The 288,358-nt window shown below is 38.8% G+C and overlaps 6 protein-coding genes across 14 annotated transcripts in view; 5 read left to right on the top strand and 1 right to left on the bottom strand.

The window, feature by feature from the left end:
* The first annotated feature begins 49,839 nt into the window (after positions 1–49,839).
* Positions 49,840–84,098, top strand: LOC139755365 (uncharacterized). Of its 2 annotated transcripts, none has more exons than XM_071673551.1 (10): positions 49,840–49,946; positions 55,107–55,155; positions 55,622–55,843; positions 59,242–59,493; positions 62,470–62,604; positions 64,224–64,384; positions 66,784–66,907; positions 70,969–71,346; positions 75,269–76,363; positions 80,542–84,098. In XM_071673551.1, exons 2-10 carry the CDS (start codon positions 55,146–55,148, stop codon positions 80,688–80,690), a joined length of 2,526 nt encoding a protein of 841 aa, XP_071529652.1. In that variant the 5' UTR covers positions 49,840–49,946; positions 55,107–55,145; the 3' UTR covers positions 80,691–84,098. The 2 variants fall into 2 exon arrangements, with proteins under 2 accessions (XP_071529652.1, XP_071529651.1); XM_071673550.1 differs by having other exon boundaries at positions 55,622–55,873.
* Positions 84,099–88,601: 4,503 nt separating this feature from the next.
* Positions 88,602–184,475, top strand: LOC139755364 (uncharacterized). Its single transcript, XM_071673549.1, has 23 exons — positions 88,602–88,792; positions 90,305–90,482; positions 92,501–92,863; positions 97,614–97,771; positions 104,588–104,702; positions 105,544–105,688; positions 106,696–106,904; positions 109,168–109,280; positions 110,296–110,448; positions 111,338–111,419; positions 114,248–114,420; positions 118,397–118,668; positions 152,724–152,884; positions 153,656–153,825; positions 154,724–154,832; positions 157,439–157,525; positions 158,383–158,582; positions 160,079–160,220; positions 163,079–163,191; positions 165,687–165,888; positions 166,878–167,061; positions 170,033–170,195; positions 181,993–184,475. Exons 1-23 carry the CDS (start codon positions 88,730–88,732, stop codon positions 183,421–183,423), a joined length of 4,986 nt encoding a protein of 1,661 aa, XP_071529650.1. The 5' UTR covers positions 88,602–88,729; the 3' UTR covers positions 183,424–184,475.
* Positions 184,476–187,612: 3,137 nt separating this feature from the next.
* Positions 187,613–217,877, top strand: LOC139755362 (mitochondrial S-adenosylmethionine carrier protein-like). Of its 5 annotated transcripts, none has more exons than XM_071673543.1 (8): positions 187,613–187,761; positions 193,348–193,425; positions 196,106–196,262; positions 198,862–198,971; positions 202,174–202,441; positions 208,058–208,196; positions 212,487–212,548; positions 214,736–217,877. In XM_071673543.1, the coding sequence occupies exons 2-8, from the start codon at positions 193,387–193,389 to the stop codon at positions 214,852–214,854; spliced, it is 894 nt and encodes a 297-aa protein (XP_071529644.1). In that variant the 5' UTR covers positions 187,613–187,761; positions 193,348–193,386; the 3' UTR covers positions 214,855–217,877. The 5 variants fall into 5 exon arrangements, with proteins under 5 accessions (XP_071529644.1, XP_071529643.1, XP_071529645.1 ...); XM_071673542.1 differs by lacking the exon at positions 187,613–187,761 and adding an exon at positions 187,891–188,463; XM_071673544.1 differs by lacking the exon at positions 187,613–187,761 and adding an exon at positions 188,478–188,682.
* On the bottom strand, positions 214,231–225,566 carry LOC139755363 (proteasome subunit beta type-2-like). The gene is made up of 5 exons (XM_071673548.1): positions 225,413–225,566; positions 223,813–223,887; positions 221,523–221,716; positions 219,739–219,904; positions 214,231–214,686 (listed from the first exon to the last, which is right to left on the bottom strand). Exons 1-5 carry the CDS (start codon positions 225,432–225,434, stop codon positions 214,529–214,531), a joined length of 615 nt encoding a protein of 204 aa, XP_071529649.1. The 5' UTR covers positions 225,435–225,566; the 3' UTR covers positions 214,231–214,528.
* A 261-nt stretch (positions 225,567–225,827) lies between these two features.
* LOC139755361 (microtubule-associated protein RP/EB family member 1-like) lies at positions 225,828–264,110 on the top strand. Of its 3 annotated transcripts, none has more exons than XM_071673539.1 (9): positions 225,828–225,916; positions 230,639–230,806; positions 234,644–234,750; positions 240,374–240,433; positions 240,662–240,818; positions 244,014–244,111; positions 250,166–250,315; positions 258,176–258,223; positions 261,742–264,110. In XM_071673539.1, the coding sequence occupies exons 2-9, from the start codon at positions 230,647–230,649 to the stop codon at positions 261,805–261,807; spliced, it is 846 nt and encodes a 281-aa protein (XP_071529640.1). In that variant the 5' UTR covers positions 225,828–225,916; positions 230,639–230,646; the 3' UTR covers positions 261,808–264,110. The 3 variants fall into 3 exon arrangements, with proteins under 3 accessions (XP_071529640.1, XP_071529642.1, XP_071529641.1); XM_071673540.1 differs by lacking the exon at positions 225,828–225,916 and adding an exon at positions 226,071–226,090; XM_071673541.1 differs by lacking the exon at positions 258,176–258,223.
* A 16,508-nt stretch (positions 264,111–280,618) lies between these two features.
* LOC139755360 (protein DOP1A) overlaps positions 280,619–288,358 on the top strand; it is an 83,955-nt gene continuing 76,215 nt past the window's right edge. For both annotated transcript variants that reach the window (XM_071673538.1, XM_071673537.1), the window contains exons 1-3: positions 280,619–280,723; positions 285,492–285,639; positions 287,951–288,137. In XM_071673538.1, coding sequence (XP_071529639.1) covers positions 285,493–285,639; positions 287,951–288,137 — 334 coding nt within the window. In that variant the 5' untranslated portion in view covers positions 280,619–280,723; position 285,492. The remainder of the gene's footprint in view (positions 280,724–285,491; positions 285,640–287,950; positions 288,138–288,358) is intronic.

The following is a 288,358-nucleotide window of genomic DNA, read 5'->3' as shown; positions in this document are numbered from 1 at the left end:
CTTAGAAGAGGAACAGTTAGATTGAAGTTCAAAACAGATAATCGAATCACGAGGCAACGGGCCCCCGGTCCCCCCTGTTCTCTGTCTCTCCCATGAAATACTCCCAGGTACCCATTATGAGAGATCACTGGGCTCCCTGCATTGCAATCATGCCTCACCGCACCCTCCACTCTTGCCCAGAGTGGCCTGGGACCCGAGCCCCCTCGCCATTCGTTATTCAGTCTTTACTAAAGACGCTCCTTAATCACCTGCGTAGAACGTCTTGACCCACCCGCGACACTAAGCGTTCACCACCTTGACTGCCTCGTATGGACACCATCGCCCTCACCCTGGGTACTATTCTCTCTCTCTCTCTCTCTCTCTCTCTCTCTCTCTCTCTCTCTCTCTCTCTCTCTCTCTCTCTCTCTCTCTCTCTCTCTCTCTCTCACCCTTTTCGAGTGTTTCTGCTTCAAGTCTCGCCGTGTAACTCCCCGTGCGTTGCTGTGGCTGAGGTTATTACGGCTACTGCTGAAGGGTACATTCAATGGTCTTCCTTCTACTGGGTCTCAAACCATTTAATCCCCAATGAATTGGTAGTTGGGTATACCATCTTAGATCTTGCTGAAAACAGTATGTGAGAAAAAAAAATTATATAAAGATGGCTATTCTAATCAAGACCAGCGTGTACTTCAAACCTGACTGCATGTTCAATTTTCTACGTTGGAAAAAAAAAATCAGATAATGAAACGCAGGTTAAAATTCTCGGATTATCGGAAAATTTTCTTTTAAAAATTCAGAAAAAGAATCAAGAATCGAGAATCGCTGAATATCTGGAAAATGCAGGAATAATCAGGAGGCGCTTTAAGATACTGCAGTGAAGAGGAAGGACATGATGCTCCTGATCATACACACCCCCGTCCTTCACGCCCTAGGGACTCGCACGCACCCACGGCTGTCTGAATATGTACTGTACACAGCAGGAACCTCTTACCACCTTAACCAAGCTGGACAGCTCTTCTCTACGAACTCCATAACCCGCCTATTTCTACTCGTACTGAGCTTTTTCGAAGTCAATAAATCTTATGTAGATGCTTCCTCTTTGTCTTAATCCCCTAGCCGAAGATCCTTATGGCAACTATACAGTGATATAACGTACTTACATCTACTTTAAATGTCTTCATATTTCCCTTAATTAACTGAATTCCCTTAATTACCAGAATCCCTGTTACTACCACTCTTGGATATGACTCACTCTCTTCGCCTCGAAGTCTCACAGCACAGAGATGGTAGGCTCATATTCGAACACCTTCGCTTTGGTTCAGGGAAACACTGGCTACATCCAGCTAGTCCCCTGGTACACTTCTCTCATTCCGTTCCTTCACAAAATAACGCTGAAAATTACTCGTATACCCTCTGATCCACACCCCTCAAAATCTGCCATCTCATCCGTCACCTTCAGGCACCTCACAACATTTCTCCTTCATTTTTTTCTGTATTCATTTACTGCCTCTTCGTGCTTCATATCTGTCAACCATTTGTTCCAATCTCCCTGTCCATCTCCCTCTCCACCAGGGTGCTGTGGTTTCCTATTCAGTTCTGTCAATCAACGTTTGTCCACAATGGTCCTTCCACCTACGTACGTGCCACCTGATTGTGTCGACAGTCTACCTCCTTGCATCACATTTCGCCCTCCTTCTCTTCACTGTCCCTTATCAGAATTTCAATACCAAATAGATTCAAAAACTGTAAATAGTTTACATCCATACCAAAAGAACGATATCATTCTGATATGTAAATCACAAGCGCTCTAAACTCACTTTTAACCTACACAAAGTAAGGAATCGGTCGTTTTCTGTGACCCACGCCTCACTTCTCTCAGCGCCTTATGATGTCCTATTCACAGCCTTATACTCATCTACTCACTGCCATCTGACTCGTGGATACCTCTTACTTCATGCTTCCTGTCTCTCTCTCTCCATTGGTTCCGCTTCCTCACTTCACCCTGGTTTTCCCCGCCTTTGTTCCTTTCGTCCGTCCGCCTCGGCCAACTTATCATCCCCTCAGTTACCTCCACAAAAGTCTCTCCGGGTTTCCCCCTCGAGCCTCATTTACTCTTGTATATCTGCCGTGCAGGAGACCACAACTGAGCCTTACGAGCGACGCCTCCCGCCACAAGTGATCTAGTCCATCCTCTCAGTTTTGTCGCTGTTCAGCTCCATCCTCCTGCAGGCTGTTGTCATCACTGCTCCTTTAACGTCCGTTCCTCTGGCACTCTGCAGGTGCTGGCCACTGTCATCCCCCCTTTAAAATCTCTTCCACCGCTGTTCATCATCCAACTTTTCCATCCATCGTCCATAGCTACCACGAAGAACAAGTGTCATTTCTTTGCCGTTCAGCCCCACACCATGCACGTATCTGGATGACCTCGAGCTCAAGGAAGGTAATACACACGACCCACACAGCCTCTCACTCTCTCTCTCTCTCTCTCTCTCTCTCTCTCTCTCTCTCTCTCTCTCTCTCTCTCTCTCTCTCTCTCTCTCTCTCTCTCTCTCCCCTCTGGTGAGTCCTCCGCCTTCCTGGGGCAGTGCAGCTGTCACATCGCCCCTCTAATCATCGATCACACAGCCATCACTTACTTCGGAGGTGCTTCCCTTCGTCGTCCTTCTCTAAAGGTCGTGTATTCGTCCAGACCAGTCGTCCCCCCTTCCCTTCCCCTGACGCCCTAATCACAGAAGTCCTCCTCCCTGCAAGTGATCACTTTATACACCTCCGCACACCATCTCCTCCCACCATCTGCATATAACATCTTCCTCCGGTCCCCTTCTCTTCTCACCTGGCCCAAGACCCACACCATCCCTCACCCTTCTCGCTTCCACTTACTCTGAAAACCATCACGTCTACATCGCCCTTATCAAACATTTGCCAGATTCCATTTTCGTTGCTTGTTCCATCACACAAGCTTTCATATATTTTTTTTTTTTTCCCAGCATCCAGCACCGACCACTGCTGGTCCCTAGCCTCCGCCCTGTAACCCCGGGGTCCAGGTGAGTCAGCCTGGCTCCTGACAAACCACACCAGATTCACAAGGCTACTGTATTTCTTTTCCTGTTTAGAGACTTGAGATCCCTCCATCACCGCCCTACTGCACTCTCTCCACTACTACTAAAAATCCTTCAAAAAAAAGTATTACGTAATGGTGTTTGTTACTTTCTTTAAGTATACTTCATGAAAGTAAAGAAACATCATCTCTCTTCCTTTTATGTATATCCCATAGATTATGTACATAAACACAACGAAATCTTGCATTTATCTTCATAACCAATCTTTCAACCTCTCACCGGCCACTGTTCGACTCACTCCCATGTACTCTGCAGTATTTGTTAAACACTAGAATACAGTGAATACAGACCCTCACTAATTAAGCAACACTGACTGAAGGCCTTCCGCCCTCAACTATCATAATACCAGTTCTTGTACTGCTTCAAGCATCATAATAGCTTCCTCAACTTCAGCGTTAAAGACTCGTATTTCAAACACGCACCAAGAACAACTCTGTGTTAAGCTCACTGTCAATGTTGGTGATACACTCAGCATTTCTTTATGTGCTACATCAAATGAGGAAAGGTTATATAGGTAAATGCGAATGAGGTATATATATCATTTTCGAAATCTTTTTTCCACCAGGTTAATGGTAGGATCAATGACCCCTTCACATACATCAAATTTCCGATGTGTTCTCTTCTGTCGTCAAAATCATCAGCGTTTCCATCCATCCTCTATTGTTCTCCAGGACTGATGACGACCGTCATCGCAAATACCTTTAATTCTTATCTCTATCAAGGGCTTCGTTGTAGCTGCTTAATGCTCGGATAGTCATCGTGTGACATCTGCAATTTCCCTCCTCATCCCTGCTTCCTGTGGTTGTATCCCTCCTCATCCCTGCTTCCTGTGGTTGTATGTCATCCCCTTCACCAATGGTTCACCCGTTCATCGGTGCTGTAATCTAGAGATAACGTTATCAGACTGTTACTCATATCGCCAATTATGCCCGCGCTCTTAATTACCAGGCCAGCAGCTCGGGCCTGGTGCGCTCCCGGGAAGCTGGTTAAGTTGTTGGCGAAACTCGAGCAGGGTGCCAGCGGAAGGCCACGTGTCAACAGTTTAATTAAATGAGTGTGCCACACACACACACACACACACACACACACACACACACACACACACACACACACACACACACACGTCATTTACGAGTACAGACGTGGTTAAGAGACGGAGGAGCAACACAAGTGTAATACTCTCTCCCCACAACACACAAGTAGTGATCGCAAACACGCAAAATATAAACCAGCCCACCTGGATCTCCAGGCAGGGATAATTACGAGGCTCCTTCAAAGGATAGATTTTTACCAGAGGGGAACAAAGGACGTTTTGTCAAAGGAGCCTTCTCGAACAGGGCTGAGGTCACCAGTGGAGCGCCTCAGGATTCTGTTTTTGAAAGAAGGATTGGATTCCTACCTGAATATGCTTGCCGGTGATGCCAAGGTCATAAGGGAAGTAAAAAGCGAGGAGGATTGCATCAACCTACACAGACATCTACATAAACTCCGAAGTTGGTCCCATACACGGTTCACGAAATTCAACCCAAGTAAATGCAAGATCATAAGGAAGGAATACACTGAAAAAAAAAAAAAAAACCCTCATTACGAACATTGTCTAGCGGGAGAATAAGCTGCAAGACAGTGTTTGAGAGGGATATGAACACCGTCCCTAGCCTGCCGCCAGTGTCCTAAATGAGGAGAATGGTTTGGGAGGCAGACTGTCTGCTGGCAAATATTAGAAATATAATAGTACGTCCTGCACTGGGCTAAAATTAGAAAATGTTCGAACTTTGTCACCAGATCGAAAAAAGCACAAAGGAGTAATGGAGAAAGTACAAAGTAAGGCAACAAAGATGGTAGAAGAATTAAGACAGTTGTGTTATAGTGAAAGACTGGAGGCCTTACATTCGCCCACCATGGAAAAGACAAGAGTGAAGGGTGACCTGATCATAACTTTAAAGTTCTTAAATCTGGTTGATGATATGGAGAGTCCACAGATCTTCGAAAGACGCAGGGATAGGATCGACAGGTCATAACACGGAATCAAAGATGACACCTGTCATAAAAGATGTAAAGAAGTACTTTATAAGAGTACTGGACGAAAGGAAATAAACTGAAGGGGAATATAGTATTTGCGTACCGCATACATGACTTTGAAAAACTGTTATGATCGCAAATATCAATCAACTGCCTCGTCATTCTTTTCTTCTCCTTCTTAATACGTACAAAGAAATCGACTGACTATTAGAAAAAAGAAATGATGAATGTAAAAATTAAGGATAACACGTGTGTATAGCGGGATGATTTTAGCTTTGGAGTGGGACATGGTGACTTGTGTGGGCCAGAGAGCGGTGGTCGTCCCGGCTACAGACCAGATAACCTAGACCTGACGCTGGCTAGTTCCCGCTGGAAACAATGTGGTAATGACTTACAAACCTATCACTTTACCATCCCATCTCCATCTGTATAGATTCGGACTCTATGACTGAAAAATCTGTATGTCTGTATACTCGTTACCACACCGATCCACTGAGTTTCTGTTCTCTTCCTGTATTACAAAATAGCCTCGTTAGGATACAATGAACGGTTGCTGCTTGAATTAGTTTACATTTTGTATGAGTATCTCACAGATCTACGATTATCTACATTTCCCAAGTGCATTTCTTGTACATGTACTAAACAACTATCAATTCTGAATTTTGTTTTTCCTTTTGTTTCAATCTTATTAGGTAATCCTACTAATTCTGGCGTTCCAAATATATTTATATTTCTGGACAGTAATTATGGCGACCAATAAGGTGTCCTATTTACTCCAGCCCAAGTGATGGTGGTGGGCACTATGCACCTCCCTGGCTCACCTTTAATGCAGGAGCCGCCTCTGTACAAACAATGTAGTCAAACGATCTTAATCATTAACATGCTAACGCTTTCTTAAAACAAACATTTAACAGAAAATAGGGAAAAAAAAAAACAGGAAAATACGCTTGAATGATGAAGAGCAGAGTTGATCAATTTGTTAGAAGAAAAGAATCATATGGACAAAATGACGCAACGAACAGAGTTATTTCTATGAGCTGTCAATAATGTTAGGCAACGTGATCAATCAGCCAATCACAATACAGCTTGTCGCTACAGAGTATACAGAGGTGATCTCGCAACCCTGTCAAACCTCATAACGAGCATCTGCACAACGGATCATCTCGCCTCGGAATACACACTACTTTATCCTTGTCTTGCACACGAGGATGAAATCTCAGGTTAATGTATTCCACAGGTGAGCAGCGGACTTACTACCTCGCTAACTCAAAAGGATAAGATATACCCAACACGTCTCGGAACTGCCAGCTTCCTTGCTCTTTTCCTCAGCAAATAGCTCGTCACTGTCACTTAACAGTCAAATCTAACTCCACAGAATTTCCGCGTGATTATCTCGAGCACCACCTCATCTTCGTCCGTGTGTAAGTGTAAGTTAAGATGATTAAGGCGTGAGGCGTTATATTATAATGGTCGGCACTGCGGAGGCTTTCTTCACTCGAGCGTTCAAGATGACCCCCCCTCCGTGTCAGGACTACTGGTGTTTACCTTTTCTCTCATTAAAATCTACCTCCTGGACCTCACTTCAACACCTTCACATATTTACCATGAACTTGCCCCACTCATTTGATATTTCAAATTATATTCCTCCTGCTCCCGCTGTGGTCTTCCAGCCGCCTAAGTTCAGAAAGTCGATGAAACAGACATTCCATAATAGGCAGCCTAGCCTCCTCCTCCTCCTCCTCCTCCCGTGCGTGGGGGAGAAATTAGCTCCAACCTGGCGACTCTTAAGATTCTACCAGTGTAAACAACGCCTGGAAAAGCATGCGCCTGAAGGTAGTCTCCCAGGAATTGTAAAGCGTCTCCATTTACTGGCGTTTAATTAAAGTTTCATGCAGACACCTTCATGCCAGACACTCCGGCGTGGTCATGTGGAATTATATAGTTTGTTGCACTCGGAACCAGAGGAAAGCATATTAAAGCGAAGAAAGGTGACTGTCTGCTTTACGGTGTCTGCATAAACCCCCTCAAGCACGACGGGGTACGACGGTCTGAAGCTTGACCTGACCCTTAAGGGCTAGGTCAGAATTCACGCCATCCTTCCCCCAAACGTACCACCTTACCTGAGGGTTGTAGAGCCGTGGTCAAGAGGTTAGAGCAAAATTTGTAATTCTATAGCTAATGTTTAGCGATGAATTCGATCGTAAGCTTGGAGGTCACCGTACCTAGCATTTCCCCAGCGACGGAGAGGACAGAAGAAGACTAGCGCAAAAGGCAACCTACACCTGAGAACCTATGGTATATGCATGGCTGCATCTTTTCCTAAAAACAGGGAGGGAAAATATCTCTAAGCGGCGAAAGCTGATCTCCACAACCCCGACGGAGGCGAGGACTAACCTCGACAGTGCACGACGACTTTCACACAGCGACTGGCAAAGAAGCACTATTTCTTTTTTTTTTTTTCCTGCTACATTCTCACAACTCAGAGGTTGGACATTCTAAGAACCGACCCCCAGCAGTTGCTTCTGTGTGTGTGTGTGTCTGGGACCCGCATCACGGCGGGAGCAACTTGGTATTATCTTTATATTAAGACTGTCAGGCGCCATGGCTGGAGAGGTATACTGTTAGCCAGCATAGATAGGTCTTGCTGGCTCGGACGTGGCACTGCGTCACCCATCACAACCCTGGAGGTTTTAAGCCAGGCGCCAACCACACCTTACATCTAATCCTTCCATGGTCCAATTTTCCCCCGGTGTCTGCCTTCCACTGCAAGATGGACCATCGCTATATCTCTTGCTCACGACCAATGGCTCGTTTGCCAGAGTTCTCTCTCTCTCTCTCTCTCTCTCTCTCTCTCTCTCTCTCTCTCTCTCTCTCTCTCTCTCTCTCTCTCTCTCTCTCTCTCTCCAATAGGCAGCCACCGACCAGGAAGGTATGTGACTGGTGCTACCTACCCGCTTGGCTGTCGTGAGGGTTAGTGACGGCCGTGCAATCCGTCAGCACTTCAATCGCTGTCAAGCGTCACTCATCTGGCCCAGGCAGCTGTCTTTTCATTCTGCCTCATCCACACGTGGACTGCTGGCTTCCAGTCCATGAACAAAAAAAAATCTCCATCTCATACATAACACTTGTCAACTCGTAACTCACACGACTCGTTCTTCGTAACCATATTTTCCGGGGTGAGCACAACGCGCTAGCCCTGCGTTCTGGCAACATTTTATCTTTAGTGCTCTCTCTCTCTCTCTCTCTCTCTCTCTCTCTCTCTCTCTCTCTCTCTCTCTCTCTCTCTCTCTCTCTCTCTCTCTCTCTTATATATATATATATATATATATATATATATATATACCTTGAATCAAAAACCGGTACAAACTGTTTCATCTATAATGTAACAGAGACACCATAATGAAGGACCCCTTAATTGTCTGTAACACTTGTTAAGTAAATCTTTAAAGAATTAATGAGGTTTCTGCGAGCAAACAACATCTTGAATTCTTAAAAGACAGAGATTACAAGAGGAAGAAAAGAAAAAGAGGAAAGAATTTTCTCGATTTTAGTAAATTTACGAAACTTGGCTGACGATATCACTTAAATAGCTCTATGTAAATACCGTTTCTGTCTGTTATATAGGATGAATGAAATAATAAGACTCACGGCTGAGCAAAACAACGCTTCAAGATGGGCAAAATTTATCGCACGACTTGAAAAATTGGAAACTATTCTAAGCTAGGCGGGGCTGAGGAAAAAAAAAAGGGGGGGGGGGGGAACACCCACAGTAAGTATCGAAAGAAGAGATGCCTTGAGAATTTATATAAAAGGGAAACAAGATTGAAAATGAAGGAAGTGGAAGGCGAGAGTTGGGTAGCCAGCCATCCAGCCTCCGCAGATGTAAAGGTTTGCCTCCCAGTTTCTATGGGAAGGCAAGACTGACGACCAAGATTCTCAAGAAACTGCTAAAACTACATACTCGCCTGCGTCTTCCTTCCTCTTAAAAAGTTATATTCTTATACATCAAACGTGTCACACGAAATGCAAAGGATAATTTTTCTTGTAAATCAGAGATGATACAAGAAACGCTGACGATAAATGAAGGTGCCAAGAAAATAAGAAAGGAATTCGCTCACTAAACGAATGAAGATATGAAGAAACTGGCACTGAACGAAGATATCTGACTCCCGCAACGTTGGATGAATACTTAAAGTGCTCGAACTCTTCCTGTTTATCCCCAGGAAAAGACTGCTTTACGTAGAGAGACGTGTGTTTTCACAACCAATCAGACTTTCGTATGCACAGCTTCACTGATGCATGCAGATCATGCCTCCCTAACACCCCAAGTTGAGTGTAGAGGTGAGAACTGGTAACTTCCTACAAAAGCCCTAACTGGTACCTGAGGGACTGCGGGGAGGCCAGTAACGGCCGCAGGTCAGAACGGCCTCAGCCAAGTGTCGCAGCGAATCAATTTTTGTACCTTTGACGTGTGGTTTAAAGGATCTGGCTTGACGACAATCAGCTGTTGGTTAGTCACCGAATCCAACACCATACAACAGATACGCCCAAGCCCGGTGTCGAGGGGCTAATCGATAAAGAGATGTTGGCGTGCATAGTGCATGTGGGCAGCACTATGTAGCTCCCCGCCACCACGCGTTCCTCAACCATGCCTCCCACGACTTCTGCCCACGTACACAAGTTCATCGGCACAATTTTTGTACTGTGGATATTTTTCTCGTAAAGTAGGGATACTGGCTTAACGACCTTTACCTGATGAATGCCGTTACACCTACCAAAATAGCAGCATTTGATGAGTTTCAACTTTTCGTTATGTTGTATCTGTTTGTAACTGCTAATGACAACAATTACACATGTCATATTCCTGCGATCGCTAACCACAAAACTACCTTTCAGACACTGAAGATGTTCGATCCTTAAAAAAAAAAAAAGAGCATCAAGTTCAAGCGACGAAGAAACTTAAAAGGAATAAAAAATTACGGAGGGAAGGCAGGAATTTGTGGCTTCCTAAGGAGGCCGTGAATCAAGGGTCGGTCTGCAGGGACGACCCCGGCGAGGCCGCTGCAGGGAACTTCCCTGCCCTGCAGACATATGACGCAATGGAAGGTGTATCTCGTGAAACCAACATCGTAGTCGCTTCATTAAGCGTTAATGATCCCTTACCCTGCCATGCACCTTTAACCTTGGCCGTCATGCACCTTTACCCTTGACTGTCAGGCACCTTCATCCTTATCCGTCATGCATCTTTACCCTTGACTGTCATGCACCTTTACCCTTATCCATCACGCATCATTACCCTTGACCGTCATGAATTACCAACCTGAATTCTTCTGTGCCATCAAACCAGCCCAAAATGTTTTAGTAATAATGACATGCACCACTAATCTGATGAGTCATGCACTATTAAACTAACCCGCAATGTAATAGCGATCATATGCATTACTACTATGACCGGTCATGCAAAATCAAACTGGCCAAATTTGCACCAGTAACAAAGCTCTTTGCACTACCAACTTGGCCCGAAATATATCTCTGTCATGAACCGTACGGCATAACCACAATAAGTCCGAGATGCACCACCAATTTGGATCGCCAAAGAACCACGAACTTGTCCGTCATGCATCACCACCCATGACCACCAAGCTCCGTTTCGTCTCGCACCACCTAGGACCCTAAACCATCATGCGCTGCTGACTTGACCATCCTGACATTGTTTCCTGTCATGCACCGCCATTTTGACCCGCTAGCCATCGCCACCCTGTCTAGGAACGCGACACATTCCTGTGGCACCGCTTCTTGTCCCGTTATACACTGCTTCCCTGGTGCAGTTACTCCCTGGCCTGTCATGAACCACTAGCCTAGCCAACACATAATACAATTTTGATAAGGCATACACGTTCACTCGCCAAGTCTGCCATGCACCAACACCACTCGTAGCCCGGCATGCACCATCACCATCGATGGCCATAGGAAGTCCCTATCATGGAATGGTTAACTGAGATATATTTCCTTATGAAAATTCATCGCCTAACGTGATGCAAAGTGCAATACCTGTTCTAACCCCAGTGTTTTGGAATCTTCAAGCCTCGTGCCTCACGTTCTTCCTAAGTTTCACAGAGAAGCATACAGACGCGTAATTTCACGAAGAAGCCTTCAAATCCATTACATTTAGATCTTCAGTGAATGTTGCGACTCTGAGAATTTATAGAGCAAATACAACTTTATTCATTTCACTCTGGGAAGTGAGTCAATTTCGTAGCCTGAGTCAACAATACTGAAACAGAGGCTGTAGTATATTTGCCTGCCAGTAGGTCTTCCCGTTTCCCAGAACTGTACAAGTCGCTTCGGTATGACTATTTCCAATACCTGAACAGACGATAATGAGACAGGTGTGTATTCAGTACCACCACCTTAAAAGGAAAATTATTCTAGATCTAGAAACTGGAATGTTAATCTAGGCCAGTGATTCCTAGGCTTTTTTTAAAGAAATGGCAGAAGTTAAAGCGATTAAGGATATTTTAAGGCACACTTACCATCTCCATCAAAACTGCCCTCCCGTAGTTATTATTATATGCATAGCCAAATGCTGCTTAATGTGGCAATCTAAATGTAATACATTTATTAGCATAAGCAGTTGCCAGTGAAAACATAATCACCATCCAAATACATTGCTTATATAAAATGTTATTCCTGAATACGTCCCTCAAAAAAGATTTTAACAAATTGAAGTTGAAAATATAAAATATGCATTTGTCAATATGGAAATTAATATTCATACGGAAAACCATCATGGTAAAAGTGTATCTCTCATTGTGAGAGTTTTACATCCATGATAAAAATCTGAGATGAATAATACATCACTTCTTGACATGAAAATTACAAGGTTCTTCAAAAAAAAAAAAATGTGGTATTGACTTTTAACTTTAGCATGAGGCCCAAACATAGCTTCAGATATCATGGCACACTCTGGCAAATGCGGTTATTGTCGTGTCAACCTGTCGGTTCATACTGTCAAAATGGATTGCTCATCTAGCGTCAGCTTGTTGGGAAATACTGCCAGTCAAATACGACTACAGGTGGGCTCTGCTATGACAGCTTACAAATGTATGAGGAGGAGTGATGTCGCGGCGTCTCAAACACGGGCAGTTTACGAGGCAGAAGGGTAGAAAAGTCTCAGAAAGTTTCTGGATTTTTCCTCCGAGATTATAAATTCAATCTTTCGTTCATGACGAAAGAAAAAAAATGCTGTTAACTACAACTTTTACGTGTCTGTTGAGGGTGGGTGTGACCATCAAAGACAGCAGGGAGTCTCCGTGTGACTGTAGCAAGGCTAGGAATTCTTGCACTTCATTAGGTATACACAGTGAGACACGAATGAACATGATGGGTGTACTCATGTCTTAACTGCTCAGATTTCTTCATCATAGGGGATTGCGCATGTGCTATCACAGCTTTAAGTATGGACTACACATTTGTGCTATTTACATATGAACTAGGCATGAGCTAAGTATGCATCATATCATAGACAAATTTCACTGGGATATTTCAAACGTGTCTATTTCAAGTGTCCGAAACAATGGAACACACACAATCAAACTGACATCAAAGAATATATTTTCCCATATAATATTTGATATCTTACGGTTATCGTCTACAATTTCCCCTCCATGTTTATTTTTGTATTTATCATAACTTTATACATGTTTTACTGAGTAATATAGAATTTCTTTTAATACTGGAAAGTAGTGGCTGGGCCGGCCGCATGCGGGGTGTGGTAAGTGATAGGTGAGTATGACCGACACAAACAGGTTCCGCGGCCACACAGTAAACAGCTGGCAAAACATGGACGTAGCGGTCACAACCGGGAACACCCGTCATGTCTCCAAGTTAAGGTTCCGGCCGCCGCAAAAGCATCTTTAATTCTTTTCATATATATATATATATATATATATATATATATATATATATATATATATATATATATATATATATATATATATATATATATATTACTGACATAGGCGCACTATATTTTCAACATAAAAGCTTATGATTTACTTTGGGAAGTCTAGAGAGTGGAGCTAAGGGTACGTACTGTCTTACCAGGAGAAAAATAGCTTTGATGCATTTTCGGTGATCCGTTCACTCTACCACCATCACCAATTGTTCTGCAGTAATCATACTTACGATGATTAATTGTATACATATGGCTGATACGAAGAGTGAATCTTTCCGTTGTGTTCAAGGAAAATGTGAACCATTCGGGAATGTCAATGAATATAATGATATTTCTGGTGCCTTTTTTTTTTTCTACTGATTGTTCTGTACGGAGAGGGAGTTCTCCACTGGTGGGGCCCCATCTCTTGAACGTTCTCTTGTCATACAATTTCCCACCTTTTTGTGTGTTGTCCACCTTTACCAAATCTTTTAGTGTGTGTGTGTGTGTGTGTGTGTGGGGGGGGGGGTGGGGGGGGGCAATACCCGTGTGACGAGAAAAGTAGTGTGCTTGAACAAGAAATATGAGCTGTTTTTCATTACTTCAGTTTGAGTTGAAAGTTGTGGTTGTAATTTTCCTTGACAGGTAGCGATCTTTGCTGATGATAATGCTGATCTTACAGCTGCCACACATGCACAGGCATTAATGCTCCGTCCGGCCCTCGACTGCTGTTCACCACAGCGAACTTATGTCCTGCAACAGTGAGCGGCCCTGCCCTTACATACACCTCAATAACCCGAGGCTTATCCTACGATACCACACAGAACAGCCACGCGTCACAATCATCCTGATCTACCAAGAAACACCAGCCTCTCCTATCATAGACCATCCAGGTCCATGCTCCTGAGATACCTCCGTCGTCACAACAGACCAACCTGGTCCGTCACAATATACCGGAAACCCTGAGAGTCACAAGTCGAACTTCCTTCAGGTCCATCATGCACCACCACTCTGGCCCGTCATGCATTCGTAACCTGATACGTAGCACAACCACAACACAAGACAAGTCTGTATCATCTTGGCACTTCACTGACAGTCACCCTAGCTTGACTGCTATACAACACCAGCCAGGCGGTTCCGTGCATGGCAACCCTAGCCCGTCATACACCATCACCCTGGACTGCTACGGACAACGACCCTGAACCACCCATCCACGAATCTTGACCACCACGTCCCATCATGCAGTCCCGTTCTAGCATGCCTTGCACCACGACCCTATCCCGTCATGCAGTAACACCCGCACCAAACTGGGTGCACCTCTTAGTCCACTGTCTATCATGCTACCACTATAACCCGTCGTGCAGAACCACACTGACTTGTCATGCACGGCTTCCCTGGCCCGTGATTCATGGCCACACAATCCTATCATGCACCATCATCCTTGTTTGTCATGCAACCTAACCTTGGCCACCCCCAGGTCGGTCAATATCATCCTCACCTGCCATGAACTCAGACCACTTTGACTCGCTATGCATCATCACCACCTTGGACCATCATGCATCAATACCTTGCAACCAGTCTCTAGTTATCATGCACCAACACTCTGGCAAGCCGTACAAACACCACCCCTGCCAGTCACGCATCATGCCCCTGTCTCGTCATGCATCACTTCCCTGGCACTATCTCCTGGTCCTCCATGAACCTTTTTTTTTATCATCATTCATCATGAAGTGACGTCAGCCTTGACCTATCCTGCATCACCTAAGCTCATCATGCACGAGCAGACTGGCACTGCCTGCTGGCTCGTCATGCACCATACCCTTCATGCACTAGTATGGCCTACCAATTCGCATACTTGTGGTCCCTTCCTTCACCACCATCTTGATACTGTCCTCCGGTTTCGTCATCGACGGGGATTCGAACGGCCCATCACACACACAGCCATCCTGACTCAACTCCACGATGGGTCTACCATAACACTTCTCCTTGGCCCACCACAACGCAAACAATCCTGACACGCAGGACCTACTCCCCAAGCCCTTCATGCAAACCTAATCTCACACGTACATATATATTTCTTTTTTCTCTGGCTCGTCGTACACGAGCACCATATCACCCACCCCCTAGAACGTCATGCACAACCACCCTGGCAGTGTACTCAGACGTGTCATGTTCTCCCAGCATTGATCGCATGCTTGCTGTGTGAAGCAATGCCCCTCTGTCCCCAACCATGCACCAACGTCGGCACGAAAGTTTTTTTGAATATTCAAACTATTTATATTTCATTTTCTAACCCAACACAGACAACGTGGTAATTGCTGTTACCGTACTCCTCCTGCATGAGGTTAAGGGGGGTGGGGGTGGAAGTCACCTGTTGTGAGGTTGTATCGCCGTCAGTGGACGAAGGGTACAATCTCGTGGTGGAACTTTCCCCGCCTAGAGCAGTCCATCGTTTCCCTGTAGATGATTGATTGCAGCGCAGGCGGGTTTGAAACCCGCACAGACCCCGTAAATAGTGCCCTGGAATTCCATGATTAAAACTGCGTTAACAACTCGATACTAAATACCTTTTTTTTTTTCTCGAAATGGGGAATTCCATGATTAAAACTGCGTTAACAACTCGATACTAAATACCTTTTTTTTTCTCTCGAAATGGGGAATTCCATGATTAAAACTGCGTTAACAACTCGATACTAAATACCACCTTCTTTTTTTTTTCCTCTCGAAATGTGGAAACATACGTCATAATCACCACACTCGTGGGAAATCATTCAAGTAGTTCTCCGGTAAGTCGGCGATCATTTGTGCGAGTTCTCTCTCTTAAAAGTTCGGAGTTTGCTTGAGTACCATTAACAAATTCCACCTCGGTCATGATGAAGTCTTTTTTTATTGTTCTTCTTCTCACATTTTCGGGGACTCTAAGATTCCTGGATCGCCCCCTTGGTCACTGAAATCCACCTGGATTCATAGTGTGATCCATTTTATCAATTTTCCAGATCGCCATCTTAAAACCTGTCAGACTTTCTTCTTTACAACTCAAAAGATCCGTCTTTGCCCATTCCCAAACTGACGTCCGACCCCTTGAACGGCAGTAGAGGGTCGGATGAATCTTTGAGACTGTACCGTTAAGGTCTGTGAACATCTGAACAAGTGTTCGTAAGTGTCAGGTCGTGACTAACACAGGCTGGTGCAGCAAAAAAAAAAAAAAGAACCCAGCGAAACTACAATAAGGTTTTGGTCTTCCTGTGTCTCTGGCACATCGAAGTATCTGGCTCACCTCGAGGAACTGGCAAAACGTCAACGGGGTATCGTTCCAGAAACCCTTTTTTTTTTTCTCTCTCTCTCTTTCTCTGGGTGGGGACCTCTTGATAAGCCTCAGGAATTAATGAAGCTTCAAGGGCGTCTCGCGGGCGTTTCATTACCGTCAGAGGAACTCTTCAAGAGCATCTAATGAGCTTTCAAAGGCAGAAGGTGCGCTGTTAAGGGCGTCTGGAGAACCTTCTTCAAAATGCCGGGGCCGAACAGAGACTAACAAAAAAAAAAAAAAAGAATTTAAAGAGCGCATGGTGGATATCATAAAAGAGGAAGAGTGTACTTTCAAGGTTGACTGGCAAGCCTGCCGGAGCAGTTAAACCTCTGGGAGACACTCGAAGGTCAGTAACTTAACCGCCATCAGCTTCCTGTAGTCTTTAGCATTTCAAAGGGTCGAGGACATATGGTGAAGACTTGACCTCGCTGGAATCGATCCCGTCTGGTCAGTATTCAAAAAGCCACTTGTGGACAGCTACAGCCCGAGGTAAATCGTCTCCTCTGTCGCCTCATTAACCTCCCAGGTCGTTATGGCGAGCCAAGAAGAACCTCTTCTATCAAGCCATCCAGAGTAACTTACTGTACCCAGGGAGCGTGGGGAGGCTAAGGAGACGGACCTCACGGAAGAAATGACAGCAATCTACTCCTCCGAGTCGCGACCTTAATCAAATTGTCATTCGCAAAGAGGAGCTTCCCTGGACACCGATCAAAACCGGCAGGGCAATAATGATGACAGCCAGCTGGGGCGGGTCGCCGCCCCCGGACCTAGGTCTTCGTTCTCCCCTACATAACCTCTGCTTTGTCCTGGACAGCCGACTGTCTCAGAGGTCTCTGGGAAGCCTCCGGCACCGATTCTTGTCATTCTCGTTCTTCGGCCTGCGGGGTCGCTCTGCTGAACAAGACACCATCCAAATCACTGTAGCTCAGCCGAGCTGAGGACCGGACTAACTGAGCCATAATGAGAAGCAAATCACCGAATATTTTGCATTTCATGAGGCTGGGTCTGGCGTGAGGCTCATCCTTGCCATGCTAACCTGTAAGCATTACCCTCCAGACCTGCAGACATTACGGGTACGAAGACACACACACACACACACACACACACACACACAAACAAATACACACAAATACACACACACTCACACACACACACACACACACACAAACACACACACACACACACACACACACACACACACACACACACACACACACACACACACGCATACACACAAACACACAAGAAGTCAGTTCGTTTTCTTGTCAAAATATCATGTGAAAAAAAATGAGAGACGTCGAAAAAGAGAAAATGGAGAACAACAAGACGGATGTTTACTGAAGCATTTGTTAAAAACTGTACCAACAACACTCGTTGCTTGCATCATAAGTATGCACACTAGATATGCAAATGTAGACACTAAAACAAACTAGTGTTAATTAAAAACCGGGGTAAAATCTTGCGAGAAGTTTTGGGATGACATCACATCACATTATGATCCACAAGCGTTGAATCAGAGAGTCATTCAAAACACCTCGGTTCTACCATGACAGAGCGAAATCTTGATCCAGTGTCCCGGTAATTATAAGTTCCATTCCTTCCCTCCACAAAGACAGCAGAAGATCACCAACTTTACCCTGCTTGCAAGCTCTTCCCAGATACGACACAAGATGGTGGACTCACAATATGATTCCAAACCGAATTTCCACTCAAAAATAGCTGATGCCAAGCAGGGACCGACCTACACCACGTTAAGTCAATGTCTTCCTGTCTACTGGAGAGAAACACATATGCACCTTTGAGTAGAAACTATATCAATTCCATCAACATCACAACCACGTTCGCAAACATCATCTTGCACTGACATGTCATGACATCACTACTTCAAGGTGACCTACATCACTTGAACATCGGCTAGGATAAGAAACATCACTCCATTCCCCTAAACGACTTGGTTTTCCTCGAAGTTTAATTCAAAAGACAAAATTAACGTACATCAAAGATTCTAGAGTTGTAGCCAGTTTCAACTCAATACCGAGGCACATTTTCTTTACCTTTTTATTTTTATTATACGTCATTATAGAAACATCTTTTTCTTACTTTAATTTCACTCCATCATCGAAGCGTTTTTCCCTTACTTTAATTTTACTTCACTAGACATGAGCTCTGGGATGTATGTCTTCGTCAGCAATGAGAAGCTCCCGTAAGATCACTTACCGATGAACCTGATTTAATCAGTGCGTTATATATATATATATATATATATATATATATATATATATATATATATATATATATATATATATATATATATATATATATATATATACTGTATGTACTTCCGTTGTGTCGTGGTTAGCGTTCCTGAACGTGACGCATTCACCAGCCACCCGGGGTCGAGCGCATAGGTTCGAATCCTGGACACGGCAGTCGGTCCTCAGTCAACCCAGCTGTTCATCCTCCAACAGGGACATGCCTACTTCCAGCGACGCACATACCCATCACTAGCTATGCCCATACCCACCAGCAGCGACGCCCATACCCACCACTAGCGACGCCCACGCCCACCACCACCTGCGTGAGGAGGTAGATGGCGTGGTGTTGCCGCGGTCCTGGCTGCTGGTGCATGAATATTCAATAATGTTGAGGAGCCAGGTAGGTGGTGGGCGGGCGTGGTGCCTAGGGGAGGGGGTTAAGGGAGTCCGGAGGCTCCTGTGGGGGCGAGTCGAGGGGCGTGGCGCTCCTGATGGCGGCGTAGGGGGGCGTGGCGCTCTTGCTGAAGGCGGAGGGGGGTTTGGTTCACCTTCTGGCAGCGGGCTCTTATGCCATGGCGATGGTGACGGTGACGGAGGTGCTACTGCTATAGTGACGGTGACGGAGGTGCTATTGCTATAGTGACGGTGACTGAGGTGCTGCTGCCACAGTGACGGTGACGGAGGTGCTGTTGCCATAGTGACGGTGACGGAGGTGCTGCTGCCATAGTGACGGTGACGTAGGTGCTACTGCCACGGTGACGGTGACGGAGGTGCTGCTGCCATAGTGACGGTGACAGAGGTGCTACTGCCATAGTGACGGTGACGGAGGTGCTGCTGCCATAGTGACGGTGACGGAGGTGCTACTGCCACGGCGACGGTGACGGAGGTGCTGCTGCCATAGTGACGGGGACCGAGGTATAGCGTTGCCACCTGCAATTTTCTGTTGTCTTCTGAACACTGTACAAATATGAGAAGGGAGCCAGGAACTCTGGTCACCACCACAGGACGCTCCGGGCTACGGACCACAGTGTCGGGCTTCAGACACACACACACACACACACACACACACACACACTACACTATATATATATATATATATATATATATATATATATATATATATATATATATATATATATATATATATATATATATATATATGTCAAAGCTCTTTGTTCTTCTCATAACGACATATTTCTACGCGCCTCGCCTACATCTTAGCTACAATTACATGCCTTCACAGACGACAGAGGTACTTTCCCAATTTTTCATGGTCCCAGACGTTCAGAATCACTCAAAATAGTTTTACCCTCTTCGTCTGGAAAAAGGGCGTCCCAAGGTGTGTGTGTGTGTGTGTGTGTGTGTGTGTGTGTGTGTGTGTGTGTGTGTGTGTGTGTGTGTGTGTGTGTGTTTAGAAGGGCTTACGCTCGTAAGGGTAAAAGACGATGAGAACAGCGAGATCGGGAAGTGAAATTATGGCCGGCATATCCGTGGAGTTTTTAAGTTACATATTTGGAAAAGCAAGCAAGCAAGGGTAAGTGAAGCAAACAAGGATACGTGAAGCAAGCAAGGGTAAGTGAAGCAAACAAGGATACGTGAAGCAAGCAAGGGTAAGTGAGGTAAACAAGGGACGTGAAGCAAGTAAGGGTAGGTGAAGCAAACAAGGGAAGTGAAGCAAGCAAGGGTAAGTGAAGCAAACAAGGGACGTGAAGTAAGCAAGGGTAAGTGAAGCAAACAAGGGACGTGAAACGATCAAGGATACGTGAAGCAAGCAAGGGTGAGTGAGGCAAGCAACCACTTCAACAGTACCCATAGCAACGGACACCAGTACAACAATACCCACACCAGCCACCACTACAACACCCACTACATATCAACGCTACAATACCCACACCAGCCACCACTACAACACCCACTACATATCAACGCTACAATACCCACACCAGCCACCACTATAACACCCACTACATATCAACGCTACAACAATACCCACACCAGCCACCACTACAACACCCACTACATATCAACGCTACAACAATACCCACACCAGCCACCACTACAACACCCACTACATATCAACGCTACAACAATACCCACACCAGCCACCACTACAACACCCACTACATATCAACGCTACAACAATACCCACACCAGCCACCACTACAACACCCACTACATATCAACGCTACAACAATACCCACAAAAATGCAACGGTGGCAAGGTTCGTCCCATCCTCACCATCAGTATCGGGGTTCATATTTGGATCAGTGTTAAGCCAATACATTTTAGAATTATTGTCTCACGGACGAGTAACTACGGATCAGTCCGACGGAGGCGAAGGTTCTGCTGGGCAAGTTAGGTGCATGCCACCCGCCACTCCCCACCTGAGGTACGAGTTAAGGGGCAAATCCCTGCTAGTCTTCGTTAACACACGCTAATGTTCCCCCCCCCCACCAGAAGGGAGGGACCTCCCGCTGTGTAATGAGGCGGGAGATTTAGCCAGCTTGGCCCGAGAGTTGCAGCATATTACCTCAGCCGCGAGACTGGAGACCATCTGTACCAGGAGCACACTGCATGAGTTAGCTGGCTGAGTGCCCCATGCCATGGACCCACTGCATGGGTTGACTGGCTGAGTGGCCCATTCCATTGACCCACTGCATGGGTTGGCTGGCTGAGTGGCCCATTCCATTGACCCACTGCATGGGTTGGCTGGCTGAGTGGCCCATGCCATGGACCCACTGCATGGGTTGGCTGGCTGAGGGGCCCATTCCATGGACCCACTGCATGGGTTGGCTGACTGAGTGGCCCATTCCATGGACCCACTGCATGGGTTGGCTGGCTGAGTGGCCCATTCCATTGACCCACTGCATGGGTTGGCTGGCTGAGTGGCCCATGCCATGGACCCACTGCATGGGTTGGCTGGCTGAGGGGCCCATTCCATGGACCCACTGCATGGGTTGGCTGGCTGAGTGGCCCATTCCATTGACCCACTGCATGGGTTGGCTGACTGAGTGGCCCATTCCATGGACCCACTGTATGGGTTGGCTGGCTGAGTGCCCCATGCCATGGACCCACTGCATGGGTTGGCTGGCTGAGTGGCCCATTCTAGAAACCCACTGCATGGGTTGGCTGGCTGAGTGCCCCATGCCATGGACCCACTGCATGGGTTGGCTGGCTGAGTGCCCCATTCAATGGACCCACTGCATGGGTTGGCTGGCTGAGTGCCCCATTCCATGGACCCACTGAATGAGAATGGCTGACAGAGGGGCCAGACCTCTCCAAGCTCTCGCCGAGTGAGAATGACTTGACTGACCGGTCAAAAAAAAAAAAGTTAATCATCATCAGTTGTGGAGACACTCATGAAGCCAAGACATTGTCAGGAAGTTGGGAGAAAAGCAATTTCTAGGACACAAGTTCAAAAATCCTTGATAAGTCAACCGATGAAGGACTTTCCTTGCTAGTCCGATTTAGAAAAAAAATGCCCCTAAAGTAAATTAAACACATGAAAGTTATTGTGAAAATTATTCAGCATATTCACAGCGTATCTATTATTCAAGTGAAGAAATTTTCTAACGCTTTCCTGATTAATGTTTACAAAGTCATGCATATATTTTCAAGGTTAAAATTCATTTCAGACAGCTTACCTCCACCTTAAAGCCCCCTCAAGGAATTGGTAACTTTTTCAAAGAAACACCAAAAGTGCAATCCCGACCCACTTGGAGCTCCAGAAGTGCCTCAAGCCCACTTAAAATTCCAAATTCCAACCGCAAGCTGCTGAAGTACCCTTAAACCTACTCGGATCTCCAAAAGCATCCCTTAGCCAACCTGAGAGTATTTCAAAAGCTCACAAACATAGTTAATAGTATCAGATCGCTTACACTGCATATCAGAACTTGTAAACAACTTACAACCCGACTTGTAATTCTACTTACAACCTGACGTATACTTCCTCTACCTCTTGAGCAAGACGGCGCAACCCTGTAGCACGAGTGTATGACCTCCTGAGCACGACAATGCAACCCTTGAGCACGATGATACGACCCTCGGGTATAAGTACTTGGCCTTTGACTTGATCCTTACCGTTTGGGTCAAAGGTCAGGTAATCATACGTGAGGAGTCGAGCTTGAGGTGGAGTGTCCCACAAACACACATCATGTCAGTAACCTTCAACAAAACCGAAAGTCCAAAGCAAGTTGCATTTTCTTTTAGTGTCTTTTACGTTTTAGATCTTTCTTCAACCTACAATAAATCCAAGAATAACATGTAGTGATGAATAATTAAACGGCCGTAAAAAAAAAAAAAAATGCGGTAGCAACACGGTAGAGTAATGACGTCATTGTCCGTGAACAATGTCGTCGTCTGTAAACATTGTTATCGTTCGTCGTATGTAAACAAAGTCGCCGTCTTTCGTCTGTGAATAATGTTACTGTCGGTCATCTGCACACAATGTCGCTGTCCGTAATCTGTAAACAATATCATCGACTGTAAACGATGTCTTCGTCGTATGCTGTCTGTAAACTATTTTCCGTGCGTTAACTTTAGTCTTCACTGACCAACTGCTTTGAAGTTTTAGAATAACGATTCTTGTATCAAAATAAATGTCTGGTTCGACATGGGGAGTTCTGATCTATATCGTTTCCGGAAAAGAATAAGCCAAACTATGTCTTATATTCAAAGGTTCAGTAAAAGTATGATTGCAATGGACTATAATAAGACTCGTATCGAAAGAAGTCAGTGCTGATAGCTATAACGCTCCTAGCTCAAATATGAAATAGTGGGCCTACGTAAGGGAAGCAGATCTTCAAACATACACAAAAAGAAGGTTATAGTGTACGATGCAATTCGCTGCTGTGTTCGTCTCATGCTACCTCAAGCGAGGCATTTTTTTTCTCCCCTAGCAAAAGCTATGTATCATGGTGGACTTGGAGACCTTATTTTCTGGACAGCGGCAGCTGGAGAAGAGCGGGCTAGGCAAATGCAGCAATGAATCGACCATACTACTACACGTTTCCTTTGTTGTCACTGGCGCCACATTATACACACTCAATCAAACGTTCCCTGCACCAGTTGTGAAATGAAGTTATAATACGACCACCGGTCAAACGTTTCCTACGCTGACTGTGAACGTTGTTACGATGCTTTCTGTCAAACGTTTCACAGCGGTGAACGTGAACGTATGTCACGCTACGTTCTGTTAAACATTTCTGCGGTGAATGTGAACCTCAAACTATGATACGTTCGCCTGTCAAACATTTCTAACGCTGGCTGTGATCTTCAGTACTTTATACGTTTCCCTGATATCTTGGGTCATGGTATGACCACACTAAAAGACGCTGCACCTCTTGCGATTCCAAGTCATGATGTACCAATAGTTCCGGAAGTATTCTTCAATTCCCTTCAGTCATGCTGTATCCTACGTCATCAAACGCTTCTTGTAGTGCAGGCTTACTCCTAAGGTATATTTTCCTTTTTAGTAAAGATCGCATGGTACTTCTCTCGTTCGTGGTCGACTGGGAGAACAAGAAAGTTTAAAACCTGCTTGAAACTGTCTTAACTAAAAACATCAATCAGACTCTGGGTAAGACAGAAAACGGTGGGTCATCGGGGGAAGAGGGAGTACGATGGTACTGCTCTTGAACATGATGGTAAAACTCTTGAACACGACGGTAAAACTCTTGAACACGACGATAGAGCCCTTGAACACAACGGTACAGCCATTGAACAAGACTGTACAGCCCTTGAACTTGCCGGTACAGCCCTTGAACATGAAAGTACAGCCCTTGAACGCGACGATACAACCTTTGGCTATAACGCAGCCTCGTACTCTTGGGGTTAAATCACCGCAAGTGGTTCATCACGGTGAAGATCATCGGGAATTATAAAAGATAATACGTAAACAGAGAGAGAGAGAGAGAGAGAGAGAGAGAGAGAGAGAGAGAGAGAGAGAGAGAGAGAGAATCAGGAATGTGGATCCCCGTGATCAACGCCTCGCTGGTGTACGTATGTGTGCGTGCGAGAGTAAATAGAAAACGGAAGCGCACACCCAAGCCTGGACTCCGCTGAGGAAGAGAGAGAGAGAGAGAGAGAGAGAGAGAGAGAGAGAGAGAGAGAGAGAGAGAGAGAGAGAGAGAGAGAGAGAGAGAGAGAGAGAGAGAGAGAGAGAGAGAGAGAGAGAGAGAGCAGGTCGGCCGGGGTCGCCGACCCCAGGACGGGTAGGTTAAATTGGCAGAGTTCACATGATAACATCACATTACACAGTACGGGCAGGATGGTCCCCCAAGGCCAGGGCATCCTCCCAGTGCTACATGGTAACCGGTACTCCCTATCGGTACATCGACACCAAACCATGACTGACAGATCTCGGGACTTCCTTTAGCCTCTTGTTTATCACGGTGCAACCAGCCACTGAGCACAACTGTAAGATTACGTGTGACGGTACGAACCTTGAGCACGACGGTATGACCCTTGAAGACGACGGTACGATCCTTGGGTGCGATGAACCGTCCTTTCATTTCACTCCTTAAGGGTTCCGTCAAAGGCCAGGCCATCGTATCCAAAGGTCGTAGCGTCGTGCTGAAAGGTGAAATGCAGTCAAGTGCAGACTTTGTCCTCCGTAGTTACAATCTGAACACAGACGCACACACACAAGCACTAACTGACTGGGGAGGGTAAACTACATTGGACTGCTGGGTCTGATGAGAACATGTGTCTTCATCTGTTCCTTCCACAAGCATTCTCCTGCACAGGCCTCCACATGAAGGGATCTGGGATTTGATACAATCCGAAAGGAAACAACACCAGTGACTAATGCTACGTGTCAGGGTCTGAACAGGCTGGATATTCAGGCGACCTCTAAAGATGGGACCTCGATCATTCTTGATAAACAAGCAGTGTCCTCACTAAACGTTAACCCGCGACGGGCGTTCGCCCTTCGATCACGACTGACTGACCCTTGGATAACGACGCGTGACCTGTATCGTGACCTTCAAGGACCGGATGAGGGTCAAAGCGTCCGTGACCTCGGGCAGTCTGGCACTCGGTGACTTAAAAAGTTTGTACAAATTCCGTTTCGACATGTGTGTTAGCCACAACAGATATTCTAGACAATCAATGATATCCTTACATACCGTATAACTCTGCTGTCATTAATAGCATTAATGACACGGGATGGGCCAAATGCTTAGAAGAGGCTTGCACATTTGTGTAGGTATGCAAGTCAGGTATCCTAAACTAGAGGCACCATCTACATTCTACACCCACCATTCATGTACATCATGAAGATGTTTCCCTGCAGACTTACGTATCAGCTAACACAACTCTCAAAATGGTGCTAACAAAGTAAGAAAACTTAACCGCACTCAACCCGGGAGGGACAGGAATAGAAAACGTATTAGTGATTGTGGACAATGACAGAGCAACAACCACGAAGGCGTTGCAAGTCTCACGCCAGACAATCATGTGGAGTGTGGCGCCCCCCAGGATGCTGCGCCCCGCACCAACACGTGGGTCCACGCCTCCTGGAAGCCATAACACACCCTGGTATAACCGGTATCATCTGTCCATGACATGTGTCGTCTGGTCAGGGGCGAAGGCCTATCGTCGCACCGCCTTAGTCGAGACACATCCAACAAATGTCGTCAGTTATCTCATGGTGTGCTCAAGTACGCTGGTACGTAATCAAGCCCTGCAAGGAAGTACACCGTGCGATCCGTCCTTACATCACGTCCTGAAACTCTTCCCATACTCACGTCCTTGCCTCGTCCTGACATTCCTCCCTACACCACCTCCCTACATCTCTCCCATAAACAAAGCCTGTATAGCAGGCCACTACAATGTTACATGAAAGCTTTTTACCCCATGACCAACCTCATACCCTCGTGCCTGTCCTTAAGATCATGTCCTTCCACTGTACACAAGGCCCCAGCCTCCCCGCAGCACCAGCACCTCACAATCTCCCGTCGGCCATCACGTAAACTACTGTAGTCTCTGGCACTTCACTGCTGTACACGATCCTCCTAAACTAAGGATCAGTTGATATGAAAAACACTAGGCAAACGACCCAGCTTTTATTGTTCAATTACTTTATTCAGTACTCATAAATTTACTGATGTTCGTCATATATTATTACTCTTAAGTACAGGGAACATGAAAATGTCATCACTACTACTTAGACTCGAGTCCGTGCAAGTGCAGACATCACGTATTGTGCACTCGCTTCTTTAAGACGTCTCCAAGGCCAACAGGAAGCCTTATGACAGTGGCGCCACAACTGCATGATTATGCTGCTCGTACACCAGCCGCTGGGGCTGGCCGGGGGGAGGGGCCTCCCGCCACATCAACAACCCTTGTCTCCAGCCTACCTTATATATATATATATATATATATATATATATATATATATATATATATATATATATACACATACACACACACACATGGCAAGGCAAGGCCATTGAAATGACAGAATAGTTAAAGATAAAGAATTCATAGGAAAATTAATCTAAAACTAATAAGAGTAAACTAAAGATATTTCCTTTAAAAAATGGTCAGTTAACAGCAATTACGAAAGACATGAGAAGGTAGATTTCCACGTATATATTGTTACGTTGTATCAGCTCTTGCTTCTCTCGAATAACATTATACAATACGACTTTCATCATCATTTTCTTCGCCTGATGTGGGTTTCTTTCCCATTATATCTTAGCTTTTCGCGCTGTAATCACCGTTAACTATCACACAGATTCATTTCTAATTGTCCATATCTTCAGTGGGATAGATGCAACCAAAGTTCCCTCTGTACCTCAGTGGTACAGGGGATCGGGTGTTCCCTTCAGGTACCATGAATGGTACAGGTCCGTCACCCCTGCAGGTGCCATGAATGGTACAGATCCGTCACCCCTGCAGGTACCATGAATGGTACAGGTCCGTCACCCCTGCAGGTACCATGAATGGTACAGGTCCGTCACCCCTGCAGGTACCATGAATGGTACAGATCCGTCACCCCTGCAGGTACCATGAATGGTACAGGTCCGTCACCCCTGCAGGTACCATGAATGGTACAGATCCGTCACCCCTGCAGGTACCATGAATGGTACAGGTCCGTCACACCTGCAGGTACCATGAATGGTACAGGTCCGTCACCCCTACAGGTACCATGAATGGTACAGGTCCGTCACTCCTGCAGGTACCATGAATGGTACAGGTCCGTCACTCCTGCAGGTACCATGAATGGTACAGGTCCGTCACTCCTGCAGGTACCATGAATGGTACAGATCCGTCATCTCTGCAGGTACTATGGTCTGGAGGGCATCCACCACCACTTGCAGTGCTTCCTACACACCCAAGGTATATAAACTGGTATTACCAGACCGGCTGAAGCAAGCAACACTTGGAAAGCTCCGAGACCATGGGCGGGTCTCTCACCATCTCAAGCACCGCACCACTCAACATACACAACCAGATCACCGCAATATTCATCTACAGACTCAACCTAACAATCTAGTATTCATCCCCTGGCCATATACGGATGAATCCAACCACGCGCGTGCCTCTCGTTGCCTTCCTTTCTTTCCTTTTCACCCTCGTAGTGAGATTAGAATTTAATAATAAAAAAAAAATCCCAGGAAAATAGTCTCTGAGTTCACCAAGGTACCTGATTCAGGACTCCTACTATGCACTGGAGGTTCACCTTCCACTCTTCAGTTGATTATCCACTGTGGGAGCTGGATAGATCTCTCTCTCTCTCTCTCTCTCTCTCTCTCTCTCTCTCTCTCTCTCTCTCTCTCTCTCTCTCTCTCTCTCTCTCTATCTCTCTCTCTCTCTCTCTCTCCGCACACTTGTGCCTGATAGCCTCCGGTGGGCCTCAGGCTCTTCCTTCCGGTCATTAGCGAGCCTGGCAGGTGGGGTCGGCGAGGGTGGCGTCTGTGGGGACCAGGCGGGCGCTACGGGAGGGTACGTTCTCATGGTGAACCATCTTTTTACATACAGTAAAAGAAATAATCACGATCTCATATATATATATATATATATATATATATATATATATATATATATATATATATATATATATATATAGATAGATAGATAGATAGATAGATAGATAGATAGATAGATAGACAGACAGGGAAGAGTGAACCACAAATCATAAATGTCAAAGTGGCCACTCACACAATATTTTCTCTCAGTCAAAACCCTGTCGCTATATCAAAACACACTGATGTATTTTTTTCAGGCTCAATGGAACTTGAATTTCAACAAATATTCACGCCATAAGCATAGCAGGCAGGGCATGGTTACAATGCTTATATCGCAAACAATACTTATTGACCATACTTCTTGCTTGAGGTCAGTTATACATCAGTAAGTGGCATTTCCTCCGACAACCTCCCACGGAACAGATCCATTACGATTAAAATGATCGCCCGAACTGAGCAGTAACAGCGTAGCAACGGCAGCCACACAATGAAATTGGCGGGAAACCACGACACGTTACGTAATGCATAAAAAAATCAAAAACCTTCTTTTTCTAAGTATCTTGCATAACAAAAATCTACTTCTAAATGATAAAAAAATAACTTACTTATGGAATTATTATCAGTAACTGATACAATGTACTTCTAATACCTATTTACATGAGAAGAATGCGTGCCGGATGACACGCGCCGGTAAATATGGCGTATCGGTTTGCCGGCGTGAAAATACACACCAATTCGAGAACTTTCCACCAATACCTAACCCACTCCTTGTGATGAACTCATCGTCCCGAGTGTGTCTCCGAGAAAGGTTCCGGGTGTCTCATTCAGAGGCATACACTAACGTCCAGTACCAACAACAATCGCGAAAGAATCTTAGTGTCAAAATTTAATCTTCGTTCACGTAGCCATTTACAATGCTGTGGATTTTAAGACCTTCCACGAACACACACACACACACACACACACACACATGCACCTATGTGGAAAATAGATATGTCGAACTTTAGTCAACCATTCTAAGAGATATAAGCTTGCTTTACAAAACACATTACATTCTGTATCTCGTAAATCATTATTTCATTATCTTGCTTTACAAAGCACATTACATTCTAAATCTCGTAAACAATCATTCAATTGTCCTTGCTCAACGAAGCACATTATATTCTAAATCTCGTTAATCATTATTTCATTATCCTTGCTTAACGAAGCACATTATATTCTATACCTCGTTAATCATTTCATTATCCTTGCTTAACGGAGCACATTATATTCTATACCTCGTTCATCATTTCATTATCCTTGCTTAACGAAGCACATTATATTCTTTACCTCGTTAATCATCATTTCATTATCCTTGCTTAACGAAGCACATTATATTCTATACCTCGTTAATCATTATTTCATTATCCTTGCTTAACGAAGCACATTACATTCAATATCTCGCAAATCTATTTCATCACCTCTTGCTTAACGAGGCACACGCTCTACGTGCTATTTCATCAAGGTATAGCCAGCCATATAATCAGTTCATCCATCAACCCAGGTCGTATATAAACATACAGTACAATTCTACAACTTGCGTGGTTGTTTTAGAATCGTTAGCTGGCTGCAGGATCACATCTGGTTCCAACTCCCCATACCGTACAAACACACAAGCTTGAATCCACCATGAGCATCGACGGTCCGGGGGGTTAGGTAAATGTGTCATTCATTCCCCTGATACAGATGTGTTTCTCTCAATTCCCATGACAAAACATGCAATCACAATACGCATTTGTCAGCCCCCAACTACGGGCGGCAGCCCGCATCGGCAGAGGCCGGAGCGCATCCAAACAAGCCGGAAATCCTCGTCCAGCGCGCACACCTGGACACTGTAAATCCACTCCATACACTTCGGTATCGCCTCTAACAGTTATCTGCGGATCTGGTTATGTGTCATTTCCACACACATACTTCATCCGTCCGTCTGTATATGTATGTAAGGCTGGCATGTCTCGCGGCCCACGGAGACCAGCGGGAGACTGTATAGTGTGCCAGTGCTTTAGTATTGGGAATGATATGTGTTGGGAGGTAGTACTCTCGTATTTGAGCTGCCAGAAACATTCTATAATAACGTCATCGCATATCGCCTAAATGTGGCTTAGACGCCCGTTCAGGAGAGGTCACTGAGGACTGTGGCCTCCCTGAAGCATCCCCTACACAAGAAACCGACTGTGGCTGCTCCCAAGTGACTCTCTTGGTAAGATGAGGCAGGAAGATGAAGCTGGGAGTTGTAAATCTGAATACACGAAAGTTTACGTACATACTATAGTAGTTCGAGTATTATCATTAACATACTGCCGATGACAAATAGTGTCCTTCGTCTGCAACTATTCGTCCAAGGCTTCCAAACTCTCACTGGTGTCAAACTATCCATTACCTTGCCTATGTTGACTATTCCAAGCTTTCCCTGATATATGACGAGGGGTATAGCATGATCCATCAGCTGACCGGACAAGCTCTTATTCTCTTGATCACGAAACCTAGCGGATGCGCATTTGTTAGCCGGGTTCCCGAAGCTTGTCAGTAGTGCGAAGGCTTTGATTACCTGCTGTTTAATGCACCAAGCTATTGTATATAACACCTTGCACACTGGTCCCTCATACAAGGGCCTATAGCGGTCATCAACCTACCACCAGCCACACACACACGCACCACCTCACACACATACAGTAATTTCCGGAGGGGAAAAAAGACATCCAAACTAAAGCAATATATCCGTGTTTATCTGACGTGCGCAGCCACAATGGATGCTGTCTTTGGGAACAGAGGGTCAGAAGTGACACTATCGGAAAGCGACGGACGGTTGATAAACATGCAGGCGGACTCACAGCTATTGGGAACGAGGTACAAAACCCCAGCTTCTCTTCAGGAAGTTTTCTCAGAACGCCTATTGATGACAAACTGACGTACGTGCAGCGATGCACGACAATCTTCATCAGGTTTCCGGACCTTCGTAAGTATGATATGAGACGTAACTATAAGGTGTATACAAAGTGACCTCCTTCCCGAGTTCCAGTCAATCTTCTTTCTTGGCCCAAAGATGAGTGCGAGAGCAGTATAAACGTGTCTGTCGGAGGATATCTTACCGACCGACCAGTTGATGTCCCACAGAGATTCATTCAGCTCGAGAATCGACCATGAAACCTCCAACACACCCATGTTATGAGTAACACGTCGTCTTTATTCTTTTTACGACTTGTATGTCTCTCTGACCTTATGTGTGACAAGAAGACCTCCGCTCTCGATCGTAACTCCAGCCAATTCGCTTACAAGTGACGAGCTGAGTCCCCGCTACCGCCCATTATAGACGCTTTATTCCCCATCGTCGGGTGACACTGCAATACAACATCAAGTCGGCGGGTTAGGTCTGTGATGCAAGTGTGAGGCGTAGCGCGGGGATCTCTGACGAAATCCCCGACGTATGGCGTGGATATTCCTGGTATTGGAAGCCTTGTCTCTGTGCATCCCACAAGCGTCGTCACAGCATCGTCGACGAGGGGAGGTGGCTGCACCCGGTGTGTCCTCAAACCCTGTCAGCAGAATCTTGGACTTCTGGTGGGTCGTTTCACAGCCGCCGTGCCGCAGTCTGCTGATGTCATCGAGAATAAAGCTTCGCTGTGTTTCTCTCGTCACACGCAAATAGTGACAACGAATGAACTTGGCGACCCACTAGAGGAGAGGCGGTCTTCCATATTCACCTGGGTAAGCAAGCCCCACGCCCGCCCCCCCGCAAGCCCACTCACTCAACTCGTCCAACATTCCACCACATGTAATTAAACTCACGCGTTCCTCCACGTTATGTGAAGCATTATGCGGTGTGTGTTATATCAGCCTGGGTCTCCATGAAGCATTCTTTTCAAGTCTTAAAATAACCACGACACAAAACATCTCGTCCTTAAACGTTGGCGTCCATCAGTTACTAACATTTGAGAAATGTACGAGTTTATTTTGTACCAACTAACTCACACAATGTCGAATTTACTTTGTCTTCGCCATCTGTGTGTATGACTAGTAATCTACGTCAGTAATACAAAGTAGCATCTGGTCTCCAGCTCTCCGACACAACAATGTTATTTCAACATTCAACTTTAATGAAAAAAGTGTGTGTGTGTGTGTGTTGTGTGTGTGTGTGTGTGTGTGTGTGTGTGTGTGTGTGTGTGTGTGTGTGTGTGTGTGTGTGTGTGTGTGCCTACATCGTGCTGCAGGTAAACGGTGCAAAGAATCCAACCGTTTTCTTTTCAGCTTTGAGCAATATCCACTCGCGTGAACCTGCGAAATGCAAACACTGTGGCTTGTATGCACGCACGTTTACCTTCACGACAAGAAGAGGACGGTCCTGGGGAAAAGGCAGCCGTTCATGGCCAACTTGCCAAGATTATCAAACGTATCCTGAACGTACGTTTTACACTAGACCGAGTAATGTGGGTATGAGGGAGTTGATGGCTCTTTACCGCATGGATGTTGGATTTTCCCCACTTCACGCTACCATAAGGGTGGCACCGAAGCCCACACTCCTGCAAATGTTCCGGCGCGGAAATCCCGATGACAAGTGGGTTCTGTGTGCAGATACCAGGAATGCTAGAGGCTTTTCGCGGCACGGCGGCGTCCCCAGCACTCTCTAGTGCGAGACGAAAAGTCGGTACAAATCCCAAGGTCACCTTTGGTGAGGCTATTTCGAATTCGAACGAAAGACACACACAATTATATACCTATATATATATATATATATATATATATATATATATATATATATATATATATATATATATATATATATATATATATATCCTAGCTTCCGCTGCTACTGTAGAGAATATCCGAGTATGGTGACTTACCTCCGCAGTCGGAACTTAAGAGACCGGTTGGCGGCTTCCTTCTCCATGCCTGAGGCAGTTACGAGGAGCAACTCCAGCATAAGTCCCAGTGTTATGTATGAGGTGGCGGTGCACTACGACTTTGACATCAGTCTCATTCTGCTTTAATTCCCCTTATAATCAATGTAGACTTGTTATCTGTAAGAGTCAGACAAGACTTAACAAAAGGAAAGGTGCATTTGACTTCTAGACATATATTTTTTTTCTTAACCAAAAACATTTCCACCTTTAACTCCACCTTACCTCCTCTCTTCCAACCTGATCAGTCCTATATATGAAAAAAAAAAAAACTGGATGACCTCTTCCAATGTCCTGTTCTGACTGAACTTATATCACCTCCTACACTATCTTCCTACAAGGTCATCAAAATATTCCCTGACCTAATTCTCGGTCAGGTATATGATCCATGTGGTGCCATACCTCCTTTTGTCCTAAAGGACTGTGCCTCCGAACTACCTCCAATCCTTACTCGACTACGTCCTCGTTATCTCAAACACAACTTTCCCTTCTTCTTGGAACCATACTTGGTGCAGCCTATCCTTACAAAAGGAGAGTCCTACCGCTCCCATCTATCCCCCAGTCGCTCTCACTTCTCTATCTCGAAAGATTTTTGAAACTCTCCTTTCCTTCCATTTTCCCCAACACTTAGAATCCCATTCCCTTCTTTCAGGGAATGAATATATATGGCTTTCAAGGTGGGAAGTCCATTGGCGATGTGTGACTCAACCATAGTCCTCGTCTCTCAAGAAATTTTAGTGAATCTTTTGTCGTGTCCCTTGAGATCTCCAAAGCATGCAAGAAGGTTTGTCACAAGTCTTGGCTTGTTAGGCTTCCTCCCTTTGACTTCCAATGCATCTTCCTCTGTAATGCAATCGGACCACTGCGGTATTCTTAGATGCAGCGGTTTCTGCTCCGTGTCCTATCAACAGTAGCGTCCCTCAGAGCTCTGCTCTATAAGCCTACTCTCTTTCTTCTCTTCATTAACAATCTTCTGTCTTTATCCTCTATCCCTGTTCACTCTCTTAAGTCCATCATTCAATTCTACATACTTCCACTGACTCTCCGGCTCCTCTTCACTCTAGTATTCACCCTTTCTCTCGCCTTGAACATATCTACTATCTTATCTCAAACCTGAGCTTCATCTCAGAAATTCGGATATTCTGATCTCACAAAAATTTTCACCTTTATAGCTCTTTCTTAATCTCCCTCCTTTCCCACTGTAAGAATTCAAAACATTACAATTCAACCCTGTACTAACATAAACATGTTAGTTGAATCCATATCCCCCTCTGTAGACCCCAGAAACCACCACACAGCAAACATTATAAGATCAGCTTCCCAAATGCTAAGTGTTGTACAGGTAACGAAACCATTTTCCCGAATGCAGATATTCTATATCTACAGGGATTATATTCGCCCTAGTATAGGGTACTAGTCGCACACCTGGAAAGCTTCTCCCTTCGTCTCTCTCTCTCTCTCTCTCTCTCTCTCTCTCTCTCTCTCTCTCTCTCTCTCTCTCTCTCTCTCTCTCTCTCTCTCTCTCTCTCTCTCTCTCTCTCTCTCTCTCTCTCTCTCTCTCTCTCTCTCTCTCTCTCTCTCTCTCTCTCTCTCTCTTCACAGTGGAATCAAAAGCCTTCCGTCTTACTAACTCTCCAGCTATCCCATTCTGTCCGTCGTGTTCATGCTGCCCTCTTCCTTTACTAAAGATATCATATTCATCATTGTTCTCAAGATGTGTCTGCATCTGGTGATGCTGATGTTTGGAGCCACGGGACGAACCACGGGGCATGTGCCTGGCTGCTGCTTCCCGAAGTTTCTCTATGGAATCCACTCATATCAAGACTAGCCGTTATACTTTTTTTTCCCTCAGTGTATACACAGGATTCTCTTCGTTATCTCAGCTTTTCCTCTTTTTTAAAGCCTTTACCCCTTTAAGGATTCAGGTCTACAAACATATCCATCTTTTTCTTGTACATTTTTGTTTTTTCAACCGAAAGATCATAACAAGAGCATGTTTCTGCCCGTGCCATGGAGGTTAATTGAAAAAAAAAACATGTGTAGTTGATAAATCTACACAAGAGACAAAGACCGACAAGAGTTCCATCTGTGGTAGATAAACATCTTCGCTTACTTCAAGTTATCAGTCTTACGGAAATTCCGCGCCTGAATTACAAGGATGCAGTCTGAAGGAGAAAGCGAGGCAGGCAGAGGCAGTCAGCCAAGTTACGGGTTGGTGAAACGGCGCCAAACTGGCGAGACGTCCACTCCCAGCACACCGGCTCCAACACTACCCCGAGCGACCGCGCAGAAAGGGCGGGGAGGCCACAAAGCTCAAGTTCAAGGTCTTCCTCATGACTCTTTCTGCTTAAGGGTGACCTCTACGTCTAAATTCACAGCGCACAATGTCAGTGCAAGAGACTGTCGAACAAGCAGGTAAGCAACAGGCCAATTAGAAATGTTAAGGTTAAATCTATAATGAATGCACAGGTATCGTCCACCGTCACAAGCGTTTACGTATCAACCAGATATGAGGTCTAATAGCATTTTTAAACTTCAAAAAAATATCAGCACAGTTGTTGCGGCGCCAATAACGTACAAGTAAAGCTCTTGGATAGGCAAAAACTTCTTATCACTGGCTTCACGCAACAAAGGCGACTGCCTCAAAAAAAGATGAATAAATAGGTAATCGCGAACGTAATTCTGAAGGTAATCGAATTTACTCACACTTCATCACTTTGATCTAAATTACAACCGTTCCAATTAATTGTGCATGCACGCTATGAAAGAAGGGATGCATGAAGATAAAACACACTGATATTATGCTGTCATTAACTCACATATACTTCGAGTTTGCGCCGCATTGCCTTTCCTTTGTATTGTTGGGCTGCTTGATTTTTGGCACGGCGAACAGATCTGATCTGGTGTGCTGGATGCGACAACTCACACTAATCTTTTTGTTTCCTGATGGCAGAGTTTGACATCCAGTCCTCATTTGTGCAGCGTGTGTATAAATGATCATGGTGCCGGGAATGCAGTGAAGGTAGCTAACGTACAGGAAGCCATCTTATTGATCTTACGGTGAATGCAGACGAGATGCTGGCATAGCTCCGTCTGTCATAGCACTGGGAGAGATAGTGAGAGAGTGAGCATGTATCATACACTGAAATGACAAGTCTTTATAGATAAGACGGTCGAGTGTTGAAACGAGATCCTCCCGACACCTCTCTGTGCACTGGCTACATAATATCAAAAAATTCAGATCTAGAAGGTTCGTACGGTCAGTATGGTGTACGAAATTCGTCTTCTTGATGAGAATTGCACACCCAAAAAAAGAAATACCGAAATGCAAAAGTTAAAAAGGACCTTGTAGAAACAGTACATCGAGACAAGCATTGTGTAATTCAATATATCTATTTCCATTGTGTACTGTGTAGCTCAGATCATGTTTAGATTAGCCAGTAAGAACAACATGGCTGTACCAACCAACGTAGTGCATCTTGGCTTCAAGATCTTGATGGAATTTGACGCTGGAACCTGGAACTCCATCAGCCTCACCTGCTCCACACAGCCTCCTCCAGTAACATTCAAACTAAGATTGTGTCCAAATTCTGTAATTAATGGCAACAACCTTTATTTACTGCGAATCTTAGTTATGATTTCTGCTTTAGCCGTCAAAAAAAAAAACTGAAAGGATATAATGAATGCAGACAACAGGCAGATGACTAGGTTGTATGATATAGAAAGTTCAAGAATTGGGGCCCCATGCAGTTTGTGAGTAGAAATACGTAACTACACATATTACGGTTCAACATTAAGAAATCTTATATCCATGTATCAAATACACCACTCACTAATAAACTATTTACTTATTTTCCTTTTCCATCACAATGAAATGATCAAAATATCTTCGTCTGCAATAGTAAAGTTTCTTTTCTTTCATCCATAAAAAAATTGCTTCGGAAAGATTTTCTCATCCGGTAAGACTTTCTTCATTTCTAACTTCTGGAGAGATACACGTAGTCAATTTACATTTCGGCCGGTAAAGAAACTTTTGTGTATTGGATTTCCCATTTTCACAAGGACCGAGAATAAAAAGACCTGTGCTTCAGCTATATTCCTGCATGGTATCTGTTTATGTATATAACTTCAAGGATATATTGAATCGTACTTCTCGTTATGAATAAATATCACAACAGCTCATGTCTGTTGTATACTGCTGTAAACATGCTTATGTGTCCCTGTGAATATTAGATATCTAAATTCTTGAGTGCCTGTCTATACAGTGATTAATATAGGCATTTGTCATATAAATCCTACAAATATCAGTACTTAAGTTTATCTAAGCATTACTCGGAGCACAATTCGACGTGCTTGGGAGTGGAGTAGGGTCCTAAACCTCATGCGAAATACAGTACGACCCTCGAAAGGACGGTGCGACACCTGGATATCATAACCCTGGCCTAACCTCATCCTTAAGGTCAAACGGTAGTAGCTTTTAATATTTGTGCAATGGAATCAAACCGACAGAAGATTACAGTACAAAGACGGGAACGCAGCATGCCATGTTTGTACAAAATTAATGTGAGACAAAAGCTCTTGTTGTGTTCAAACATTCCAAGCGTTTCAAACCATTTCTGGTAATAAAAAGAATTTTGAGGCTGCATTTAACAAGGAATTTCTCATGTTTGCTCCACAGATCCCTGGAAAAAAAAGAAAAAAAAAAAAAAAAAAAATATATATATATATATATATATATATATATATATATATATATATATATATATATATATATATATATATATATATCTTTTCTTTTAAACTATTCGCTATTTACCGCGTTAGCGAGGTAGCACTAAGAACAGAGGACTGGGCCTTTGTGGAATATCCTCACCTGGCCCCCCTCTGTTCTTCTTTTTGGAAAAAAAAAAAAAAAATATATATATATATATATATATATATATATATATATATATATATATATATATATATATGTGTGTGTGTGTGTGTGTGTGTGTGTGTGTGTGTGTGTATGTATGTATGTATAATCTATTAAATATTTCACCATAAGGTAAACAATACTCGCATCTCCGCTAGCTTACAGCATCCAGAAATTAATATCAGATCTCGCACATAAGTTTGCTAGTCTACTACAACTGAGCTAGAGCTTACAGTGTCTGACTAGGCTAACTTACAGCTAACTTAAAGTACGCTATTTAGAGTCTGGATTCTGGTATTAATTTCACAGTTAGGCTACAGATATCAAATCGCAGCTAAGCTACCTCTACATCCTTATATCCTGTGTTATCTTTCAGATACTTGGATATCATAAGACTCATTGATCAGTACTTGCACAAATATCTAAATAAGATGTAGTTGATTTAGGATATCTGAACGAAAAGAGGGATTAGTGTGACATATCTAATGCTAAACGTCTCTGCAATGTCACGGGATTTTGTCATTTAATCAAACATATAAATCATGTACATGACCAGCGAAATAATGCCGAGAATAACTCAAAAAAGTACTTCGTTTGCCACAGCCCGCGATACAGAGCATACGAAAATAAATGGCCTCTTACTTCTTACCCTCGTAACTAAAGATTTTAGCATTTTCGTAACGTTTTAAGTGACCACTCTGTCAACGGTCCAGTGAGAGAGTTGTTAAGTAAACGCCCACCCGTCGATATTTCGCCGTACTAACTCATGAAAATGACGTAATTCTTTTAGCATAAGTATCAATAAATCTAATGGCGGTCAGAGTTACTGGGAGTTTGCTGGCAACGGTGGGGCCTAGTCTGAGCGCCGCATTGTCTGATGCCCTAGCTCAAGCCCAAAACGAGGTTGGCTCTGGGGCATAGGGTCCACAACATAGCAGATCCTTCCTTCCGGTAAAGTTCAACTTACAGTAACCATATCTTCGAAGAACAGTGTCTGGATTCTGCTAGAGTAATACTAAACTGTCTAATGATTTCATTCTTTTTAAACAGTGGACGTTAATCTGTTTGTTTTACGCGGTACCATTCAGGTGAAAATACAAAAGAAAGCGATCGGAATATTCCCTTGTACCCTAACATGACCTGACCTAACCTAGCCCATATCAAACGTTTCCTGAAGAACATCCCGAAGGCTCTTAACGAAGCCATATCTACTTCTTTTTTTTTTTTGGGGGGGGGAATATTCTCTTGTACCCTAACATGACCTGACCTAACCTAGCCCATACTTAAACTTTTACTGAAGAACATCCTGAAGGCTCTTAACGAAGCCATATCTACTTTTTTTCTTTTTTTTTCCATCGGTCCATGACGGATTAAACCATGTCATCCACAAAGTGCTAATGGATTTTACCCAGGATGACGGGATGTGTGGGATAAGATAATATGTAAACAACCAGATATAACGGTCTAGGGTTGGGGGTCACTGAGGACGCCGACACTACACTAGACAGTGGCAGAATGAAACCAGATCTATGGCCTCCCTTACCTCCACCATTGTTCTCGAGACCAGCCAGTGTAACGTCGACGTCCAGCTAGGCTTCAAAGAATTATACTCTTCTCATATGAACATTACTAACACTCCTTATTCACTCCTAATTCGCCCATTACACTCTCATTCCTGATTCAAATGAATGTCTATATCCCAAGACCAATTTCTATGAGTCATGGCCTTTACCTAGGACCTTTCCAAAGGCTCCTGCAGCCTAAGGCTATGCTATTTTCAGAAGCAGGAATATGTAGACTCCTTTCGATTGAAAGTTCTTTGACGAGACTGTACTCCCAGTAATGCAGCCTCGCAAAGATGACTTTTCACTCGCAGTGTAGCCTCAAGCAAGTGCAGTTCAGTAACTTTATATATATATATATATATATATATATATATATATATATATATATATATATATATATATATATATATAAAAGTCCAGTCTTCTGTTCTTGACGGTACCTCGCTAACGCGGGAAATGGTGAATAGTACGAAAGAAAAATATATATATATGAAGAAAATCACAACAAACACGTGACTTTATAAAAGCAGAAACACCACTAGGAAAAAGCAGACATGAGAATCCTGAGCACTTTCGTGTACTGCCACATCTTCAGAGAATGAGCCACAGCTCTCTGTAACTAGTCCTTTGAAGAGGTGGTAATACACGAAAGCGCTCAGAATTCTCATGTTTGCTTTCTGTAGTGGTGTTTGAGCATGTTACTTCCTACCTCAGGAGTCCCTTATGTTAATGTGAGGCCCCTGCAAATCAGTAAACTGGCCACGTCCACTGGTCGGGTCCATTTGTTATAAATAGATGCGAAAAGAGAACGTCTATATGCAGAGACTGCAGGGCAACTGAGCAGTAAGTGCTCGGTGTCTTATTTACGGTAACTGCATCGTGGCAAAGGGTCTTGGGATATGTAGTGTTGTAGTGATGGGTACCGTCTACAGCGTAGACAGGAGAGTGCAACTCATGTTTATCTGGGGAGTATGGTTTGGTTTCTGAGGGAAAGATGTCTGATGGATTCAAGTTCAAGAATAAGTTAGTTCTGTTGTTTTGTGCTGGTCGGGTTATTTCAGCGTGTATATGTTATGTATGATATAAATGTTGGGGATAAGGGGATCTGTGAGTAAAGGTTACTGAAGTGGAAAGCGGGGGTAAGCTTCTTATTTCCACCACTGGCTTGGTGGTTGGTTATAGAGTGGTTCCGGTGGGAAGGGGTCTAGTGCTGCTGCATAAAACACAGCACCGAGCATGTTGACGTGGGACTTATTTTAGAAAGGACGTTTGTTTCACTGTGGTGTTGATGTTTCTGGTTGTTTCTGAGTGCACTTTTTTTTTATTGTTTACAACTTTGTTGTATTTGCTTTTAAGAGGAAAGATCATCAGGAAGGTGAGGCACAGTTTCAAGAGGAGAGGAAGAATTGTTTGTAGAGGATGTTGAGGGATTCGTTTTCCTGTTCAAACCTAGTTGGTGCCAGTTTTTGTTCTAGGGGTCATTTAGTTTGTGTTTTGCTTTTGTACTGATGTTACTGACATGGGGTGTGAATAATGGTTCAGTAGGACTGACTTTCCGTTCAAGGTGACTATATGTGAGTTGGATTCGCGTCGGTCTGAGGTTAAAAGAGTGACTGAAGACCTTTGTGGCGGTGCAGACATTCTGCCTTGGGTGAGTCTATCATGAGCGGTATGTTGACTGGGCGGTAAGTAAACACCGCCCCAATCCAAGTGCATGGGTAAGTTCCTTCTACGAACACCGTAGAGAATACGACAGAATACGAAGCACAGTAAAATCTACAAGGCACTGAGGAGAAAACAAGGATGTAAGACAACAAACAATAAGTTACAGCTTGAGAATAACTGGATAACTAGTCCAAAAAAAGTATACTGTGGGAACAGCTGACGTCTGCCGGGTAGGCTTGACCTGCACAAGTTGTTTCCTCAATATGATAAGAGCATTTTGTCAATACCAACGCAGCCGGCCCTGCTGCCTCACAGTCTGCTAAAGATGTGCCACACCCATACAGGCGCCACAGCTTCTAGAGATGTACCACACCCGCACGAGCGCCACATCTTCCAACGATGTGCCACATCACACGCGCGTCACATCTACAGATGTGCCACACCCGCTCACGCCCACAACTTATACTGATGTGCCACACCCACAGCTTCTAAGATGTGCCACACCCACACACGCGCCACAGCTTCCACAGATGTGCCGCATCCGTGCAGGTACCAAAGCTTCTACAGATGTGCCACACCATTACAGACGACACAGATAAGGATGTACCACACCAGCACAGGCGCCATAGCTTCTGCAGATGTGCCATACCAGCACACTCACCACAGCTCCTACAGATAATTTCTAAACTTTCTGTACTGTAAGAAAGCTTCAAGTGAGGCATCATATCCACATGTCTCGCATCTGTAGATGACATAACTTGAGTATGCAACATCGTACAATGGAGCCAATATTCCTACAGACAGAACAAAGAGGTCCCTTAAGAGCTATTTGAAGCTGGAAACCAGAAAGTCAATTCTTGCAGACTGGTTAACCCTCCTACAAGGTCTCGAAGCTCTTTAAAAAAAAAATGGTAGCATATCTACGTTTCCAGAACTTTGTAACACTAAAGCCAAATCAATAGTGTACTTCTTTTTTACACTGCCCAAACTTACCTATACTTTTCCGTTTCATAATTTTCTCTGTATTCCAATTAAGGTCCGGCCGTGATGTAGACTTCTGTCCGTGACTTGAGCCTTCTACATTTAAAAAGAAAAAAAAAAAAAAAAAGGGATAAGGCAGTGTCACCATTGTTCCCATATCTACACCTACACCAGAAATTACTATCGGTATGAAAATTCTACGGACATATAGCATCATATTTAATTATGTCGGACTAAACCGTAGGGAGGTCAGTAAGAGAGGATACGAACTAATATAGACGGTGTCCAACACAAAAACATTTTTCTGATGCATGGGCATGGTATCTAACATTTAGACATGTAGTCAGATGCACGGACGTGTTTACCAAGACGAGGCCGAAATATTCCGCGTGTAGTCATGGGAGACGTCCTAACGCAGTCACACTCTTGTAACAAGTCACTAACGTTGTCTTTGACCCACGGGTCGATGCTAAGTAAGAGCTTATCTAACAAAGCACGGACATAGTTCTAACACAGCATGACAGAGCGACTCTTGGGTATGACGGCATAACCGATGGATGACCTGGTCCTTGACCAGACCATCGCAAGTCGTGGTGCTTACAGTATCACTGTCCAAGGTTAACTCAAATTTCTATGGGTATTCTATAATGATACATCATCAAGCCTAGAAACTAAGACGAGTTCCCTAACAGTTATACAAAACGCTTCCTCAAGCAATATATTACACACATAGGTTATAAACACCCACTGTTTTCTGTCAGTTGGTTTTATTATATCTAAAACAAAAACAATTATGCATACTTTCATAACGAATTATCTATACAAGTCAGAGTAAATATTTACAATGAAGGCCAAACACGGCATAAACCAAGACAGTCGTTTCTACATCCTGACGACAAAGATCGGTAAATTAATACCAGTAAGAATAATATCTATATTTACCAGTTTATTTACAAAAATATAGAAGAGGGTACGTCAAATAAATCGTCAGAGCAAATCTCACTGTAAATCAAGTTTTCGGGGACATTCACGAACAATTATGCTTTAAAGATGGGTATGTCATACATATTAAGCTAATCTCATAATTCAACACGGTGGAACCAAAAATGATCAAACAAGGTTAACGCATCTCTTACTCAGTTCCACGCTGATTCGCTAACTGGCCTTTAGTAAAGGGCACCCAGGTTAGACGCTTGAAAGTCACGTAATCGGACTTTTGGATGGGAAACATATTCAACAAGCAAAGTGCCAAATTTCTCCGTCAATCATCTTGAGCTGTAAAGCTAAAAAAAGAAAAAAAAATGCTAAGTTACGTCTGGAAGCCCGGTGGTCTATCCACGCCATCAGTGGTACATTCAGACGAAAAGTGAAAACTTGCTAAACAATAATTTTCAGAATCAAGGAATGGTTCGTTCGGCATCCCCCGGGGTCTCCCACCACCACCACCAACGTTGACGTCCTTGCAAACCATGAAAACACATGTCGAAATCTTTCTTGAAGGAACTGACTGACATGTTGCCGCCTGTCTCCCTTTGCATCAGCGAATTTCATGCCTTTCAGTTCCCGATCCCTCCCTTTTATATCCATCTCGTTATGTGTGTCGTCTTCCTTCCTTCCTGAAGTTAGTGAACGGTAATGAGCAACAAGTTTTACAACTATTGAAAGTATTCCAGGTAGCCAGTAATCGATCAGTCAACCCAGGTAGGTTAGCCATATTTCGTAAAAGCAGACATACTCCTTTTTACATCATTTGTTTTACCTCTAATCTGAAAGTCCTTAAAGATATCCAAGCCGCTCCTAATCATTTTTGCTTCATTCTATAGCGATAGTGAAATTAAGATCGGAGAAAATGTTGGACAAACTAACGTAAATTAATGAATAACATATATATAAAATCAACTAAACTTTTGAAACCTCACTAAACCTTCACTAGAAACAGAAATTGATTCTCATTAAGCTGACAAACTGCTGTGGGGCGCTGTTTACATTCTACAGAGAAGTAAACAATATTTGAACTGCTTGCAAATGGCGATCATAGGAAACATCAATTTTCAACAAACAAACGCAAGATAGAATAAATATCTATTCACTGGTTCTCTTGAATTTTGTTGTCTTTCACTTACTATTACGTATATCAACCTCAAATTTTCCCTGATCTTCATAACCCTCACAACTACATATCGTCTATCATACAGCAAAACAAAGAGACCCATGCAACGTTCTAACCCTCCAACTCTTCTCTAACAATTACACTATAACTGAAAATCAAATTCAATATCGAAAGCTCTTACCGCCGCGCCTCTAAATTACTACTTCACCTCGCTATCTCCCATCGTTAGAAATTTTTGCATTTATCGTTTTACTGAAATTTTGTCTATGCAGCCATATGCGCGATCACTGTTCATTTATGTTTCATCAATAGGCATGTAACATTTTCCACGCAATACTTTAAATTCCATAAAACAAGCAGCGTCCTACAAGTAATATGCTGATTTAAAACACTGAAGTTATCTCTAAGATTAATGAAACATGAGGCACTTTTCTCTGGACGTAAAAAAAGTTAATTTATGGATTAATTTCCTGAGTCTTCTTTTCCAGGTCAAGACAGGATAATATATTACGATTTTCTATTTCCGGTACTTTATGGAAATCTTTTATCTTTATGTCTCACTGGTGATACACAACAACTCAGCTGGTTCCCTCAGAGCTTCCTCAGACGGTATCAACTGCATCTCTAAGGATATATGGAAATACAAAATAATGTCTGAGGAACGACGATGCTACCTCGGGAACCAACGTGATTATCCCAGGACAATATTTCGCTCAGTAACAAGGGTTTCAGAAGTACCTTGTCCTATAAGATGAGGATTTGGTAAATATGTTTATGGTTGTTTGGGCTTTTATGCCTATCAGCTGTTGTGATCATTACGGCCATTAACATCCACAATGGTAATATCTCTTGAACATTTCCATAATGACGAGAAATATGCTAATTTATAAAAACATTGAACTATATCATAATGAAGACGAGGATTGCGTACGATCAACATGTTCAGCTTGGATACCCCAGACAGGAACATACCAACATTGCTCAAATGCAGTTTCCATTGACAAATTACTAACACTACTTACAGCATGCACAACCTAGCAACAGTTTCAAAAGTTACCTTCAGCAACCAGGTGATGGTGCCAGTTTTCGCACCTGTACAGAAAGGTACCTTGTGCACTTGGGGAAGTCCAGAGGAATTTGGATATAGACAGATAGATGCTCTCGAACTCAACCGTCACATTCTGGAACAACAAACTGATGGCCAGTTACCGCCTACCATACAATCTATCACCATCATAATCATATGAATACTCTTTACTGCTTCACCGAATGCACCATTACATTGCCACCTGCCACACAATTTTGCTGGGGCAAATAATGAATTAGCACCATGAAGGTACAAAACCGTGTGATCTAGAACACTTAAACGTGTTGCAGTTTTCATATAAACGTAATGAACAATGATGAAAAAGCTGTCCTTAAAAAATGATAATACTATTAAACAAAGTTTGATCATGATATCATGCAAAGGATAGAATATATGAAAAGCTCGAGTACTGCTTTGATACTTACAGTTATTTCCCCAACACAGCGCTGAAAAAAATCCGTTGACCGCTCACCGGTACCACGATGCCTGCCGTCGAATTTGAATATATCATAGTACAGCTCTGTATACCTTCACTCGGAAATCCAGTATGGGACTAACAAAATTGGGTATTTACAAAAATAAATTGTGCCTGCTGTGTCATTGTATTCACTGAAAATCAGTTATAAATATGTACAAAAGAACCATGATCACAGTAAGTTGCATCATGGTCACTACTGTGCTAACGAGAGAATTTATATTTTCCCGTTTGGATAAAAGTGACCATTCTTAGATATATTTTTTTTTATGACTTGTATGATGCAACAAATATATACAAAGAGGAGAAGATAATCTTCAAAGAAAACTCATATAAAACTGAAGATGTTTTATATGAGCTGGAAATATGTAGTTATTTTGAAAACCAGAGAGAGACAACGCAGGCATCACTTCAAGTAGTACTACATTCGAAGTGGTAGTCACAGTGGTGCAATTAAGGAAGATTAGGTGGTTTATGGAAAGGTGTAAAGAAGAAAAAGAGAGAAACGATCTGCTGTGGAATAGATACAGAAGATGAGATTAACCATTCATCTGCAAGGAAGAAACAAGATGGGCATGAATGCGTAAATATAAAAAGCGGAAGAAAATCATAAGATTATGGACAGATGTGCCAATGAACCAAAACTATTCCATAACTATGTCAGAGGTATTCAGGATAAGGTTCAAAGTATAACTGATAAAAAGAAATAGAATGTAAAAATATGCGAAATTTCAAATCAGTATATGTGGTCTGAATTTTGAGAATTATACGGATTTTGAAGGTACCTAAATCCAGACAGCACTGAGTTCAATTGTGACTAACTGTAAAGAGAAAAAAATGTAAGTGATTATGAGGGGACTGGGTAATAAGCGAATGGACCGATAACGGTATCCTCTGGGTGTTGCATAATTGTGCAGTGGAATTAAATAATCCATTGAGGTCATTTTTTGAGCATTATTCTCACATATCTAATTAATATATCATTTTAGATCGTCCTTGTGTTCATTTTCTAGATAAAGATTTCTCGTACTTCTATTTGACCAAGAGTTTATCGTCCACATCCATTTTCTTAGGCCCTGTCGTATTATGGCATATATTTGTCTAAAGTAAAAACAATATTATTTTTAATCATGAAATGTAGAAATATCAAAGAGGTATTACTGGAATTCACAAGGTTAAAAGAATGTGCAATATAGATGTGTGTTCCAAGTCTCCACTCACTGACGAGAAACTGTAGACGCTAAGCATTTGAACGCATTGCATAATGTTGGTTCCCGACACCAGCACCAACATTTGGAGTTTTAATCACCATTTCTTTCGGCCGCTGCCAGTCTTGCACAACACTGCACTGGAGGTTTATCACCCCTTCCATTATGAGACCTATCCTTGGTATGTTTGTTACCAGTCATCTTTGTTCAGTTCATGTTTTAATTTGTTTTTCTTTCAATCGAGACAGAATTTATCAGAATGCATTCACGCTAGTGAAAGGCACGTGTACAGTATCACTTTCTGAGTATGAGCTTTAAAGGTAGGAGCAAGTATGGGAAGTATTTATTCAAATCTGTAGTTTTTTCAGTAATCATCACGTCCTAAAATCGCCCTTATACTATGGCACAACATCACTTCTCGAGGGTATCCTATGTTCCTCTTCCCTGGGAGTTCAACTTATCCTAAATCCAGTGCATTTATCTTTTTCAACTGCATAACGCTTCCTTATAACATGTAATTTTCTTGCAAATAATATGCCATATTTTTCAGTAAGTGCACACCGCACCCTACACTAATGTTCCACATCCTGCAACTCTTCCACAACCTACAGCTGATTCTCCTCATCCTGCAGTTGTTTACTCTACACTACACACTGATGTTCCAAACCCTCCGGTTGTGTCCCTTAACCTACATCCAAAGTTTCTCATCGTATAGCTAATGTTCCATGTCCTACAACTAATGTTCTTCGTCATACAGTTGTTTTACAGCCAGTGTTCCACATCCTACACCTCTACACTGTGCAGTTATGTTTCATATCTACAGCTGATGTTCCACATCCAGCTACTAATATTCTGCACCCTACACCTAATGTTTCATATTCTACTGCTAACATCTCACATCTTACAATTAATGCTCCACACCCTACAACTAATCCTCCACACCCTCCAGCTAATGTTTCACACCTTACTCCAAATGTTCCACATCCTTACCCAATGTTCCACATCCTACACACACTGAATCTCCCAGCTTCCTGACCGTATTCTATATATGACTCACCACAGACTTAGACCTAATTTACCGTATTGTCCAGGTAATTTATGGCGTCACACTCCAGCATCCTGCTCGGAATTCACTAGAGCAATTTTTCCTCCACCGACAAACTCCATCTTCCGCTACATCAGTCGACTTTGAATGAACTAAGCTTGTCATCAGATTAAGCTCACAGACGATGTTGTCATTTTATGCCATGCTACTGAGACGTCTCATCTCTAGAAATGTAGTAACTGAACAATGACTACAGTTTCCAGACAGACACGATTTTTTTTTCTGTAATTTCTCTTACCGGCTGATCAGCTTGCAATCGAAACTCTTTCGTCTACTTGGTCTTCATTTACAGCTATTTGGTTTAGTAATAATGCTGACAAAAAATGTCAACTGTCGAAGTAGCCATGGGTCAGAGATATACTATTATTGCTTCTGTATTGAGTAAAGAGAATAACATACGTTTTATAGATAACCTTCTGGTTGAACACCGAGTCACCAGTTGTAGCCAGGAATATTTGCTAACGATATGTGTCCAAGCTAAACGTCAGTTATCTTTGCAAGGTCTCAAAAAGCTGTAGTATTTCTCAGAGCATCACAGCATTGTTACAGTTCCCTCTCTTCAGAACTCGTGATAATATTACAAGAGTACGTTGATGCGTTGTTGTTTTTTGGCATTTATGTACAGTTTTTTGTTCTGCATAAACCAAAGATTGTGGAAGGGGAATTTTTCAACAAACCAGCCTTCTTATAATGGCAAAAAAGAAAAAAAATTGAAATTTCCCGTTGGATGCCCATTAAACCTAGTTGAGTGGTACCATATTTCACCGTCATATATCATATTTCAACCAGATTATCAAGTAAATAGGGTTACAAAAGAAAAGATCAGTAAGGTGCACCTGTTTACATTGTTAGCATGAGCACCTAAGGAAAAATATAATGATACATCATAGCGAAAAGAAAGTAGAGAGACCAAACTATGTCAAGCATATTTTTCCATCATCTCGGTGAAGTTAATGAATCAGTATCTAATTAGGGAAAACAACGATGACACTCGCCAAGTTATATAGGTCACCCATAATGGAGGTCAGATATTGTACAGGTTATTCTCGACACCGAAGATCAGGTATTGTACAGGTCATTCTTGACATCCGAAGTCAGGTATTGTGCAGCTCATTCTTGACATCCACATTCAGGTATTGTAGAGATTATTCTTGAAATCCGAAGTCAGGTATTGTACAGGCCACCCTTGACGCCAGAGGTCAAGTATTGTACAGGTCACCCTTCACACTGTCCGACGGGTTTTCTCTGATGCCTCTCAGGACGTAAACAAACTTACAAAGCCGAGACACTGACCGCTGAGGATGCTGTGGTGAGATGCCCTTTCTTAAGCTGTATTTTATTGTATTGAATCATGACGAGCAACTAAAGTCCAAGTTTGTGAAGTAAAGGGTTTCCCCAAGCTTTTCATTCGACGTAGGTTAACATGTACAGGGAAATCATATGATGCTGAAGATAATCAATACTTGCAATCCTAGATTACGGTAAACCTTTCTTAACTAAGAATGATTTCATGTCTACTTAACGGATTTTTACCTTACAATTAAGAGGAAGCTGATTATCTTTGAGCAGGGCTAAGATTGGTTTAGAGAGGCGGTACAGTACAGTTATGAAGCCCGTACGACATTCAGACATGTATGTACGTTAGGATGAATTGATATTTATTTTTGCTGACGGATATGCTAATATATGGTTACTTTACCTGTTTAGCCATACTGCGAAACTACTATTAGATGTTGGATAAATTTTTTTTCACAAAATTAATTGTTTAAGGAGTACAATGAGTTGTGGGCTGTGGAATGGAGCAGTATAGTTATTTTGCATCAGTAGATAAGGCGACATTGCTGAGGATTATTAATATCAAGGAAAAATGTGGGTTTAATGTAAAAAAAAAATCAACCAAAGCATTTGGTATTTACTTTAATGTAGTATATGCTAGTTGAAGTATACTAGCCATACCAGTGATGTAGAATGGCACTAAATGCCAGTGAGCATCAACAAAGAACTGAGTAAGCAGCCAGTCACGCCAGCACAACCACTGCAGAAGCAGTAATGCCATGCAATCTCCAGCAACAGGCCAATATACAAGGGAAGGTTAGGTGAGATTTTCATGGGTTGATTTTTTACTTTTCTTGATACATGTAGTTTATTAAATCACCCCACATTTTCCTTGATGTACAGTGTCCTTTACTATTGCCGTATTTTATATTGTAAATAAAGTATAATGCTCCAGTGCATGGTCTGAAACTGGTACTGTACTCTTTAAACCTACCTGGTGAAGTCCTGAGGGGTCTTCACCCCAACAGCTAGGGCTGGGCTAAGCTGCTGGATTTGGTTGTTGGTGGACCAGACTGTTGGAGGCCACAGCCCTCAGGTTTACATAGCCCCTGCAGCCTGGTTGGTCAGGTGCACTTTGTACTTAAAGTACAGTGCACTCTTAAGCTTCTCTACCATGCATCTCATATTTTTCTGATAATAGTCGACAAGGTGTTAAGGAGTCATGAGCCCAAGATGTGTAAGGTGTTCTCTTTTTGTGCATGTCACACCTTTGAAAATCAGATGTAGCATTTTACGATGTCTTCCATGCCAGTTGTGCCAGTAGGATGTTATTTTGAAATGTAAATTGGGAACCATACCTTCTAGGATTTTCCAGGTATAGATGATGGTACACCTCTCCCATTTGTACTCCAGGGAGTATAGCCTGAGATTTCAGCCATTCTCATTAATTTACTTTGTTTGCCCTAATGATATGGGCTGTGGAAGATCTCTGAACACTTTCTAGATCTGCAATGTCACCTACTTTGTAGAGTGATGTTAGAATGTGACAATATTCAGTTCATGAAAGAATTAGCACCTTTCCCTACACTGTCTCTGCAAAAAAGAATATCACAACACTGAATCCTAATTTCTGTGTGTGGTTGAAATGCTGATTTACCTAGATACATCTGCTTGTGTGGGTTAATTAGTATTATGTCAACATTGTTACTTGATATATGTATATGTATGGACGTTTATGTATATATATATATATATATTTTTTTTTTTTTATTATACTTTGTCGCTGTCTCCCGCGCTTGCGAGGTAGCGCAAGGAAACAGACGAAAGAAATGGCCCCCCCCCCCATACACATGTATATACATACGTCCACACACGCAAATATACATACCTACACAGCTTTCCATGGTTTACCCCAGACGCTTCACATGCCTTGATTCAATCCACTGACAGCACGTCAACCCCGGTATACCACATCGCTCCAATTCACTCTATTCCTTGCCCTCCTTTCACCCTCCTGCATGTTCAGGCCCCGATCACACAAAATCTTTTTCACTCCATCTTTCCACCTCCAATTTGGTCTCCCTCTTCTCCTTGTTCCCTCCACCTCCGACACATATATCCTCTTGGTCAATCTTTCCTCACTCATCCTCTCCATGTGCCCAAACCACTTCAAAACACCCTCTTCTGCTCTCTCAACCACGCTCTTTTTATTTCCACACATCTCTCTTACCCTTACGTTACTCACTCGATCAAACCACCTCACACCACACATTGTCCTCAAACATCTCATTTCCAGCACATCCATCCTCCTGCGCACAACTCTATCCATAGCCCACGCCTCGCAACCATACAACATTGTTGGAACCACTATTCCTTCAAACATACCCATTTTTGCTTTCCGAGATAATGTTCTCGACTTCCACACATTCTTCAAGGCCCCCAGGATTTTCGCCCCCTCCCCCACCCTATGATCGACTTCCGCTTCCATGGTTCCATCCGCTGCCAGATCCACTCCCAGATATCTAAAACACTTCACTTCCTCCAGTTTTTCTCCATTCAAACTCACCTCCCAATTGACTTGACCCTCAACCCTACTGTACCTAATAACCTTGCTCTTATTCACATTTACTCTTAACTTTCTTCTTCCACACACTTTTCCAAACTGTCACCAACTTCTGCAGTTTCTCACATGAATCAGCCACCAGCGCTGTATCATCAGCGAACAACAACTGACTCACTTCCCAAGCTCTCTCATCCCCAACAGACTTCATACTTGCCCCTCTTTCCAAAACTCTTGCATTTACCTCCCTAACAACCCCATCCATAAACAAATTAAACAACCATGGAGACATCACACACCCCTGCCGCAAACCTACATTCACTGAGAACCAATCACTTTCCTCTCTTCCTACACGTACACATGCCTTACATCCTCGATAAAAACTTTTCACTGCTTCTAACAACTTTCCTCCCACACCATATATTCTTAATACCTTCCACAGAGCATCTCTATCAACTCTATCATATGCCTTCTCCAGATCCATAAATGCTACATACAAATCCATTTGCTTTTCTAAGTATTTCTCACATACATTCTTCAAAGCAAACACCTGATCCACACATCCTCTACCACTTCTGAAACCACACTGCTCTTCCCCAATCTGATGCTCTGTACATGCCTTCACCCTCTCAATCAATACCCTCCCATATAATTTACCAGGAATACTCAACAAACTTATACCTCTGTAATTTGAGCACTCACTCTTATCCCCTTTGCCTTTGTACAATGGCACTATGCACGCATTCTGCCAATCCTCAGGCACCTCACCATGAGTCATACATACATTAAATAACCTTACCAACCAGTCAACAATACAGTCACCCCCTTTTTTAATAAATTCCACTGCAATACCATCCAAACCTGCTGCCTTGCCGGCTTTCATCTTCCGCAAAGCTTTCACTACCTCTTCTCTGTTTACCAAATCATTTTCCCTGGGGATAGGGGAGAAAGAATACTTCCCACGTATTCCCTGCATGTCGTAGAATGCGACTAAAAGGGAAGGGAGCGGGAGGCTGGAAATCCTCCCCTCTCTTTTTTTTTTTTTTTTTTTTTTTTTTTTTTTTTTTTCAAAAGAAGGAACAGAGAAGAGGGCCAGGTGAGGATATTCCCTCAAAGACCCAGTCCTCTGTTCTTAACGCTACCTCGCTATCGCGGGAAATGGCAAATAGTATGAAAGAAAAAGAAAGAATATATATATATATATATATGTGTGTGTGTGTGTGTGTGTGTATGTGACTGGATGGGCCATTCTTCTGCTTCTTGGGGCTACATCGCTGATACGGAAAACGCTATTAAGTACGAAATATAAGATAAATATATACGTATGTATGTATGTATATGCATGCACCTTATCATCCTGCACCAGGAGTTCCTTCTACCCTTCTGAAGACACTGGTTATGGCCATCAGTCAGGGCCATAGGCCATAAAGTGTGTGATGTTTTATGTGTACCGTTGTGCAGAAAGTAGAGTGCAATTGAGTTGTGAGTGCTTGGTGTGTAGTCAAAGTAATTGCATCATAGGCATGAAGTGTCTTGGGATATGTTGAAATAGTATTTGTAGTATTATAGTGATGGATGATATCCAGAGCATAAGCAGGAGAGTGTGACTTTCGACTGTCTGGGGAGCATGGTTTCTGATTGGTGTATGTCTAGTGCGATGGAGTTCAAGACTGAGTTGGGAGATTAGTCGTTTAGTGCTTTCCAGGATGTTTCAGTGTGCATGTGTTTTGTCAGTGTTCTTATTGTTGGCGGTGGGGGAATCTGTGAGGAAAGGTTACTGAAGTGTAACGCAGGGTAAACCTTTTATATGTTCTTTGGTGTTGGTGGTTATTTATAGAGTAATTAGGGTTGGAGGAGTCTAGTGCTGTTATATAGAATAAGGTGCCAGTTATGTTGAGCTGGGACTGTGATGGGAGGATCTTTGTTTCAACATAAAGATGTTACGTGTTCATCATTGCTCGGCAGTCAGTGTTTGTTCTGAGAGCACTATTTTGTGTGGTTTGTAATTTTGATATATTTGGTTTTGAGAGGGTTGAAGACCTGGCAGGTGAGGCATAGTTTATAGTGGAATGAATGAATTATTTCTATAGGATGACAAGGGATTCTTTTCCTTGTCCAAATCTAGTGCCAGTCAGTGTTCCCAGGGCATATAAAGTATTTACATAGGTATTACTGGACTCTACCAGTGAGTGACTTACATCACAAACAAGAAGCCAGTGTCATTGGATGAAAAAGTGTAGTCGTTCAAGATCTTGTTGCTCGAAAGGAGTCTATTATTTTCTTTCTTCTGTATGGAGTGCAGCCTCAAAGCTGCTGGATTCCCATTAAAAGAGGCTTGTGATTGTATATCGATTATATTTTTTTAGATATAAGTATCTAAACTGTGTACATTTATAAGCATGCCTGTCCATGATTTAAGCTAGAAAAGAATGAATATATCCTTGCTTACCTACCTTATGTTTAGAATCTTTAAATGTTGCTCTTTAGAGTAATTAACACAGTTTGACCATTAAAGAAAAATCTTCACCTAGAAATATTTTTCCAAGAATGTATCCATACTTCATCTTTTAAGTCATGTTTGGTACATGGATCATTAAAGCATATATCCAAATATGTTTATATTTCCTTTTCCAGATTTCCCATGCTGTTTTCTTTGATGAGGGCTCTCTACACATGAACAAAGGTATATATGTAGGTTAAGCATTATGATAGAAATTTATGAAAATTTATCTTAGAATTCTCAATTTCTCATAACTGTATTATCTTTACAGTATTAATTTTTTTTCTTTTTAAGTGTTATCTTGGTTGGACTAAAGTATACTTGTCTATCCACTCTGGAGAGACTAGATGCAAAAGTATTAGATGCCATCAAATAGTGTTCAACCATAAATTTTGTTGACCTTTAAGGTTACACAGTTTTATATTTTTATGTTTTAGGGAGCCTCAGGCTTACCAGTGAGGGTCAGTTCATCAGGCAGTTGAAGTTAATGCTCTGTGTTTTTGGAAAGTTTAGGTATTTTAGTTGGGGCAAGTAAAACAGGTCACATATTGTATGCTAATTGTTGCAGATATCTTACCACAAATTATGATGAGACCCTGAACCTAAACGAATTATTTGTGTTTCATATGAATACTTTTTTCTTTCATAGGAAGCAACAACCATTACACTCTCCTTCTCCAAGATGAAACAGAGACTGACGGAGTAGGCTTGGAGGAAGAGGAGGAGGAAGTAGAGGATGGGATGAATGTGATGGAGGAAGAGGAAGAAGAGGAAGAGGAAGAGGAAGAAGATGAGGATGAACCTATGGAAGATAGTGATGAAGAGGAGATATTTAGCAGTAGCAAACACCGCACACTCTCACACCATGAAGGTGCAAATTTGAATGGTCAAAATCATATAGGTAAATGACCAGATTTGTCCAGAGATATTTTCATTTGCTTCTGATTAGACTAATAAGCAAGGATTATTATCCTTGATTGCCGTTTTCCATGTTAGCAAGGTAGTGCCAGGAAACAGACACTCTCTTACACATATACTGTATACGCATATATGCAGGAAACAATGATTAAGTATTATGAAATAAGAATATAATATATGTACAGTAAACCTTCAATTTAACGGACCCCTATTTAATGGATTATGCATTTAATGGACCAGGCAAATAATTCATTAATCAGTAATGATTTATGAAATAAAAAGAAATGAAAAGTTGCAAACATTATAGCATGTGCATTTCATAACACACTTGTTTTTGGTAGTGCAGGAATACTCACTTTATTTTGGTCTCAGTCTGCCTCAAGCTATCATTCAGTCAGAGAATTGTGACTTTAGTTATTAGTTAATTTTGCAATCTTTACTATTCAAAATGGCATCAAGTGATAGAAGAGTTAAAAAAAAAAAAGCATGTGAACTGTATATTGTTTAAAAATATGTCCCATGGGTTACATTTTTTATTTAACGGACTTTCGGTATTTATGGACACCCCTCCCCCCGATAAGTATGTACATATACATACTTGCTCACCTTTATCCATTTCCCAGCACCAACCCGCCGCACAAGAGACAGCATCACCAACCCCTGTGACAGCGAGGTGGTGCCAGGAAACACAGAGAAAGACCACATCTGCTCACATCCATTCTCTAGCAAGGAATATTATGATAATCTTACTCTGAGTGTTAATAAGGCAGTGTCCCAATGCTATTTTGTAATTTTTCCACAGTTTACTCTCAAATACACTGGTTTGCTGGTTGCCAGCAATTCACTGGTTGTTGCACAGCCGCATCATAAATCTGAAATTTTGATATATCCAGACAAACATATAAAGCTCATTAGCTACTCTTAAGCCCATTCAAACAACATGACACTGTGATAATTACATATTTGCACTGTTTGTGGATGCGAGTTCTACACTCAAAGAAACTCCATCTCTTGACCTTTCTTTATCATCAAGCAGCTTTTTATTATGTTTGCTGTTCACATTTACAACTTCATGTCAGTTTATTCTAGTTATCCAGTATTTTTACACTATAAAATTGCTTCTTTACAATGAACAAGTCTCTTGCTTTATTTCATGTTTTGACCTTTGGTTGTTCTATCCTTGCATTGTTTGAAGAATACCACACTGCTAACATCATCAAACCAGAGTAGAAACTTGAAGGATGTAGTTAGGTCACCCTTTTATCTTTTGTCTTCCATTGTGAACAAATTTAAGGCCTCTAACCTCTCTTGTAGCTGAGCTTTCTTGATTCTGGTACCATCTTTGTACCTTTCCTTGCCCTGTATTAGTTCCCTTTATTTCATTAAGGATGGTGACCACACTTGAGGAACATATTGTAGTTTTGAATAATGTAGGATCTGAGCAGTTTCTTGATTATTTCCTAATCCCCAAATCATTATAATTGAATGCTGTTCTAATATTCCCCAGCAGAGAGTTTTCCTCTTATTTCATCCTTGGATTAAGAAGCGGTACTGAAGTTCACTAGTTATGGAGACTTTATTGTTGTGGCCACCTCCTTCCGGGAGTTCCAGGTGGGAACAGAGATATGGATAGATAGATAGGTAGATAGATTATCCTTGAAAGATGTGATGCTGGCAATAGATTGCGAATGATACCTGCTCATAAGTCCATTTCGTATGCAGATTCCCAGAACTTATTTCCTGCTAGATAGTGGGAGCTGTCAGAAGGTCAAACCTTTTACATTCAAAGAATTTTCTTGTTGACTAGCTGTTCAACATTACCTTCAGAAAATTCTTCCTTGTAGACCTGACCTTGAGAAGAGTTAGTGAGGTACATGTAATGTCCAGACATAAGAACCCTCTCTACATAGTTGACATGGTGTGAGTCAAAGTAAATCCAAATCCAAGATTCTTGGCAGATAGAGGGAGATAGAGGGAGAGAGACAAATAAGTATAGAATATCTCTTAAGTGATTTATTCTATGAAAACTGTGACTAGATAGCATCTAGTTAGCCCTACAGACTTACAGAGATTACCATAAACTGTCAATAGGATCATCTTTTTGTTCTTCCACAAAGTTTTAAACCTCTTTTAAAAAGGAATGTTCTCTTGTTGTATTAAGGTGTGATGTTTTGTTTACCCACCCTAGCCTATTCTTTTTAGAACCAATCATGTTAGGAAAGTAGCCTTTACCTTGACATGTTTGAATTACTTTTTCATGGAAGAGATCCATAAAAGGGGATCTTTGGTATTCCAGTATAACATTCATCAGACACTACCTTATCCTAGATGTGGATGATCTACCTTGTGTGGCATTGGGAATAGCACTTGGAGGCAGAAAATAGCTAGTAAGCCACAGAAAAGCTCTCTAGGTAACTGAATTTTGCTTTATTACATATTCTTTTCTGAAAGACTTGTCTCTCCAGCCCTCCCTCTGCATGCTGGTCTGCTGCCAAGCTGATGGAATTTTCTGGCCCTGAAGAGAAATGTAAACTTTGAGTATTGAAAAGAAATTTCCCTAAGAAAGTGCCCTGCAGGCATTTTCTTTCCAAGTTTGTCATGTTGCCTTCCCCTGTGTTCTTTGAAAAAAACTTTTTTGAGAGGAAGGTGACCTTGACTGATGTGATCTGAGAATTTTACTGTGGCTGGTTAGTATTGACCTTGGCAAAGATTGGGATGGTGGCATCATTACCAAAATGGTGTAACTGATTTATTAAGAGTGGACCCAAGACCACCATGGGATGGTTGGGTTAGATGCCGTTAACTCACCAGAGAGCATTGAATTTCAGGGTCCTAACTTCCAAGTTGACTCTTACGTGCAGATTACCTTCACTGTTTTAAATAACTTGTATGTTGTGTATATCATGATAGTTAAGATATAAGTTCTAGGTTATGTTTTAGGGAATTGGACTTAGGGAGAATACAAAAGAAAATTCTCTTTAAACAGTTTAGTTAACTGAGGGCAGATTACTTATTTTGTTATTTACAGGCTGTGATTGATTTACCCTTGGTCGATATTCATTTGTTGTGGCAGGTCTTTTATTTGTGTATTTACTCTTTGCAGAATATAGTGATCATATTACCCACTGGGAGGACTAAGAAGCATATATCTTTTAAGTTTTATGCAGTTCAGAAATAAAACACAGTAGAACTTGAAAATGTAATGTGAAGGCATAATATGAAGTTTAAGAATGTGTGGCAGATTCTTTGCTAAGAAGGCTATTACAACTATCCTTAGCTTAGTAAATTACAGAGGGCAGTCAGTCAACAGTTTGATATTCATTAAAAAGATTTCCTCTTCTATTGTTTCAGGAGGGCACGGAAATGAATATCGGTTGCTTAACAACAATGATGCAGATATGAAGACCGTTTTGGAGACACCAATTACTATTTGGACACCAACACCAATGTCACCAGCTCGCCGGGCATGCTTCATTGCTTCTATTATGTTTGGCATTTTGGTTGTGGCTACCTTTCTTTGGGTGTTGCCTTGTGATGTACAGCCTTGTGAAGGAGAGTTGGGATTAAGAGATAGAGATTGGGCAGTAAAGATTGAAGGAATGGGTAAGTAATATGAATGTAAGGAAAGACATGTTCATAACCTGATTTTAGTGTTCACTTTTTTTGTATATTTTTTATTATTTATGAAGAAGAACTTTAATTTTGTTATATTTAAGCAAAATTAATTTTGTTATATTTAAGCAAATATCTTTAAGGTATTTAAATTTCTAAAAGAGGAAACAGATGAAGGAGCTAGGCAGGAACTGTTCATCCTCCTCAAAGGCTCCGATGGAGGTGTCCAGATATGTGTAGATGTAACCAAGATGAGAAGAGAGGAGAGATTGGTAGTGTGTTTGAGGAAAGAAACATGGCTGTTTTGGCTCTTGAGTGAAACAAAGCCCGAGGTTAAAGAGGAAGATTGGTTTGGAAATGTCTTCGGAATAAAGCATGTGTTGGTGAGAGGACAAGAACTAAGAAAGTAGTGCTTCTTCTGAAACAGGAGTTCTGAGAGTGTGTGATAGAGTTTAAGGAAGTAAATTGATGTGGGTAAAACTGAAAGTGGATAGTGAGAGATGGGTGATTATTGGTGCTTATGCACCTGGCCATGAGAAGGAAGATCCTGAGAGTAAAACGTTTTGAGAGGGGGTGAGTGATTGTGTCAGCAGTTTTGGTGCATGAGACTGGGTATGAGTGATGGGTGATTTGAATGCAAAATTAAGTAATGTGGCAGTTAAGGGTATGATTGGTTTGCATGGAGTATTCAGTGTTATGAATGGAAGTGGTGAAGAGCTTTTGGAGTTGTGTGCTGTAAAAGGACTGGTGATTGGAATACCTGGTTTAAAAATAGATATACATTGCCACCTACTGTATCATATAGATGTTTGGTAATAAAAAGAGTGTGGTTGAGAGAGCAGAAGAGGGTGTATTGAAAGGGTTTGGTCACATGGAGAGAATGAGTGAGGAAAGATTGAAAAAGAGGATATATGTGTCAGAGGTGGAGGGAACATGGAGAAGTAGGAGAATAGATTGGAGGTGGAAAGATGGAGTGAAAAAGATTCTGAGTGATCGGGGCCTGAACATGCAGGAGGGTGAAAGGCGTGAAAGGAATAGAGTGAATTGGAACGATGTGGTATCCCAGGGTTGATGTGCTGTCAATGGATTGAACCAGGGCATGTGAAGTGTCTGGGGTAAACCATGGAAAGTTTTGTGGGGCGTGGATTTGGAAAGGGAGCTGTGGTTTCAGTGCATTATACATGACAGCTAGACTCAATGTGAACGAATGTGGCCTTTGTTGTCTTTTCCTAGCGCTACCTCGTGCATATGCAGGGGGGAGGGGGTTGTCATTTCATGTGTGGCGGGGTGGCGATGGGAATGAATAAGGGCAGACTATGAATTATGTACATGTGTATATATGTATATGTCTGTGTGTGTATATATATGTATACGTTGAGATGTATAGTTATGTATATATCCTGGTGTGGACGTGTATGTTTATACACGTGTATGTGGGTGGGTTGGGCCATTCTTTCGTCTGTTTCCTTGCGCTACCTCGCTAACGCGGGAGACAGCGACAAAGCAAAATAAATAGATAGATAAATATATGTCTGTGTATGTATATGTATGTATATGTTGAAATGTATAGTTATGTATATGTGTGTGTGGGGGTGTTTATGTATATACATGTGTGTGTAATTCAGGAGGAGGGCCATAGATATTGGTTACATTACAAAGAATTAGGTTTCCAATGAAACTTTGACATAAGATTTTTATTTCTATAAGACTTTTTGTCTTACAGAGGACTTGTTGTTCTGGTGGATAAAATTAGCTCTGAGCCTCTAATTTTTTTTCCATTTCACTTGTAGCAGTTCAAAGTGTTTAGGCTGTTCTTGTCATCCTCCCATTTCCTGACAGCAAATCTTTGCTTCCAAGAGAATTATCCGTATTTTGCTTAGTGGGAATCAGGTAGGGCACTTTTATGAAAATGTGACCTTCTTATGTATGTGGTTATTCATATGTGAACCATTTTCCTGGCATCTATGTTGGATCTATTCCCATCATGATTTGACTGTAGTGTCAGTCAGCTGGAGACAAGAGAGTAGACCACTTGGGATAATCGTGTCATACAACAAGTGTTATTGTTTCTACAGGTAAGGAAGATTTGCAGGTCTCAAAGATGGTTTTCCCAGTCTTATTTGTCCTTCTGAGTACTGTTATCTAATCCTAGATCCACAGAGGGAACTTGTTTATTGCAGTCTTTGAACTCCCTTCCTATTTTGGTACTCACATTTCATGTAGATTTAAAAGTGTGGATTGTAACATGGCTCTAGGAAGATACCTAGACCCCTAAATCATAAATTTTATATGTGTATCTATATGTATCTCTTATCCCTGGGGATAGGGGAGAAAGAATACTTCCCACGTAATCCCTGCGTGTTGTAGAAGGTGACTGAAGGTGGGGGGGCAGGAAATCCTCCCCTCTCATTTTTGATTTTCCAAAAGGAGGAACAGAGAAGGGGGCCAAGTGAGGATTTCCCTCCAAGGCTCAGTCCTTTGTTCTTAACGCTACCTCATCAACGCGGGAGATGGCGAATAGTATAAAGAAAAATGTATCTCTGATGCCCGTTTCCTCCAGGAACTTACGTGAAGGGGATGGCCACAGCAAAAGAGTCTCCACTTATCCCTGTCCTTACATGTCTCCCTCACTGCATCATTCGACACTTTTTTCACCATTTTCCTCCCTCTTGTACTCTTCCACTCTATTTCTCCATGTCACAGCTGCTCTTCCTCTCACACCAACCCCTTTAATTGTAGTATTATACACTATCCTTGTAAGCTCCCCATTCTTTCTGTACAATCCACTCCCTCTAGCCATTGGCTTAATAGTTACCACTCTTTCCAAAATTTCAGAATCACTCTTCCAGAAATTTCATTTCCATTCAACTCATGTTTGATATGATCACTGTCTACTTGTACTTGATATACAGAATCATATGTGTTTAGTGCAGTGTAATTCCTTCTTAATGTTTTTAAATATTTTAGGCATTAACCAAACGAAGCTTTTGAGAAGACTTGCTGGAGGTCACAATGTGCTGCTCAGTTATTATACATCTGTCAACATATCCAGTTGGGACTTACATAATTCTTCTGTCTCAGATGAAGAACCATGGGAGTCTGGTTTGTATTTTGCAAAATTTTATTCTTTTCAAAGAACTAGAAATTGGTAATGAATATAGGAAATTGGAATGTTGACCAGTAAAGATATCTTGGTAGTGGAATGTTCAAGTCCGGAATACTGACTGTTGATATGCAAGGGAGAAATATTGGAGATGGACAGAGAGTTCTAGTACATAGAAATAATTTCATTGTTGAATGTGTGGGAAGCTTGCATGGTGGAGTTCTTGTACTAACTTTAAAGTGTGAATGTGAAATTTTAGTTGTTCTATTTCAGAGTGCAGAAGGCATGGATAACATATACAGTTTAGTTTGATTGAGAAGAAGAGATAGAGTGATAAATGGTAATGTTTCCAAAATATATGATATCAAGAAACTGGTAGAAAAATGAAAGAAAAAGCCTTTTCAGTTCATGTGGCCATGTAAGATAAATGGGAAATGGCAGGTTAGTGAAGATGATAAACGTTAGTGTTATGGATGGTACAATGACATCAAGACAAAAAAAGAGATGGAAAGATAGAGTAAATTCTCTGAGGTTAGAGATATTTCAATTGAAGATGCAAGAGGAATCATTTCTGTTCATGTACCATGGTGGCAACTTATATGTGACTACATATTTGTCCATAGTGGGAGGAGCCCTATACTTAAGGAACTCCATCATTTTAACTAAAAAATTTGTTGTGTAGTCTTTTAAGTTAGTCAATGCTATTTGTACTGATTTTGCCTATAGTTGTCTAAGTCCATGTACCCACCACCTTCTTGCTAGATATGTTTTTTCACATTTCTCATGACGTTTTACTTCATCAGCTTCCTGTTTTATTTTCTCTTATCTTGGAGTCCCTTCTAATTTGATAGTATGGTCAATGTGACTTGTTTGTTTAATAATTGATATATGATGCATGTGTGGGGTATGTCGCAGATTTGTCAAAAATAAAGGATATATATACCTGAGTGAGGAAAGATTGACCAAGAGGATATATGTGTCGGAGGTGGAGGGAACGAGGAGAAGAGGGAGACCAAATTGGAGGTGGAAAGATGGAGTGAAAAAGATTTTGTGTGATCGGGGCCTGAACATGCAGGAGGGTGAAAGGAGGGCAAGGAATAGAGTGAATTGGAGCGATGTGGTATACAGGGGTTGACGTGCTGTCAGTGGATTGAATCAAGGCATGTGAAGCGTCTGGGGTAAACCATGGAAAGCTGTGTAGGTATGTATATTTGCGTGTGTGGACGTATGTACATGTGTATGGGGGGGGTTGGGCCATTTCTTTCGTCTGTTTCCTTGCGCTACCTCGCAAACGCGGGAGACAGCGACAAAGTATAAAAAAAAAAAAAAAAAAAAAAAAAAAAAAATACCTGTAAGTGTAATATGTCTCAAGTACCCCTTGTTCTTCCTCTTGTTATTGCCTTTGATGCTCTTAATTCTATAGGTTTTCTTATTTGTTGAGTTGTCTTTTGAATGGAGCATAAAAAGATGTGGTCAGCCTTTTTTTAAAGAGAAATTATGATATAAGTAATGGCTTGAGATGAGCTTTATGTTTGGATTAATGCTTGAATTTGTATCAGGAAATTCTTGATAATAGTAGGTCAGCCTTATTTGTACTGTTGTTTTCACTCACTTTCAGATCACATCCAGACAGACTGTAATAACTGTGGTGTGGGTGACAGTGGGGACAAGAGTGATGGTGATGGGCATTGTGGTCTTCTGATGCTTGATGGCAACTTGGGTAGAGAAAACTGGCGTGCTCCTCTTAGGGAATGCCCTGTAGATTTGCAGTGTGACTTGGTGAGCAACAGCAGATTAGGATACATGTATTGGTAATTTGTTTTTGAAAATTGCATTTTCATATATTTTCTCGTATATGGTCATATGTGTTTTTATTTAAAAATTATTCACATTTTTTCCCTAACAGTTATTTATTGCTATGGAAATGATAGAAAAACAGATGTAAAGGGATGACAGATCTGTGCTATGATGAATTTTCACATATGATTTACATGAGTTTGAACTCACAATTGTGTAGTTTTCTTTTAACTAGATAGAAATTTTAAAGTAAATGTGACTAAAGGTAAGGTTGTCATGTGCTGCAGGAAAGAGAGATAGAATAGTTTGAGTGTAATTGTCGCTAACTACTGATTAGCTGGCCTGGGTTCGATCTCTGGCACATGCCGATGGTATAGAGCTCACCCAGCCCTTCATCCTGTGATTGTTAGATGAATGGATGCCATACTTTGATTTTGATAAAGCTCTACAGCTCTGATGGGGTTAGCCAGCCAACAGCCTGTAACTCAGCTTGAGTTGAACCAGGTGTATTCATGCCTGGGAACACTGCTGTCATTGACAAGCTAGTGATCCTACCAAGGATTGGTACTTTGCTTTACTTTGTATCAGGGAGAGGAAGTAGCAGCATATGGAACCATGAGGGCTAGTGTGAGATGGGTGAGAGAGAGCTAGGATCTAAGGTGTATTGAGTTTGTGGAAGATGTCATTGTCTGTTAAGGCGAAGATGGAGATATCTGAAGATATAGTAGTTGTATCAATGTTGTTTGGATGTGAGTCTTGGGCTTTGAATGCAAAAGAATGGAAGAAGATGGACTTGTTGGAAATAACAGAGCAATTTATGATGTTAGTTGAGTTGATTATGTAGGGAATATTGATATATGAGATGTAAACCGAATATGCTGAAATGGCTGGACACATGGAGAGGGTGAGCAAAAAGACTCACTTGCAGGATATGTGGGTCAGTCATGGAGGGAGGAAAGGGAAGATGGAAACCAAGTAGGTGGACAGAAAATAGGTGGAGTTTTCGAGTACTGGGGCCTGAACATTCAGGAGGAAAATAGATATACATAAGATAGAGTAAGCTGGATCAGTTTGGAATATGGGTGATGACTTGATTTTAATGGGCTGAACACGGGCACATAAAACTGTAAAGGTAAACCACGGAATAGTCTGTAGGTCTTAGCTGTAGATGATAGGCTCTGATTTCAGTACACTATTCATGACAGCTTAAGAGTGAATGTGTATAAGTGAGGTTGGTGTTTGTTTGTTTGTGAGGCTACATCCCCAGGATGGGAGAAATACTTGGGTAAAAAAGAAAATTTGTACGCTAGAAAAAAAATTTTCATGAATTCTTCTCAGTTTATCATTTTTTTTTTTTTTTCTGATCAAGATATCCTTTCACACACCTCTACAGTTTTCCTCTGAGTAGGTGAGATATGAATTGGGAAATAAAGAATCATAGCCAAAGGACAGATACAGCATATTAACTTTGCAAAAATGATAAAAGGATGCACTAAAACATCCATTCGACAACAGCTGTAATTGAAGGCCAGCATTACCTGTTACAAATAGTTAATGACACAAGGGTTGGTTCAGGGCAAGAGTCATATCATAGGAGGGAAAGACAAACCCTTGAAGGCCAGCATTACCTATTACAAATAGTTTATTACACAAAGTTGTGGTTCAGGGTAGTCTTATCGTAGGAGGGAAAGACAAATCATTGTGGCTGAACAAGATCAGAAAGTTAACATGTTCAGTTGCACAAGGTGGACCTGCTTTTCACTTCATTTTCTGTCTCATGCTCCCAGCTGGTCATAGGGAAAATAGAGATGACCTTGATATCAAGAAACACCAAAAACTTACAGAGACAGTAACCAAAGGTGTCTCAGAAAAAAAACTTTTTTTTTAACCCTTACTTTAAGGGAGTATCTAAATTTTTTTAGTCCTTGAGTTGGTCTTTGACCCCCAGTAACATCAGTTGCTGCACAGGCTGAGGTATGTGACTTGCCAGAAATTATGGTCTGTCCAATGAATTAACCCATCCATAGTGACTGAGGGTGTGATCTTCATCTACAAGCAGCTTCCAACACCCTGGCTCTGTGGGAAAAGAAGGTTTCCATGAACTGGACTCTCCTCCCCATAGGATCAAGCTGTGAAAGCTACTTGCTAACCAAATGTCAACTGAGATCATTGTACGAAAACTAAGGAGAGGTCATGGTAGGACTATTTTCTATTAGTGGCACATGTATTTTCCCCTCTGACAGCATTCCATATTTTTCTCGTTCTTTCCTTAGTATGTTACTTCTAACAAATCCCCTTATTAGCAAGTTTCATGGACTGCTTAAGTACCTTTTAGGATTTCTATTATAAATTTGTAAAGTACTGTTTATCTTTTTCTGCAGCTTGATGTCAGTGGAGACAGAGTACCAGATTGCATTGTACGAGGTATTAATTCCATGGTCTTCATGATTGAGGCACGATATGGGTCTGTTGTATGGCACTTACACATGCATAAGGATAATGATGGTTTGTAGTTTGAGATTATATGTTAAACTTTACTTTTGATTAAAATAAAGAAAAAAATCTATAAGGACATAAGTGTTGCTTCAATATTTGCAAAGTGAAACAATGTGTAGAATGTGAGTATATATGGTTGCATTTAGTGTATAAAAGGATGAATGTGAATTTAGAAGAACAGATTTAATGTAAAGTAATGAAAGGGTAAGAGAGATGTTTGGTTGAGAGAGCAGAAAAGGGCGTGTTGAAATGGTTTGGACATAAGGAAACACTGACAAAGAGGATATATGTCAGAGGTGGAGGGAACAAGAAGTGGGAGATTCTCTTAGAGGTGGAAGGGTGGAGTGAAAAAGACATTGAGCAATCAGGGCCTGAACATACAGGAGGGTGAGAGGCATGTAAGGAATAAAGTGAATTGGAATGATGTGGTATACCGGGGTCTACATGCTGTCAGTGGACTGAACCAGGATGTGTGAAGCATCTGGGGTAAACCATGGAAAGGTCTGTGGGGCCTGGATGTGGGTAGGAAGCTGTGATTTTGGTGTATTACACATGGCAGCTAGAGACTGAGTGTGAACAAATGTGGGATTTTTTGTCTGTTCTGCTAGCGCTACCATGCTGAAGCAGGGGGTGGCGATGCTTTTTTCTGTGGGATGGGGTAGCACCAGGAATAGATGAAGGCAAGCATGTATGAATATGTACATGTGTATATATGTATATGTCTGTGTATGTCAATGTTGATATGTATATGTGCATGTTTAATCCTCATTAACCAGCATAGAAGAACCGTGGAAGGTACCATGGAAAGTTCTACTGTTAGTGTCAACATGTTTCAAAACCCTACTACGCCACTGGCAGGGAGCTGGCACCGGGCAGTGCGACATTAGTTACCAGCCGGCTTTGATTGGAGACACACACTGGTCTACCCGCTAACTTGTGTTCTCACCCCCCTTTGTTGTCAAGCCTCAAAATAGATATATTTTTGTACCATAGGTTTGATTCCAAGCCTAAGAAGACTCACAGAACTTATACATATGTGGGCATACACATATATACATAAATGCCCATACATGCACATATACATTTTTTTTTAATAATATGTATATGCGTATGTATGGGCGTTTATGTTTATATATGTGTATATGAGTGGATGGACCATTCCTTCTTCTGTTTCCTGGCGCTTCTTCACTGACATGGGAAACGGTGATCAAGTATGATAAGATATGAATAAATAGATTTAATGAGGAATGTGGTGCTGTGTGCTGATGAAGTAGAAGATGGATAAAGTTGTTTCATACATATGGCAGGGTGGCAGAAAATGGTATATCTGAGATTATTAGGTATAGGTTTCAGGATAAAGACTGAAGGAAGGGTGTTTAAAATAATGGAGTTTGGGTGTTTATTCTTTTACACTATTCTCACAGGTAACATAATACTCTGCAAGTGAAAAATCACTTTTGACAAGGCTGTATCATTGTCAGTTGATTAAAAAGAATACAGTCTTGTTGGGGAGCTCCATAATCCAAAAGAGTTCATGATTTCCCAGAGCCCCATCAAGATGGTGTTTGGGTTTCATTAATTACTTAACATTCATATACAAAAGTAGTTTGTTACTCCAAATTCGGATTGTTAACTAAGGAGACAGTAGTTGGTAGGTAGCCACTGACCATGGAGGTATATTACTGGTAATATACCTGAATACCTGAACAAGAGCAAGGTTATTAGGTACAGTAGGGTTGAGGGTCAAGTCAATTGGGAGGTAAGTTTGAATGGAGAAAAACTGGAGGAAGGGAAGTGTTTTAGATATCTGGGAGTGGAATTGGCAGCAGATGGAACCATGGAAGCGGAAGTGAATCATAGGGTGGGGGAGGGGGTGAAAATTCTGGGAGCCTTGAAGAATGTGTGGAAGATGAGAACATCATCTCGGAAAGCAAAAATTGGTATGCTTGAAGGAATAGTGGTTCCAACAATGTTGTATGGTTGCGAGGCGTGGGCTATGGATAGAGTTGTGCGCAGGAGGGTGGATGTGCTGGAAATGAGATGTTTGAGGACAATATGTGGTGTGAAGTGGTTTGATTAAGTAATAATAGGGTAAGAGAGATGTGTGGTAATAAAAAGAGTGTGGTTGAGAGAGCAGAAGAGGGTGTTTTGAAATAGTTTGGTCACATGGAGAGAATGAGTGAGGAAAGATTGACCAAGAGGATATATGTGTCGGAGGTGGAGGGAACAAGGAGAAGTGGCAGACCAAATTACAGGTGGAAAGATGGAGTGAAAAAGATTTTGAGTGATCGGGGCCTGAACATGCAGGAGGGTGAAATGCGTGCATGGAATAGAGTGAATTGGAACAATGTGGTATACCGGGGTCAACGTGCTGTCAATGGATTGAACCAGGGCATGTGAAGCGTCTGGGGTAAACCATGGAAAGTTCTGTGGGGCCTGGATGTGGAAAGGGAGCTGTGGTTTCGGTGCATTATTACATGACAGCTAGAGACTGAGTGTGAACAAATGGGGCCTTTGTTGTCTTTTCCTGGTGCTACCTTGCACACATGAGGGGGAGGGGGTTGTTATTTCATGTGTGGCGAGGTGGTGATGGGAATTAATAAAGGCAGACAGTATGAATTATGTACATGTGTATATAAGTATATGTCTGTGTGTGTATATATATGTATACGTTGAGATGTATAGGTATGTATATTTGCGTGTGTGGACGTGTATGTATATACATGTGTATGTGGGTGGGTTGGGCCATTCTTTCGTCTGTTTCCTTGCAATACCTCGCTAACGCGGGAGACAGCGACAAAGCAAAATAAATAAATAAATAAATGAATAAATAAGTACCTGCTTGGGTATTGGGATGGTTAGTGATGGCTGCATAGTAAGCTAGCACGTTAGTGGTTATCAAGTTGCACTCCTTTGACCCAGGTAGCTGTCATTTCTTTCTTCTTCACCTACACATGGACTACTAGCATTAGTAACTAGATTTTACTATATAAAACACTATGCACTAACCTTATCTTTTGGCAAAATGGCTAAAGATAAGATTTGTAGGTAGGAATATTTGACAGGAGCATCAGGTAGAAGTAGTTGGTAGGAACATTACGTGGGAGCATTAGGTGGTTGTTGGTTGGAACATTAGGTAGGCTCCTTAGGTAGAAGCAGTCAGTAGGAACATTAGGCTGGAGAATCTGAAAACACTATGCTTGAGTTGCCCTCTGCTGTTGGCTTGTTAAAGGTGAGGCACAAAGGGACAGGCAGTGGCACTAGGGTTTACTAGTTATGGAGACTTTTGTCATGGCCTCCCCTTTAAGGGAGTTCTTGAAGGAAGAGGCATCAGAGATGTAGATAAATGTGTTGACTACAGGCTCCCTGTCTAAAACTTGTACTGATTTATTATTTATAGGCTTAGTTGATATAATAGTATCATAGATCATAATCCAGCAAATATCAAATGGCAACCTAAAATATCTTCATTACACTTACACCTCTTTTGGATCCAGTGAAAAAATTTTGGGTTATATTCTTGTTACTGTAGCACACATTGACTTGAAAAGAAAAACCTGACATGTGAATGTAAAGGGTATCAGTTTCAGGTCTCTTAAGATGTGCATTGCCCAAACAGAAAATTTATATAATGTGTTATTGCTCTTTTCTTGTTTAGTATAGATTTATTTAATACAATAACCAGTTTTCATTGTAATTATCACACCACTGATATGTATCAACAATATGTAGAATTTTATGCACAGTTTCATTATTAGATGAAGGCAGTAGTTGCTATATTACATGAGCAAAAGTGAAGTAGATAAGAAATATTTGCTGTTCATGAAATTATTTATTCATTATACTTAATCGCTGTCTCCTGCATTAGCGAGGTAGTGCAAGGAAACAGACGAAAGAATGGTTCAACCCACCGACATACACATGCATATACATAAACGCCTACACATGCACATATACATACCTATACTTTTCAATGTATACATATACATACGCAGACATATACATATATATACACATGTACATATTCATACTTGCTGCTGTATATCAATATTACTCTTTTATGATTTCAGATTCATCAACATTACCTCCTCAACCAACGGTTCAAACATCACGTCTACCACTGAAATTATACAATCCTGGTCCTGCGCTTCTTCTTCCTGATGTCAATAATGACAATTTCGGGGAACTCCTTTTCCCAGGCTTGCTCTCCTCTGAGAAAAGACATTCTTTCAGTCAGGAATATCCAAAGTCTGAAACATGGAATCTGGGGTCAGACTTACAGGAATCTGTAACTTCTGATTCTTATATAAATCACTTAGTCCTTGTATGTGGACAGTCAGGCAGTGTTATTGGCTCTCCTTTAGTTCTTTCACAATGCCACAAGATACTGTCAGTTACATATGATGGTCAAGTGATATCATATTCTTGCATAGGCATCAATGGTGTTAGTAAGTATATAAACTAATTCTCATGTGTGTTTAACAAGTGCAAACAAAGAATTTTTCATACACATCAGTGGTATTCTTTTCTTTTTACAAATTGGCTTCACATGCATCCAGTAGTATCCTGTTCTGTATTTGTATAATGTTTTCCCATTCATTAAATTAAGAACATTTATAGTAAAGTGTTTTAGATATCTGGGAGTGGATCTGGCAGCGGATGGAACCATAGATGCGGAAGTAGATCATAGGGTGGGGGAGGAGGTGAAAATTCTGGGAGCCTTGAAGAATGTGTGGAAGTCGAGAACATTATCTCGGAAAGCAAAGATGGGTATGTTTGAAGGAATAGTGGTTCCAACAATGTTGTATGGTTGCGAGGCGTGGGCTATGGATAGAGTTGTGCGCAGGAGGATGGATGTGCTGGAAATGAGATGTTTGAGGACAATGTGTGGTGTGAGGTGGTTTGATCGAGTAAGTAACGTAAGGGTAAGAGAGATGTGTGGAAATAAAAAGAGCGTGGTTGAGAGAGCAGAAGAGGGTGTTTTGAAATGGTTTGGGCACATGGAGAGAATGAGTGAGGAAAGATTGACCAAGAGGATATATGTGTCGGAGGTGGAGGGAACGAGGAGAAGTGGGAGACCAAATTGGAGGTGGAAAGATGGAGTGAAAAAGATTTTGTGTGATCGGGGCCTGAACATGCAGGAGGGTGAAAGGAGGGCAAGGAATAGAGTGAATTGGATCGATGTGGTATACCGGGGTTGACGTGCTGTCAGTGGGTTGAATCAGGGCATGTGAAGCGTCTGGGGTAAACCATGGAAAGCTGTGTAGGTATGTGTATTTGTGTGTGTGGACGTATGTATATACATGTGTATGGGGGTGGGTTGGGCCATTTCTTTCGTCTGTTTCCTTGCGCTACCTCGCAAACGCGGGAGACAGCGACAAAGCAAGAAAAAAAAAAAAAGAACATTTATGGGCTTTCAGGGTTATGAGATTATTTCAACACTTTTTTTAATATTATGAGTGAAACAAACTTAGGAATAGATTCATTGGGAGGAAGTTAGAGTGGTAAAGAGTTATCTGATAGATTAAGAAAGCTAGTATGGAAGTTGCAATGTTTTGTACGAGAATAGTAATTTTAGCTATTTGTACTTGTGCCTGCGAATCAAGTGATAAAATGTTAAGCACTGTCACCTGATCAGCTGAATTAGATAAAAAAGTGCTTTACTAGAAAATCATAAAAGCAAGATCTGGTTTTCACATTATTCGTACTATAGAAATATGTTGGAAATAAAACGTTTTTAGGACAGTATTTGACATGAGGTGGTTTGATCGAGTAAGTCCTGAAAGGGCAAGAGATATGTTTGGTAATATAAAGAGTGTGGTTGACAGAGCAGAAGAGAGTGTCTTGAAATGGTTTGGTCATTTGGAGGGGATGAGTAAGGAAAAGTTGACAAAGAGGACATATATGTCAGAAGATGAGGAAACAGGGAGAACGGGGAGACAAAATTGGAGATGGAAGAATAAAGTGAAAAAGATATTGAGCATTCGGGGCCTGAGCATGCAGTGGGGTGAAAGGTGTTCATGGAATAGAGTGAATTGTGACGATGTGGTATGCTGAGGTAGACGTGCTGTCACTGGACTGAACTAGGGCATATGAAACATTTGAGGTAAACCATGGAAAGGTCTTTGGGGCCTGGATGACAGCTAGAGAATGAGTGTGAGTGGATGTGACCTTTCTTCGTCTGTTTCCTGGCACTGCCTCGCTGCTGTTGGAAACAGCAATCAAGTTTGTAGATTTGGGGAATTTCTTTTTTTTTGTAGTATGCAAGTTATATCTTATTAAGATTGATTTTAAGGTGGAATTAGGAAACAAATAGAAGAGGATGAGTAGACCAGATATTTTGCAGTTTAGCAGGTAGTAAAGAAAGCTATAGACAGAGAAAATGTTTGCAGTTTTTATAAATTTTGAAAAGGTGTATGACAGTGTTAGTGATAAGGGAGTTTGGGAATTTCTAACTCTAAGGAGTGCATTGTAATGTTGATATTTCTTATAGTGGAAATACATAGTACTTACTCAAAAAATACTGAAATGGTTTGAAATGATTGTGGGAGTGCATCAAGCTAATGTCACTATAGTTACTTAATGTATTTATTGACAGGTGGGTGAGATTGAGCTTGGAGTTAGTGCGCTATAATTCTGTTCTGATAGAATCAGAGAGAAAATCAGATGGAAAGATAGGGTACTTTGATGTGTGTAGAGGGAAGGTAGTAAAAATAAATGCAAGGAAAGCATGTTCTGCTTTTTAGAAAAATTTGGCTGTCACAATTCAGTATCAGTTTGATTGGACTAAAAGTTTTAAATAAGTTTAATTATTCAGGAGAAATGATCATTGTGAACACTAGTAAGATAATTGAAATTAAGTGTAAAATCATGCATGGGAGAACAATTTAGAGATTTACTCTGAGTGTTGATTAATGGGAAAAATTTAAAGGTAGAGAAACAAGAAGCTTGCATAATGGCACACTTATCAATATATCTATCTGCCTATATTTCTGATGCCTTTTCCCATCCCTATCGAGGGGATGGCCACAGCAAAAGAGTCTCCAGTTATCCCTGTCCTTAAATGCCTACTTCACATATACCATTCCACACATTCTTCACCCATTTCTCTCCCTCTAGTACTTTCCCACTCTATCTCTCATATTACAGGTGATCTTCCTTGAATACCAACCCCTTTAATCTTACCATCATACATGCTCCTTGCATTCTTTCCACATTCCCAAACTACCTCAAAGTATTACATTTCACCCATTACCCTTTCGCAATCCACAGTTCATTCCCTTTGCCCTTCTTGCCATACAAGTCTTTTATACAGCCTCTTATTACTTTTTTCATTCCTTCTCATTATACTGCTTACTCCTCTCATATAGCTCATTTCCACAGCTTGGATTTTTGGCCTCTTGTGACTCATCCTGTGTTCATGATTCAACTGCATAGTTTAATGTCAGGAGGACTATGCTGTCCCTTAATCCTTTCTTCACGTCAATACTTGCATCTCTACCCTTCATTATTCAATTAAGGAACCCAATAACTCTTCTGCCCTTTACTGCTCTCTTCCTCATCTCTCCTTCCTTATTACCAGACTTACCCAACATAGCTCCCAAATACTTAAGTTGTGTCACCTTTCCAGTCCTTCTTCCCCTATACTTATCCTTGATCTTTTGTATAGATGTGAAACAATTTTTGTTGTTTGAGAGGGGCAAACTTTTGAGTAGTGGGTAAGGATATTTTACATAGTATAGCTGGAATCAGAACAGATAAAGAATAAAGATGCATGGATGAGAGTCTTAAGATACTAGGGTCATGTAGGACACTGCATATGATAAATCAAGAAAATAGAGTTTAGTTGAAGGTACAGGAAAAAAAAAAGATCAAGTGGACAGACCTTTACAGTTAATTGTTTAGGGCTAGGTGTATTTCACGTGAGGGTACTAGACTAACGATTGTTAAATGTGTTCAGTAGAATAATTTTGTGTGTGAGAGTGGTGTGAATGGAGCCAATCATCTCACTTAATAGTTAATCTTACTAAACAAAGTTAATGATTAAGAGCTGATATTAGTTTGGAAGCCCAAGTACCATTTTAGCACACATGGCATGAGTTGATGATATGTTATCTGAGAGTTTATGTGCAGTTGACCAATCCTGTTCAATGGGAACAGAGTTAGTGATGTAGAAAAAGTAAATAGATTGATAGTACTTTTAAGAGTTTATGTTAAGATTGTTATTTCTCAGGTTGTCAGTTCTCAAAAGACATTTTTTTATATCTGGTATTTTTGATTATGAATGTATTGCCACATGATAATTAAAACACACCATACAGCAAAGACCTCATTGCATCCTCTAACCCAGGTTGTGTTTGTACATTTCAGAGGATACTGGAAAAATCCATCTCACAGCACTGTTACATCAGATGGGTGCTGTAGTCCCTACCCAGGAATCTGAGATATCTCAAGAGAAACCAGAATCTCACAGTCAGTATTATCCTGTTCATGCTGGGCTGGGAGATCCATGCCATGTAACTGTCCTTAATCGAGGTGTTTGTCCACACTGTCAGTCAGAAATCCATTTCAAACGATCAGATGGTCATATGCTGTGGCATCAAGATTACAACCATAGTACTGTTGTCTCTTGGGCAGCTCTTTTGTCCAATGGGGAATGTCATGGGGCAATATTGAAGGTATGGGAGTGGAAGCACATAAGTACTGTTGTTAAGACTATTAAGCCCCCTCCTCCAGTTAATCGAAGAACAACCCGAAGTAGTTTAATCAGTGATGTAGCAGAGATTGTAGAAACTGAACCTACTTATCTTGAAAAAGATAGTGAACATGAAGTGGAATATGACGTTGCATTTAATTCAAATATGAGTTCTGAATCTAATCAGATATCTGATTTACCTCATGACAGTTTTGTGATGAAATATTCAAAAGATAATCATGCAAATATAGATAAAGATAATAGTGGTCCTGTGAGAGAAGATTCCGATGCACAACCCCCAACAACTCTGGAAAGCCCAAGAGCGAGGAGAAACTTTGTACATAATTCACAGGAACCAGTCTATGAACACCCAACAATACATCACCATCGTGGAAAACAAGCTTCAGCCAATCATGAAGACCACACTCAACACTCAGAAAACTTACCTGCTACTCAGGAACATCTTTCTCAGGAACCAGAGAAAAAGTTAAATTCTCAGGACTTTCATGAAAGCATCCATCACCCTGAACAGGTTTTAGCTACTACCACCATTCCAAGGCCCTTCCCAACAGGTATGAGAACAATGACCCCCAGCATCCTGGCACCACCAGGTTACCAACTACAACAGATTCATGAACGATTAGCTGTGCTGAAAACTAATGGTACAGTTTGGCATGAAGAAACACTAGCAAGCCTGGGTTTAGGAATTACTCAGCTATGCAAGAATGAAAATTCATGCATTCCTGATATAGAGTCACATGCTAGATCAGGTGAGTTTTGAATTTAGAGCCTGTATAAAGAGGTGTGTGTGTGTAGTATAAATGGGAAGATTATTAGCTTAGATTATACTAGTTGACTAACATTTTTTTTTTTTTTTTTTTTTTTTTTTTTTTTTTTTTTTTTTATACTTTGTCGCTGTCTCCCGCGTTTGCGAGGTAGCGCAAGGAAACAGACGAAAGAAATGGCCCAACCCCCCCCCCCACATACACATGTACATACACACGTCCACACACGCAAATATACATACCTACACAGCTTTCCATGGTTTACCCCAGACGCTTCACATGCCTTGATTCAATCCACTGACAGCACGTCAACCCCTGTATACCACATGACTCCAATTCACTCTATTCCTTGCCCTCCTTTCACCCTCCTGCATGTTCAGGCCCCGATCACACAAAATCTTTTTCACTCCATCTTTCCACCTCCAATTTGGTCTCCCTCTTCTCCTCGTTCCCTCCACCTCCGACACATATATCCTCTTGGTCAATCTCTCCTCACTCATTCTCTCCATGTGCCCAAACCATTTCAAAACACCCTCTTCTGCTCTCTCAACCACGCTCTTTTTATTTCCACACATCTCTCTTACCCTTACGTTACTTACTCGATCAAACCACCTCACACCACACATTGTCCTCAAACATCTCATTTCCAGCACATCCATCCTCCTGCGCACATCTCTATCCATAGCCCACGCCTCGCAACCATACAACATTGTTGGAACCACTATTCCCTCAAACATACCCATTTTCGCTTTCCGAGATAATGTTCTCGACTTCCACACATTTTTCAAGGCTCCCAAAATTTTCGCCCCCTCCCCCACCCTATGATCCACTTCCGCTTCCATGGTTCCATCCGCTGACAGATCCACTCCCAGATATCTAAAACACTTCACTTCCTCCAGTTTTTCTCCATTCAAACTCACCTCCCAATTGACTTGACCCTCACCCCTACTGTACCTAATAACCTTGCTCTTATTCACATTTACTCTCAACTTTCTTCTTCCACACACTTTACCAAACTCAGTCACCAGCTTCTGCAGTTTCTCACATGAATCAGCCACCAGCGCTGTATCATCAGCGAACAACAACTGACTCACTTCCCAAGCTCTCTCATCCCCAACAGACTTCATACTTGCCCCTCTTTCCAGGACTCTTGCATTTACCTCCCTTACAACCCCATCCATAAACAAATTAAACAACCATGGAGACATCACACACCCCTGCCGCAAACCTACATTCACTGAGAACCAATCACTTTCCTCTCTTCCTACACGTACACATGCCTTACATCCTCGATAAAAACTTTTCACTGCTTCTAACAACTTGCCTCCCACACCATATATTCTTAATACCTTCCACAGAGCATCTCTATCAACTCTATCATATGCCTTCTCCAGATCCATAAATGCTACATACAAATCCATTTGCTTTTCTAAGTATTTCTCACATACATTCTTCAAAGCAAACACCTGATCCACACATCCTCTACCACTTCTGAAACCGCACTGCTCTTCCCCAATCTGATGCTCTGTACATGCCTTCACCCTCTCGATCAATACCCTCCCATATAATTTACCAGGAATACTCAACAAACTTATACCTCTGTAATTTGAGCATTCACTCTTATCCCCTTTGCCTTTGTACAATGGCACTATGCACTATGCATTTTGTTGCATTTTATTGTTTAGTAACCATGTACAGAATATGGAATCTTCTTTGACTTGTGTACACATTCATAGTAAGGGGAATAACCCACTTAATTTCCTTGTAAGGGAACTCCTTAGTAATTGTTTTTTCTCATCATTGCAAGTTATTTTTTACAGGCCTAACTACTGTCTTCTTATTTAAAGATATGACACTGGAAAAACATGTCTTTCTTGCCAGTTGGCATCAGGAGCATACGCTCAAGGTGTGGTCGGTGTGTGTCACACACTCACAAAAGTCAGAATATTGATTCAATAATTTTATGTATATAGATAACTTTTTATGTTGTTTCACATGCTTTGACTTATGCTGTGAACCTTAGTTTTCATCTCTTGGCTTTCCTATTAGCTGATATTAGATGCATTTAAGCCTAGCAGTAACAGCACACTGTATCTTACAAAACATTATGTAATCTTAGGAGTACCCAGAGGTACCCAGTAATAGAATTCCTGAAGCTTAGTTTAAAGCTATAACCTAAACAAAATTCATAGTATTTTTATATGTCACATTAACAATTACCTTCTTTTCTTTTTTTTTTGTCAAAATGGAGACTAGAAACAGTGTAGTTCTGTTCTAGTTCTACCTTTTGTAAACTCAGTAGAAAATCATAGTGCATACCAGACTGACTTGTGTATCATAGTTGTTGTACAGAAGTAGGCATGTGCAAATGTCATCTTGTCAGTTCAACCCATATGCACCCTCTCTGAAGATCCATAGGTGATTGAGGTGTGTGATATTTTTTCCAGCTGTGGCTGTAGGCTTCATGATGACATCTTTGGATACTTGGAATCGAACATGAAGTACTGAGCAACTGCCAAATAACATAACTTATAATGCTTGGAGCCATAAGAAAAAGTAGCACTTTCCAATCAGAAAGAGATTCAGAAGGTCCCAACCCCCAGATATCCAAGAGAATATCTTGTGTTCACAAGACAGTGCTTTAAAGAGAAAAGGTTTTTCAATCTTCAAAACAAACCTACATTTTGAATATAGATAGTTATTTCATTATTATATAATCTTTTCTAAAATATAAAGATGAGCAAAATTGTAGATGTTTGTAAATCTTGTCTGCATCAGTTTTTCAGTCCATAATTAAAGGCTTTGTATCTTAATATTAGTTTTTTATCAGACTTGGTAATCATCCCTTTTGATAAATCTTTACTTCACATTCTAAGAAGTAACAAACTCATTTAAATATATGGTTATGTACAGAATCTAGTTAATGGTCACTAGTTTCGATGCTTTGGTCATGTGACAGCTAAAGAATGGATGTTGATAAATATGACCTTTCTTTGTCTGTTCCTGGCACTACTTTGCTTGCATGGGAAATGGTGATCAAGTATGAAAATTAGTCTTTCTAAATCAAATTGATCTTTGAATCAAATGTAATGAGATTGTTCAGTGACCTTTTATGTTGAGAGATAAAGTAAATCGATCATATGCATCTATAGATACATCTCGAGTTTCTGATCACTTTGCCAGTTGATGTTACACATTGATTGAGTAAAGTATGATGATTGCTACTCTTCTTATTACTTGTCAATCCATATCACAGGTTCAGAGACAGAAAATTTTAACACTTCGCATATCCATGTATGTATTCCACACTTTTAGTGTTGAAATTCTATCAAAATTGATGGAATTACTCATTTTACAAACCCGCTTGATTAAGTACAAAGATAGAGCCAAATTATTTTTCATGTACATCATGTACATCCCAAATTTTAGTTTCTTGTATCGTCTTTTCATAAATCATGTTCAATTGACACTACTTATTTCATGAAGCTCTAGCACAATTTCAGAGATTAGAAGTATGTTAAGCATCCTTATAACTCCCAAACTTTATTTCGTGATCATTACTTAATCTAATTGGACATTTATCATACTTTATGAGATAACTGGTCTTTTCAATCAATGCATTAATGCTGTATACAGCTTTATGATTAGCTCTTACTCATAATTGACCACTTATGATAGACCTATTTTTTCATCAGTTGCATTCCTATAACTGGAAGATTCTTAGTGATTGTTAGTGCTTATACACCTGGTAGTGAGAGGAATGAAGAAGAAAGGAATGCCTTTTGGGTGGAGCTTAGTAAATGTTTTGGTTATGTTGATGGAAGGGGTTGAACCTTGGTTTGGGGAAATATGAATGCAAGAGTGATTGATGTGGCAAATGAGGTTATAACTGAGGACATATGTTCCCCATTGTTTGTTCCGGACACTACTTTGCTAAGGTGGAGAAGCAGTTAGGTGTGAGAAAATAATTCTATAACTTATATATTCTCATATGTAGGAATATTCTTAGGATTATCTTTGATTCCACAGAGAATAGAATGGTGGAATATGTACTGTCTAATTTTCATCCAAAAAATCTAAAGTTCTTGTGTGTTTTATCATAGAAGTGCTGCTTATATATGCAATCCAGCTCCCTCTTTCATACTTCTTTTTCTTTCTAACAGTTGCGGTGACTCCTGGCGTAGAAAAAAGGGCTTGGCAGCTTATTTCAAGCAGTACAACATTTGTCAGCACTCCTATTAATGGGGAACAGCATCACACTTCTCCATGGACTCTCACTTCTATTGTTAGAAAAATTATTGTTTACGTTTGAGAATTCCAGAAAAGATAATGCATACCCCTCAGAAACTAAAGTCATACACCTTGATAAGTGTTATGGAAATCATTTATCATAACATGAGATGCATCATATTTCAAACTAAAGGTATGATTTTTATAGGTTCTTTTATTAGTAAACAATGACTCCCTGTATGGTAAGTGAATGTGTGTGCCTGTTTTATATAGAAATAGATTGATTAATATTAAGTTGAAAATGGGGAGAACAGATTGGAGATGGAAGGATGGAGTGAAAAAGATTTTTGAATGATCGGGGCCTGATCATGCAGGAGGGTGAAAGGCATGCATGGGATGGAGTGAATTGGAATGATGTATACAGGGCTTGATGTGCTGTCATTGAACTGAACCAGGGCATGTAGAGCATCCAGGGTAAACCTTGGAAAGGTCTGTGGGGACTGGGTGTGAATAACTTGTAGCTGGATTTCAATCAGTGCAAGGGCCACTCATTTAGATAACCATAAAATATTTATGTTTAATTGATATACCACTGTAAAATAGACAAAAAATCCAGTAATATATTAACTCTGTGTGTTGATAGTTAACACAGCCTTTCTTGTGATTGATGTTGTCTGTGTATGACATTAGATATCATTTATACTCAGGTCCATATAGACACACACACATACACACAATTGATAAGGGAAAGTTCAGTAAACTATTTATGGTATATATTAGACCTAAATTAGAGTATGCCTTTGGCTGAATGAGCATTTTAAGTGAAGTAGAGCTTGAGAATATATGATAGGCCATCAATTGAGCTGCATGCCTGCTAGCATTACAGAATTAGAGTTATCCTACTGTCATATTAGTTTCTACTCAAATAGATTCTTTCTGCAGCATTTGCACAATCACCTATGTGGTTCACAAGATGTGTGGCTCAAATTTTGAAATGAGACAATCACTTTGTTCACACCAACTTTTTTGTCTCTGAAATGCACCATTTATATAAAATTTTGGTGTTTTAAAACAAATCTTTTTACTCTGAACTCATTTAAAGTGAAGGGAAACCTGTACATTGAACTAAAATGATGTGGCATCATCAGGCCTTCAGCTCCCTCCACCATCACTCCAGAGTGTCACCTTTCACCACCCATACCTTAGCTTTTGTAGTGGGTTTGAAGTTCAAGGTACTAAGGAAGATTTTTATTTCATGTTTTATATAGGAAAGTCATCTTTTAATTAATGAGATTTGAGTGCAGATATTGGATGGGCTTGGGTGTTGGGCCTGAAACTTAAATCTCCCTTTACTGTATAAAACATGATTTGCTTGTATGGCCTTTTCTCTAAATGCAGCCCTAGAGCTTAGTAGTTTGAAGGCTGTACCTCCTTAACACCACTTTTCATTATGCTTTTATCATGCTGTTTCATTTTTTCCCCTTCAGTCAAACTGTTATCTTTGCAGTTTTCAGTCTCATAAAGAAAGAGAAAGAAAATATGGATTTCAGTTTTTGAGAGATTGGTACTCAGAGCAGTAAACTAGCTTTGTTGAAGTAAGGTAGGAGATAACATTTTTCTATTTAACTTTTCATGAAATCCAATTTTATACCCTACTTTTTCCTTTTACTGTCACTGTGATTTTCGTAAACCAAGACTTAATTTGATGGGCTGTCAATTTACAACACTACTAAATGCACAGTGAAAACTTACTTTCACCTTACCTAATGGGTCATTGCATGCTCATGGTTCATCATTATACTCCTGGATTCTTCTTTACAGGCATTCTCTCCTCAGAAATTACCATCTTTCCCAGCCACCTCAAGTATCTTTCCATCATTTTACCTGAATTAAAAGTGAAAGCAAAAAGTTGCTAGTAAAAAAGCCATGTGCAGTACAAGGCTTTGTGGGTTCATTCAAGTTTGGAAAATTACTGTGTATGTGTGTGTTTTTGCTTTTGTGTGTTTGTCATTTAAGTTTTTTCTGTACATTTGTATGTGTGTTAATGTATGACAAATTGATTTTGCACTACTATACAGTTCAGAAAAGTGTAACGTATATTTTTAATTAGTTTGCAGTAATTATAATGTGCCTTTAAAATCTTAGTTTGCACTATAAAGTTATAGGTGAGAGTAAAAAATTCCTTGATTAAAAACCATATGCATTACAAGGCTTTGGGAGTTCATACGAGTTTGGGGCATTACTATGTATGTGTGTTTTTTGTTTTTGTGTGTTTATCATGTGACTTTTTCTCTGTATATGTGTATGTGTGCTCATATATAACCAAAGAAATTTTGCACTGCTATACATGGTTCTGAAAATGTAACCTAATTTTGTAATTACAGTCATTATATTGTGCCTTTAAAAGCTTAGTTTGCACTAATTACATTGTGCCTATGAAATAATCATCTTCTCGTATTTATATTTGTAAGCTTTGTAACATCTTGGTTGTGTGCTAACATATTCTCATTATGTGATATTGCTCAAAAGTGAAGTTACATCAGTTGTGTGACTTAAGTGTTCAATGTTGATCTTATATAAGAATGAGCTTTAGGCTTAGTGAAGTTTGATCTTTATTGTGTATATGGTGTTATTTTGTGTTGTCCTTTCTTGAGTGCTGCTTGATAGCATTATTAAGTTAATTGTAAAGTGAAGGGTCTGGATGTTATTCTTAATCCACTTTCTATGTTAACCATTTATATAAACTCATAAGGTTGTATGAAATTGTATATGCCTTTCTTGTATACCATGAAGACTATTTTATTTTAAAGATTTATGTCGCGCAGACATGTCTTTTGGGTGTTACCATCATCATCATAATCATTATTTTTATCATCATTGCTGTCTCCATCTTTGTCATTGTCAGCTTCCATACTTGTTCACTTGTATTAAAGTTTTTTACTCTGCAAAACAGATACAGTACTGCATTCTGCTGATCACATATAATGAAAGACTGTAGTGTAATACAATACAGTACAGTATTTTTTCAGATATTTCAGTAAAAGTGCACTTTACGTGAGAAACATTCATCAAACATCACATCAAGGTTACATTTCTGAAGTTTGGAAACAGACCTGGAGAAATAGGATATACTATATCAGTCCCATTTGTGTTAAATAGGCTCAATTTTTTTCAGTTGATTATTAGAACATTTGTAGAAATGAATATAGAAGCCACCTGATAAACATTATTGAAAAGCTTTTACAGTACTTGTTAAAGATTGTCATAATAGTGACTGGGAAGAAAAGATAGTCTGTTCCCAAACTTTAAACAAATATTTTTTTTTCTTTTTTGAAAAAGAAATGCATTTCATTAAGAAGACATTAATATTAATGGTGAGTTTATCTATTTGCTCAGCTTTTCAAAAGTACAGAATTAGTACTGTCACTGTAAGCCATTCTTATTATAGACAATTAAGTGTAATAAAATTAGATTTATAATGTTAATAGAATGTTTTTTATTACTGACCTTCTTTGTATGACAGATTTTAGTAATTGAGCTGTATGATCATGCATATTTCATTGTTGAGAAATTGCTGGATATAGTGAATGTTAATGACTCCTATTTCATAGATTTACTTGTTCTACTTAACCTGAGAAAGAGATAGGATGACTTTAGTACATTACACTTAATCTCTCCTAAACAGACTCCAAAAATGATGTGAAACGTTATTTGATGACATTTAACGGAGCAAATGTAAAGTAATGAGATGGACAAAGCGAAAGACAGCCTCAATATGATTATTCCCTAATAGGAAATAAGCTCCAGGATTTTAAGAGGAAAGCATATACGTGGGAAACAAGTATTATAGCGCAAGGAAACAGACGAATGGCCCAACCCACCCACAATCGCATGTTTACCAAATGGCGTCCTAGCTTTGTCTCTTCTATGTATTTCAACTGACTTATATTTCTCTCTTTTGTCTCCCCTGATGATGTGATTATCACACAAAAGTGCACTTGGGAATTTATTGTGTTTTATTTTCCCCGTGGACTCATAGGAGTATATTTTTTTTTTTTCTTTTTTTTGCTTTGTCGCTGTCTCCCGCGTTTGCGAGGTAGCACAAGGAAACAGACGAAAGAAATGGCCCAACCCACCCCCATACACATGTATATACATACGTCCACACACGCAAATATACATACCTACACAGCTTTCCATGGTTTACCCCAGACACTTCACATGCCCCGATTCAATCCACTGACAGCACGTCAACCCCGGTATACCACATCGCTCCAATTCACTCTATTCCTTGCCCTCCTTTCACCCTCCTGCATGTTCAGGCCCCGATCACACAAAATCTTTTTCACTCCATCTTTCCACCTCCAATTTGGTCTCCCTCTTCTCCTCGTTCCCTCCACCTCCGACACATATATCCTCTTGGTCAATCTTTCCTCACTCATTCTCCATGTGCCCAAACCATTTCAAAACACCCTCTTCTGCTCTCTCAACCACGCTCTTTTTATTTCCACACATCTCTCTCACCCTTACGTTACTTACTCGATCAAACCACCTCACACCACACATTGTCCTCAAACATCTCATTTTCAGCACATCAATCCTCCTGCGCACAACTCTATCCATAGCCCACGCCTCGCAACCATACAACATTGTTGGAACCACTATTCCTTCAAACATACCCATTTTTGCTTTCCGAGATAATGTTCTCGACTTCCACACATTCTTCAAGGCTCCCAGAATTTTCGCCCCCTCCCCCACCCTATGATCGACTTCCGCTTCCATGGTTCCATCCGCTGCCAGATCCACTCCCAGATATCTAAAACACTTCACTTCCTCCAGTTTTTCTCCATTCAAACTCACCTCCCAATTGACTTGACCCTCAACCCTACTGTACCTAATAACCTTGCTCTTATTCACATTTAGGAGTATATATATATATATATATGTATAGGCATGTGCATGTGGGTGGGTTGGGCCATTCTTTCATCTATTTCCTTGCGCTACCTTGCTAATGCGGGAGACAGCGACAAAGTGGTTCTCAGTGAATGTTGGTTTGCACCAGGGGTGCGTGATGCCTCCATGGTTGTTTGATTTGTTCATGGATGGGGTTGTTAGGGAGGTGAATGCAAGAGTTTTGGAGAAAGGGGCAAGCATGCAGTCTGTTGTGGATGAGAGGGCTTGGGAAGTGAGTCAGTTGTTGTTCACTGATGATACTGAGCTGGTGAGTAATTCGGGTGAGAAACTGCAGAAGCTGTTGACTGAGTTTGGTAAAGAGTGTGAAAGAAGAAAGCTGAGAGTAAATGTGAACAAGAGCAAGGTTATTAGGTACAGTAGGGTCGAGGGACAAGTCAACTGGGAGGTAAATTTGAATGGAGAAAAACTGGAGGAAGTGAAGTGTTTTAGATATCTGGGAGTGGATATGGCAGCGGAGGGAACCATGGAAGCGGAAGTGAGTCACAGGGTGAGGAGGGGGCGAAAGTTCTGGGAGCGTTGAAAAATGTGTGGAAGGGGAGAACATTATCTCGGAAAACAAAAATGGGTATGTTTGAAGGAATAGTGGTTCCAACAATGTTATATGGTTGTGGGGCGTGGGCTATAGAGTTGTGCAGGGGAGGGTGGATTATATGGGAAATTATATGGGAGGGTATTGATTGAGAGGGTGAAGGCATGTACAGAGCATCAGATTGGGGAAGAGCAGTGTGGTTTCAGAAGTGGTAGAGGATGTGTGGATCAGGTGTTTGCTTTGAAGAATGTATGTGAGAAATACTTAGAAAAGCAAATGGATTTGTATGTAGCATTTATGGATCTGGAGAAGGCATATGATAGAGCTGATAGAGATGCTCTGTGGAAAGTATTAAGAATATATGGTGTGGGAGGAAAGTTGTTAGAAGCAGTGAAAAGTTTTTATCGAGGATGTAAGGCATGTGTACATGTAGGAAGAGAGGAAAGTGATTGGTTCTCAGTGAATGTAGGTTTGCGGCAGGGGTGTGTGATGTCTCCATGGTTGTTTAATTTGTTTATGGATGGGGTTGTTAGGGAGGTAAATGCAAGAGTTTTGGAAAGAGGGGCAAGTATGAAGTCAGTTGGGGATGAGAGAGCTTGGGAAGTGAGTCAGTTGTTGTGCGCTGATGATACAGCGCTGGTGGCTGATTCATGTGAGAAACTGCAGAAGCTGGTGACTGAGTTTGGTAAAGTGTGTGAAAGAAGAAAGTTAAGAGTAAATGTGAATAAGAGCAAGGTTATTAGGTACAGTAGGGTTGAGGGTCAAGTCAATTGGGAGGTGAGTTTGAATGGAGAAAAACTGGAGGAAGTGAAGTGTTTTAGATATCTGGTAGCGGATGGAACCATGGAAGTGGAAGTGGATCATAGGGTGGGGGAGGGGGCGAAAATTCTGGGGGCCTTGAAGAATGTGTGGAAGTCGAGAACATTATCTCGGAAAGCAAAAATGGGTATGTTTGAAGGAATAGTGGTTCCAACAATGTTGTATGGTTGCGAGGCGTGGGCTATGGATAGAGTTGTGCGCAGGAGGATGGATGTGCTGGAAATGAGATGTTTGAGGACAATGTGTGGTTTGATCGAGTGAGTAACGTAAGGGTAAGAGAGATGTGTGGAAATAAAAAGAGCGTGGTTGAGAGAGCAGAAGAGGGTGTTTTGAAGTGGTTTGGGCACATGGAGAGAATGAGTGAGGAAAGATTGACCAAGAGGATATATGTGTCGGTGGTGGAGGGAACGAGGAGAAGAGGGAGACCAAATTGGAGGTGGAAAGATGGAGTGAAAAAGATTTTGTGTGATCGGGGCCTGAACATGCAGGAGGGTGAAAGGAGGGCAAGGAATAGAGTGAATTGGTGCGATGTGGTATACCGGGGTTGACGTGCTGTCAGTGGATTGAATCAAGGCATGTGAAGCGTCTAGGGTAAACCATGGAAAGCTGTGTAGGTATGTATATTTGCGTGTGTGGACGTATGTATATACATGTGTATGGGGGGGGGTGGGCCATTTCTTTCGTCTGTTTCCTTGCGCTACCTCGCAAACGCGGGAGACAGCGACAAAGTATAATAAAAAAAAAAAGATATATATATATATATATATATATATATATATATATATATATATATATATATATATATATATATATATATATATATATATATATTCCTTCCTTCTTTTGGAAAATTAAAAAAAAAAAAAATAGGAATAGAGAAGGGGGCCAGGTGAGGATATTCTCTTAAAGGCCCAGTTCTCTGTTCTTAACGCTACCTCGCTAACGCGGGAAATGGCGAATAGTTTGAAAGAAAAGATATATATATATATATATATATATATATATATATATATATATATATATATATATATATATATATATATATATATTCACACTCCCATTCATATATTAAAATGTTTATATACAAGCTTTGTAATTTGCTCATATTATTAAGTAATATTCGCACCTTTTACCTACCGTAGGTATTTTGTTCACTTTTCCTGTTCCTCCGTTATGCGTCTGCACACTTCATATCCTTTGCCCTTCCATCTTCATAAAGTATTCATTGTCGAGTTTGAGTCCATAGTTTCCCATAAGCTTACAGATTTGTTGGTTACTCTTTGCGTAGGCTTTGGATCTTCCTCCCATGAATCCCTGCTACTGCGCCTTTGTAAAATTATGCCATTTTTTCTATGTCTGGATTCGCTCGTGCTTTTTTTTTTTTTTGCTCGTTTAAAGATATTGTGATAGGCCATTTGACACAGTTAACTAGAAACCGTAAGTCACAATCCATTTGTGTGACGGAAGTCATAGTCACGTATGTTGTAGGGTTGCTAAATGCATACGTATAAGGGACAGAGCCAAACGAGAAAATATAGACAAGAAAACCATTACACAAATTCTCATATTTAGTAGCATATGGTCATGATAAAGTGATGTTGCCTACTGTATATCAAAAAAAAAAAAATGAGTTACGTTCTTGTGCGCAGGGGAAGCCGCGCTTGCGCACTGCTCCAGTGTCAACATCAACAAACCTGGAAGTGCCTATGGTGGGCCTGAGTGTCAGAGTGTAACCGACCAGCGGTTTGTTTGGCATTGGTTCTGTTGATAAAAGAGCACTTTGTAACTTCTTCATTAAGATGACGGATTCTTCAGTTGCCATGGAGTCGCAGGAGTATGAGGAAGTTCCTGAGGAAGTCGTGGTATGTAGGAGCAGGGATGACATTGTAGCATTATGTTGATTGACATGATAACAAGTGATCAAGACCCTGTATACTACCTATTATTATTAGATAGTGTTATTATGTTTGCTGAAAAGATATGGAAGAATCAATGCTTGAATTACCTTTATTTGTCATGTAATTCAACCCATTTTTCTTGACAATTCTGGTTAAAGTTTACTGAAGTTCCATCACCATCCCTTTATCACTGGGGACAGGGGAGAAATCATACTTCACTCATATTCTCTGCGTTTCGTAGATCGACGGGATTTTGATTTAGAGGGAAATTGTAAGATAACAGGACTCTGTATAACTATCACTAGTTGAATAGTGGAAGGAATCCATAGACACCACTTTAGATAAAAATCTGTCTACTAGAACACAAAAAGGGGAGAGATACCTTTTGGCATCCTGACAGTTTTTTGATATGCTTGCTCTACCTTGAGGACATTTGATAAGTGGAAGTCCTGCAGATTACTGACAAACATTCACTTTGCTCCTTTGATTCTAGACAGCTTTATTCAGTTTGTGTTACAAAGAGACTTGCAGGCAACATTGAGGGTTAGAAACTCACAGTAATGCCAGTTGTATGATTTTCCTGCATTCAGTAAGAGGAAAAAGTAGCTTAAAAGCTTTTTGAGTTGAACATTGAAAAGGGGTGGTGATAAAGAATATGGTTTATGAAATGGAACCCGAGGCAGATTGATTGTTCAAGAAGTGACATTGTCAGAGATATGGGGATGAATGTAGTCTGTTTTAGAGGGCCAGTTAGTGTACATTGAAATTGTTTGACTATGTGGAGAGGATGAGTGGAGGTAGACTGATAAAGATCGGTGTTGGAAGTGGATGGAATGAGGGAAAGTGGAGCCTGAGGAGATGGGAGGATGGAGTGGAGGAGGCTTTAGGTTACCAAGGCCTTAGGATTCAGAAATGCATGAGGCATGCTTTGAAAAGAAAGAATTAGAGTGATGTGGTATATGGAGGTACTGTGCTGTAAATGGGTTGAAACAGGTTGTAGGGAGCAGTCAGTATACTGTAAAGTAATCCATGAGGTTTTGCCTTGGCTCACTACATTACACAGGACATGATAGCAAAAGACTGGTTGTGTGCAATTGATATTTTTTAAACATTGCCTTGTGAAAGCAGAAAAGTGAGGGATCTTTTTCAAGGAAAATGAAAGTTTCTATATTGATTACAGAAACTCATTTATGAAACACCTTAATTATGTAATGTGTAGTTACTTGATGACTTGGCATATATTTTCATATAGAGATATTCATACAGGATTGGAATGATATTTAAGGGGCAGAAAATTGGTTGAAATGAGAACAGTTGTGAAATAAGGTATTAAAATAAGGGAGTCTGTGGTTTAGAGACATATGCTGGAATTAATGCATTTTATAACATTCTTGATATGTATAGAGAAGGCTGCATTGAATATTCATTTAGAAAAGTTTCATAAGTTAGCTTCTCACTCCAATTTCATTCTTCCAGGAGACATCATATATGTGTGGGGAATGTTTCTTGCTTTTCCCAACAACTGAGGACTTCAGTGCCCATCAGTGCCAAATAACAGAGGTGGATGTGGAAAATGTTGATCAGGATGAGGAGGACCATGATCCACGTACCTCATCATTGGACATTTCACAGCCTAGTACTTGTGTTAGGACAGGTGATGTATTTTGTTTTATTCATGAATGTAGGATCTGTAAGACTAATTACCTTCTTAGTTTTCAGAGGCAGGAAAGATTGTTAGCAGGTGTTATGCCCACTACTGCAAAGCAGAGGGGCATATTTGTTTATCTTTCTGTATAGCCATATAATTTGAATTTTCATGCGTGATATTTCCTGAATGGTTGTTTGGATATACATCATACATGGATCATGAACTTTTCATACAAAGGTCTTTGCCTGAGTAAGTTTTCTAGGTCAGGTTACTTGGCTCTATGTACTACGTTCAGCTACTGTACTTACATGTGTACCTGACATTTCATGTTTACATGATAGGGTAATTGGATATGAGCTAAACCTACACCACAGATACTGTATGTATAGTTCTGTTTATTGTTAAGTTTTGGGATTAGGGTCAAAGGTAAAGGTCAACAGGTCTTGTAAAGTCAATTGTAAACAGCACCTGATTTACCCTCCAAGCTCCCCAAACCTCAGTATGCCTTAGACATGCCCCTCACTTTAAGACCATTGCATGTCTCCCTTAGCACCCTGTCCTTTATCAGATTAAACAAAAGCTTACGTACTTTCTTCTTGACCTATCACTTCCTCCCATACACATCACAATCACTTGCACTCCCTCTGTGGAGTACTGTTCATACACCTTTCTCTCTCTCTGTCCATTTGGCTTCCTCATCCCACTACCCTTTTTCATACACCTACCTGCCACCTTCCACTTACACATACAAGCTCTGCTTTCAAAAACAACTACCACTCCCCCCTCCCCCCTTGTTTCATTTACTCTAATCCTATGCCAGTCTTCAATCATTCTTTCTTATAATCACTTCATAGGCCCCTTTTCTCCCTTTTCAAAGCTCACTCACTTTCATCATTTTCATATATCATTTTCTCATTTCCTAAAACCACTGTAAAGCCTCACATTTGCTTCAACCAAGAAATCCCACTTGCTGTACCTCTCAGTTTGTTCACATCCAACAATGTCTCCTTTAAATGCCTGTCCGTGAGCACATAATCCAACCATTTTCATTGACCCATATCCCCACTAGCCCATGCATGATGTATGTATGCATTTTTTTTTATCCAAGTATTCCCATTAACCAATTCTGTTTCAACACACAACTCACCCAGCTGCTTCCCATTTTCATTTACAGTACATACCCCATGACCCATTATTATAAGCTCATCTGCCACATCACCCTTTCTTACATTCATATCCCCTAGCACCAAGATATGATCCCTTGCATCGAAATTGCTAAAGCACTCATTCATCTCTTAAAAAGTACTCCTTTCTTCCTCATGTCTTTCATTAGTACGATCTTGAACCCACATCCTTACATTTTTTGACAGTCCCACAGCTTCTTCATGCCCTTTCAGTGACTCCAGACTCTTTCCTTGCTTATTCCCAAACCATGCTACCCCTATGCCCTTTGCTTGATTGCATTCAAAGCCAGTACATCCAGGTTCTTCTCTTCAAAAGAAGCACCTGTCTTTCCCTTTCTCATCCTGCCTATAAGCGTGCTCATTCACAGACACCCTAGCTTGAGCTTTTGAGGAGGAACCCATGTTGGCTTTTTCATCTGCTCTTTTTTTTTTCTCTTTTTAATGATAAAACAAGGAGGGAAGGGTTTCCAGCCCCCTGCTCTAGCCCTTCGTGGTTGCCTTTTACAGCATGCTGGAGATATGTAGGGTAGTATTCTTACTCCTTTATTCCCATAGATCGTATAGTTTTGTATTACAAATTGTACACTTCATGGGGATAACTAGTTTTCTTAATACCCTATCCCCATAGTTTGTGCAATATACTTTCAAAAATTTGATTTGTGAAATACTATCTGTCTGTATTACATTTTAGACATATTTTATGTTTTCTCCTAGAATTAGGGAGTCCTTCCACTGCGATGTACATACTTCTGTAAAAGAGGATGATCAGTTAAATATACCCTTGTTTTATATATCAAAGTGAAGTCATTAGACCCTTTTTTTTTTTTTTTTTTGATACAGGTGTATGGGAGGCCGGGGAGTCTGAAGCAGCAATGGAGGAAGCAGTGGCCAGCATTCTTGGAGAAAGGATGAAACGTATGGCACCTCAGAGAAATACATCAGATGTTCAATTTGATCAAGCAATTGTGCCATCAGAGCATTCCATTGAGCACACTGGAATTGTGGAGTCCCAGATGGAGCCTGTGGTGGAGCACACTGTGGAAAATACTGATCAGTCAGATGCAGGAGTGCTAGTGGAGGGTATAGAGATTCCTTCAGCTAATGTGTACATGTATGACAATCCTGTTTACCTAAACCGTCTTATGAAAGATAACACTTTCGGCCGAAGAGTACGACATGATGCTCCCTACAGCCATCGCTTAGGTTTGTTGCTATTATGTCCACAAGAGTAACAGGTACACTTCTTTGTGAAAGCATAAATAACATATACAGATTGCCTCATAAGTGTCTGGAAAAGCTTGGTTCTCAAGCTAAATTTTTGCATCAGAATCGTTCTTGAATTTATTGCAAGCATTTACATAAGAGAAAATTATGATCCTCTGCATATACTCTGAATTTAACACAGGCCTTCTGTTTTTAGCTTTACTAATGTTTTGAAGTGCTTCCCATCATAATTTTCTGGCCAAACCCACCCACACACATGTATATACGTAAACGCCCACACACGCTCATATACATACTTATACATTTCAACATATACATACACAGACATATTCATACTTGCTGCCTTCATCCATTCCCATCACCACCCTGCCACACATGAAATTGCACCCCCTCCCCCCACACGCGTGCGGGGTAGTGCTAGGGAAAGATAACAAAGGCCACATTCGTTCACAATCAGTCTCTATCTGTCGTGTATAATGCTCCGAAACCACAGCTCTCTTTCTACATCCAGGCCCCACAAAACTTTCCATGGTTGACCCCAGATGCTTCACATGCTGTGGTTCAATCCATTAACAGCACGTTGACCCCATTATACTACATCGTTCCAATTCACTCTATTCCTTGCACGCCTTTTACCCTCCTGTATGTTCAGGCCCCAATCACTCAGAATCTTTTTCGCTCCATCCTTCCATGTCCAATTTGGTCTCCCACTTCTCATTCCCTCCACCTCTGACACATATATCCTCTTTGTCAATCTTTCCTCACTAATTCTCTCCATGTGACCAAACCATTTCAGTACACCCTCTTCTGCTCTCTCAACCACACTCTTTTTATTACCATACATCTCTCTCTTACCCTTTCATTACTTACTCGATAAAACCACCTCACACCACATATTGTCCTCAGACATCTCATTTCCAACACATCCACCCTCCACACAACCCTATCTATAGCCCATGCCTCGCAACCTTATAACTTTGTTGGAACCACTATCCCATTTTTGCTCTCTGAGATAACGTTCTCGCCTTCCACACATTCTTCAATGCTCCCAGAACCTCCACCCCTTCCCCCACCTTGTGACTCACTTCCACTTCCATGGTTCCATCCGCTGCTAAATCCACTCCCAGATATCTAAAACACTTCATATCCTCCAGTTTTTCTCCTCTCAAACTTACCTCCTTGCTTCGAGATACATTTTTATTACATGTAATTATGGGAAGACAATCTTTTATTCTCAGTTGATTTATCATAATTTTTCTGTACTTATGCAGATTCTGGTTATAATTCCTTGGGAAGTTTGGAGAATTTTGTTGATCTTTACCATCTTTAGGAATGCAATAAGCCTGGAATTTACTGGGAAGCTATTGTTGGATATTCATATGCGTCGCAGGCAGAAACTTGATTGGAAGTGACTTCCAATCACTTTATCCTTAAGAATATGTTTAGTTTTTATCTTCATGCTGTCTTGAACAAACTGTTAGTCCCCACACTGACATAAAAAGTACAGACACTACTAATCTTAACTTTCTTTGCTCAAGTTTGTCATTCCTTAACATGGTTCTTTGTTCAGTTTTGTGCATTACAGATGGTTGAGGGCATGTGTTCATTTGTTTACCGTATCAAGCTGTTCAAAGATACACATTTGCATTATAATAGCTAGTGAGGCTTTATACATGGTTGTGGCACCAGAACTGCATAAATTGGGTAAAGCAGGCAAAAAAAGCTCAACAAAGGATTTTCTGTGGCCACGTCCAACACCATACTCTTGAGGGGACTTTGCTAGTACTTCCACCCTTCCAAGGGTGGAACCAACAGAACAGGCACTACCTAGGATTCTTAGGTAGTTACTTTTATCTTTTACCTTGTAATAAGTTTAATACAAACAATATTTACCTTTATTAGTCGTTTTGCCTGACATCCCTGTAATTTCCATACTATGCAAATTGGAATGCAGGAAGATGAGTGGTGCCCAGTGAAGGTGAACGTGTGTTAAAGATGTGTGATTTCACACTGACAGAATGGTGAGAGAGTGAAATGCAAGGATCTTGGAACAAGCGATAGGTCTGTAGTATGTTGGGGGTTTAGAGGGGACTTAGGAAACAAGTCAGTTGCAGTTTGTAGATGATATGGCTCTGGCGGCAGACTCCAGAAGGAAACTCTAGAAGTTAGTGTCAGAGTTTGTGTACGTGAATAGAGGACGTTGAGAGATAATATGAACAAAAGTTAGGTAATGGGGTGTAGGGGGATGAGATAGGATAGATTGAATTTGATTTTGAAAGGAGTGGACTTAGAGGAGGTGGAGTGCACTGAATACACTTAAGTGGATGCAGCAGTGGGTAGAACCATGGGGGATGAAGTGAGTCATAAAGTAGAGGAAAGGGATAAAGATTTGGGTGAACTAAGGAGTTGTGTAAGGAGAGGCCACGTAAGTAGAGGCCACTCTCTCTTAAGGCAGAATACAGTATTTATGAAGGTAAAACATTTCTGAAAGTGTTTCATGGAGGTGAGTTTTGGTCCTTGAATGCAAAGAGTTGAAATGAAATGGCTAAGAACAACATGTGGTGTGAGATAGGATAGATTGAAGTTGATTTTGAAAGGAGTGGACTTAGAGGTGGAGTGCACTGAATACACTTAGTGGATGCAGCAGTGGGTAGAACCATGGGGGATGAAGTGAGTCATAAAGTAGAGGAAAGGGGTAAAGATTTGGGTGAACTAAGGAGTTGTGTAAGGAGAGGCCACGTAAGGAGAGGCCACTCTCTCTTAAGGCAGAATACAGTATTTATGAAGGTAAAACATTTCTGAAAGTGTTTCATGGAGGTGAGTTTTGGTCCTTGAATGCAAAGAGTTGAAATGAAATGGCTAAGGACAACATGTGGTGTGAGATGGACAGATCATTTAAGAAATGTCATTGTCAAAGAAATGTATAGAAGTAAGTGCAGTCTTATAGACAGGGCTGCTCTAAGTGTGCTGAAATTGTTTGTGCGTGTGAGATAAATGAAGTAAGACTCTGGAAGGATCTCAGTTGAAATTGGTTTGAACAGAGGAAAGAGAGAAAAAGATGGATTGAAGGAGGCTGTGGGTGTTTGGGGTTTGAACATTTAGGAGGGCAAAAGTTACGCTTTGGATAAAATGAATTGGATCATAGTGGTACATGCAAGGAGCACATGCTGTCATAGGGTCAAACAAAGGGAGGATGAAGTGTTGAAGATAATCCAGAGATGTCTTTAAGGCTCGGCTGTGAATTGTGGGCTGTAGTTGTGATGCATGGTACGTGACAACTAGAGACAGAATGTATGCAAGTGAGATTATTGTTTGTTTCTTGCTGATATGGGAAAGACAATTCAGTCTTAAAAAGAGTCACTGAAAATGATTTTTTTATTTTTTCATTTTTTTGATATCCAGGAAAACTTCCTGGCATACAAATGCCATGACATCTTGGAAAACTGACTATGGTGTTGCCTTGGGTACACAGTTTGATTATCCCCATGCCTGTGGCCTCATTGGTGGGAAACAGGAGAAAGTAGTTTTGTTTTAAGGGAGTCTTATAGGCAGGAATAGGGGTAACAACAGTGATGTCATGAGGTAAGGAAAACTTAATGATAATGTTTAGAGAGAAGGGGAATTGATAATTAGATTTAATGATGGAATTTTAAGTTTGTTCCATATAAAAATGCATTTGTTATATAAGGGAATGTAGGAGAAGGATTGCAGTGTGTGGGAAATATTAAAATTATGTGGAAGGGATTAGAAGGTCATGAAGTGAAGCTGAAGGAGATTGTAGCCATATTGCTTGCTAGGGGAGTAAGGGTATGTATTATTAGGCTTGGATGATTATATCTTAGAATTGTCTGGGTGCACTGTCTTTGTGTATGGCCTTGTGGGCAAAGAAAGAAATAGTTAAGGCTGTGATGAAATGGTTGTGGGAGCAATGAAATGACTGTATAAAGAATTTTGAGGTAGTTGACATCAAGTGGGTAAATGGGAAAGTGAAAGGTATTGTAACAGGAATACCAGGTAGGTGGGCAGTTGTTAGTAGGCAGCTAATGACCAGGGAGGTATAGTACCAGTACTACCTGCCTGGGTATCAGGAGGTGTTAGTGATGCCTGTGTAGTGAGCCAGCGTTTCATTAGTTGTCAAAATGTGCTCCTATGACCCAGGTAGCTGTCTTTTTTTTTTTCTGCCTCACTTGTAAGTGGAGTACTGGCTTTCAGTCCACAAACACTGAACTTGCACAGCTCATTCTTCCTAACTCGATTTTCCTGTGGTGAAGCACTATGTGCTAGCCCTACCATTTAGCAAAAATGTTTGGAGCAATAAATAGAAGTAGTAGGTAGTTACATTTAGGCAGGAGCATTAGGTAGAAGTAGTTGATAGAAGATAGTAAGACCAGGAACTGCATCATTGAGAATGTTAAATGGTTCTGGACTATTCTTCAACATCTGTGTTAGAATGGTATTACTGTATGTTGGGTGTTTGCTGTCTACATCTTACAACTTATTATATTGATATCTTTGAGAAAAATTGGATCATAGAAAAAGTAAGCCTACATGATTTTGCATTCAGCCCAATCGAAAATTTTGTAAAATTGATGTTACTCAAGCCTATTAATTTACTGTCTCTGCTCAACCATCCAAGTCATATTGGATGCAAATGCTAATTCCTCTAGGGAAAACTGTTAGAAGTACTGCTGTGATACCAGTATTATTTAATCCTACTCTTTAATTTCAGGGCCTTGGGACAACAAGTCCAGTCGACTTCTGATTCAGCTGCTTAAGGAATATCCAAAGGCTTACTTTATTCTAGACAAAGAGTGTAAGAGAACAGAGGCATGGGAGATGATTCGAATCAAGCTTGCTGAGGCTGGGTATCAATTCACAGTGTTGCAGGTGAGAAGCCAGGGTTGAAAAAATGTAAACTTTTTTGGCCGTCATTGTCTTTTGGTGGTTATTGGATTAGAGGTTTAAATCATAGTGTTTATAATGGATAAAAACAGAGTGGAATAGTCCTAGAGGGAGAGAAATGGTGAAAGACTGTGAGAAATGGTATTTGCAAGGGAGGGATGTAAGGACAGGGATAAGCGGGGACTACTTTGCCATGGCCACCCCTTGATGGTAGTTCCTGGGTAACAGGCATCTGAGATATAAATAAACTGATATGTACTGAAGGCTTTACAAGATGTTAATAAAGGTAGGTGTATGTGAACAAACTTCGAACATGTTAAGATGTGCTTTATTTTACTCATTGCATGCCAGTCCAGTACCTAGCCTGAGCCTGGACTTAATGGGCAAGGTTGAATCTAATCTCAGCAGGGTAGGTATGTTCAGGTGGTGTTTGGAATATTTAGGTGAGTGAGTGGGTTGGATGATTGTTCTTGTGTATGTTTATATTTGTGTACAGGTTTGCCTTACTCTCTGTAAAGGTTACATTCCTCAAAAACAAAAAATTTTGAACAGAAATACCTTAATCCAGGGGAAAATATAGGTTAGGGGCAGGTTTGCAGAATGACCTTCATATTTGTCAAGCACTTACTTGACATTCTTGCAAAATTAGATGACTGAATTGCACTGTTACTGTACTGTTTTAGCAATACTGTAGCAGCCATAGTATAGCACTGTAATGACGAAACATTTAGAGAATAAAAAAGAAACTTAAGTGGTACTTCAGTCATATTCCCAAGGATGGACACAACAGAGGAAATTGACGTTTGTATTTTTTAGCTACAACTTTAAGATTTATGGTAAATCTTAGATTCTTGGGGAAATTAGGTTAGGTTTTCATAGTTTTTGTTGATTTGTAAAAGTGTTTCCCTTTTTTAGTGTTACATCATGTCACCCAAATCTACCTATCTATCTATCCATATTTATTTTATTTATTATACTTTGTCGCTGTCTCCCCCATTAGCGAGGTAGCATAAGGAAACAGACGAAAGAATGGCCCAACCCACCCACATACACATGTATATACATACACGTCCACACATGCACATATACATACCTATACATCTCAATGTATACATATATATACACACACACACAAACATATACATATATACACATGTACATAATTCATACTTTCTTCCCTTATTTATTCCTGTCACCAACCTGCCACACATGAAGTGACAGCCCCCTCCCCCTGCATGTGTGTGAGGTAGTGCTAGGAAAAGACAATAAAGGCCACATTCATTCACACTCAGTCTCTGGCTGTCATGTATAATGCACCGAAACCACAGCTCCCTTTCCACATCCAGGCCCCACAAAACTTTCCATGGTTTACCCCAGATGCTTCACATTCCCTGGTTCAATCCATTAACAGCAGATCGACCCTGGTATACCACATCGTTCCAATTCACTCTATCCCTGGCACGCCTTTCACCCTCCTTCATGTTCAGGCCCTGATCACTCAGAATTTTTTTCACTCCATCTTTCCATCTCCAATTTGGTCTCCCACCTCTCGTTCCCTCCACCTCTGACACATATATCCTCTTTGTCAATCTTTCCTCACTCATTCTCTCACTCAAAAGAAAGATGAAAGCTGGCAAGGCAGCAGGTTTGGATGGTATTGCAGTGGAATTTATTAAAAAAGGGGGTGACTGTATTGTTGACTGGTTGGTAAGGTTATTTAATGTACGTATGACTCATGGTGAGGTGCCTGAGGATTGGCGGAATGCGTGCATAGTGCCATTGTACAAAGGCAAAGGGGATAAGAGTGAGTGCTCAAATTTCAGAGGTATAAGTTTGTTGAGTATTCCTGGTAAATTATATGGGAGGGTATTGATTGAGAGGGTGAAGGCATGTACAGAGCATCAGACTGGGGAAGAGCAGTGTGGTTTCAGAAGTGGTAGAGGATGTGTGGATCAGGTGTTTGCTTTGAAGAATGTATGTGAGAAATACTTGGAAAAGCAAATGGATTTGTATGTAGCATTTATGGATCTGGAGAAGGCATATGATAGAGTTGATAGAGATGCTCTGTGGAAGGTATTAAGAATATATGGTGTGGGAGGCAAGTTGTTAGAAGCAGTGAAAAGTTTTTATCGAGGATGTAAGGCATGTGTACGTGTAGGAAGAGAGGAAAGTGATTGGTTCTCAGTGAATGTAGGTTTGCGGCAGGGGTGTGTGATGTCTCCATGGTTGTTTAATTTGTTTATGGATGGGGTTGTTAGGGAGGTGAATGCAAGAGTTTTGGAAAGAGGGGCAAGTATGAAGTCTGTTGGGGATGAGAGAGCTTGGGAAGTGAGTCAGTTGTTGTTTGCTGATGATACAGCGCTGGTGGCTGATTCATGTGAGAAACTGCAGAAGCTGGTGACTGAGTTTGGTAAAGTGTGTGAAAGAAGAAAGTTAAAAGTAAATGTGAATAAGAGCAAGGTTATTAGGTACAGTAGGGTTGAGGGTCAAGTCAATTGGGAGGTAAGTTTGAATGGAGAAAAACTGGAGGAAGTAAAGTGTTTTAGATATCTGGGAGTGGATCTGGCAGCGGATGGAACCATGGAAGCGGAAGTGAATCATAGGGTGGGGGAGGGGGCGAAAATCCTGGGAGCCTTGAAGAACGTGTGGAAGTCGAGAACATTATCTCGGAAAGCAAAAATGGGTAAGTTCGAAGGAATAGTGGTTCCAACAATGTTGTATGGTTGTGAGGCGTGGGCTATGGATAGAGTTGTGTGCAGGAGGGTGGATGTGCTGGAAATGAGATGTTTGAGGACAATGTGTGGAGTGAGGTGGTTTGATCGAGTAAGTAATGTAAGGGTAAGAGAGATGTGTGGAAATAAAAAGAGCGTGGTTGAGAGAGCAGAAGAGGGTGTTTTGAAATGGTTTGGGCACATGGAGAGAATGAGTGAGGAAAGATTGACCAAGAGGATATATGTGTCGGAGGTGGAGGGAACGAGGAGAAGTGGGAGGCCAAATTGGAGGTGGAAAGATGGAGTGAAAAAGATTTTGTGTGATCGGGGCCTGAACATGCAGGAGGGTGAAAGGAGGGCAAGGAATAGAGTGAATTGGATCAATGTGGTATACCGGGGTTGACGTGCTATCAATGGATTGAATCAGGGCATGTGAAGCGTCTGGGGTAAACCATGGAAAGTTGTGTGGGGCCTGGATGTGGAAAGGGAACTGTAGTTTTGGGCATAATTGCATGACAGCTAGAGACTGAGTGTGAACGAATGGGGCTTTTGTTGTCTTTTCCTAGTGCTACCTCGCACACATGAGGGGGGAGTGGGATGGTATTCCATGTGTGATGAGGTGGCGATGGGAATGAATAAAGGCAGACAGTGTGAATTGTGTGCATGTGTATATATGTATGTGTCTGTGTGTGTATATATATGTGTACATTGAGATGTATAGGTATGTATATTTGCGTGTGTGGACGTGTATGTATATACATTGTGTATGGGGGTGGGTTGGGCCATTTCTTTCGTCTGTTTCCTTGCGCTACCTCGCAAACGCGGGAGACAGCGACAAAGCAAAATAAATAAATAAATAATATATATATATATTCTTTTCTTTTCCTTTCATACTATTCACCATTTCCCGCATTAGCGAGGTAGTGTTAAGAACAGAGGACTGGGCCTTTGAGGGAATTTATTATTGTATTATTATAATATTATTTTATTTATTATTATATTATTATTATATTAATTGTATTATATGTGATTGGTGTTTCGTGCATCACCGAGGAAGCTCCTGGAAACAGACGAATGATAACCCATCCACTCATATACACATATATATAAACACCCATATGCATACATATACATATATACACGTGTACATATTCATACTTCCTTACCTTTATCCATTCCCAGCGCTACCCTGCCCCACAGGAAACATCACATCCCCTTGCTTCAGCGAGGTAGCACCAGGAAAATAGGCAAAAAAGGCTGCATTCTTTTGCACTCAGTCTCTATCTATCTATTTATATATCTAATGCCTGTTCCATTCTGGAACTCCCTCAAGGGGGTAGCTGCAGCATAGAGTCTTCATGAACAGTGAACTCCAGTGCTGCTGCTTAGCCTTCAGTGCTTCACCCTGAAAAGGCCACTGGCAGAGGGCAAGTCTTGGCTCCTACCTAATGTTCCTACTGACTACTTCTATATAATGCTCCTTCCTACTACTTCTACCTTATGTTTCTATATAATGCCCCTACCTAAATATTCTTACTGACTGTTCCTATCTGTTGCACTTACCATTTTGCCGAAAGACATGGCTAACACATAGCACTCACCTCAAGAAAATCGAGAGTTCCAAAGAATGAGCTGTGTGAGTTTAAATGTTGTCAAGTGTTATGTATGACAAGGAGATTGTATGCTTATGGACAGAATGCCAGTATTTCATGTGTGGTTGGGTAGAAAGAGTAGACAGCTACTTGGGTCAGAGGAGTGCAACTTGACAACCCAGGCAGGTAGTACTGGTAATATATCTCCCTGGTCATTGGCTGCTTACCAACTACAACCTACTAGCCTACATCTGATTGCTTATTAAGGAAATGGATGGTAGGGATGGCTATTAAGATCAAGGAAAATGTGAAATTAATGTAAAATTAGATGAATTGCATCCAGAAATTAGCAGAATTTAAGATCTTACCTGACTTCCTTAGTAGTAGGTTATACATTCCCCCAAATCAACAGAACCTATAGAAACCTTTCCTCATATCTATACATGTTAGATGAAGAACTTATCGAAATGATAAATGAATAGTAAATATAACTTCAATAAAATAGTAGTTTTGATTTCTGCCTGCTGCTTTTTTAGGGGTTCTTTTAGCCATTCTTTTACAATTTCATTCATATCTAGCAATAGTTTCATATGCAGTCTATTGTGCTTTTTCAGGTGTCCTTTCCCCTTTCTTGACTGTCTGGCATGTGCTTCATCAGCTGGCTTTTGTGTCATTGCAGAAGATATCAAAGACCCTTTCTCCATGAATGTTCATGTTGCATCGGAGCTCAAAATACGGTTTTATATGCATAACTGAGGCCACTTTGTACTTTCCGTTAATTCTGACAAAACATGCATCATCTTGGATTTTCTCATACATAGCCTAATGAACGTATGATTAAGTTTTAGGGCTCTGTCATACCTTGGAGCATTGCTTATAGATTTATATCCAGTAGCTCTTAGTTGAGATACAATAATGAGTAATATCTTAATTGTTATCAAGGTGCTACTCATTTTTGTATCATATCGAGATTCATCCAAAGTATATATAACCATATATTATCCCCCCAACCCCACCCCACCCCACCCCTACACAAAAAGTGTGGTAATGGAGAGGTGTTATGTACAGCCATTAACATGCCCCATTATCCACACTATTACCTTATAATGTTTGATAGATATTGGTCCAGTCGTCTAGGAGTAGCTAGATGATGGACAAACATACTCTTATTCTCTATAGATATAACTCATGAATTATAGGCTTGTTTATTGGTAGTAGTAGGGAGGCAGCCACTGACCAGGGAGGTATATTACCAGTGCTGCTGGCTTTGAAATCAGTAGGGTTATTGACGACTGCGTTGTAAGGCAGTACTTCAGTGGTTGACGAGTTGCACTCCTTTGAGAGCCATGTATCTATCGTTCAGCCTCACCCAAACATAGACTGTTTGCATTCTGTCTACAAATAAACAGTCTCTCCTTTTTGACACATAACACTTGACATCACTTAACTCACATGACTCATTCTTCGTAACCCTAGATTTTCCTCTGGTGAACCCTATGTGCAAGCTCTGCCTCTTAGCAAAATGGTAGTAGCAATAGATAGTAGTGGTAGGCAGGAGAATTAGGCAGAAACATTAAATAGAGGTAGTAGGTAGGAACATTAGATGGGAGGAGTGGGTAGAATTAGTTGGTTGGAACATCAGGTTGTAGTTGGCAGGTATATTAGATAGGAGCCTATGAAACAGTTTACTGGAGTTGCCCTCGACAAGTGACCTGTTAAGAGTGAGGCATTAAAAGGCAAAGGAGCAGAACTGGAGTTCAGTTATGGAGATACTTCAATACTGGATACTGATGTAAGATATATAACATACAACATTCACTAATTGATCAATCAATAGAATCACCCTCAAAAATGGAGAGAAACCTACCTTTCATGTGGTTGATCAGTTGGCATCTGTGCACATACATTGAGTGCACTGTTTGTTACAGATCGTAATATGCACAGGGTTGTAGCAGGCTTTTCAAGGCAGTATGGGTATTTGTGCTTGTACTAGAGTAAAAGTTTTTCTGAAGCTGTGGGGTAAGTCCAGTTGTTGTCGTTCATGGGATTTAGCATGATGGCAGATATGTCTGGGTGATGCAGCGACAAGGTTAATACCTTTAATGAAAGACTATCCAAGGTCTTCCCAAGTCATTCCCAGGTCTTCCATAGGGCCCCTATGTGTTCAGTAGGCCCTCATCTAGTCTACTCAAGGTTTTCCAGTTTTTTTTTTTTTTCTAGGTCCTCTCCAGGTCTTTTCTAATGTGGCAGAACTTTTGTGTAGCGACTCACAAGTCGGGAGGTCTTCCCAAGGTCCTCAACAGGTCCACCTAAGGTCTTCTGCAGGTCTTTTCCATGTCTTGCTGAAGGCCCTCACCAGGTCTTCCCCGGGTGTTTTCCAGGTCTTCCTAAGATCTTCTCTCACATAGTAGGTGGTAGACAGGCAGCTTGTCATTACCAAATGGAAAGTCTTCATGGGTATTATTAAAGTATATGTTACATTCATTTTTTCTTCTCAGATCCGCATGCGGTGGAGAGAGCTGTGTAAGAAGTATCGTAATACAGTCAATCACAATGACCTTTATGGTTCACGGAAAACTTGTCAGTACTTCGAAGACCTCAGTGGCCTCTTTGGTAAGTTGTGAAGCCTTCAGAAGTTCTTCATCAAAATTTCATGTCACAAAAAATTGTGGAAATATCTGTTCCCACAAACTTATTAAGTTACATCTTATTGAAGTAATAGATTCTAGTTTCTTTGCCAGTTATATGACTGTTATAAGTCGATATTGTTTCAAGCAACAAATAAGGGAATCCTTATCAAATTTTGCGTAGTAGAACTCAGTTTTGTTGTATGATACTTGAAAGAAAAATATTGTTTATAATGCATTAATAACAAGAAGCCACTTGAGCCCTTCTTTACCCCTTTTTTTTTCCAAAATATGTTTCAAAAGTCATCAGTCTTTTTTAAACAGTTTTGGGATATGTGCAGATAGTCAGGTAATGAATCACTGTATACGAATCCTCCCTCCTGTTTTACTTTTCCAAAAGAAGGAACAGAAAAGGGGGCCAAATGAGGATCTTTCCCTCTAAGGCTCAGTCGTCTGTTCTTGATGCTACCTTGGTGACACGGGAAATGGTGAATAGGTATGAAAAGATGATATATAGTCTGCTAGTATTATTGGACTCACGCTACATATGGTTACACCACGAGTGAAAAAATGCCTTCGGCAAGCATGTATCACCGTCATTGAATAAAAAGGAATACAGTCTAATTAAAGAACCTTCTACTCAAAAGGAGTCTCTCCTTTTCCTGCTACTGACTGGTGCACAGCCTTGAAGCTGCAAAATGGGAAAGCAATTGCTGCACTAGTATGAGAAGAGGGGAATGTGACTGTTGTTTTCAAGAATCTTCAATTTTGCTTTAATGTGCTAAGATTTTTTTATTTGCATAATTATGTACTCGTTTCTTTTCAAGGAAATTGGGACCGTCCAGCCACATTACTTTTAATTAGACAACTAGAAGCAAATGGCAGTAAACGGCTTGGTCAGAATGGGGGAACACGCATGAGGTATAAAGTGTGGGAACACATTCGACAAGTTCTTCTTGCTCATGGTTACCAGTAAGTAAAACTTTGAATAGTCATTGGGAAAATTCTTATGGTCTTTTGTTGTTCTGTTTCTGCTTATGTTGGATGTTCTCTTATTACTTTAGGATACCATATCAAAATCCATATATCTGTTCTCACAAACTTATTAAGATACATCTTGATAAAATAGATTCTAATTTCTTTCTTTGCCTGTGATATGACTGTTATAAGTAGATATTGGTTTAAGCTACAGATAAAGGGAGTCCTTACCAAATACTGCATATTTGAAATCTGTTTTGTCATATGAAACTTCAAAGAATAATATTTTATTTTTAAAGTATAATAACAGGAGAAGCCACGTAACCCCTTTCTTTACTTTTTTCAATTAGTGTTGCAAAAGTCATCAGTCTTTTGTAATTCAGTTTTGAAATGTGTACAGATAGACAGGGAGGGCCAAATGAGGATTTTCCGTCTTAGGCTCAGTCCTCTGTTTTTAACACTACCTCACTAATCTGGGAAATGGCAGTTAGTATGAAAAAATGAATATGTGATATATATATATATATATATATCTATTTATTTATTTATTTATCTATTTATTTATCTATTATACTTAATATCCTTTAATGCCTCACCCTAACAGGCCACTGGCAGAGGGCAACTCTTGCACAGTGTTTTCAGAGGTTCCCACATTCTAGAAGTAGTTGTAAATAGCTCATTTGCTATATGTCTTGATAAGTAATCCAGTCTTATCATATAAATTGCTAGTAAGATATTCAGTGTTGCACATTCCTTGTTAGCACATTTCTCACCATGTACCCTGTAATATTGTATTTCAATCATTAAGGCATAATCCATAGACCTTTATTGCATTCTCAACCCTCTTTGCACCATCACTCACAGGATGGGTAGGAGTGCACAATAAGATAGCTGCTTATATTCTATCAGACTTAATCTTTTTAGAAAATTATTTAACTGATTTTTCCCATATCATATAATGATGGAGTACATTATTTGGTCTTTTTGTTTTGATGTTTCAGGTACACAGCAGATCAAGTTCAGGGGCGATGGAGTACACTAGTGACTTTGTATCAGAGGATGGTAGAACATAACTCCAAACCACACAATGAACAGATCACTGTTGCCTACAAGGATCATATTGAACGAGTTTTTAAGTATGTCCCAGAACGCAACTCTAAGTGGCTGAAGATAATGGAAAAGCGTGGCAAAAAACCAAAGTCACTTACAAGTATGTTCCAGTAGATATGCATACATTGTTCAGTTTCATTTTTGTTTTTTGTTAGGAAATTCTTGCATTACAGAGGTTTAAGTCTGCTGAGTATACCTGATGAGTTGTATGGGAGAATGGTGCTTAAGAGGTTGGTGACATGCACAGAGCATCAAATTGGAGAGAGTCAATCTGGTTTCAGGGGTTGTAGAGGATGTATGGATCATTTGTTTGCTCATAAATACATGGTTTGAAGTTTGTAAGAGATGGAGAGAATGTTTTGAAATACTGAAGGGAAATTGTGGTGAAAGAGATATGTCTGTTGCTACAGATGGATTAAAGATAAGGAGAGAGGAATAGATATGTGGAAGAGGAAGACATTACAAAGGATAATTTTTCACATTTGATCACTGTTTCCTGCATTAGTGAGGTAGCACCAGGAACAGACAAAGAAATGCCACATCTGCTCACATTCATGTACCAAAACCACAAGTCTTTATCCACAACCAGGCCCCATAGACCTTTCCATGGTTTACCTGACACTTCGCATGCCCTGGTTCAATCCACTGTCAACATGTCAACCCAATATACTACATTGTTCTAATTCATTCTGTTCCTTGGACACTTTTGACCCTCCTGCATGTTCAGACTTGGATCGCTCAAAATATTTTTTACACCATTCTTTCATCTCAATTTGGTCTCCCCATTCTCCTTGTTCCCTCCATGTCTGACTTTTATCCTCTTTTTGGTTTGTGAATTATGAAGGGCATCACCATAAAGCTTTTAAAGAGTGGAAATGATAGTTGTATAGATGGAACGGTGAGATAGTTAGGAATTAAGATGAAACTGCTGTGGAGTGGCTTTGGAAAGTGAGTACAGTAAAACCTCATTCTGATGAATTCTATTTTTTTTTCAGGGGGGAGGGGAGAGTCAGCACTTCAGTGGTTGTCAATATTTTTGATAATTTTGCACATGAAACAAAGTTTGTGTACCACTGAATCATCAGAAAGTTAAGGTGTCACAACCTCAGCCACCCATGTGGACAGCCTGGGGTTTGTGGTTGTTTAGCATCACCTTCATTTCTGACTCTGAATTTATGTTACTGATAAACAGTCATTTTATTACACTTATTTACACATTAGTACTTAACAGTAAAAAAGATATGGAATACCATTAATACAATGAAAAATAATGTGTTTAGGGTAACTAAGCAGCACAGTGGCATCAGCAGAATACCTGTATCAGTTGTTAGACAGTAACAGCAACAAACAACCACAGGTTTTCAGTTTCCACCTACGATGCTGTTTTTATCAAAATGTTACAATACACTGTATTTTTATTTTTAAGCTATATTTGAGATATAAAAACAAATAATCATTTAATTTATGATAATTATGGGTAGCTATAAATGTAATGAAAACTAGATGTGAGAAAAATTTTAATGCAGTAATGTTGTTGGGCATGTTACTCTCAAACATGGCATTTTAAGTGGGGATGAAATTCAGATCTCACATGAAAATAATGTTTTGCACTTACCAAAAAATCTTGATTTCTGCATACAAAAGAAGATGAATGCAGCAACAAATACTAGAACTACATATGGCCTGAGAAACTTGAGAGGGAAGGTACATCACTGTTGGCATCATCGTGAGAAGGCTCATCAGAAGCTGAGGGATCAGGAAGTGGGTCCTCTAGGGATGAGGAGGCATTCTTCTGGATGGCTTTTTTAGATGTTTCCTCCAGAGTGATCTGTCTTAGAAGTCTCTCTTTGATTTTTACCATGTCTAGGCACTTTTTCTGCAGTGTTAACAAAGTCATCATCATCTCTATTATCACCATCGCCTTGATTCAGAACCATTTCAGCTACTTTACTATCAGTCAGTGAACGAACATCTGGAGCCTCATTATTGATATTAAATACTTCTTTGATATCTACTTCTTCCAGCTTACTGATGGATTCTGGAGGCCTTTTTGACATTTTCAACAGTATCTTTGTACCACAAAGCAGAGAATAAGCAAAAAACACTGTGAGTAATGCACGTAGGTCTGGCAGTGACGTTGGTTTGTAACAAACTGGCACCAACAGAACATCAGAGCCCAGCATGAGCAAGTGAGGTCAGGTGTCGAATTTTCCTCTTTTAACATCATGTCGCCACTCAAAAAGTTTTGGATTTTGGAACATTTCGGATTTTGGATTTTCAGATTAGGGATGCTCAACCTGTAGTAGTATGCTCTGTTTGTAGTAAATGAGAGAATATAACATATTTTTCATTTTCTTTTGCAGAAAAATGGACTGTACCCATTGAGCGAATGCTTTTGAAGTTTTATCATGAGAGAGTATATCGCTTTAACAACGAGCATGTGAATAACATTACATTGTGGCAGGAAATTGTACTGGTGAGTTAACTGTTCCTCTTGTCTTTAATGACACCTTAGTGAGTAAAACAATGGAATCAGAAGAAAACCAAAAAGATATGCAAAAGGACTATGATATAATTTACGGATGGCAGCAGAGAACCTAATGGAAATTCAGCAATGATAGATATGAGCACTGTAATGTGAATGAGGATAGGAAACACAGAGGACAAGAATGGGTACATAGAAAGATGCAAAGAGAATGCATTAAGGCTAATAAGGGAAATATCCAATGTTGCGTGCAAAGTTTTGCTACATTAGTTACCATACAAAAGTTTGCAGGAAAGCCAAATGTGTGTTCACTTGCACGTCTATAGGCATTGTGATGAACTTAACCCCTTACCTATTCCAAACATATGTTTACGTGAGCTAAACACCTCCTCTAGATGTAAGATATGCAGCCAGTTTTGCACCTCTGTTTCAAGACTGCACTCTGTTCCTGGTTGTTGGCTAAGGTGGTAGTGCACAGTAATTTCTCCCCACAATCAGTCATCCTTTGGCTATGCCAATGACAAGCACATTTTCAGAATTACTTGACAATGTTGATCTGTCTTTGGATCATGTGGAGAGGGACATTATAAATATTAGCTTTTCCAGCACTGGAGGATCACCAAGGTCATGGGATGGACTCTTGTCCTGCCTCGCCTCCCTGTCTTGGAGATAACTATAATTTTGTGGTATTCTAGGGATATGTGAATGACTGTACTTTGCTTTTAGAATCTTGTTGCCTTCAAATGGATTGTATTTTTTTTTCATTGTTGATTAACTTATCTCAGATATATCATTACTGAATCAAACAATTTGGGTACATTAAATGCTGTATCTCTAGTGAGTGAATTCCTCAATATCATTAAAACAATGTAAAAGCAAAGGATTGCCCCATTGTGCATGCATTGGCATTCAGGCTAAGGAGATTGAAGTTACCAATACAGTTTAAGAATTCTAAGGATTAATAGCTTCGTGGTGTTCACTACTGACCATCCCTCTGTTTTTCAAGAAATTAGAAGAAGAAGCAGGGTACATTACTACTTTGGAGAAGACACGAACACGATTCTACGAGCTCACTAAACAATTCTCCACTATGGAGCAGCACAATGCTCAACCAGGCACTATACGTAGGGAATGCAGACACCATGAGACCCTAGCAGAGGTAGGATCTGTTGAATGCTTTTCTTTTGATAACAAGTTGTTGATGTTTATGTTGATTTTATTTTGATATTGTTTTATCTTGACAGTATTATTTTGATCATTGCTCTCCTATCCCATGTGCATGGGCCTTGGGCCCAAGGCAGACAGTTATCTGCTGCTTCTCACAGTTTCTGCATGGAGACCAGTTGATCAAGGATTAACTGAAATGGTACCTCCATTCCTCAAGACAGTTAAGCTGTGGTTTTCTCTTCCTCCTTTTGTCTTTGCCTCCTCCTGTAACCTTTCTGTCTTTAAGAGTAAAGTCTACAAATACTTGCAGGGGCTTGATTGATTTTTGCATTATTTTTGTCTTACTTTTCCTTTCACCCGAGATGGCTTTAGTGGGACATGTTTTGCCCATCCCGTATTGGTCTCTGTAGAAATATAATGAATTGCTTCTTTTGTTGATTATCTGTAGAAAAGTTATCTTAAGGTCTTGGAAGTATGTATATGCTTACCTAAACTGTGTGAAGGGATTTTTTATGCTTCTCTTTGCTTTTTAGTCCAGGAAATGGTGTCAATCTTACAATAGAAAGATTATATGAGCTGTTTTATTGCTGACTACTACAGATGGCCAAAGCATGGTTATGGCCTAAAAAAAGGAACTATTAGTGAATGAAGAAGTCTGTGAGAGCGTAATGTTCCTCCTTAAGATGTGTGCATCTCTCATGACATTGTTCTTGTTATTGTGATAGTTTTCTTGATATTTGATTGTAAAAGTTTTTATGCCTGAAATTACGTTTTCATATAATGTAGTCAGCATTTCCTTTTTTTAATGTTAAGGATATGATATGATGCAACCTTTGATATACTCTTATCAATATTTTTTTAATTTTTTATCCATATTGCAGATTTACAGTATCTACAGCTATTGGCCCCATGACCGCTCAACTATTAAATTAGATAAATCTAATGCCATTAGAATGAGGCAAGGTGAGCAAATTTTATCAAGTTTTCTAAGGGCAAGTAAAAATTTGCTAATGAAAGTTAGCTTTTGTGTTTGTTTAATAATACATTAGCTTTTAGTGCACCTCTTATCGTAAGTAAGGTGATGCCACACCTGTGGAAGTTACATATTCATTACACATTACATTCAGTGCAACTTTTAGAATACACCTTCATTTCATAAAAACCATATTATCTCTTTATAACAGGTTAGTCAGGATTTTCAGTATATGCATGGCTGAGGTGTGGCAGAATGCCTGTATTTTGCCTTTTATATGAAGGTAAAGGGGATAAAAGTGAATGTTTGAATTACATGGGCATAAGTCTGTTTAGTACGCCTAGTAAGTTTTATAGGAGATTGATGATAGAAAGGGTCATTGTGGAGGAACAATGCAGTTTCAAAATTGGTAGATGATGTGTGGACCAGGTATTTGCTTTGAAAAATGTGTGTGGGAATGCATGGAGAAAGAAGAGAATCTGGAGAAAGCATATGATAGGGTTGGTAGAGATGCTTTGTGGAAGGTGCTATGAATATATGATGTAGAAGACCACTAAATGCAGTGAGGAGTTTTTATCAAGAGAGAAAGGTACATGTGTGAGTAGGAAGAGAGAGGGATGAGTGGTTCCAAGTGAAGGTGTGTCTGTGTTAAGGATGTGTGATATCACCATGGATTTTAAGTCTGTTTATGGATAGGGTGTTAAGGTATGTAAATTTTAAAGAAAGGGGCAGATGTACAGTATGCTGGGAGTAGGTGTGTTTGGTAAGTGAGTCAGTTACTTATGTGCATTAGAAACAGCTCTTGTGGCATTTTCAAGTGAGAAACTGCAGCAGTATGTGTCTGTGTTTGGGAGAGTATGTAGTAGGAGTAAGTTGAGAGTTGATGTGAATAAGAGTAGAATAAGGTTATAAGGTTTAATAGAAGGGCAAGACAAGTTGGTTTGCATACGAGTTTAAATGGGGAGAACCTGGAGGAAGTGGAGTGGCAGACTTGAGTGAAAAACTACAGAGGTTGGTGTCCTGTTTGGGAGTGTGGAAAAGGAGGAATTTTAGAGTTAATGTGAACACCAATAGGTTCATGAGGTTTGATAAGGAGCTAAGACAGGTTGGTTGAGTGTTAGTTTTAATGGGGAGAATCTGGAAGAAATGAAATGTTTTAGATACGTGGGAGTGATTGAATTGCAGCAGGTTGAATTGTGTGGGCTGAAGTGAACTGTAGTAGTCTCAGCAGTGCTAAATGAGTACTAACTTTGGGTCCTAAATGCAAAAGAATGGAAGCAGGTAGATGTATTGGAATTGAAATATATGAGATTGATATGTGGCATTAAAAGGTTTGATCATATATGGAATGACATTGTAGGAGAGAGGTGTATTTGTAAGCAGAGTATGCCTTAGAGAGCTAAAGAGTTTGTGCTGAAATTGTTTGGAATCTGGTTTAAGGGTTCCATTAACCAGGTAGTAGACATTGGCCCATTACAAAAGTCCTTTCATATCAAGAAAAATTCGTTGGTCCGTTTGTTTCTCATAGAACATCATAAGTTCAGTGTTCAGAATTGTATTTCTGATGGACAGTACTTTCCTTGCCAGATGAATAGAGGGTCTTACATATTCCTGCCTCTTATAGAGTTAGTGGAAAAGAATCTTTCTTTAGCAGTAACCCAAGGCCTTTCTCTCCAAGCTTCTTTTATAGAAGGAGTATTTTAATACTTGGGCAGATGCCTTATTGAGATCAAACATAGTGTCATCAGAAGTTGACATAGGAAGGAGGCTTTTAATCAAATTTTTTCCATAGGAGTGGCACCCCAGGTGAACCTCTTTGCCACCAGAACCAGTATGTTACTAATGATTTATGTTTCTCTACTTTTAGACATAAATGTTGTTGCAAAACACTCTGTCTTTGGATTAGAATTATTCAACCAGATTTATCTTCCCCCATCAGGTCATGTGGGAGAAGTTCTTATGAAAGTATCTGGTTTACAGGCCTTAGTGATAGAGGTATCCCCAAGCAGGACAGACAGTCTTGATGCTAGAGACTCCTTCAACAGTGCTATACTCCTTGGTTGACACTTCATGTTCTAGACCACCTCAGCACTTTTTTTTTTTGTAGGACCCTGACCTCAAAGTTCTTGATTTTGGAATTCACGCATTGGATCTTTTTTTCAGACACTTCTACAGGCAGACATTTGGAGAAGGCCTAACAGATGACCTTGTACATAATATTCACCATTTTACTCAAAAACATTACCATTTGTTCGGTAAAACCTTTCAGTCCATCCTTAAAGAATCTTATGTCTTGGATGTGACTGAAGCTTCATGTTAAGAGTTTTTCTGTTTCCTTTATCATGACAAGAATAAAACTAGTAATGCAGTTGCCTCATAAGAGTACCCCTCAAGAATGCCTTACTCAGGGTTTTGGTATTAATCTGATAGGCCCTGCTTGGTGTAGACTTCTCCCACCTTTCTTTGTTAGCAGACTAGTTGCTTTTCTAAAACATCCCAAGTAGGAGCTTTCAAAAGTCTTAGACTATTTACTCTTTACCAGTTCTTTTGGCATTTTTTTCTTTGTTTTCCCTTGTTGATGGAGAATAGGTAATGAATAACCCAAGTTTTGCCAGAAAAGTTTCAGTTGAATGGAATATATATAAGTCAGATGAAGAATTCAGTGTGCTTTACTAAGAACATTAAATTTTGATCAGTGATTGTAATGCAGATCATGATGTGTATTATTTTTTAGCATTTGTATGCATGAGATAGAGGAGAATTATCTTCCTGTTTGATTGCAGAAATTCACTTTACACATCATCATCCTGTATTTTAGTGAATGCTCAGTTGGCATGGAGCCAGGATGAATCTCGTACACTTCTCCAGCTGTACCCACAAGTTCTGGTTGCCCACCTAAGTAGTGGGGACCATCAGCCTATTGAGGAACTTTGGTTGCAATTGGCAAAGGCATATCTAAGTACTCAAAATGACCGAAAACAGTGTTATGAGGTAAATAAGTAGTTACTTTGACTTTGTTTCTTGTTTCCATATTGTTCATAATCATATATTATGGAAATGTCGTCATGATTTGAATGCATATCAAGAATTGATTAAGGACACAGTATTTAGTGATATCATCAGTTATATACTTTAAGTATTTTGGATTGATTGAATACTGACATAATGAAATTCATATGTCTTAACTAGCCAGAGCCATATGAGCTCTAGAGGAAGCACTTGCTTACAGAGGGTTGGAGCACTGTTTACAAAAATAATGTGTATTCACCATCCTCCTTCAATAATCAATACTACTATAAAGCCAACTAATGCTTGTTCATAGACCAATCAACCAGAGTAACAACCATCTGGCCCATTTTATTACTGCATGGTAGTAGTAGGTGGAGCCTGTCAGTCTCCATCCAACACCACTCAACTTGATTATGTTTTTTCCATGTGGACCTATTGACTGTTGCTTCTAGCAGTCTACAACATTTGTATATCTTGACCTTTATTTCTGGCCTTGAGAGATATCATATCTTTAGAGTTCTGTGTTACATTATTCTGTTATGCTTTTGGTTAGTTAGGCTGGTCAAGTGATCATTCGTTAATTATTCACTTGCAATGTTCTGTGCAGCTTTTCTTAGGTTGTTTGTTGAAATTAATTCTTGTATTATAAGTTATATTTCCAGTATGTTTAACCTTGTATGTCTCATTACATTTTCTTGCCAGCCCCCAAATTTCTATTTTTCAACAGTTTCAAAGATATTAATTATTTCATACTTGTTCCCAGTTTCCTGCATAATCAAGGTAGTGCCAGGAATAGATGAAGAATTGACATGTACTGCATTGAAACCAAACCCCCCCTATGCACAATCAAACCCCACAACCCCTCAAATCTTTCCTCGACCACTTCATGTGCTGTAGCTCAATCCATTGACAGCAGTTCGCTCCCTTTTAAACCACGTTGCTCTAGTTCACTCCATCCTGTGTATGCCTTTCACCCTCCTGCATGTTCATGCCCTGTGCATTTAAAAACCTTCTTCACCCACATCCAGTTTGGTTTCCCTCTTCTTGTTCCTCCCTGTTCTGACTTATGGTTCTTCTCTGTCAACCTCTCCCCATTATTGTCTCCATCTGAACCATTTCAGTACACCTTTTTCAGTTCTTTTATCTGTACTCTTCTCATTACTTCACTCTTCTTTCACTCTATAATTTCTTACTCAATTAACCCTCTTTATACCTCATACTGTCCTTGTCCTCAAACATTTCGTTTCCAACACTTTACCCTTTATTTTGTGCGTTGTCTTTTATAGCCCATACCTTGCATCCATTGAACACTGTTAGGACTACTGTACTTTCAAAGAGGCCTGTCTTCACCTTCCCAAATAGTGACCTTTCCTTTGACACATTCCTTAATGCTCCCAGGACCTTCCCCCCTCACCCACTTACCTCAGCTCTCCTGGTTCCATTCGCTACCATATCCACTCATGGGTATCATAAACACTTCACTTCCTCCATGTTTATTCTGTTCAAACTCACACCCCAACTGTCCTGTCTCTCTTCTTTGCTAAACCTAATACCCTTGCTTTGATTCACATATACTTTCAATTTTATCTTGTCACACATAATTCCAAACTCAGATATGCCAGCTGACGTTTGAAAGCTTTATCAAAACTCAAGGCAAGCTTTTCTTCCCTCTAGTTGAAATGGTTGCTGAATCAGATAATTTATGGGGTAATGTAGTTATGCGTAGTTCCCCTCCCTCTCTCTCCTAGTATCCCTCATTCCACTTTCCTAATTCACCACCACTTTAGGTCCTCATCAAAAGCATCATCAGTAGGTATCTTTAAATTTTTTTTCCTTATTTATGTATGGTATGGTAACAGTTGTTAAATCAGATAGTGAAAAGTATATCACATAGTTTAGTGTATTGTTATCAGCTGAATTGTAAAAGAATTGCTTTGGGGAAATATTTGGTCAGGAATTTATTTTCCCATATAGTATGGGTTTCATTGACTCATGGAATGACATTCTGCTATAATGACATATCTCGATGGATATTATCCCATACCTGTATGATCACTAGTGTTAAGTCACAATTAATGATTAGTGTAATGATAAATTGATAATTATAATTCATGAATGGAAGGCTTTAGATGCTTCTCATGATAAGTTATATATTTTGTGAGAGGAAAAATTGCTTAAATGTGACGTATCAACTGTGTAAAAATGCTGAGGAAATTCCTTTCCTCTCTGAACAGTCTTTAAAACTGGACTGATAGAAGAGGTTTGTAGGCATGCTCTTAAACGGTTGTCAGACCCTTCCAAGGAAGGTTTAATTCATGGTCTGCAGCTAGGAGAGTAGGAAACAATCTGAAGCTCCTCTTAGGATTTCTTTGTCAATCTTTGTCATTCTGTCAATCCCTCTTCTTTGTTGATGTGATCCAGAAATCCTCAGAATTGTGGAAATTTATACCTATACACTTTAACAATAAAATTTTTCTGTCAACAAAAGGTATCAAGAGAACCAGTATTGGAGGCAAAGACATTTATCATTACACCAGTAAAAACATTTTGAAATCCTTCTAGGGCAGAATCTGCATTACTTTTTTCTTCAAAGGGTTTTGGAAATTCAAAAGGTAAAAGTTCTGTTACTCTAAAATGAAGTATTTTCATGGGAAAAAGTAAAGCCTCCAAACTATTTTTCTCCTGAAAAATCCCAAATTTGGAGAGTTCAGAGATATAATCAAAGCAAATTGCATGGAGTACATTGTGACAATAATGATGAGGAAGTGAGGATGAGTTTACATTACATTTCACATAGATTTGAGAGGGATCTGAAGAAGAAAGTTTATCACCACAGGTTTTTATTACATTGATTTTAGCCTCTATTGCTTTAGACCACTTCATGTTTAACTAAGGAAATGGTACTTCCTTCACACTCAGTGATGTATACCAAAGGACATTATGACTGGAAAGTGGTAGCTTCTACTTTAACTTTTGTGAGGGATCTCCAAGTGGATAAGATTATCAAGAAGGATCATTGGCATTTGACAAGACACCTTTATTAAGTGATACCTGGTGTACTGGGGTCGCCATGCTGTCAGTGGACTGAACTAGAGCCTGTAAAGTGTCTTGGGTAAACCATGGAAAGTTCTGTGGGGCCTGGTTGTGGAAAGGGAGCTGTGGTATCGATGCATTACATATGACAACTAGGGAATAAATGTGTGGATGTGACCTTTCCTCATCTGTTCCTGGTGCAACCTTGCTAGCACTGGAAGCAGCAATCAGGTATGAAAAAAATTCTAAAATCCAGTTGATATTTCTTGCATGGCTCATGAGTATTTTGCCACTGAGGATGAGGATATAGGGCAAAAGTCAAATTTTCACCAAGGACAGGATTTTCTCATGTTCCCTCCTCCTTCATGTGGTCATACTGTTTGATGCTCATAGGGCTTTTGGCAGTGTTTAATTTAAATCTAAGTGTTTAATTTAATTTTAAAGTCTTAAAAAATAGTTTCTACTGAAGGCAGAGCACTGTAAGCACCCACTTACTTTCCATCTCTCCCTTCTGCTTTTTCCTTTTTGAAAGAACATTTTTTTGTATCATGACTAGAATGCTTAAGGCATAGATTTCAGTGGGTCCAGAGTGATTTGGGTTGGAGGCCAGGAAGCAACACTACTATTGCCACATCTGTAAATTATAAGGTTGGATTGGTCTGTGGTTAATGGATCTCCATTATAGAGTATTAGCTGACCTCACTGATATGATGGTGCTCAAAAAGGGTGAAGTCCAGGTGGATACACTTATTTTTGCAGGGTAAATTTTTTTTTCACTCCCTATTAGCAACTACTTTAATACTTCTTGGAGATTTATTTTTCAAATCTAAAGACCAGTAGTATGTTCAAGACGTTATTCTTCAGTATTTTGCTTGCAAAAGTTAGATACATGTACACTGTCATTAAAATTGATGGATCTTTGCAGATAGAAGAGCACATCTCACTTTTACGCAGAGGTTATCGAAGTCAGAACCCATTTCCCTATGTTGCTGAGATGCAACTCCTGGAGGAGACTGAGCTTACTTTAGGTTTCACCCCTGATCCATTACCAATAGAGAGCGATCAGTTAGTTCCATACTGGAGTCACACAGCTGCACACCTCCTCTTGGATTTTGTTGTGCATCACCGGCAGGAAGGAGTTAAGAACTCTGGGCTTTTTGAGATGGTTAGTCGAGACCTTGCTGGCTGTGGATATAGGTAAACTATGAACTTGTATTTTTTATGTATATTTTACTCTTCCCTAGTTGAATATGTACCTCTGTCAGACATTTTCTGAATGTTTTTACTCTCGTGTTATGATATGTACTTTTTTTAATGGTCCCCTGAAGATTATTTTTTAGCTATCTATTTAGCTAGCTATATCCCAGATGCCTATTCCTTCTAGGAAGTCCCATCAAGCGGATGGCCATGACAAAAGAATCTACACTTACCCTTATCCCTGTATTTACATGCCTCCCTCACATGCACCATTCCATACATTCTTCTCCCATTTCTCTTTCTCTAATAACAGTTTACTTAATTTAGGTAGCCTCCCCTCCTGTTTTTATTTTATGAGAGAAGGAACAAAGGAGGGGGCCAGTCAGAAAATACTCGAGATATCACAGAACTGAGAGGTCATGATATTGACTAGTTAACTAACCATAAAAGAGCTTAAGATCAAAGTGGGCTGGATATTTCCACTCTGTGAGTAAACATGTGAGTGAGTTACATCTATGCAGTCATGTTGGCAGATATACAGGAATGTTCACAGACTAAATACTTTAGTTTATACTGGTTGAACTTTGTTGAACATTAAGTGAAGAATAGTTACAGTAATAATCTTTCCACAAACTTTCTTTTCACATTTCATCACAGCATCTTACATTTTCGGTTTTATTTTTTTTCCCAAATGATCTTTTGTCAAAACTTAGTAGCAGTTCAAGGCATACTATTCTTTAACATTTAGTTAGCGGTTATGTCTGTATCCTCATTCGGACACACAGTGAATCATTTGATACTTGACTGTATTATACCATTATTTGTGTGAAGAGTTACAATTTGATCTTTCTGATTTAGGATTTCTGTTCGTACATTTTCACTCATGACCTCTTATTACAGTAGCCAGATTTACTGAATTATGTCCTTCAATTGTTTCACATTTACCCTCTATCTGTACATTCTGTATAGGTTTTTTCATATTCACAGTATCTTACATGCTTTATTTTGTCGCAAACTTTCAGTCACTACCCTTGTAAAACTTTGGTGGTAATGCAAGGCATACTGTTCCCTTAACATTTTGTTTAACACTTATCTTCATACTCTAGTTTGGACACAGACTGAATCACTTGATATTGAACTCTATGAATCACATCACATGTTAAAATTTCATTCTTCTAGTATAGTATAATTGTTCATATTTTATACTTTATAACCTACAACAACATTGATTTCACCTGTTGAATGTAGTCAATTTCAAAATATTTTCTGATACTTTGCATCGTGTTTACTGGGTATGTATCGGTAAATAAGAGCATTATGATATATTTTTCATGATAAATTCAAGTTTAGAAGTGTTTGAATATCTTATCTTTCAATTTTGAAACAAAAAGTTTTTTGAGCAAAAAAATACCCTGGACTATTACCTTCAATTTTTGGCATTTTTCTCAGAAAAATAGAATTCCTTTAAAAACTCCTTACAAGAAGTATTTTTCATGCTGAATACAAATCTGGTGTTAAGATATCGTTTAGTGGCCTTGTAACATTGATTTCACGTGTTGAATATAGTCAATTTCAAAATATTTTCTGATACTTTGCATCATGTTTACTGGGTATGTATCGGTAACTAAGAGCATTATGATATATTTTCCATAATTATTTCAAGTTTAGAAGTGTTTGAATATCTTATCTTTCAATTTTGAAACAAAAAGATTTTTGAGCAAAAAGATACCCTTCAATTTTTGGCTTTTTTCTCAGAAAAATAGATTTCCTTTAAAAACTCATTATAAGAAGTACTTTTCATGCTGAATACAAATCTGGTGTTAAGATATTGTTTAGTGGCCTTGTAACATTGATTTCACCTGTTGAATATAGTCAATTTCAAAATATTTTCTGATACTTTGCATCGTGTTTCCTGGGTATGTATCGGTAACTAAGGGCATTATGATATGTTTTCCATGATTATTTCAAATTTAGAAGTGTTTGAATATCTTATCTTTCAATTTTGAAACAAAAATTTTTTTGAGCAAAAAAATACCCTGAAGTATTATCTTAGATTTTTGGCATTTTTCTCAGAAAATAGATTTCTTTTAAAAACTCATTATAAGAAGTATTTTTCATACTGAATACAAATCTGGTGTTAAAATATTGTTTAGTGGCCTTGTAACATTGATTTCACATATTCAGTATAGTCAATTTCAAAATATTTTCTGATACTTTGCATCATGTTTACTGGGTATGTATCGGTAACTAAGAGCATTATGATATATTTTCCATAATTATTTCAAGTTTAGAAGTGTTTGAATATCTTATCTTTCAATTTTGAAACAAAAAGATTTTTGAGCAAAAAGATACCCTTCAATTTTTGGCTTTTTTCTCAGAAAAATAGATTTCCTTTAAAAACTCATTATAAGAAGTACTTTTCATGCTGAATACAAATCTGGTGTTAAAATATTGTTTAGTGACCTTGTAACATTGATTTCACCTGTTGAATATAGTCAATTTCAAAATATTTTCTGATACTTTGCATCGTGTTTCCTGGGTATGTATCGGTAACTAAGGGCATTATGATATGTTTTCCATGATTATTTCAAATTTAGAAGTGTTTGAATATCTTATCTCTCAATTTTGAAACAAAAATTTTTTTGAGCAAAAAAATACCCTGAAGTATTATCTTAGATTTTTGGCATTTTTCTCAGAAAATAGATTTCTTTTAAAAACTCATTATAAGAAGTATTTTTCATACTGAATACAAATCTGGTGTTAAAATATTGTTTAGTGGCCTTGTAACATTGATTTCACATATTCAGTATAGTCAATTTCAAAATATTTTCTGATACTTTGCATCTTGTTTCCTGGGTATGTATCGGTAAAAAAGTGCATTATGATATATTTTCCATGATTATTTTAATTTTAGAAGTGTTTGAATATCTTATCTTTCAATTTTGAAACAAAAATTTTTTTGAGCAAAAAAATACCCTGAAGTATTACCTTAGATTTTTGTGATTTTTCTCAGAAAATGAATTTCCTTTAAAAACTCATTATAAGAAATATTTTTCATGCTGAATACAAATCTGGTGTAAAAATACCGTTTAGTCGCCTTGTAACATTGTTTTCACCCGTTGAATATAGTCACTTTCAAAATATTTTCCGATACTTTGCATCGTGTTTACTGGGTGTGTATCAGTAACTAAGAGCATTATGATATATTTTCCATGATTATTTCAAGTTTAGAAGTGTTTGAATATCCTGTCTTTCAATTTTGAAAGAAAAAGTTTTTTGGGCAAAAAAATACCTTCAATTTTTGGCATTTTTCTCAGAAAAATAGAATTCCTTTAAAAACTCCTTATAAGAAGTATTTTTCACGTTGAATATAAATCTGGTGTGATAATATCGTTTAGTGCCCATGTAACATTGATTTTACCTGTTGAATATAGTCAATTTCAAAATATTTTCTGGTACTTTTCACTGTGTTTACTGGTATGTATCGGTAACCAAGATCCTTATAATATATTTTCCACGATTATTTCAAGTTTAGAAGTGTTTGATTATCTTGTCTTTCAATTTTGAAAAAAGGATTTTTTTGAGCAAAAAAATACATTTTTGACATTTTTCTCAGAAAAATAGATCTCCTTTAAAAACTCATTATGAGAAGTATTTTTCATGCTGAATGCAAATCTGGTGTTAAAATACCGTTTAGTGGCCTTGTAACATTGATATCACCCATTGAATATAGTCAATTTCAAAATATTTTCTGATACTTTCCATCGTGTTTCCTGGGTATTTATCAGTAACTAAGGGCATTATGATATATTTTCCATTGTCGTTTCAAGTTTAAAGTGTTTGAATATCTTGTCTTTCAATTTTGAAACAAAAAGTTTTTTAGGCAAAAAAATACCCTGAAGTATTACCTTCAATTTTTGGCATTTTTTTCAGAAAAATAGATTTCCTTTAACAACTCATCATAAGAAGTATTTTTCTTGGTTGATATAAATCTGGTGTTAAAATATCGTTTAGTGGTCTTCTAACATTGATTTCACCTGTTGAATATAGTCAATTTCAAAATATTTTGTGATACTTTGCTTCGTGTTTCCTAGGTATGTATCGGTAACTAAGAGCATTATGATATATTTTCCATGATTATTTCAAGTTTGGAAGTGTTTGAATATCTTATCTTTCAATTTTGAAACAAAAAGTTTTTTGAGCAAAAAAATACCTTCAATTTTTGGCATTTTTCTCAGAAAAATAGATTTCCTTTAAAAACTCATTATAAGAAGTATTTTTCATGCTAAATACAAATCTGGTGTTGAAATATTGTTTAGTGGCCTTGTAACTTTGATTTCACCTGTTGAATATAGCCAATTTCAAAATATTTTTTTATAATTTGCATCGTGTTTATTGGGTATATATCGGTAACTAAGAGCATTATGATATATTCTCCATGATTATTTCAAGTTGAGAAGTGTTTGAATATCTTATCTTTCAATTTTGAAATAAAATTTTTTTGAGCAAAAAAATACCTTGAAGTATTACCTTCAATTTTTGGCATTTTTCTCAGGAAAATAGATTTCCTTTAAAGACTCATTATAAGAAGTATTTTTCATGCTGAAAACAAATCTGGTGTTCAGATATCGTTTACTGGCCTTGTAACATTGATTTGACCTGTTGAATATAGTCAATTTCAAAATATTTTTTTAATATTTGCATCGTGTTTACTGGGTATGTAAGAAGTGTTTGAATATCTTTATTTTTTTTATTATACTTTGTCGCTGTCTCCCGCGTTTGCGAGGTAGCGCAAGGAAACAGACGAAAGAAATGGCCCAACCCCCCCATACACATGTATATACACACGTCCACACACGCAAATATACATACCTACACATCTTTCCATGGTTTACCCCAGACGCTTCACATGCCTTGATTCAATCCACTGACAGCACCTCAACCCCGGTATACCACATCGCTCCAATTCACTCTATTCCTTGCCCTCCTTTCACCCTCCTGCATGTTCAGGCCTCGATCACACAAAATCTTTTCACTCCATCTTTCCACCTCCAATTTGGTCTCCCTCTTCTCCTCGTTCCCTCCACCTCCGACACATATATCCTCTTGGTCAATCTTTCCTCACTCATTCTCTCCATGTGCCCAAACCACTTCAAAACACCCTCTTCTGCTCTCTCAACCACGCTCTTTTTATTTCCACACATCTCTCTTACCCTTACGTTACTCACTCGATCAAACCACCTCACACCACACATTGTCCTCAAACATCTCATTTCCAGCACATCCATCCTCCTGCGCACAACTCTATCCATAGCCCATGCCTCGCAACCATACAACATTGTTGGAACCACTATTCCTTCAAACATACCCATTTTTCCTTTCCGAGATAATGTTCTCGACTTCCACACATTTTTCAAGGCCCCCAGAATTTTCGCCCCCTCCCCCACCCTATGATCCACTTCCGCTTCCATGGTTCCATCCGCTGCCAGATCCACTCCCAGATATCTAAAACACTTCAATTCCTCCAGTTTTTCTCCATTCAAACTCACCTCCCAATTGACTTGACCCTCAACCCTACTGTACCTAATAATCTTGCTCTTATTCACATTTACTCTTAACTTTCTTCTTCCACACACTTTACCAAACTCAGTCACCAGCTTCTGCAGTTTCTCACATGAATCAGCCACCAGCGCTGTATCATCATAGAACAACAACTGACTCACTTCCCAAGCTCTCTCATCCCCAACAGACTTCATACTTGCCCCTCTTTCCAAAACTCTTGCATTTACCTCCCTAACAACCCCATCCATAAACAAATTAAACAACCATGGAGACATCACACACCCCTGCCGCAAACCTACATTCATTGAGAACCAATCACTTTCCTCTCTTCCTACACGTACACATGCCTTACATCCTCGATAAAAACTTTTCACTGCTTCTAACAACTTGCCTCCCACACCATATATTCTTAATACCTTCCACAGAGCATCTCTATCAACTCTATCATATGCCTTCTCCAGATCCATAAATGCTACATACAAATCCATTTGCTTTTCTAAGTATTTCTCACATACATTCTTCAAAGCAAACACCTGATCCACACATCCTCTACCACTTCTGAAACCACACTGCTCTTCCCCAATCTGATGCTCTGTACATGCCTTCACCCTCTCAATCAATACCCTCCCATATAATTTACCAGGAATACTCAACAAACTTATACCTCTGTAATTTGAGCACTCACTCTTATCCCCTTTGCCTTTGTACAATGGCACTATGCACGCATTCCGCCAATCCTCAGGCACCTCACCATGAGTCATACATACATTAAATAACCTTACCAACCAGTCAACAATACAGTCACCCCCTTTTATAATAAATTCCACTGCAATACCATCCAAACCTGCTGCCTTGCCGGCTTTCATCTTCCGCAAAGCTTTCACTACCTCTTCTCTGTTTACCAAATCATTTTCCCTAACCCTCTCACTTTGCACACCACCTCGACCAAAACACCCTATATCTGCCACTCTATCATCAAACACATTCAACAAACCTTCAAAATACTCATTCCATCTCCTTCTCACATCACCACTACTTGTTATCACCTCCCCATTTGCGCCCTTCACTGAAGTTCCCATTTGTTCCCTTGTCTTACGCACTTTATTTACCTCCTTCCAGAACATCTTTTTATTCTCCCTAAAATTTAATGATACTCTCTCACCCCAACTCTCATTTGCCCTTTTTTTCACCTCTTGCACCTTTCTCTTGACCTCCTGTCTCTTTCTTCTATACATCTCCCACTCAATTGCATTTTTTCCCTGCAAAAATCGTCCAAATGCCTCTCTCTTCTCTTTCACTAATACTCTTACTTCTTCATCCCACCACTCACTACCCTTTCTAATCAACCCACCTCCCACGCTTCTCATGCCACAAGCATCTTGAGAAGAGTGGGAGGTGGGTTGATTAGAAAGGGTAGTGAGTGGTGGGATGAAGAATATCTTATCTTATCTTTCAATTTTGAAATAAAATGTTTTTTTGAGCAAAAAAACACCCTGAAGTATTACCTTCAATTTTTGGCATTTTTCTCAGAAAAAGAGATTTCTGTTAAAAACTCATTATAAGAAGTATTTCTCATGCTGAATACAAATCTTGTGTTAAAATACGTTTAGTGACCTTGTAACGTTGATTTCACCTGTTGAATATAGTCAATTTCAAAATATTTTCTGATACTTTCCATCGTGTTTCCTGGGTATCTATCGGTAACTAAGGGCATTATGATATATTTTCCATGATTATTTCAAGTTTAGAAGTGTTTGAATATCTTCTCTATCAGTTTTGAAACAAAAATTTTTTTGAGCAAAAAAATACCCTGAAGTATTACCTTCAATTTTTGGCATTTTTCTCAGTAACATAGATTTCCTTGAAAAACTCATTATAAGAAGTATTTTTCATGCTGAATACAAAACTGGTGTTCAAATATCGTTTACTGGCCTTGTAACATTGATTTCACCTGTTGAATATAGTCAATTTCAAAATATTTTCTGATACTTTCCACTGTGTTTCCTGGGTATATATCGGTAACTAAGAGCATTATGATATATTTTCCATTATTATTTCAAGTTTAGAAGTGTTTGATTATCTTGTCTCAATTTTGAAAGAAAAAGATTTTTGAGCAAAAAAATACCCTGAAGTATTACCTTCAATTTGCATCGTTTTTACTGGGTATGTATTGGTAACTAAGAGCATTATGATATATTTTCCATGATTATTTCAAGTTTAGAAGTGTTTGATTATCTAGTCTTTCAGTTTTGAAAGAAAAAGTTTTTTGAGTAAAAAAATAACCTGAAGTATTACCTTCAATTTTTGGTATTTTTCTCAGAAAAATAGATTTCCTTTAAAAACTCGTTATAAGAAGTATTTTACATGCTGAATTCAAATCTGGTGTTAAAATATCGTTTGGTGGTATTCTAACATTAATTTCACCTGTTCAATATAGTCAATTTCACAATATTTTCTGATACTTTGCATCGTGTTTTCTAGGTATGTATCAGTAACTAAGAGCATTATGATATATTTTCCATTATTATTTCAATTTTAGAAGTGTTTCATTATCTTGTCTTTCAATTTTGAAACAAAAAAATTTTTTGAGCAAAAAATTATCCTTAATTTTTGGCATTTTCTGAGAAAAAATAGATTTCCTTTAAAAACTCATTATAAGAAGTATTTTCCATGCTGAACACAAATATGGTGTTGAAATAATGTTTACCGGCCTTGAAACATTGATTTCACCTGTTAAATATAGTCAGTTTCAAAATATTTTTTGATACTTTGCATCCTGTTTACTGGGTATGTATCGGTAACTAAGAGCATTATGATATATTTTCTATGAATATTTCAAGTTTAGAAGTGTTTGATTATCTTGTCTTTCAATTTTGAAACAAAAGTTTTTTGACCAAAAAAATAACCTTCAATTTTTGTGATTTTTCTCAGAAAAATAGATATCCTTAAAAAACTCATTATAAGAACTTTCTTCATACTGAATACAAATCTGATGTTAAAATATCGTTTAGTGACCTTCTAACATTGATTTCATCTGTTGAATATAGTCAATTTCAAAATATTTTATGATCCTTTCCATTGTGTTTCCTGGGTATGTATCAGTAACTAAGAGCATTATGATATATTTTCCATTATTATTTCAACTTTAGAAGGGTTTGATTATCTTGTCTTTCAATTTTGAAAGAACAAGTTTTTTGAGCAGAAAAATTCCCTGAAGTATTACCTTCAATTTTTGGCATTTTTCTCAGAAAAATAGATTTCCTTTAAAAACTCATTATAAAAAGTATTTTTCATGCTGAATTCAAATCTGGTGTTAAAATATCGTTTAGTGGTCTTCTAACATTAATTTCACCTGTTGAATATAGTCAATTTCACTATATTTTCTGATACTTTGCATTGTGTTTACTGGGAATGTATCGGTAACTAAGAGCATTATGATATATTTTCCATGATTATTTCAAGTTTAGAAGTGTTTGATTATGTTATCTTTCAATTTTGAAACAAAAGGTTTTTTGAGCAAAAAAATACCTTCAATTTTTGGCATTTTTCTCAGAAAAATAGATTTCCTTTAAAAACTCGTCATAAGAATTACTTTTCATTCTGAATACAAAGCTGGTGTTGAAATATCGTATACTGGCCTTGTAACATTGATTTCACCCCGTTGAATATAGTCAATTTCAAAATATTTTCTGATACTTTCCATCGTGTTTCCTGTGTATGTATCGGTAACTAAGGGCATTATGATGCTCTTTCCATTATTATTTCAAATTTAGAAGTGTTTGAATATCTTGTCTTTCAATTTTGAAACAAAAAGCTTTTGAGCAAAAAAATTCCCTTCAATTTTTGGCATTTTTCTCAGAAAAATAGATTTCCTTTAAAAACTCATTATAACGTATTTTTCATGCTGAATACAAATCTGGTGTTAATATATCGTTTACTGGCCTTGTAACATTGATTTCACCTGTTGAATGTAGTCAATTTCAAAATAATTTCTGATACTTTCCATCGTGTTTTCTGGGTATGTATCGGTAACTAAGAGCATTATGATATATTTTTCCATGATTATTTCAAGTTTAGAAGTGTTTGAATATCCTATCTTTCAATTTTGAAACAAAAATTTTTTTGAGCAAAAAAATACCCTCAATTTTTGGCATTTTTTGAGAAAAATAGTTTTCCTTTAAAAACTCATCATAAGAATTTTTTTCCATGCTGAACACAAATATGGTGTTGAAATAATCTTTACTGGCCTTGTAACATTGATTTCACCTGTTAAATATAGTCAATTTCAAAATATTTTTTGATACTTTGCATCCTGTTTACTGGGTATGTATCGGTAACTAAGAGCATTATGATATATTTTCCATGATTATTTCAAGTTTAGAAGTGTTTGATTATCTTGTCTTTAAATTTTGAAAGAAAAAGTTTTTTGAGCAAAAGAATACCCTGAAGTATTACCTTCAATTTTTGGCATTTTTCTCAGAAAAATAGATTTCCATTAAAAACTCATTATAAGAAGTATTGTTCATGCTGAATGCAAATCTGTTGTTAAAATATCGTTTAGTGGTCTTCTAACATTAATATCACCTGTTGAATATAGTCAATTTCACAATATTTTCTGATACTTTGCATCGTGTTTACTGGGAATGTATCGGTAACTAAGAGCATTATGATATATTTTCCATTATTATTTCAAGTTTAGAAGTGTTTGATTATGTTATCTTTCAATTTTGAAACAAAAGGTTTTTTGAGCAAAGAAATACCCTGAAGTATTACCTTCAATTTTTGGCATTTTTCTCAATACAAAGTGGTGTTGAAATATCGTATACTGGCCTTGTAACATTGATTTCACCCCGTTGAATATAGTCAATTTCAAAATATTTTCTGATACTCTCCATCGTGTTTCCTCTGTATGTATCGGTAACTAAGGGCATTATGATGCTCTTTCCATTATTTTTTCAAATTTAGAAGTGTTTGAATATCTTGTCTTTCAATTTTGAAACAAAAAGCTTTTGAGCAAAAAAATTCCCTTCAATTTTTGGCATTTTTCTCAGAAAAATAGATTTCCTTTAAAAACTCATTATAACAGGTATTTTTCATGCTGAATACAAATCTGGTGTTAATATATCGTTTACTGCCCTTGTAACATTGATTTCACCTGTTGAATGTAGTCAATTTCAAAATAATTTCTGATACTTTCCATCGTGTTTTCTGGGTATGTATCGGTAACTAAGAGCATTATGATATATTTTCCATGATTATTTCAAGTTTAGAAATGTTTGAATATCCTATCTTTCAATTTTGAAACAAAAATTTTTTTGAGCAAAAAAATACCCTCAATTTTTGGCATTTTTTGAGAAAAATAGATTTCCTTTAAAAACTCATCATAAGAATTTTTTTCCATGCTGAACACAAATATGGTGTTGAAATAATGTTTACTGGCCTTGTAACATTGATTTCACCTGTTAAATATAGTCAGTTTCAAAATATTTTTTGATACTTTGCATCCTGTTTACTGGGTATGTATCGATAACTAAGAGCATTATGGTATATTTTCCATGATTATTTCAAGTTTAGAAGTGTTCAATTATCTTGTCTTTCAATTTTGAAAGAAAAAGTTTTTTGAGCAAAAGAATACCCTGAAGTATTACCTTCAATTTTTGGCTTTTTCTCAGAAAAATAGATTTCCATTAAAAACTCATTATAAGAAGTATTTTTCATGCTGAATGCAAATCTGGTGTTAAAATATCGTTTATTGGCCTTCTAACATTGATTTCATCTGTTGAATATAGTCAATTTCAAAATATTTTCTGATCCTTTCCATTGTGTTTCCTGGGTATGTATCGGTAACTAAGAGCATTATGATATATTTTCCATTATTATTTCAAGTTTAGAAGTGTTTGATTATCTTGTCTTTCAGTTTTGAAAGATTTCCTTTAAAAACTCATTATAAGAAGTATTTTTCATGCTGAATTGAAATCTGGTGTTAAAATATTGTTTAGTGGTCTTCTAACATTGATTTCACCTGTTCAATATAGTCAATTTCACAATATTTTCTGATGCTTTGCATCATGTTTACTGGGAATGTATCAGTAACTAAGAGCATATTTTCCATGATTATTTCAAGTTTAGAAGTGTTTGATTATCTTATCTTTCAATTTTGAAACAAAAGGTTTTTTGAGCAAAAATATACCCTGAAATATTACCCTCAATTTTTGGCATTTTTCTCAGAAAAATAGATTTCCTTTAAAAATTCATTATAAGAAGTATTTTTCATTCTGAATACAAATCTGGTGTTAAAATATCGTTTACTGGCCTTGTCACATTGATTTCACCCGTTGAATATAGTCAATTTCAAAATATTTACTGATACTTTCCATCGTGTTTCCTCTGTATGTATCGGAAACTAAGGGCATTATGATACACTTTCCATTATTATTTGAAATTTAGAAGTGTTTGAATATCTTGTCTTTCAATTTTGAAACGAGAAAAGTTTTTTGAGCAAAAAAATTCCCTTTAATTTATGGCATTTTTCTCAGAAAGATAGATTTCCTTTATTATTTTTTATTTATTATACTTTGTCGCTGTCTCCCGCGTTTGCGAGGTAGCGCAAGGAAACAGACGAAAGAAATGGCCCAACCCCCCCCCATACACATGTATATACATACATCCACACACGCAAATATACATACCTACACAGCTTTCCATGGTTTACCCCAGACGCTTCACATGCCTTGATTCAATCCACTGACAGCACCTCAACCCCGGTATACCACATCGCTCCAATTCACTCTATTCCTTGCCCTCCTTTCACCCTCCTGCATGTTCAGGCCCCGATCACACAAAATCTTTTTCACTCCATCTTTCCACCTCCAATTTGGTCTCCCTCTTCTCCTCGTTCCCTCCACCTCCGACACATATATCCTCTTGGTCAATCTTTCCTCACTCATTCTCTCCATTTGCCCAAACCACTTCAAAACACCCTCTTCTGCTCTCTCAACCACGCTCTTTTTATTTCCACACATCTCTCTTACCCTTACGTTACTCACTCGATCAAACCACCTCACACCACACATTGTCCTCAAACATCTCATTTCCAGCACATCCATCCTGCTGCGCACAACTCTATCCATAGCCCACGCCTCGCAACCATACAGCATTGTTGGAACCACTATTCCTTCAAACATACCCATTTTTGCCTTCCGAGATAATGTTCTCGACTTCCACACATTCTTCAAGGCCCCCAGAATTTTCTCCCCCTCCCCCACCCTATGATCCACTTCTGCTTCCATGGTTCCATCCGCTGCCAGATCCACTCCCAGATATCTAAAACACTTCACTTCCTCCAGTTTTTCTCCATTCAAACTCACCTCCCAATTGACTTGACCCTCAACCCTACTGTACCTAATAACCTTGCTCTTATTCACATTTACTCTTAACTTTCTTCTTCCACACACTTTACCAAACTCAGTCACCAGCTTCTGCAGTTTCTCACATGAATCAGCCACCAGTGCTGTATCATCAGCGAACAACAACTGACTCACTTTCCAAGCTCTCTCATCCCCAACAGACTTCATACTTGCCCCTCTTTCCAAAACTCTTGCATTTACCTCCCTAACAACCCCATCCATAAACAAATTAAACAACCATGGAGACATCACACACCCCTGCCGCAAACCTACATTCACTGAGAACCAATCACTTTCCTCTCTTCCTACACATACACATGCCTTACATCCTCGATAAAAACTTTTCACTGCTTCTAACAACTTGCCTCCCACACCATATATTCTTAATACCTTCCACAGAGCATCTCTATCAACTCTATCATATGCCTTCTCCAGATCCATAAATGCTACATACAAATCCATTTGCTTTTCTAAGTATTTCTCACATACATTCTTCAAAGCAAACACCTGATCCACACATCCTCTACCACTTCTGAAACCACACTGCTCTTCCCCAATCTGATGCTCTGTACATGCCTTCACCCTCTCAATCAATACCCTCCCATATAATTTACCAGGAATACTCAACAAAGTTATACCTCTGTAATTTGAGCACTCACTCTTATCCCCTTTGCCTTTGTACAATGGCACTATGCACGCATTCCGCCAATCCTCAGGCACCTCACCATGAGACATACATACATTAAATAACCTTACCAACCAGTCAACAATACAGTCACCCCCTTTTTTAATAAATTCCACTGCAATACCATCCAAACCTGCTGCCTTGCCGGCTTTCATCTTCCGCAAAGCTTTCGCTACCTCTTCTCTGTTTACCAAATCATTTTCCCTAACCCTCTCACTTTGCACACCACCTCGACCAAAACACCTTATATCTGCCACTCTATCATCAAACACATTCAACAAACCTTCAAAATACTCACTCCATCTCCTTCTCACATCACCACTACTTGTTATCACCTCCCCATTTGCGCCCTTCACTGAAGTTCCCATTTGCTCCCTTGTCTTACGCACTTTATTTACCTCCTTCCAGAACATCTTTTTATTCTCCCTAAAATTTAATGATACTCTCTCATCCCAACTCTCATTTGCCCTTTTTTTCACCTCTTGCACCTTTCTCTTGACCTCCTGTCTCTTTCTTTTATACATCTCCCACTCAATTGCATTTTTTCCCTGCAAAAATCGTCCAAATGCCTCTCTCTTCTCTTTCACTAATACTCTTACTTCTTCATCCCACCACTCACTACCCCTTCTAATCAACCCACCTCCCACTCTTCTCATGCCACAAGCATCTTTTGCGCAATCCATCACTGATTCCCTAAATACATCCCATTCCTCCCCCACTCCCCTTACTTCCATTGTTCTCACCTTTTTCCATTCAGTACTCAGTCTCTCCTGGTACTTCCTCACACAGGTCTCCTTCCCAAGCTCACTTACTCTCACCACCCTCTTCACCCCAACATTCACTCTTCTTTTCTGAAAACCCATACAAATCTTCACCTTAGCCTCCACAAGATAATGATCAGACATCCCTCCAGTTGCACCTCTCAGCACATTAACATCCAAAAGTCTCTCTTTCGCACGCCTGTCAATTAACACGTAATCCAATAACGCTCTCTGGCCATCTCTCCTACTTACATAAGTATATTTATGTATATCTCGCTTTTTAAACCAGGTATTCCCAATCATCAGTCCTTTTTCAGCACATAAATCTACAAGCTCTTCACCATTTCCATTTACAACACTGAACATCCCATGTATACCAATTATTCCCTCAACTGCCACATTGCTCACCTTTGCATTCAAATCACCCATCACTATAACCCGGTCTCGTGCATCAAAACCACTAACACACTCATTCAGCTGCTCCCAAAACACTTGCCTCTCATGATCTTTCTTCTCATGCCCGGGTGCATATGCACCAATAATCACCCACCTCTCTCCATCAACTTTCAGTTTTACCCATATTAATCGAGAATTTACTTTCTTACATTCTATCACATACTCCCACAACTCCTGTTTCAGGAGTATTGCTACTCCTTCCCTTGCTCTTGTCCTCTCACTAACCCCTGACTTTACTCCCCAGACATTCCCAAACCACTCTTCCCCTTTACCCTTGAGCTTCGTTTCACTCAGAGCCAAAACATCCAGGTTCCTTTCCTCAAACATACTACCTATCTCTCCTTTTTTCACATCTTGGTTACATCCACACACATTTAGGCACCCCACTCTGAGCCTTCGAGGAGGATGAGCACTCCCCGCGTGACTCCTTCTTCTGTTTCCCATTTTAGAAAGTTAATACAAGGAGGGGAGGATTTCTGGCCCCCCGCTCCCATCCCCTCTAGTCGCTTTCTACGACACGCGAGGAATACGTGGGAAGTATTCTTTCACCCCTATCCCCAGGGATAATATACATATATATATATATACATATACACACACATACACATACATACGCACATATACACACACACACACACACACATACATATATGTACATATGAAAAATGTAAGAAACAATTTAGAAAACTGAAAACTTCTAGCTTGAAATGAATGAAAAAATGAATGTCACATAATGGTTCAACCTCTGGCTATGGAAAAAGGAAATGTATAATTTATTTACACAAATGTCAATAGCAGTTCTCATCAATTTAACCACTGTATCAATAAGCTTCAATGTCTAAGCTACATTTTTCTCCAATTTCACTATTTTCTTGTCAAAACACCATGTATGAAAACTCACTCCAGTAACACAACTATAAACATTTACTTCTCCTTTAAAAAAGGTTCTGATTTCCTTTAAAAACTCATTATAAGAAGTATTTTTCATGCTGCATACAAATTTGGTGTTAAAATATCGTTTAGTGGCCTTGTAACATTGATTTCACCTGTTGAATATAGTCAATTTCAAAATATTTTTTTATACTTTTCATCATTTTTACTGGGTATGTATTGGTAACTAAGAGCATTGTGATATATTTTCCATGATTATTTCAAGTTTAGAAGTGTTTGAATATCCTATCTTTCAATTTTGAAATAAAAAGTTTTTTTTGAGCAAAAAAAATACCCTGAAGTATTACCTTCAATTTTTGGCATTTTTCTTAGAAAAATAGATTTCCTTTAAAAACTCGTTATAAGAAGTATTTTTCATCTGAATACAAATCTGGTGTTAAAATATCGTTTAATGGCCTTGTAACATTGATTTCTCACATTGAATATAGTCAAATTCAAAATATTTTCTGATGCTTCCCATCGTGTTTCCTGTGTATGTATTGGTAACTGAGGGCATTATGATGCTCTTTCCATTATCATTTCAAATTTATAAGTGTTTGAATATCTTGTCTTTCAATTTTGAAACAAAAAGTTTTTGAGCAAAAAAATTCCCGAGTATTACCTTCAATTTTTGGCATTTTTCTCAGAAAAATAGATTTCCTTTAAAAACTCATTATAAGAAATATTTTTCATGCTGAATACAAATCTGGTGTTAAAATATCGTTCAGTGGACTTGTAACATTGATTTCACCTGTTGAATGTAATCAATTTCAAAATATTTCCTGATACTTTCCATCTTGTTTTCTAAGTATGTATCGGTAACTAAGAGCATTATGATATATTTTCCATTATTATTTCAAGTTCAGAAGCGTTTCAATATCTTTCAATTTTGAAAAAAAAATTTTCAACAAAAGAATACCCTCAATTTTTAGCATTTTCTGAGATAAATAGATTTCGTTTAAAAACTCATTATAAGAAGTATTTTCCATGCTGAACACAAATCTGGTGTTGAAATAATGTTTACTGGCCTTGTAACATTGATTTTACCTGTTAAATATAGTCAGTTACAAAATATTTTTTGATACATTGCATCCTGTTTACTGGGTATGTATCGGTAACTAAGAGCATTGTGATATATTTGCCTTGATTATTTCAAATATAGAAGGGTTTGATTATCTTGTCTTTCAATTATGAAACAAAAAGTTTTTTGATAAAAAAAATACCCTGAATTTAATTTTTAGCATTTTTCTCAGAAAAATAGATTTTCTTTAAAAACTCATTATACGAAGTATTTTTCTTACTGAATACAAATCTAGTGTTAAAATATCGTTTAGTGGCCTTCTAACATTGATTTCATCTGTTGAATATAGTCAATTTCAAAATATTTTCTGATCCTCTCCATTGTGTTTCCTGGGTATGTATCGGAAACTAAGGGCATTATGATACACTTTCAATTATTATTTCAAATTTATAAATGTTTGAATATCTTGTCTTTCAGTTTTGCAACTAAATTTTTTTTGGGCCAAAAAATTCCCTGAAGTATTACCTACAATTTTTGGCATTTTTCTCAGTAAAATAGATTTCCTTTTAAAAACTCATTATAAGAAGTTTTTTCATGCTGAATACAAATCTGGTGTGAAAGTGTCGTCCATTGGCCTTGTAACATTGATTTCACCTGTTGAATATAGTCAATTTCAAAATATTTTCAGATACTTTGCATCGTGTTTACTAGGTATGTATCGGGCACTAAGAGCATTATGATATATTTTCCATGATTATTTCAAGTTAAGAAGTGTTTGAATATCTTATATTTCAATTTTGAAATAAAACGTTTTTTGAGCAAAAAACACCCTGAAGTATTACCTTCAATTTTTGGCATTTTTCTCAGAAAAATAGATTTCCTTTAAAAACTCATTATAAAAAGTATTTTCCTTGCTGAACACAAATCTGGTGTTGAAATAATGTTTACTGGCCTTGTAGCATTGATATCACCTGTTAAATATAGTCAGTTTCAAAATATTTTTTGATACTTTGCATCGTGTTTACCGGGTATGTATCGGTGACTAAGAGCATTATGATATATTTGGCACGATTATTTCAAGTTTAGAAGTGTTTGATTATCTTGTCTTTCAACTTTGAAAGAGAAAGTTGTTTGAGCAAAAATATACCCTGAAGTATTACCTTCAATTTTTGGCATTTTTCTCAGAAAACTAGATTTCCTTTAAAAACTCATTATAAGAAGTATTTTTCATTCTGAATACAAATCTGGTGGTAAAATATCGTTTACTGGCCTTGTAACATTGATTTCACCTGTTGAATATAGTCAATTTCGAAATATTTTCTGATACTTTCCATTGTGTTTCCTGGGTATGTGTCAGTAACTAAGAGCATTATGATATATTTTCCATTATTATTTCAAGTTTAGAAGTGTTTGATTATCTTGTCTTTCAATTTTAAAAGAAAAATTTTTTGAGGAAAAAAATACCCTGAAGTATCACCTTCAATTTTTTGGCATTTTTCTCACTAAAATAGATTTTTTTTAAAAACTCATTATAAGAAGTATTTTTCATTCTGAATACAAATCTGGTGTTAAAATACCGTTTACTAGCCTTGTAACATGGATTTCACTCCGTTGAATATAGTCAATTTCAAAATATTTTTTATGCTTTCCATCGTGTTTCCTGTGTATGTATCGGTAACTAAGGGCATTATGATACACTTTCCATTGTTATTTCAAGTTTAGAAGTGTTTGAATATCTTATCTTTCAATTTTGAAATAAAACGTTTTTCCAACAAAAAAATACCCTGAAGTATTACCTTCAATTTTTGGCATTTTTCTCAGAAAAATAGATTTCCTTTAAAAACTCATTATCAGAAGTATTTTTCATGCTGAATACAAATCTGGTGTTAAAATATCGTTTAGTGGCCTTGTAAAATTAATTTCACCTGTTGAATATAGTCAATTTCAAAATATTTTCTGATACTTTGCATCGTGTTTACTGGGTATGTATCGGGAACTAAGAGCATTGTGATATATTCTCCATGATTATTTCTAGTTTAGAAGTGTTCTATTGTCTTTTCTTTCAAATTTGAAACAAAAAGTTTTTTGAGCAAAAAAATAACCCTGAAGTATTACCTTCAATTTTTGGCATTATTCTCAGAAAAATAGATTGCCTTTAAAAACTCATTATAAGAAGTATTTTTCGTTCTGAATACAAATCTGGTGTTAAAATATCGTTTAATGGCCTTGTAACATTAATTTCACCAGTTAAATATAGTCAGTTTCAAAATATTTTCTGATACTTCCCATCGTGTTTCCTGTGTATGTATCGGTAACTAAGGGCATTATGATACACTTTCCATTATTATTTCAAATTTAGAAGCGTTTGAATACCTTGTCATTCAGTTTTGAAAATTTTTTTGGGCCAAAAAATTCCCTGAAGTATTACCTTCAATTTTTGGCATTTTTCTCAGTAAAATAGATTTCCTTTAAAAACTCATTATAAGAAGTATTTTTCATTCTGAATACAAATCTGGTGTTAAAATATCGTTTACTGGCCTTGTAACATTGATTTCACCTGTTGAATATAGTCAATTTCAAAATATTTTCAGATACTTTGCATCGTGTTTACTAGGTATGTATCGGGCACTAAGAGCATTATGATATATTTTCCATGATTATTTCAAGTTAAGAAGTGTTTGAATATCTTATATTTCAATTTTGAAATAAAACGTTTTTAGAGCAAAAAATACCCTGAAGTATTACCTTCAATTTTTGGCATTTTTCTCAGAAAAATAGATTTCCTTTAAAGACTCATTATAAGATGTATTTTTCATGCTGAATACAAATCTGGTGTTAACATATCGTTCTGTGGCGTTGTAACATTGATTTCACCAGTTGAATGTAGTCAATTTCAAAATATTTTCTGATACTTTCCATCGTGTTTCCATCATAACTAAGGGAATTATGATACACTTTCCATTAGTCTTTCAAATTTAGAAGTGTTTGGATATCTTGTCTTTCAGTTTTGAAAAAAAAATTTTGAGCAAAAAAATTCCCTGAAGTATTACCTTCAATTTTTGACATTTTTCTCAGAAAAATAGATTTCCTTTAAAAACTCATTATAAGAAGTATTTTCCATGCTGAACACTAATCTGGTGTTGAAGTAATGTTTACTGGCCTTGAAACATTGATTTCACCTGTTGAATATAGTCAATTTCAAAATATTTTCTGATACTTTGCATCGTGTTTACCGGGTATGTACTGGTAACTAAGAGCATTATGATATATTTGCCATGATTATTTCAAGTTTAGAAGTGTTTGATTATCTTGTCTTTCATCTTTGAAAGAAAAAGTTGTTTGAGCAAAAAAATACCCTGAAGTATTACCTTCAATTTTTGGCATTTTTCTCAGAAAAATAGATTTCGTTTAAAAACTCATTATAAGAAGTATTTTTCATTCTAAATACAAATCTGGTGGTAAGATATCGTTTAGTGGCCTTGTAACATTGATTTCACCTTTTGAATATAGTCAATTTCGAAATATTTTCTGATACTTTCCATTGTTTCCTGGGTATGTATCGGTAACTAAGAGCGTTATGATATATTTTCCATTATTATTTCAAGTTTAGAAGTGTTTGATTATCTTGTCTTTCAATTTTGAAAGAAAAATTTTTTGAGGAAAAAAATACCCTGAAGTATTACCTTCAATTTTTGGCATTTTTCTCAGAAAAATAGATTTCCTTTAAAAACTCATTATAAGAAGTATTTTTCATGCTGAATACAAATCTGGTGTTAAAATATCGTTTAGTGGCCTTGTAAAATTAATTTCACCTGTTGAATATAGTCAATTTCAAAATATTTTCTGATGCTTTGCATCGTGTTTACTGGGTATGTATCGGTAACTACGAGCATTTTGATATATTTTCCATTATTATTTCAAGTTTAGAAGTGTTCGATTATCTTGTCTTTCAATTTTGAAACAAAAAGTTTTTTGAGCAAAAAAATACCCTGAAGTATTACCTTCAATTTTTGGCATTATTCTCAGAAAAATAGATTGCCTTTAAAAACTCATTATAAGAAGTATTTTTCGTTCTGAATACAAATCTGGTGTTAAAATATCGTTTAATGGCCTTGTAACATTAATTTCACCAGTTAAATATAGTCAGTTTCAAAATATTTTCTGATACTTCCCATCGTGTTTCCTGTGTATGTATCGGTAACTAAGGGCATTATGATACACTTTCCATTATTATTTCAAATTTAGAAGTGTGTGAATATCTTGTCTTTCAATTTTGAAACAAAAAGTTTTTTGAGCAAAAATATTCCCTGAAGTATCACCTTCAATTTTTGGCATTTTTCTCACTAAAATAGATTTCCTTTAAAAACTCATTATAAGAAGTATTTTTCATTCTGAATACAAATCTGGTGTTAAAATATCGTTTAGTGGCCTTGTAACATTGATTTCACCCCGTTGAATATAGTCAATTTCAAAATATTTTCTGATACTTTCCATCGTGTTTCCTGTGTATGTATCGGTAACTAAGGGAATTATGATACACTTTCTATTTATTTTTTCAAATTTAGAAGTGTTTGAATATCTTGTCTTTCAGTTTTGAAACAAAATTTTTTTTGGGCAAAAAAATTCACTGAAGTATTACCTTCAATTTTTGGCATTTTTCTCAGAAAAATAGATTTCCTTTAAAAACTCATTATAAGAAGTATTTTTCATTCTGAATACAAATCTGGTGTTAAAATATCGTTTACTGGCCTTGTAACATTGATTTCACCCCGTTGAATTTAGTCAATTTCAAAATATTTTTATATGCTTTCCATCGTATATCCTGTGTATGTATCGGTAACTAAGGGCATTATGATACACTTTCCATTGTTATTTCAAGTTTAGAAGTGTTTGAATATCTTATCTTTCAATTTTGAAATAAAACTTTTTTCCAACAAAAAAATACCCTGAAGTATTACCTTCAATTTTTGGCATTTTTCTCAGAAAGATAGATTTCCTTTAAAAACTCATTATCAGAAGTATTTTTCATGCTGAATACAAATCTGGTGTTAAAATATCGTTTACTGGCCTTGTAACATTGATTTCACCCCGTTGAATTTAGTCAATTTCAAAATATTTTTATATGCTTTCCATCGTATTTCCTGTGTATGTATCGGTAACTAAGGGCATTATGATACACTTTCCATTGTTATTTCAAGTTTAGAAGTGTTTGAATATCTTATCTTTCAATTTTGAAATAAAACTTTTTTCCAACAAAAAAATACCCTGAAGTATTACCTTCAATTTTTGGCATTTTTCTCAGAAAGATAGATTTCCTTTAAAAACTCATTATCAGAAGTATTTTTCATGCTGAATACAAATCTGGTGTTAAAATATCGTTTAGTGGCCTTGTAAAATTAATTTCACCTGTTGAATATAGTCATTTTCAAAATATTTTCTGATGCTTTGCATCGTGTTTACTGGGTATGTATCGGTAACTACGAGCATTTTGATATATTTTCCATTATTATTTCAAGTTTAGAAGTGTTCGATTATCTTGTCTTTCAATTTTGAAACAAAAAGTTTTTTGAGCAAAAAAATACCCTGAAGTATTACCTTCAATTTTTGGCATTATTCTCAGAAAAATAGATTGCCTTTAAAAACTCATTATAAGAAGTATTTTTCGTTCTGAATACAAATCTGGTGTTAAAATATCGTTTAATGGCCTTGTAACATTAATTTCACCAGTTAAATATAGTCAGTTTCAAAATATTTTCTGATACTTCCCATCGTGTTTCCTGTGTATGTATCGGTAACTAAGGGCATTATGATACACTTTCCATTATTATTTCAAATTTAGAAGTGTGTGAATATCTTGTCTTTCAATTTTGAAACAAAAAGTTTTTTGAGCAAAAATATTCCCTGAAGTATCACCTTCAATTTTTGGCATTTTTCTCACTAAAATAGATTTCCTTTAAAAACTCATTATAAGAAGTATAATTACAAGACAAAAACTTGTAAGGTTGGGCATAACCAATGGAACAATATTAAGACTTAGTTCACCAAATTACTCTGGACTAAATTGCCCTGATGATGAAAATATAGTAACTGAAATTAGCAAGAGAACTTGAATAAAATAATCATGAAAAGATCTTACATTTTTGTCAGTTGTGAGAAAATATTGTTAAAAGAGATTGCATACAGAAATACCTTGAAAAGTTGTAGCTCTAACAATTTGATGGTGGAAATTAGTGCTTATTGTTGTGAAAGTTAAACGCCGCACATTGAGACGGTTCTTCAGCACATTCTAACAGTGAATAAGTGTTTATGTGTTGTTCTGATGATATCCTCATTGTAAAAGTAAGCATTGAAATTCTAATATTACATTAATACTTGAGTGTCAGATGTCTTTATTTACTTAGAAAAAAGAATGAACAAGGTTTATTATTGGATTGTGTTTTCAACTCATAATTGTCGTCAAAACTTCCAATGCAAGCTTTATCTCGTTATAAGTATGGGTAGTTTTCTCTTGTGAATAAGAAAGTTTCTTAATATATTTTTATATTTAACTGACTTTGAAAACTGTGTAGAAATTATTAACTGTGATTAATAGGTAGCATTTATACAAACTTACATTTTTACACAAATGTAAAATGTGCTGAAATATGCACATAACAGTGTATAATAGTAGTTACATATCCACAAAGGTCAGGTTTTTCTGTATTTCATTGCCATAAACTAGAGGTGTAGATCTGAAATGGGAAAATTGCAGTATGATGAGGACATAGCATCAACATTGTTATTAGTGAGGACCAAGTCAATCAGTATCACATTTTTAAAGGATGTATATTTGTAATATTTATGCCATGCTTCATTTGATATCTTATATAGTTCTGAAATTCTGGTAAATAATTTACAGTTATAGAATTAAGAGCAGGGAGAGATTCTTACATTTTACATAAGGAATTTTTGATTTTAGTGATTTTCATGGTATATATACACAGTATAACTATCCCTGGGAATAGGGGAGAAAGAATACTTCCCACGTATTCCCTGCGTGTCGTAGAAGGCGACTAAAAGGGGAGGGAGCGGGTGGCTGGAAATCCTCCCCTCTCGTTTTTTTTTTTTTTTTTTTTTTTTTTTTTCCAAAAGAAGAAACAGAGAAGGGGGCCAGGTGAGGATATTCCCTCTAAGGCCCAGTCCTCTGTTCTTAACGCTACCTCGCTAATGCGGGAAATGGCGAATAGTATGAAAAGAAAAGAAAAAAAAAAGAAGTATTTTTCATTCTGAATACAAATCTGGTGTTAAAATATCGTTTAGTGGCCTTGTAACATTGATTTCACCCCGTTGAATATAGTTAATTTCAAAATATTTTCTGATACTTTCCATCGTGTTTCCTGTGTATGTATCGGTAACTAAGGGAATTATGATACACTTTCTATTTATTTTTTCAAATTTAGAAGTGTTTGAATATCTTGTCTTTCAGTTTTGAAACAAAATTTTTTTTGGGCAAAAAAATTCACTGAAGTATTACCTTCAATTTTTGGCATTTTTCTCAGAAAAATAGATTTCCTTTAAAAACTCATTATAAGAAGTATTTTTCATGCTGAATACAAATCTGGTGTTAAAATATCGTTTACTGGCCTTGTAACATTGATTTCACCCCGTTGAATTTAGTCAATTTCAAAATATTTTTATATGCTTTCCATCGTATTTCCTGTGTATGTATCGGTAACTAAGGGCATTATGATACACTTTCCATTGTTATTTCAAGTTTAGAAGTGTTTGAATATCTTATCTTTCAATTTTGAAATAAAACTTTTTTCCAACAAAAAAATACCCTGAAGTATTACCTTCAATTTTTGGCATTTTTCTCAGAAAGATAGATTTCCTTTAAAAACTCATTATCAGAAGTATTTTTCATGCTGAATACAAATCTGGTGTTAAAATATCGTTTAGTGGCCTTGTAAAATTAATTTCACCTGTTGAATATAGTCAATTTCAAAATATTTTCTGATGCTTTGCATCGTGTTTACTGGGTATGTATCGGTAACTACGAGCATTTTGATATATTTTCCATTATTATTTCAAGTTTAGAAGTGTTCGATTATCTTGTCTTTCAATTTTGAAACAAAAAGTTTTTTGAGCAAAAAAATACCCTGAAGTATTACCTTCAATTTTTGGCATTATTCTCAGAAAAATAGATTGCCTTTAAAAACTCATTATAAGAAGTATTTTTCGTTCTGAATACAAATCTGGTGTTAAAATATCGTTTAATGGCCTTGTAACATTAATTTCACCAGTTAAATATAGTCAGTTTCAAAATATTTTCTGATACTTCCCATCGTGTTTCCTGTGTATGTATCGGTAACTAAGGGCATTATGATACACTTTCCATTATTATTTCAAATTTAGAAGTGTGTGAATATCTTGTCTTTCAATTTTGAAACAAAAAGTTTTTTGAGCAAAAATATTCCCTGAAGTATCACCTTCAATTTTTGGCATTTTTCTCACTAAAATAGATTTCCTTTAAAAACTCATTATAAGAAGTATAATTACAAGACAAAAACTTGTAAGGTTGGGCATAACCAATGGAACAATATTAAGACTTAGTTCACCAAATTACTCTGGACTAAATTGCCCTGATGATGAAAATATAGTAACTGAAATTAGCAAGAGAACTTGAATAAAATAATCATGAAAAGATCTTACATTTTTGTCAGTTGTGAGAAAATATTGTTAAAAGAGATTGCATACAGAAATACCTTGAAAAGTTGTAGCTCTAACAATTTGATGGTGGAAATTAGTGCTTATTGTTGTGAAAGTTAAACGCCGCACATTGAGACGGTTCTTCAGCACATTCTAACAGTGAATAAGTGTTTATGTGTTGTTCTGATGATATCCTCATTGTAAAAGTAAGCATTGAAATTCTAATATTACATTAATACTTGAGTGTCAGATGTCTTTATTTACTTAGAAAAAAGAATGAACAAGGTTTATTATTGGATTGTGTTTTCAACTCATAATTGTCGTCAAAACTTCCAATGCAAGCTTTATCTCGTTATAAGTATGGGTAGTTTTCTCTTGTGAATAAGAAAGTTTCTTAATATATTTTTATATTTAACTGACTTTGAAAACTGTGTAGAAATTATTAACTGTGATTAATAGGTAGCATTTATACAAACTTACATTTTTACACAAATGTAAAATGTGCTGAAATATGCACATAACAGTGTATAATAGTAGTTACATATCCACAAAGGTCAGGTTTTTCTGTATTTCATTGCCATAAACTAGAGGTGTAGATCTGAAATGGGAAAATTGCAGTATGATGAGGACATAGCATCAACATTGTTATTAGTGAGGACCAAGTCAATCAGTATCACATTTTTAAAGGATGTATATTTGTAATATTTATGCCATGCTTCATTTGATATCTTATATAGTTCTGAAATTCTGGTAAATAATTTACAGTTATAGAATTAAGAGCAGGGAGAGATTCTTACATTTTACATAAGGAATTTTTGATTTTAGTGATTTTCATGGTATATATACACAGTATAACTATCCCTGGGAATAGGGGAGAAAGAATACTTCCCACGTATTCCCTGCGTGTCGTAGAAGGCGACTAAAAGGGGAGGGAGCGGGTGGCTGGAAATCCTCCCCTCTCGTTTTTTTTTTTTTTTTTTTTTTTTTTTTTTTCCAAAAGAAGAAACAGAGAAGGGGGCCAGGTGAGGATATTCCCTCTAAGGCCCAGTCCTCTGTTCTTAACGCTACCTCGCTAATGCGGGAAATGGCGAATAGTATGAAAAGAAAAGAAAAAAAAGAAGTATTTTTCATTCTGAATACAAATCTGGTGTTAAAATATCGTTTAGTGGCCTTGTAACATTGATTTCACCCCGTTGAATATAGTTAATTTCAAAATATTTTCTGATACTTTCCATTGTGTTTCCTGGGTATGTATCGGTAACTAAGAGCGTTATGATATACTTTTCCATTATTATTTCAAGTTTAGAAGTGTTTGATTGTCTTGTCTTTCAATTTTGAAAGAAAAATTTTTTTGAGGAAAAAAATACCCTGAAGTATTACCTTCAATTTTTGGCATTTTTCTCAGAAAAATAGATTTCCTTTAAAAACTCATTATAAGAAGTATTTTTCATTCTGAATACAAATCTGGTGTTAAAATATCGTTTACTGGCCTTGTAACATTGATTTCACCCCGTTGAATTTAGTCAATTTCAAAATATTTTTATATGCTTTCCATCGTATTTCCTGTGTATGTATCGGTAACTAAGGGCATTATGATACACTTTCCATTGTTATTTCAAGTTTAGAAGTGTTTGAATATCTTATCTTTCAATTTTGAAATAAAACTTTTTTCCAACAAAAAAATACCCTGAAGTATTACCTTCAATTTTTGGCATTTTTCTCAGAAAGATAGATTTCCTTTAAAAACTCATTATCAGAAGTATTTTTCATGCTGAATACAAATCTGGTGTTAAAATATCGTTTAGTGGCCTTGTAAAATTAATTTCACCTGTTGAATATAGTCAATTTCAAAATATTTTCTGATGCTTTGCATCGTGTTTACTGGGTATGTATCGGTAACTACGAGCATTTTGATATATTTTCCATTATTATTTCAAGTTTAGAAGTGTTCGATTATCTTGTCTTTCAATTTTGAAACAAAAAGTTTTTTGAGCAAAAAAATACCCTGAAGTATTACCTTCAATTTTTGGCATTATTCTCAGAAAAATAGATTGCCTTTAAAAACTCATTATAAGAAGTATTTTTCGTTCTGAATACAAATCTGGTGTTAAAATATCGTTTAATGGCCTTGTAACATTAATTTCACCAGTTAAATATAGTCAGTTTCAAAATATTTTCTGATACTTCCCATCGTGTTTCCTGTGTATGTATCGGTAACTAAGGGCATTATGATACACTTTCCATTATTATTTCAAATTTAGAAGTGTGTGAATATCTTGTCTTTCAATTTTGAAACAAAAAGTTTTTTGAGCAAAAATATTCCCTGAAGTATCACCTTCAATTTTTGGCATTTTTCTCACTAAAATAGATTTCCTTTAAAAACTCATTATAAGAAGTATTTTTCATTCTGAATACAAATCTGGTGTTAAAATATCGTTTAGTGGCCTTGTAACATTGATTTCACCCCGTTGAATATAGTCAATTTCAAAATATTTTCTGATACTTTCCATCGTGTTTCCTGTGTATGTATCGGTAACTAAGGGAATTATGATACACTTTCTATTTATTTTTTCAAATTTAGAAGTGTTTGAATATCTTGTCTTTCAGTTTTGAAACAAAATTTTTTTTGGGCAAAAAAATTCACTGAAGTATTACCTTCAATTTTTGGCATTTTTCTCAGAAAAATAGATTTCCTTTAAAAACTCATTATAAGAAGTATTTTTCATGCTGAATACAAATCTCGTGTTAAAATATCGTTTACTGGCCTTGTAACATTGATTTCACCCCGTTGAATTTAGTCAATTTCAAAATATTTTTATATGCTTTCCATCGTATTTCCTGTGTATGTATCGGTAACTAAGGGCATTATGATACACTTTCCATTGTTATTTCAAGTTTAGAAGTGTTTGAATATCTTATCTTTCAATTTTGAAATAAAACTTTTTTCCAACAAAAAAATACCCTGAAGTATTACCTTCAATTTTTGGCATTTTTCTCAGAAAGATAGATTTCCTTTAAAAACTCATTATCAGAAGTATTTTTCATGCTGAATACAAATCTGGTGTTAAAATATCGTTTAGTGGCCTTGTAAAATTAATTTCACCTGTTGAATATAGGCAATTTCAAAATATTTTCTGATGCTTTGCATCGTGTTTACTGGGTATGTATCGGTAACTACGAGCATTTTGATATATTTTCCATTATTATTTCAAGTTTAGAAGTGTTCGATTATCTTGTCTTTCAATTTTGAAACAAAAAGTTTTTTGAGCAAAAAAATACCCTGAAGTATTACCTTCAATTTTTGGCATTATTCTCAGAAAAATAGATTGCCTTTAAAAACTCATTATAAGAAGTATTTTTCGTTCTGAATACAAATCTGGTGTTAAAATATCGTTTAATGGCCTTGTAACATTAATTTCACCAGTTAAATATAGTCAGTTTCAAAATATTTTCTGATACTTCCCATCGTGTTTCCTGTGTATGTATCGGTAACTAAGGGCATTATGATACACTTTCCATTATTATTTCAAATTTAGAAGTGTGTGAATATCTTGTCTTTCAATTTTGAAACAAAAAGTTTTTTGAGCAAAAATATTCCCTGAAGTATCACCTTCAATTTTTGGCATTTTTCTCACTAAAATAGATTTCCTTTAAAAACCTATTATAAGAAGTATTTTTCATGCTGAATACAAATCTGGTGTTAAAATATCGTTTAGTGGCCTTGTAACATTGATTTCACCCCGTTGAATATAGTCAATTTCAAAATATTTTCTGATACTTTCCATCGTGTTTCCTGTGTATGTATCGGTAACTAAGGGAATTATGATACACTTTCTATTTATTTTTTCAAATTTAGAAGTGTTTGAATATCTTGTCTTTCAGTTTTGAAACAAAATTTTTTTTGGGCAAAAAAATTCACTGAAGTATTACCTTCAATTTTTGGCATTTTTCTCAGAAAAATAGATTTCCTTTAAAAACTCATTATAAGAAGTATTTTTCATGCTGAATACAAATCTGGTGTTAAAATATCGTTCAGTGGCCTTGTAACATTGATTTCACCTGTTGAATATTTCAAAATATTTTCTGATACTTTGCATCGTGTTTACTGGGTATGTATCAGTAACTAAGAGCATTATGATACATTTTCCATTATTCTTTCAAGTTTAGAAGTGTTTGAAAATCTTTTCTTTCAATTTTGAAACAAAACGTCTTTTCAGCAGATAAAATACCCTGAAGTATTACCTTCAATTTTAGGCATTTTTCTCAGAAAAATAGGTTTCGTTTAAAAACTCATTATAAGAAGTATTTTTCATTCTAAATACAAATCTGGTGGTAAGATATCGTTTAGTGGCCTTGTAACATTGATTTCACCTTTTGAATATAGTCAATTTCGAAATATTTTCTGATACTTTCCATTGTGTTTCCTGGGTATGTATCGGTAACTAAGAGCGTTATGATATATTTTCCATTATTATTTCAAGTTTAGAAGTGTTTGATTGTCTTGTCTTTCAATTTTGAAAGAAAAATTTTTTGAGGAAAAAAATACCCTGAAGTATTACCTTCAATTTTTGGCATTTTTCTCAGAAAAATAGATTTCCTTTAAAAACTCATTATAAGAAGTATTTTTCATTCTGAATACAAATCTTGTGTTAAAATATCGTTTACTGGCCTTGTAACATTGATTTCACCCCGTTGAATTTAGTCAATTTCAAAATATTTTTATATGCTTTCCATCGTATTTCCTGTGTATGTATCGGTAACTAAGGGCATTATGATACACTTTCCATTGTTATTTCAAGTTTAGAAGTGTTTGAATATCTTATCTTTCAATTTTGAAATAAAACTTTTTTCCAACAAAAAAATACCCTGAAGTATTACCTTCAATTTTTGGCATTTTTCTCAGAAAGATAGATTTCCTTTAAAAACTCATTATCAGAAGTATTTTTCATGCTGAATACAAATCTGGTGTTAAAATATCGTTTAGTGGCCTTGTAAAATTAATTTCACCTGTTGAATATAGTCAATTTCAAAATATTTTCTGATGCTTTGCATCATGTTTACTGGGTATGTATCGGTAACTACGAGTATTTTGATATATTTTCCATTATTATTTCAAGTTTAGAAGTGTTCGATTATCTTGTCTTTCAATTTTGAAACAAAAAATTTTTTGAGCAAAAAAATACCCTGAAGTATTACCTTCAATTTTTGGCATTATTCTCAGAAAAAGAGATTGCCTTTAAAAACTCATTATAAGAAGTATTTTTCGTTCTGAATACAAATCTGGTGTTAAAATATCGTTTAATGGCCTTGTAACATTAATTTCACCAGTTAAATATAGTCAGTTTCAAAATATTTTCTGATACTTCCCATCGTGTTTCCTGTGTATGTATCGGTAACTAAGGGCATTATGATACACTTTTCATTATTATTTCAAATTTAGAAGTGTGTGAATATCTTGTCTTTCAATTTTGAAACAAAAAGTTTTTTGAGCAAAAATATTCCCTGAAGTATCACCTTCAATTTTTGGCATTTTTCTCACTAAAATAGATTTCCTTTAAAAACTCATTATAAGAAGTATTCTTCATTCTGAATACAAATCTGGTGTTAAAATATCGTTTAGTGGCCTTGTAACATTGATTTCACCCCGTTGAATATAGTCAATTTCAAAATATTTTCTGATACTTTCCATCGTGTTTCCTGTGTATGTATCGGTAACTAAGGGCATTATGATACACTTTCCATTATTATTTCAAATTTAGATGTGTTTGAATATCTTACCTTTCAATTTTGAAACAAAACGTTTTTTCAGCAGAAAAAATACCGTGAAGTTTTACCTTCAATTTTTGGCATTTTTCTCACTAAAATAGATTTCCTTTAAAAACTCATTATAAGAAGTATTTTTAATGCTGCATACAAATCTGGTGTTGAAATATCGTTTAGTGGCCTTGTAACATTGATTTCACCTGTTGAATATAGTCAATTTCAAAATATTTTCAGATACTTTGCATCGTGTTTACTAGGTATGTATCGGGCACTAAGAGCATTATGATATATTTTCCATAATTATTTCAAGTTAAGAAGTGTTTGAATATCTTATATTTCAATTTTAAAATAAGACATTTTTTGAGCAAAAAGTACCCTAAAGTATTACCTTCAATTTTTGGCATTTTTCTCAGAAAAATAGATTTCCTTTAAAAACTCACAAGAATTATTTTTCATGCTGAATACAAATCTGATGGTAAGATATCGTTTAGTGGCCTTGTAAGATTGATTTCACCTGTTGAGTATAGTCAATTTCGAAATATTTTCTGATACTTTCCATTGTGTTTCCTGGGTATGTATCGGTAACTAAGGGCCTTATGACATATTTTTCATTATTATTTCAAGTTTAGAAGTGTTTGATTATCTTGTCTTTCAATTTTGAAACAAAAAGTTTTTTGAGCAAAAAATACCCTAAAGTATTACCTTCAATTTTTGGCATTTTTCTCACTAAAAGTTATTTCCTTTAAAAACTCATTATAAGAAGTATTTTTCATTCTGAATACAAATCTGTTGTTAAAATATCGTTTAGTGGCCTTGTAACATTGTTTTCACCCCGTTGAATATAGTCAATTTCAAAATATTTTCTGATACTTTCCATCGTGTTTCCTGTGTATGTATCGGTAACTAAGGGCATTATGATACACTTTCTATTTATTTTTTCAAATTTAGAAGTGTTTGAATATCTTCTCTTTCAGTTTTGTAACAAAATTTTTTGGGGCAAAAAAATTCACTGAAGTATTACCTTCAATTTTTGGCACTTTTTTCAGAAAAATAGATTTCCCTTAAAAACTCATTATAAGAAGTATTTTTCATGCTGAATACAAATCTGGTGTTAAAATATCGTTCAGTGGCCTTGTAACATTGATTTCACCTATTGAATATAGTCAATTTCAAAATATTTTCTGATACTTTGCATCGTGTTTACTGGGTATGTAGCGGAAACTAAGAGCATTATGATACATTTTCCATTATTATTTCAAGTTTAGAAGTGTTTGAATATCTTATCTTTCAATTTTGAAACAAAACGTCTTTTCAGCAGAAAAAATACCCTAAAGTATTACCTTCAATTTTTGGCATTTTTCTCAGAAAAATAGATTTCCTTTAAAACCTCATAAGAAGTATTTTTCATCCTGAATACAAATCTGGTGGTAAAATATCGTTTAGTGGCTTTGTAACATTGATTTCACCTGTTGAGTATAGTCAATTTCGAAATATTTTCTGATACTTTCCATTGTGTTTCCTGGGTATGTATCGGTAACTAAGAGCATTATGACATGTTTTTCATTATTATTTCAAGTTTAGAAGTGTTTGATTATCTTGTCTTTCATTTTTGAAAGAAAAAGTTTTTTGAGGAAAAAAATACCCTGAATTTTTGGCATTTTTCTCAGAAAAATAGATTTCCCTTAAAAACTCATTATAAGAAGTATTTTTCATTCTGAATACAAATCTGGTGTTAAAATATCGTTTACTGGCCTTGTAAGACTGATTTCACCTGTTGAATATAGTCAATTTCAAAATATTTTTTTATGCTTTCCATCGTGTTTCCTGTGTATGTATCGGAACTAAGGGCATTATGATACATTTTCCATTGTTATTTCAAGTTTAGAAGTGTTTGAATATCTTATCTTTCAATTTTGAAGTAAAACATTTTTCAGCAAAAAAGTTTCCTTTAAAAGTATCCTTTAAAAACTCCTTATAAGACGTATTTTTCATGCTGAATGCAAATCTGGTGTTAAAATATCGTTTAATGGCCTTGTAGCATTGATTTCACCTGTTGAATATAGTCAATTTCAAAATATTTTCTGATACTTTGCATCGTGTTTACTGGGTATGTATCGGTAACTAAGAGCATTATGATATATTTTTCATGATTATTTCAAGTTTAAATTTGTTTGAATATCTTATCTTTCAATTTTGAAACAAAATGTTTTTTGAGCAAAAAAATACCGTGAAGTATTACCTTCAACTTTTGGCATTTTTCTCAGAAAAATAGATTTCTTTTAAAAACTCATTATAAGAAGTATTTTTCATGTTGAATGCAAGTCTGGTGTTAAAATAAAGTTTATTTTTAGTTGTTCTCCATGTTAGAGAGGTAACAGCAGGAACAGACTGATAATGGCCTTATTCACTCCCATCCACTCTCTAGCTATCATATGATTCACCAAACGCAATGATGAGGATTTTTTATAATTGACTCAAGATTAAATTAGTTTAGAAGTAAAAAGATGTGTATAACTGTTTTCTTCTCTACTTTTTCTCTGTTTATCCAGTTACTCTCTATTTCATCCCTCCCTCTCACATCTTTTAATCATTTGCATAGAGACTGATATGATGGTCATGAAGTCTCTGTTCTTGGGTTAAAGTAGTAAATTTGAAATGAATCTGGTGATATACATTAATTATGATACTTTGAAATGAAAGTTTGCTGTAGAAATATTAAGAGTATATGTATAAGGTCGTGTATTGATGAGTCATTGTTCCTGTACTGAATATGCATATTCCAGGTATACAGGGGAGGAATGCCGTGTGTACTACTCATTGCTTAGGCAGCTTTACACAAACAGAATGCGAACAATCAAGCGTAATAAGGAACTCCTCAAACCATTTCCTTACATGGACAAGATGGCTGAAGTGGATGCTGTAGTTTCACAACCAAGATTTGTTGGTGAGTTAAGTTAGGAATTCTGAAAATTATCCCTATATTAAAGCAATGTTTTTTTTTTTCTGCAGGTTATGTTGTGAAACTGAAAATTATCCCTTTATTAGAGCAATGTGTGTTTTCTACAGTTGAGCAAATTTTTTTTTAAATCAGTATTCAAGGTCAGACTTATCATTTCTTGTTTTTGTGGTGTTTTAATTTTTCTACAATAATTTTGAATTATTGCAATATAATCTCTCTAAATCCCTAGGGATAGGGGAGAAAGAATACTTCCCATGTATTCCCTGCATGCCATAGAAGGTGACTAAAAGGGGTGGGAGCAGGGGGCTGAAAATCCTCCCCTTCTCTTTTAATTTTCCAAAAGAAGAAACAAAGGAGGGGGCCAATCAAGGATTTTTCCTTCTAAGACTTAGTCATCTGTTGTTGATGCTACCTCACTAACAGAAGAAATGGTGAATATGTTTGAGAAAAAATATCTCTATACTCCAAGTAAGGACTGGCCTTGATGTGAACTTTTGTTTGTGACTGTAGCCTCCAACTTAAAGAAAAGATAATGTTCTTCAATTTCTGATGCATACATTTGCAATCTAGAATTAGTATTCTGGGGGTTTTACTAATTTCTGAATTTTAAGTATAGTTTTTGTGAGTGTGATTTCTGTATTAAATATTTTTGAAGACCTCCCTGTCCACCTTAGTTTATGCTTCCTTTGGTGCATTTTTGTTGCAAATTGTATTGCATACATCTGAAAACTAAGGTGGAACACATTTTTTTTCTAGAAACAGAAGAAAATCGTCTGGTGATATTATCCTCTGCTTGTACAAGAATAGAGGCAGTTGAGGGTGATAATGAAGATACTCAGCGAGATTGTCTGGTGACTTGGTTGACTAACCTGAAAATGCATCTCAAGCGTGAAGCTGTCATACATCCACCACCATCTGTTAAGTATGTAAGTATGAGTAGGGCCCATGAGAGTGGAGCTAAAACACCATGGCCCAGGCCCAGAAGGGATCTGGGACTGAGTCATTTATATTCTTTGTATGTAATTCCAGAAAAGTGCATTGATGAAATAAAAATTGGCAGCTTGTTATTCAGATGTGTTCAAAAGGTAACATTTAGTAATACTGCTAGAATGCCACCAACCAGGGAGGTATATTACTGATACTACCTGCCTAGGTATCAGGAGGGTTAGTGGTGGTTGTTTAGTGAGCCAGTGCTTCAGTGGTTGTCAAGTTGCACTCCTCTGACCCAGGTAATTGTCTTTTCTCTCTGTTTCACCCACACATGGACTTCTGGCATTCTGGCCCTGATCTTGAAGGCTCTCTTTGTCACTCTTAATACTTGATAACACTTAACTCACACAACTCATTCTTCGTAACTCTAGATTTTTCTGTGATGAATGCTATGCACTAGCCCTGCCTTGTGGTAAAATGTTAGGAGCAATAGAAAAAAGTAGTTGGTGTTGACATTAGACTGGAGCATTAGATAGAAACATTCAGTAAAAATAGCAGGTAGGAACATTAGGCAGGAGCATTAGGTAGCAGTAGTAAGTTGGGACATTAGATAGATGTAGATGGTTGGGACATTAGGTAGGAGCCTCTGGAAATGTGTGCTTGAGTTGCTCTCTGCCATTAGCTTGTTAAGGGTGAGGAATTAAAGGCTAAGAAGTGGCACTGGAGTTCACCGACTGCGGACTTTTGCCAAGGCCACCCACTTGAGGGAGTTCCTGGAGGGAATGGGCATCAGAGAAATAAATGAATAGAATAACATTGTTCCTATGATTATGTAATAAAACATATTTTCAGTGATGCTTCCATAAATAAAGTAACATAATACTTTTCTTTCAGTTAGCTCGGACTTTAGCTGAAACTATTGAAGCTTCATCAGTAGATGAAGAATTTGAAAAGATTCGTAGTGTCCTTGGACCTCACCTGAGCTTGCTGAACTCAATTTCAGGTCAGTTAACCCTGCAAATTTTGTATTTTTAACATTCTAACAAGTGGGTTTGTACATAGCTTCTTAGGGAAAATTGTATCTATTCACTAACTGTCATATGTACACATATACATAGGTATGTATATCATTAATTTATTCATTTATTATACTTATTCGCTGTCTTCCGCGTTTGCGTGGTAGCACAAGGAAACAGACAAAAGAATGGCCCAACCCACCCACATACACATGTATATATGTAAACGCCCACACATGCACATATACATACCTTTACATTTCAACGTACACAGACATATACATATATACACATTTTTTTTTTTTTTTTTTCGCTGTCTCCCGCGTTTGCGAGGTAGCGCAAGGAAACAGACGAAAGAAATGGCCCAACCCACCCCCATACACATGCCTTGATTCAATCCACTGACAGCACGTCAACCCCGGTATACCACATCGCTCCAATTCACTCTATTCTTTGCCCTCCTTTCACCCTCCTGCATGTTCAGGCCCCGATCACACAAAATCTTTTTCACTCCATCTTTCCACCTCCAATTTGGTCTCCCTCTTCTCCTCGTTCCCTCCACCACCGACACATATATCCTCTTGGTCAATCTTTCCTCACTCATTCTCTCCATGTGACCAAACCATTTCAAAACACCCTCTTCTGCTCTCTCAACCACGCTCTTTTTATTTCCACACATCTCTCTTACCCTTACGTTACTTACTCGATCAAACCACCTCACACCACACATTGTCCTCAAACATCTCATTTCCAGCACATCCATCCTCCTGCGCACAACTCTATCCATAGTCCACGCCTCGCAACCATACAACATTGTTGGAACCACTATTCCTTCAAACATACCCATTTTTGCTCTCCGAGATAATGTTCTCGCCTTCCACACATTCTTCAAGGCTCCCAGAATTTTCGCCCCCTCCCCCACCCTATGATCCACTTCCGCTTCCATGGTTCCATATATACACATATACACACTAATACTTGCTGTCCCCATCCATTCCTGTTGCCACCCTGCCACACATGAAATGCCATGTATATGTATACACATATACGTATACATACACAGACATATACATATATACACATGTACATATTCATACTTGCTTGCCTTTATCCATTCCAGGTGCTACCCTGTCCCACAGGAAACAGCATCGCTACCCCCTGGGGATAGGGGAGAAAAAAATACTTCCCATGTATTCCCTGTGTGTCATAGGAGGAAAGGGAGCGAGGGCTGGAAATCCTCCCCTCTATGTTTTTTTACTTTTCTGGAAGAAGGAACAGAGAAGGGGGCCAAGTGAGGATTTTTTCCTCTGAGGCTGAGTCCTCTTTTCTTAATGCTACCTTAGTACCCCCTGCTTCAGCAAGGTAGCGCCAGGAAAACAGACAAAAAAGGCCACATTCGTTCACACTCAGTCTCTAGCTGTCATGTGTAATGCATCGAAACCACAGCTCCCTATCCACATCCAGGCCCTGCAGACCTTTCCATGGTTTACCCCAGATGTTTCACTTGCCCTAGTTCAGTCCATTGACAGCGCGTCGACCCCAGTATACCACATCATTCCAGTTCACTCTATTCCTTGTATGCCTCTCACCCTCCAGTATGTTCAGGCCCCGATCGCTCAAAATCGTTTTCACTCCATCCTTCCACCTCCAACTTAGTCTCCTACTTCTCCTTGTTCCCTCCACCTCTGACACATATATATCCTCCTTGTCAACCTTTCCTCACTCGTTCTCTCCATTTGTCCTAACCATTTCAACACATCCTCTTCTGTTCTCTTACCCACATTCTTTTTAATTCCTTACATCTCTCTTACTCTTTCATTACCACCTTACACCACATATTGTCCTGAAACATTTCATTTCCAACACATCCACCCTCCTCCGTACAACCCTATCTATAGCCCATGCCTTGCAGCCATATGATATTGTCGGAACAACTATTCCTTCAAATATACCGATTTTCGCTTTCTAAGATTGCAGAAGCACAAGCATAATTACCCTCTTTTGAGGAAGGGGCAAGGAGTTCACCTGCTTTGAAGTCTTGAATGTTTCTTTTTCCATTTTGGACACTTCAGAAGTGAGTTAAAACCTGGATGATTATGTGATATAAGTACAAATTTAGGTATAGGTGCTTGTTTGCTGTGTACTCTTGAATTTTGATTGGTTGACTCTTTTTATAGCACTGGTCCATTGGCTCCTGTGAGCTTTATCAGTTCATAAATACTTTTCTTGGTCTTTTCTTTTTCTGCTTCATGATTCTCTCTTTATTGCAATTAAGGCCCTACTTTGATGGGGACTTTTGTCAGTGACTGAAGCCTTCAACATGAAAGAAAAAAGAAGTGAGTGGTGGATTATGCTACCACATTATTTAGATGATTTAGCATATGAGATAGCAGTGTTCCATAACTAAACTTGACATCACTGGTAGTACATTTGGTTGCAGTTGATCACTGTTAGAGTATGTAAGGTCTTTTACATTATTGAAGTTTAATTCCCAGCTTAGCATAACCACTTCTCTGAGTGTCATTATATCTAGATCTCATGCATAGAATAAGGTGATGTATAATTGATGTCAGCATCCTCTTGTCTTTTCCAGAGAGAGGGGGATCAAGTCTTTTCTATTGTCCATCCATATTTAAGTACAAAGGAAAGAAGATCGTGATGAAGAAGTCTGTTCAGTCAAGTATGTTATATGTTTTGAAACAGGATTATTCAGCTGCGATTTGTAAGATAGCACATGATGAAGGGACAATTAGGATTTGTACAGTATCTCTGTCAAGAATATTAAAGTTTTGAGATGCATTAATGAAAACTTTGATGTGTTTTATGTAAATCATCTCACTTGTAAGAAGATATTGCACAAGAAATTTTGTCAGTGTCCTTAGTGGAAGCCATTGTTTTGTTTACAGAACTCATGATTCAATGTTTTAACTTTGATATAGAAATGATTTCATTTCTTCATATCACCCTCTCTCACATTCAAATCACACTAATACTTAATCCTTTGCATCGAAATTGCCAACACATTCATTCAGTGCCTCCTTAATCACTTGCCACTCTTTCTCATTCTCCTTGTTATCCGGGGGATAAGCACAGACAGTCGCCCACCTCTCATAACCCACCTTCATCTTTATCTGCATCAGTGTTGGGCTTACTCCTAACTTTTTCACACAGTCCCACAACTCTTCCTTCAGTGGAAGAGCTGCTCATCCTTTTGATCTCACCCGTACACTAACCAGTAGCATTCCCAAAACATTTTTCTCCCTTCCTCTTTCGCTTGGTTTCACGTAGAGCTGGATCATATAGTTTCCTTTCCTCATACATACTACCAAGCTCTTCCTTCCCCTCATTGTGGCATATTCATGCACAATCAGACTCCTCAGCCTGAACCTTCGAGAAGCATGAACCCTCCTTGCTTGGCTTCATCTGTTCCAACTTTAGAAACTGATTGCAATTGTATATATGTGAGTTTTTGCATGCCTCCATCTTGTAGTTTCATAACTATGATTCACTGAAGGTGAAATTTCTCTTTATATCCAGGGTATGGAAGTGTGCAGTGGACTGAGAATAATATACGAACTATGCTAAATACCATCAAAGAATGGCGACTTCTGTGCCATGATGATGCAGAACTTGAGCTCATGCTAGGGAGTGATATGCTTCTCTGGAAGGAGGTGGCATCAAGACTAAGTAACCATTACAAAGTTGATCCAAACAAATGTTTAGAGCGCTTTTCCCAGGTAAATATTGATTTTACTTGTGATAAAAGAATATGCAGTATTTAATTTTCCAAAAGAAGGAACAGAGAAGGGGGCCAGGTGAGGATATTCCCTCAAAGGCCCAGTCCTCTGTTCTTAACGCTACCTCGCTAATGCGGAAAATGGGAAATAGTATGAAAGAAAAAAGAAAGAATAAGCATATGAGAAAGTTGTAGAGCACTGCAAAGATTTGACTGCTGAACGCTGTTAAATTCTATCATAATGGAAGTTGTACTTGTGTATGGATAAATGATGGTAAGAAGTGCCTCAAGGCTGTTTGATATGACCGTGTTTGTGTAATGCTATTATGAATATGGCATTAATTTAGATTAAAGTATGGTGATGAGGTGTAATATTGAATCATGGGAGAACAATTGTAAATTCTGCGATTGTCATGTACAGATCATGCTGTCCAGTTAGCTAAATCGGATAGAGTCAGATGGAATGGCTGGTCTCTCTGTGGATGGGTGTGGAAGCAGGATGATGCAAGAGCCATATTCTTTTTTTTTTTTTTGTTCGAGATTTTAAATCAGAATGTATGTCTGATACAAATGAAAAGAATTAAAAGTATTGATAAGTATATAGTATTTAGGAGTGATTGGTAATAGAAAATTAAAGTTGAAATGAAAATCATGTAGGTGGAAAGCATTAGAGAAGGTAGGAAAATTTTTCTGAATTGAAAGAATTTGAGTGTATACTGTTGGGCCATTTCTTTCGTCTGTTTCCTTGAGCTACCATGCAGACGCGGGAGACAGCGACAAAGCAAAAAAAAAAAAAAAAAATGAACAAAGTGCATACATTATGGAGGATTTGTGAAACCTAAATCAGTAGATGATATGATAATGTAAAATTTTGATTACTCAGCTTCTAAGCTTGATTTTGTTGTGTTTAGCATTCTTTAAAAGATATTCCTCCATTTTGTAGCTTAATAGATACATAGAATTTACGAGTTAAGTCAGAGATAATCATCATAGTAGTTGCTTTAAGTACTACATGGGCTTTGAGCCACATAACTTTGCTCTGATCTTGCAGTCTCACACAATGCTTTTAGCATGGGGACATTAGAAAAGAAGCAATTAAAAGTTGGGTAGGTTCAAGGAATTGATATTAGTGGCGTAACAACAAACTCCACTAAGAAGTTTATCTTGCAGTTCTCTCAACTCTGTTATTCTCTAGCATGGTTAATTAAGCTTAACTAGTCCCAAGAATGGAGTTTATTATTGGCTGGCCTACAAGCAGTGGGAAAATTGTAGTTTCCATTGAAGTGATCGGAAGTACCTGTTTTACCTAGATTGACCATTAATGTTGACATTGTTTGATTGATTCCATTACTTTCTGTTGTAAACTTGATGTAGAGAGATACGTAATAGGGGGTGATTATAATAACAATGATACAGATAGATTTGTAGTAAATATGTTTTGATTAGATTTAAAAACTGAATGTTTACAAAGTATACTAATGTAAGAAAATGTTGCAGCTCTGTCGAGAATATAAAAGTGTGATATCATTTAACATTCGTTTAAGCCCAGAAGAGGTTGCCAAGTTTGTGGTATGTCAAGAAATTCTGGAAGGCATTTTGACTCCTCTTATATGCCATGATGCTCAACTAGATGTTAGGGGTGAGTATTTTATCTCTGTTTGCTCATATTTGATGTGCTGTTTTTCCTCACAAGATATTCTTTGCACGTACATATGATTCAGTTTCACATATTGATGTCTCTCTCCATAGGAGGGAGAACATGTGGTTTTTGTACTGTTCCTGCTTTTTATTCTAGTGAAAATGTGTATAATCATACTCTTATGGAGCAAGTCAAAAGCCATTGTTTTGAGTATGTAGTGAAGAAGGTGTAGTAGAGATGTCTTTACAGGTTAGGCCAAAGACCAGTGATGACTAGTGTTTTGTGAAAGTTAATGTTGTAGTGATGACGGCCTTTGAACTATCTTGTCAGGCTTACGTCAAAGGCTGGTCATGTTGTGGATGTAGGGGAGATGGGGATGTAGTGGAGACTGCCATTGACATGAATCTAAAGTAAAGATTTTGGAGCAAAGAAAATAAGGATTAAATGAAGATGAGAGTTTACTGAAGATAGTCTTTTATCATACCTGTGAGGAGACATGATGATTAGTGATAATGCAGAGGGAAACTAACTGCATTTATTCTTCATGTATGGTGAGGGGAGGTATATAGTTGTTGAATGTGTTGTGTACTGTTGTTTTACAAATTGTGTTGTCATTGTGTGTGATCTGTTTTGTACTGTGAGTGGTGTCGTTGAATGGAATGTTTTGCACAAGTGTTATGAACCTTCCTCCTTGTCTTTGTTACCTTTCTTGTCTTAGGTTGTGTAGTTTTAAATTCATGAGCCGCATCTCTTGAACATTCTTTGCTATCAAACAGCTTCTTGAATTTATGTATGCCATAATGTATTCCATTCATTCACCACTCTTGTACTATAAAAGTACTCCATCTATCTTGTTCAACAAGTTTTTTGCTTAATGTGTCCTTTGGTGTTCTTGTCCTGCATCTTTTGAGAAAATGTTCACTGATTTCATCATCACTCTGGTGGACAGATTTAGGGCTTTTAGTCTTTACTTGTAACTCCGTTCTCTTATTTGTGGTAACATCTCTGTTGCTGTCCTCTGAACCTTCTCTGTTAGCTCTTTGTGCTTCTTTAGGTGCAGTGACCAAACTTGAAAACATATTCTAATTTCGGCCTTCTGTAGGGTATGAACAGCTTGCTGAATAATGTGTTAGCTCTACATTTAAAAACTATTCTCTGTGCTAGCCGACAGTTTTTGTCTTTAACTGTTTATTTATGTTGTGTTCTTGGAGTAGGTTAGATATTGCTATGTCTTTGCATTTTGATACAATTGATGCTTAGCCTGTCTTATCAAGTACATACATCAAACAGCATGATCCAGAGAGAAGTATGGTAATTAGAAGAATGTGGTTGAGAGAGCTGAAGTGGATGTGCTGAAATGGTTGGAAGAGATAGAGAGAATGAGAGAGGAGAGGTTAACAAAGAGGATATATATGTCAAAAGTAAAGGGGACAAGGAGAAAGGGGAGACCAAATTGGAGATGGGTGGTTGGAGTGAATAAGATTTGTGTACATAGTACCTGAACATGCACGATGGTGAAAGGCATGCACAGGATAGACTAAATTGGAGCAGTTTGTTATATGGACAGGTGACAAGCTATCAGTGGACTGAACCAGGGCATATGTAGAAGCTCGGGAACATAGAAAGGTCTGTGTGGCTTGGGGGCTGTGGTTTTATGTGACACCTAGAGGTTGGATGTGAGTAAATGATGTCTTTTCTTCATCTGTTCCTGGTGCTACTTCTCTAATGCAGGAAATGGCAAATTGAATATGAAAGAAAAAGAAACAATTAAGATTTTATTAAAGTTTGTTAATCTCAAATTTGGTATCATGTCATTTTCTATAAAATCACTGACCTCACAAGAGGTAGGTAAAGGTTATGGGAGAATATTTATTACAAAGGAAATGAGATGAGCTGTAATACTCCTGATTGGAGAAGGTGAGGATAAAAGGGCAGTAATGACAAAGAGGGTGAAGAATGGCAGTAAAACTGTTGTTGAATGCATTTGAAAAATGTTTGTGAAAGCATAGAAAAGTGTTTGTATGCCTGATGACTGGATAAAGGCACTAACTGTTGTACTATATAAATTTCTCTTGTGTGCAGGTGTTCCATATCTGGAGAGGTTTTATTCATTCAATTATGGGATAGTGCTCACACATCTAGGATGGCTTTTCTTCCATTTCCCTTTTATCAAGAATAGAGGTAAAAGTCATCCATCATATTAATTCTTCAGCTGTTACCTCACTCCACCCATCCTGTTCCATCTACTATGATGTTGCTGCCCTCTTCTTCTTTATCATGTATTATTTTTGTCAGTTCTCTCATGATCTGCATTGGTATGCCCCTGCCACTAAGGCTTGGACCTATGGCATGCCTTATTACTGCTTCCCATAGATTGTGTGTGGAGATGAGCCACATGAAATTGACTTATGATACATACTCCTTTCCTTGAACTGTGATGCTGTGGAATTCATTTCTTTTTTCGTCTTTCCATCTTCCTGGGACCATTTTACATGTAAGAATCCAGTCTGTAAATACTTAAGGAGCCATATTTAATTCATTCTTTTTTCTTGTACTCTTGTTTTTTTCTCATTTGAGATGGCCACGATCAGGGCATGTTTCTTCCCTTACCATGTCATTTCCTTTTAAAAAGATAACTAGACAAATCAAAGTCTGCCATGTGAAAAAGAAATGCTAACATTAGAATGGGGGCTCATGGTGCTGCCATGACACACTGGGCATAATGATAGGTATGGGAAAGGTGAGAGGCTGTACCTGATCCACCTTTTTGTTGGGAATGGACTTCAATTTTCAAAGACAGATTATGAATAGATGGTCTCTCCATGTTTACAAAGTGATAATGAGAAGTTTTCTTTCAGATGAGTGGTGGGCCGGTGAAGAGGGTGGAGATTGGAGTAGAGATGAGACACTAGAGCTTCTCTTTACAGTGAGAGAACTATGGCCAGGTTGGCCAAAGATGGATTGGGATATGGTATGGACTCACAGACAATTAGATTATTTTTACTCTGGTGACATGTATAATCTTTGCCTTTTTTTTTTAAGTGAACCTTAAACATCATCCTTTGTATTCAGCAGGGTTTTGAGGTCTAAACCAGTACTTTGGATCCTGCCCATTTTTTGTATACCCAACTTTATTTGAAGATTTTGTTTGCATGTATTTTTTGACAAGATAATCAGAAATATGGTAGAAAGCTCAAGCTCTCTTCTTTTTATTTCCATAAATTATTGTATAAGATTAACAGGCCACTGGTAGAGGAACCTGTAGCACACATTTCAGAGGCTCCTACCTAGTGTTCCTATTAATTACTTCTACCTAATGTGTGTACGTAAAGTTGGTGCCTAATGTTCCGACTCACTGCGTCTACCTCATGCTCCCACCTAATGCTCCTACCTACTGCTTCTACCTGATGTTTCTACCTAATGCTCTTGTCATATGTTTCTACTTACTACTTTTATCATATACCCCTACTGTTTTGCCAAAAGGCAGGGCAAGCACATAGTGCTCACCTCTGGAAAACCTATAATTATGAAGAATGAGTTGTGTGAGTGAAGTGTTGTCAAGTGTTTGTGTGACAGGGAGAGATTTGTGTTTGTGGACAGAATGCCAGCAGTCCATGTGTGGGTGAGGCAGAAAGGAAATATAGCTACATAGATCAGAGGACTGCAGCATGACAGTCACTTAAGCACATACTCTCTTCGCAACCATCACTAACCCTTACCGATACCCAGGTTGATAGCACCTGTGACATACCTCTCTGGTCAGTGGCTTTCAGTGTAATATTTCAGTTGAAAGTAGTGCTCACAGCTTAATGTATTAGATTCACAATCTTTGCTATGGTGTCTTGTTTCTCTTTTAATATGTTTGCTATTAGCTTCCATGGTTCCATTTACTGCCTTGTCCACTCTCAAGTATCTAAAACACCCCTCTTCCTCCTGGTATATGTGCTGAGGAACCACTTCATAGAGAGAAGCAGGTCTAAAGTAAGAGCTATACATAGGAGTGATGGAAACTGCTATTGGAGAATGAAGAAAAAATTTACTTGTGGCATGCATCAGTATATGGACCTGAACAATTCATGCTCAGTTCCTGCTTATGTTCAGATAGAACTATAATGATATGGCTTGACCCAAGTAAAGGGGCATCATGCTTTTAAAAAACTGTTGATCATATAGGTTTTAAGAATATATAGTGTGGGAGGAAAGCTATCAGTATCAGTGAGAAGTTTATCTTAAGGATGTAAAGTTCGTGTACGAGTATAGGGAGACTGGATGATTCCAAATGAAAGTTGGTCTGTAGCAGGGGTTTGCAATATCACCTTGGCTGTATAATTTGTTTATGGATGGGAAGTGAGTCAGTTGTTTGCTGTTAAAACAGCATTGGTGGCAGATTCAAGTGAGAAATGGCAGAAGTTGGTGACTGAGTCTGAAAGAGTGTGTGAAAGGAAGAAGTTGAGATTAAATGGGAATAGAAGTAAAGTAATAAGGTTCAGCAAGGTAGAAGCACAGTTTGCATGCAGTGTGGTTTTGAATGTAGGGAAATTGGAGGAAGTGCTCTGTCTGTCTCTGTCTGTCTGTCTGTCTGTCTGGCTGTCTGTCTTTGTCTGTTTGTCTGTCTGTCTCTGTCTGTCTGTCTGTCTATCTCTGTCTGTCTGTCTCTGTCTGTCTGTCTCTGTCTGTCTGTCTGTCTGTCTGTCTGTCTCTGTTTGTCTGTCTGTCTGTCTCTGTCTGTCTGTCTCTGTCTGTCTGTCTCTCTGTCTCTGTCTGTCTGTCTCTGTCTCTCTCTGTCTCTGTCTCTCTCTGTCTCTGTCTCTCTCTCTCTCTCTCTCTCTCTCTCTCTCTCTCTCTCTCTCTCTCTCTCTCTCTCTCTCTCTCTCTCTCTCTCATTAACCTTGGATGGCAGTCAAGATGTATCCTCTTAGTCTTATGGCTGGCCAAGTCGAGCATACATCCTTGGCAGGACACAAGTTGATGGTTACCACCCTTACAGTATTGGATGACAGCATCATTTAGGCATGAGTACATAGCTTGCACATCAGTTACAAAAGAATATTACATGATAGATTTTTTCTGAAAGTTTGCAAGTTTTAGCTGCTTTGATAAGCATTAACTCCCCCTGCTCCCCATTTTTTCATGTGGCACATTGAAGGTTTGTAAACTGATAAAGTTGAAGTGCGCCAGATTTCTGATAGGGCTTGAAGTAACTCCATGTAGAATTTCAGTTTGGTGCCTTTAAATAGTAACATTGTGAGATTCAGGGATGACATTTATTTATTTGATGAGGTATATATTATGTATTTTTGGTTGTCCTAACTTTCCAAATTGTTCACCGCTTGTCAGTTTAAAGTGTAAGAAGTTGCAGTATACTCCAATTACATTTACAAAAAAGTCTCTTTAGTTAAAATTTTTCTTAAAGACTGAACCGTATCTTTGCTCAAAGGTTATTTTTTTATTATTATTTTACCACAGGTTAGCATGTTTATGAATGCTAGTGGATACAAACGAGATGCGGATTGTTGTCAGAGCAGATTCCAGCAGTTATATAACAGTTACCAAGCAGCTTTGGAACACAACCAGCATTGTGGCATTAAGACTAGAAGACGACCTCCATTTTATTTCAAGTTGAAATCTCTTTTTGGCAGCAGCGAAATTAATCAAACCATTGATCCTGGCAAGTATCATGTTGTTATGTTTGTGGTTGTCTTGAATGATATTTCAGTTTAAGTTAGAATATCTCCAGCAACAGTATAATAATCCTGCCATCAGTCCTGGCAGGTATTGTGCCAGAACACCCTGTCACAAACTATTTCTATCATAACTTTATTTAAAGCGTCTGTAGCCCTAATAATTTTCATCATTGCCTCAATCCTTCATTCAGAAAGCTTCCCATATTAGTGAGGTTGCTGTGGGTATGGATGACAAACTGGTTTGAGTTAACTGTGCATGACATCTTTAGACTGTATGTGTGCAAGGTAAACCATTGGTCATATGTTCCTGGTGCTATTGTGCTTGGATAAGATAGGCAGTCATGTATTGAAAAGATTCTCTTTTCTATCTTTGTCATGTTCACTTTTTCCCATTATAGTGCAGGGTAGCTCTTATAGGTTGACAACCACAATTTACAGTCCTTGCAGATTTCTGCACCCTTCAGAATTTTTTTTCTCCCTCTTTTGATGCCATATTGTCAACTTCATATTTTTTGCATATTTCCATACTCTTCTCTAGAATTAGCTTTTTTTTTTCTTTTTTCTTTTTTTTCTTTTTCTTGCTGTCTCCCGCGTTTGCGAGGTAGCGCAAGGAAACAGACGAAAGATATGGCCCAACCCACCCCCATACACATGTATATACGTACGTCCACACACGCAAATATACATACCTACAGAGCTTTCCATGGTTTACCCCAGACGCTTCACATGCCCTGATTCAATCCACTGACAGCACGTCAACCCCAGTACACCACATCAATCCAATTCACTCTATTCCTTGCCCTCCTTTCACCCTCCTGCATGTTCAGGCCCCGATCACACAAAATCTCCTTCACTCCATCCCTTTTCATATATTGTCATTTACCAGGCAAAGGTAACTCTGATTGTAATTTTGATGTATGTGGAAAAACATTTTTCATGACCACTTTACTGATGTGACCAATTCGATAAACAGAGTCAAAGAGAGGGCAAGAAATGAAGATAGATGAGGCAGAGGTGCTTGGTGTGCTTGTAACAGAGCTTAAGAAGACCAAGAGACATTACTGTCACAGTGTTCCACGAAAACCGCTCTTGCTGACTCTTGCTCAGTATCTTAGTGAGCACTTCCAATGCATATCCTATACCTTTTCTCCTTATCAGTAAGTATTAATGTAACAAAATAAGCTGACTGAAAAGAATGGTAGGTTGTGAAGCATATTACTTCAGTGCCATCTCTGTGTATCATATGTGCAATATGCAATGCAGTGGAGAATTATAGTTCATTCAAAACTTTGTACGGTTATCATGACATTTATGTACAATATCAACTACATTTACACAAAACCTTTTTTGTTTTGCTTTTCTGTACAGCTATGAGTTTCTTGGACTAGCTTATAATGCCACTTTACCTTTTGCATTATAGCTAAACACTCTAGAGAGGAAAATTCCTTACTCAGGAAAGGTTTGATGGTGTATTGGAACATAAACAATTAGAAAGGGTAGTGAGTGGTGGGATGGAGAAGCAAGATTATTAGTGAAAGAGAAGAGAGAGGCTTTTGGACGAGTTTTGCAGGGAAATAATGCAAATGACAGGGAGATGTATAAAAGAAAGAGACAAGAGGCAAGAGGTGAAAAAGAGGGCAAATGAGAGTTGGGGTGAGAGAGTATCATTATATTTTAGGGAGAATAAAAAGATGTTTTGGAAGGAGGTAAATAAAGTGCCTAAGACAAGAGAACAAATGGGAACATGGGTGAAGGGGGCTAATAGGGAGGTGACAACAAGTAGTGGTGATGTGAGAAGGAGATGGAGTGAGTATTTTGAAGATTTGTTAAATGTGTTAGATGATAGAGTGGCAGATATAGGGTGTTTTGGACGAGATGGTGTGTGAAGTTAGAGGGTTAAGGAGAATGATTTGGTAAAATTTTTGCGGAAGATGAAAGCCGGCAAGGCAGCGGGTTTGGATGGTATTGCAGTGGAATTTATTAAAAAAGAGGGTGACTGTGATGTTGACTGGCTGGTAAGGATATTTAATGTATGTATGACTCGTGGTGGAATGCATGCATAGTGCCATTGTACAAAGGCAAAGGGGATAAAAGTGAGTGCTCAGATTACAGAGGTATAAGTTTGTTGAGTATTCCTGGTAAATTATATGGGAGGGTATTGATTGAGAGGGTGAAGGCATGCACAGAGCATCAGATTGGGGAAGAGCAGTGTGGTTTCAGAAGTGGTAGAGGATGTGTGGATCAGGTGTTTGCTTTGAAGAATGTATGTGAGAAATACTTAGAAAAGCAAATGGATTTGTATGTAGCATTTATGGATCTGGAAAAGGCATGTGATAGAGTTGATAGAGATGCTCTGTAGAAGGTATTAAGAATATATGGTGTAGGAGGCAAGTTGGTAGAAGCAGTGAAAAGATTTTATCAAGGATGTAAGGCATGTGTGCAAGTGGGAAGAGAGGAAAGTGATTGGTTCTCATTGAATGTCGGTTTGCGGCAGGGGTGCGTGATGTCTCCATGGTTGTTTAATTTGTTTATGGATGGGGTTGTTAGGGAGGTGAATGCAAGAGTTTTGGAGAGAGGGGCAAGTATGCAGTCTGTTGTGGATGAGAGAGCTTGGGAAGTGAGTCAGTTGTTGTTCGCTGATGATACAGCGCGGGAGGCTGATTCGGGTGAGAAACTGCAGAAGCTGTTGACTGAGTTTGGTAAAGTGTGTGAAAGAAGAAAGTTAAGAGTAAATGTGAATAAGAGCAAGGTTATTAGGTACAGTAGGGTTGAGGGACAAGTTTATTGGGAGGTAAGTTTGAATGGAGAAAAACTGGAGGAAGTGAAGTGTTTTAGATATCTGGGAGTGGATTTGGCAGTGGATTAAACCATGGAAGCGGAAGTGAGTCAGAGGGTGAGGGAGGGGGCGAAAATCCTGGGAGCCTTAAAGAATGTGTGGAAGGCAAGAACATTATCTCGGATAGCAAAAATGGGTATGTTTGAAGGAATAGTGGTTCCATCAATGTTATATGGTTGCGAGGCGTGGGCTGTAGATAGAGTTGTGTGGAGGGTGGATGTGTTTGAAATGAGATGTTTGAGGACAATATGTGGTGTGAGGTGGTTTGATTGAGTAAGTAATGAAAGGGTAAGAGAGATGTGTGGTAATAAAAAGAGTGTGGTTAAGAGAGCAGAAGAGGGTGTTTTGAAATGGTTTGGTCACATGGAGAGAATGAGTGATGAAAGATTGACCAAGAGGATATATGTGTCAGAGGTGGAGGGAATGAGGAGAAGTGGGAGACCAAATTGGAGGTGGAAAGATGGAGTGAAAAAGATTTTGAGCGATCGGGGCCTGAACATGCAGGAGGGTGAAAGGTGTGCAAGGAATAGAGTGAATTGGAACGATGTGGTATACCGGGGTCGACGTGCTGTCAATGTATTAAACCAAGGCATGTGAAGTGTCTGGGGTAAACCATGAAAAGTTTTTGTGGGGCCTGGATGTGAAAAGGGAGGTGTGGTGTCAGTGCATTATACATGGCAGCTAGAGACTGAGTGTGAACGAATGTGGCCTTTGTTGTCTTTTCCTAGCGCTACCTAGTGTGCATGATGGGGGGAGACAAAATATAATAAAATAAATAAAATAAAAACCTGTTATTGTTTACTTATACTTTGTCAGGTTAACATCACCATTCACAGGCTGTAAAACATCAAGTATATGGTATCATTAATTACAAGTTTGTATCAGCATGGGAAAGAAATTCTACACCTAAGGGAACCCCATCTCTTGAACTTTATCCTGTATCATACAACTTTTTTACGTTTAGAATTCATAGTTTCCTCTGCCTATTAGAGCGCATATGGAGAAATGTTCTCAGAACATGAACTTTATATGGGTCAAGGTTCTTTAGTCATCTACCGATGCCTTTTCTAGCAGTATCAGTGCATGCCATACCTCCTCCACATATCATGTTACTGGTGTAAAAACATTATTGAATATGTCATTCAGTTCCTCACAGATATTTATGTCATCTTTTATGCTCTCAGAATAACTTATGAGTGAAGTCACTATGGCTGAAACCAGAATGTCTGCCAAAGTGCAAACTAGATTTCTTAAGAGAGAATTTCATCTCAGTCTTTAATTTGGCTCTTCAGAGTGTGGCATCTTCTGGTCCAGTTGCACCATACCCATCGTGAGGCTGCTCAGCAAAAGACAGAGGTGCCAGATCAGATGAACCTTGGTGAGATGTGGCAGAACCATTCCAATCCATTGATGGCCTATGGTTTTCATGCTGTGCCTTTTCCTGGCTGGCAATTGGTAGGTTCCGTATAGGCAAGATGATTTGCCACATGTTTACTTTGATTTTTTTTATTCATATTTGGTAATTTTTATACATGCTTGCTTTTATCACCTTAGCTTGGTAATGTCAGGAATGGATGACTGAACCAGTCCAGCATAGTGAGTTAGTGTCAAGAAAAGATGATGAATGGCATCAATTGCTTACATCCACTCTGTTATGTATAAGCACCAAAAGTAGAGGCATATATCCACAGCCAACCACTCCACAGACCTTACTCAGGTTTTACCACTTCACATGCCCTCATTCAGCCCATCAACCCCTATAGACCAATTTGTATTCAAAGCCTATGACTTGTGCAGGTGCAGCACTGTTGGAACTACTATACCATCATATTCACCCATCTTTCTCAGTGCATCCAAGACATTTTCCCTTCACCCTCCCTATTTCATTTCATCTCTCATAGTTCTGTCTATTAACCTATCCAGGTCATCAAGGTTCTCTCAGTTGAAAACCACTCTTCAGCTTACCTGTGTCTCTCTCCCTTTTGCACCTGATGTCCTTACTTTAATTCACATTAACTCTCTACTTCCTCCATATGTATACATGCTTCCAAACTCTGCAGTTTCTCGAGTCTGCCACCATCGCCATGTCCTCAGCAAACAACTGACTCACGTTCTATGCCCACCACCCTTAACATACTGCAGAACTACTCCTGTCTCCAAGACCATTTCATTTCTCTTTGTCATGATCCCATCCATGAACAGCCATGGTATTGTCACAGACCCACCATCACCTGTAACCACACATCCTCCTCCCTTCCTGCTCATACACATATCTTACTGTCTCAGAAAAAATTATTATTGCTTTTATTGGTTTTCCTACTACACCACAAGTTATCTCTATTAACCTTCATATATGCTTTAACCAGAACCATAATTACCACATATATCCCTGGGGATAGGGGAGAAAGAATACTTCCCACGCATTCCTCACGTGTCGTAGAAGGCAACTAAAGGGGACGGGAGTGGGGGGCCAGAAACCCTCCCCTCCTTGTATCTAACTTTCTAAAAGGGGAAACAGAAGAAGGAGTCACGTGGGGAGTGCTCATCCTCCTCGAAGGCTCAGATTGGGGGTGTCTAAATGTGTGTGGATGTAACCAAGATGAGAAAAAAGGAGAGATAGGTAGTATGTTTGAGGAAAGGAACCTGGATGTTTTGGCTCTGAGTGAAACGAAGCTCAAGGGTAAAGGGGAAGAGTGGTTTGGGAATGTCTTGGGAGTAAAGTCAGGGGTTAGTGAGAGGACAAGAGCAAGGGAAGGAGTAGCACTACTCCTGAAACAGGAGTTGTGGGAGTATGTGATAAGAGTGTAAGAAAGTAAATTCTAGATTGATATGGGCAAAACTGAAAGTTGATGGAGAAAGATGGGTGATTATTGGTGCATATGCACCTGGGCATGAGAAGAAAGATCATGAGAGGCAAGTGTTTTGGGAGCAGCTGAATGAGTGTGTTAGTGGTTTTGATGCACACGATGGGTTATAGTGATGGGTGATTTAAATGCAAAGGTGAATAATGTGGAAGTTGAGGGAATAATTGGTATACATGGGGTGTTCATTGTTGTAAATGGAAATGGTGAAGAGCTTGTAGATTTATGTGCTGGTGATTGGGAATACCTGGTTTAAAAAGCAAGATATACATATGTATACGTATGTAAGTAGGAGAGATGGCCAGAGAGCGTTATTGGATTACATGTTAATTGATAGGCGTACGAAAGAGAGACTTTTGGATGTTAATGAGCTGAGAGGTGCAACTGGAGGGATGTCTGATCATTATCTTGTGGAGGCGAAGGTGAAGATTTGTAGGGGTTTTCAGAAAAGAAGAGAGAACGTTGAGGTAAAGAGAGTGGTGAGAGTAAGTGAGCTTGGGAAGGAGACTTGTGTGAGAAAGTACCAGGAGGGACTGAGTACAGAATGGAAAAAGGTGAGAACAAAGGAGGTAAGGGGAGTGGGGAAGGAATGGGATGTATTTAGGGAAGCAGTGATGGCTTGCGCAAAAGATGCTTGTGGCATGAGAAGCGTGGGAGGTGGGTTGATTAGAAAGGGTAGTGAGTGGTGGGATGAAGAATTAAGATTATTAGTGAAAGAGAAGAGAGAGGCATTTGGAAGATTTTTGCAGGGAAAAAATGCAAATGAGTGGGAGATGTATAAAAGAAAGAGGCAGGAGGTCAAGAGAAAGGTGCAAGATGTGAAAAAGAGGGCAAATGAGAGTTGGGGTGAGAGAGTATCATTAAATTTTAGGGAGAATAAAAAGATGTTTTGGAAGGAGGTAAATAAAGTGCGTAAGACAAGGGAGCAAATGGGAACTTCAAGGAAGGGGGCTAATGGGGAGGTGATAACAAGTATTGGTGATGTGAGAAGGAGGTGGAGTGAGTACTTTGAAGATTTGTTGAATGTGTTTGATGATAGAGTGGCAGATTTAGGGTGTTTTGGTCGAGGTGGTGTACAAAGTGAGAGGGTTAGGGAAAATGATTTGGTAAACAGAGAAGAGGTAGTAAAAGCTTTGCGGAAGATGAAAGCCAGCAAGGCAGCAGGTTTGGATGGTATTGCAGTGGAATTTATTAAAAAAGGGGGTGACTGTATTGTTGACTGGTTGGTAAGGTTATTTAATGTATGTATGATTCAGGGTTTAATTTGTTTATGGATGGGGTTGTTAGGGAGGTGAATGCAAGAGTTTTGGAGAGAGGGGCAAGTATGCAGTCTGTTGGGGATGAGAGAGCTTGGGAAGTGAGTCAGTTGTTGTTCGCTGATGATACAGCGCTGGTGGCTGATTCAGGTGAGAAACTGCAGAAGCTGTTGACTGAGTTTGGTAAAGTGTGTGAAAGAAGAAAGTTAAGAGTAAATGTGAATAAGAGCAAGGTTATTAGGTACAGTAGGGTTGAGGGACAAGTTTATTGGGAGGTAAGTTTGAATGGAGAAAAACTGGAGGAAGTGAAGTGTTTTAGATATCTGGGAGTGGATTTGGCAGTGGATTAAACCATGGAAGCGGAAGTGAGTCAGAGGGTGAGGGAGGGGGCGAAAATCCTGGGAGCCTTAAAGAATGTGTGGAAGGCAAGAACATTATCTCGGATAGCAAAAATGGGTATGTTTGAAGGAATAGTGGTTCCATCAATGTTATATGGTTGCGAGGCGTGGGCTGTAGATAGAGTTGTGTGGAGGGTGGATGTGTTTGAAATGAGATGTTTGAGGACAATATGTGGTGTGAGGTGGTTTGATTGAGTAAGTAATGAAAGGGTAAGAGAGATGTGTGGTAATAAAAAGAGTGTGGTTAAGAGAGCAGAAGAGGGTGTTTTGAAATGGTTTGGTCACATGGAGAGAATGAGTGATGAAAGATTGACCAAGAGGATATATGTGTCAGAGGTGGAGGGAATGAGGAGAAGTGGGAGACCAAATTGGAGGTGGAAAGATGGAGTGAACAAGATTTTGAGCGATCGGGGCCTGAACATGCAGGAGGGTGAAAGGTGTGCAAGGAATAGAGTGAATTGGAACGATGTGGTATACCGGGGTCGACATGCTGTCAATGTATTAAACCAAGGCATGTGAAGTGTCTGGGGTAAACCATGAAAAGTTTTGTGGGGCCTGGATGTGAAAAGGGAGCTGTGGTGTCAGTGCATTATACACGGCAGCTAGAGACTGAGTGTGAACGAATGTGGCCTTTGTTGTCTTTTCCTAGCGCTACCTAGTGTGCATGATGGGGGGAGACAAAATATAATAAAATAAATAAAATAAAAACCTGTTATTGTTTACTTATACTTTGTCAGGTTAACATCACCATTCACAGGCTGTAAAACATCAAGTATATGGTATCATTAATTACAAGTTTGTATCAGCATGGGAAAGAAATTCTACACCTAAGGGAACCCCATCTCTTGAACTTTATCCTGTATCATACAACTTTTTTACGTTTAGAATTCATAGTTTCCTCTGCCTATTAGAGCGCATATGGAGAAATGTTCTCAGAACATGAACTTTATGTGGGTCAAGGTTCTTTAGTCATCTACCAATGCCTTTTCTAGCAGTATCAGTGCATGCCATACCTCCTCCACATATCATGTTACTGGTGTAAAAACATTATTGAATATGTCATTCAGTACCTCACAGATATTTATGTCATCTTTTATGCTCTCAGAATAACTTATGAGTGAAGTCACTATGGCTGAAACCAGAATGTCTACCAAAGTGCAAACTAGATTTCTTAAGAGAGAATTTCATCTCAGTCTTTAATTTGGCTCTTCAGAGTGTGGCATCTTCTGGTCCAGTTGCACCATACCCATCGTGAGGCTGCTCAGCAAAAGACAGAGGTGCCAGATCAGATGAACCTTGGTGAGATGTGGCAGAACCATTCCAATCCATTGATGGCCTATGGTTTTCATGCTGTGCCTTTTCCTGGCTGGCAATTGGTAGGTTCCGTATAGGCAAGATGATTTGCCACATGTTTACTTTGATTTTTTTTATTCATATTTGGTAATTTTTATACATGCTTGCTTTTATCACCTTAGCTTGGTAATGTCAGGAATGGATGACTGAACCAGTCCAGCATAGTGAGTTAGTGTCAAGAAAAGATGATGAATGGCATCAATTGCTTACATCCACTCTGTTATGTATAAGCACCAAAAGTAGAGGCATATATCCACAGCCAACCACTCCACAGACCTTACTCAGGTTTTACCACTTCACATGCCCTCATTCAGCCCATCAACCCCTATAGACCAATTTGTATTCAAAGCCTATGACTTGTGCAGGTGCAGCACTGTTGGAACTACTATACCATCATATTCACCCATCTTTCTCAGTGCATCCAAGACATTTTCCCTTCACCCTCCCTATTTCATTTCATCTCTCATAGTTCTGTCTATTAACCTATCCAGGTCATCAAGGTTCTCTCAGTTGAAAACCACTCTTCAGCTTACCTGTGTCTCTCTCCCTTTTGCACCTGATGTCCTTACTTTAATTCACATTAACTCTCTACTTCCTCCATATGTATACATGCTTCCAAACTCTGCAGTTTCTCGAGTCTGCCACCATCGCCATGTCCTCAGCAAACAACTGACTCACGTTCTATGCCCACCACCCTTAACATACTGCAGAACTACTCCTGTCTCCAAGACCATTTCATTTCTCTTTGTCATGATCCCATCCATGAACAGCCATGGTATTGTCACAGACCCACCATCACCTGTAACCACACATCCTCCTCCCTTCCTGCTCATACACATATCTTACTGTCTCAGAAAAAATTATTATTGCTTTTATTGGTTTTCCTACTACACCACATGTTATCTCTATTAACCTTCATATATGCTTTAACCAGAACCATAATTACCACATATATCCCTGGGGATAGGGGAGAAAGAATACTTCCCACGCATTCCTCACGTGTCGTAGAAGGCGACTAAAGGGGACGGGAGTGGGGGGCCAGAAACCCTCCCCTCCTTGTATCTAACTTTCTAAAAGGGGAAACAGAAGAAGGAGTCACGTGGGGAGTGCTCATCCTCCTCGAAGGCTCAGATTGGGGGTGTCTAAATGTGTGTGGATGTAACCAAGATGAGAAAAAAGGAGAGATAGGTAGTATGTTTGAGGAAAGGAACCTGGATGTTTTGGCTCTGAGTGAAATGAAGCTCAAGGTTAAAGGGGAAGAGTGGTTTGGGAATGTCTTGGGAGTAAAGTCAGGGGTTAGTGAGAGGACAAGAGCAAGGGAAGGAGTAGCACTACTCCTGAAACAGGAGTTGTGGGAGTATGTGATAAGAGTGTAAGAAAGTAAATTCTAGATTGATATGGGCAAAACTGAAAGTTGATGGAGAAAGATGGGTGATTATTGGTGCATATGCACCTGGGCATGAGAAGAAAGATCATGAGAGGCAAGTGTTTTGGGAGCAGCTGAATGAGTGTGTTAGTGGTTTTGATGCACACGACCGGGTTATAGTGATGGGTGATTTAAATGCAAAGGTGAATAATGTGGAAGTTGAGGGAATAATTGGTATACATGGGGTGTTCATTGTTGTAAATGGAAATGGTGAAGAGCTTGTAGATTTATGTGCTGGTGATTGGGAATACCTGGTTTAAAAAGCAAGATATACATAAGTATACGTATGTAAGTAGGAGAGATGGCCAGAGAGCGTTATTGGATTACATGTTAATTGATAGGCGTACGAAAGAGAGACTTTTGGATGTTAATGAGCTGAGAGGTGCAACTGGAGGGATGTCTGATCATGATCTTGTGGAGGCGAAGGTGAAGATTTGTAGGGGTTTTCAGAAAAGAAGAGAGAACGTTGAGGTAAAGAGAGTGGTGAGAGTAAGTGAGCTTGGGAAGGAGACTTGTGTGAGAAAGTACCAGGAGGGACTGAGTACAGAATGGAAAAAGGTGAGAACAAAGGAGGTAAGGGGAGTGGGGAAGGAATGGGATGTATTTAGGGAAGCAGTGATGGCTTGCGCAAAAGATGCTTGTGGCATGAGAAGCGTGGGAGGTGGGTTGATTAGAAAGGGTAGTGAGTGGTGGGATGAAGAATTAAGATTATTAGTGAAAGAGAAGAGAGAGGCATTTGGAAGATTTTTGCAGGGAAAAAATGCAAATGAATGGGAGATGTATAAAAGAAAGAGGCAGGAGGTCAAGAGAAAGGTGCAAGATGTGAAAAAGAGGGCAAATGAGAGTTGGGGTGAGAGAGTATCATTAAATTTTAGGGAGAATAAAAAGATGTTTTGGAAGGAGGTAAATAAAGTGCGTAAGACAAGGGAGCAAATGGGAACTTCAAGGAAGGGGGCTAATGGGGAGGTGATAACAAGTATTGGTGATGTGAGAAGGAGGTGGAGTGAGTACTTTGAAGATTTGTTGAATGTGTTTGATGATAGAGTGGCAGATTTAGGGTGTTTTGGTCGAGGTGGTGTACAAAGTGAGAGGGTTAGGGAAAATGATTTGGTAAACAGAGAAGAGGTAGTAAAAGCTTTGCGGAAGATGAAAGCCAGCAAGGCAGCAGGTTTGGATGGTATTGCAGTGGAATATATTAAAAAAGGGGGTGACTGTATTGTTGACTGGTTGGGAAGGTTATTTAATGTATGTATGATTCAGGGTTTAATTTGTTTATGGATGGGGTTGTTAGGGAGGTAAATGCAAGAGTTTTGGAAAGAGGGGCAAGTATGAAGTCTGTTGGGGATGAGAGAGCTTGGGAAGTGAGTCAGTTGTTGTTCGCTGATGATACAGCGCTGGTGGCTGATTCATGTGAGAAACTGCAGAAGCTGGTGACTGAGTTTGGAAAAGTGTGTGGAAGAAGAAAGTTAAGAGTAAATGTGAATAAGAGCAAGGTTATTAGGTACAGTAGGGTTGAGGGTCAAGTCAATTGGGAGGTGAGTTTGAATGGAGAAAAACTGGAGGAAGTGAAGTGTTTTAGATATCTGGGAGTGGATCTGGCAGTGGATGGAACCATGGAAGCGGAAGTGGATCATAGGGTGGGGGAGGGGGCGAAAATCCTGGGGGCCTTGAAGAATGTGTGGAAGTCGAGAACATTATCTCGGAAAGCAAAAATGGGTGTGTTTGAAGGAATGGTGGTTCCAACAATGTTGTATGGTTGCGAGGCGTGGGCTATGGATAGAGTTGTGCGCAGGAGGATGGATGTGCTGGAAATGAGATGTTTGAGGACAGTGTGTGGTGTGAGGTGGTTTGATCGAGTGAGTAACGTAAGGGTAAGAGAGATGTGTGGAAATAAAAAGAGCGTGGTTGAGAGAGCAGAAGAGGGTGTTTTGAAGTGGTTTGGGCACAGAGAGAGGATGAGTGAGGAAAGATTGACCAAGAGGATATATGTGTCGGAGGTGGAGGGAACAAGGAGAAGAGGGAGACCAAATTGGAGGTGGAAAGATGGAGTGAAAAAGATTTTGTGTGATCGGGGCCTGAACATGCAGGAGGGTGAAAGGAGGGCAAGGAATAGAGTGAATTGGAGCGATGTGGTATACCGGGGTTGATGTGCTGTCATTGGATTGAAGCAGGGCATGTGAAGCGTCTGGGGTAAACCATGGAAAGCTGTGGAGGTATGTATATTTGCGTATGTGGACGTATGTATATACATGTGTATGGGGGGGGGTTGGGCCATTTCTTTCGTCTGTTTCCTTGCGCTACCTCGCAAACGCGGGAGACAGCGACAAAGTATAATAAAAAAAAAAAATGATTCAGGGTAAGGTGCCTGAGGATTGGTGGTATGCTTGCATAGTGCCATTGTACAAAGGCAAAGGGGATAAGAGTGAGTGCTCAAATTACAGAGGTATAAGTTTGTTGAGTATTCCTAGTAAATTATATGGGTGGGTATTGATTGAGAGGGTGAAGGCATGTACAGAGCATCAGATTGGGGAAGAGCAGTGTGGTTTCAGAAGTGGTAGAGGATGTGTGGATCAGGTGTTTGCTTTGAAGAATGTATGTGAGAAATACTTAGAAAAGCAAATGGATTTGTATGTAGCATTTATGGATCTGGAGAAGGCATATGATAGAGTTGATAGAGATGCTCTGTGGAAGGTATTAAGAATATATGGTGTGGGAGGCAAGTTGTTAGAAGCAGTGAAAAGTTTTTATCGAGGATGTAAGGCATGTGTACGTGTAGGAAGAGAGGAAAGTGATTGGTTCTCAGTGAATGTAGGTTTGCGGCAGGGGTGTGTGATGTCTCCATGGCTGTTTAATTTGTTTATGGATGGGGTTGTTAGGGAGGTGAATGCAAGAGTTTTGGAAAGAGGGGCAAGTATGAAGTCTGTTGTGGATGAGAGAGCTTGGGAAGTGAGTCAGTTGTTGTTCGCTGATGATACAGCGTTGGTGGCTGATTCATGTGAGAAACTGCAGAAGCTGGTGACTGAGTTTGGTAAAGTGTGTGAAAGAAGAAAGTTAAGAGTAAATGTGAATAAGAGTAAGGTTATTAGGTACAGTAGGGTTGAGGGCCAAGTCAATTGGGAGGTAAGTTTGAATGGAGAAAAACTGGAGGAAGTAAAGTGTTTTAGATATCTGGGAGTGGATCTGGCAGCGGACGGAACCATGGAAGCGGAAGTGAATCATAGGGTGGGGGAGGGGGCGAAAATTCTGGGAGCCTTGAAGAATGTTTGGAAGTCGAGAACATTATCTCGGAAAGCAAAAATGGGTATGTTTGAAGGAGTAGTGGTTCCAACAATGTTGTATGGTTGCGAGGCGTGGGATATGGATAGAGCTGTGGGCAGGAGGGTGGATGTGCTGGAAATGAGATGTTTGAGGACAATATGTGGTGTGAGGTGGTTTGATCAAGTAAGTAATGTAAGGGTAAGAGAGATGTGTGGAAATAAAAGAGTGTGGTTGAGAGAGCAGAAGAGGGTGTTTTGAAATGGTTTGGTCACATGGAGAGAATGAGTGAGGAAAGATTGACCAAGAGGATATATGTGTCTGAGGTGGAGGGAATGAGGAGAAGTGGGAGACCAAATTGGAGGTGGAAAGATGGAATGAAAAAGATTTTGAGTGATCGGGGCCTGAACATGCAGGAGGGTGAAAGGCGTGCAAGGAATAGAGTGAATTGGAACGATGTCATGTACCAGAGCCGATGTGCTGTCAATGGATTGAACCAGGGCATGTGAAGCGTCTGGGGTAAACCATGGAAAGTTCTGTGGGACGTGGATGTTGAAAGGGAGCTGTGGTTTCGGTGCATTATTACATGACAGCTAGAGACTGAGTGTGAACAAATGGGGCCTTTGTTGTCTTTCCTAGCGCTACCTCACACACATGAGGGGGGAGGGGATTGTTATTCCATGTGTGGCGAGGTGGCGATGGGAATGAATAAAGGAAGACAGTATGAATTTATGTACATGTTTATATATGTATATATCTGTGTGTGTGTATATATATATATGTGTACATCGAGATGTATAGGTATGTATATTTGCGTGTGTGGACGTGTATGTATATACATGTGTATGTGGGTGGGTTGGGCCAGTCTTTCGTTTGTTTCCTTGCGCTACCTTGCTAATGCGGGAGACAGCGACAAAGCAAAATAAATAAATAAAAATAAACCCCTCTGTTTCTTTAAATATTTCTCACATAGATTCTTCAAAACAACCACCTAGTCCACACATCCTCTACCATTCATAAAACATTGCTTCTTCCTAGTCTCATGCCCTGTGCATTCCACTGCCCTTTAATTCACCATCATTACATGCAACTTTGCAGGTGTATTCAGTAGACATATACCTTTGTAATTTTAGTTTTCTTTTTTGTCCCTCTTGCATTCTGCCAGTCCTCAGGTACCTCACCTGTGCCATACATGCATTGAAACTCCTAACTAACCAATTAAGAATACTGCCACCCCTTTCTATTTATCTATCTATATCTCTGACACCTATTCCATGTGGGAGCTCCCTCACGGGGGTGGCCAAAGCAAGAGTCTCCATAATTGTTGAACTTCAGTGCTCTTAATCTTTAGTTCCTTAACCTGAACAAGCCACTGGCAGAGAGCAACTCTAGCATACTGTTTGCAGAGGCTTGTAACTAATCTTCCTACCAATTAATTTTACGTAAAGATTCTACCTAATCTTCCTGCTTGATGTTCTGACCTACTACTGATACCTAATTCTCCCAGCTAATGCACCTACCTACTTCATGTACCTAATGCTCCTGTTTAACATTCCTACCTTCTTGTTCTATCTGTTGTTCTTACTATTTTGCCAAAAGGTAGGTCTAGTGTATAATACTCATCAGTGGAAAATCTAGAGTTACGAAGAATGAGTTGTGTGAGTTTAAGTGTTGTCAAGTGTTAAGGTTGACAAGGAGAGATTATATACTTATTGACAGTGCAATGGCTTTGAAAATTGGCTGAGAGATGGCTGAGAAGTAAATCTGACCCTAGTAAGATGGTATGGTGGCAGAAGTGGGGTGTCTGGGACTGGAGGTATTCAAAAGAGCCAGGGTATATGGTTTTGTGAAAACAGTATGGGAGGTAAAAGCCTTGCATATGATGATGTGAGGCAAACAGGCTGGATTGGATGAGATTCCATTTGTATTTCTCATAAAGGTAGGTATTAATTCAAAGGCAACCACCGACCAAGGAAGTATGCTACTAGTACTACCTGCCTGAGTATCGGGTGGGTTAGTGATGGCTGCATAGTGAGCCAGTAGTTCAGTGGTTGTCAAGTTACACTGCTTTGGCCCTGGTAGCAGTCTTTTCTTTCTGCCTCACCCAAACATGGATTGCTGGTATTCTGTCTACAAACATACAATCTCTCCTTGTCAACAATAACACTTGATAACACTTAACTCACACAGCTCATTCCTCTTTTTTTTTTTCTTTTTCAAACTATTCGCCATTTCCCGCATTAGCGAGGTAGCGTTAAGAACAGAGGACTGGGCCTTTGAGGGAACATCCTCACCTGGCCCCCTTCTCTGTTCCTTCTTTTGGAAAAAAAAAAAAAAAAGATATTCCTGCCATGTGCACTATGCGCTAGCTCTGCCTTTTGGCAAAATGGTAGAAGCAGTAGATAACAGTAGTAAACAGGAACATTTAGGCAGGAGCATTAGGTAAATACATTTTGTAGTAGTTAGAAGGAATATTAGGTACGAGACTCTGCAAATACTGCGCAAGAGTTGCCCTCTGATAGTTGCATGTTGAGGGTGAAGCACTAAAGGCTAAGAAGTGGTATTGGAGTCCACTAGCTATGGAGACTCTGTTGTCATGGCTACCCCTTGAGGGAGTTCCAGTTGGAACAGGCATCAGAGATAGAGATAGATGGATAGGTACACATTATTATGTACATAACATATAATTCTTGTTTTTCCCAGGTCTGTGATTGGAGTGTTGAGGAAATCTACTTATTGATAGAGACTTTTATCAATTGGGAGCTGCAACCTCGCAGTTTACAATCAGCAGGAAAGTCCATGACAAAGGTTGCTAGTGAAGTGTTACAAACTCAAGGTTTTGACAAAACTCCTGTGCAGTGCCAGGATAAATGGCATTATCTTGTAGCAGCATTTCGGCATGGAGGCTACAGGCAGTTTGCTGATCAGTTGAATCTGATCCACCTTCTGGCACCTTCCTTGTTGCATCCTTATCTGGCTCCTTTACATCCAAACACCAGAGCTACTAAAAACCATCATCCACAACTAGATGGTCAGACCACTTATTTTACACGGGGTGACCAAACATTACAAGTTACAGGAGTTCAGTCACAATCCATGTGTAAAGAGCAGTCATCAAAGCACTCTTCAAAAAAGATAAAGGTAGAAAGCACAGAAATGAATGTGTTGACATATGCAGAAGAGGATTTAGGAGATGAAACCAACATTAGTGGAAATGTAGCTTCGTATGTACAAATTAATGTTCCCCAGCAGTCTACCCTAAAACAGTGCCATGTCCAAGTTTCAGTGGATGAAATGAGGGACTGGGGACAAGAGGAAGATAAGCATGTCACTTCCCTTTGTGAAACCTCTTTTGATATAAAGGAAGAACCAAAAGATTTAGACTTTATAAAGACTTCAGTTGCAGTTTCTCCTCAAGCAAAAAATTTCAGAAAAAATGCCCGAGGTCGGGGACGAAAATCTGGTAGAGGACGAGGCAGGCTGAAAGCAGACAGTTTGCCCTCCAACAAAATGAAAACACTCAGTTCTTCAGTAGGACCAGTTACCTACATATTCCATTTTTCTGGTGAATCACAGGAAGATACTGTTCAAGTGGAAGTATTAAGTGTAACAGAAAGTGAAAATGCCAGATTGGTAGAGTGTCGTACTGTGGAAGGTGTTATTCCAACAAGAACCATTAAGCTCCACTATCCCCTCAGTTATAAATTGCCAAGTGGCCTTACACACATGTATATTCCCAAGACAATGGTTCATCCCGATATACCCGTTGCAAACAAAGCACATTTGCCTCATTCATCTAAAATACTTTCCATTCCTAATCTTGAAATGTATAGTTCATCATCACTCAACCTTTCTTCACAGTCAGGCTCAAAAGAAGAGTCTAAGGAGATTGAAAGTAAAGAAAATGGTTTGGCTGAAATTGACTGTGAATCCTCTGATCTCCCAGTTGGGTCATTTATTAATAAAGAGGGATCAGAAAAATGGGAGGTTATGAAATTGTTAGCACAGTATAGTCATCAGTGCCGACAGGAAAAGACAAGGTTGCTCAATGCACTCCAAGAAAGCCATGAGCAACAGACCTTTGACCTTAAGCAAATCCTCAATGTCTTTCAGCAGCTTCGAGATTCTCTATGATAATCCAATTTTGTTTAATGTTTATTCATTTACCTGCTATGGTTTTTAGAACATTATGTTTGTAACCTTGAAGTGCATGCAGAGGCCTTAAATGCTTTGCTATATGACACCCAGAAGAACGTATAGAAAGGTTTTGCTAATCATTGCACTTGCTTCATTTTTCAAGATTAAGATATATGATTTTATACAAGAACTGAAATGTTCAAAGGATATTCTATATTTGCCATCCTGTTTTAAGGAAGGAACAATGCATATTGAATGTCAGTGAATATATGCAGTTAATGAATTATTAAAAAAATATCCACTAATAGTATAGTGATTTGTTTTTCATTTATTAGTAACTCCATTCCCACTTGCTTGAGGTGGATCATGTGCACATAGGCATGTTTTTTTGTTTTTTTTTGTGGGATTTGTATGGAACCAGGGTGCTCAACCCCACAGACTGGCAAAAGGCAGGAAAGCCTTATCCCTTCAAGTAGACATGATTCTCTGGTAATATAGTAATTCCCGTATATCTCTTACTTCTGTACCTGATTACAACAGTTAAGATTGAAATTGATCTCAGAATATTGCACATACCTGTGTAACTGTCAACTTCTTAAGACAGCCTTTTTAGGCTTAAATTGGGGCCAACTGTTCCACAAATAATACTTCTGAGAGTTTGAAACGCACAGCCATTAAGAGTTCTTAAAAAAACTAAATAGACATTTATTTGATTGAAGACAAAGAATGGAAGAGCAAGGAATTTTAATCATTATCAAACTTTGTTCATAAAGCAACCTCCAGCATTCTTAGTCTTTTCATTACAATACCCAAGGCCTAAGCTTGCATACAAAGACCTTACTATTAGTCCTCCATGAAACAGGACTAAACCACAATTGATTTCAGGTACAATAGAAAAAAAATTATCTGTACAATGGTGCATAAAGGAAACATGGAAACATTAATATTAAGATGTTGCAGTTTTGTTTCATTTTTCATGGAGGATTAGTACCAAGGTGTTAACAAGTAAGTGACATTATGGCCAACATGGAGGTACCATAGATGAAGGCTTTGTTTAAATAAGAAAAAATGCCCATGATGTGAGGCTGAGCCCCTGCATATATACTTATAAACAGTAGTAACAAGTGTACACAAGTTATAACTTCCTATGATTCATTGATTTACTCGTGTGCGATGACTGGTGGCTGAGTTTGCAAGCACCATACTAAATGAGGAATGTGGTAAGTGAAGTGATTATGTTAGTACTGACAAAACATAAACTCAGACTTGAACAGAATATCTCATTGCATTAGACGAAACCTTGTTCAGTTTAATGCCGCCAAGACCCACTTTCAATCTATCTCTCAATTGAGAATTCCTCACAACTTTCCTCTCTCCTTTGATGGTTCTGTAATTGTGCCTCCTCACTCAAAAGCATTCTTGGTATTACTGAAACATCCATTCTTTCTTGGAAACCCCACATTACTGAACTCGCTAAGTCTGCCTCTTAGGAACTGGGAGTCCTTTTTACTTGGATTGAAGAATCTAGAGCTTTTTACTGACTGTGGAATATTTTAATGATGTTTGGAAAGCTGTGTTGGAATCGACAGGGACCAGTGAAATTGGAAAACTTATCACTGACATTGGACCATAATTTATCAATGAGGAGTTTAGGCACTTTGCAAGCAAGTTTGATTTTCAGCTAAGACAATTAGTCGTAAGTACCCTCACTTGAACTGTTGAGAGTCTAACCAGGAAGGCAGTGACCAGTGGAAACGATCCATGCTCAGCGGAAACTTGGAAGGATAACACAACAACATTTGTTACCAATGTCATCTAAGCCTCAAAAGCCGCAAGGAACAGATGTCTGACTTGACAAGAAAAGACTCAAGAATTTGAAGAGTGCGTTGCTCTAAAATAGAAAGCTAAAGATCTTGACTCATTAGAAGGAAGAGAATTAGGTAGGATCAAACCAAATACTCTTGGAGAAAAGACCTGGCAGAAAGGAACAATAAAGAAGAGGTTGAATGTCATACATGTTAAAAAAATTTCGAACTTCGGTACAATAGGCAGCACTTGAAAGACAACTGAACATGAGGAAAGACCACAAGACAGTATGACGAGATGCACAGTTTATATAGGGTTAGAGACAGACTTGGGTTTGGAGGACAGTGTGATTAAAGATGTGTGTGCCAGGTAGGGATGCTGGACTAGGATAGGGATGAAGTATGTTATAGAGATGTTTCTAGTGCAGTGGGTGAAGCTACTAAGTATGCGACCAACTAGAAATGTGCTTCCAGTCACATTTAAGGATAACATTGACACGAAGTGAACAGGAATTGTATAATTGCCACAAATGATCTCAAGTTAAATATCTTACATTCTTGTTATAAATTTGAATGATGAAAAAAGTTATGGTATATATATATATATATATATATATATATATATATATATATATATATATATATATATTATATATATATATATATATATATATATATATATATATATATATATATATTTATATATATATATATATATATATATATATATATATATATATATATATATATATATATATATACAATACAATACTATATCTTTCAAAAGAGAAAGGTGTAACAGTACTGACGTTTTTAACAGCTAGTTTGTTTACACTCATTAGAATGAAACTACCTTTTATTTGTGAATATATTGAACAAGTGGTTTGCTCTCTTTCCTTAGAAATATGAAACCTCTGTAAGACACTCAAACTAGTCGAAAATCAAATATTGCACCAAGTATATATGTAACACATGACGTAACACCAGTTACATTTGTTTTAAGCATTGTGTCCGATCATCGCCATATCTACCACCATAAACTTTTTTATATTTATTGTAAGGTAAGGCCAGTATCACTTTTTTATTCTTTATTTCAATTAATTCTATGAGTTTTTCATACTGTAATTTCACTCTTTAAGATAGTTATTTGTGATTGGGAAGATAATCTACTGAGAACACTGAGCTCAGTAAAATATTTTTTCTCTTATTGGTATATCAAATTTTGTTATACCAGCTCATTTGAAAAGAGGCCTTGCAATAGGTTGGTATACAATGAATTATCTTGGTACATTTTGAAAGCAAAATAGGCTCATTTCTGTGCATATTGGGGTTTGTAACAACAAATGGCTACTCACGTTTGTTGCTTGGAAATGGAAACACTTGGTACCTCAGTTAGAATTGGGTGTGCAGCAACAGGTTTTTATAGAAATTATTTGTGTTAAGAGTATTTTTCGACTTTGGGAAAAAAAATTGTAAAAAGAAAGGGAGAGTTCAGTCAGAAAGAAGGATGCTTGAGTGTGTGTTTTGCAACGGTAGAATGCAGGTATAGGAAAACTGGGATTTATTGACTAAATGCCTCTAATCCTGGGATTTTCAAAACATTTACTATTAATAAACTTTAAATATAATGTGATAAAAAAGGCTAAAGCATTACTAATTTTGTTACTATTTAGCATTCTTGCATACAGCCGTTATGAAAGTAATGACATTCATGCCTGTTCACTCACGTTCTTGGACGTGTTCCAAGAGTTGTCGCTGACAGGACATATTGTCCCTTCCCGACTCGTTCATGTAAGATTTTCTTAGGTTTCGGAAATGAATTGGTTTTCACTTTCTGTTATGACAACTGTCGGAACAATAACGTATGTGGATGGCATTAAGGCTGATATGTCTTAGGAATGGTAAGTGCATCTGGGAATTCTGGACCTGTGTAGGAGTATACCTCCAAGGAAGGATCTAAAGAAAAAAGATTAAGAATTCGCCTTGACTGTCGAGTATTCTTGGTGGAGTTGTGTTCACTTAAGAGGACTATAGAGATTTACAGTTGATGAAAACTTTCCAAACCATCATTGCTGCGAATCGGAGCCCATAACTGATGTTTCCTCTCATAGGAACAATGAGTCTATAGTAAACTGGCACTTCATTGTTCTACACATCGTTAAAGAAAACAATCATAAGATGGCAACAGACAGCCCAATTCAATATTCATTAAAATTTTGTGCCGGATTTTTGGCTCTACTACTTCTTTGGATGTAATCATTTTATTCTTCCACCTGAATCAAAAATTAGTAAAAAACATTATATGTCCACTGCAGCCAATTGCCTCGTGGCAATGCAAACTATCGCGCGACAGGAGATAACTGGCCATTACATGTGAAAAGTTGTGTTGGCTTGTTACAAGGGCACAGGTGGACCGGGAAGCCGCTGGGAAATGGAGGTACATGGCAACTTTGCAACGTAGAGAGACGGTGCTTAGTGTAACAGCAATTACTCACAAACTTAAGTTTTTCTTCAATTATATCTCCTTAAGGTAAGATGATGACCTTATTTAGTGATACGGATGTCATTTGTATGAAACTGGATGAGAATCATGGTATTTTATTGTCCTAGCAGAGAATTTCTTTGGTAAAGGACAGTCTTAGGAATTGCTTTCTGCCATGGCATCTCTTGCAACACATGGTGAAGAAGACTGGTCAGTCCTCCACCTGTGGTGTCGTCTGCCAACGTAAGATAACAACGTTGACCAATATGACACACTTCAAAAAAATAATGTCTACATAGAATGCCAAGAGGTTATCCTGTGTTTGTTTAAGGCTAAACAAAAAGAAATTGGCTTGGCAGATATGCAGACTACGGGTGGAAGAGAATATTGTGATGTTAGAAAAATGATTGAGGCAAATAAACAACTAAGGAGATTGATTCAAAACTCAGAGACACCATGATTCAAAAACTCACCTCAGACACACTAATGAAAACTTGTTAGAGTGAATGATAGATTTGGGAGAAATGACGAAACATTCATGAAAGTGGAGAAGAGATAGTGAAAAGTGTCACTCTTATGGAAAGAGACTAAGAAGAAAAAAAGTAACTTTATCTCGTAGAATCGACGTAGAATCGACCAGAGATGTGATTAGATAAATGATATAAAGAAAAGGATGACAACGTCATTGGAAGTACAATCAGTGTGGAAGGTTACACAACAGGAAAAGTTCTTCCTTGATTGGGCAGAAAGGTAAACAAGATTATACCAACTGTACTAATATTTCTAGTTAAGATAAAGCAAAATGGGCAATATTGACTAAAGCCAAGATGCCAAGGGATAATCCAAGACATGAAATAATTGAGGATAGTAATAGTACATAATATGATGAAGAAAGAGAGGGAGGAAGATATAAAACATAAGAACTTGCAGAGATACGAAAGGAAGGTGGAAGATGGATAATAAGGAAAGGTAAAGTAATAAATCGAGACAACAAAGGATTTTGTATGAAGGAAGGTGCAAGGAAGATATGTAAACAACAGTGCAGATAAAGAATAAATTAAGATGATATAGATGTATATACAGGGACTTAGAAAACCAAAGATGTTAGGGAATGACTACCATTTCCGACAGTCTTTTAATGGTTTGGTTGAAATTATTTTTCCTATGGTTTTAGATTTTTTCATGATTATGACTTTTTTCTATCTAATCACAAGTTTTTATGATTTTCTCAACCCACAATCCTGGCTCCCACTGGAAGTCGCCCATTATCATTGGATCATGGGGCAGGAATATCTCTAAAGGTAGCAATTTGAAGAATGAATGAAAGTCAGCATTGTGGAAAATACATCAAAAACCATCAAAAAATATTTTCAGCTTCCAAACAATATCATGTATTGTGAATATTGAATTGAAATAAGATTGCACTACTTAAAAGAATAGGACAGGAAATGAGAGTGGAGAGAAAAGATGAATGGAGGAAAGGGACAAAAGTACCAGCAGAAAAATATAGAAATTAACTTGCTTCACAGAATGACAAATAAAAACAAAAGTTAAACATTGGATACAGTAGAATGGAGAGAAGAGAGTTCAAAAAAAAAAAAAGCCTGGAAATCTATTTGAAATGGAAGGAATGTCAGTAGAGCTTTTCAAGAGGGAAAGACTATTAATTTGGTTTTCCTTTTCTTTTGAGAGTCTCATTAGTAGATCTCGTATGTGAGAACGAGTGTGTTGCCTCTGAGTTACGTTTTTTCCCAGTTTAGAAATAAGAATAGGTAAAACAGATCCTTTTGCCATTGCTGTAACCTGATTTTCTCTTCCTCAAGTTTCTCTTGTATTATTGGTTCTTCCAGGGTTTAGTAAGGATGGAGTTGCTAGAGGATCAACAGCTTCAAGCCAGAGGTACTTTCACTTGTGCAATACACATATGTTTATACTTTGTTCTTTTTTCTAGACCATCTCACATTGAAGAATCTCTTTCTCAGTTCAGGATTGTGAATTTTGTGTGCATAGTGTTTCTCTAGCCTTCAACAGGTAAGCTGACATTTGATCTGATTATAACATTCACCCTTCCACTTTAGTTCACTAAAGATTAGCCCGAAATAACTTCCTCTTTTTAGAAGACTTTTTTCTTTGACTGACATCTATGCTTTCTTGAGCCCTTTTGACCATAAAACAAGGTTTATAGTATTAGTGCCATTTAATTGTGACCTTCAAGAACTCTTATCTCTGATCTTATCTTCTAGCAAGTCTGATTTGAAACTTACTTATGTGATTCCTCCTGTGTGGAAGCTGTTTGTCCTTTTTCCCCAGAGCTCAAAAAGGAGCTTTCAGCCTTAGACATTTACAGGCCAGTATTTTTTTTTTTTTTTTACCATATCTAGATAGTCTTCTATGGGTTAAAGTTATCCAATAACCCCAGTTTCATTTTAGAATGATTTGAATCTGATAGGAGAGCCCACTCCCCCTTTTTTTTCAATCAGCATTATCTATGTGCAGGGATGACTCGCAAATCATGGTCTACATTTATGACATGGCTATACCCTATGGTTCTGGGTATTATTCTTTGGAGAGACTTGGTGTCGAGTTTCTTTCCATTTCGCTAGCAAGTGTTTTTTGCCTTGTGGATACTTATTTGAAGGCATGTCTCTAACCCTCTTCCTTTATGTGCCAATACTCTCATGCTCATGGGACAACCTGTTGAGGGAAGACATATGGGTCTTGAAGGTTAAAAAGCATTTTCTCTCTGAGATAGTTTGCACAATCAATTTTTCTTGATTTTTTTTCATGCAGGATGATTTTGCTATTCTTTTTCGAAAAGCTTTCTTTTACCCTTTGTGGCTGATTACCTTGAATTGGCACCCATAATCTATAAGATATGTAAGCTGTAAGTAGTTGGTAAAATGCCGGTTAGTGATGTCATCCTGTTGGTAGTTGCCTCTTGGCTAATGATAGACCTGAAAGATGAACATTGGCTCCAAATGCCATTACATCATTTGTTAAGGTCCTTGTTCGTATTTTTCCATGCAGTGTATCTCATGCTCAAGGCACACTGCCTTGGAGAGAAAATGGTTTTAGCTTTCGAAACCCACACCTTTTGCATAAAATCTTCAAAGCAAACATCTGGTCCATCAGATTTCTTCCTTTCCTGAAGCTACATCACATGTAAAGATGAAAATGTGGCCTTTTTTGTCCTTTTCTGGCACTACCTCACTGAAGGGGGAGGGATGCTATTTCGTGTGTGGCGGGGTAGCGACAGGAATGGATGAAGGCAAGCAAGTATGAATATGTACATGTGTATATATGTAAATGTCTGTGTATATATGTTTATGTATATATATAGCGTGGGCTATGGATAGAGTTGTGCGCAGGAGGGTGGATGTGCTGGAAATGAGATGTTTGAGGACAATGTGTGGTGTGAGGTGGTTTGATCGAGTAAGTAATGTAAGGGTAAGAGAGATGTGTGGAAATAAAAAGAGCGTGGTTGAGAGAGCAGAAGAGGGTGTTTTGAAATGGTTTTGGCACATGGAGAGAATGAGTGAGGAAAGATTGACCAAGAGGATGTATGTGTCGGAGGTGGAGTGAACGAGGAGAAGTGGGAGACCAAATTGGAGGTGGAAAGATGGAGTGAAAAAGATTTTGATTGATCGGTCCCTGAACATGCAGGAGGGTGAAAGGCGTGCAAGGAATAGAGTGAATTGGATCGATGTGGTATACCGGAGTTGACGTGCTGTCAGTGGATTGAATCAGGGCATGTGAAGCGTCTGGGGTAAACCATGGAAAGTTGTGTGGGGCCTGTATGTGGAAAGGGAGCTGTGGTTTCGGGCATTATTTCATGACAGCTAGAGACTGAGTGTGAATGAATGGGGCCTTTGTTGTCTTTTCCTAGCGCTACCTCGCACACATGAGGGGGGAGGGGGATGGTATTCCATGTGTGGCGAGGTGGCGATGGGAATGAATAAAGGCAGACAGTGTGAATTGTGTGCATGAGTATATATGTATGTGTCTGTGTGTGTATATATATGTGTACATTGAGATGTATAGGTATGTATATTTGCGTGTGTGGACGTGTATGTATATACATGTGTATGGGGGTGGGTTGGGCCATTTCTTTCGTCTGTTTCCTTGCGCTACCTCGCAAACGCGGGAGACAGCGACAAAGCAAAAAAATATATATATATTTATATATATATATATATATATATATATATATATATATATATATTTTTTTTTTTTTTTTTTTTTTTTTTTTTTTTTTTTGCCGCTGTCTCCCGCGTTTGCGAGGTAGCGCAAGGAAACAGACGAAAGAAATGGCCCAACCCACCCCCATACACATGTATATACATACGTCCACACACACAAATATACATAACTACACAGCTTTCCATGGTTTACCCCAGACGCTTCACATGCCTTGATTCAATCCACTGACAGCACGTCAACCCCGGTATACCACATCGCTCCAATTCACTCTATTCCTTGCCCTCCTTTCACCCTCCTGCATGTTCAGGCCCCGATCACACAAAATCTTTTTCACTCCATCTTTCCACCTCCAATTTGGTCTCCCTCTTCTCCTCGTTCCCTCCACCTCCGACACATATATCCTCTTGGTCAATCTTTCCTCACTCATTCTCTCCATGTGACCAAACCATTTCAAAACACCCTCTTCTGCTCTCTCAACCACGCTCTTTTTATTTCCACACATCTCTCTTACCCTTATGTTACTTACTCGATCAAACCACCTCACACCACACATTGTCCTCAAACATCTCATTTCCAGCACATCCATCCTCCTGCGCACAACTCTATCCATAGCCCCCGCCTCGCAACCATACAACATTGTTGGAACCACTATTCCTTCAAACATACCCATTTTTGCTTTCCGAGATAATGTTCTCGACTTCCACACATTCTTCAAGGCTCCCAGAATTTTCGCCCCCTCCCCCACCCTATGATCCACTTCCGCTTCCATGGTTCCATCCGCTGCCAGATCCACTCCCAGATATCTAAAACACTTCACTTCCTCCAGTTTTTCTCCATTCAAACTCACCTCCCAATTGACTTGACCCTCAACCCTACTGTACCTAATAACCTTGCTCTTATTCACATTTACTCTTAACTTTCTTCTTTCACACACTTTACCAAACTCAGTCACCAGCTTTTGCAGTTTCTCACATGAATCAGTATAAGTATAAGTATAAGTGCGTGTATGGGCATTTCTTATCCCTGGGGATAGGGGTAAAAGAATACTATGCACGTATTCCCTGCATGTCATAGAAGGCGACTAAAAGGGAAGGGAGCGAGGGGCTGGAAATCCTCTCCTCTCGTTTTTAATTTTCCAAAAGAAGAAACAAAGAAAGGGGCCAATTGAGGATATTCCCTTAAAGGCTCAGTCCTCTGTTCTTAACACTACCTCGCTAACTTGGGATATGGCGAATAGTATGAAAAAAAAATGGGCATTTATGTGTGTGTATGTGAGTGGATGGGCCATTTTTCATCTGTTTCCTGGCACTACCTTGCTGATGCAGGAAACTGCAATTCCGTATGATAATAATATAATAAGTATATATATATATATATATATATATATATATATATATATATATATATATATATATGGCTCTTTTTACATTTTAGGTGATAACTGCTGGGAAAAAACAGTAGGAGCAGGCAGTGATGACTTACATAGAACCAAACATGGCCACCACCTTACTGGTATTTATACATTTTTTGTTGTTGTTGTTACTATGTCATAAATGTATTTACTAGTAGTCCTTCATGCGTTGAAATGAAATATTGCACACTGTTTGTTTATATGGTATTAGAAATCAAAATACAATGCATCACAAAGATCAGTTATTTTGTTATATATTTATGTATAGCTTGTGTTGAATTAGATTAAACAGCTTGCATAATGCTCTTTTGATACTGAATTTGGCGTCAGATAAACTGCGCATCTGCCTAAGAGTCCATCCAAATTCTTTTTCAGACATATGTAAGTATGAAACCAAAAATTTATATTCCTCACAATAGGCAGTGGGTTGGTTCTTTCGAAAGTCTGTTTTACTGGTTATGATAAATGAAAGGATAAGATGATGTGATAAATGTGAGCATTTCAAGATTCTGAATGAAGGGCCTGTGAGGCTTGGTTGTGGATTGGGTGCTCTGGTTTTAATGCATTGCACGTGACACCTAGGGAGTGGATATGAGCAAATATGGCCATTATTTGTCTGTTCCTGTTGCAACGTCATCAATATAGAAAAAGAACGTGTTAAAAGATGAATAAAGAAAAAGGGTAGACACAAATAGTGATAGAAGACAACCTAAGGACAGTGCTATCATATCCCTTCTGGGAATCATTTGAAAGTGACTCCAGAGGATCATGTGATGGAATTGGAACTTGATCTTAGTGATGGTGGAATTCCAGTGAACTCCAATTCAGAAAATTAAGCAGAGGAAATAGAACTTGGTACTGTATGTTCCAATGATTTTGAGAGAAATGTTGATATTGTTCAGTATTATGTTCAAACAAAAAGACTTCATTCAGAATTGTTTTTGATACCTTAGATTAGGGCTTTGATACATTTTGTAATAAAACATTGTTAGTAGAATGTGCTGAGAAATGTGATAAAGTAAACAGTAAAGAAATACACTTAAGCATATTGGAAAATACTGACATGCCGAGGGAAGTGTAGAAAGAGAATTCCTTGTGTAAATTTTTCCAAAATATTTTTATTGTGACTTGAGATATCAGGGAATGAAACTTAAAAGAGGAATACTGAAGAGATATTTGGAGAGATTGAAAATCAGAGTTAAAGCAAATGAGTTTGATGACTGGTATCATCAAAACTAAACCCAGCAAACAAGTAAAAAATTCTCGTTTGATAGATGTCAGGATGATTCAGGTATCATCCCTCCTAGGTACCTTAATCAGTCAAAGGTAATTATTTCCCTTAGACTACTACAAAATGAGGAAAGTTCTAAGAACTGAACTGAAATATTATGAACGTAAAAAGACTAACATAGAAATTTCACGAAAAGTGTAAATGCAAACACCCCTGGTAATAACATTCAACAGTCCAGAAATCTCTTTTACAAGGTAAATGTTGGCTAGAGGGACAGTGTCAAAACATTCATCCTCATTTCAGTGTTGTAAGTGTCAAATGATTGGGCATGCAAGTAGCACATTTGAGAGTAATTACGGGAACTGTATCATTTGTGGGGAACCCTTCAAGACATACCTTGTATGTACAGAATTACTAAACTTGCAATTATTAAGATAAAGACAAATCCAGTGGCAAAGATTGTATTGTATTTGAAATAGAAAAAGATTAGCATCTGTAAACAATAGATACATGTATATTGCTTACAATGTATGGGTAGGATTTACAAAAGTAAGAGATGTAGACAGAACTTTTTGTTCAAATTTTTAGCAATGCTTTAAAGGGATTTGGTTCTCATGGTTAATTGTCTGTTCAATATTTACAAGCTTCTCAAAATGATACTCCTTCAAGATACCCAGTGCCCTTCAGTATCCTATAGGACAGTTCCTTAATACCTTCCTTGAGTAGAGGAAAAAGAAAACTAAATCTCAAGTTCTTCTCATGCCCCATTGAGTGTATATATTTTGAATGTTATTTTCTGGGAGGAGATATGTCTTAGATGCTTCTTTGGGGGGGTCTGTTGGGATGCTCCCTCCCAGGAGCATCATTTATTCCATGCTGGGGGATAGTCTTCAGGCATGATCCTGAATAAATGCTCATCAAATGCCTATAAGAGCCTTGAAGTCACCTGCCTGTTCTCTAGAGTGAGATGAGGAGGAAAACAAGGAAACAAAAAAACATAGTTCAAGACCAGCTGATTGTAAGATAGGTAGTTAGAATGAGGCCTTGGATAAGGACTTGGAAGATTCATCCCAGTCTTATGCATGATTCTAAGCTTGTAGAATATCAGCAGGGAAAATCATAAGCTAGAGGAACCCCTAGGAATAAGTTCTTATCCTAATTTTATGAAATGTTTGTTTTTCCCCTTACTTAAGTTAACTCAACAGCTCATGAGGAAACCATCAAGAGAAGTAAAGACAAGTGAGGAGTCAGACTCAAAAACATAATTTTTGCCGGCTCAAAGCCAGCTTTTTACTTACTGATCATAATTTATTTCAGGGGATGCAGTGAGAATCAAACAACAAAACTTATAGATATGTCAGGGTATGTTGCATTAAAGGACATTACATTGAGTTGAAACAGTTGCATCAGTTATCTTTGTTTTTGTGATACATGAGGGGCGTCAGGTATAGGTGGGTTGGAGGGGTACATGCATTCACAACTTACCCATAACTTGCTTGGATGAATCATTTACTTGATAGGTGTGATTACTTGATATTTGTATATTTCAGGCAGGTGGAATAGCAGGGACATCAGTAGATGTTGCACTCTTCCCTCTTGACACTATCAAGACCCGGCTCCAGAGTGAGGCAGGCTTTAGAGCTTCTGGAGGATTCCGTGGAATCTACAGTGGACTAGGGCCTGTTGCTTTAGGCTCTGCACCATCTGGTTTGTTTTATATGTTGTTTTTATTAAGAAAAGATTAATTTTTGCAATACTGTGTACTAGCAGTTCACCAGCAAGTTTAATATGTACAGTAAATAATCAGGAACGCAGAGTAGTTCAGAGTGCTGTCATGGAAAAATGTATGAAACATTTTAACTTTATATAGTTATGATAACATGCAGTAACATACCTTATTGCATTTGCATAACAGACCCAGATTTGCTATTTGATATTCACAAGTGTTATTAGGCTACTTCTTATGGAGTCAGTCACTCATCATCCAAGTCTTATGTTTTGTAACTTTTATGGATTTTATGGGAAGTGAGTCAGTTGTTGTTCGCTGATGATACGGCGCTGGTGGCTGATTCATGTGAGAAACTGCAGAAGCTGGTGACTGAGTTTGGTAAAGTGTGTGAAAGAAGAAAGTTAAGAGTAAATGTGAATAAGAGCAAGGTTATTAGGTACAGTAGGGTTGAGGGTCAAGTCAATTGGGAGGTAAGTTTGAATGGAGAAAAACTGGAGGAAGTAAAGTGTTTTAGATATCTGGGAGTGGATCTGGCAGCGGATGGAACCATGGAAGCGGAAGTGGATCATAGGGTGGGGGAGGGGGTGAAAATTCTGGGAGCCTTGAAGAATGTGTGGAAGTCGAGAACATTATCTCAGAAAGCAAAAATGGGTATGTTTGAAGGAATAGTGGTTCCAACAATTTTGTATGGTTGCGAGGCGTGGGCTATGGATAGAGTTGTGCGCAGGAGGGTGGATGTGCTGGAAATGAGATGTTTGAGGACAATGTGTGGTGTGAGGTGGTTTGATCGAGTAAGTAACGTAAGGGTAAGAGAGATGTGTGGAAATAAAAAGAGCGTGGTTGAGAGAGCAGAAGAGGGTGTTTTGAAATGGTTTTGGCACATGGAGAGAATGAGTGAGGAAAGATTGACCAAGAGGATATATGTGTCGTAGGTGGAGGGAACGAGGAGAAGTGGGAGACCAAATTGGAGGTGGAAAGATGGAGTGAAAAAGATTTTGAGTGATCGGGGCCTGAACATGCAGGAGGGTGAAAGGAGGGCAAGGAATAGAGTGAATCGGATCGATGTGGTATACCGGGGTTGACATGCTGTCAGTGGATTGAATCAGGGCATGTGAAGCGTCTGGGGTAAACCATGGAAAGCTGTGTAGGTATGTATATTTGCGTGTGTGGACGTGTATGTATATACATGTGTATGGGGGTGGGTTGGGCCATTTCTTTCGTCTGTTTCCTTGCGCTACCTCGCAAACGCGGGAGACAGCGACAAAGCAAAAAAAAAAAAAAAGAATGGATTTATTCAAACTTTTACAATCTGAAAGTTGGGAAATTCATTACTTTTCATGGCTTCCCTATGCTTATACATCTACTCATATTGTATCAGTCATTTTGGAACATTTTCCTCTGTTTATTAAGGTTTAGATTTCATGGAGATTTTGAAGCTCCCATAAAATTCTATATGTATAGAAGGAAAACAAAATTTACAAGAGTGCATTTGGGTCCCACTCTCAAGTTCTTGGAAATTGACCAGTTTTAGAACCCACCATGGACTGAGTCAGAGGTTGTTTTGCTTGAGGACACCTATTTCTTTCCCCCTGGCAACCTAAGTAGAGGTTGTCATAGGTCTTGGTGTTGTTCAGTCAAGAAACTTTCTAGCTGTCCAGGAATGAGAATCTTCTCTTTAGACATGGCATGTACTGGGTTAAGTTTTTACAATATTTGAAGATTTCTTGCCTTCTATCCTGTATGATATCTTGAGAAACTAGCAAGGTAACCCACTTTCTGAATTACCCAGACACCTTCACACTTTTTTTAAGGAATTTTTTATTTTGGATTAAAGATAAAGATTGGTTTCACTGGCTCAACCATGTAGATAAACAACTGTCTTGCAGGTCTTTCTGAGGGAGCCTTTTGTGAAGTTTACCAATAATATTTGGCATTCTGGAACATTTTGTCAATCAAACCTTGGTCTAGATGATGAGGGTCAGTTTTATAGGTATCGGGCTTCTCTTTTACAAGGTGGAGAATCAGTAATGTGCTTTAGTTATGTGATGGTCACCTTGATGAAATAGAAGTTTTTCTGTAACCCTCCATTCCATTCTGTCATACTTATATAGCTCATAGGACTGACCAATTCTAGAAAGAAAAGTGAGTTTTGAAGAATGAAAACCTTTCTCTCCAGGGTGGTGTTTTGCACCACCTTCCCATCTCTTTCAAAAACTATTTCTCTTAAATCTTATTATTCACTGTTAAGGCAATATCCTTGTTCTGAAGAAATTATGAATAGGTTGGCCTAACAGCCAGTAGAATGAGACATCATCACTTGGACTTCTGAAACTGGCTGTTGCCACGGCTGCTGTTTAAATGCTTTACCAAGGGTAAGATGCATAAGTCACACTAAGAAAAGGGACCGAGGGACTCCTAACCCTCAGCAATCTTTGGAGATTCATTGTTCACAGGACAAGTTTTTTGTTTTTCAAAACCATTTTTTGTATGGAATGAATGTGGAGAAATCCTAAGATCATGTTAGAATTGTTCAAATGATTTTTTATTTTACATTATTGAATTTTACTGTTTTCACAGCGGCGTTGTTCTTCTGCACTTACGAAAGTGTGAAGAAGGTTTTAGGAGTCCATTTACCAGATCACTACCAGACTGCAGTACATATGGTAGCAGCAGCTTGTGGAGAAATGGTAAGTTATACGATTATTGTAAGAGGAACTACATTAAGACAGATGCAAGTTCTGAATTATCACATCCAAGTTTTGCTCCAGTGTTCCCTTCTGCTGTCTCTTTAGTTTTTGAAACTCTCAGTAACTTTCACTTACTTGAACTCTGAGAATCTCACTTAATTTTTTCAAATCACCCGTATAGCGTGTGTTGTGAAACGTGCATTGGTGATCTCTCGTATGTGGCCCACCTTTGGTCCTCCTTTCTTAGAGATTTTGAGGAATCTTTTCTGTAGGCCCTCATCATTTCTAAAGCTTTTCACAGGATGTAGTTCAAGTCATTTCTTACTAAATTTTTTTTTTACTATTCTGCCCCTCTTGTTCTCAAATGCATAGTTTTCTTCCTAATTATTTCATTGTAGTATTTGTTGATTGGACATCTTCCTCTAATGTTATCAGCAGTAGTGGCCCTGAAGGTTTAGTCTTGTTGCCTACCCTTCTCCTTCTCTTTGTGAATTACCTTTTTTCAACTTCCAGCCCAGTTCATTCTTATGCTGACAATTTTTCTTCACACTTTTTAAGTCTTTTTCCATCCTCTCCTTACTGTCATACACATTCATTGACTTAACACTTTTCCCCACTTGCTTTGGACTAGTGCAACATCTTGGAATGAGGAAGCAGTAACCTGATTAAATTCAGCCATGCCAAAATGCAGCTTCCTTTCAAACCTCACTAGTTTCAGAATGTTCAATTTCAAAACATTTCAGCTGAACCATCAACACCATAAACATGTTGGTTATAACCATGTCTTACACTCTATCCTGGAACCTTCATATAATGAATGTTGCAAAATCTCCTTTCTGAAAGCTTGGGGTGTTGTATAGCTGCTGAAGTTATTTTTTCCTTAAACAGCTAATCCATATCTGCAGGAGCCTAATTTGCTCCAGTATGGAGTATTGCTACTTACATACACATATACATATCAACATAAAAATTTTTTTTTCGTACATATTTGCCATTTTCGCGAGGTAGCATTTAGAACAGAGGACTGATCCGTAGGGGGAATATCCTCACTTGGCCCCCTTCTCTGTTCCTTCTTTTGGAGAATTAAAAAAACAGGAGGGGAGGATTTCCACACACACACACACACACACACACACACACACACACACACACACACACACACACCCCGGTTCCCTCCCCTTTTAGTCGCCTTGTATGACATGCAGGGAGTACATGGGAAGTATTCTTTCTCCTTTATCCCTAGGGCTAATCAACATATAGAACAAGAATGGGTATGTTTGAAGGAATAGTGGTTCCAACAATGTTATATGGTTGCAAGGCATGGGCTATAGATAGGGTTTTGCAGAGGAGGGTGGATGTGTTGGAAATGAAATGTTTGAGGAGAATATGTGGTGTGAGGTGATTTGATCGAGTAAGTAATGAAAAGATAAGAGAGATGTGTGGTAATAAAAAGAGTGTGGTTGAGAGAACAGAAGAGGGTGTATTGAAATGGTTTGGTCGCATGGAGAGAATGAGTGAGAAAAAATTGACAAAGAGGATATATGTGTCAGAGTTGGAGGGAATGAGGAGAAGTGGGAGACCGACCAAATTGGAGGTGGAAGGATGGAGTGAAAAGGATTTTGAGCAATCAGGGCCTGAATATACAGGAGGGTGAAAGGGGTCTTAAGGAATAGAGTGAGTTGGAACGATGTGGTATACCAAGGTCAACGTGCTGTCATATGGATTGAACCAGGGCATGTTTTGTGGGGCCTAGATGTGGAAAGGGAACTGTGGTTTCAGTGTATTACACATGACAGCTAGAGACTGGGTGTGAACGAATGTGGCCTTTGTTGTCTTTTCCTAGCGCTACCTTGTACGCACACTAGGGGAGGGGGGTGTCATTTCATGTGTGGCGGGGTGGTGATGGGAACGGATGAAGGCAGCAAGTATGGAAATGTACGTGTGTATATATGGCTGTGTATTTTTTTTTTGTTTTTTTTTTTCATACTATTCACCATTTCCCATGTTAGCGAGGTAGTGTTAAGAGCAGAGGACTGAGTCTTTGAGGGAATATCCTCAGTAGGCCCCCTTCTCTGTTCCTTTTGGAAAATTAAAAATGAGAGGGGAGGATTTCCAGCCCCACCGCTCCTCCCCCTTTTAGTCGCGTTCTATGGAATACATAGGAAGTATTCTTTCTTTCCTATCCCCAGGGATAGGCTGTGTATGTATATGTATGTATACGTTGAAATGTATAGGTATGTATATGTGCGTGTGTGTGTGTTTATGTATATACATGTGTATGTGGGTGGGTTGGGCCATTTCTTTCATCTGTTTCCATGCGCTACCATGTTAACATGAGGTATATATACACATACATGTATCCACATGTCCATATTCATTCTTGCTTGCATTCATCCATTCCTGGTGCTACCCTTGCCCCACAGGAAACAGCATTGCTACTCCCTGCTTCAGCAAGGTAGCGCCAGGAAAACGGACAAAGGGGCTACATTCATTCACATTCAGTGTCTAGCTGTCATGTGTAATGCCCTGAAGCCACAGCTCCCTTTCTGCATCCAGACCTCACAGACCTTTCCATGGTTTACCCCAGACGTATCACATGCTATGGTTTGGTCCAGTGACAGCACGTCAACCTCGGTATACCACATTGTTCCAATTCACTCTATACCTTGCATGCCTCTCACCCTCCTGTATGTTCAGGATTTCATGACCACTGCTCCTACCTCTCTTAGTCACCTCCTATGACATGTAGGAAGTATGTGGGAAGTATTTTTTCTTCCCAATCATCAGGGATAATACCTCAGTACATGTGCATAAAACAGAGTTCTTTAACAGCAGACTTTTAAAGCAAAAATGAGGAAGTAAAGATAGTTTTCATGTGAGAACTTCAAGTACTGGAGGGTGGTGTTAAATAGATAAGAAAGAATTTTTACAATAAATGATAGAGAAGGATGGCAAAAAGTTAGTGTGAAGTAATTTGAAATGAGTACATGGGCAGACCAAAATTGGTTGATGTGTCATAGGCCACAAGTGCAGAATGAAAAACAATATGTGAGAAGGTGACATTGAGAAAGGATGTTCAGATTATTAGGAAATTGGTGTTTGGAGGCTGTTCTTTATAAAATTTTACTTTGTTGTGGGAAAAGTATCAGATATTTAGAGATTAACTAATTTTTGCATGATGAGCGTGTTCTTAACTTTATAGATATGTTGTGGAATCAGAGTACCTGTGGAGTTAGTCAAGCAAAGAAGACAAGCTCAGCTGTTTCAATCTTCCATCAAGGCTTTTCAAGTTATTTTAAAAAATGAAGGATTCAAAGGCCTGTTTCGTGGATATTTCAGTACTTTAGGAAGAGAGATACCATTTTCACTTATACAGTTCCCTCTGTGGGAACTTCTGAAGGGATGGTGGTCAAAGAGACAAGGACACTATGTTGATTCATGGCAGGCTTCCCTCTGTGGAGGATTTGCAGGTATGTTTTGTCAATAATTTAGTAACGATAATCACATGCTGCTGAAACCTAGTGTCAGCCCTCCCTCTGTGGCTTACTTGCAGATGCATCATGTTAATAGTTTAGTTATATTAATTACTTGTCATTAAAGAGCCCTTCTGGGAGAGTGCATTCATTATACAAGTATTGAGAGTTCCATGAAAATAGTCTAATTTTTTTTTTGTCGCTGTCTCCCGCGTTTGCGAGGTAGCGTAAGGAAACAGACGAAAGAAATGGCCCAACCCACCCCCATACAATGTATATACATACGTCCACACACGCAAATATACATACCTGCACAGCTTTCCATGGTTTACCCCAGACGCTTCACATGCCCTGATTCAATCCACTGACAGCACGTCAACCCCGGTATACCACATCGATCCAATTCACTCTATTCCTTGCCCTCCTTTCACCCTCCTGCATGTTCAGGCCCCGATCACACAAAATCTTTTTCACTCCATCTTTCCACCTCCAATTTGGTCTCCCACTTCTCCTCGTTCCCTCCACCTCTGACACATATATCCTCTTGGTCAATCTTTCCTCACTCATTCTCTCCATGTGCCAAAACCATTTCAAAACACCCTCTTCTGCTCTCTCAACCACGCTCTTTTTATTTCCACACATCTCTCTTACCCTTATGTTACTTACTCGATCAAACCACCTCACACCACACATTGTCCTCAAACATCTCATTTCCAGCACATCCATCCTCCTGCACACAACTCTATCCATAGCCTATGCCTCGCAACCATACAACATTGTTGGAACCACTATTCCTTCAAACATACCCATTTTTGCTTTCCGAGATAATGTTCTCGACTTCCACACATTCTTCAAGGCTCCCAGGATTTTCGCCCCCTCCCCCACCCTATGATCCACTTCTGCTTCCATGGTTCCATCCGCTGCCAGATCCACTCCCAGATATCTAAAACACTTCACTTCCTCCAGTTTTTCTCCATTCAAACTTACCTCCCAATTGACTTGACCCTCAACCCTACTGTACCTAATAACCTTGCTCTTATTCACATTTACTCTTAACTTTCTTCTTTCACACACTTTACTAAACTCAGTCACCAGCTTCTGCAGTTTCTCACATGAATCAGCCACCAGCGCTGTATCATCAGCGAACAACAACTGACTCACTTCCCAAGCTCTCTCATCTCCAACAGACTTCATACTTGTCTAATAAGAAACTAAATTCTAAAACATGTTCGTGAAATGTGTCAAGAACTTTTTTCTTTTTTCTATTCCTGGCAGAGGTACTTCTCTGTAGAAGTGACACAGAAATTTTGGTGTTATTTTAATTGAATGTCAATCAAAGTAATAATTTTGATGAGCTTGGTTTTACCGGACTTGGCCTGTTTGAGGTTACACTTCACGTGAAGTCACCTTTGCCGATGCTGTATCATTGGGAGCACAGACTCATGAAATAACTTCTCACCCCAGAGAAGGGCACATTTCACTTCTGCTAGAAGTAGTGCAGCCTTAGAGTGCAGGAGATCCTTGGAATTACTACTACTTTAAAAAGAATTGATCCTGAGGTAATTATGAATTTGTGTGCTATAATCAGAACTTGTGTTTCATGTGTTCTGTGGGAATGTACTGATACATTGTTATTGCAAATGACACTTACTTTTTGGTGCAAAATAGCCTAATTAAGTTAGAGGGGGTTAAGGCCAAGTAAGGTTGGGATCTGTTAGGTTGAATTAACTAATTTTAGTGGTAATAGATTAAGAATCCAACCAAACCTGATCTAACCTGGCATATTTTACATGCAAGATGAAATTCCTGTATGTAAATATCAGAATAAAAAACTAGAAAAAATTTGATAATTGCAAAAACTGTAGATTGATGAATCCACAAATAAAGTGGCACAGGAAAATGTATAATTGCCTTAACTCTTAATTTGGGACTAACAGAAAAGCATTAGGATGCATGGCCCTATGGAAAGAGGACAAGGTAACACCAGGACTCTTTTTTAGAAAGGGTTCATTGGGTATTATAAATGAATGATTATTACTATACTTGATCGCCATTTCCTGCATTAGAAAGGTAATGCCAGAAAACAGACGAAGAAAGATCCGTTGCCTCATACACTTACATTTATACATGCATGCCCATACATGTACATATACTTACATATCAACATTTACACAAATACAATACATATAGTTACGCATACACAACCGTGTACATATATACACATGTACATTTTCTTACCTGCTTGCCTTCATCCATCCCCGGTGCCACCCCACCCCACAGGGAACAGCATTCTTTTGAAAAGAATATTGTGGACAGGGCAGGAGAAAATCCTTAACTTTTCCATAAATTTGTCATGAGCCAATTGTTAGTTAAAGAGCAGCTATTTAAAGTGTCAAGGATTCAAAGAGAAAATTCTTGAGGATGTTATGAGGATATGAGAGAAACTGAAAACGAGTTCAGAAGTGTTTTCATGGTGGAAAACACTGTAACCCCACGCCACTGATATGGAATTAGGTGAAGGTTGTAGAAAACATTGAGATAGCTGTGGTTTTAGGGCATTACACTTGACAGGTAAAGAATGGATGCGAGTTGATGTGGCCGTTCTTTGTTCCTGGCACTACTTCTCTATCGTGGGAAACAATGATCAAGTATGAAAAAAATCTAGAAAAGGTATGAACAGAATACTAAAATAAGCTGATTCATACATTAACAGAATACTAAAAGTTCCTGACTCATACAAAGCTCATGGTCTTAATGGGATTTCACTTAATGTGCTGAAAGTGTGTGCATATATGCTTGAAATACTGTTCATGATATTACCAAAATACTGTTCAAAATATCACTAAAGAGTGGCAGAGTATCAAGGGAAGGGTAAACGTCATGCCTGTCTGTAGGAAATGAGAACGAGAACAAGAAACAAACTACAGACCAATCTTGCTGGTGAGTGTGGTCGGTAAGGTTCTAGAAAAAATAACTAGAAAGCAAATGGACGACTTTTGATAGAGGAGAAACTACCTAAGTGAAAAATAGGCTTTGGATAGAGGAGAAATTACCTAAGTGAGAAACAGCACAGTTTTAGGGAAAGGAAGTCTTGTATACCTTTTGATTTCTACAGGAGACTGTCTTCTTTCCTCGACAAAAGGGAAGGCTACTTGGATTGTACATGGACTTCCAGAAAGAAAGTAACACTGCATTGCATGAGAGGCTGTCTAAGAAGCTAGATCACCAGGTAGGAATAAAGGGTGAAATCCCTTCAGTGGATAGATTATTGGAGTGGAAGGGAACAATGGATGCGTGTCAAAGGAGCCCTCTCCTAATGGTTTGAGGTGACTAGCAGATTGCCACTGTGTTTTAGTGTGGGACCATTACTTCTCTTGATATATGTAAATGACTTGCCTAAAGGGATGAATTCCCATCTGAATACTTTTGAAGACAATGCAAAGGTCATGAGGGAAGTGAAAAGTGATGATTCCATCAGCAAACAAGTTGAAAAAAGACTCCAAAGTTAGTCTAATATATGGCTTATGAAATGCAAACTTAGCATGTGTAATGAGAATGGGACATAGTGAGAGAAGAGGTCAATTGACTATTATTTAGCAGAAAATAAGCTTTAGGATTCTATGTGTGAGAAGGAAATTATCCATAACCTGTTGCCATAGTCCCAGAATGATTAAGAAAACAAACTTTTTGCTGACAAATATTAGAATAGCTTTAAGTATATGCACAAGGAATTTTTATTTAGCAAGCTATTTGTGTCCTGCATAAGGCCAAAACTAGTATATGCCTCTCATATTTCATCACCACACTGAAAGAAGCACAAAGATCTAATAGAGAAGAGGCAAAGGAGGGTAAAAAAGATGGCACTAGAATTAAGAGCTGAGTTACAGGGAAAGGCTAGAGGCTTTAAATTTTCCCACCTGATCACAAGTTTTCAATTTTTGAATATGATTGATGACTTGGACAGTGAACACTTCTGTGAGAGATGTAGGCATAGAGGAACCAGACAACAGAATATGAAATTAAGCAAGAAACGTGTTAAAAAGATGTGAAGAAGTATTCTTGTGAGAAGAGTGGTGGATGAATGGAATACAATGACTTAGGACAAGGGTAATGCAGATAGCAAACATAAATTTTTGTTGTACTCAACTCCATTAGCCATTCACCATTTCCTTTCATACTAGTGAATACCTCATGACCCCAGTTATACTTTCAACTGCCACATTACTCATCTGGTTGACACACTCATGCAGCTGCTTCCAAAACACTTGCCTTTCATGATCTTTCTTAGTGTCAGGTGCATGGCCTCTCATGGTCTTTCTTCTGAATGTCAGGTGCATAAGCACTAATAATCACCCATCTCTTGCCATCCACTTTCATTTCCACCCTCATCAGTCTAGAATTTACTTCCTTGCACTTTCACAACCCCTGCTTCAGAAATGCAACTTCTTCCTGATCTCTTGTTTCCTAAACCCGACTTCTAAGACATTCCCAAACCCTTCTTTCCCTTTACCCTTGAACTCTGTTTCACTCAAAGCCAAAACATCTAGGTTTCTTCTTTCCACAAACTTACTACCTATTTCTTCTCTCTTTTCATTTTGGTTACTCCTGCACTCATTTAGACACCTCAACCTGAGCCTTTGAGGAGGATGAACAGTCCCTGCTTGGCTCCTTCTGTTTCTTCTTTTAGAAATTGGAATACAAGAATGGAAGGGTTTCTAGCCCATCAATCCCACCCCCTTTAGTAGTGATGGCAGTTGCTTCAGATGGTTTGAATTTTGTAATTTTTTGTCTAATCATTTATCAATTTTTTGTCCCCATATGCTCATGTTTAACCATGGCAGGCAGGAACAGTTTTTTGACCAGTGTTTTCATCTGAGAGTCCTTCATATTCATAAGTTTAGTGCTTGTTTGATGACAAAAGGGATTTACATAATTAAAGATTTATTTATTTATTTAGTATACTTTGTCACTGTCTCCCACGTTAGCGAGGTAGTGCAAGGAAACAGACAAAAGAATGGCCTAACCCACCCACATACACATGTATATACATACACGTCCACACGCACATATACATACCTATACATTTTAATGTATACATATAACATACACAGACATATACATATATACACATGTACATAATTCATACTTGCTGCCTTTATTAATTGATTAAAGATACTTATAGAAAATGTATGTTATTCATAAAGTTTCATGCAATTCAAGATGAGTGGCTTATCAGAATCTGATTCCAGAATATTAACTTGGTATATATATATCTACTTAGACCACACAGCTAAACACATTCTCTGTATATATCTTCAGTTTTCAAAAGTAGTTGATAAAATTTTGTATATGTTAAACAAAATTTGAATGAGGGGAAAAGCACACAATATAGGTATTGCATACTATTGTACACCTGTTATTTTTGGAAAGATATATACTTCCCCCTTGAGTTTTTAATTTTCCAAAAGAAGGAACAGAAAAGGGGGCCAAGTGAGGATATTCCCTTGTAGGCTCAGTCCTCTGCTACCTCACTAATGTGGAAAATGGTGAATATGTATGAAAAAAAAATATTTATCAAATTCAGTAATAACCTTTGTTCAACTTTTCTTTCAGGTGGTGTGTCTGCAGCTTTAACCACACCACTGGATGTGGCAAAAACTAGGATCATGTTGGCAGATCATAGAGACAAACTAGCAAAGGGAAGCATAAACTCTGCTATCAGGGTTGTGTATGATCAACATGGACTTCAAGGGTATATATTCTTTTGTCTTTTATGGTTTTGTTTTTCTCTCCTTTTTCTTTTGTGATTGTTACCTGTCTGTGCCCTCCTCTCCAAGTTCTAGTCATCAAGAATGTAATTTAAGGGGAAAAATTTTGCAAGAGAGGAACTTTTCACTTTTTTTTTAGCATTCATATCAGTATCATTTTAAGGCTTGCACTTGCATCATGGGCAGCAGCAGTGTTAGAGCAAAAGTATCATAGTCATTGTCAGTCATTTTAAATGACTGTTCACCAGCAGCTGTCTTGTTTTCACTGAATGCATTTGTAGATCTTTCCTGCTAGTGATTTCAATGCAGATTCTCATTTTGCCCTCAAGCTTTCTCATGTACGAGTTGTAGTTTTTTCTGCAGAGTTTTGTGATTGATAAGATAAACACAGGCTATCCACTGCTTCTGATCCTTTAACTTGAAATTATAATAGTTTCCACCACTCTTTTACTGTATACCTTACCAGCTGTGTAAAGAGACTTAATCCTCACTAATTCTTACACTCCTCTCTTCTTCATATAATGGATCAATTACTTTGTGATTAGGAACACAGTCAGTTTTCCATGCTTCTTTGAAGACCTTTGAAATCCAAGGCACAGCAATATCAGTTTCACTCTACTGTCCCACACACCACCTTGTTTGTGCCCCCAGCTTTTTCATTCTTCAAGAGTTTTATTGGTATTCTTATTTCTTCCTTTGTGTATCTTTCTTTCCCATATACCTACTTCACTCTCTCTTTATCTTCTCTTCACTGCACCAGTAAACTCTTCTCTTTCACCATCATCACAAGTAGATTCTTAAAATGTTCTCTGTACTTTTGACAACCTTCATGTATTGTTACTAACATTCTCCTAGATTAGTTTAGTACATTCACACTTTATACTTACCCCTTCTCTACTCTTTTTCATCCCCTTGTAGAATAGCATGTTATCTTTTTTATTTCTAAAACAATGTCTGTTGGAAATCCCCACTTTCCCCCCTTTTTTTTTTTTTTTTTTTTTATACTTTGTCGCTGTCTCCCGCGTTTGCGAGGTAGCGCAAGGAAACAGACGAAAGAAATGGCCCAACCCCCCCCCATACACATGTACATAGACACGTCCACACACGCAAATATACATACCTACACAGCTTTCCATGGTTTACCCCGGACGCTTCACATGCCTTGATTCAATCCACTGACAGCACGTCAACCCCTGTATACCACATCGCTCCAATTCACTCTATTCCTTGCCCTCCTTTCACCCTCCTGCATGTTCAGGCCCCGATCACACAAAATCCTTTTCACTCCATCTTTCCACCTCCAATTTGGTCTACCTCTTCTCCTCGTTCCCTCCACCTCCGACACATATATCCTCTTGGTCAATCTTTCCTCACTCATTCTCTCCATGTGCCCAAACCATTTCAAAACACCCTCTTCTGCTCTCTCAACCACGCTCTTTTTATTTCCACACATCTCTCTTACCCTTACGTTACTTACTCGATCAAACCACCTCACACCACACATTGTCCTCAAACATCTCATTTCCAGCACATCCATCCTCCTGCGCACAACTCTATCCATATCCCACGCCTCGCAACCATACAACATTGTTGGAACTACTATTCCTTCAAACATACCCATTTTTGCTTTCCGGGATAATGTTCTCGAATTCCACACATTTTTCAAGGCTCCCAAAATTTTTGCCCCCTCCCCCACCCTATGATCCACTTCCGCTTCCATGGTTCCATCCGCTGACAGATCCACTCCCAGATATCTAAAACACTTTACTTCCTCCAGTTTTTCTCCATTCAAACTTACCTCCCAATTGACTTGACCCTCAACCCTACTGTACCTAATAACCTTGCTCTTATTCACATTTACTCTTAACTTTCTTCTTCCACACACTTTACCAAACTCCGTCACCAGCTTCTGCAGTTTCTCACATGAATCCGCCACCAGCGCTGTATCATCAGCAAACAACAACTGACTCACTTCCCAAGCTCTCTCATCCCCAACAGACTTCATACTTGCCCCTCTTTCCAAGACTCTTGCATTTACCTCCCTAACAACCCCATCCATAAACAAATTAAACAACCATGGAGACATCACACACCCCTGCCGCAAACCTACATTCACTGAGAACCAATCACTTTCCTCTCTTCCTACACGTACACATGCCTTGCATCCTCGATAAAAACTTTTCACTGCTTCTAACAACTTGCCTCCCACACCATATATTCTTAATACCTTCCACAGAGCATCTGTATCAACTCTATCATATGCCTTCTCCAGATCCATAAATCCTACATACAAATCCATTTCCCTTTATGTTATATATTGGTCCTTTAGTGTTATATTCGTGTTTTTTACCCTATGTTCTCTTTCATTTTGGTTACTCCTGCATCATTTAGACACCTCAACCTGAGCCTTTGAGGAGGATGAACAGTCCCTGCTTGCTCCTTCTGTTTCTTCTTTTAGAAATTGGAATACAAGAATGGAAGGGTTTCTAGCCCATCAATCCCACCTAGACACGTCCACACACGCAAATATACATACCTACACAGCTTTCCATGGTTTACCCCCGGACGCTTCACATGCCTTGATTCAATCCACTGACAGCACGTCAACCCCTGTATACCACATCGCTCCAATTCACTCTATTCTTGCCCTCCTTTCACCCTCCTGCATGTTCAGGCCCCGATCACACAAAATCCTTTTCACTCCATCTTTCCACCTCCAATTTGGTCTACCTCTTCTCCTCGTTCCCTCCACCTCCGACACATATATCCTCTTGGTCAATCTTTCCTCACTCATTCTCTCCATGTGCCCAAACCATTTCAAAACACCCTCTTCTGCTCTCTCAACCACGCTCTTTTTATTTCCACACATCTCTCTTACCCTTACGTTACTTACTCGATCAAACCACCTCACACCACACATTGTCCTCAAACATCTCATTTCCAGCACATCCATCCTCCTGCGCACAACTCTATCCATATCCCACGCCTCGCAACCATACAACATTGTTGGAACTACTATTCCTTCAAACATACCCATTTTTGCTTTCCGGGATAATGTTCTCGAATTCCACACATTTTTCAAGGCTCCCAAAATTTTTGCCCCCTCCCCCACCCTATGATCCACTTCCGCTTCCATGGTTCCATCCGCTGACAGATCCACTCCCAGATATCTAAAACACTTTACTTCCTCCAGTTTTTCTCCATTCAAACTCACCTCCCAATTGACTTGACCCTCAACCCTACTGTACCTAATAACCTTGCTCTTATTCACATTTACTCTTAACTTTCTTCTTCCACACACTTTACCAAACTCCGTCACCAGCTTCTGCAGTTTCTCACATGAATCCGCCACCAGCGCTGTATCATCAGCAAACAACAACTGACTCACTTCCCAAGCTCTCTCATCCCCAACAGACTTCATACTTGCCCCTCTTTCCAAGACTCTTGCATTTACCTCCCTAACAACCCCATCCATAAACAAATTAAACAACCATGGAGACATCACACACCCCTGCCGCAAACCTACATTCACTGAGAACCAATCACTTTCCTCTCTTCCTACACGTACACATGCCTTGCATCCTCGATAAAAACTTTTCACTGCTTCTAACAACTTGCCTCCCACACCATATATTCTTAATACCTTCCACAGAGCATCTGTATCAACTCTATCATATGCCTTCTCCAGATCCATAAATCCTACATACAAATCCATTTCCCCTTTATTGATATATATTGTCCTTTTGCTGTTTTATTCAGTGTTTTTTCACCCTATGTTCTCATGTCATTTCTGGGGGCCCCCCCCTTTTTTTTTTTGACAGATTTAGCTCCTTCAAAAAATTCTTCCATCAGATTTCTGAAGCCTTTGTTCCACATTTCATCCTACTCAAGGCTTTCACCTCCTATTCTCTCTTCACCAAACTTCTCCATGACTCTTTCACTTCGGATACCACACTGACCCAAAACATCCTACATACTCTTCCTATCACCAAACACATTCATCAGTCTTTCAAAGTACTCACTTATCTCTGCCAGTTACCACTTCCCCCTTTACCCCTTCACAGATATTCCCTTGTGTTCTCTTGTTTTTTCACAGTTAACCTCCTTCCAAAACATCACCTTATTCTCAGTACAATTTACTGATACTCGCTCCCTCCAACACTCATTTGCCCCATTTTGAACCCCTGCACCTTCCTCATGAAATGTAATTTTGAGTAAATATTTCACCATTTCTCAGGTGAGCAAACAAAAATTTTATTTTTCTTATTTTGCAGGCTGTTTACAGGGATTATTCCACGAACATTGTGGATCTCCATCGGTGGAGGAATTTTCCTTGGTGTGTATGAAAAAGCAAAGGTATTTTTACATAGTTTCTCACAGGATTTATGATAAAAAAAAGATTAATTTTGTTTGTGTACCTCGTGTGAAAGAAAAAAAGGTTCACCGAGTATACCACGAAAAATCAGATCAACCAAGGCTTTATGGAACATTTTACTGTATTGGACTGGTCCCCAGCTGAAGCCTAGCCCCCGCTCCCACCTCTTTTGTTGCCTTCTATGAAATTCAGAGAATACTTGGGCAGTATCCTTTCCACCCTATCCCCAGGGATAGTGTTTTAAGGATTTTTTTTTTTTTTTTTTTTTTGTCGCTGTCTATCGCGTTTGCGAGGTAGCGAAAGGAAACAGACGAAAGAAATGGCCCAACCCACCCCCATACACATGTATATACATACGTCCACACACGCAAATATACATACCTACACAGCTTTCCATGGTTTACCCCAGACGCTTCACATGCCCTGATTCAATCCACTGACAGCACGTCAACCCCGGTATACCACATCGATCCAATTCACTCTATTCCTTGCCCTCCTTTCACCCTCCTGCATGTTCAGGCCCCGATCACACAAAATCTTTTTCACTCCATCTTTCCACCTCCAATTTGGTCTCCCACTTCTCCTCGTTCCCTCCACCTCCGACACATATATCCTCTTGGTCAATCTTTCCTCACTCATTCTCTCCATGTGCCAAAACCATTTCAAAACACCCTCTTCTGCTCTCTCAACCACGCTCTTTTTATTTCCACACATCTCTCTTACCCTTACGTTACTTACTCAATCAAACCACCTCACACCACACATTGTCCTCAAACATCTCATTTCCAGCACATCCATCCTCCTGCGCACAACTCTATCCATAGCCCATTTGTTCTAAAAAATATTACATGGTTGCAGGGCATGGATTATAAAATGGGTTGTGCAGAGAAGGGTGGATGTGTTGGAAATTAAATGTTTGAGGACAATATGCGGTGTGAGGTAGTTTGATCGAGTAAGTAATGAAAGGGTAAGAGAGATGTGTGGTAATAACGAGTGTTGTGGAGAGAACAGAAGAGGATGTATTGAAATGGTTTGGTCACATGGAGAGAATGAGTGAGGAAAGATTGACAATGAGGATATATGTGTCAGAGGTGGAGGGAATGAGGAGAAGTGGGAGACCAAATTGGAGGTGGAGGGATGGAGTGAAAAAGATTTTGAGTGATCACGGCCTGAACATACAGGAGGGTGCAAGGAATAGTGAATTAGAATGATGTGGTATACCGGGGTCGCCATGCTGTTAATGGATTGAACCAGGGCATATGAAGCGTCTGGGGTAAACCATGGAAAGTTTTGTGGGGCCTGGATGTGGAAAGGGAGCTGTGGTTTCGGTGCATTGTACATAACAGCTAAAAGGTGGTCGTTTGTAAATGAGGCCATGTTCATTTGTTCCAGACATTATCTTGGTAAGGCAAGAAAAGTGATCAGGTATTAAAATGTGAACACTTGATCCCTGTCTTTGACTTAATATCAATACGTAATTGAATGTATCATGTTACAAAACTGGCTAAGTTTAGCTGCTGCATGTGACTAATGCAAATATTTAGATATAATGTGGAGGGACATGTACACAAATATGTGGACTCTGAATATCAATGTTGTCAGGCAGGAATGTAATATATGTTATTCACAATGAAACCCTTAAATGTTTACATCCTTTTAATTCAGAGAAATCTTCATTATAGTCATCAAAATGTATCAAAGAACACATGACAAACTTGCATTGTAAAAGGGCATATAGAATATTAGAAAACTTTACAGACCTTGCTTTATCTTAAACAAATATAATTCAAACATTATTAAGCAGTAACTTTCTTTTAAGTCTTTGATTCCTTACAGTGAAACATAAATATGATCTTAAAAATATTTGATGATGGGTTAATGTTTTTTGGAAAGGATATTTATGTACTAAATTAATAATGAAAATATTCCAAGTTCCAAATTCTATGCTGCCTCCCCTTCAGCAATAATATTTGGTAGATCTTTGATGCCATCCTTTGAAATTATTCGAACACGGAATTTTGGCAGGTTGATGATAAACCTCCGCTTTATTTCTGCAATGCACTTCACCAAAAGTCCATATGCTTCTTTCTGGTTCATGTCTGTAATGCAAAAATGAAGTGTTAATAATTAGTTTTTTGTTTTTCATAGCTGGTGACATGACATGGGCAACAAAGCATGCCCTACTTGTGGCCACCTCAGAGGAAAGGAAAGACAATGAGTGTAAAAGAAAAAAAGAAATAAAGAAAAAAAATACACCGAGCAGGTAGCAAGGAGGGTGAGAAGTTCCATGTAAAGGTGGGTCTGTGGCAGGAGTGTGTAATGTCACCATGGCTGTTTAATTTGTTTATGGGTGGGAAGGTGAATGAAAGAGTCTTGGAGAGAGGAGCAGGTCTGCATTCTGTTGGGGATGGGAAGGCCGGGGAGTTGAGTCAATTGTTGTTTGCTTATAACTTGGTGCTCGTGACAGTTTTAAATGAGAAACTGCAGAAGCTGGCATCACAGTTTGGGAGAGTGTATGAAAGGAGGCAGTTGAGAGGAAAGTGAATAAAAGCAAAGTTATTAGGTTTATCAGTGGAAGGAGACAGGGTAGCTGGAATATGAGTTTGAGGACAGAGGACAAGGCAGCGAGTGGTCCTATAGAAGCTGAAGTGAGCAATAAGGTGGGTGACCTAGGTCCTTCACATACTGAGGGGTGTATGGTAAGGAAAGTCATTGTCGGTGAAGCAAACAGGGGCATGCTTGATGGTATAATAACCCCAAATGTTTTGTATGGATGCAAGGCACAGAATCCAGAAGAGTAGTGATTAATGGGCAAGCCTCAGAATACTTAACCATGAAAGGTGATGTTCCACAGGGATCATTTCTCTTTCTCATATATATTAATGACATAAATGATAGGCTGTGTTGTAAGATATCAATACTCACAGATGATACTAAGTTGTAAACTGATATGCACAAACTGATGTTTTCCATATCAGAAGCTACAATGAGAAGGCAAGCTTTTGAGCTGCTAAAAGTAAATAAAGAAGGAGACTGAAGTGTAATAATCTATGGTGACCTAAAGCTATCTAAACAAGGCAGAGGAGAAATAAAATAAAAGCAAATTAATTAATTCATAGGTAGGGTTTTAGAATCTGTCGAGTTTAAGTTGTCTACTGTACCTAGCTCTCTTATAGGATTTATTTCTCATCCAGGAATCATCTTGGTTTCTCACTGCAGTTCTCCTGTCACTCTGTATATTTCTTTTTTCAAGTAGGGTGACGAAAATAGTTCACATTAATAAAAGATGGGGGATGCACCAATGAACTCTTCAGAAGGGCATTAATACACATATTAGAATTATCAAAGGTTTCGACAATCATGGTCTAAGCAGTTGCAAGGGGCCACATTTGATGAATTTCACTCACAGTAATGGATATAAGCTTGTGGGTGAATGTTTTGCTTCGAATGAGGTCAAGTGTTTTCTTCAACAGGATTGTTTATGTATGGAATGATATACCAGGTAAAGCAGTTGAATGCAACACTACTGATACATTAAAGAAAGGATTTGATAAATTCTTTGATTCATATCCATGACTAACATTATTTGGACATATAGAGTTTACTGATATTTCTCTCTAATCATCTGGATGCTTTTCTCTTACTACACTGATCTCTCAGTTTCTGATCTCTTCCACTATCATATGAAGCTATTTTGAGAAATTTATTAGTATGGATGAACAAGTTCAACAACGAAAAAGATAGCTTGAAGGTAGCGTTTGTAAATTCTATATGTATTAGAAAAGATGTGAAAAAAGGAGAGATAGGTAGTATGTTTGAGGAAAGGAACCTGGATGTTTTGGCTCTGAGTGAAACGAAGCTCAAGGGTAAAGGGGAAGAGTGGTTTGGGAATGTCTTGGGAGTAAAGTCAGGGGTTAGTGAGAGGACAAGAGCAAGGGAAGGAGTAGCAGTACTCCTGAAACAGGAGTTGTGGGAGTATGTGATATAATGTAAGAAAGTAAATTCTCGATTAATATGGGTAAAACTGAAAGTTGATGGAGAGAGATGGGTGATTATTGGTGCATATGCACCTGGGCATGAGAAGAAAGATCATGAGAGGCAAGTGTTTTGGGAGCAGCTGAATGAGTGTGTTAGTGGTTTTGATGCACGAGACCGGGTTATAGTGATGGGTGATTTGAATGCAAAGGTGAGTAATGTGGCAGTTGAGGGAATAATTGGTATACATGGGGTGTTCAGTGTTGTAAATGGAAATGGTGAAGAGCTTGTAGATTTATGTGCTGAAAAAGGACTGATGATTGGGAATACCTGGTTTAAAAAGCGAGATATACATAAGTATACGTATGTAAGTAGGAGAGATGGCCAGAGAGCATTATTGGATTACATGTTAATTGACAGGTGTGCGAAAGAGAGAGTTTTGGATGTTAATGTGCTGAGAGGTGCAACTGGAGGGATGTCTGATCATTATCTTGTGGAGGCTAAGGTGAAGATTTGTATGGGTTTTCAGAAAAGAAGAGTGAATGTTGGGGTGAAGAGGGTGGTGAGAGTAAGTGAGCTTGGGAAGGAGACTTGTGTGAGGAAGTACCAGGAGAGACTGAGTACAGAATGGAAAAAGGTGAAAACAATGGAAGTAAGGGGAGTGGGGGAGGAATGGGATGTATTTAGGGAATCAGTGATGGATTGCGCAAAAGATGCTTGTGGCATGAGAAGAGTGGGAGGTGGGTTGATTAGAAAGGGTAGTGAGTGGTGGGATGAAGAAGTAAGATTATTAGTGAAAGAGAAGAGAGAGGCATTTGGACGATTTTTGCAGGGAAAAAATGCAATTGAGTGGGAGATGTATAAAAGAAAGAGACAGGAGGTCAAGAGAAAGGTGCAAGAGGTGAAAAAGAGGGCAAATGAGAGTTGGGGTGAGAGAGTATCATTAAATTTTAGGGAGAATAAAAAGATGTTCTGTAAGGAGGTAAATAAAGTGCGCAAGACAAGGGAGCAAATGGGAACTTCAGTGAAGGGCGCAAATGGTGAGGTGATAACAAGTAGTGGTGATGTGAGAAGGAGATGGAGTAAGTATTTTGAAGGTTTGTTGAATGTGTTTGATGATAGAGTGGCAGATATAGGGTGTTTTGGTCAAGGTGGTGTGCAAAGTGAGAGGGTTAGGGAAAATGATTTGGTAAACAGAGAAGAGGTAGTAAAAGCTTTGCGGAAGATGAAAGCCGGCAAGGCAACAGGTTTGGATGGTATTGCAGTGAAATGTATTAAAAAACGGGGTGACTGTATTGTTGACTGATTGGTAAGGTTATTTAATGTATGTATGACTCATGGTGAGGTGCCTGAGGATTGGCGGAATGCGTGCATAGTGCCATTGTACAAAGGCAAAGGGGATAAGAGTGAGTGCTCAAATTACAGAGGTATAAGTTTGTTGAGTATTCCTGGTAAGTTATATGGGAGGGTATTGATTGAGAGGGTGAAGGCATGTACAGAGCATCAGATTGGGGAAGAGCAGTGTGGTTTCAGAAGTGGTAGAGGATGTGTGGATCAGGTGTTTGCTTTGAAGAATGTATGTGAGAAATACTTAGAAAAGCAAATGGATTTGTATGTAGCATTTATGAATCTGGAGAAGGCATATGATAGAGTTGATAGAGATGCTCTGTGGAAGGTATTAAGAATATATGGTGTGGGAGGCAAGTTGTTAGAGGCAGTGAAAAGTTTTTATCGAGGATGTAAGGCATGTGTATGTGTAGGAAGAGAGGAAAGTGATTGGTTCTCAGTGAATGTAGGTTTGCGGCAGGGGTGTGTGATGTCTCCATGGTTGTTTAATTTGTTTATGGATGGGGTTGTTAGGGAGGTGAATGCAAGAGTTTTGGAAAGTGGGGCAAGTATGAAGTCTGTTGGGGATGAGAGAGCTTGGGAAGTGTCAGTTGTTGTTCACTGATGATACAGCGCTGGTGGCTGATTCATGTGAGAAACTGCAGAAGCTGGTGACTGAGTTTGGTAAAGTGTGTGAAAGAAGAAAGTTAAGAGTAAATGTGAATAAGAGCAAGGTTATTAGGTACAGTAGGGTTGAGGGTCAAGTCAGTTGGGAGGTAAGTTTGAATGGAGAAAAACTGGAGGAAGTAAAGTGTTTTAGATATCTGGGAGTGCATCTGGCAGCGGATGGAAGCGGAAGTGGATCATAGGGTGGGGGAGGGGGCAAAAATTCTGGGAGCCTTGAAGAATGTGTGGAAGTCAAGAACATTATCTCGGAAAGCAAAAATGGGTATGTTTCAAGGAATAGTGGTTCCAACAATGTTGTATGGTTGCGAGGCGTGGGCTATGGATAGAGTTGTGCGCAGGAGGATGGATGTGCTGGAAATGAGATGTTTGAGGACAATGTGTGGTGTGAGGTGGTTTGATCGAGTAAGTAACGTAACAGTAAGAGAGATGTGTGGAAATAAAAAGAGCGTGGTTGAGAGAGCAGAAGAGGGTGTTTTGAAATGGTTTGGGCACATGGAGAGAATGAGTGAGGAAAGATTGACCAAGAGGATATATGTGTCGGAGGTGGAGGGAACGAGGAGAAGTGGGAGACCAAATTGGAGGTGGAAAGATGGAGTGAAAAAGATTTTGTGTGATCGGGGCCTGAACATGCAGGAGGGTGAAAGGAGGGCAAGGAATAGAGTGAATTGGATCGATGTGGTATACCAGGGTTGACGTGCTGTCAGTGGGTTGAATCAGGGCATGTGAAGCGTCTGGGGTAAACCATGGAAAGCTGTGTAGGCATGTATATTTGCGTGTGGACGTATGTATATACATGTGTATGGGGGTGGGTGGGGCCATTTCTTTCGTCTGTTTCCTTGCGCTACCTCGCAAACGCAGGAGACAGCGACAAAGAAAAAAAAAAGAAAAAAAAATATAGAAAAGAGCCATCAAAAGATGACATTTGAACTCTTATATCAATATCTTTTAAAATGATAATGTTTGAAAGAAGCAGTAATAATTTTCAGAACACTAGCAGCTGAAAATGAAATGAAAGTTAAAAATGTAATAAACTCCAAACTCTTCTATAATTGACATATGTAGAAGGGCAGAGTGATAACTATTATATAATGCTCTCTTGAAACATGATAGGATAATAATGATGAAAGTAAGAGAAAATACCAAATATATTAAAATATACATACCAGGTCTGAATTCTTTGTCCATGACAGATATGGTGAACATACCACCATACCCAAATGCATAATACTGGACTGGAACAGAAGCTGCTAGGTAATCCATATAGTAAAGCTCTGTTTTGTTTGTGTCTGGATCATATCCACCCATCATCAAGTTAACAAAGTGGGGCTCCTGTAAAGATAATATAAGTATAAAGACTCATTTTTCATTACAAACACATCACATTCTGCCACTAAGAATAATGTAACGTTTCTGTCTTCAAAAAGTAGCGCCATAAACAAAGAAAAGGCCTCTATTCACTTACATTCATTCTCTCATGGTCATGTGAAATGCACCAAAATCACAGCCCCCATCCACAAGAAGTCCAACAGACCTTTCCTTGGTTTCCCCAAGCTGCTCCATAAGCCCTGGTTCAGTACACTGACAACATGTCGCCCCCATATACTACATTGCTACAATTCACTCTATCCCATACAGGCCTTTGATTGTAAAGCACTCAAAATCTTATTCACTCCCTTCAATCTCCAATTCATTTTCCCCTTCTTGGCCCCTCCACTTCCGACACATATCTTTGTAATCCTTTCTGCACTCATTCTTTGCATATGTTCAAACCATTTTGGCACCCCCTTATCAACTCTCTCAACAATACTCTTCTTATTACCACACCTCTCTCTTACCCTATCATGACTTACTTGATCAACCCTCTTCACACCACATAATATTCTCAAACACTTCATTTACAACACAATTACTCACTTCCATAAATTCTCATCAATAGCCCAAGCCTTGCATACATGCAACACTTAAGACAACAATATCTCCAAACATAACCCACATTTGCGTCTCCAATAGAGATCTCTCTTTCCTACATTCCTCAATGCTCCCAGAACCTTATCCTTTCTCCCATCCTATGACATACTTCCATTTCCATGGATATATTTGCTACCATGTCCACTCTTGGGTATCGAAAAGATTTCACTTCCAAATTTTCTTCATTCAAACTCACACCCCAACTGACCTGTCTCTCTGCACTAATAAACCTAATAACCTTGCTTTTATTCACTTTCAATCTTAAAAGTCTCCACTGACACACTCTCCTAAACTCATTTAAATCTGCCACTAATAGTGCATCAGCAAACAAGATCTATACATAAATATTTTATAGAAATTTTCAAACTATTCGCCATTTCCCGCGTTAGCGAGGTAGCGTTAAGAACAGAGAACTGGGCCACTGAGGGAATATCCTCACCTGGCCCCCTTCTCTGTTCCTTCCTTTGGAAAATTAAAAAAAAATTGAGAGGGGAGGATTTCCAGCCCCCCGCTCCCTCCCCTTTTAGTCGCCTTCTACGACACGCAGGGAATACGTGGGAAGTATTCTTTCTCCCCTATCCCCAGGGATTTTATAGAAATAATTTTTATAAATCTATATTTAGATGAAAAACAGTTAGCTGAAACCAAGCACAAATAGTGGAAAGACTCCATATACTTACATGTGCATTCCATGATGCATTATGTTAATTCTACAACAAGTTGTCAAATCATGGGAAGTCAAAGTGAAATTCTAATGCTACAGTCATATAACTCTGAAGAAAATATTCATATAATGTACATATGAAGATAATCTTAATTTTAATCAATCTGTTCCTTTGGCCTACTAACAGATTTTAAAGCTATTGAAAATTATTGCTATTTCTGGTAAAGCCATCAGTTTCTTTGAAAAAGGTCACCAAATTATTTTCTTGAATGAACAGTAATCAAAACAATAGTCATTCATTTTAGATTCACTAACCCTTGAGCGAAGGTGTGTGGCAAGTGTGTGACGTGTGAAGTGGACAGCAGCAGCAGGAGACAACTCGTATCCATTACGCATCTTATACAGTTGAATGTTCTTGGCAATATATTCTGCAAATTGTGTGGTATCTCCTGCTTCTCCAGATACTGCCATCACCAAGTTGCTTGATAATTTGTGCACCTTGTCATCATCTAATTAGTAAAAAAAAAAAAAAAAAAAAAAAAAAAAAAAAAAAAAAAATAATGTAATTTTGTATTACAATAGGTATAAAGTTTAGACCTTGGTGATGAAATATTTACTCTTTAACTATACAGTACAGAGACCTTATTCATCATTTCTCTGCTACTATTGCTGCCTTGGGCTGCAGGAGCCTCTGGAGAGAAGGTCGTAAGAACACCAAGACCCCTTTCTTAGAAAGGGCTCCTTGGGCAATTATTATATATGAGGCCATTTCTTTGTTCCAGGCATATCTAAATAACATAGGAAATAGTATGGAAAAAGTCATTACTGTTTGCTATGTTAGCAATGTAGTGTCATGAATAGACAAAGATATAGCCTTTCTCACTTTCTCACATCCACTCTCTACCTGTCATTAAATGCACCAAAACCACAGCACCCATCCATAACCAGAGCCAGCTAACCTTTCTGTGATTTCTCTTGAGTGCTTCACATGCCATAGCTCAGTCCAATGGCAGCACAATGCTTACTGTATGACATCATTCCAATTCACTCCCATTTATGCCTTACATTCTCCTGCATGTTCTGGTGCCGAGTACTCAAATCCTTTTTTTTACTCCATCCTTCCACTTCTTTCTCCTTGTTTCTTCCATTTCTTACTCACATACTCTCTTTGTTGATCTCCCCTTATTCATCCTTTCCATATGTCAAAACCTTTTCAGCAAACCATGCTCACATATCTCAACCATATTCTGATTACCACATTTCTCTTTCACCGTATCATTTCATATTTGATCAATCCTCCTCATAACACATAATGTTCTCAAGCATTTTGTTTTCAACACATTCACTTTCTACCACATATCACATCCTTCCACCATTGTCAGGACTACTAGTAATACCACTAAATATCCATCTGCCCTGATCATAAATGACCTTATTTCAAAGCACCCAGGACCTCAACCCCCTCACCCACCCTGTGATTCACTTTTGATTCCATAAGTCCATTTGTTGACATGCTCCAACTAACCTGTCTCTTTCACCACTAAACCTAATAACCTTACTTTTCATCAAACTTATTACTTTCACACAAACTCCTTAACTTAGCCATCAAGTTCTGCAGTTTCTCCCTTGAATCAACCTCCAGCACTGTGTCAGCAGCAAATGCTGATTAACTCACCTAACAGGCCCCCTCTTCTCTACAAGACCCTTGCATTCACCTCCCTAACTCAATCATACACAAACTTTACAGCCCTGCCACAGACCCATCTTCATCTGGAACAACTAGCTCTTTTCTCTTCCTGCTTACACATGCCTTAATCTTGATAAAAAGCTCTTCATTGCTTGTAGCAACTTTCCTCCCACACTATCTATTGTAGGACCTTCCAATGAGCATCTCTATTAATCCTGTTGTATGCTTTCTCCTGATACATGCATGCCACATACATATCCTTCTGTTATAAATATAATAAAAGCCCTATGGACAAAGTAAGCAATATTTCCTATACTTTTCCAAATTTGTCATAAAGCCCAGAAATGCTGATAAACCACACCTCATACTTTAACCACCTGGCCACACAGATCCCCTATCCCTAGTAAACACCAAAATGACAAAACATAATCACAAAAATGGTCAGACACATGCTACATGGCTGTCCCCTCAACCCTTGTACTCCATACCAAGTGACATACACCATCCAATACTAAGCCTCTGAGACACTTTCTTGTATGTACTTTGAACACCATCTTCAACATTTTAAACACCAATTCAGCATTACAGAACCTGCCATGATCAAGACGTAACTTTTATACTGAACACTCACTCCTCTGCTACCATGCCTACACAAATGCCATATCACCATGCTTCATGACCTGTGATCCTAAGCAGTAAATGTGGCTGACGTCCTGATTGCTGCTAGAATCCTATAAAAGTTATCCTGGGGTTGCAAGTTCAAGATATATGTATTTTAAGCATGTAAACTCGTTATATTTTCAGACCATATTTCAAAGAATCTTCACTTTAGCACACACAGAATGATCTGTGAACTTTGTCAACCTTGTAGTAGTCACCTTAAAACAGATCCAATAAAAGAATGAAAATATGTCTCACCTGACTTTTGCACCATGATGCTCTGTAGATGGCTCATATCTGTAGCCACCAAAACAAAGTCCCTAAACTTGATACCTGAAAAAAAATTAAGAATACCAGTAACTGTTCTACTTTGTTGATATGCGAGTATTAAAAGGAGAAAACAATTTATAGGTTGTAGACTAGAGTATAAAGATAAACACAAAATTACCCTTGCATGATTAAAGTACTCTACATGAACAGACAATAACTATACATTATGCATACATATATGTTTGCTGTACAATTGAGAAATCAAAAGGGTTCTCTGCACTCTAGCAACACTGTTGCCACCATCAGTCAACACCTGGGCTGGAAATGATTGCACAAGACAAGACAGGGTCATGACCACAGATTAAAGGCAGCAAGTATGAATTGTGTACATGTGTATATATGTATATGTCTGTGTATGTATATATATGTTTATGTTGAAATGTATATGTGGGTGTGTGGATGTGTATGTATATACATGTGTATGTGGGTGGGTTGGACCATTCTTTCGTCTTGTTTCCTTACACTACCTCCCTAACACGGGAGACAGCAACAAAGTATAATAATATGAAATGAGGAAGAGTAAAGATGTTGAGAATATGAAGATTAATATCTATGTCAATATAATTAAGTAATATATCCTGTACTCTGTTGTGGTATTGGGTGAATGTGAAAGGGCTCTAGCTGGCAGCTTGAATCCTCACCAGTATGTGATGATTATGGGTTAATTCTAAGTGTGATTTCATTTTACATCCTCCTAAACACACTAGACACTTTGAGATTTTTTTGCCCTGCATGACCTCACATTCCATGCATAACACCTACCAGTATATATTTCTTGATGTATTATACACATCCACTTTCCATTTTCATGCACAAAACATTATCTACATGAGTAAATTTCAAAAAATATGCAAATGTATAAAATGATCTTACTCAAAGTAATACAAATATTAATACTGAAGAAACTAACTATTCATGCAAAAAGTCTAAATTGCTTGCAACATACATCTAGCTTCTTGCCATGTAATCTTATCCCTAACTTCAAGTTTTCTCTGTTCACAACCCTCAGCTGCAGTAACTTATCGATTACTGAAGAATGAACTATAATGCTCCACATCATGTTCCACACTAACTATTTTCTCAAAATACTACGTTGTTGAACAAAATCATTAGATATCCATAGCTAGTTTTGATGCAGGGCTTAATATGTAATGGTATCTATTGATTTCAAGCTGGGTCACGTTAACTAATCCTACACTTTTCATGATCTTCACAACCCTCATCATCATCGCCTGTTTCACTGCTGAAAAAAATTGTTGCTACGCCACTCTAAAGCTCGATCTATACTTATTTTCGAAAGCTTATTTAGTGTGAAAGCTGATGTAGTGAAGATCCTTAAACGGAACTTTACTGTGAATGCCTCGAATTTTCCTCTTAAATCATGTCAGCAAAATTAACACAGTATCATCAGAGTTTGGAGGTCTAAACCAACTTCAACCCTTTCTTGAATCATCACAATCTGACACTCTCTTACTTTTGCCATTAGGCTAACATATACAAATATGAAAATCATGAAATCAAAACTCACCTATGAGACATTCCAGACTCATTTTGTCAGGAAATATGCTAGACCAAGCGTAACAAAATGTTCAGGCCGGTGTTGTGTGGTGACTTGCACTTGCTGTAAACAAATTTAGCGTTCATCGTTCAAAAAAATGTTACATGAATATAGTTTTTTTTCTTTTTATCATTAAATCATTGCTATATTCATATAGTGTGTCATAGTATATCTATAAGAAGCTATCTCTCCTATTTCAAAAAATAGCGCATTGCAGGTATAGACTTCAAAATTTGGTACACAGAATATACTTTAGAAATACCACTAATTCCGTCAAATGCATCAATATTTATTTGTAATTATGCAAAATTTAGGTTTTAATACATCATGATATGGAAAAACGAACAGTAATAAAAAAAAAATGTCTATGAGAAGTGAATGCGCATGGCGGCTGTCACTTGTCATTCCGGATCTTGGGTGTTCCTAGAAGCTGTGACGGATCCTTGTTTTTCTCATTTAGGTCTATAGTTCTAGGTAAGAAGAAAGCTTACACTCATTTCAGGAATCTTTACACAGGAAACAATATCAGAAGACGTAAATGTGTAATTTTTTCCTCGGTCGAAGCCCTGTATTTGTTGGTGAAGTACCGGCAGTGAAGGAGAGTTTCACGTCTTGTGCCTCCTGTCAAATCTTGAATGAAATTGTGAGGTATTTTTCATATATGTAATAATTCGGTGGTTGATACCGTTAGGGAAACGCTGAACACGCTGGTTAGTGTCAAGTAAGTTATTTTGGAATAATGCAAAGTCAGGTCATACTACCTGACATGGATTATTGGATTGTACATGAAGCTGCAGTACAGGGAGTGTCCTGTGGGGAAGGATCACGAACATTAAGGTGGGAAGGCTATGATAGGTGGCTACTTGGTTAGGATTCGAGGGAATTCGAGTATTTAAGCTATCTTTAGTGAAATTGAAGGGTGTAAGTATTTTATTTTTGTCTTATTATATTTTTTGGTTTTCTTACCCTATAGGAAGAATGTAGGATTAAGTTCTAGTGTGAGGGATAATTTTTTTTTTCACTTTATTGCATTTTGTTAATCGTGATATCATCAGGTTTTTTATTGAATGTTGTAGTAAAATTCCACTTTAAGGGCACCACACAAATGATTATGATTTTGTGAGAAATTCATATTAACGACTACCATATACTTTGTACAAGTGATTTAGATTGGGGAACATGATTTAGAGTGTTACTCTGTATACTTTGGTAATGGAAGCGGATTGGCTGTAATGATTTGGGAAAATGTGAATTGAAGAGAAATGCTTCTGGAAAACAACGGAATCTGTGAACTACCAAAATATCTGAATTTACTTATTACCGTTTCGGACATCCAGCATATTTTGTTAGGTTTGGTAATTTTACAGTTACTCCAATATGAAAAATATGAAAGTTGTTTGTATTGTTTCCCACATTTTTGTTTCTTGTGTTTGCCTTCTCCAACTCGTTGCAACCAACATGGTATGGCAGAAGGAAGCAGATCAAAGTGACTGGTAAATTTCAATTATGTTATGGAATATAAAGATATATGATTCTTTGCCCTTAGGTAAAGAAAGTTGAGGTTTCCGTACCCAGATTCTGATTAGTTAAGCAGGTGCTTGATCGACTTTATCTCATTTTACTTCATTGTTTTGTAGAGAAAAAAATAATGCTTCTTATCATACACCCCATTTTATATTTCTACTCAGTTTGAGTCAAATGATATGTATTTTATCCAAGTTTATAAGGTATATCTTTAGTTCACCTAATTTTTATCATACTAGAATTTCTTAAGGAATGTTAGATGGTAGTACTTTTACTTTTGGAATACCACAGAAATGTACTGTGGATTTGGAAGAAGTGTGTATCAGATGACTGTTTACATTTATTATAAATGATATAGACTAGTTTTGCATGATGAGGATTATTATTCTTATTTTCAGTAACTAATGTGGTAGAGAAGAGTTGTGAAAATCTGAGAAAATGCAGGGTAATCACTGTAATGTTAACTCAGATGATGTCATTGATCGTGGCTAATGGATCTTGGCCCATTTTTATTATGCTTTTATCATTGAGCAGTGATGGTTGATCACTTTTTTGATGACGAACTCAACTTTGTTATGGAGACATATTTTGTGTCAGAAAATCCACAAATATATGAAATCATCAACAGATGCAGTATGACAAAACCCAGAAATATAATGAAATATACCAAAATATACCAGAATAATACGATGTATACTATCCAAATTGCTGAGAGTCCATATATATATATCATATTATATATTATACTTTGTCGCTGTCTCCCACGTCAGCGAGGTAGCGCAAGGAAATAGATGAAAGAATGACCCAGCCCACCCACATACACATGTATATACATACACGTCCACACACACATGTACATACCTATACATCTCAACCTATACATATATATATACACACAGACATATACATACATACACATGTACATAATTCATACTGTCTGCCCTTATTCATTCCTGTCGCCACCCCGCCACACATGAAATGACAGCCTCTTCCCCCCACATGTGTGCGAGGTAGCACTCAATCGTTCACACTCAGTCTCCAGCTGTCATGTATAATGCACCGAAACCACAGCTCCCTTTCCACGCCCTACAAAACTTTCCATGGTTTACCCCAGACACTTCACATGCCCTGGTTCAATCCATTGACAGCACGTCGACCCTGGTATACCACATTGTTCCAATTTACTCTATTCCTTGCACACCTTTCACCCTCCCGCATGTTCAGGCCCCGATCACTCAAAATCTTTTTCACTCCATCTTTCCACCTCCAATGTGGTCTCCCACTTCTTGTTCCCTCCACCTCTGACACATATATCCTCTTTGTCACTCTTTCCTCACTCATTCTCTCCATGTGACCAAACCATTTCAAAACACCCTCTTCTGCTCTCTCAACCACACTCTTTCTATTACCACACATATCTCTTACCCTTTCATTACTTACTCGACCAAACCGCCTCACACCACATATTGTACTCAAGCATCTCATTTCCAGCACATCCACCCTCCTGCGCACAGCCCTATACATATCCCACGCCTTGCAACCATACAACATTGTTGGAACCACTATTCCTTCAAACATACCCATTTTTGCTTTCCGAGATAATGTTCTCAACTTCCAAACATTCTTCAAGGCTCCCAGGATTTTCGCCCCCTCCCCCACCCTATGATTCACTTCCGCTTCCATGGTTCCATCCGCTGCCAGATCCACTCCCAGATATCTAAAACACTTTACATCCTCCAGTTTTTCTCCATAATCGTTGTTTCCTGCATCACCGAGGTAGCGCCAGGAAATGGATGAAGAATGGCCCATCCACTCACATTCACATATGTGTAAATGCCCAGATGTAGACATATACATACATATACATATCAACATATACATACACATATGCAGACATTACACTCATACACATGTACATATTCATACTTGCTTCCCTTCATCCATTCCTGTCGCCTCTCCACCCCACAGGAAAACAGCATTGCCATCCCCTTCTTCAGCGAGGTATTGCCAGGAAAACAGACATAAAGCCCACATTCATTCACGCTCAGTCTCTAGCTGTCATATGTAATTCACCGAAACCACAGTTCCCTATCCACATCCAGACCCCCACAGACCTTTCCATGGTTTACCCCAGACACTTTACATGTTCTGGTTCAGTCCATTGACAGCACATCGACTCCAGTGTACCACATTGTTCCCATTCACTTTATGCCTTGCACATCTCTCACCTTCCTGTATGTTCAGGCCCCGATCGCTCAAAATCTTTTTCACTCCATCCTTCCACCTCCAGATTGGTCTCCTGCTTCTCCCTGTTCCCTCCACCTCTGACACATATATCCTCTTTGTCAATCTTTCCTCACTCATTCTCTCCATATGTCCAAACCATTTCAAACACACCCTCTTCTGCTCTCTCAACCATACTCTTTTTATTTCCACACATCTCTCTTACCCTTACAACACTTACTCAATCAAACAACCTCACACCACATATTGTCCTCAAACATCTCATTCCCAACACATCCACCCTCTTCTGTACGGCCCTACCTATAGGCCATGCCTCACAACCATGAAACATTGTTAGAACTACTGTTCCTTCAAACATACTTGTTTTTGCTCCGAGATAAAGTTCTCTCCTTCCATGCATTCTTCAACGCTTCCAGAACCTTCACCCCTCTCCTCCACCCTATGATTCACTTCTGCTTCCATGGTTCCATCTGCTGCTAAGTCCACTGCCAGATATCTAAAAGACTTCTTTGAATTTTACTCCATTCAGACTTACATCCCAATTAACTTGTCCCTCAACCCTACTGAACCTGATAACCTTCCAATTATTCACATTTTTTCTCAAGTTTCACCTTTCATACACTTTTTCAGACTCAGTCACCAACTTCTACAGTTTCTTCCTTGAATCAGCCACCAGAGCTTTATCAATGGTGAACAACAAATGACTCACTTCCCAGGCCCTCTCATCCCCAGTATACTGCATATTCACCCCGCTACCCAAAATTCGTGCATTTACCTCCCTAACTACCCCATATATATTGAGCTGGTTAAATAGAATTTAATATATAAAAAGAAAAACATTTCACTCCTTTGTTTTCACCAGAAGTCTCCCTAAAAACTAAACTATTGCTTGAATACCAAAATAGTGATTTTTAAAAAACTATATCTCCTATGAAGTGAAAGAATATTATATACAAACAATAAAACAACAGAGGAACAAGCATTGTAGGCCTCAATCTACTTTGGGAGAAAATGTGATATACAAGAAAGTTTAGTGGTTTCTGAGTCAGTATTTTTCGCATGTGCTGCACCAAGTAACTTAGGAATACTTATTCTTTGGAAGTTCCAGTTTATAAAACTTATGTGTCAGGCAGAAAGATACCATGGTACACAAATTGTTTGCAAACTAATGAGCTCCTTAGCATATATTTTTTGGACTATTTGACTCATGGCAGAGCATCAAGCAATGCAAATCTCTCTTTAGTGCTGGTCATGGATGATGGGCTATCTACAAAACTGAATCATTCACACTGGTTATGAGTTTGGGTGTGTGGAATGTATATATTTGCTAGTAATATCTTATTACATTATGTGGGCAAACATTTTTTATTTAGAGAGGGGTCCTTATAGCTAATGTCACAAGAATCTCCCATTATTTTCTCTTGACAGAACTAGCAATGGCAGTAAATGTATTTTCCACAAGTGCAACCACAGAGAACTTGAGTCGACATGACATGCTCAACTGGGTCAATGATTGCCTCCAGTCTTCATATACTAAGGTGGAAGAGTTATGTACTGGTGCAGCATATTGCCAGTTTATGGACATGCTCTTTCCAGGTAAGTTTTTTCCTTTACTTAGCCTTTCTTTTTAAAGATGTGTTTACAGACTGTTGGGCTCAGTCTCTAAAACATCAGTCTGTGTTATATAATCTTTAAAACTTGTATACTGTATACTTAATGCATATACAGGATTCTCTCTGCTTTTTCCTTGTATCTGTAACGTATTTGCAGTAGGAGTATTTCTTCAAATCTTTTTTACTTTCTTCTTTATTTCCATTTATACCTTTAGGTCAACCCAACACTTGCTGTTTTGAAGTTCTTTATATTAATTCATCATATCTCTTTTGAACCATATTTTGTCATGTCTCCCTTCTTCCATCTTTCTTGTACGGTGGGAATTCCTCTCGAGGAAACCTGTCCTTGTACTTTAAGTTGACCATACTTTTCGTTCACTCTTTTTGCATTTTTTGTGGACTGTTTTCAGCAGAGTAATGAGCCTCCTCAAAGTAGGGTGATGGGTCTAGTGCTTCATGTACTTGAAGACAGTTTTCATGCTGACTAGAAAGTAATTCATCTTTTTGACAGTCCTGATATGACATTTTGGGGATAAGTGTTGTACTGTGTCAACCTTAAAGCTTCATGCCCATTAAGACTCAGAGGAGATGAAATTGTGATATCTATGTAAGGTAAGCAGTTTTTATGGGAACATGAATTAGGTATTGGAATTCCTTATTTAGAATTTAGGACATTAATACAGAGTAGGGTTTTTTTCATTGGTGAATACTGCAGTGACATAGCAGTTTTCATGGAGCATTGTGAGAATCAAATTGATATATTCCTTATCATCAATTAAGTTTTTCTGTGTGAGAGATATATATAAATAGTTAACAGTATAGGTTGACTTTCAAAAATTCAGGATGTTTAGAACCTAAGCACTGCCAGATTTCTGATCAGCTGCTTTACCATACATCTGGCTCAAGCAGTTGTCATCTTGATAACATTTCAGGATTTGCTGAATATATATTCCTCCTCACCCCTCCCTAAAAAAATACGTGTAGCAGTTTAACACCTTTGCACATTAGTCATAGCACATAAATGTCAGTTGGGTTGTAATGGCATTCAGGCACTAATCATGCCTCATACATGTCCAGTTTAGGGTGAAAAAAGCTGAAAAGTGGCTTTTTAAGTTATTAATACCATTAACAAAGTTGTCTTCTGAAACGTGTTACTTAAGTCTTTGATTAATGATGTGGGAAGTAATCACAGAATCCCCTCGATTTTCTGCTAATCAGTTGAGTGCTCTTTATGTATCACTTTGCCCAGACTTAATAACATAAAATTGATTTAGTGCGTCTCCTTACTAAATAGTGTGAGGCAAGTCCAGACGTCATTAGCAGCTGATGAGTGATTTACCCACTTCACCACTAAGTGAAATGCCAGAACACTGTTAGAGTAGTGGATGGAACAAGCCAAGCAATGACACTGCAAGTGCTGACAACATACAAAAGTTTAAAAAGTTTTATGTCAGCAAATTTCAAGAAAAAGGCTCCAACAATGTAGAACTCCCTCCCCACACTTCACAAAAAGGTAAATTGAGGCAGCTACACACAGACAGTGAGACAGACTGACATAAATAAGATGGACAGATGGACAAAGAAAGAGACACTGCTTATTGTAAACCAAGTAATACCTAAAATCTGTTTTAAGAAATGATAAGAACATAGTTCTTATTGATCTTCATAAAAGTTTAATTTTGACTAATGAGCAATTTACATTTGAAAAAAAGTGCTTTATATGATGGAAATTGATCCAGCCAGTATATATATATATATACATGTATATATACAAACATACATACAAAAGTCATCTATGAGGGGCAGGAGTGGGGGGGCTAGAAACCCATCCCTTATATTTCACCTTTTAAGTTTTAAGAGAAGAAAGAGCTAACCAAGGAGTACTTATCCTCCTTGAGGCTTAGGCTGGGATGTCTGGGTTTGAGAGGTATGTGAAATGAGAGAGTCATGCCAGGTGGTTATTTTGACGTGAAATGCGGGAAGGCAGTTTGAGTGGATGGTATTTGCAATTAGATTTCTTAAAAAGGGGTATGACTGAGTCGTAGATTTTCAGTTTATGTATGGATCATGTTGAGGAGCAAGAAGATCAGTGGAATGCTTGTGTAGTGCCACTGTTTAAGTTTAAATTAACAGAGGTATAAGTCTGTTGAGTGTACCTGATAAGATATATCGAAGAGCAATGATTGAGAGGGTTGTACCATGCCCCGAGTATCAGATTGAAGAGGGACAATGTGATTTCAGGGTTGGTAGATGATGTGTTGATCAAGTGTTTGGATTCCAGTATGTTGTGTGGTAGAAACGCTTAGAGAAACAATTTTTTATCTGGTAGTTATGAATCTGGAGCATGCATCTAATAGTGCTGTTAGAGATGATTAGTGGAAGGTGTTATGAATATATGGTGTATGAGGAAAGATATTATAAGCAGTGAGGAGTTTTATCATTAGAATCAGGCATTTTTGTGTTACAGAGTTTTACACCTCTGTTTCCCTGTCTCTTAAGCTTTTATGTATGTATCTTGTCTTTCTTCTATGTAAGTAAAGAGAAGGTTGAGTGGCTCAAGGTGAAGGTGTCTGTCTCACTATGGCTGTTCAATCTATTATGGATGGTTAGAGAAGTGATATAAGGGTATGGGGAGAGGGGTTGGTCTACCGTCCATCAGGGTTGGGGATGGTTGGGAGATGGGTCAGGTATTGTTTACTGGTGACACAGTGTTGATGGCAGATTTATGTGAGAAACTGCAGAAATTGGTTTCTGTAGCTCCCTGTTTGTCCTGTGCAAGGTAGGAGTTTTACACTTGTGGGGCCCCAGCTCTTGAACATTCTCAGTCGTACGTCTTCTTAAACTTCTGTATGCTGTCCTGATTAACCATGTTCTCAGTCATGTTTGGAGTGTGTGTAAAAATTGAGAGTGTGAATAAATGCAATGATATTAGGTGTAGCAGTGTAGAGAGACAGGTTAGGTGGGATGTGTGTTTGAATGGAGAAAACTTGGAGAGGACATTACTATAAATGGAACCATAGAAGCTGAAGTGAGTCATGGGGGGTGAGATGGGTGGAAGTCCTGGAAGCTTGAGGAATGTGTGGAAAGAGAGTTAACCATCTGTGACGTCGAAACTGGACTTCTTTGAAGGTACAGTAGTCCCGACATTGCTGTGTGGATACCAGGCTCAGGATGTAGACGAGAATTTATGTAAGAGAGAGAATATGCTGGAAATTCAATGTTTGAGTAAAGTTTATGGTGTAAGGAGGGTTGGTCGAGTGAGAAATAATAAGAGAGGTGTGATAATAAGAAGAGTATGGACTAGAGAGCTGAAGAGGTGATAAAGTAGTTTGGACATACAGAAAGAATGAGTGTAGAGAGGTTGACAGAAAGGATATCATACAGAAAGAATGAGTGTAGAGAGGTTGACAGAAAGGATGTATGTGTCATTAGTGAAGGGAACAACAGAAAAGGAAGACTGAATTGGAAATGGAAGTTAGGGTGACAAAGGTTGTGAGTACTCAAGGCTTAAACATACAGGAAGGTCTAAGATGTGCATGGGATTGAATGATGTGGTTTATGATGGGGCAGCGTGCTGTCAATGAATTGAATCATAGCTGACAAAGCAGTTGAAGGAAACCAGTGAAAGGTATGTGGGGCCTGGTTGTGGATAGGGTGTGTGGTTTCATTGCATTACAAATGACAGCTAGAAAATGATTTTTTGAGAATGAGGTCTCATCTTCATATGTTCCTGGCACTACCATGCTAACATGGGAAATGGCAAGCAAGTATGAAAAAAAGAGTGAAATTAGTAGTATAACTCATGTTCTGTATATTGCAGGTTCCATTGTCTTGAAGAAAGTTAAATTTAATACAAATTTGGAGCATGAGTATATCAACAACTTCAAGATATTGCAGTATGCCTTCAAAAAACTGCAAGTAGATAAGGCAGGTAGATTTGTAATATGTATTTACATAGAATACTTAGGATTAAGATTATGTTTTTCTAATATGATTTTCAAAAGCTTTTTGAAAATACTGTAGTGAATACCTGTATTATCTCAGTTGGTCATAGTTGCCCATTATAGCACCACCATGAGAGGAATTAAAGGATATTTAAAACAGGTAGACCCATCAACCTCGCATTACCTTGTCAAATATTCATCATCTGGCAGTCTACCATCAGTCCATTATTCTTCCATTGCACATGAATTAAAAGTATGGGAGGTGGAAAGAGTGGACTGAATTGTGGGGTTACGTAATCAGTTTCTTAAGTTATAAGTGCTTCACAACCATTTTTGAGTTGGGAATGGAAATACTCTCATTATCTTTGGTATTATTAATTGGATTTTGAAGACTTCTCATACCTTTCCTAATATGCATTATTGTGCTGAGATGGTATTGAATAAGCAGTATGGACAAATGTAGGAAAAACATTTCTTGCCAGAATTTGCTTCTGCTTTATCTGCTTTACGGATATACTTTTAGAATCATAGAACAAGGTCATTGTTCGCAATCATTACACGATGATAATCATCATCCTACTTACGTACTACAGACTTATACCTTTTCAAGGTTCTTTTCTGATAAAGGAAGACTTTTCTGACAAGACTCTAAGCAAGATAAGTTTTCCATTCAGGTAAGGAGAGTAGCCTTCACTTGTGTTGAATATTAATGTTGACTTAATTTTTGAAAGGAATGTATGGGCTATACGGACACTGTGTCGTTGATATGATTTGAGGTATTTTCTCACTTTTGATTCTGTTGTATGACTTACCTTTTCTTTTAATTGCAGAGTTATGAATCTTTTTGATAGTAATGCATTGATCTTCATTTAAAGTTGAAAGATGTTACTGACTCGAGAACCAATGAAGGTGTCCATGTGTATGCTGAAAACTAAGGTTTTTATGTCTTTATCCAAAGGAGGGAGAATAATTAGTTTTTGTAATGTTTTGATTTTTCTTACCAGCAGTCAATAGCATAGCACATTCCTTCAGTGTTAGGACAGTTGACTTGAAACAGGATGCTGTGAATCTTAGTTGAGTAAACCATTACCCTTTTTTTATTTTTTTTCTATTTAGGTCTTAAAAAGATCAAACATAACAACTCCATCATTTGTAGCCCCATTATTTCTCTACATTGAAAATGTACCCTCCTACAAGTTGGTGGATAGTCAGGTACTCATTTTATGGTTCACTTCTGTTCCTAGGTTTACTTCCTTCATCTCTTGCGGACCAGTCTGTCTCCCATACTAAACTTCATTACCTTACTTTTATTTTTGTTATCTCCCAACTTTCTCTGTTCACACACACACACTCAAATACCAGCTGCTGTAGGTGTTATAATGATGGGTAGATACCTATTTCTTTACTATCCTGTAGCTGCGACAAATAAGATTGACCCCAGGACACCAGTACTCTTCACCAGCTTATAAGCTTAACATGGACCATCAAGTTTTCTATTATCTGCCCTTCCCATACACTCCATATTAACTATATAGCAACAACTTCTGCTACTGATAAAGCCTGTAGTTCTCTTTCTTCCCCAAACCCTACCTTGGATGCTATAACGTCTTGTGACTCCCCGAACATAACTCATACTAACCCCATTCCCATTTCTATGCACTCTTTATATTTCAGAAAAAAGATTCTTACCACTTGGTTGATAAACAAGGCATGTAGACTAGATGGCATCCCTCCTTACATTTTAAAGAATTGCCTCCCAGAGCTTGTGCTCCTGTTTGCTCGACTCCCTTGCATTTCCTAAAAGACCAGACATTCTTCTCATGGTAAAACATGCATTGATATAGCCATTTTAAAGGAAGGGTGGCTGTTTTAACCAATTGAACCATCATCCTGTGCCATTGACTTTTTACAGCTTTGGAGTCTTTAAATCTTATAAGCACATTATGATGGGCAGTGGCATTTAGAATATTCCATACTAGATCCTGCTTTGCTTGTAGGAAATATCAAGAATGTTTAAAAAGATTTAATTTTTCCCAAAATATAAAGTTAATAAATGTGATTTACTAATAGTTTATCATGTGCAGTGTTACACTGTATCTCTGCTTGGATTTTTTTCTGAGATAAGCATAATATTTTGTCATTTTTTGTAATTTGTTTATTTCCTTACCCTATCAGAAACCCACATAAAGTGTGTAATAAGTATATCAAATAACTATGCTGTAGGTATAGTTGTTAGTTAAACAGGCACCAGTTAGTCCTTTTATTTTTTAAAAGAACGAGGGTTGCCTCAGCCTGTGTACTACTCATCTGTCTATGTCTAGTTTGTTTTCTCCTTGAGAGATTATGCATGCTCTTGTTTGCAGGGTACACAAGATTATAATCATTCAAAAGTTGAGTGCTTATGCACAGTTCCAGTGCAGTCCAGCCCAGTTGTACAGTTAGTTTACTGGTGTAGAAGTTTGAAAGTTATAGAATAAGAAGAAAAGTCAAGATTTGCAGACAACACTAAACTGGGAAGTTACAACAGATATTGAATGTGTAAACAAACTGACAGATTGGGCTTACAAGTGGCAGAAAGAATTTTATGATCAGTAGTGCAGTGTTTTATTTTTTCAGCAGTTAAATGATGAGATGTTTTCTGTGTCCCTTCTGAGACCACTTACACAAATTGTCAATATCTGTTTAATGTGTTACAATGAACAAAAGTTCTCTAACATCTAAATTGTTCTGGCAGTCTCCCCCTTTAATCCATTGTTTGCATAATCGAAAACTTTTGTCCATATTGACATCCCTTTCATCCACATATACTTTCATTCCATCTTTTCTACCCCACTTTGTCTCCATCCACTCATATCAAAGATGATCACTTTATCATTTATTCCTTATATTTATTTATTTATTTTGCTTTGTCGCTGTCTCCCGCGTTTGCGAGGTAGCGCAAGGAAACAGACGAAAGAAATGGCCCAACCCACCCCCATACACAATGTATACACACACACGTCCACACACGCAAATATACATACCTATACATCTCAATGTACACATATATATACATACACAGACACATACATATATACCCATGCACACAATTTACACTGTCTGCCCCCATTCACTCCCATCGCCACCTCGCCACACATGGAATACCTTCCCCCTCCCCCCTCATGTGTGCGAGGTAGCACTAGGAAAAGATAACAAAGGCCCCATTCGTTCACACTCAGTCTCTAGCTGCCACGCAATAATGCCCGAAACCACAGCTCCCTTTCCACATCCAGGCCCCACACAACTTTCCATGGTTTACCCCAGACGCTTCACATGCCCTGATTCAATCCCTTGACAGCACGTCAACCCCGGTATACCACATCGATCCAATTCACTCTATTCCTTGCCCTCCTTTCACCCTCCTGCATGTTCAGGCCCCGATCACACAAAATCTTTTTCACTCCATCTTTCCACCTCCAATTTGGTCTCCCACTTCTCCTCGTTCCCTCCACCTCCGACACACATATCCTCTTTGTCAATCTTTCCTCACTCATTCTCTCCATGTGCCCAAACCATTTCAAAACACCCTCTTCTGCTCTCTCAACCACGCTCTTTTTATTTCCACACATCTCTCTTACCCTTACATTACTTACTCGATCAAACCACCTCACACCACACATTGTCCTCAAACATCTCATTTCCAGCACATCCACCCTCCTGCGCACAACTCTATCCATAGCCCCCGCCTCGCAACCATACAACATTGTTGGAACCACTATTCCTTCAAACATACCCATTTTTGCTTTCCGAGATAATGTTCTCGACTTCCACACATTCTTCAAGGCTCCCAGGATTTTCGCCCCCTCCCCCACCCTATGATTCACTTCTGCTTCCATGGTTCCATCCGCTGCCAGATCCACTCCCAGATATCTAAAACACTTTACTTCCTCCAGTTTTTCTCCATTCAAACTCACCTCCCAATTGACTTGACCCTCAACCCTACTGTACCTAATAACCTTGCTCTTATTCACACACTTCTTTCACACACTTTACCAAACTCAGTCACCAGCTTCTGCAGTTTCTCACATGAATCAGCCACCAGTGCTGTATCATCAACGAACAACAACTGACTCACTTCCCAAGCTCTCTCATCCACAACAGCCTTCATACTTGCCCCTCTTTCCAAAACTCTTGCATTCACCTCCCTAACAACCCCATCCATAAACAAATTAAACAACCATGGAGACATCACACACCCCTGCCGCAAACCTACATTCACTGAGAACCAATCACTTTCCTCTCTTCCTACACGTACACATGCCTTACATCCTTGATAAAAACTTTTCACTGCTTCTAACGACTTGCCTCCCACACCATATATTCTTAATACCTTCCACAGAGCATCTCTATCAACTCTATCATATGCCTTCTCCAGATCCATAAATGCTACATACAAATCCATTTGCTTTTCTAAGTATTTCTCACATACATTCTTCAAAGCAAACACCTGATCCACACATCCTCTACCACTTCTGAAACCACACTGCTCTTCCCCAATCTGATGCTCTGTACATTCCTTATGCTTTTATCTATATACCCATCCCATCCCAGCATAACATCTTTTCCTCCATCACAGCTGGTATTGTCTCATTTCCCTATACCATATTTATATCCCCATTTTCTCTTTATTCATATTTTTGACCCATTCCAGTCAAACTGAATTCACCTCCACAGTATATATTCTTGTCATTTCATTCCTGTAACATTTTACATCACTCATCAGTACATTCAGATTGGTAGATGTGTACATTTTGATAAGCCTAGCCACAATGCCTATTCATACTTTTTAAAGCCTTTGCAAGGCTTCTACCAGGTTCCTGTTACTCTCACACCCTCCCCCTACTTCAGCAAGGACATGAGTGGAAGGAAGTAGTAGTAGGGAAAGAAATAACCGAGAAAGGGAAAATATTGATATTTAGGGATACTGGTGATAATTTGTGGATTTATGAATATTCTTTATCCCTGGGGATAGGGGAGAAAGAATACTTCCCACATATTCCCTGCGTGTCGTAGAAGGCGACTAAAAGGGGAGGGAGCAGGGAGCTGGAAATCCTCCCCTCTCGTTTTTAATTTTCCAAAAGGAGGAACAGAGAAGGGGGGCCAAGTGAGGATTTCCTTCAAAGGCTCAGTCCTCTGTTCTTAACGCTACCTCACCAACACGGGAGATGGCAAATAGTATGAAAAAAGAAAATATTTTTTAAGCCACTCAGCATAAGTATTGTCTCTTTTTAGTCTGTCCGTTCTTTACTTTGGAATTACGGGTCTTCAGTAAGATGTCATTATTATGCCAGACCAAATGGGTGGCTGTGTGGGTTGGCTAGAGAAATAAAGCATATGTGTGGAGTCAAAGAATAAAGATACTAAACTTATTTTTGTTCTGGTGTTTATGTGGACATCTAAGGCCAACTGATCTATTACCAGTGTAAGCATACAGCGTAGGTGGTATGAGATACACATCTCATTTCTGTTAAAATTTGATTGATTGGCTTAAAGAAATCTCAAAGTATTCTAGGAATACCGCATGAAGTGCAGTATTATTATTTTTATGGTTATTGATTTTTTTTCAGATTGTACCCGTAGATAAACTAATTAAAGGAAAATTCCAGGATAATTTTGAGTTTCTTCAGGTACGGCAATTTACATATGGTTGTTATGTTACTTAAACTTGACTTGCTTTAATATCTGTGTAGATAATGTTTGTATATTATGATTATAGAAAAATTCGTTGATAACCTTGAATTTCCTAAGTCATGGCAATTTATTACATCATTGAAGAAACACATTAGAATGTTACTAAGATAGAGAAAGATTACTGAAATAATTGTCTGCATGATATCTTGTCTATTTTCCAACAGTGGTTTAAGAAGTTCTTTGATGCTAATTATGGAGGGCAAGAATATGATGCTTTAGGAGCAAGACAAGGGGAACCATTGTTTGGCAAAAGTGGTCCAGCTCGAAAAGCAGTTCCTGCTGCCAATACTTTTCGACCTGCAGCACGCCCTGCTGCAGGAGGTAAGTTATCTAATTGCCTGTAATTATAACATTGCTTATGTGAGCTTGGCGGTGTTAAACATGGCCTATTGAGAATCAAGAAGAATTACTCAAATTGCTGTAGCTGATTTTTCCGGAGGGTAGTTAAAATATTTATACTTTGTAGTAAACCATGGGAAGTTTTGTAGGGCCTGGATGTGGAAAGGGAAGTGTGGTTTCGGTGCATTGTACATGACAGCTAGAGACTGAGCGTGAAAGAATGTGGCCTTTGTTGTCTTTTCCTAGCGCTACCTCGTGTGCGTGTGGGGGAGGGGGTCGTCATTTCATGTGGCAGGGTGGCGACGGGAATAAATAAAGGCAGCAGGTATGAATTACGTACATGTTTATATATGTATATGTCTGTGTATGTATATATATATGTAGACATTGAAATGTATAGGTATGTATATGTGCGTGTGTAGACATGTATGTATATACATGTGTATGTGGGTGGGTTGGGCCATTCTTTCGTCTGTTTCCTTGCGCTGCCTCGCTAATGCGGGAGACAGCGACAAAGTATAATGAATGAATAGATAAATAAATATAGATAGTAATGTATACAAAGTACACGCTGCTATACTGTGTTAGGTGAAATGTGGCAAGGTGGCTAGAATTAATAGTATTGCACCTGAAATCTTATGAGGGGATGACTGTTGATATGTTAGTTAGGATTGTCATTGTATGTATAAATCATGATGAGGTGCCAGAGGATTGGCAGAATTCATATATAGTGTCTTTGTGTAAAGGCAAGGGGTTCAAAGCTGAGGGTTCAGATTACAAAGGTATAAGTTTGTTGTGTTTACCTGGTAAGTAGTGTGGAGGAGTGGTGACTGAGAGGGTTGTGGCTTGTTCAGAGCATCAGAGTGGGGAAGCACAATGTGGTTTTAGAAGTGGTGAAGGGTATGTGGATCAGTTATTTACTTTGAAGAATGTGTGTGTGAAATATACGAAAGAAGCAGAAGGATTTGTATGTGGCATTTATGCAAATGGAGAAAGCAAATGATAGGTTTGGTAGAGATGCTTGTGGAAGGTGTTATGAATATATGGTGTGGAGAAAAAGCGATGAGAGGCAGTAAGTTTTTATTAAGGCATGGGTGTAAGTAGTTAGAGAGGAGGATGAGTGGTTCCACATGGAGATGAGTCTTTAGTAAGGGTGTGTAATGTCACCATGGCTGTTTAGTCTGTTTATTAATGGGGTAGTGAGGGAGTTGAATGCAAGGGTCTTAGATATCGGTGAGTGACTGGAAGAGTTTGTGAAAGGAGAAAAGTTAAGAATAGATATAAATAAAAGCAAGGTTATTAGGTTTAGTAGTACACAGAGAGAGAGGTTAGTTGGGTTGCAGGTTTAAATGGAGAAAAATCTGAGGAGGTGAAGTATTTTGAACCTGGGAGTGATATAACAGCAGTTGAAACTATGGAAACTGAGGTGAGACATGGAGTAGATGAAGAGATCGAGGTCCTGGGAGCATTTAGGAATTCATGGAAAGAGAGGTCACTATGTAGAAGGGCAAAGATGGGTATGTTTGAAGGTTTAGTAGTCCTGACTGTTGTGTGGATGTGAGGCATGGGCTGTAGATGAGAATGAATGAGTAAGGAATGACAAGGTAAGAAAGAAATGTGGTAATAAGAGGATTATGGTTAAGAGAGCTGAAGAGGATGTACTAAAATGATATGGACATATGAAGAAAATGAATGGAAAGTTGAGGGGACATGGAGAAGGTGAAGACCAAATTAGAGATGCAAGGATGAAGTGGATAAAATTTTAAGTGCTTGGGGCCTGAACATGCAGGAGGGTGAAAGGTGTGAATAGGATAGATTGAATTAGAGCAACTTGGTATGTAGGGGGCAATGTGATGTCGGTGGACTGAATCAGGGCATGTAAAGTAGCTGGAGGAAACCACTGAAAGGTGTGTGGGGCCTGCTTGTGGATTGGGTGCCATGGTTTCACTCTGTTACTCATGATAGCAGAAGAGGGTGTGTTGAAATGGTTTTGACATGTGGAGAGAATGATTGGGGGAAAGGTTGACAAAGAAGATATTTGTGTCAGAAGTGGAGGGAACAAGGAGAAGCAGGAGACCATATTGGAGGTGGAAGGATTGAGTGAAAAGGATTTTGAGCAATCAGGGCCTGAACATGTAGGAGTGTGAAAGGTGTGCATGGAATAAAGGTAATTTGGAATGATGTGGTATACTGTGGTTGACGTGCTGTCAGCGGATTGACCCAGGGCATGTGAAGCATCTGGGGTAAACCATGGAAAGGTCTGTGGGGCCTGGATGTGGATAGGAAGCTGTGGTTTCGGTGCATTTTCAAATGACAGCTAGAGATTTGAGTGTGAATGAATGTGGCCTTTTTCTCTGTGGGAATTGGCTCTGAATGGTAGGCTTGTTTGAGGTGCAGTTGGACAGATGAAGCCGTCAAGGTATATCATTGAATAGTGTGTAGGGCTTGGCTTTGGCTGGTAGGCTTGGTTTCTTATGCAGTATCCATGAAAGCTTGAATTTGATGTAATGAAATTAGGCTTATGTTCGTTTGTTATTGATGCTACCTTGCTAAGGCATGGAAAGTAATTGTATGTAAAAAAAAGATTTGCTGTCATGATATGTTATTTTGATTTATTGAGATTTTAGAAGGTGTACAACCATTTCTCCCCAAAAATTGGTTTCAGTTTGTGTTCTGAAAACACAACCCAAATTTATAATGGTGTAATTAAGAGCAAACCCATTTTGATTATCATGTGTGTCAGAAATGTATTGGCAACATTAAGTAAGGACCAGTGAACCCTTAACTTTTCATCTTATCCGAGTTGGCCATAATTGAGTTGTGTTTTTATCTGGATAGTATATGCTGTTTTAAAAAACAAATTATTTTGTTGTTGGTAACTAGGTTTAGTAAATCAGGTTGCTTTGGCTGAGGAAAGACTGGGTGAATATGTATTTGTGGGAAAGATGTTTTGTGAAGGAATCTTTGGATATATACAGAGGCCATGGTGTATGGAAAGTTCTACTTGACCCACTTTACTTAAATTTGGAAAGATGAGTATGATGCATATCGGTATATCACTACTTTTCTCTCCCAGTTTTCAAGGAACTATTAATTTCCCTTGGAAGGAAAATAAGATAAGCATAAAAAGTATGTTCACGAAGTGTTATTGAATAATGATATTGCTATCATTTTCAGGGGCTCGTCAAACTCCTTCCCGTATTGCCTCCAGACCAGTAGTTGGCAATCGTTCGCCTGGCACCAACAATGCACAAGTGGAGGAGCTTTCTGGTCAGGTATGGGTCTCTTCATTTGTAGAAAATGAACCGTGTTTCTGAGTTGCCTTTACAGCAGGGGATCACATGTCCACACACGCACATATACATACTTATACATCTCAACTTATACATATATATACACACACACACATAGCCCTTATTCATTCCCATCGCCGCCCCACCACACATGAAATGACAACCCCCTCCCCTGCATGTGCGCGAGTTAGCGCTAGGAAAAGACAGCAAAGGGCACATTCGTTCACACTCAGCCTCTAGCTGCAATAAATCGTCCAAATGCGTCTCTCTTCTCTTTCACTAATAATCTTACTTCTTCATCCCACCTGAGTACTCACTACCCTTTCTAATCAGCCCACCTCCCACGCTTCTCATGCCACAAGCATCTTTTGCGCAAGCCATCACTGCTTCCCTAAATACATCCCATTCCTCCCCCACTCCCCTTACCTCCTTTGTTCTCACCTTTTTCCATTCTGTACTCAGTCTCTCCTGGTACTTCCTCACACAACTCTCCTTCCCAAGCTCACTTATTCTCACCACTCTCTTCACCCCAACATTCTCTCTTCTTTTCTGAAAACCCCTACAAATCTTCACCTTCGCCTCCACAAGATAATGATCAGACATCCCTCCAGTCGCACCTCTCAGCACATTAACATCCAAAAGTCTCTCTTTCGCGCGCCTATCAATTAACACATAATCCAATAATGCTCTCTGGTCATCTCTCCTACTTACGTACGTAAACTTGTGTATATCTCTCTTTTTAAACCAGGTATTCCCAATCACCAGTCCTTTTTCGGCACGTAAATCTACAAGCTCTTCACCATTTCCATTTACAACACTGAATACCCCATGTATACCAATTATTCCCTCAACTGCCACATTATTCACCTTTACATTCAAATCGCCCATCACTATAACCCGGTCTCGTGCATCAAAACCACTAACACACTCCTTCAGCTGCTCCCAAAACACTTGCCTCTCATGATCTTTCTTCTCATGCCCAGGTGCATATGCACCAATAATCACCCATCTCTCTCCATCAACTTTCAGTTTTACCCATTTATCAATCTAGAGTTTACTTTCTTACACTCTATCACATACTCTCACCACTCCGGTTTCAGGAGTAGTGCTACTCCTTCCCTTGCTCTTGTCCTCTCACTAACCCCTGACTTTACTTTAAGACATTCCCAAACCACTCTTCCACTTTACCCTTGAGCTTCATTTCACTCAGAGCCAAAACATCCAAGTTCCTTTCCTCAAACATACCTCCTATCTGTCCTTTTTACTCATCTTGGCTACATCCACACACATTTAGACACCCCAATGTGAGCCTTTGAGGAGGATGAGCACTTCCCATGTGATTCCTTCTGTTTCCTCTTAGAAAGTTGAAAGCGACTAAAAGGGAAGGGAGCTGGGGGCTGGAAATCCTCCCCTCTCGTTTTTTTTTTTTAATTTTCCAAAAGAAGGAACAGAGAAGAGGGTCAGGTGAGGATATTCCCTCAAAGGCCCAGTCCTCTGTTCTAAACGCTACCTCGCTATTGCGGGAAATGGTATTAAGAATATATGGTGTGGGAGGAAAGTTGTTAGAAGCAGTGAAAAGTTTTTATCGAGGATGTAAGGCATGTTTACATGTAGGAAGAGAGGAAAGTGATTGGTTCTCAGTGAATGTAGGTTTGCGGCAGGGGTGTGTGATATCTCCATGGTTGTTTAATTTGTTTATGGATGGGGTTGTTAGGGAGGTAAATGCAAGAGTTTTGGAAAGAGGGGCAAGTATGAAGTCTGTTGGGGATGAGAGAGCTTGGGAAGTGAGTCAGTTGTTGTTCGCTGATGATACAGCGCTGGTGGCTGATTCATGTGAGAAACTGCAGAAGCTGGTGACTGAGTTTGGTAAAGTGTGTGGAAGAAGAAAGTTAAGAGTAAATGTGAATAAGAGCAAGGTTATTAGGTACAGTAGGGTTGAGGGTCAAGTCAATTGGGAGGTAAGTTTGAATGGAGAAAAACTGGAGGAAGTGAAGTGTTTTAGATATCTGGGAGTGGATCTGGCAGCGGATGGAACCATGGAAGCGGAAGTGGATCATAGGGTGGGGGAGGGGGCGAAAATTCTGGGGGCCTTGAAGAATGTGTGGAAGTCGAGAACATTATCTCGGAAAGCAAAAATGGTTATGTTTGAAGGAATAGTGGTTCCAACAATGTTGTATGGTTGCGAGGCGTGGGCTATGGATAGAGTTGTGCGCAGGAGGATGGATGTGCTGGAAATGAGATGTTTGAGTCCCCTCTAGAAAATGGAAATCCCTGCTGTTGTGTATAATTGACAGGAATGGCTGCTCTGAACTGTCTTCTGGATGAATGTGGAATGGCCTTGGTGCATGATATGAAGCAGCAGCAGCAAGGAACATGTGACCACTGCAGACTCGACAGAACTTCGTTGATAATAGAAGTACACTGTGTGGCGCAGAAGCAATTTGCAAAAAAATTTTCTTCTGGCATTGTTAGAACTGCTATGGATATAACAAATATGAGTTTTTAAGATGAAAAAGAAGAGGAAAAGGTCATTGCAGTTCTCGAACAGAATGATGGAGTAAAGGAGGAGGTGGAGGATATGGAGGAGATGAGGAGCGACCTGAGATTAAAGCCATCACTGAGGAGGAGCAGAGGGCCCTCGCCAAAAACTTAGACAAACTGGGAAAAGACAAATGGAAACTTCTCTTCAAAAAGCTTGGATTCAAAAATAATGAGATTGATTTTATTGAGAAAGATAAAGCAGAGAAGGAGGATAGCGTGGAGAGCCAAGTTGCATTTCTCCTGAAGCTTTGGGTGGAAAATGAGGGTGACGAGGCCAATAAGGAATATCTGCTGTACACACTTGGAGGGCTCAAAATGACAGCAGCTGCTGATGGAGTATTCACTTGATATTCTAAAGTAAATTTTTTTTTTTACAAAGTATCTTAAAAGGCATCATATTTTTATGTACACATTTGTATTGTATATGAAAGATTCATGTTTCATTTTTTCATTCATTTCAAGCTAGAAGTTTCAGTTTTCTAAATTTTTTCTTACATTTTTCATATGTATATATATGTATGTGTGTGTGTGTATATGTGCGTATGTATGTGTATGTGTGTGTATGTGTATTTTTTTTTTTTTTTTTTTTTTTTTTTTTTTTTATACTTTGTCGCTGTCTCCCGCGTTTGCGAGGTAGCGCAAGGAAACAGACGAAAGAAATGGCCCAACCCCCCCCCCCCCATACACATGTACATACACACGTCCAGACACGCAAATATACATACCTACACAGCTTTCCATGGTTTACCCCAGACGCTTCACATGCCTTGCTTCAATCCACTGACAGCACGTCAACCCCTGTATACCACATGACTCCAATTCACTCTATTTCTTGCCCTCCTTTCACCCTCCTGCATGTTCAGGCCCCGATCACACAAAATCTTTTTCACTCCATCTTTCCACCTCCAATTTGGTCTCCCTCTTCTCCTCGTTCCCTCCACCTCCGACACATATATCCTCTTGGTCAATCTCTCCTCACTCATTCTCTCCATGTGCCCAAACCATTTCAAAACACCCTCTTCTGCTCTCTCGACCACGCTCTTTTTATTTCCACACATCTCTCTTACCCTTACGTTACTTACTCGATCAAACCACCTCACACCACACATTGTCCTCAAACATCTCATTTCCAGCACATCCATCCTCCTGCGCACATCTCTATCCATAGCCCACGCCTCGCAACCATACAGCATTGTTGGAACCACTATTCCCTCAAACATACCCATTTTTGCTTTCCGAGATAATGTTCTCGACTTCCACACATTTTTCAAGGCTCCCAAAATTTTCGCCCCCTCCCCCACCCTATGATCCACTTCCGCTTCCATGGTTCCATCCGCTGACAGATCCACTCCCAGATATCTAAAACACTTCACTTCCTCCATATATATATATATATATGTATATATATATGTATATTATCCCTGGGGATAGGGGTGAAAGAATACTTCCCACGTATTCCTCGCGTGTCGTAGAAAGCGACTAGAGAGATGTGTGGAAATAAAAAGAGCGGGGTTGAGAGAGCAGAAGAGGGTGTTTTGAAGTGGTTTGGGCACATGGAGAGAATGAGTGAGGAAAGATTGACCAAGAGGATATATGTGTCGGAGGTGGAGGGAACGAGGAGAAGAGGGAGACCAAATTGGAGGTGGAAAGATGGAGTGAAAAAGATTTTGTGTGATCGGGGCCTGAACATGCAGGAGGGTGAAAGGAGGGCAAGGAATAGAGTGAATTGGAGCGATGTGGTATACCGGGGTTGACGTGCTGTCAGTGGATTGAATCAAGGCATGTGAAGCGTCTGGGGTAAACCATGGAAAGCTGTGTAGGTATGTATATTTGCGTGTGTGGATGTATGTATATACATGTGTATGGGGGGGGGTTGGGCCATTTCTTTTGTCTGTTTCCTTGCGCTACCTCGCAAACGCGGGAGACAGCGACAAAGTATAATAGAAATAAAAATAATATATTTTTTTATACATGTTCACCTTTTCCCATGTTAAGAACAGACGACTGAGCCATGGAGAGAATATCCTCACTTGGTCCCCTCCTCTGTTCCTTCTTTAGGAAAATTAAAAAACTGGAGGGGAGGACTTCCAGCCCCCACTACCTCCCCTTTTAGTCACCTTTTATGACATGCAGGGAAAACGTGGGAAGTATTCTTTCTCCCCATCCCCACATATACATATACTATATACATGTTGGAAAGAATCACAATTTTGGGAACTTATCGTGTTTCATTTTCACCGTGGACTCATAGGAATACTATATACATACATATATATACTTATTGAAAACTCCTCTCTCCTTCAATGGTTCTATAAATCCACCTCTTGACTCAGTGAACGTATTTGGTATTACTGTAACATCCACTCTTTCTTGGAAACCTTATATTATGGGAATAGCTAAGTCTGCCTCCAAAAAACTGGGTGCCCTGTTTAGATTTCGAAACTTCTTTTCTTCTGAACAGTTATTCTGTTCATACAAAGGATTGATTCATCCTTGTATGGAGTGCTAGTCTCACATCTGGGGTGGTTCTAGCTTTGCATCCCTACTTGACAGAGTTTATTTGAAAAATTAATATTCATGTTATTGAGGTTTATTGAGTAAACTTATAGTCTGATATTTTTTTTATTCCTTCCTTCTGTGACATTACATTCTGACTGGACCAACAAGTCAACAAAAATCGAGAAACTCAGCTTCATTTCCATCCACTTATGCTGTTTTGCCACACCTCATCCTGGCGACTGTCTTTCATTGCCTTTTCTTATTTTAGCTTCCAATTCACCATGACTCTCGCTCTCCACATGGACCTTGTCATAAATACACCACATGTACCTCCCTATCACGTGACATTTAGCATTCCTTCTGAGTACCAACTCCATATATTTATCACATCTTTGCTTGGTACACCTTTCCTGTCCATTACCCTTCCTTTCACTGCTATTTTTCTCCCTTTTTTTCTTACTTTATTTCCCTCCTCCCAGAACATTTTCTTATTTACCCAGTATTTCATTGATTCTCTCTCTCTCTCTCTCTCTCTCTCTCTCTCTCTCTCTCTCTCTCTCTCTCTCTCTCTCTCTCTCTCTCTCTCTCTCTTGTAGATTTTCCTTGGGTGTCTCGTAATCAGACAGACATATACCACCAAACACCATACTTATTAAGCTTGGTCAGTGACAAGAAGATAGATGAAGAGAGAATCCTCAAACTCGATTATGAATATATTAAATTGTTAGTTTTTATAATGTAAATCATGATATCATTTTAGAATATTTTGACTCATTTGCTGTTGCATATAAATGTAGTATTTATTTATTGATTATACTTTGTCACTGTCTCCCACGTTAGCGAGGCAGCGCAAGGAAACAGACGAAAGAATGGCCCAGCCCACCCACATACACATGTACATTCATAGACGTAGTATATACATAAATCTAGTATATCATGTTATTCATTTGCTGTTACATATAAATGCAGTATATTATGTTCCTTTATCTTTTACAGTTGATGGACTTGAGACTGACTGTCTCTGGTTTGGAGAAGGAACGTGACTTTTACTTTGGAAAACTTCGAGAGATTGAGGTTTTATGTCAAGATGAGGGTGAGAACAATGAATTAGTTTCGAAAATTCTGGATATCTTGTATGCCACAGAGGTAGGTGATATTGTATTTGGATCTCTGTATCTGATTTTGATAGGTAAAGAGATATTAATATTAGGTGGTTAATTATGTAAATTTTGATTATCTTTTTTACCATTATTGTATGATTAAAAAATTGAAAATATGGAAAACAGTGTTTTTGAATCAGTTTATTATATTATGAATGAAATTCACCAGCTTTTTTGATATTGTAATGAAAACATGTACCCATTAATGGAACTAGCTAAGAATAAGTGAGTGCAAAAAGCTTAAACAAAGTACAAAAAGTTATTCATTAGGTGCAGAATTCCTTCCCCATAATGCACAAATTGGTTAAGAAATGAGAATATTTAAGTAGCATGGAGTTATGGAGTACTGACTTTTGTTTGCTGTAAGTGTTTTGGCAAGTGATCCAAATATAATGGACTGCAGGTGCAGATTAGGGGAAGGAATAAGCATGTCTTCTGGCCATTTAGACCCTTTGAAGAGTTAAGTGTTATTGAAGTTTTAAGTCGGAAGTTGCGCATTTGTATAGTGTAGGGAAAAAGTTCTACACTCATGGAGCCTTATCTCTTGAACTCCTTTATCTATGCTGAGATTTTGCCATAGGCGGGGCTAGTGCTTAGCACTCACTGCAAAATATTTAGAGTAAGAATAAAGAATCGCATGTGTTTGTGTACTGATTGCCAGCAACCCACATGTATTTAAGACAAAGAAAGGAAAGCAATCTGCACCACGAAGGGAACTTGACAGCCATTGATTTGCTGGCTCGCTGCAATGCCATCATTCACCCTCCTGTACCAGGATGGTAGCACCTCACTGGTCAGTGATTACCTGCTACCTGTGTGTGTGTGTAGTCACCTATTTAGTGTAAGAGGAGGGAATTTTACAATTATCTAGCCACATCACTTGGACCTTGTGTAATGTCATAAGATTTTTTTTAAACTTGTGTATGAAGTCCATGTTTACTAATTCCTCATTCATTCTGTTCCATTCATCCACCTCTGTTATGATAAAAGTTACTTTTTTCTTTTTGGTATCATGTTATGGCCTCCAGAAGTTATATTCACCGTCTTTGTCATCGGTGCAATTTAAAAGCTTTAAAGTTGTCATCAGGTCACCCTTCGTTCTTCTATCTCCATGGTGGGTAAATGTAAGGCCTCTAGTCTTTCTTAATAATTCGGCTCTCTTAATGTTGGTGCTGTCTTTGTTGCCCTCTACTGGACTTTTTCAGTTAGCTTTTTGTGTTTCTTTGGGTTTGGTGACCAAACCTGTGAAGTATATTTTAGTTTTTGCCTTTTACAGGTTATGAACAGCTCCCTGAATGTTTTCTTATCCATGAACTTGGATGTAGTTTTGTTATTTGGCAGCAGACAATTAGCCTACATAACTAATCCTTTAAGATGGGACTTTAGAGACAGGTTAGGGATTAAGTCCACTCCCAAGTGTGTTTCACATAGATTCCTGCAACTTGATTCCACCTAGTTAATATTTGTATTGAGGCCTTCTTACACTGTAACCCATCCCTATTACTTTACATTTCTGCAATTGAATTTCAGTACCCATCCATCAAACCAAGTTTCATTTTATCTGGGTCCCTTTCTGAGTTGATGCAAAACTGCTTGCTCTCACTTTTCTCATGACCTCATGCATCATCTGGAAACATATTCTGATAGCCTTTTTATAGGTATCACAATACTTTTTAAGACCTTCTGTGTGTTCCTTCTCATTGGTGTTAGAGCTATATATATATTGTCTTCCATTGGGAAAACACATTTGAACATGTCATTCAGCTCCTTGCATATCCTTACATCATCCTCTAAAACTATTCCACTCTGAATCCCTTTGTCTGATTAGCTCCTCTTTAACTCTATATCATTGCTTTAGGTATTCCTTTCCAACCCTCAAAATTCACACATAACAAAAAAGTCAAGTATATTTTGTACACTTTCACTCTGATAATATGAAGTTTCGTAGATATTTTTGAACAGTATTTTAAGTAGTGTGGGAATAAGGCCTGAGATTCAAGTTATTTGTTATTGTGCTTGTTTAACTGAAAAATTGAATACTACATCTTTTCTGTTTCTTTCAAACTATTCGCCATTTCCCACATTAGCAAGGTAGCGTTAAGAACAGAGGACTGGGCCTCTGAGGGAATACAGTCCTCTGAGGGAATATCCTCACCTGGCCCCCTTCTCTGTTCCTTCTTTTGGAAAATTGAAAAAAAACAAGAGGGGAGGATTTCCAGCCCCCTGCTCCCTCCCCTTTTAGTTGCCTTCGACGACACGCAGGGAATACGTGGGAAGTATTCTTTCTCCCCTATCCCCAGGGATATCATATTTAATATTAAATGATAAATCTTATTATAATTGGTGTGATACATGGATAATTTTTTATAATTTTTTTTTTTTTTTTTTTTTTTTTTTTTTTTTTTTGCCGCTGTCTCCCGCGTTTGCGAGGTAGCGCAAGGAAACAGACGAAAGAAATGGCCCAACCCACCCCCATACACATGTATATACATACACGTCCACACACGCAAATATACATACCTATACAGCTTTCCATGGTTTACCCCAGACGCTTCACATGCCCCGATTCAATCCACTGACAGCACGTCAACCCCGGTATACCACATCGCTCCAATTCACTCTATTCCTTGCCCACCTTTCACCCTCCTGCATGTTCAGGCCCCGATCACACAAAATCTTTTTCACTCCATCTTTCCACCTCCAATTTGGTCTCCCACTTCTCCTCGTTCCCTCCACCTCCGACACATATATCCTCTTGGTCAATCTTTCCTCACTCATTCTCTCCATGTGCCCAAACCATTTCAAATCACCCTCTTCTGCTCTCTCAACCATGCTCTTTTCATTTCCACACATCTCTCTTACCTTTACGTTACTTACTCGATCAAACCACCTCACACCACACATTGTCCTCAAACATCTCATTTCCAGCACATCCATCCTCCTGCACACAACTCTATCCATAGCCCATGCCTCGCAACCATACAACATTGTTGGAACCACTATTCCTTCAGACATACCCATTTTTGCTTTCCGAGATAATGTTCTCGACTTCCACACATTCTTCAAGGCTCCCAGAATTTTCACCCCCTCCCCCACCCTATGATCCACTTCCGCTTCCATGGTTCCATCCGCTGCCAGATCCACTCCCAGATATCTAAAACACTTCACTTCCTCCAGTTTTTCTCCATTCAAACTCACCTCCCAATTGACTTGACCCTCAACCCTACTGTACCTAATAACCTTGCTCTTATTCACATTTACTCTTAACTTTCTTCTTTCACACACTTTACCAAACTCAGTCACCAGCTTCTGCAGTTTCTCACATGAATCAGCCACCAGCGCTGTATCATCAGCGAACAACAACTGACTCACTTCCCAAGCTCTCTCATCCCCAACAGACTTCATACTTGCCCCTCTTTCCAAAACTCTTGCATTCACCTCCCTAACAACCCCATCCATAAACAAATTAAACAACCATGGAGACATCACACACCCCTGCCGCAAACCTACATTCACTGAGAACCAATCACTTTCCTCTCTTCCTACACGTACACATGCCTTACATCCTCGATAAAAACTTTTCACTGCTTCTAACAACTTGCCTCCCACACCATATAATCTTAATTTTATATTTTGCTGTTATGAAAAAATTATCATTACATTGATTATATCAAGAAAAGATTTATAATGCAAGATGAATTATAATGTTAAACAGAATCAAATTTTTCAAATGTAGGTGTAATATTAAGGAAATGTGCATCATAGTGGCAACTCACTTGACACTCAGGCCTTATTCCTGCACTTTTTAGTCTATTGTTCTGACACACCTACTAAACTTCTGCCTATTATCAGAGTGATAATAGTCAATGAAATATGCTTCTTATTTTGATTTTCACTTTTTTTCATTGTTAAATGTCTTCATTCAGAATTATAAAAGTCTCCATACCACTTAAATAAAAAATGAGATTCACTGGGTTGTATGGAAAATGTATCCAAGATAGTAAGTAGTTAAACACAAATTGGGACGAGTTCTTTAGATTAAGTAACCTACATACAGTCACAAAAATATGCTATGAGAAGACTAGGACAAATAAGTATTGAGTTAATACCTAAGAAAAAAAGAATGCTAAATGGAAGACATTAAGGGACAGAAAACATGCTAAATGGAAGACATTACGGGACAGAAAACAGTGAATAAATAGATGAGCATGGAAGAAGAAAAGGATAGCAATGTAAGTACAAGAAGGAAAGAGCTTGATGAGAATATAAAAAACATGGGTAAGGAAATGATAAAATCCCATTGAAGAAAACAGAAAATCAATGAAGAAGCAAGTTATACAAAACATATAGAGACTTGTAGAATCACAGTTCACGTACATGAAAAAAGCAAAAAAACAAGAAAAGAAAATGGAACCTTTTAGGTGTGATAAAAGAACAGAAATGTCTCCAAGGAAATATGCAGAATGTTAAGTGAAAAATACAAATTAGAAATCAGCTCAGAATACAATGAGGAATTGATTAATGAACTGTTTAAACATAACAAGAATGCAATCATAGATATAGAGGTGTCACATATATCTATAAGTACCTCAAATCCTTTCTTAGAAAGAGTCCTGATGTTTCCCATGACTTTTTGCACAGGCTTCTGCATCCCAAGGCTGCAGTAATTTTTATAGCAGGTAAATGTGGACTCATTTTGAGTGAGAAGTTTTTATGTGAGACTTTACTCCCAGTGGTACATCCTTGCTGAAGGTGACTTTTTACATGCATTGTAACTTGAGCAGGCAGAGTCTGGTATTACCAAATTGAGATGTCAGATAATATGATTAGAGTAGTTAGCAAGCTCAGAGAGAATTTAGCTTTGGGAGCACGTGGAATCCCATCCTTATTGCTCAAGAAGACATATGCAGCAATAGTATGTATGTGTATGTACATGTGTATGTATATGTATGTGTTTGTGTGTGTATGTATATGTTTGTGTGTGTATGTATATATGTGCGTATATGAGTGGATGGGTGTTTCTTTGTTTGTTTCGTGGCGCTACCTTGCTAATGTAGGAAACGGCAATCAAGTAAAATAATGATGACACTAGTTAGTAAGCTTGGAGAAAATTTATCTCTGGGATCAGGTGGAATCCCATCCTTACTGCTTAAGAAGACATTCACAACTTTCATAAAACCAGTGATGTTATATTCAACACAAATGTCTGGGTGCAAACAATATTGCAGATATTCACAAAATGGCATTTGTAATGCCAGTACACAAAAGTGGATCCTAGTTAATACAAAAACAGTATAAACCAAACCAATTGTCTGACTTTTCCAGTTATAAAAGTTTTTGAATCCAGTAATGAAAGAAAATGTGTTAACTGCTACATTGATTTGTACCGAGAGAAAGTATATAGACCTACTTACTAATTCATCACAATGATATTTGTGAAGGTTTAATGTAAGGAAAGAGAATGGACACTTTTTACCTTGAATTTGATAAAGCTCTTGGAAAAAAACTGTAAAATTTTACTAGTAGAAAATAGCCAAGCAAAACATGAAGGGTAAGATAGGAAGATGGATTAGAGATTCTTACTAAAAGAATGCTCAAAATAGTAGTAAATGGAAATATGTCCAAGGATAACGTTCTATCTAAATTACCAAAGGAAATGCGTTAGCATCGCTACTGTGTATAATAATATCTGACATCTACAGTGAAGTAAAGGGAAGCATAGCAAGGGTCTTTGCTGATGACACCAGAATAAGCAAAATTATTTGGTCAGGACTAATCAAAAGGAGAGGCGAAAATGTTTAGATGCAGTCTATAGATGGACAGAGGTAAAATTGTTGAAATTTAACAGAGATAAATTAGAGCAAATGAGGTATGGAACAAGTAAGAATACATTGATATCACCTTATAAATGCCAAACAGAGAAAGTGATAGAAATTGAAATAAATGGAAATATTTTGGGTGTCATCATACTTGAGAAACTAGAATTCAGAGAACATAATGAGAAGATAGCACTGTTTACCCAGGTAACAAGTGGTATGATTTTGAGGACGCTCACCATAAGAGACAGAAAAGTGTTGATGGAAGTGTTTAATGTATATAAGAAGTGAAATGAAATACAGCTGTTGTGTGGTCACTGGCTAAACAAATGGAAACAAACAGATCAGAGAAAATTCAGAAGCACTTCACGGGCAAAATCAAGGGAATGGTGTAACATACAAGCTATCATTAAAGCCTAAAATAATGGAAACATGTAGTTTTGAAAAAAGAGAAAGATGTATGATAATCCATATGTAGTAACAATGTGAAGGTGGGAAGGGTAATGTAATGAACCTTAAAACCGTTCAACAAGGAAGATGCATTTCTTACGTTGTCAAGGTTACCATGGAACATAACAAAAGTAATCATACAAAAATATATGAGAACCCAGCAAGGAAACTAGAAAGACTGTTTGATAAACAAGCTTAAGTAAGAAATATGCATGGTACTACTAAAGAAATATTTAAAAGAATACTTGGCATATGTTTGAAATCAGTCCTAAATTAACCCAGCATGGGTGATTATGTGATGCTGGTGGCATCAAGGAGGAATTGTCTTATTCATCAAGCAAGACATGCAGTGAGCACCACATACTTGCCCTGCCATTTTGGCGAAATCTCGTCATAGGTACCCTTAAGTAGGTAGGCATTCCCTTTTTCATATACCATTCTCTTATCCATTGCCAATTTTCACTCATTATCTCTCAGTGTCTGCACACTGGCCTCTTCATGCTCACTCACTTTCACCACTTCTTTGTCACATATTATTTTCTCTCTTCCCAAAACCACTACAAACTTTCACTTGCACTTCCACCAAGAAATGATCAGACATCCAACAGTCTCTCCATTTTGTTGCCTCTCAGTAGGCACATAATCCAGTACAGTAATACCTGTTGACCTTCACATACACTTAGTTATTTTATATTTTTAAGCCAAGTATTCCCAGTCACCTGTTATTTTACAGCATAAAACTGAATAAGGTTTTTCCCATTTTCATTTACATAGTTATCCCCCTTCCCTAATTATACACGCTTCTGCCACATAACCCACTTTTGTACTCAAGTCGCTAAACATTAAGATATGATCATTGCATCAAAATTTCTGAACCTTTCACTCAACTTTTCCCAAACAAAAAGAACCTCTTTCTTCATCAGTCATCCTACTGTAATGTGCATAACGTCTAATAGCTCCTATCCTCTTGAAGAGTACTTTCATTCTGACCCACATCCAACTTGAACTCGCTTCCTTACACTCTTTGACACAGTTTGATAACTTCATCAAAACTGCCACCTGTTTTGTCACTCTTACCCTTACCCCTCAAACATTCCCAAAATATTCTTCCCCTTTCCCCTTCAGTTAATCTCACGGTTAAATGAGACTTAAGTTTAATGGGATAACCCAGTGTCCTTATCATCAAACATAGCACCTATTTCTCTCCTTTCATCCAGGGTATGTCCACATATATTTGATACCCTAGCCTGAGCTTTTGAGAATATATCCATGTTTGGCTCTCTTCTGCTATTATTATTTTTTCTTTATTTTTTTTTTCTTTTTTTTTTTTTACTTTCATACTTGATTGCCATTTCCCTCTATAGCAAGGTAGCGCCATTATTATTATCATTATTATTATTATCATTATTATTATTATCATTATTATTATTATTATTATTATTATTATTATTATTATTATTATTATTTTTACCATTATTCTTTTATTTTCACTTTCATGGTATTGATAATGATTTTTTATTATTATTATTTTTATAATGATTTTTTTTTATTTATTCTAACGTTTATGGTTTTTCTGACAGGACGACCAGGTGAGCGCGTCTTCCGGATCAGCAGTATCTGGATTAGAGGTGACAGAGTGCATAATGTGTATATTATAATGTATATAACAAAATGTATGTTTTAGTTGTGTCATTATTGATCTGTTTTCTACAAACAAACAATCAATAGAAGTTAAAGAGATTTAAGGCCAGATGATGTGTCCTCATGCCAGTAATGCATCTGGGCCATACTCCTAAAACACAGAATTCCTATTTGAGTTTATATTTGAATATGCTGTATGAAGTGCTTTGACAAGATTTTTCTTTGTGGTAATGTTAGGATGAGGTAAGCAGTGACAATTCTTTGGTGAAAATCTCATAACTATCAAACGATCCACATTTCCCAGTGGAAGCTGATTTCTATATCTCTAATGCCCTTTCCTTTTGGGAACACCCTCAAGGGGGGGTGTTCACAGCAAAAGAGCGTCTATAACTGGTGAACCTCGGTGCTACTTTTCAAGTCTGTAGTGCCATATCCTTATTAGGCCACTGGCAGAGGGCAACTATAGTGCAGTGTTTTCAGAGGCTTCTACAAAATGCTCTTACTGAGTACTTATACCAAGTGTGTCTACCTAATATTCCGGTGTAGTACTATTCATCTCTGATGCACATTCCCCCAGGGAACTCCCTCAAGGGGATAGCCACAGTAAAAGAGTTTTCGTAACTTGAATTTCAGTGCAACTTCTTAGCCTTTAGTGCCTCATCCTTAACAGGCCACTGGCAGAGGACACCTCTAGCACAGTGTTTCCAAAGGCTCCTTTCCATTGATCTTACTGACTACTACTACATTTGTCATCCTAATGTTCCTACTGACCACTTCTATCTATTGCTTCTACCATTATGCCACAAGGCATCGCCAGTGCATAGCACTTGCCACAAGAAAGTCTAGAGTTGTGAGGAATTAGTTGTTTAAGTGTTGTAAAGTGTTAGGTATGACAAAGAGAGATTGTGTTTGTGGACAGAATGCCAATAGTCCACATGTAGGTGAGGCAGAAAGAAGACATCTACCTGGGACAGAGGAGTGCAGCTTCACCACTGAAATGCTGGCTCACTATGCAGCCATAAGTCATCCTCCCAATACCCAGGCAGGTAGCACCATAATATACCTTCCTGGTCAGTGGCTGCCTATATTATTTCCATGAATATGTCAAAACATCATTGTGAAATAACAGAAATAGTTTTCATAATTACTTTTTGGCCGAATGGTTACAAGGTTAGCAGCTTGAGGTATTTGTCCCAACAATGTTATATAGATGTGAAACATGGGCTGTAGATGGGGATGTTCAAAGGAGGATGAATGTGCTGGAAATGAAATATTTGTTGACTATATATGGTGTGAGGTGGTTTTATCACATAAGGAATATAAAGGTAAGAGAGAGATGTAGTAATAGAAAGAGTGTGGTTGAGAGAGTTGAAGAGGGTGTGCTGAAATGGTTTGGATATATGGAGAGAATGAGTGAGGAGAGGTTGACAAAGAGGATATATTTGGCAGAAGTTTAGGGGAAAAGAAGACCAGATTGGAGATAAAATGTTGAGTGAAAAAGATTTGAGTGATTGAAGCCTGAACATGCAGGAAGGTGAAAGGCATGAATGGGGTAGAGAGAATTGGAATGATGTTGTATACAGGTGTTGACATGCTGTAGTTGACTGAATTAAGGCATATGAAGTGGAAGGGGGAAACCATGGAAAGGTCTATCCACCAAGGATGAGGAAGGAGAGGTGGATGGCCTGATAACAGCCTTTAAGTTCTTAAATCAGCTGAATGAGGTTGACAGTTAGCAGTTCTTAATGAGGTGTAATACCAGAGTTACCAGTGACCACAATCAGAAGATGAGCAAGAGGCTGGTCAAGAACAGTGTAAGAAAGGCTGGTTTAATGTAAGAGTGGAAGATTGTTGGAATTGTCAAAACAAGAAGGTGAATGCCATCAGCTTCCAAAGATTTGAAAGTCTTCATGATGATGCAGAAAGTAAAAAGAGACAGGGCTGCATGTTGAATTTCTTGATGATGCAGAAAGTAAAAAGAGACAGGGCTGCATGTGTGAAAGGTTCTCTTGCTGTAATGTACAAATAGGTAATCACACACACACACACACACACACACACACACACACACACAAACTCTCATGTTCATGTTTAAAAGTGTATTTGGTAAATCATTCCCAACATAGACCAAAACTGGATCATTCCTCACATCTGGTCACTGCTTTCAAAGAAGCACAAAGGTCTTATTGAGAGAGTGATGAGAAGAGCATCTTAGATTGTACCTGAATTAAGAGGACTGAGCCATATTGAGAGGATGAGGGCTATGCAGCAGTCCACCATTGAGGTGAATAGAGCAAGGGGGGTACCTGAACAGCCTTCAGGTTTTTAACTCAGCTGGATGATACTGACTGAAAAGGTGTTCAAGAGATGCAGTACTGTAGTAACCAGAGGCCGTGATAAAAGGGATGTTAAAAAGGATATTATGAAGTACTGATGTCTTAGGATGGTGGATGGTTAGAATAACTATGTAAGGAAACTGTAGTGTTTAAAAGGTTACTTGATGGTAAAGAAAGTTCAGAAGATTGAGCATCATGAGTGTAGACCCAGATTAACCCTAAGCTCTGTTTCTTGTGCCCCTAACAGAGTCCCATAGCTTATCTTTTTCATGCTAAAAAGCATTGAATAATTGTTATGTTCTGTGGCTTTATAAATTTTACAAAATCACATCAAATCATCCCACATCAGAAGTGGCATCACTTCCTTAGCTCTTATCCTTTTATTAACATAAGGTATCACATCCTCATCATTTCCAAACCAGTCTACCCCCTTACCCTGAAAGCCACAGCCAGGATATCCAAGTATCTTTCATTAAACATAGTACTTACTACTTCTTTCTCTTCATCTTGATCAAGACCACATTCATTCATACACCTTAGCCTGAGCCTTAACTTTCCTTGCTTGGCTCCTAGTACCTTCTCTACTTTCAGAAAGTGATAATACAGGAAAGGAGTATTTCTACCCCATTTCCTGCCCTTCATAGTCATCTCCAATGCTTACAACATACATAGGCAGTGCTCTTTCTTCCATATCCCTAGGGATATTACAATTTTCATCCTTTTGCAAATTTTGGAGTCTCTTCATTGAGATTGTATGAAAAAGAAAGTCAAAGTACCGATGCAGAAAAATTTAAGAGAAAGTTGAAGTCAGAAGAACATAGAAGTATTGTAATAGAAAGCAGTAATCTCATGAGCATAATAGGAAATTTGTCACACCATAAAGAATCCTGCTCCATTCATGTGGCAAAAGATAGTAGGAGGACATACGGTATTCTAATATTCTGTCGTACCACCTTGCATTTTTCCCACACTTATTCCATGGTACCTATCCTCATAAGTACATTCATGATAAACTGCATACTTTTTTCTCTGCCATCCAAGCACTTTTTTATTATTTTTCCTTAGAAACATATTGTCCTTTTAGTAGTATTACTATGTAGTTCTCTTTTTTGCCTGATTTTTAGAATTTATATTCCTCCTCAATTAGATTCACTTTTTCTTTTCAACAGGATGGCTTTGCAGCTCCTGAGGATGTGGAGGATGTACCACCTCCTCCAGAAGAAGAAGAATATTAATTAAACATGCTAATCTTGTACCCTCATGTAACATTACAGTGGGTGTAACAAAGGCATTTTAAGTTCAAGGTTTCATTGCAAAAGTCTCTGATCTAGGACTGTAAAGTTTAAAGTTCTGTGCTCTCCTGGAACTGAGAAACTATACTTTTGAAAATATTGTTGTCCAGCTAAACTTACACAACAAAGACTGCTAGTGCAGAACAAAATTCTACAGTTATTGACAGTGACTATTTTTTCACATGCTCAGAAATAATATTCACAAATAACTTTTTTTGCTGATGTTTTTAGTGCTATTTGTAACAACTAAATTTGGGTTATTAAGCAGACAATAAATAACAGCTAGGGGATGTATTACATTTCAGTCCAGGCATGACATAAAGAGCTGTTCAGCACATTAAGAACCCTTTCCTGTCATCTTACCTTTAAGTCTGGTAATATCTATATTGTTTACTGATAGTTTTATGTGCAAAATAAATTGTTTGCAACAGTTTTCAGAAATGTAGGTTTTTATCCTTTATGTTAATAGTATGGTAGATAGCCAGGTGACTGAAGAAATTCTATTATTGTTTTAGTTGTTGCATTTTGTTTTTTGTAAACAAATTGATTGAGGGATTGACACAAATATGGTCTCATTCATCGATCTTTTTTTATGGAAATGGTTCTTTTTAATTGTGTAAATACAAGGTCCTCAGGATGTCTTGGAAACGCCCTCTGTCAAAAAATTGATACATAGTTGTAATGTACATATGTATCAGTTTACAGTGCATTTTGCAGGTCATATTTACTTAAAATAAGTCATATCAAATGTATAGTTTTAATTACTTTCTGTTTTGAATTTTACATATAAGAAACTTTATCAGAAGCTTATATTAGATACTGAACAGTATAAGAATCTACCGGACTGTCCTAGATTGTTTAGATTTTACATTTCATGATTTTAGTAAATGAAAAAGCATTTGATTCATATTGAGGGATAAGAGAATGATTTTCTTGATATATAAAAGTAGAAGAGTTGCATTATATTATATTTGGGCCTCCTTCAAGATCACTTAACTCCATCCTTTTTTCCTCTGCTGCTACCCACTTTTCTTCCTCCTGTAGTATTTATTTTATTTAAATAATTTTTATACTGTTGGACAACCCCACATTTTTCTAGTAAAACGATCAATATTAAACATTCCTTCTTGGCTCATCTCTCTTTTCTTCCAACTCATCCAGTGGTTATTTCAGTTCCATTTTGCATAGTGTTTTCACTTGTCATTAACATATAGTATTTTTAAGGTGTTTTCTACAAATTCTCTTCTGTCAAAAATTTATCCTTTTTAAATTAGGTTTCATTTTCGTATTTATGGCAATTATATTGATATCCCATCCCGTCCGCTCAACAAGGAACTATTTTCTTCACAAATTTCTTTGTACAGAACTATGCATGATGTGTATTCTTGTATTTTGTGTGGATATCATCTTAATAGACAGGTATTAAAGAGCCTGGATTATGTGATACTGATATGTAATGGCTATTAACAGGCTATGAATATCAATTAATATTACTTGAAGGTATTATTTTCATGAATTTGTTTAGGTAAGATGACTGTTGTAACGTTTCATAATGCAGATTGCTTAGAACACAGAAGACTTGTGCCACTGCAAATAATGGTCAGTATATAACCATCAGTATTGTGTCATGGAATGGTACATGATGATGCTGAAAATTTTTACTGGTTTGTAGTCATGAAAAAAAAATCGTTAGACAAATGAAGATTACAACAGAGAGTTGGTAAACAACTGATTAAGTCTACTTTGGTTGAAAATATTTCATGTACCTATCTATAATTGGTCATCTTTGAGTGTGCCTGTCACTTGAGGCAGGCAGATTGCTGGTAAATGCTATATAAGTTCTAAAGAATAATTATTGTTTTCTTTGCCAGTACATGCCTTATGTCATCTCAAAGCTTGAAACTTTCCAGATGTTATCCACATTTAGTGTAGCATATTAATGTTAGAAGTTTTTGCCCAAAGAAAAAATTATGCTTCTTCAGATTTTATGTTGATAAGGAGCTTTGAAGTATTATGGAATATAATTCATCTTCAATAAACCAAAAAATAGGGATATTATTGACGACTGTAAGGTATAAGGAATGTTTTAGCAATGAAAGAACAGTTTTCACTTACACTTAACATTTTCATAAAATTTTAGAACTTGGGAAGCCTTCGAGGACCTACTTAGTATTATGTAAGACGACCAGTTGTTTACTTAACAAAACTTTGTTTATATTTACAAGGAAATAAACATGTTCATGTTATTTTTTGATAAGCTTTATTTCACATGATATTTTGTTTGAATCATGCTAATTAAATATGAAGAAAGATGAAATATAACCTGTATGAAGGCTTTCCATAATATGTTTTAATCATATCAAGGCTAAATATGAAGCATTGCTGGTCATTCTCCATACAGCCTAGGAAATTCAATCCTAAGTGTATGTGAATCATATGGAAATGACACATGCTTGCTAAAATTTTGTGCAATGAGCCTTCAGAAATGTTTTATGCATTTTGCACTAAGTTTTCAACAAATACTCAACCAGATGCTTAGGTTTTTCAAAAGGTAGTGTGATAATTGGTTATAAATAATTCAGAAAATATATATATATTTATATATACACACACACACACATACATACTTGCCATTTCCCATGTGAGCAAGGTAGTGACAGGAACAGATGACTGAGCCATAGAGGGAAAATTCCTCATGTGTGTGTGTGTGCATCAAAAACACTCCACTTCCTCTGAAGTTCTTTCCATCAAAATTCACAAGCCATCTCTTTTCACCGCTAAACCTAATATATATTTTATTTATTTAGCACTTCCCCAGGACCAACTTCATATAGAGTCGTGGTGTTACCCACAACCTTTCTAAAGGCTGTGCTTCTTCCAGTTGCAGGGAAATGTTTCTCCTATGGAGTAATAAGTTCTGTCATGAGACTACACTTTCAGTGATACAGCCCAGCCAAAGATGATTTTTACTCACAATATATCCTCGAGTAGATAGAATGTGGAAATGCCAACCCGATATATACATATTTTTCCATACGTAATGCCATTTCCCACATAAGCCAGGCAGTGTCAAGAACAGATGACAGAGCCATGGAGAGGAAAGTTCCTCACTTGGCTCTCTCCTTTGCTCCTTCCATTGGAAAGCAATACAGGAGTGGAGGATTTCTAGCCACATGCGGCATGACATGTTTCATGGAGACAATCTGCCTTATCAGGTCCAAACAATTCATAAAGTTTTTGTATTCCTACACCACCATACAGATTCCATCTTCCTAGAGCCGTGCCAAATAATACACTAGCCTGACTGTTAAAGGGAAAGTAAGGAGTGTCTTGTAGTCAAGTATTTCAACACACATCTTGTTACCCAGGCCAACCTCCACCACACAAACCCACTTAACCACAAGGCACCCCCACTTTCCCTTTAATGGTCAGGACTTTTCCTGGTTCATGTACATCATGAGTGAAGAGTCATCTTTAGGGAGGCTGTCATTGGGAGTACAGTCTTGTTAGGAGCCATTAGAAAGGTGTACTAGGTACTGGGGTAATCATATATATAATGAATATACTTCATTCTCTCATCTTACTTGTTTGCTGTTTCCTGTGATGACAAGGAAGTGACAGGAACATACGAAGGGATGACCTCATTCACTCGCATCATTGTCTAGCTGTCATATGTAAATACTTGGAAATCACAGCCTCCCTGTCCAAAACCAGACCCTGAAAACTTCTCTGTGGTTTCCCTGGACTACATCATATGCCCTTTTTCAATCCATTGCCAGTACATGATCCCTGTACACTACATTGCTCTACTGCACTTTATTCCATGTCCACCTCACAACCTCCAGCATGGTCAGGCCTTGAGTACTCAAAATCTTTTTCCTTCCATCCTGTCATCTCAGTTTTGGTCTATGCCTTCTTGTCCCCTCCACTTTTGACTCGTATATTCTTCTTATATGAATCCAAACCAATCCAGCACCCTCAACCATGCTGTCCATATTACCACACCTCACTTGTACCTAATCATTTTATACTCAATCAACCCTCCTGACACCACATTTTGTCCCATTCCATATATTCTCATCAGAAGCCCATGCCCAGTGTTCCTGTAACACTGCCAGGACTACTGCCCATTTTTGCCCTCCCGATAGTGACCTGTCTTTCCAAATATTCCTCAATGCATCCAGGACCTTTGCTTCCCTCACCCACCCAGTGGTTCACTTTAAATCCCAGTTCCATTTGCTGCCATGTCTCTTCCTAAGTATAATCATTTCACTTTCAAGTTCTCTCCATTCAAACTGAAACTTAATAACCTGTCTTTCTCCATTTTTTATTCTCATTCGCAACACCCAACTTTCTCCCTCGATTAAGAGATTCAGTTGCTATCCCATCCGATTCAGCCACTATGCTGCACTTCATTTTATGTAAGACTTTCACCAACTTTTATGTTTCTCCTGTACCACTTGCCACAACTCTTATTTTGCATACCTTCACATCTAAAACACAACAGCTGCCACCCTGTCATCAGACACATTTAACAATCCTTCAAAATACTAAAATCTTTTCAGTTCAGCTGGTCACCACTTACTTGTTTTCTTTTGTATTTCACACAAAACTTCCTTTCAGAAAAGTTTCTTATGCTTCCTAAAGCTAGCTGATGCATGCTCACCTCATCTCTGATTTGCTTTCTTTTTCATCTCCTTCACCTTCTTGACCTCCTCCTGCTTTCTCATGTACATCTTACAGCCACTCACACTCCTTCCCTGCAAGTAATTCACATACACCTCTCTCATCTCTTTCACTAGCAACATAACTTCCTCATCCCTCCACTTACTACCCATTCTCACATGGCTGCCCTCTATCTTAAACATGCCAAACACTTTTCTTACAACTGTAAGTACTGTTTCCTTAAATAACTCCCATTCCTCACCTCTTACCTGGTGTCATTTACTCTCAGCTTTTGTGATTTCACTCAATTTCTGTTGGTATCTCTTCACATGAGCCTCTTTTCCAAAATCACTTGCTTATAGTTTCCATATAGTTTTGTCTTTTAAAGCCTCTACAAACCTGCACCCTTACCTCTACATTGTCATGATCATACATCTCATTATTTGCCCCTCTCAGTACATATACATCCAAGAGTCTCTCTTTTGCATGTCTTAATTATATAATCCAGTAATGCTCACCTCTTACCTCACCTACTCACCAATGTATGTACACTTATGTCCCGTCTTTTTATCCCAGATGTATGAATTCCAAATTACTAGTGCTTCATCAGTACACAACCCCTCATGCTGTTTACCATTTTCATTCACATCACTGAGCACCCTATGCCCCCTCAACTGCGACATTACTCACCCTTGTATTCAAGTCATCCATCACTAATACTTGATCCCTTACATCAAAATTCCTGATACACTAACTGAACTCCTCCCAAAACTCACTCTCATGTTTCTCTTACTACTCACATTTTGAGGTGCATAAGCACCAATGATCACCTACCTCATGTTATCTGCTTATGTATATTTTCACCCAGGGCTCACTTGCTTTCACTCTCACATTTCTACAACTCCCTCTGCAGAAGTGGTTCCCTTTTCTTAACCCCAAAGGTATTCCCAAACCAATCTTTGCTCTTCCTTCCAGTTGATCTTTTGATCATTTAAAGGTAGAACTTCATGTTTCTTTCCCAAGCCTACTACCTATCTCTCCCATCTTCTCATCCTGGTTACAGCCACACACATTTACACACCTCAACCAAGGAGGATGAGCACTCCTCATTATGCTTGTTTTCTCTGTTCCAGCTTTTAAAGATTGCAATACAAGTAGAGGACCCTTTTTATGTCAGAAATTGGCCTTATTGCACACACAAAATTCTGTCTGGCCATTATCCAATACATTGGAACTAGTCCGTTATATCCAATAATAGTCTAAAGTGACTCAACCTTATAATCACCAACAAAGTTGTTCTGGTAAGTACAGTAGTTTCTGTGCATAAAGATCATTAGAGAACTGTATTCTCATGTTAAACCTTGTATATACTTAACAAAAAAAATTATCTTCACCCTTACACTGTGTTACACTAATGCACAACTGATGAAAAGTTTTGACAAAAGCACCTGGGTCTGGCTATATATTAGTAGCCCTGCTTTCCTCACATGGCAGTAAACACACCTATTGTTTCTTATTATAATCTTTTATTATTCTGTAAAATATTTATTATTGTAACACTAGCAAAGTAACGATGTAATTAATGTAGGCATTCATGTAATGGATTATTGATATGCTGTTTTATTGTAAAATGATGAAAATTAGAAAGTAGAAGGATGGTCATATGAAAGAACATGAATATCAATGAAATTATGTGAATATTTTTAGAAATATATGATAATGCTCTGCATGTTACATTAGCTGAGGTGTTATGTTTGTCTTGGGAGCATTTTTGGGGCTCATCTGTGTTTCTCACAAACTTAATTCGAAGTAATCTAAACAAAACCAATCTCAAAGTCTCTGAATCATGTGCTTTCTGGTTTGTAGTTTTATTATTTCTGGGAAGTATTACAGTATATTGGACTTTCTATTCCTGTATGGCAACTCATCCCTTGAGCTAAAAATGTTTCTTAGTATAAGTGAAAATAAGTTACATAAGTAAAATATTTTTATTTCATGAAGAACATATTATAGTTTATTTTCTTTATTTCAAACTCATGCATTATCATTACTAAGAAATATGGTTTGCTATCGGTACCCTACCAAAATAACCAGACCCATAGTGTTTATTTGAAGTCCGTCAGACCCTGGGGTGAAGATAATTTTTGTGTTCAGTGTACAGTATTAATATATAATAATTTTTATTTTATTTCAGTACAAGCAAATAAGAACAGAAGTAAGACACGTAAAGGTTTTTCTTGGAAACATCTCTACTGCATCATGAATGAACTTGTGTAATGTTTTCTCTGACATGGGGTCCACCACATTTATAGCTCATAAATAATAAATTGTGCTCCATAAAGTAAATAATTCACTCTTGATCATTTTTTAATACATGTACATTAATCTATATTGTGTAGTAATACTCAGGTCATTCATTTTGACCTCTGTGTGACTACTCTGAGTGTCAAGTCAGTCTTACTTCATCCAAGTCAGTTTTACTGCATCCGCAGGCTATCAACATCTCTTAAACTACTTGCTTTAGTACACTTTTAAGAAAAAACTTATAGTTTTGTTTTCATAAGGAATTTATTGCAGTGTTTTGGTCTCATACTGACTTTCTCGTTTTGCATAATGGCTTGCAAAGATAAAGTTTTGTCAACTTCTATGAGAAAAAGGCAGATTTTGTTTGTGAAAATGAAGCTGAAACTCTTAGAGGGACATGATAGAGGTGTGTCTACAAAGCTGTTTTTGGAAAATGTAACTGTAAAGTGCATATACAGTATAATATAAATAAAACGTACATCAGTAGGCTTTTCAGTACACTGTAATAGAGAACTTGTATGTGTTAGTGTAAGGGTAGTATGCTGTAAGTACTTTCCTCTGCTACAGCACAGTACATCCAACACTGCCTCCTACCCAACCACCAGGGTTTCTTCCACAGACAAATCTTTCCGTTTACTGAGTGTTCACTTCATCCTTCCATCTCCAATTTGGTGTTTCCCTTCTTGTCCCCTTCACTTTTGACATGTGCCCTCTCTGTTAGCCTCTTTTCACTCATGCTCTACATACATCTAAACCATATAAGCACACCTTCAGCTCTCTCAACCTTACTCTTATTACCACATCTGTTTCTTCTCCTTTAATCATTCAACCCACCTCACACAACATGACCTCAAACATTTAATTTTCTATGTGTGCACCCTCCTCCACAAAATCAAGAGCCTATGCCTTGCAACCATACATCACTGGGACTACTGTACCTTTTAACTTGCTCATTTTTGCTCTCTCAGGTAATTCCCACTCTTTCCACTCATTCCTCAATGCTCCAAGAACTTTCTACCCCTTACCCATCGTATGACTCACTTCTGCTTCCATGATTCCATATGGTGCCATGTCCACTTCCAGGTATCCAAAACACTGCTTCCTCCAAATTTTCTCAAAGTGAACTCACATCACAGCTAACCTGTCCTGCACTGATAGACCTTACTTTTTCACATTTATTTTCAACTTCTTTCTGTCACACACACTCCCAAATTTAGACACCAACTTATGCAGTTTCTCATTTGAATGTGCCTTCAGTGTTGTCTTCAGCATACAACAACTGACTCACTTCCCAGAGCCCCCTACAGGCTGCATACCTAACCCCTGTCTCTAAGATCCTTGCATTTACCTCCCTTACCACCCCATCTATAAACAAATTAAACAGCCATGGTGATATCACACCAAGCTGCTGCAGACCCACCTTTACCCGGAACCATTCACCCTCCTCTCTGCCTCTTTGCACAAACAGACACCTTACACTCTTGATAAAAACTCCCCACAGTTTATAATAACTTTTTCCCACCATATATTCATAACACCTTCCACAAAGCATCTGTATCAACTATATCATACACTCTCAAGATCTTTTTGTTTCTCCTTTTGTTTCTCCTAAATATTTTCTCCACATTCTTCAGAGCTAGCACCACTCCTGAAACTACATTGTTTCTCCCCAGTCTGATGCTCTATATATGCTTTCTCCCTCTGAATCATCATTCTCTCACACAACTTATGTACACTCAACAAACTTATACTACATGGTACTATACATGTATTCTGCCAATCCTCAAACACCTCACCATAATCGATACATATATAGCAAATCATAACTAACCAGTCAGCAACATAGCTATCCCTTTTTTTCAGAAATTCAACTGCATTATACATAAGTAGAAACAATAAGTAGATCTAGTAGGTTAGAACATTAGACAGGAACATTAGGTAGAAGTAGTAAGTAGGAACATTAGTTAGGGCCATTGGCCCTTTAACATTAATGGTGAGGCATAAAAGCTAAGAAGCAACACTGGAGTTCATCAGACTCTTTCCCATGGCCATCCCTTTGAGGGAGTTCTGAAAGGGAACATATATATGTGTGTCTGGGTGTGTGTGCCTTTAGAAAGATCATTGATAATACTAGGACTCCTATAAAAATAGGTCCTTGGGGTGATTTTACATAATAATAATAATATATATATATATATATATATATATATATATATATATATATATATATATATATATATATTGCAGAAGGTGAAGTGTTTTAGATATCTGGGTGTGGACTTAGGAGTGAATGGAACCGTGGAAGTGAGTCATAGGGAGGGGGAGGGGGTGAAGGTTCTGGGAGCAATGAAGAATGTGTGGAAAGCAAGCAAAAATGGGTATGTTTGAAAGAATAGTAGTCCCAACAATGTTATATGGTTGCGAGGCATGGGCTATAGATAGGGTTGTACAGAGGAGGGTGGATGTGTTGGACATGAAATGTTTGAGGACAATATGTGGTGTGAGGTGGTTTGATTAAGTAATGAAAGGGTAAGAGAGATGTGTGGTAATAAAAAGAGTGTGCTTGAGAATGCAGAGGAGGGTGTGTTTATATGGTTTGGACATATGGAGAGAATGAGTTAAGAAAGATTGATAAAGAGGATAAATGTGTCAGAGATGGAGGGGACACGGAGAAGCAGGAGACCAAATTGGAAGTGGAAGGATGGAGTGAAAAAGATTTTGAGCAATCAGGACCTGAACATACAGGAGGGTGAAAGGCATGCAAGGAATAGAGTGAATTGGAACACTGTGGTATACCAGGGTCGATGTGCTGCCAGTGGGCTGAATCAGGACATGTAAAGCGTCTGGGGTAAACCACGGAAAGGTCTATAGGGCCTGGGTGTGGATAGCGAGCTGTAGTTTCGGTGCATTACACATGACAGCTAGAGACTGAGTTTGAACGAATGTGGCCTTTTTTGTCTTTTCCTGGCGCAACCTCACTGAAGGGGGTTTCCTGTGTGGCGGGGTAGCAACAGGAATGGATGAAAACAAGCAAGTATGAATATGTACATGTGTATATATGTGTATGTGCATGTCTGGGCGTCTATGTATATATATATATATTCTTTCATTTTTTTTCTTTCAAACTATTCGCCATTTCCCGCATTAGCAAGGTAGCATTAAGAACAGAGAACTGGGCCTCTGAGGGAATATCCTCACCTGGCCCCCTTCTCTGTTCCTTTTCTTGGAAAGTTACAAAAAAAAAAAAAAAACGAGAGGAGGATATCCAGCCCCCCGCTCCCTCCCCTTTTAGTCGCCTTCTACGACACGCAGGGAATATGTGGGAAGTATTCTTTCTCCCCTATATATATATATATATATATATATATATATATATATATATTTTTTTTTTTTTTTGCTTTGTCGCTGTCTCCCGCGTTTGCGAGGTAGCGCAAGGAAACAGACGAAAGAAATGGCCCAACCCACCCCCATACACATGTATATACATACTTCCACACACGCAAATATACATACCTACACAGCTTTCCATGGTTTACCCCAGACGCTTCACGTGCCTTGATTCAATCCACTGACAGCACGTCAACCCCGGTATACCACATCGCTCCAATTCATTCTATTCCTTGCCCTCCTTTCACCCTCCTGCATGTTCAGGCCCCGATCACTCAAAATCTTTTTCACTCCATCTTTCCACTTCCAATTTGGTCTCCCACTTCTCCTCGTTCCCTCTACCTCCAACACATATATCCTCTTGGTCAGTCTTTCCTCACTCATTCTCTCCATGTGTCCAAACCATTTCAAAACACCCTCTTCTGCTCTCTCAACCATGCTCTTTTTATTTCCACACATCTCTCTTACCCTTACATTACTTACTCGATCAAACCACCTCACACCACATATTGTCCTCAAACATCTCATTTCCAGCACATATATGTATATATATATATATGTATATATATATATATATATATATATATATATATATATATATATATATTCCTATGAGTCCACGGGGAAAATGAAACACGAAAAGTTCCCAAGTGCACTTTCGTGTAATAATCACATCATCAGGGGAGACACAAGAGAGGAATATAACAGTCAGTTGATATACATCGAAGAGACGAAGCTAGGACGCCATTTGGTAAACATTTTTTTTTTTTTCTTTGTTGCTGTCTCCCGCGTTTGCGAGGTAGTGCAAGGAGACAGACGAAAGAAATGGCCCAACCCACCCCCATACACATGTATATACATACATGTCCACACACGCAAATATACATACCTACACAGCTTTCCATGGTTTACCCCAGACGCTTCACATGCCCTGATTCAATCCACTGACAGCATGTCAACCCCGGTATACCACATCGATCCAATTCACTCTATTCCTTGCCCTCCTTTCACCCTCCTGCATGTTCAGGCCCCGATCACACAAAATCTTTTTCACTCCATCTTTCCACCTCCAATTTGGTCCCCCACTTCTCGTTCCCTCCACCTCCGACACATATATCCTCTTGGTCAATCTTTCCTCACTCATTCTCTCCATGTGCCCAAACCATTTCAAAACACCCTCTTCTGCTCTCTCAACCACGCTCTTTTTATTTCTACACATCTCTCTTACCCTTACGTTACTTACTCGATCAAACCACCTCACACCACACATTGTCCTCAAACATCTCATTTCCAGCACATCCATCCTCCTGCGCACAACTCTATCCATAGCCCACGCCTCGCAACCATACAACATTGTTGGAACCACTATTCCTTCAAACATACCCATTTTTGCTTTCTGTGATAATGTTCTCGACTTCCACACATTCTTCAAGGCTCCCATGATTTTCGCCCCCTCCCCCACCCTATGATCCACTTCCGCTTCCATGGTTCCATCCGCTGCCAGATCCACTCCCAGATATCTAAAACACTTTACTTCCTCCAGTTTTTCTCTATTCAAACTTACCTCCCAATTGACTTGACCGTCAACCCTACTGTACCTAATAACCTTGCTCTTATTCACATTTACTCTTAAATATATATATAAGAATATGTACACGTGTACACATGCACATGTGCATGCACACATGTATATGTTGATATGTATAGGCATGTACATGTGTGCATATGGGCACTCATCCATATATATTTGTACATGTAGTTTTAGCCGGGAGCAAGTTTTCTGTAATGTACACAGAACCAAATACAACAGCTTTTACCTTCACTAAGTATTATCAGGAATCAACAAAAAAGAAACTGCATCACAAAACATGGATATATACATTTTGTTTGCGTTTTACATTTCGCGTCCAAGTTTTGTGATACGCAGTTCTTTCTCTTTATTGTATATTCCTGATGATACCTCTGCGAAGGCGAAAGCCTGATTGAAATAGTATGTATAATTTTTGGCAACTGGGGTTTGAGCACCCACCTAATTGCAGAATTATATTGAGAAAATTAGAGAACATGAGAAAGAAGATTAAAAACCCTGAATATGCTGTTGTGTTCAGTTCTGTGCATATATAGTGTGTGTGTGTGTGTGTGTATATCAACCATGCATTCCATGACACTTTATGTTTCTGAATGACAGGATTGTGTTCTGTATCTTTTCTTTCCTTGATGTGCTTGTATTGTAATTAAGGCAAATTATGTATGATCAATGATGCAAAACAGACCGGAGCTTTTGGCGACACAAATTTTATCACCCATGCATTATTATATGGTATATTTCCATCTTTTTGAAATATGACAGCTATATCAAAGAACTGCATTGACAAACAAAGTTTCATAAGGAGTTCCTACCAGTCTTGATATTGTCTGTAGCCTTCATTAAGCTTTTACTGAAGTCTTCATGCATGACAAACGTTTCTCCATAATGTGGAAAGAAATCACTGTCAGCTTGTTTCTCTTTGCAGCATGTAGCCATAATTATTGCTGTTTTTGGTGATGATAAACTGTGAAAGTTAAAAGCTTGACACACAGGAATTAAATAGGGATAAGTTTTGATTTTTAGGATTATACTGATTTGGGCAACAATTGATGTATTGAGTGCTGCAGAATGAGTGCTTTCTGGCATTGTTTCTAAGATTTTAAACTGTTTAAGCAGCCCCACTTACACATGTTGAAACAAATTGTTGTTTTTTGAAATTCACAAATACTTCAGATTATATAACTATTTTGGTTCACTGGTCACTCCCATTAATCTCCACTGTACTTGATGTTCATTATGTCCATTCATGAGATGATAAGTTGCTGATGTTAATTTTGTAAATATTTAATTTTCAGGATTTGTGGTAATGACCCATTGTTATTTAAAGAGATGGAGACAGTTTATATCACCAACTAACTGGTTCAATTTCTGTGTGGTAAGTGGTTCATAATGAATTACAGAGTTGATTTTTAACAATAAAAGTGGAAATTTGTTTTTTCTGTGATTTCTCTCAAATTCACCTTACAGTGGTAAATTTATGGGGCATTCCATTGTTAAATATTTTCCCTGGTGTACCTTTGTACTATAAAAATGTAGTCGTGTTTGTCTTTGTCTGCCAGCACACATGCCAGATGATTGATAGCTAACTCTTCTACACAGCTGTTGACCAGCTGAGGAAGTTGCTGAATGCTAAACCACTAACATACTCAGTTGCCAATGATTTATCCATTTCACAGCATGATAGATATTGATGGCTGCTTGGTTAATTTATCTTCAGGAAAATATTATACTGGTGAATGGGAAGGTTGTTCTGTCGGTAAGGAAGACATGAAGAGGGAAAATGTTAGGGGTGAGTGGTTGGAACCAAAGAACAAAGCCATTCTGCTGTGTGTTGTGGTAGCCATGGAGGGAAAAAGTGGTGATATTGAGGGATAATGTGGTAGCTAGGGAGGAAGAGAGTGATAGTGAGGGATAATGTGGTAGCTAGGGAGCAGTGGTACATGGGAAGGATGGATAACAGCAACCTAACATGGAATTAGGCAAGGACCTTGTTCGAGAGATGAGTTCTTTTGTAGTATGAATGGTGCATGAATGGAACAAACTGATAATGGACATGGTTAATGCAGGGAGCATACAGGAATTCAGAAAGTTGTATGATGGTAAATGTTCAAGAGATAGGGCCCCATGAGTGTAAAACCCTTCCTGTACAGCACAAGTAGGTAATTACACACATACCGTGTAGCTCTAATTCATTATATCCTACAGCTGCCTCATCACCCTCAATGTTCAGACCCTGACATCTGAAAGCCTTCATATCATTGCATCATATCATCTGTCTTCCCCTATTCCTTATTCCTTCCTTTTTTTGACCTTTAGATCCTTTTAAGCAGTGTTTGTTGTTCATTCAATCTCTACATGTGGCCTAACATTTTATCACCCCTTGGTCAACTCATGCTCAGACTGCACTTTCTACCATACTTTTCCCTTACTCTGTCATTTCTCACAACATCATTCCACCTCACACCACATATCATCCTCAGACATTTCACTTCCAACTCGTCCACCCTTTTCCTCTCTTTTGCATTTAAGGCATCCATACAAGACTGTTGGGATTACTGTACTGCCAAATATACACATCCTTGCCCAAACAGGCACCGACTCACTTCCCATGTATTCCCTTTTGCGCTCATGACCTTGGTCTCCCTCTCTCACTCTATGACTTGCTTAAGCCCCATGTATTCCATTTACCCTTGCATCCACTTCCTGGTGTTTAAACAGGCTTCCTCCAGGCTCTCTCCACCTAAATTTGCACTTTAAGCATCCTATTCACTTCCATTTCACATTATAACCTCGCTTTGGTTCACATTTACTCCAAGCTTTCTCTTTGTACACTCTTCCAAACTAAATTACCTATTTGGGAAAAGATAAAAAGCAGTTGGTGTTAAGAAGGAGGAAGAGTGTATGAAACAGGAGAGAACTCACCACTGTTCCCAAAGCTGTTTCACTAAATCAGGAAAAAGTTAAGATTAATGAAAAATGATGTCCCAATAGTCAACTGATTATCATTATTATCGTCAACTGAAATATGAATAGGATTATGAAGCAAGAAGAAGAGACAACGGAAATCATTTACGAATTATGGAGGAAGTGAAAAACCTGTCTTGAAATATGCCAGGTCGTACTTATTGGAAAAGACATGAGAGGGTAGAGAATGACGAGTTTCCAAGTTTAGTTAGGAAATATAGTTATCAAAACGGTCCACTCTTGAGTTGCCAATGCACACAGTAATAATGTGATGCAGCAGTTGCTGAGTATTGCATGGTCTCATTATCTCTCCCAGACGGCCTGACCTGAAATCTTTACCCACTTTTCCAGTATCCTTCTGACGTTTAAGTAACTGCTCCCGAAAGCTGAATGTTTTTGTACCAAAACTGTCAGTTGGACAATAATGCTCGGCAAGTTACAGTACAACGTGATTACTGTCTGCTTATTGATAAGGATGGGTCATTATAGTGTCTAACTCTTTCCCAACATTACTAAGCACTAAACATTGTACCCTCATGTTTTTCGTAACATTTTCAACATGACCTTTTCTTAAAGAAAAAAAAAGCTGTACTTTCTCTAAATTTGACACTTTTATGTCTTTTTTCTGTAAAGGTCTAACCTCGATGAAAACTTCTGTCCACGACTGGATTCTTATCATAGAAAAATGTATGTGTAACCTCGAATCAAAGATATAATCTGTAATGAATGTTATAATTCTATTATCTTTTGTCAAGAGAAATACCGGGGAGGTGGGGGGGGGGGGGAATCCCTTCATCCAAAATCAAAAATAGAATCCTCGTCGGGCATTTTATTTATTTGTTTGTGGCTGGTTAATACCTTGAGCAATTAAGCATGAGTGGACTATTTTCTAAGCACTGACTTCTGATTACTGTTAAATCGTCAGATGACATGACCACACCCCCTTATGTCAGGCGCTGGTATCTCCCAAAGAAAAACATTCAAGTTTCTCCCCTGCTCTTTGACAAATCACTATCGAAACTATTCATAAGGTAGTACCATACAACAGGCATCGCAAAGCAAGGTGCATATGTAATTATTTTGTACCTACCTATCTGAGAGTATGACAGGGAGTACAACACTTATGGGGCACCCTATGTCTGAACTTTTAGAAAAAAATATTGACTATGGACTACCGAGTATCGCTCACCGACGGAAAATATATAGTTTACATGATAAAGAATTTGTGAATTACATGTTATCGAGTCCTGTGTGTAAGATGAAGAATGTTTGTTTGTGGACTGACTATCTATAACCCACAAGTATGTGATGTAAGAGAAAGATAGCAACCTTGGGTACTACAGTAGCTATTTCATGATTAATTAACTGAGATATGACAGTAAATGTAATTGTTAATGTTCGTTATAGAATACTGTTCTTTATTTAGCTCTGTATCATGATTTTTTTCTTATATGCATTTGAATAAGGTGTGGTAAATTTAGAATATTTTAGATTGCAATGAAATCTATTTCCACTCTTTAGTTTCTTTATCGGTTCGTGTTTCTGATCTTGACTGTGAAATTTCATCGGGTTATTAAATATGGCGACTTACCATTGGATCGGCACAACAGTCGTTACGTTATGGTGCTCTGGAAATTCAAGATGTATTGATAATGTTTTTGAAATTTGGAAATTAGTTCAGAGTTAAGTTTTATTAGATCCGTAGCCAGAACTTTCGAAGTGGGTACCCGTAGCTTTATGAAGATGGATCTCTTTTGTGCAGTATGTTTGATTATTGACTTTTATTTGCCAAGAGTAACATTTTATGAGTGCATTGGAGGAGAGGAAATCGTGGAAGAAAGGAGAAAAATTGTAGGGGATAGGCAGAACCTTGAAGGACACCACAGTTGATGAAGAAAAGAGGGGGAGGCTGATCCATCAACAACCACAGAGAAAGGAGCAAAGTGAGGGAGAGAAGCCAAAACATGGGAGCTTAGAGATGAGACCCCGATACCAAACCATGTCAAAAGCCTTAGATGTGTCAAGGGCATTACACACGACTTCCCAAAATCTTTCAAGGATGATGACCAGACATTAGTAAAATAGGAAAGACTATCACCAATGGATCTCGCCTTACGGAAGCCATACTGGTGATTCAAATGTCTTAGGATATGGGAGTTGAGGAGGGGTTCAAAGACCCTGGAAATGGTAGATGTCAAAGCAATCATACGATAGTTAGAGGGGTCAGAACGGTCACACTTCTTACGGCTGGAATGTTTCAATGCATGCTTCCAAGGAGAAGGAAAAGATCCTAATTTTAGACAGAAACGGAACAGACGAGCAAGCACAGGTGCAAGTTCAGAAGTACTTGCTTAAAATTACTGAGAATGGAGAACGTGAGGGCCTCAATCCGTCCACCATCCGTATGGGAGGAATTCAACCATTCCCTATGGTGAACGTTGAAATCCCCTGAGGTAGAGGATCTCCGCTTGCGTGTGAGAGGATGTCTCAGTCTCATGGCAGGAGTTTAGATAGTCGAAGAAGGATATAAGATTTGAACAACTAGGAGAGCAATAGGCGAAACAGGGGAAAAGTGTTGTAGTAGGGAGACAGACCTCGAGCCACTTAAATATCAAAGTTTGGGGATTGAAGGTCCTTGAGGCGTGTTGATGTTGGAATAAGCACAATCACCATTTTTGAACCGGAATCGTGAGTAGAGGTTATAGTTAGATATGAAAAAGGAACTAGTGAGAACATCATTAGACAACTGTGTCTCAGAGAGAAGTAAGATATTAGGAGAGGTACTAGACAGATGGTGTTAAACTGAGAAGTTACTAGAGAGACCACGAATGCTGGTATAGTGAAAAGAAAAAGAGGAAGGTCTGACAGAGAGGGAAAGGTCTTGGGGGGAGGGAGTTATAATCATTGCCGGAGCCCTCCCTCTCACTGGCAGTAGAGTCAGGAAGAACCCTGAGATTCTTAGCACTCCATGATGCCGGGGACTACATAGGGACCATAGACTTGACGGAGTCTGTCATAATGATACTTATAAAAATTTAAGTGGACATGAATTGGCAAGTGTACTTATGTGAAAAAGGTATTAATATTAAGCAAGGTTTGAGTAAACGTATGGGGCTTGTAAGAGGAAAATGGTAAGATTAGCCCGGTACTCCAGTTATGAGACAAAATTCATACAGTTAGGTACATTTAAGCTTGGAAATCCAGTGGAAGTTGCGTTATCGAAGTCGGGGGACTAACGTTGAGGGCTTTTGGGGGGGTTAAGTTACTACATCCCCCACTTCCCCCAGCACAAGTGTCTTGGCTACATGATGTTGCCTTACTCGCATCTAGAAATCTTCCCGAAGAGCCTTCTAAAGTACAACTATACCAATGAACATTATTTTTCCAAATGCGCTGTTTTAATTATTTTCAGATACTATAGTTTGAATTACGTACAATATAAGTCACTACTTCAATAGAGTCGTCCATCGATAATGATATAGGTATAACCGGGATTTGCGAGCTCGTGACATCTGTACGATGATTCATTTGAAGTTATCTCTCAGGAAGTTGCTTTTCTGTGATGAGCAAACCCTTGATATATTCCCTCCATCTGAGAATGAAACGCCATCTCCCTGTACATGTATGTATCATGATGTGCAAGTTTGTAGACGTTCATGTATGTGCACCTCGCACGCACACGAGCTTTGTTCTGTACACCTGAATATAGGCACAACTCGTGTTCAAATGTTTATATAATGGTTTGGGACGAAGAGAGAAGTAAATTTTAGATGAGTTGATTATCATTTTAATGTTTAGATGGTATAAATTGTGAATGTTTATGTTACGTTTATCTTGCAGATCTCTGTAGTGATGGTACGTCACATTCAGCTGATGATGCAGGTGTAAATAGTAGTGTGAGGACGGCTTTCTACCACTAAATACTTCTCATGTCTCAAGTTTATGTATCAGGTATGTACCTAAACGAGAAATGTGGCTTGTTGACTTCTAAGTGATTGATATTTTTCGTTTTGTTGCAATTGTACATAGAGCCTAAGCCTGATTATGTGTGTACGTAGTGTATGTAGTTTTTTTGTGTGTGTGTAATGATCAGGTGGTGGTAATTGCACGAGATACCTGCAGCTTCTGTAACGGTGATTGGACTTTGTTCAGCAAATGTAGTGCACCATCAGTTAACGTAATGCACAGTATTGAACTTTTAAGAAACCTTTCTGTTTTGGAAATGGTTCAAATGATGATAAGGTTATTGATATTTAGTAGTGTTTCATTGTAGTCCCACCACTTTATCACCTTCGAAATCTAAGAATTTCCCTTTGAACTATAGGGTATATTGAGAAGAATATTTTAAGATAATGGTAGTGTCATCGGAATGAATTTTCATATGATCATGGGTTCATAGTAGCGAGAGCTATGAAGATTAGGGAAAGCATTTAGTTAAACATTGTGAAGTACTTTAAACACCTATAAGAGTTAGCACAATCTCTAAAATCTTAACTAAAATTCCCAAAGCAAGTTACATTTACCTTCTTTGTCATGCAGGTAAATGGGTCAAACATTTCTTTCTAGAGCACTCCCAAACCGTGATTAAGATGCATTTGATCTTACCTTTAAAGTAAGATCATTTAGTGGCATGATTACATGCCTTGTAATCATTGACATCCTTGACAGTTGTCACTTGTCAAAACTGAATATTGGAAAATGATGGTAGTCCTAGGGAGATGTGGGGAAAATGTCGGATTGAACTGAAATGTTGAAAAAAACATGCTTTTCACAAGCCCAGAACCAACTTTTCAATTCTCTCACTTGCCCTGTGTCCATCATCTCCTGTGAAGGGTGGACCATCTAACAAACTTTGTAGTTTAAATGTAATAGCTGCATGGCATCTGAGTGCCAAGGTTTTGATGGTGTTACATTAGAGCTGGTTGTGCAAGATGGTTAGAGCTTGGTGAATGATGAATATTGTTTTGAAGCAAATTTTCTAAAACTACCCTCTAGACACCTTTTTTTTTGGCATGCATTACATGTGATTATGCCATAATCACAATATTTACTGGTATTAATTCATCCCTTCATCCGGGATATCGGATGTCATTGAGAGAACTACATGCTTTAAGACAGGTGAGATATCTACCTTAAAAAAAAATGCTTTGTTTCCTGTTTAAACCTGGTGTTTCTTTTTCATCAGTGTGCATTGGGTCACTCAGGTTCGGTATTGGTATGCCACCCTACATTTGTGAACATATGTAAATAGTTGTGACACTTTAGTAGATGTCTGTGTTGTTGCATGGTCTTGTATTATACTGTATTGCATGTTTGTATTAACATGGCTTTATACTCTAATTTTAGAATTCTGTACTCCTTTTCTCTCTGACATTTCCTGTACTAAAAATTTAAGTTGCATGTGCTCTCTGCTTTTACAGGAGTTGTGACTTACAAGATGAGGGCATGACCACTTTTTTTGGCTAAGTTGGATTTAAGAATGTAAGCCTACCTGTACTGATTTTAACCTTTATTTTTTAACAAGTACATGATGTACTCTTCACATCTGCACCATAAGGATATGCGGAAGTTAAAGTGTAGATTAACACCTGATCGGTAAGATGGAAATTTTCCTTTGAGTAAATTTTCTATTATTCATTTGTGTGTGGCAAAAAATATGTATGTATTTGTTATTGTTTTAAACAGCTATTTTTGCTACTGTTCTGTGCATTCTGTAAAGGAGATGAATTCCAGACATTCTAGCCAGTTTTTATTGTTTTAGGCTCTTCCTTAAGAATTAGTCAAATTCCCAGTCTGTATAACTATTCCTTTTTCAAAGATATCTTTAGTTTCATGTAAGGTGTGTAGAAAATGAAGTCAGAAAGGTGGATCAGAATGTTGGATTCATGTAGAAATTATGTGTGGATGAAAGTAAGGCTTCAGGGATGTGGGTTATGGGATGAAGACTTTGAAACCTGTTTATTGAGAAGTTCCCTAAAATCCTATGTTTGTAGGCTTTGTGGGGTTTAGAAGGTAGTGTTCTTTCCAGAAACTGCAGAGCATGCAGGTTATTAGAAGCAGAGCCTTTTTGTCCTGAGATTGTGGGGTTAGAGGGTATCGAGAGAAGAACTCCCCATTTCAATGCATTAAGGCCAGGAGAGGGGAAAAGAGAAGAGCTCCCACTCTTAGAATGTTTAAACTCAGCAGATTATTAGGGAGCCAAACATCCCATCATGGACTGCTATTTGTGGCTGTATATTTGAGTTAGTCTTCCCTTTCTGTCATCTTAGGATTATGGAATTGCATCTTCCTTCCTTCTCCCTTTCTTTATCCTTTGACTGTGGGTTAATGCGAGGTGGAGTTGGAAGGCTTTGCCTTCCATCCAAGGACTGTGGAACAAGCGTATGTAGAGATGTAGGCCCCTTTCCTAGAATTGTTGGGTTTGGAAATATCAGAGTCATAGCCCATGTTTCATCTTAGGCGTGTGAAGGATTTCAGCTTATTCATATTTTGAAGACATCATCTATGTTATACATGATTCAAAGTCCTTTTGTTTTTTATGTTACTGATCCAAGCAGTACTGAAGTTTCATATCCACTCAGTAGAGTTTGAGGAGTCACTCTTATCAGTGCAAACTTTTAGAACACTTTACATTTGAGTTTTTCTCATTCAGCAGGCCTCTCAGAGAACTTTCAGTTCTTTCCTTTTTCATGATTTCACTGTCATTATCAACTTTTCCTCAACTATCCGTAATGATCATAGCACTCTCATATATCAAGTGACTTTAGAAAATAAGAATCTTGTTCTAACAGGTTTACTGTAATGTAACAGGGGTTACTGAAGTACATCCATCAGCAATGAACCATTCTTTCCGTCTTATTCACTGATTCAGCTGAAAGTGCAATATATGTGATGGTCCAAGTGCAAAATTTTGGTCTACACACCTTCTTCCCTTCAGCTGTTCACCTAAATCTGTACCAATAAGGTCTTTAGTAATTTTTTAACATGCTCAGTCTTACATTGCACATTGACTGCCATGCTAAGAAGACTTGGTCTTCAGTAACTCTCAGCACAGTAATCTTTATCCTCGCTGCATACATATGTGTGGAAGGCAAGAACGTTATCTTGGAGAGCAAAGATGATTATGTTTAAAGGAATAGTGGTTCCAACAATGTTATATGGTTGTGACGCATGGGCTATAGATAGAGTTGTGCTGAGGAGGCTGGATGTGTTAGAAATGAGATGTTTGAGGATGATATGTGGTGTGAGGTGGTTTGATCAAGTAAGGAATGAAAGCGTAAGAGAGATGTGTGGCAATAAAAAGAGTATGGTTGAGAGAGCAAAAGAGGGTTTATTGAAATGGACTGGTCACATGGAGAGAATGATTGAGGAAAGATTGACCAAGAGTGTCGGAGGTGGAGGGAATGAGGAGAAGTGGGAGACCAAATTGTAGGTGGAAGGATGGAGTGGAAAAGATTTTGAGCGATCGGGGCCTGAACATACAGGAGGGTAAAATGCTTGCAAGGAACAGAGTGAATTGGAATGATGTGGTATACTGGGGTCAACGTGCTGTCAATGGATTGTATTAGGGAATGTGAAGCATCTGGGGTAAACCATGGAAAATTTTGTGGGCCTGGATGTGGAAAGGGAGCTGTGGTTTCGGTGCATTATACATGACAGCTAGAGACTGAGTGTGAACGAATGTAGCCTTTGTTGTCTTTTCCTGGTGCTACCCCGCACGCACGCTGGGGGAGGGGGGTGCCATTTCATGTGTGGTGGGGTGGCGATGGGAATGGATGAAGGCAGCAAGTATGTATATGTATGTATACTCTGAAATGTATAGATATATATATGTGCGTGTGTGGGCGTTTATGTATATACATGTGTATGTGGGTGGGTTGGGCCATTCTTTCATCTGTTTCCTTTGTCACAAATAGTACATCAGACTTGGCAAAAAAACTAAGTTAACAGATACCCCCTTTGTATCTACATATATGTACTTCCTTCTAAGATAGCTTGCTATTCTCCATAATATTTTCACATTCTTTTTTTTTTTTTTTTGTTTCTGATATCCTCATTTAGCTTTCTTGATTCATATACAACATATGTGTTCTTTTCCCTTCCAGTCATCTCAGTGATTCAAAGGTTCACCTCCCTCCAAATTCTTTTCTTTTTCATCAACTAACTTTTGTCTTCATCATAGTCTGCTCATCCCTGTTTCTACTCCTGTTCATACATTTCCCCAAATGTATAAGGCAGTCTTTGTTAATGAATAGTTTTATTTATCTTTCTGAGCTTATTTTTTACTTCTGATGTGCATAATTATTTCTCATTCATTCCCGACCTAAAGATGCAAGAATATAGGTTGATAAAAATGTATAGATGAGAGATAAGAGGAAGTAAATTGAGAGAGAGACAGCCAGCACCCATGGAGATGAAACTGAAGGAATATATTGGAAGGAAAACCTAGGAGGGCTTGATGGGGATGAAGCATGCTAGAAAGGTATGTTTGGATTGGGCAGCCTGAAAACTTTTCTGTCTTTCCCTCATGGGGAGTTCTGAGAGGAAATGAAGTGTTAGAGGTATAGGTAGACTCCTTACCTTGTCCCGTATTATCTCCTCTGCTTTTTTTTATATTCTTAATCCTGGACAGCCTAAGATAAGTAGGTCGGCATAGTAAATGACAAATTGTTTTTTACACAAAAAGTGGTTAAACTACCTGCATATAAATATTTTACAGGATGAGTGGATTGAGTCTTGAAGAATATGACTTGCTTGGGGACTCAAAGTACCGTGCTTATGTGGCAGCGGTTGACAAAACACTTCGAAACTTTGAAAATACTAGTGAGTGGGCAGACCTCATAGCCACACTTGGAAAACTTAATAAGGTAATGATGATTTTGAAGAACTAAGGAAATGTACTACATGTGATTGTTATCTTTAAGAGTGTAATTTTTTCTTGGCAGTTATTGTACCTTTTCCTTTTTATGGTAGCTGAGATGTTACAGGCAATGCAGTGCCCTAGACATGGTCATCTCATCTGCACATGTATATTTTTTTCATACTTGATCGCTGTGTCATACATTAGCACCAGGAAGCAGGTGAAGGAAGACATATCCACTCACATATGGAGAGAATGAGTGAGGAAAAGTTGACAAAGAGGATATATGTGTCAAAAGTGGAGGGAACAAGGAGAAGCAGGAGACCAAATTGGAAGTGTAGGGATGGAGTGAAAAAGATTTTGAGCAATCAGGGCTTGAACATGCAGGAGGGTGAGAGGTGTGCAAGGAATAGAGTGAATTGGAATGATTTGGTATACCAGGTTCGACATGCTGTCAGTGGCATGTGAAATGTCTGGGGTAAACCATGGAAAGGTCTGTAGGGCCTGGATGTGGAGAGGGAGCTGTGGTTTCAGTGCATTACACATGACAGCTAGAGACTGAGTGTGAACAAATGTGGCTTTTTTGTCTGTTTTCTTGGTGCTGCCTTGCTGGAGCTTGGGGTAGCAGTGCTGTTTCCTGTGGGGCGGGGTAGTGCCAGGAATGGATGAAGGCAAGCAAGTATGAATATGTACATGTTTATATATGTATATGTCTGTGTATGTGTATGTTATTTGTATGTATGTGTGTACATGTATATGTATGTATATTAGTGGATGGGCCATTCTTCATCTGTTGCCTGGTGCTACCTCGCTGACATGGAAAATGGTGATCAAGTATAATTAGTAAATATAAGTAAATAAACTGATACATACATACATCTTTCTTTTCTTTCATACATTTGTGCAGCTTTGGCTGCAGTAGCCTTTAGAAGGATCCTTGGTAATATCAGGACTTACATGAATATTGTTCCTGGAGGTGATTCATCCTCCCTTTTCACCAAACTATTCAGTAGGCCTCTCTCAATCCACATATCACCTCATCCTAACATTGCTACCCTATTATCAGATATTCAGCAGTCCTTCAGATACTCACATCATATGTTTTTAATCTGTTTTTTGACTGTTAACACTGTCACCTGCTCCTCTTCCTTTTTCTTCCATTTGTTTTCTTGTTTTGGACATAGAGAGCTTTGTAACTCAAGCTTCTCTTCTGAGACAGAATGACACACCACTGGCACATTGACACGGACCACAAAACGTATGAATTCTAAATATCAATGTTATTAAATGAATAACCATAAAACAACAATTGATAGGTATTCATACCACATCATGATGAATCACAGAACCATAATGGCAAGCAGTAAAAAAAATCATACATTGTGCTTCACCCCAGTCCTCACACCTGCAGCGCTGGTAATCCAGTATGACGGCATCCCATTTCCCAAAGAGGACAAAATACTCCTGGAGCATTACTCAGAAATCACTCATTAATGTACCACACCCCTCAGCAGGACAGTCATGGAAAGCCTCTGAAATATTCACTGACACAATTGTTGCACTACTTTATACTCCTGCCATCACTCATGAAGTTAAAACTAGAAATAACCCATGTTGGCTATGGCAACACATCAAACTTCTACATGTAATAATTTTTACTCAGTATCAGTCCAAGCACTCCTTGCTTTCTTCAACAACTCCTTGCTGTACAGCTAAATCCCATACAGATGAAAATTTACCATGTACCCACCCTGAAAACCACAGTGTCCCCAACTTGCCTTCCTTTTACTGCTCCTTAGCCCAACTATCATCCATCAGTAGGCAAACTCCTCAAGAATTAGTTTACAGCAGAATCGACCAAAACATCCAGTTCTCATATACTCACCATGGCTTCAGATCCAAATACTCCCCTATCTTGCTTTATGCAAACCTCATTGACTGTTAGGTCTTCTTTTATCCGTCCTTCTCATGTGATTACAGAACACATTTTGGATGTTTCTATCCATTCATGACATCCCTTCCTCATGGTAGTGGTAATTAGACATCATCAAAGGCTTTAACATTGTTCTTCAAGGTATTCTCACACAGAATAAATCTATCACACTACTTGTCTTGTATGCTTTCATGCTGATTACATGAAAGCACCTTTGTACCACATTACCATCCTCCTTAGGCTTATTCCTGAGTGATTAGCTAATTCTAAGAAGTTCATTGTATCTTTCATATTATGGCTTGATATCATTGTGATGCAACAGGACTGATTTTGAACTGATGTTGAATTTCTACCCTCCTTATTCCTTACTTTGTTTTACCCACAGGTGTTATTGTCTCACATGAAATACCCAGTAGTCCCACGGCGCATAACTATCAGCAAGCGTTTAGCCCAATGCATGCATCCCGCTTTACCATCAGGAGTTCATTTGAAAGTCCTTGAAACATATGATATCATCTTTAAATGTATGGGTACCAACCGCCTCTCACAAGAGCTTTTTATATATAGTGCAGGTTAGTTGATTTATTCTGTTCTTAAGAAACAATCTAGCAATTCGTGAGGCTAATATCATTAAGTTGGTCAGGTAGATTCAAGCTAGTTAACAAGATTCACGGAGGTAAGGAAGTGATAGAATGGTTGCAAATGGGTGAGTTTCAAACAGTTTACTTGATACACACCCGCTCAACAACCTCTCCACCTTTTCATTAAGAAAATCAGGTTTTTTAGTTACTTT

This window comes from Panulirus ornatus, chromosome 19 (genome assembly GCF_036320965.1).
Source record: "Panulirus ornatus isolate Po-2019 chromosome 19, ASM3632096v1, whole genome shotgun sequence".
Classification (NCBI taxonomy): domain Eukaryota; kingdom Metazoa; phylum Arthropoda; class Malacostraca; order Decapoda; family Palinuridae; genus Panulirus; species Panulirus ornatus.
Note: the sequence above shows the minus strand (reverse complement) of the source record. Positions and strands in the feature narration are given on the sequence as shown.

What these genes read in the sequence shown, in the direction of transcription:
- LOC139755361 (XM_071673539.1), top strand. Translation starts at nt 230,647, where the DNA reads ATGGCAGTAAATGTATTTTCCACAAGTGCAACCACAGAGAACTTGAGT. An exon ending in ATAATTTTGAGTTTCTTCAG is followed by an intron (nt 240,434 to 240,661) that starts GTACGGCAATTT and finishes ATTTTCCAACAG; the next exon opens with TGGTTTAAGAAGTTCTTTGA. An exon ending in AGCACGCCCTGCTGCAGGAG is followed by an intron (nt 240,819 to 244,013) that starts GTAAGTTATCTA and finishes TATCATTTTCAG; the next exon opens with GGGCTCGTCAAACTCCTTCC.
- LOC139755365 (XM_071673550.1), top strand. An exon ending in AGTAAAGATTGAAGGAATGG is followed by an intron (nt 59,494 to 62,469) that starts GTAAGTAATATG and finishes TAAATATTTTAG; the next exon opens with GCATTAACCAAACGAAGCTT. An exon ending in CATAGGCATCAATGGTGTTA is followed by an intron (nt 71,347 to 75,268) that starts GTAAGTATATAA and finishes TGTACATTTCAG; the next exon opens with AGGATACTGGAAAAATCCAT.
- LOC139755363 (XM_071673548.1), bottom strand. Translation starts at nt 225,434, where the DNA reads ATGAGTCTGGAATGTCTCATAG. An exon ending in GAGTCTGGAATGTCTCATAG is followed by an intron (nt 223,888 to 225,412) that starts GTGAGTTTTGAT and finishes ATTTTTTTTCAG; the next exon opens with GTATCAAGTTTAGGGACTTT. An exon ending in CATCATGGTGCAAAAGTCAG is followed by an intron (nt 221,717 to 223,812) that starts GTGAGACATATT and finishes TTTACTAATTAG; the next exon opens with ATGATGACAAGGTGCACAAA.
- LOC139755362 (XM_071673543.1), top strand. Translation starts at nt 193,387, where the DNA reads ATGACTTACATAGAACCAAACATGGCCACCACCTTACTG. An exon ending in ACATGGCCACCACCTTACTG is followed by an intron (nt 193,426 to 196,105) that starts GTATTTATACAT and finishes TGTATATTTCAG; the next exon opens with GCAGGTGGAATAGCAGGGAC. An exon ending in CGGTGGAGGAATTTTCCTTG is followed by an intron (nt 212,549 to 214,735) that starts GTGTGTATGAAA and finishes TGTTTTTCATAG; the next exon opens with CTGGTGACATGACATGGGCA.
- LOC139755364 (XM_071673549.1), top strand. Translation starts at nt 88,730, where the DNA reads ATGACGGATTCTTCAGTTGCCATGGAGTCGCAGGAGTATGAGGAAGTT. An exon ending in TAGTACTTGTGTTAGGACAG is followed by an intron (nt 90,483 to 92,500) that starts GTGATGTATTTT and finishes TTTTTGATACAG; the next exon opens with GTGTATGGGAGGCCGGGGAG. An exon ending in TGCCATTAGAATGAGGCAAG is followed by an intron (nt 111,420 to 114,247) that starts GTGAGCAAATTT and finishes CCTGTATTTTAG; the next exon opens with TGAATGCTCAGTTGGCATGG.